At 36.2% G+C, this 288,358-nt stretch overlaps 4 protein-coding genes across 11 annotated transcripts; 3 read left to right on the top strand and 1 right to left on the bottom strand.

Moving 5' to 3' along the window:
• The first annotated feature begins 16,979 nt into the window (after window positions 1-16,979).
• Window positions 16,980-25,466, top strand: CCDC179 (coiled-coil domain containing 179). Its single transcript, XM_068556699.1, has 4 exons — window positions 16,980-17,057; window positions 17,618-17,662; window positions 19,185-19,289; window positions 25,272-25,466. Exons 1-4 carry the CDS (start codon window positions 17,013-17,015, stop codon window positions 25,278-25,280), a joined length of 204 nt encoding a protein of 67 aa, XP_068412800.1. The 5' UTR covers window positions 16,980-17,012; the 3' UTR covers window positions 25,281-25,466.
• Window positions 25,467-28,857: 3,391 nt separating this feature from the next.
• Window positions 28,858-36,532, top strand: SVIP (small VCP interacting protein). The gene is made up of 4 exons (XM_068555607.1): window positions 28,858-28,981; window positions 31,463-31,513; window positions 32,055-32,168; window positions 35,234-36,532. Exons 1-4 carry the CDS (start codon window positions 28,928-28,930, stop codon window positions 35,246-35,248), a joined length of 234 nt encoding a protein of 77 aa, XP_068411708.1. The 5' UTR covers window positions 28,858-28,927; the 3' UTR covers window positions 35,249-36,532.
• Window positions 36,533-46,559: 10,027 nt separating this feature from the next.
• Window positions 46,560-206,347, bottom strand: GAS2 (growth arrest specific 2). Of its 8 annotated transcripts, none has more exons than XM_068555978.1 (11): window positions 206,313-206,347; window positions 190,060-190,103; window positions 166,980-168,056; window positions 158,554-158,718; window positions 148,600-148,721; window positions 123,828-123,969; window positions 112,847-112,910; window positions 104,818-104,959; window positions 98,272-98,379; window positions 84,153-84,206; window positions 46,560-47,731 (listed from the first exon to the last, which is right to left on the bottom strand). In XM_068555978.1, exons 4-11 carry the CDS (start codon window positions 158,696-158,698, stop codon window positions 47,513-47,515), a joined length of 996 nt encoding a protein of 331 aa, XP_068412079.1. In that variant the 5' UTR covers window positions 158,699-158,718; window positions 166,980-168,056; window positions 190,060-190,103; window positions 206,313-206,347; the 3' UTR covers window positions 46,560-47,512. The 8 variants fall into 8 exon arrangements, 7 of the variants coding, with proteins under 7 accessions (XP_068412079.1, XP_068412081.1, XP_068412082.1 ...); XM_068555980.1 differs by lacking the exon at window positions 206,313-206,347 and adding an exon at window positions 174,481-174,751; XM_068555981.1 differs by lacking the exon at window positions 206,313-206,347 and adding an exon at window positions 172,391-172,466.
• A 91-nt stretch (window positions 206,348-206,438) lies between these two features.
• Window positions 206,439-208,155, top strand: FANCF (FA complementation group F). Its single transcript, XM_068555067.1, has one exon. It carries the CDS (start codon window positions 206,477-206,479, stop codon window positions 207,554-207,556), a length of 1,080 nt encoding a protein of 359 aa, XP_068411168.1. The 5' UTR covers window positions 206,439-206,476; the 3' UTR covers window positions 207,557-208,155.
• Window positions 208,156-288,358: the final 80,203 nt, after the last annotated feature.

Genomic DNA, 288,358 nt, shown 5'->3' with positions numbered 1-288,358 from the left:
AAACTTGCCTACATCTCCAACTCCCAGACCAATAAATATCATGTGGCTGGGCATCTCATCACCCAAACCCGTTTGGAATCTTGTTAGCAAGAAAGGAAGAGATGTGTTTAGATGTGCAACCAAAAATGTCTGCCAGCCTTGCCTTGAGCAGGAGTAGAGAAAGGCATGGCAGTGCGGGTGCTATCCTTGTTCTTTGTACCTTTTTCTCAAAAAATAACCAGAAAAGAATCAGAAGTTTGGAAACAGAACTTGAGTTTTATTCAAAGAGAGCTATTCAGTATTAGTACCTGTGTACATTGTAGTATGCAGTCCAAAATTGGAATCTCCTGTTTGTAAGAGCATCCCTTTGGTTAAAGTCCCACGAGAAATCATCTTTAGCTACTAAGACCAACACCTCTGCTCTTGTTTCCTTTCACCATATTTGTGCCACAGTATAAGGCAGGAGTGACGGCAGCCTCAGCAGAGCTGAAGCGTCCACATGAAGGAGATGAATCACACCAGTGCTTTTTTCTGCAGGACCCTGGAGCATAGCACATGATGGGGTGAGCACTGCATGTGGAGAGGAATGAGACACAAGCAGATGGAAACCTTGTTTCATATGAGTTATGCAGCCCCCAGGAGCCGTGGTGATAAATGTTAAAAAAGCAAGGGATTCAGCTGAAAACTGTTCTGACTGCACCACAGAAAACACTGTTGACTTGCTGGGATATTTGCTAAAATAGAAAGCTTTAGGATAGACATCTAAAGCAGAATTTATCACAGCACACAAAACCTTCAGTCAATACCCGTGGCTGTATAACATACTTTGCAATTGCCTGTGTGAATGGACTGGGTTGGGCTGAAAAAATCCTCACATCAGAGAAACTTCTTTGTGAAGTTTTACTTTCTTGGTATCATCTGCTCAAGAAAATAGTCTTGAACCTGAGTCATCAGCCTTATTTCATCTCAAATAAGTTCATTTTATAAATCTTGATGTTAAAAAAGAGCACAGCGCTGTTAGTAGTGATTGCTTTTTTAAATAGATAAGGATGGCAATTGTAATAATGTAAAAATGTACAGGAAACACTTTCATTAATGTTTTATTCATCAGACTGCATAAAATAGATAATAATAATGTTGATCATTTCTTTCTTGAACATTAGCCTCTTGTGTGCTAAACACCTTGCTTTTATGCTTTATCTCTAATGGTTATAAAAATCTTATCTTAGAAATAACTTATCTGAGGCTCCAAGTGATTTTCCCAGGACTGTGCAACTGATAAGAGATAGAGCTAGTCTTGAAATCCAAGTTTGTCTGACTCTAAAGCCCTTATATTTGATACTTCCTAATACACTGCTTCATATGTCCTAGTCTTTCCCATAAAACCAGTTATACTTCAGCCCATCTAAAAATGCCAAGCGTGAGGAATAAGGATAGAGGGAAGAACCACAAAGAAGATGAGTTTCATCTTGTCTCATGAAAGGCACAGAAAGGGATGGGGCAAAAGACTGATGAAAAGTTGTCTCCATAATATGAGGATTAACCATTGAGAAATGCTGCTCCAAATAGTGGGAAAAAGTAAATCAAGGGAATTAAAACAGCATCTAATAATTTTGTTGCTGAACCTTAACATTGGCAACATTCATAACATGATTCATAGCATTGCATTGAATTTCTAACTTTTCCTCAATCCAATTAACTAGTAGAAATATCTTAAAAATACTTCTGGACGTGTCTGTAAGGGTGTTTTCAGATGAGATTAACGTTTGAATCCATGGACCCAGTAAAGTAGATTGGCCTCCCAATGCAGATGGGTATCACCCAATCTGTTGAGGGCTGAATACAACAGAAGTAGAGGAGGTTGGAATTCACCCTTTCTTGCTTCCTGCCTGTTTGTTTTACTTACAGCATCTCACCACATCTCATTTGGCCCTTGGGCTGGGATTTAAACCATCACTCCCCTGGTTCTTAGGCCTTCAGACTTAGACTGATTTATACCACTGACTTTCCTGGGTTTACGGCTGTAGACTACAGATCGTGGAACTTCTCAGCTTCCTTCGTCATGTGAGCCAATTCTTCAGAATAAACATTTCTCTTTCTCTCTCTCTCTGTGTCTCAGTCCATGTTGATCAAGGAAAATCAAAGGTTATAAAGTATTACCCAGTCTACAATCCAGATACCACTGATAAAAACTGAAGTCAAAAATGATGAGGAAAAAAAAGTGAACTTTTTGTTCATATAACCTATAAGTGGCACTTTGGGATATTAGGGTTGAAGGGGATAAAGTTTGTTAGCCCAGGCGACATGGATATGGGTTGAGATAGAGCTTCCTTAAAGGAAAACAAATACTGTTTTTACTTGAAGAAGGGTATAAAGGTCTGCTGAACAAGCTAGAAAAATAATAACTATTTCCAATTGAGTAAATGAGATGTAGATAGATGAGATAGATAGATAGATAGATAGATAGATAGATAGATAGATAGATAGGCAGGCTAACACATGGAAAGAAAATAGTTGTGTGACAGAATGTTAATAGCACTTTATCTGGATGGCCATATTATTAATAGTTGTTTTTCCTGCTTGGAACTTCCCTATATGTGGTGGATATTTTGATTCTCAACCTCAAGTCTTCACTTTGGAGGGTTTAGAAAGTTATCACCTAAATCCCCCCAAACACTCATGCAGCTAGCATTCTGGATGCAAATTACATACTGCCAGTACTTAGGAGAGATTTGGAAGGCAGAATGAAGAAACAGCCATTTCCCCACCACCTTTGGCTCTTGCTGCAGACAATTTAGAAATGTGAGACTTTCACACAGCTGCGCTCCAGTCCTCGTGTTCAAGTTTGGTGGAACGCACAGAGTGTTATGAAAACGCTGAGTGACTTCCTAGTCTGGATTTCTGATAGCCGTGTCACAGCTTCAGCTTGCTCGTCCTCCGGAGTGAGAGGAAGTTGTCACAGCAAGGGGCAGCGGCTGCCTCTGAGATGGTAGCTCCCCTTGTGGTTCAGCTCTGCGTTATTCTGGGAACCCATTCAGAATGTCTAGCCCAGAACCTGTTTTTTTCAGTCCTTCCAGCAATTGTGTAAGCACCTAATATCTTGTATTAAATTCTTTTCTGCTGAAAATACTTAGAGTAATTTCTGTTTTCTGCACTCAGCCTTACTGATTCACCTATATTTTATTATATTGTGACTGTAAATCTCATATCTTGTGTAACAAAAATACTCCTTTTAAATCTCATGCCATTTCTCACCAACACAAATTCTTTATTTAAATTAGCTGGTCTCTTTACAATTCCCAGAAATGCCCTTTGCTCACCATTATGTGTATGCTCCCTTCTGTCTACTCAAGCCTACTGAGAGAAACCATGGCATATCTGTAGTAGCTAAGAGATCTAACATTTCTGCCATATCCACTGTGCCCAGTAAAGCAACAGCAGTCCTGTGGGGGAAATGGTGGTGTCCAACATGGCAGGACAAAAATGTAGTGAGATGGCACTGTGAGAAATCCCCTGGGCCTAAAGAAAATTTGGGGTAGGAAGAGATTTTGCAGAAAGCTAGAGTTTCTCCTTGAGCTGGTAAGAGCAAGAGCAAGGATGATTCGGAAGTATATGTTTAGTTATTCTGATCCCTATGTCTGATTTCATTATTATTCTTCTCACAACAGAACTCTGAATTTTGACAGTGTACACTGGAAGTGAATATCATCTTAGTCTCTGGCTATGATTCATTTCTTCCTCTTTATTCTTACAGATGAAGGTGAACAATAGATTGTATTAGTTCGTGTCCTTCTGAGGTTTTCTTTTTAAAGACAAAGGCATGTGGGAAAAAATTTTACCCACAACAAAGTGTACCAAATGTGTAAAAAGGGAGATTCTAATTTTCATGTTTGCAGCCATTCCAATATGCAGTCCCAGTGGCCAGAGATAACCAGTGCTACCAGATTGGATAAAAACTTTCTGACATCTTTTGGATACATTTACACCATGTTTAAAAGTGGGAACACACTGTCCATCCTGTTTGCGAATTCATACTTTTTCTTGATAGTATATCATGGACATATTTCCATGTCAGTATTCATTACACGACTTCATTCTTTTAAAAGGCTGTATTGTGGCTTACTTTACATATGTAGTTTATTTAACCTTTATCCTATTAATCAACTTTGAGATTGCTTCCTCATTTTTGTTCATGAAAATGGTACAATGTATATCTCAGTGTACTTGGGATTAAATTGATATGAAGGTCTTCAAATGAAAGTTTTGTTTTCAGTCTACCAAAAACAAAGCACTACTTAGTTTATATAGTATCTTGAGCCTGAGGGTAAATGAATATTTTTGTTTGTACTTTAATATAAAATCTGGGTTGAGGCATAAAAGTTAGGAGCTTGTATATTAAGTGTAAAGATCTTGACCCTTTTTCCTGCAGTAGTCTGAAACTAGGTTCACAGAACAAAGAACTCATTAACGATTTATGTTTATGGATGGAATTGAGATGTGTGAAATGCAGAATTTAGAATACCCTCAAAAAACAAATTAAACAAATTTTATTGTTCCCAAAACCAAATGTATTCTCAAAAGTTTATCAGTAAATGTTATCAGTGATGCAGTAAAAGTTAAATAAAAAAATGTAATTTCAGTTATCAGAGAAAATAATATATCTGAAGCAAGTTCTAGTTACATTTTGTTTCAGGTGTATCCCAAGAAGAGGTTGACAATGTAAATCTAAGCTGAAATTAGTGGTACAGATCATGTTAGGAAATCACATGTTCTTTCAAGTCCTAAACACAGTGAAACTTATTCTCCAAAACTCTAAGAAAGAACCCATACTCCATTCAGCATTGGTCTCAGAATGCAATCAGCATGGCAAAGACAGAGATAATCTTTTTTAACAAATCATACCTCCATAGAATCTCAAAGCTCACAGGGACTTCAAAGGCCACTTAATTGCCCTGCTGGTCCTTGAATTCCCCTTTCTGCCCTTCACCAGATGCACTACTAGCTTACGTTCAAATATCTCTAAGTTATAGGCATTTCTCCACCGAATGCAGAAATTTGTCCTGTTTTCAGATACTCAGATTTTTTAAATCTTGGATTTCTTTCTTTCTGTAAGCGTTCGGTATTAGATCAACCCTCTGGAGCCACAAAGAATAAGCTTCACCCTTCTGTCTCATGACAGCCTTGTAGATATCTGAAGACAGCTCTCATCTGCATCCTGAGGTTTCTCTTAAGGGTAAACATCTTGCCAGTGGAAGATATTCTGAACCCATAAGATCAATTACACTTTCCAGAGACTTCTGATTTTTTTTTTTTTGATCATTCATTCCATCAGTCGACTAATATTTATTGAGAGTTTTCCACATGTCAAGTATGGCACTTTCAAACTCACTGGTAAGAAAAGTGAACACCCCTCTGTCCTCAGGAAGCTTATGGTAGAGTTAGGGCAAAAAAGACATTGATCAATTTACCTCCCATAAACCATGTCAATTACAGAGGGGAGTGCCACAGAGGAGAGTTAGCCAGTCCTGTGGGAGCAAGTAATAGAAAGCTCTGATACCCTGAGTGATAGGGTATGCTTTCCTGAGAAAGTGATGATTTGAGTTGTGATCCAAAGAATGCATATGAGACATCTAGATGGAGACATAGGAGAAAAGATTTGCTAACTGAAAGAAGACAAGACCTGTAGGAGGAGGGAGCATTGTCTGAGAAAGGTCGTGTAGCAAAGGCATAGAAAATGATTGGGAAGAATGGTATGAGATTGACCTGGAGAAGTGAATTTTGGGCATGTTTCAGGTTTGGTTGTTTACAAAGCTTATTGAAGAGTTTTAAGAACAAGAGTGAAATGATCAAATTTGCATTTACAATATGTTGCTTTGATCTCATGAGAGAAAACAGGTTGGAGGGTGGGCAGGAGGAAATGTAAGTCAATTGCTAAGAGGCTATGGGAATGGTCCAGTAGCTGAGGCTAGAGGATGAAGGAGATGGGGTGACTGGTGAGAAATGGGTGCATTTAAGAGATGTTTAATAGGCAAGTGTTGAGAATTCCAAATGAACCAGCACAAATTTTTAGAATACAGTTTTTGTTTATATGAAAGTTTAAAGCAAACTTTGAAAGCAGTTTAATTTTTTATTTTCTATTATTTTAAAGTGATTAAAGACTTGAACATTAACAACAGAATACACAAAGATGTTAAACAGTATTTTAGAAAAGTCCACAGAGTATATACAGAAGAAATGTTTCAAAACTTTTTTTTCTGATTTGGACATGTCAGAAAGCATATCTGCAGGTTCTAGATCTTCCAATTCAGCGTTTCATCTTCCTAAGAGAATATTAGTGGAAGAATAGAAGGAGAAGAATAAGGAATTTGGAGGTGGACAATAAGTCCTCGTATTTTTTTAAAAAGTATAATCTTGAACATATGAAACTAGAGAAACAGTAAAATAAAAAATTTTAAATATAGTCTTTTCTCTTTGCAACCACTGTGAGTTATAAAAGTAGAGTAGAAAAGTATTTCTTGCTTTCTTGAGCTGGTCAGGGATCTTTTATTGCATAAATAATAAATTTGAAGTTTAAAATTGAAGAATTTCAAACAATGGTGTCAACAGCATCCTGATTATAAATCCTGGAATTCACTAAAATTGAAGTTTCCTATTTCAAACGCAGACGTTGGTTTTTAAAGATTGGTCACCTAGCACCATCTTCTGGCTACATAATAATTTTTGGTTTTCTCCCTCATTACAAAATTGTTACTGTGTAAATATTATGATTGTGGTGCCACCTGCTGGATATTTTTCTAAAAATGAACACATTCTGAAGAGTTGTGCTGGGAAATCAGTTGCTTACACCTCATGGGTATGACTTCTAACCACTCTAGAAAAAAAATAATAATACTTGCAAAGTAGCTAGACCTCCTGATTCTAAGAATTATTCTAAGTTATTCAACATAATATTTTAATGTTATAAAGAATTATTATGCATTCTATTGATTCTTACGGAGAAAGAGGCTATATGTCCCTTTGGTAACTCATTCCCTAGTTCCTCTTTTGCTGTCCCTGTGCAAACTTTAGCCACATGAGAAATTATCCCCAAATAGTTTTAAAGAAGAGTAAAATAATACTTGAGCATGTTTTACAGTATTTATTAAATCTTACAACTCTAAGAAATAGAATAGCTCTGTCTTACTGACTGGAAAACAGAGATGTGGTTTGGCTGCACCTAAGGTAGCTTATACCAAAACACAGCAAAGAAAATTTGAACCAAGATATTTTTTACAGTGAAGCCTCTACTTTTTCTACCCTGCCTGTTTTCATTGCTACTTAATGGGGTTTGAGTAAATGTGGATTGTATATACATCTGATTTTTAAAGCCTAATAAAAACATTTTCTAATCTCCACTAACACGTTTCCTTCTCAGAACTTTACAGTTCTTAGCCGAGTTCACTTTATTTCCTTTATTAGTTTTCCACAGGCTGAATGACACACTTTCTGTTTGTCATCCTGGGCTTCTTTCTGCGTGGGTATCTCTAAAACCAACCATGACATTCAAATTTCACTCATTTATATTTGGACAGAAAAGTCCAAAGAAAGGAATAATAATTTGTCACTGTTCTAAAGTGTTGATTAGATTCACCCTAAAAATAAGAATGCTGAAACTTCTGAGTTAAAGAAAAGATGCTGTGATTTAACCCGAGCTGTTTAATGGTGTATTTTAAAAGTTCTCTTAACCGGTCCTATATACTCATTAGATTCCTCCCCAAAAGCTAGTAGTGAGGACTCTCTATTAGATAGTGGGTCAAATTGCAGCAGGATGAGGGTAGAAGAGGTCCCTTTTATCTGCAGAAAAATCTGTCCACAGCAAGACAAAGTAAGGCCAACCTATAGAGGGAAACAAATTATTTGACTGAACCAGATTTCCTCCTGTATTTCCCAGTCAGGTAAACCAAAATAATAAAATCTTTCAGTTTGTTACTTTCATAAGTGTTTCTCTTCTTGCAACTAAAGGAATACTAACTAATACAGTTTTCAAAAAATACATATTGACTTAATAAATGCTAAATGAAATCACTTTGGTTAGTTCTCCTAAGTTCTCTGAGCTTCACCTGTTTTTAAAATTCAATTTTAAAATAAAGGGAAGTATTTGCACTTTACTTTCCTCCCAAGGTTTATGGAGTTCAAATGAAATGAACACCGTATGAAATGAATGATTTATAAATGAAAGATTTAGGAACTTATGTAAAAGTGCTATATAAATGTCAAAATCATGGTATCCAAACCTGCCATATTGTTGGGCAAATCAATCCATGTGACCAGCATAGTGATCCTTAAAAATGGCATCGGTTCAATAAAGTTTCATCTGTTTCATTGTGTCAGTTCTACATAAAGTTAGGAAAGAGGAACTTTCCAAGGGTTTTATTATTTAATCAACACTGTAACTTAATGTTATGACAGTCAGTTAAGTATCAATATAAGGATCCACTGACATTTATATTTGTCATATAATGTATGCTTGAAAGACAATACTTTATAAGAAACAACATTGCTTTTAATTTTTTTGTCTTTTGTAAAGAAGTGAAGTCATCATATCTGTAAAGTGAGATATTTCCCACACTGATTTTTCAGTTCCTGGTATCTGGAAAATGTCTTCTGTGAAATACTGATCCAACTCTTAATGTTCCTATGATTGTATAAAGAATCAGAAGAGGGACTTCCCTGGTGGCGCAGTGGTTAGGAATCCACCTGCCAATGCAGGGGACACAGGTTCGAGCCCTGGTCCAGGAAGATACCACATGCCACGGAGCAACAAAGCCCATGCGCCACAACTACTGAGCCCACGTGCCACAACTACTGAAGCCTGCGTGCCTAGAGCCCGTGCTCAGCAACAAGAGAAGCCACCGCAATGAGAAGCCCACGCACCACAAGGAAGAGCAGCCCCTGCTCACCGCAACCAGAGAAAGCCCGCGCGCAGCAACGAAGACCCAATGCAGCCAAAAAAAAAAAAAAGAAAAAAAAGAATCAGAAGAACAATTCATATTTACTTCTGTGATGTTAAATACCCAATGCAGTTTTGGTAGACTAATTAAATAAAGATTTAAGATAAGATGGAATCAGATGTCTTAAAATAATTATGTCAATCCTTTTTCTTACTTAAATAGATCTCTCTGCTATTTGGATAAATTTTTAATCTCCACTTCTATACTATGTGTTTTTATTGTGTTCTCAAAATATCAATTTGTTGTAGAAAACTATATGATAGTCAAAACTAAAGAATACATGAAGGAAGAGATTTGTAATCCCCATGAATATGAATACAATTGTCTGCTCTTACGTGGGAGGACAGTTTTAGCATTTTCATCTTTCCCATCCCACCTTCCCCACAATTTGAGATTTTAAGACTTTTAAGTACTTAAGAGGCGCTCCCTCCATCTGTAAAACTTAACTGTTAATTAATTTTGTTCTAAAATTAAATTGCATTGTGCTTTTTTCCAATAAGTACGTCAATCGAAAGATAAGCACACAACATAAGGGCTGTGAGTTGAGTTTTATTCCGTATCTTACTGAGAGCTGTAGCCTGGGAGACAGCAACAGAAGTTTTTCTCTCAGTTTGTGAAGGTCACCCCTGATGGGGAGAGAATCATTTAAGTTTTGCTGTGAAAATTGATCACATCAGCATGACAAGTCTTTTTTGTGTTGTCGATGCTCTGAAGATCCAGAATACTCTTATGTGTGAAGATCTGCTTTTTAGGATGAAGCGAGAACAAAGGATCCTATAACCTAGACTTCCATAAATCAGAAAATAAATGCGAAACTGAGAGGAGCAGGTCCCTACATGTTTCTCTAGGCTGACTGTATGTAATGAAACGCAGAGACTTGAGAAAATGTTTTGCACTGTTAAATTAATCAAACAAGGAGGCCATTAGATGGATGGGGCTCTAACGCCACTGTAGTCTATGTAAGCATCCCAAAATCTAAGTCTGTAAATACCTCAAGGTTACGAAATCAAGAGGCTAATTACAAGCACTCTCAAACAGCCAATTAGGCTTTAAACTATAGACAAATAACCTTTCTTTGCTTCTGCCCTTTCTCTGTATAAGTCTAGCCCCTGGCTCCTGTCAGCCAGGGTTCCTAAACACTTCCGGTTTGGTGCTGCCCCATTAGAATCAATTCTTGCTTAAATAAATTCATAAAAATGTCAATATGCCTCAGTTTATCATTTAACAGCACCATCCTTCGAAGTGTGTGTGTGCGCGCGCGCGCGCGCACATGCTCGTCCGTCTAACGATTTAATAGTTATTAAGACTGGGTTCTTTCGGGTAAGGAATTGTGTTTGCAGTCCTTTCCAAACATTTTGAATTGTAATATACAATTGATTAAAAGTTAAAACATTCCAAACAAGATAGAAAGAGACCATTTAGGAGGGCAAATATCCCCAAGGTTTTTTGGTCAACTTGAGCCCTTAAACGTTTAGAGAGGTAACTGTAATAGTCAAATGTCTACTTGTATTACTTAACTTATTAATTTTCTTAAACATCCATGTTTAATACCACATTATACAAAAATATATTAGTTTAGAAATATTGCTTATTTCCATACCCGCGTTTCATTAAACAGTTTTATTCAACCTCTTCACATGCATTTTCAACATCACTGTCTTAATTGTCACAAGCGCCTTTTTTTGAGCAGTTTTCAACAACTTTCACTTTCACTTCCATCTCAGTGCCTCAAAATAACAGCACTTTTAAAATTTTAGTTTGATGCTATTACATGTTACTGGAAATTTATCCAAAGCCTAGGTACTCTTTCATATAACATTAGAACAGTTGTTTATTATTTCCATTTGTCCTTTATCTGTGTATTAGAAATCTCCAAAACATAGCCATTTATTTAGTCTGTTAGTTTTTAAAGTGAGTTCTTAAAAGCCTTGTTTATAAGACTTTCAGTACTTCCAAATATGAAGTTCTACTTCAAGAGATAACTACTAAATTTCTTTGTATTTTTACTGACTCATCTAGGTGACCTCAATAAGTACCCAAAGCTGGGATTCATTAAGGCCAATTTCCAACTAATGCATTTTCCTGAAAAACTTTGTTTTTCAAAATAAACTTGTTGAGAAAGAGCTCTGAAACAGAGACTTCATAGGCGTTCTGACATAAGGTAACTCATTTTTTCTGACCTTACACTGGGGCAGGCATGAGAGATGCAGAGAACCAGCAAAGGTAAAGAGGCTGAACTGCAGATCAAGTGCAAAACAACTTAGGAGAAAGTTTAACTGGGTGGAAGCAGGGTTCATGGCATATCAGCTCCCCAAAGCTCTGGAAGTTGGAGACCCCCACTGGTTTGGGGTCTTCCAGTTGATTTACTTCACCTTTTCTAGCCTCAATTCTCAATTCCATCTCTCTTCATTTAACCTCACCTTTTAAAATTGCCAGATTCCACCCATAGCTTTCTTATCACCCAGGCTAATGTGACGGTGACTCCTTATATGGTCCCTCCCTGCCTATAGAGCATGTCATGTGGATTCTGACTTCTCTCTTATCTCTCCTCTGTTCACTCATTACCTACCCATTAATACAAAGGTAAATTAGGAGAAGGTCTATGCCGGCCTCTGATTTCCCGTGCCTTGTGGAATTTCTCTAGTCCAAGCCCCGTATCTCCTCTCCTGTAAGTGCTTGTTCTGCCTTGTTTTTTTCTGGTAGCAGTCTCTGCCAGGCCCAAGATTCATTCGGCACCATCACCAGCTAGCAGCTCACTACCTCTGCCAGCTCATTCCTGTGCCCAGTCTCAATCAGAGACCGGACTTATCTGCTGGTCCAGAAGGAATTCAGAGACCAGAAACAGTGACTTATGATCTATGTCATACCAAAAGAGATATGTGATTAAAAGTGCCATAAAGAAATTGTCAAAAATAATTTCTCACAGTTAATAATGGCAAAAGATGTCACTTGTTACTTCCAGCATTCTAACTGCAGCAGCTGATTAACTGCTTTCCTTGCAATGGCCCAATCACCTAGAGACACGTTAGGTGTGGCCCTAGCTCTACAACACAGAGGTGAGGAGCTACAGCCCTAGGTGGTGGAAAGAACAAGCAGGTTCTCATGAGAAGCAGGTGAAACTAACCCCTACCCAGGGCCAGGTTAAGATATATAGTAGCCCTAAGGATGAAAATGTACAATGCCCTTCCTATATGTAATTCAAAATTAAAAGGCAAAATTATCTGTGGTAGGTTAATAACTGTTCTCAAAGATATGCCCATGTCCTAATCCTTGGAACCTAATGAATGATGCCTTATTTGGAAAAGAGGTCTTTGCAGATATGATTAAATTAAGGATTTTGAGATGAGATTATCCTGGGTTATCTAGGTGGGCCCTAAATACCATCACAAGTACCCTTATAAGAGGCAGAGAGGTTAGACATACATAGAAGAGAAAGATGTGTGAAGATGAAGACAAAGATTGGGATGATGTAGCTTCAAGTCGATGAATGCAGGCAGACACTGGAAGCTGGAAAAGCCAAGGAACAGATTCTACCTGAGAGCCCCTTGAGAGAGTCAAGCCCTGCTCATACCTTGATTTCAGACTTCTGGCCTCCAGGACTGTAAAAGAATAAACTTCTATTGTTCTAAGCCACCAAGTTTGTGGTAATTTGTTACAGCAGCCATAGAAAACTAATACATTAACCCACAAAATAAATATAAAACAGGCCAACAAAAATGCTGTTCTTTTTCCTCCCTAGTTTAACTCCTTTATTGATTTCTTTATGCAGTATTAACTCTAGAATTTTATCTAAGTCAATTTCTAAGTTAGGGAGAAGTTTACTGAACAAGCTTCAATGTGGACTAGTAGCATAAAGCACATCCAGACTCCAATAATATATTTGAAAAAGTATTTCATGATATTAATGTGGGCAAGATAGATGTAATCAGATCTAGCTGATATCAAAGTTGAGTGAATTTATAACTGAATAAACAATTCTACCAAAAGGTACTGGTAAATACTTATTGATGAAACTTCTGTGCAGCTTTCTGTGCTGAGACGCAGAGCGTTCTTCTCAGTCCTGTCCTGCGCAAGATTTTCATCACAAATTTGGATGATGGTAACAAGCTGATGTGGTCAGCAGATGACATGGAGGTGCTGTGCTATAGAGAACAAAAAGGGCTCTTGACAGGATGAAATGGTAGGTTGAATTTAAAAAGATGTAACTTAATATAGACAGATTAAAAGTCTCTAACCTAGATTTCACAATTTAACTGCATGGGTACAGAAAAGGAAAAATCTGCTATAAACTCCCTACATAAAATAATAATAAAAAATGGTACAAAATGCTACTGTGTCCCAGAGACATAATGATAGATATAGATAGATAGATGATAGATAGAACGAAGTTTCTCACAAACTTTGTCGGGTAGGATCAAGACAACCTACACAATTTGCAGGTCCTAGTGCCAAATGAAAATGCAGAGCCACTTGCTTAAAAATTAAGAATTTTAAGACAGCAAGAGCAGAGCATCAACCTTTCTAAGTGTGATTACACAGACTGTACACCCATGGAGTCAGCCCTACACTGGTATTATTTTACACAGTACCCATTCATATAGGAATCTGGCTTATTCAGTACTAAAACTCCAGCACAAGCCACAGAGACTGGAACAGAAGAGTCATTCAGTGGATATAGATATTTGTAGAATGAAAAACTGGCTAAAAAGAAAGAGTGATGGATCTGTCAACATCTTATTTACTAAGTAGACAAATAGCATTTTATCCTGGAAAGGGAACAGACGTTAATTGTAAGAAAAACATTCCAGTGTTTAGAGAATCTTAGGATCTAAAAATGTTTTACTCCCTCAAAGCTATTTTTAAAAATAAAGTCATAGGAAAATTCTAAATATATGAATTTGTCAAAATTCCCTTATGTACTGTGGAAAATAGTTTCAAATCGAAAAATAGTTATATAGAAGTCAAAGTAAATAAGTAAAGTTCCTTAATGCCCCAAAATAGATTCCATGGCCTGTTGGAAACCCAGAAAACAAACTAACAAAACAGAAAATCTGTGAATAATGGCACAAGACAGATCAATGTTGACATTCCATTTGTATTTCTGCATAAGTTGTTTCATTTATGTGGAAAAGCTTACAGGTTAATTTTTTAAGAACTTGCACTATATCTGTATAATCTTACAAAATAAAATCTAATTATGGAAATGTCAAACATGACAAGCTTTTTAAAAAATGTGAATGAAATATTTAAATGTTTCTATAAATTCAGTTGCTAAATAACCAAGTTTTGAAATACTAGGGATGATAGAAAAGAAAGCTGAAGAGACACAAACCTGAAATGATTTCATTTGCAAAAAATGAAAGAAAATACTTAATATTTAAACTAAGGAAAATTGTGTAGATATTCTATTTAATAAATCGTATCCTGTTTTACAAGATATACATATAGCATTTATTAGTGCAATGTTACTTCAACTGATTTCATCAGTATATATTTATCAAATACACAAAGATAATAAAAATACCAGCTGCAGTGCAGAAACACTCTAACAAGCTAATCTTACTTGCATTATGAAACGGCCACTTAAGATATAAAAAAAAGATCAGCAAATTTTGCTTAGACAGAAAATGAGACAAACAATTGCATGTAGGAAAAATCTGATTTAAATATTGATATTAAGAGTTATTGATGGGGCTTCCCTGGTGGCATAGTGGTTAAGAATCCGCCTGCCAACACAGGGGACACGGGTTCGAACCCTGGTCCGGGAAGATCCCACATGCCACGGAGCAACTAAGCCCGTGCGCCACAACTACTGAACCTGCGCCCTAGAGCCCGCGAGCCACAACTACTGAAGCCCGTGCTCCGCAACGAGAGAAGCCACTGCAATGAGAAGCCCACGCACCGTAACAAAGAGTAGCCCCCGCTCGCCGCAACTAGAGAAAGCCCGCGTGCAGCAACGAAGACCCAATGCAGCCAAAAATAAATAAATTAAATAAATAAATTTGTAAAAAAAAATTATTGATGTAATTTATGACATTGCAAGGTCATGCTTAAAGTAATATAAAATAATATTTAGTTATTCAGTAAAAGGATTCTGTCTTTAATCTAGACTCCTCCACGTGTAAATGAGATTACAGATGGGACACTGAAAAAGGGTCCCACAAGCAACAAATTAGACAAACGTATAACATATACCCTTTTGGAAATTCATAATCACTTTAGCATATTAATAGGGTTTGAGTAGTCCTCCAGTAAAGATACTTATTTAACTTTGTTTAACCCATAATGTCCAAAACTTATTTGAACTCAGTACCCATTTTTAGGTAGGAGGGAAGTGTGGCTTGTTTACTTGTTTTGTTTTTTCATGTAAAGTTTCATGTAAAACATTTTGGGATGGTGGTATTTTCTGGGGTTTACTTTGAGAATTGCAGCTCTATACCAATCAAACATGAATAAGTAGGAATATTGATTCTGCTTACATTTAGTATTTAGGAGTTTCCATAATTTATTTTACAGTTAAATTGCATTTTTTTTTGCAAAGGCAATTTTTATGCAAATATACTGTCCAGAATCAGAAAGTTAATACTCTTGCCCCTTACTCTTGGTCATATCACATTTTGAGATTTGTGTCTGGTGTAGGACATTGGCTAACTGTAGTGTGATACAGGTTATCAATATGGGTAGTGGGGAGGTTTGAAACCATTCTCAAAGATGTACAGTTGAAGGACTGCAAAGGGATTTAGGGCACGATGGTTTCTGTGCCACTTATTGACCTGTTGTCTTTCAGCTCTAAACTCACTCTTCCATATTCTACTGAAGCCAGGGCTGGGACTCTGCATATTTTATTTCTCTTTACAAATAAAAGAGCTGGAAATTTAGCCAGCTGGAGTCCTTGCAGATTTAGCCAATAGTGGGTGCTGAAGGAAGATTGGAAGGCAGGTGGAGGGGAGAAGGACTGGACTCAGACCTGTTCTCTTGCTCTCAGTGTCACTCTAGCCATGACACTTCACCTGGCAGTAGCAATGGACCCCAGCAGCAGTTCTTCCCAGTTACTAAATTCTTTCTGCATGCCCAGAAGTGGTTTTATTGTGCAGTCTGGGCTTTTAAAAGCAGTTGGTGGCATAGCACAGTATTAAGAGCACAGTCTCTGGAGGCAGACTGTGGATTTAAATCCCAGCTCACTCCCCAGTTGTATAACCTTGGGTAAGTTATTTAACATACTAGTCCCTTGTTTCCCAGCCGGTAATCATCACACGTTTACCCTGTTGGGATGCTATAAGGAGTTAACGAGTTAATATGCTGAGCATAAACTCTATAGAAGTGTTAGCCATTATTAGTGTGTGAAGCAAGAACTGTCCTACTTCTGCTAAAAGTGACGAGGAGATGGTGGATTCAGATTTTAATAGAGGGAAGAAAGTTTGAAGGAAATGCTGAGTACTAAAAAGAAAGAGGTAGTGCAACATGAAAGTGGTAAGCAGCGATGAGGACCCAGTTTAAGTTGGAGGTCATGAATATGTATTGCAGCCATCTTCAAGATTTACCCCCCTTCTTCAAGATTTACCCCCCTTCAGCCCGGTTATGGACCTGAAGACAAGTAGTTGGATGGATCCAACTGGAAACTGTGACGGAAGAACAATGAGGTGTTGAAATTCAGAACCCTGAGGATAGGCTAAAGTGAGGGACCGTGGAATCTAAGCTAGATGTGTTAGAAGGGAAGAGAACTCCCTGGAGAGAGTGTAGAGAGATCCGGACTGGAAGATAGAAAATTGGTGTTATGTGGGTGTTTGAGCGACAGAGCCGGAAGGATAGGGGATTGTGGTGACCTGACATCCCCAGTTCCACAGATGCTCTTCCGAGGCTAGGAACTCCACCTTCCCGGCACTGGGATTGGAAGACGGCTAAGGGAAAGGGCGGGGCCCTTCCGGCCAGGATAAAGAGAATTGTGACGGGACCGGGCGGGGCTCGCGGGCCGTAGGTGGCGCACCCGCGAGGACTTGGCGGGGGTCCGGCAGTGGGCGCCGCGGCGCTGCGAGGCTCTGCAGCATGTGCCTGTGCTGTAGGGAGGACGACGCTGTCCAAGTCAACGCCGTGAGTCCCCCCGGGCCCTCAACGCCGCCTCTGCCGCCCTGGCGCCGGCCTCCCCCCTCGGAGGCCGCCTCGGCCCCTCGCGCTGCTGGCCTTTACGCGGGGGTTGGTGCTTTGGGGCTGGGAAATCCCGGGTGAAGGAGGCAGACTCGATTCTGGGCAGCAGGACCCACCGGGAGGAGGAAAAGCCCCACCTCGCACCTGCTGTGGGCCAGGCGCGTGCAGTCATCTGTTTGTTGAATGACTTATTGACCCAGCATGACAAAATTCAGTACCAACAGAAACATGAATTTTTGGATTTCTTGTACAGCCTTTCATTCCAGAATAGACCTCAGTAGTCCCGGTAATGTGGTTCATAGCAGGTTCTTTTTTCTCAAAATACTATCTCATCTTCCACCCCAATGTTGACTTTGATGCTCTTATTCTGATCCTGCCTCTTGCAGTTGAGATAATAGGCATCTATTACATAAATAGAAAACAGTAGCATAGGCTTCGGATTATAATAGCTGATTTTTCTGTTTGCTCATGACTTATTTTATTTTTTAATTTTGCATGTTATGTAGGAAGGCTCAAAATGGCATCATCCTTCAGACGTCACTGAAAGGCAGGTAATGTTTAAATAAATAATTGCGGTTAATTCAAAAGTGTGACTTTATCTTGTTCCTTTCTGTGTGATCGTCCCTAATATGACAGAAGTTCTATTAGCTAGACACTTCTGTGTTATCTTTCTTGAGACTCTGGGATCTTGTGACTACTATCAGAATGAGTCTTAACTAGGATGACCTAAATGGTTTAATATTCTCCTTTTTTTAATGTAACATGTGATACATACACAAGGATATATGTAGCATACATAATTTTAAAGCAGGGTAACAAAATATACCTCCAATTTAAGAAAACATGAGTATCCTTGAATTCATCTAGGGGCTGCTTCCCTACTCGACCTCCCTGTGTCTCTCCCAGAGGTAACCACTACCTTGAATTTTATTTTTATCAAGCTAATCTTTTTCTTTAATAGTTTATCACCTATGTGCTTCTAAAAGGATATTGTTTTTCTTGGTTTTGAACTTTATAAACATAAGATCACACAAAATTCATTGTATGATTTATTCTTCCTTCTTTTTTAAAAAAAATAAAATACATTTATTTATTTATTGTTAGCCGCGTCGGGTCTTCGTTGCTGTGTGTGGGCTTTCTCTAGTTGTGGCGAGCGGGGGCTACTCTTCGTTGCGGTGCGCGGGCTTCTCACGCGGCGGCTTCTCTTGTTGTGGAGCACGGGCTCTAGGCGTGTGGGCTTCAGTAGTTGTGGCACGTGGGCTCAGTGGCTGTGGCTCGCGAGCTCTAGAGCGCAGGCTCAGTAGTTGTGGCGCACTGGCTTAGTTGCTCCACGGCACGTGGGATCTTCCCGGACCAGGGCTCGAACCTGTGTCCCCTGCATTGGCAGGCAGATTCTCAGCCAATTCTCAACCAGGGAAGTCCTATTCTTCCTTCTTAACATTGTTTTCTATTGTCCATATTGTGCACTATTGTGCACAGTTAATGAAGTGGAAATAAAGAGTAAAAGTTTCATTTGAAAACTCTACTGAGGTGGGACTTCCCTGGTGGTCCAGTGGTAAAGAATCCGTTCTGCAATGCAGGGGATGCGGGTTCGATCCTTGGTTGGGGAACTAAGATCCCACATGCCGTAGGGCAACTAAGCCCGCGCATGCCACGACTACTGAGCCCGCGCATCTCAACTAGGGAGCCTGCATGCCGCAAACTACAGAGCCCACATGTCCTGGAGCCCGTGCGCCACAGCTAGAGAAGAGAAAACCCGCACACCACAACTTAGAGAAGAGATAAAACTCACGCACCACTACTAGAGAGAAGCCCGCACGCCGCAACGAAGATCCCGCGTGCCCCAACTAAGACTACAAAAAAAAAAAAAAAAAGAATACTGAGGCTCCAAAATGTTTTCTTCATCTATAAATCACACATTTGCAAAAAGTTTTTTTCCTACTTCTATGTAGCTATGTAAGCTGTGTGCACTGATCGTGTTTATCTTTTTTTATGGACACAAACCGAAAATGTTGTCAGCATGCTATGCTGTTAACATTGTAAATGTCTTCTTTCCTTCTAATTTTCCCAAAGTCCACAGATAAACGTATAGAGCGTATGCAAAACCTAAGGAAACAGAAGAGGAAATTTAGTAAACGGTTTTCAAGGCCTGCCCCTGTTCCAGAACCAGGACTCCTAGTAAGTGTAGAGACGCCACTGAAATTAACAGATCCTTAAATGCAAGAGGCATCCTCAATTTTTCATTTATGTAACACTCTAAATTTTGTTTCTTTCCTTTCCTTTGAGAAATCAGTAACTGCAGTCTGGGAAGATACCTTAAAACTCCTCTAATCAAATTCTCATCTGTTATTTAAATCTCTTTTGTAGTTGTCTCCTGGAGATGATGTGGTTTAATGGAAAGAGTGTGGTCTTTGAAACCTCAATGTTCTGGATTCCAGTTTTTCCTTTGTGTATATTATCTGACTGCCTAAAGTTATTCACTTAAATCTTCTGGATTGTATTATTTGGAGAATAAATCACAAAATCTCCTGCCAAATAGTTTTTCAGCCTAGGCTTGAACCCTTGGCAACATCAGAAAACTCTACCACAGCTTATATTCCATCTTTGCATACCTTTGGCAAGGATTTAAAAGTTCTTCCACATAACATGGTTATATTGCCTGCATGAGCCTTTTACATGTGGTACCAATTACACGTCTAATAGCCAGTCATAAATCCGATGGCCCTTCCACTGGAAAGTCCTTCAGATATTTGAATAAAACTGTTACCTCCCTTCATATGCAGACTTTTCTTCAGGGTGAAAATCCCCAAATTTCCTCATCCATTCCTCTTCCACCTTAGTAGTGAGTCCTGGCCTTATTCAGGCAATTTCCAGGATCAGGATTATATTTCATTATAGAAAGATTATAGAAAGATTTGGAAAAAGTTATATTTCTGATCATTAAGATTTTTTTTTCTGTTGGTTTTCTTTTTGAAAGAAAATATTTTATAAGCCCAACTAATGGATAGCATGTCAGTTAGGAATTTCTAACTTCATCTCCTTATAAGAGAAACTCAACTGCAATGGTTTAACCAAATAGGAGTATCTTTTCTTCCAAAGGAGAACTCCTGACCTAGGCAGTCTAGGGTTGATATGGTGGTTTCAAAAATCATCGAAGAAGTCTCAGGTTCCTTCTGTCTTTTTGATCCTTCACACTTTTCACATGACTTTTATTCTCATTGCCTCATAAAAGCTTCTACATAGGTAGAGATTGTGTCCACATTCCAAAAGAAAAAGATACAGGACAAAGGGCAAAAAGTATACACCTGCTGAATTGGTGCTTTTTGATCAGGAAAATAGCCTCTTTATATGTATGTATGTATTATCTTGTTTGTGGTGATGGTTTCATGGATGTACACGTGTCAAAACATTTAAAAATGTACACTTCAAATAAATATGTGCAGTTTATTGCATGTCAACTATACTTCAATAAAGATGATAGACACTCCCCTGCACATATATATATATATATATACATACACCTTTTATACACTATTACAATATTGTACAGGAGATTTTTTTACTGCCCTAAGTATCTCCTGTGCACTATACGTTCATCCCTTCCCTCTTCCCTCACCCCTCTCAAGCCCCCGGCAATCACTGATCTTTTTGCTATCTCTATAGTTTTGCTTTTCCCAGAACGTCATGTGGTTGGAATCATATAGTATGTAGTCTTTCAGACTGGCTTCTTTCACTTAGTAATATGCACTGAAGTTTCCTTCATATCTTTTCATGGCTTGATAACATTTTTTTTATCCATTGTATGGATTCATTCACCTATTGAAAAACATCTTGGTTGCTTGCAATTTTTGGCAATCATCAATTAAGCTGCTATAAACATTCATGGGCAGGTTTCTGTGTGAACATAAGCTTTCAACTCATTTGGGGAAGTACCTAGGAGCACAATTGCTGGGTCATATGGTAAAACTATGTTTAGCTTTGGAAAAACCTGGCAAAACTGTCTTCCAAAGTAGCAGTATCATTTTGCATTCCCACCAGCAATGAATGAGAGTTCTCTGTTGCTCCTCATCCTTGGCAACATTTGTTATCAGTGTTTGGGGATTGTAGCCATTTAGACAGTTGTGTAGTGATATCTCATTGTTTTAATTTGCAGTTCCCTGATGATATGTACTCGTGACAATCTTTTCATATGTTTATCTGAATCTGTATAACTTTTTTGGTAAGGTGTCTGTTCAGACCTTTTGCCCACTTTTTAATTCCTGTTTTTTTCATTGTTGAGTTTTGAGTCATTTGTATATTTTGGATACCAGTTCTTTATGTGTTTTGCAAATATTTTCTCCCAATCTGTGCTTTGTGTTCTCATTCTTCTAGCGGTGTCTTTCCCAGAGCAGAAGTTTTTAATTTTAATGAAGCTTAACTTATCAACTATTTCTTTCATGGATCATGCTTTTTGTGTATCTAAAAACTCATTGCCAACTCCACGGTCACATAGATTTTCTCCCGCGTTATCTTCTAGAAGTTTTACAGTTTTGCACTTTACATTTAGGTCTGTGATACATATGAGTTCATTTTAATGAAGAGTGTAAGCTAAGTGTCTAGACTTTGTTTTTGCATGTGGTTGTTGCTCCATTTGTCCCGGCGCCACTTGTTGATCAGACTACCCTTTCTATATGGTACTGCCTTTGCTCCTTTGTCAAATATCTGTTGACTATCTGTGTGGGTCTACTTCTGGGCTATCTATCCTGTTCCATTAAATAGAGTATTTATCTGTTCTTTTGCCAATACCACAGTTGATTACGGTAGCTTTATAGGAAATCCTGAAGTCAGATAGTGTCAGTCTCCTAACTTTGTTCTTCCCCCTCAATGTTGTGTCAGCAATCCTGGGTCTTTTTGTTTTCCCATATAAAATTTAGAATCAGTTTGTCAAAATCCACAAAGTAACTTTCTGGAATTTTGATTGTATTGTGCTAGAGCTATAGATCAATTTGAAAAGAACTGACATCTTAATAATGTTGAGTCTTTCTGTAAATGAACATTGTTTCTCATATTTATCTAGATCATCTTTGATTTTTTTTCATCAGAGTTCCTGATCTTAGCTGGAAAGCATCTAGTTACTCATCATTAAATAGTATGTTACGGACTTCCCTGGCGGTCCAGCGGTTAAGATTTCACCTTCCAAGGCAGGGGGTGCGGGTTCAATCCCTGGTTGGGGAGCTAAGATCCCACATGCCTTGTGACCAAAAAACCGAACATAAAATGGAAGCAAGATTGTAACAATTTCAATAAAGACTTTAAAAATGGTCCACATCAAAAAAAAAAAAAAATCTTAAAAAAAAATATGATGTTAGCTGTAGGTGTTTTGTAGATATTCTTTATCAAGTTGAGACAGTTCCTCTCTATTCCTACTTTGCAGAAAGTTTTTTTTTTTTACTCATAAATGGGTGTTGGAGTTTGTCAAATGCTTTTTGTACTTCTAGTGATATGATCATATGAGTGAAGATCAGAGAAAAATCTTTTTGCTTCCAGCAGTGGGAGGGGAAAAACTACCATTTTGAAATACTTAGAGCTCTCTGTTCTCCTAATAGGGCATGCCCTCAAGGGAAACTGTTTTATCAGTACCTAACTAATTCGGGTTTTATCAAACTCTAAATGACCTGGGGGAAGGGAAATGCCCAAATCCAGAGCTTTCTACATAAGGTATGGAAAATGTCCATCTAAAGTTCTTATCTTCACTCAAGGAAGTATGAAGACCTCCCTAAGAGGGCCTCCCTAAAACTCCCCACCAACCTGAGTTTTTAACTTTCAAGCTAATCCATACTGAGCCTCAGCAATTTGTCCATTAAAGTTTAAGTGTTCCTCCCAGTATTGGCTCTAGCAGCATTGTTTGTCTCTTCAGGTTTCAGCACAGCAATTTGCCCTGTGACCTCAGTTCTATGATGGATCTAAGAAAAGTTAATTTTCAGTTTGTTCAGCATTTTTCTGGTTGTGAGAATGGGAGTGATGATTTCCAAGCTCTTTACATGTCAGACTGGAAACCCCCACTTATTTTTCTTTGATTAAAACTGAGTCACTGCCCAACCCCTAGCTGCAAGTATGTTTAGAGTGGTAAAATATTGAAGTGGCTTCCTTGCTGCTCTAAAGAGTATTGAGGTTATATTAATGTGAAAGAAAGTATCTTCCTTTTCTTTTCAGGCTGTGATCATCCTCCTTGTGTAACTAACTCATCCTCCTCCCAGAGTTTCTGGAGTAAATGCATATTATGGATAAACGTTTAGTTTAGTTTCACTGTGTTTTTCGTATAATCAAGGGAGTTTATGTATTGCCACATAGAAACCCAGGATCTGCAGCTTTACAGTTACTGTACTGTCTTAAATATCTACATAACTCCTCCCGTGCTGATGCACCAATGTTTATAATTCCACCTCCATAATCATGGTCTCTCTGATATGTATTAAAATATGCCTGCACAACATATTTTACATCTGCACAGGTACGCCTTAGCAAAGATTAATAATGGGGGATGCAGGGGAGAAGGGATTCCTGAGACCACCTTTCTACAGGGTATGGCAATTGCCACCACCTCTGAACCCTTTAACTCTTGATTCATTTTCACACAATTAGTTTGGTTAATCTTTCTATCCCTTTTCCAGCGCTGATATCTTGTGCCATTGATCTCCTCCTTTTGTGCCTTGCCCTCAATACCAAACCACTTAGGGTGTTCCATTAAAAAGCTCCTTTTTCTTTCTTGAGCTACCAGATGTGTCTTATAGAAATATCTACAAAATGTTCTTTATCAATTATCCCACCAACTCACTTGAGCTTTCAGAGACAACTGAAATGTCTCACAAATAAATACAAATATAAAAAATAAAATGCATGATCCATGAAAAGCCTGAGCTCAATCTGGTATTTAGTATTCATTGTCGTTAATACAAAAATTCTGGAGTTATCTTCAGAACATCCAGATATTTTCTTTTGGCGGTACTAGGCAGTCATGAAAGTTCTGATATCCTGTAAAGGAAAAAATACACGCTTTTCCTGAAAAAAAGAACGTCAGGGGCTCAAAGGTCCAAAGTATACACTATCCTAGTGTTTCTTCTGTATATTGACCAAAATATATAGTACCTCCTATTTAAGCTCAGGCTCTCCCTGCTTCTCAGATGTGGGCTAAGATAAATTTTGTTTGGTTTAATTTCCAAACCATTGTGGACTGATCATTCTGTAACATGCAATCAAAATGTTATAGCAATATCAAATTATTATAAACGAACATAAATGTTTACTCTCAATTTCTCTACTAATCTTGTTGCAAAGTAGTAATGAATGTAAGATTAGCACCAAAACCAGACCACACAGAGTAACACTACTTTGTACATCTTAAATGGTTTGGGATGAAAATAAAGGTCTGAGTCCATCCGTATAAGTCCTTTATTAACATGGATTGTGCCCAGTAGAACAGAAGATGCAGGATGAGGCTAGAGCACTCAGTTGTGAAAAGTTTGAAAAAGTAGTTTTTGTTTTCATTTTGTCTGTTTAAAGTCTCTATAACAAAAGTTTTCTCCTAATTATATAATTATGATATTCATGCATATTAAAATTATCCTGAAATATTATTTTAAGGTTCAGTTCTTGCTGATACTGATAAACATAATCTTTCCATTTTCACTTATTTGTCCCTCTTGTTCACTTCATTTTGGGTCATTTCAAGACTTCAAACCCTCAATAGATGCATATAACATACCTTCTCAGTCAATCACATACCATAAGACTGGGGAAGAAAAATCCTTATGTTTAACATCTCTGTCATATCCATTATGTTCAGAAATGCCTTTACCCTTTCTCCAGATTGTTAGTTTTGGTTTCTGCAAATTCTTTTTACTTGTAGCATTTGTTGCTTGACTCATAGAAAAAAATGTTTATGTCATATTTATTCCCAGATATGATTTATTTGATAATAGTGCTTCTCATATCTGGCTTCTATCTGAATGTGACCTTGTTTTAATTTAGAATAGCATTTCTAGCTCTTTATACAATTCTTTTTGTATAAGAAAGGCTTCTCCCTCTGAGACCTTTCCCAGAGAACTTATAGTTTGTATAAACTTTTCCTTATGTATATGTTGATTGAATTTATTTTTCTTTGTGTATTTTAATCTCTTCTAGTGGACATAAAGCTGAAGTCTGTATGGAAGAAATCATGCCAGACCAAAATATGCAGATTTCTAACATCAAGTGGCATTTTGTGATTTGACTTCGTTTGAAAAATAAAGACAATGCTCTGCCATTTCAGCAAAATAAACAGTGCAACCATTTAACATCCAAGCTACAGGGTCTAGAATTTTATTAAATACCGTATCTTACCACCACTTTCTTTTCTGTGGTAATTTGAGATTTGCTTCTTTTCAACAAATAATAATATGCATAAGCCTTTGAAAACGATGTATTCATGTTTACATTTTTACAATTGGATTTACAACTTATTTAGAGATTTAGAATTATGCTTTAATAATAGGGGGAAATAAGTTTCCTCTGCTGTATATTTATAATGACTTGTGTTTAAACAAAATGTTTAAAATCTTTAAACAGTCCTAGGAAAGAGTTTTGTTTTGTTCTGTTTTGTTTTTTATTGAAGTATAGTTGATTAACAATATCAGTTTCAGGTGTGCAATGTAGCGATTCAATATTTTTAAAGATTATACTCCATTTAAAGTTACTATAACATATTGGCTATATTCTCTGTCCACATAGTGGAAACTATGTGTCTGTGTGTATATATTTATATATGTGTGTTGTAGAGGTGTGGTATTGCCAATATTAATTTGTAAAAGAACTCTATTTAGTTGGCTTAAAGGAAATTAAGTGCTTATATAAATACTCAGAAATATAAAAGAAAGTAACCCAAATGAATTTTAGGATCACATGATCTAGAATTAATAGATTAAATGAAATAGATTTAATTTAAATGAATGAAAACAAGTTTCAGTTTGTTGGTTTAATTAATACAGACATTTCTTTAGGGTCATCAGCATTAAGTATAATATTTTTATTGTACCTAGGTTTACTAGAAATCAAATAAGATCTTATCCCCATTACAAAATTTGTCAGCAAGAAAAATAACTTGATATGATGAAACTTTTAAGTAAATTAAATGTAAATAAGAGTTTTAAGCGAACTCTTTAGGAATAATTATGTTTTAAGTATATCTATCAAAAATAGGTCCTCCAGATTTTTTTTTTTTTGTAACTTGAAACTGCTAAATTAAGTTCAATGATGGCAATTCATTGAATATCCAGATCATTTCCAAATAAGATACTGAAATATTAATTACTGAACATAGGTTTCCTTTTACAGAGAAACTAAAGATATTTAGGACTATTAATAAATGTGTAATATCGTATACTAACGCATATATGTGGAACCTAGAAAAATGGTACAGATGAACCGGTTTGCAGGGCAGAAATAGAGACAGATGTAGAGAACAAATGTATGGACACCAAGGGGGGAAAGTGGCACGGGGGTGGTGGGGGTGGTGGTGGGATGAATTGGGAGATTGGGATTGACATGTATACACTGATGTGTATAAAATAGATAACTAATAAGAACCTGATGTATAAACAAATAAATAAAATAACATTCAAAATAAATAAATAAATATGTTCGGTGTCACACTGAGACATTTTCTTTAAGGAATCACCTGTTTTTAGAAACTACAAATAGTATTCACAAGTTTGCCTATTTACAAAATGCTAATGTACAAGTTCATAAATTGCTTACTCCTTAGTTTTCACTAGAAACTTAAGTTTTTTAAGGTTAAGAATTATAATAATGAAAATATGTAATTAAAACTAGTAAAAATTAATAAGGAAAACATCTTTGTATGCAAGGGAAAAGAAGGTATAAAGAATGGAAATGCGTTTTGTTAAGGGAAAAGAAAGTAATTTTGTCCTAAAGCTGGTTATTCCTAAATGGGAAAGAAAATAAGGGACAAATTAATGTGGATATAGAAAGTTGTAGAAGATTGTGAGGGACAAAAAAATGAATCTTTAGAGAGGCATTCTATGTGTGGTCAGGACTGATAAAGATTAGAATCAATTTAATTGAGTAAATTAATTTTATTATGAAAGGTAAAGTGGTACAAAACCTGAATTTGGCTTTCTCTCTATTAAGAAGACAAAGTTTTCTTAAAATATTGATTTGCTGTGGATAACTGACTGCAAAGTTTCTTTACCTTTAACCAGTAATCTGTTACAACTTTTGACATTTGCTTTTGAAATCTTTTATTGTCACTGGTTAAGTAATTAAGTATTGTTCCACTGTGACATATGATCCTATGTGACCAAGTATTTTGAAACCCTTTTGATATTTTTGAAAAACTTCCCAAATATCAAATTCTAATAGAAGTTATTTTGACTTCTAGCTAACTCTAGGATGCTTCAGAGAGGATACCTGAAGCATCTGAGAAAGAGGAATATTATACAAATTAGGCTTATTTGGTATGTTAAATTACATGGGAAGCATTATCAAATGAGTGCTGATAAACCTTATTTTATATTGTATGGGTAAATGTTATTAATATAGATATACTGGAAATTATATGGAGCTCCTAAAAATCTGGTTATGTCTTAGTAAAATGTTAACAGCCATAATGTTAGTAATTATCTTGAATTGTTGTATGTCACAGCAGTAACCAAGTTTCTTTGTCAATTGCACTGTAATCAGATCTTCAATCATGTCTTTTCAAGTCCTTTGTCATTTACAGATGGTCACTATTTCACTCTGATGCTCTTGCAAAAAATGCTTCATCTTCAAGAGGAGTCATAGAAAGGATTTTTTTGACAGGTGCAGGCTTCTGATAATTTTTAGACCATAGCACTGAACTGGGTAAGAAATTAAAGAATTCTAAAGGAAAACTTCATAAAACTGTTAACAGAAGATTAAGATCAAGAACCCTGTATGCTTGCATCAATTTTCCAATGATACATCCATTTGGCTGTGAAATTTGTTAACTCATATGTTAATTCATTTAAGTAGATGCCCAGGTGATTCTTACGCCTATTAAAATTTGAGAAGCATTCAATTTAAATATTTCTGAATATATCAAACATTATTATTACTCTTGGATGGATAAATGAATCCAAAGCACCAGAAACTAATAGGAAACTCAACTAAAGGTGCATTCATGAGGCTCAATTCTAAAACACAGTGATGGATTTCACGTTCTGCCCTCTTAACTGAAGTAGTACTGAGTGGCACTTACAAAAAAGGGGGCTGACATCAACTTGAAATCTTGGCTTTAATTTCTTGGAGGTCAGAGTCCCTTCTCACAAAAGGGGTAGCATAAACTATCCAGAGTCTTGTCACTCATTTATACAGGGTTAGCCAACTGGGCTAGCTTGGAGGCCATAGCCAAGCTTTTCCACCCCTCCTCTGCATGTCTCCCTCAGCAGGTGTTTCCTGGGATCAAGGACCTGTCCTAGCAGAGCCTCTGGAAGTGTGGGTGGGCAGTTGCCTCAGTGGGGCGGAGGCTAGCTTCAGGGGTGGGGTCCAGGCGCGACCAGGGTGGAGGCTGGCATCAGGGGGGCGGAGCCGAGCCCCGGAGGAATGGTGGGGCGGGGGTGGAGCCGCGGGCGGGGGTGGAGCCGCGGGCGGCGGTGGGGCGCTGCGGCAGAGGGGCGGGGCGGAGCCGAGCCGCCCAGTCACCAAGCCGCCCGCTGAGGGCGGGGCGAGCACCGCATAACTGGGACCCGGGTCTGATCGCGCAGTTCGCACGGCCTGGTCTGGGGCGGACCCAGGAGGGGAATCCCCCAGCCGCGATCCCCATGGGGCTGTGTTTTCCCTGTCCCACGGAGGCCGCGCCTCCTTCGCCGGACCTGGTAAGTAAGGCCGCCTCCCAGCGTCCCCGCGTCCGCCCGCCCGCGCCGCGCGCACCTGTTCCCGGAGGGGCGCGCCGGAGGCCCTGAGCTGCGGCTCCCGGACGGGCCGTTGGAAGCGGCGGCACGGGCCGTGGAGCTCGTCGACGGGGACCTTGGTGGCGGAGACGGTGGCTGTGCTCCGAGGGACCTTGAGGTCCTGCCTGCCGGACCTGGGCTGCTGCCTCCGCGTCGGTGTCTTTCTAAAGGCGGCTCCAGCGTCTCTTTACCTTCAGCCGGGTGGCAGAATTGGCAGTTCGTAGGACGCAGGCGCACGTGGACGGTGCGGTGTGGCGGCCATTCCTGGCGATGCGGTAGATGGAGTTAGGGTGCGAAAAGAAATCCTTCTTTCTCCGGGAACTGAAGTGTTTAATCTTGTAGATGTGCCTCTTCCTGTGTTTGTACCAGCTGTTTAAAGAAGGTGATCAATAAAGTCTCGTATATTTCTGCGCTTTATTGGATATTGTATTAATGATTTACCTTTAGTCTTTATCACTTTTAAGGTTTTTTTAAAAAAGTATTTTATGTGGTACCGAGTGTACAGTTTGTAAAGTTGCCACGTTTAGCAAATAAAAATATAGGGCGCTCAGTTAAATTTGAAGTTTCAGATAAACAAGAAATACATTGAAAAGATACGTAGATTTGTTCCATGCAATATTTGGGACATACTTGTACTAGAAAGTATTCGTTATTTATCTGGATAATTTCAGACTTAACTAGGTGGTTTGTGGTATAATACATTTATACTTTTTTGTAGCTTTCTAATTTTTAACAGCATTTTTACCTTAATAATCCTTACAGGAAGTTGATAACAGAAAACCTAAATTCCTCTCTTGTATGTGGCTAAAAATTCGTTGAAGGAAATGAGTTGTTTAGGGAAGTACATTAACTCTTCAGCTATTTGATCATAAATACTAAAAATGACCTGGAAGTTGATATGAGAAAGTTCACCTTGTCTTTCTTGCTACTGTTGCTTTTAAATGTTCTTAATTTTGTTTATCTGGCTATTGATAAAATACCAATCTGCCAGCATTTGTTAAGCCCTTCCTCCCCTCCCCCGCCCCAGATAACCACATTGCTCACTGCTTGAATGTCACTTTATCTTTGAGGCTTTTCTTCACCACCCAATATAAAGTAGATTCTCCAGTCTACCATCCACCCATCCTGCCATTTCTTATTGACCATACTCTTCTTTATATTTCCCTAAAGCACTTACTTCAATCTGACAGATGTATGTTTATTTGATTATATGTGACTGTCCTCATTGGAATGTAAATTCCATGTGGGTGGCAACATTTATCTGTATTATTTCACTGCTGTATCTTCAGCACCTAGAAAAGTTCCTGAGGCATGATAGTTGCTCAATAAGTATTTATCCAATGGATGAAATGAATGAATGAATGTATTGTGCTATGGAAAATGGAGGAATTATTAACACAGCTCCCAAGAGAGTGCTACTTACTGTCATATATTTACATAATTTATAACTTATTGTTATGAATAATATATAGAAAAATAGTATTCACGGTTTCCCAACATGGGACAGTACATCTCATAAATTTCCTCTAGTCCTTCCTGCCTTATCAATGAGATTCACTCGCTTCATTCATGAACTTCTTCCGAAAATACCAGCCTGCTTCAAACTCCTTTTTAATTGGCAGTACCAAACCATGTATTTCCTTGCTTGTATTATTAAATGTCATTTGTTTTATTATTGCCCTGACTAGCTTGTAAGCTCTTTTCTTTTGAAAAAGCAAATAGATTATTTTATAGGCCACTCTGTGTGTGTATGTGTATGTGTGTATGAGATATATAATGTATATATATGATATAGATGTAGGTGTATGTCTCATCATGTGCTTATTTGAAGGGTTTTTAAATTTTTTAAAATTTTTATAAATTTATTTATTTTATTTATTTATTTTTGGCTGTGTTGGGTCTTCGTTGCTGTGCGCGGGCTTTCTCTAGTTGCGGCGAGCAGGGGCTACTCTTCGTTGAGGTGTGCGGGCTTCTCATTGCGGTGGCTTCTCGTTGCAGAGCACCAGCTCTAGGCACGCGGGCTTCAGTAGTTGTGTCACGTAGGCTCAGTAGTTGTGGCACGCGGGCTCTAGAGCGCAGGCTCAGTAGTTGTGGCGCACGGGCTTTGTTGCTCCGCTGTGTGTGGGATCTTCCTGGACCAGGGCTTGAACCCATGTCCCCTGCATTGGCAGGCGGATTCTTAACCATGCGCCACCAGGGAAGTCCTTGAAGGTTTATTGATTGGGAGAATGAAATTCAGAAAGTTGAGTATTTTATAAGTGTTATAAATAATGGCGTTCTTAGTAGGACATTTGGGGCCAGTACTATTTTTGTAAACTATTATATTACCTATAAGATAAAAGTATAAAATATCAAGGATAATGTTTGGTTTTGTTTTAAACCATATTTCTTACACATTTTTCCTAGGAAGAAAAAAGAGCAAAGCTTGCAGAGGCTGCAGAAAGAAGACAGAAGGAGGTGACAGTAAAAATAAAATTCTACCTTAGATAATTAAATTTGCGTTTTGTTCTCTATAGATGTCTATTACTAGTAGTAGTCTCTAATAAAATGGTATCTGATATCTTAGAAATTTAAATTAAAGGAAAACATTTTCAAAATGATTTCTGTTTCTATAAATTGGTTTAATGCACTTATGTCATTTAATGTATGAAAATTTCTATACACGTCTTCTGTTACGGGAGATGCCAAGGAAGAATCTTTAATAACATTCTTCCTTGAGATGAAATGACTGTGCCTTATAAAACACTGACAGATGTGAAGTAACTTTAGGGGGGGAATGTGTATGGTTGCAAAATACCCAATGAAGAAATCATATGTTTTACGTAAAGCTGTTGTAGAAATAGTCTAATTCTTTGTTACCAAAAATAGACCAACCCCTTTCACTACCCCCCACCTCCAAAGAAAAACCTAAAAGGCAAAAAACAAACAAAAAACACCTTTTGGTAACAGGAAATAAATTTTTGTTCTTTTTCTACACTCCTTAATAATTTTCCTGAAGGCTGCATCTCGGGGCATTCTGAATGTTCAGTCTGTGGAAGAAAAGAGAAAGAAAAAGGAAAAAATAGAAAAAGAAATGGCTACATCTGGGCCCCCACCAGAAGGTGGCCTTAGGGTAAGTATTAAAATTTACTTAAGGTTTGATTTACCTGGAATTTTTCAAAACTTCAGTAGCAATCTGTTCAATAATTTCCTCGGGGAATGGATTGTCAGAAAATTGTGAATTAATTTAAAAGCATAAACAATATAGATTGGAAGAAGTGTCAATTTATTTGGACATTCCAACATTCATTGGAATAGATTTGCTTTCTTTTTCCCAAAATGAAAATAGACTTTTCCTGATTATCTCAACCCTCTATCTTAATACTGCATACTTACATGATTAATGGCAATCTTAAATGTGTAGAAAACTTAAGCAAAATGGAAGGACACAAAGAAGAAAGTAAAAATCACCCAAATTCAGTGTCATTTTGACAGACATCATTTCTAATCTCATTTTATACGTCAGTCTTAGATATTGGATTATACTGTAAACTACTTCAAACTCTTTGAGTTTTTTTCACTAAATGATTTGAGATTTTTGAGCTTCCCATTGTCACTCATTATCATAGTTACGTTAATGTTAATTTGGACAATAGGGTGTACAGGGGTGAGTCTGACACATGCCCATCCCAGTAGTAGCAGTTGTAGCTCTTGACACTAGAAATATAATGATGGACAAGTTAAACAACGTCCCTGAACTTGGGGATCTTTACAGTCTAGCAGGATTATAAAGGTTTTCTTTTACATGTTAAAGCTCAGGAGACGAATGGTCCAGATATTAAGATTTTCTTCTTTGTCCCATTTTTAAAGGAAATACATTTCTCAAGGGTATTTGTGAAAAGGACAATGTCCTGAGTTTCATTTATATTTAATTTGTCAGTGATTTATGAGCACTTGTTTAGCTGGTTCTCTGTCTTCTCCATTTGGTTTGGTTTTTGCTCTCAAAACTATCTATATAAATACATATATGTACGTACAACCCCAAGTTGTGGGGCAGGCAGTTCAGGAGCATCCTGAGCAGACATGATTCTGACTCAGGAATATCACATAGCAATAAGATTTATCTGTGTGCATTTTATCATTATATGTTACTTCATCTAATCTCATTTAATAAATGAAATTAAAAGAAAATAATTTTTTATAGTTAACTTTTAACAATATATAAAATAATTGGTTTTGATATTAAGGTAAATAACTGTGACCATTGTGTTTGTTTATTTATTTATTTATTTTTTAATATACCCCCATAATAGAATAGAATAAATGTAAAGTAAAACAGTTGGAAGATACAAGGTCAGATATTTATCAGAAGTATAGATGCTTACTTTCAATATTCTGTTGAGATAAAGATCTATGTCACCAGGTTTACTTCATATAGAGTTCTCAAAGACAAAGCACTTGTGAAAATTAAATTATGGAACTGAAAATGATGCTGAGATCAACTATTTCATAGTAGAAGAAATAGAAGTTCTGAATGACTTGAAGTCACATATAATGTTACAAAAGGGATACTTTATGTATAGTCAGAAGGTACTTATTTTACATGTTCTAACCTAACAAATTTAACATCAGCTTTAGAACTCTTAAGGGAGAAAGGGGCTTTCTTAATTAAACCCAAAGCTTCTGTGCCCTGAAGCCTATAGATTAAAAATAAATTAGGACCTATATTTCTTCTGGTCCCTTCAGAAGTGCTCAAAATGAAAAACATCTCAGTGTTAAATTTAGTACCTTTTTTCTTTGACCACCTGCATTGCTTATTGAGAGCATACAGTGAAGTTCAAAATAAATTTTTGGAGGCTCAGGGATAACAGAACGGAAAATACAAGATAAAGAGTAACTTTAATGCTCAAACCCTTTGGCCTAGGCTCTTTTAGGGGCTGCTGTCAGGCCTGTTCTACAGGCTGGCCTTGAGTGTTCTGTGGTATAGCTAGATTCTTCCTAACCCGACTTCATAGTATGAGGAAAACATGTCCTTTCCTGTCTTCATGCCCTCCACATATTCATCTCCTGACTAGCTGCCTCTTCCTGGGACACTTGCCATTGGCCATGCTCACTGTGTTCTGGAAAGGCAGAACTTATTTTACCAAGTCAGTGTGATGATAGCATCAGGACACAAACTAGCATCAGTTCAGGATATACTAGTAGAGGAGTGGTGGCAGATGTCTAGAGCAGTGGCTCATGAGGAGCTTTCAGAAAAGACTGAACCTTGGGTCTGACCTTATACCAATCAGAATCTCTGAGAGTGGGACTTAGCCATCAGGATTTCTAAGCTGCCCAAGGAGTCTGATGTCAAACCAGGTTGAGAATCACTGCTCTAGTGTTTGTAACACTAGTCCTAAGAGATATTTTGTGGAAAATAGAATCCCATGGTAAAAATGTTTAAAAATCCTGAATATTGTGTTATACATTGAATTCCTTTCTTAGAGATTAAAAAAGGCACAGTATTTAAGTCTGTAAGTAGTTCTAAAATAAAGAAAAGCAAGTTTACTTGGATTAATCCTTAACTTTCAAACTTTAAATAAAGATTTTTAAAAAATATGTTAAAAAAAAATTCCTTGAATGTACTTGGAAAACACTACTTTAGAGACTGGTAACTATCTCTGTACTATCCCAATGGCTTTTTCAGAACTTACTATTGCAGATTTAATAAACTTGATTAAACAGAACACCAAATGGAATAGTTTCTCAAGTTAAGCAAGGAAAAAACTTTGCCAGACCATTATTTAATAATTTCTACTGTTTCTTTGCTCCCCTGCCTCAAACAAAAATTTCTTTATTCTTTTTTTTATTTATTTTTTTTATTAAAAAAAATTTTTTTTTTCTTTATTCTTATTTTGTATTTTCATTGTTGTTCTTGTTTTGTGATGTTTTGTTTTTCTTTTACTGATTATCAGGTATTTGGGAATCTAGCTACCACTCATTAATCTGCCCAGATATTTTGTTTTATTTCTTTGTATTTTTACACCATCATGTGTCTTATTTCAGACTATAATGTAAAATTTTACTAATCACTGCTACTGACAAAGATCATTTTACATTGGTATAGCCCATATTTCTCTCTTATCTGTTTGTTCACTAGAATATAGTAACATAACTTTAAACAAAATTTACTTTTCTCTATATTTTTCTCTTTTCTAGTGGACAGTTTCATAAAGCATAACATGAGTGAAAGAGTCTACTGCCAATAACTAATATCTGCAATCAAGCGGACATCCTCAATTTAATTTCTTCTCTTTGAATAAATGAAGATTCAGACGTCGTAATTTTAGTGCTCTTAAATGCAGTGCTTTTTCAAAATTGAATATTGAAAATGCTTTTGATTGTTAGACTTAGGAAATGGCCAGACCTTTCATTACATACTTATTTTCCCTACATTTGCTCTTCTGCAGACAGTGGGTGATTTGCCGTTTTTTAGTAGTTAAAACATGGGCCTAAATAGTGAATATATATTTATATATTGCATGGAAAAACTCTGCATACATCTCAGATATTAAAGTTTGCACTTGTATTTTCCCTCCTTTATAAAATGACCTAGCTATTTATAGTTTGCCGATTAACCTTTTATCTCTTTATTTCATTATATGTGAAGACTTTTGCTTAAACTTATGGACTTAGTGCCTTTAAACTGGTCATCAGGGAAAATCTTGAAAAATCATTTGAAGGGCTTATATGAAGGAACACTGTAAATTTTTATAACTTACTAAGAAATTAATATTTGTAGAAAACATTGAATTTCCCCTAATTTATTTCCTACTTCCGTAGCTTATAAAATTAACATACTGTGTTTTACATTATAATCCTTTTTTTTTTTTTGCTTGCTGAGTTTAAAATTATATATTAGTGGTGCCATCAGAGGGCAGTGATGTACTATTATACAGTATCAGATTCAGCTCTATAAAGATCTTTGCAGTAATTGAATGAGTTAAATAAGAATCTGGATGGGTTAAATATAACAAAGTATAGTGGTAATGTGTTTGTCCAAATTTCATAGGTGTTTTTATTCTTTTATATTTATTAAAGAATGATCATAAGATTTATATAGATGTCAGATTGCTAAGGCAAGTATGAATATATGAAAGAGAAATATGTAAGTACTGTATTTAAAAAGGTCTACTTTAAACATAAAAATATTGTGAGGTAATTCTATATGATACATTGCCATAAACTTTGTAGATTTTTGTTCATTTGTAACATGTATTATAGCATATTTGGTTTTTTGAGTGTTTTAATATATAATAAGCTAAAATAGAAGAATTGCTGTGTCTTTTAATTTGGTTGCTCTTTTGGATGACAAGGCCACAGTCTGAGCCCTAAATTAGAATTTTCAGATATTAAGTACAATAGGGACTGTAAAATTAAATAGACCAGCTCATTTGATTTACAAAAAGGAAACTGAACCACTATCTCGCTCATCCTTCCCACAAATCTTGTGTTATGTTGCAGTATGTTATATATGTTAATTTTAAAGAGTTTGAACTATAATATAGATCTCTTGACTCCTCTTTGGAAAAATCACTTCCTTCTATTACAGAATGAAATATCTGTGACTATCCAGGCAAGATATGTAGTTATAGATTCAATTTTCAGTTTTAGAGAATTAGTGGTATGTTTGTTCATAAAGGATAGTGAAGTCATTGAACTATATTTTAGAAATATAATTTTTGACTTTTTTGGACATGATTAAATTTTCCAAGGCAGAAAGGAAAAAGGAACATTAATAGACGAATGGATATAGGACCAGAGCATACTATCCTAGAACTGTGCACGTCCTTGCTTCTGTTTTATTATGGAAAGAACAATTTTATCTGTATTACAGCTTAGAGAATTACAGCTTGGATTGGTGTAAACAAAAGGTTTACATCTAGGGGACAATGCTCTATTTCTAATAGCAGTTTATATCCAAATACCATGCTTATTTACTGTTGAACCAAGAATGCTGTGCTGATGAATTGCTTTCTAGGAACAGTGGGATATGCCATTCCCACCAACCATGGCCTGCCTCCATGGGTGTGATCGTGTTTCCTCAAAACCACATGGGTTGCATGGGCTAAGGGGTGATACTCAATGTTAGGAATAGTGTTAGGAAGGGGAAGGAAAAAGGGGAGACTGGATGCATGATAGGAAACCCATGTGACTACTTAAAAAAAAAAACGTATACACACATACACATATTCCGGGAATCTTCCTCAAAGGTATGAATCAGTTCCTGATGAAACCTTAGCCTAGAGCCAGTTTCCCATAATTCATAATTTAAATAGGAAAGCATTATAATGATTGATATGTCACCCAAACTCCCCAAATTACTAAAATAAAACCAAACAGTAAAATGCTTATATGTAACTATCATGTTGAGATATAAAATGCTTAAATCACTACTTCTTCATTCTAATCATTAAACTATTACTATGGTAACAAAAAGTTGTATATTACCACACAGCCCCTTTGCTAACATGCTGCATGTTTTTTAAAACATCTGTATGTGATACTTTTGTTCCACTGATTGTATTTGGAATGTAATTAATAGTTTTGTTATAAATGCTGTACTGCCTTACAAGGTACAAATATACATTTTCCTATATAAGAAATTGGCTTTGGCCATCTGTTTAACACAATTTTATCTTTACTACATCTTAAATAATTTATAGGTAAGCATGTTTCTTTTCCTATAAAGAAATGCTATTATTAGTCTCCTGGATTTTTCTTAGAGAAATACTATAGTAAAGGTTCTAACTATCATCCTTGGTACCTCAGAAGAATTGGCATAAGCTATGAATTTTCTTTTTCTGCTCCAACATTTCAACTTGTTTATTTTCACTGATAAGAATTATGCTCTGCCCTTAGAAGAAAAGGTAACCGTTGTCAGTTTTAGATTTGAATAATATCTGCATAAACAGATCAGTAAGAGGTAGGTAGATATGTATACCTATCTGGGTTGATATTTAAGGTATTTAAGGTATTCCTTTAACATCTCCAAGCAAGCATCTCAAATGCCCATGATTACTGTATGTTCTTTAAGTTGATTGAGATGTGGTAGTTTTCTCTTTCTCAAAAGCCACTGAAACCATCCATTTGCATATATAGCAGACTTTGAAACTAAGGTGTTGAGCAAGGTTGCAGAATACGAAATCATTATATGGAAAAAGTCATTTCTGTCTTTATATGCAAGTAATGAACAATCTGAAAATTAAAACAATGTCAATCATACAGTATCATCACATAGGATAAAATACTTAGGAAAAAAGAAAAAGAGGTAAAATATCTGAAGTAAAAACCACAAAACTGCTGAGAAAAATTGTTTTTAAATATATGAATGGTGAGACATTCATGTTCATGGATTGGAGGACACAGTGTTGTCAAGATGGCATTCTCAAATTGATCAATAAATGAAACATCCTAGCAAACTCTTGCAGAGAAATTGACAAAACAATCTAAAATTTATATGGGAAATGCAAGATTTATGATAGCCAAAACAATTTTGAAAAAAGAACCTAGTGATTTTCACTAAGTCAATGAGTAAGAGCCATCTACACTTAGTCCTTTCCTTCTGAATATAGTCTCACTTTTCCATATTCTTTTTCAGTGCCATTCAGCTAGCAGCTAGACCCCAATGTCAATTGTGACCATGTTCTTGGCTCCACTTAAAAAGACCATCATAGGGCTTCCTTGGTGGCGCAGTGGTTAAGAATCCACCTGCCAATGCAGGGGACACGGGTTCGAGCCCTGGTCCAGGAAGATCCCACATGCCGCGGAGCAACTAGGCCCGTGCGCCACAACTACTGAGCCTGTGCTCTAGAGCCTGTGAGCCACGGCTGCTGAGCCCACACGCCACAACTAATGAAGCCCACGCACCTACAGCCCGTGCTCCACAACGGGAGAGGCCACCACAGTGAGAAGCCCGTGCACCACAATGGGGAGTGGCCCCTGCTTGCTGCAACTGGAGAAAGCCCATGCGCAGCAATGAAGACCCAATACAGCCAAAGATAATAAAAAATAAATTAATTTAAAAAAGAAGACCATCATAAGATGTGTAGGCAGAAGGAATAACGCCACCCTCCCCAAAAGGTGGTCCCATCCTAATCCCTGGAATCTGGGGATATGTTATATAACACAGCAAAAGGTATTTTGCAAATGTGATTCAGTTAATGACATTAAAATGGGGAGATTATATTGGATTATCCAGGTGGACCCAATCTAACCATATGGATCTTTAAAAGCAGAGAACCTTTCCAACCTGTGGTCAAAGAAATGTAAACAAAGAAGCAGCATCACTGCAGTACTCTATTGCTGGCTTTGAAGATAGAGGAAGGGAGAACATGTACCAAGGAGATCAGACAGCCTCTAGAAGATGGAAAAGGCAAAGGAACGGATTCTCTCCTAGACTCCTCAAAAGGGAACATAGCCCTGCTGACATATTGATTTTACCCCATTGAGATCATCTCAAACTTCTGACCTACAAAACTATAACATAATAAATTTGTGTTGTTTAAGCTACTAAGTTTCTGGTAATTTGTTACATCAGGAATAGAAAACTAAAATAGTAACTAAATGATACTAACTTTAATTATTAAAGACGTAAATGTTTAGGAGAAAAATTTAGCACAGTAAAAGTTTTGATGGAAATACTGCTGATTACTATAGAGAGAAATTCAGTGTTAATGTTAGTTGAGGAACATAAAAGTCAAATCATTTGGGACTTCCCTGGGGGTCCAGTGGTAAAGAATCCACACTGCAATGCAGGGGACGGGGTTCAATCCCTGGTCAGGGAACTAAGATCCCACATGCCTCAGGGCAACTGCGTGCCACAACTACTAAGCTCATGTGCCTCAACTACAGAGCCCACGCACCCTGGAGCCTTTGCACCACAACTAGAGGAAACCCACAGGCCACCACTAGAGACAAGCCGGCGCACCACAATGAAGATCCCACATGCCTCAAAAAAGATCCCATGAGCCACAACTCAGACCCAAAGCAGCCAAAAATAAATAAATAAATCTTAAAAAAAATCAAATCACTCATTGTATTTTAAAAGATATAACAATAATCACTATTAGAAGATGATTTTATTCTCTACAAAACTTTAATTTTTTTTCATAATGATTATCACGACTTCCAGCACCACCAAATTATACCAGGCCTGTTGTTTTTCAAAGGTTATGGCTGAGATTGGTTCAAGATTGTGGAGTAGAAGGACATGCACTCACTCCCTTGTGAGAGCACCGGAATCATAACTAACTGCTGAGCAATCATTGACAGGAAGACACTGGAACTCACCAAAAAAGATATCCCACATCCAAAGACAAAGGAGAAGCCGAAATGAGATGGTAGGAGGGGCGCAATCACAATAAAATCAAATCTCATAAATGCTGGGTGGGTGACTCACAAACTGGAGAACAATTATACCACAGAAGTCCACCCACTGGAGTGAAGGTTCTGAGCCCCACGTCAGGCTTCCCAACCTGGGGGTCTGGCAATGGTAGGAGGAATTCCCATAGAATCAGACTTTGAAGGCTAGCGGGATTTGATGGCAGGATTTTGGCAGGACTGGGGGAAACAGAGACTCCACTCTTGGAGGGCACACACAAAGTAGTGTGTGCATCAGGACCTGAGGAAAGGAGCAGTGACCCCATAGGAGACTGAACCAGACCTACCTGCTAGTGTTGGAGGGTCTCCTGCACAGGCGGGGGCAGTTGTGGCTCACTGTGGGGACAAGGACACTGGCAGCAGAAGTTCTGGGAAGTACTCCTTGGCTTGAGCCCTCCCAGAATCTGCCATTAGCCCCACCAAAGAGCCTGTAGCCTCCAGTGCTGGGTTGCCTCAGGCCAAACAACCAACAGAGAGGGAACTCAGTCCCACCCATCAGGAGACAAGCAGATTAAAGTTTTACTGAGCTCTGCCCACCAGAGCAATACCCAGCTCTACCCACCACCAGTCCCTCCCATCAGGAAACTTGCTCGAGCCTCTTAGATAGCCTTATCCACCAGAGGGCAGACAGCAGAAGCAAGAAGAACTACAATCCTGCAGCCTGTGGAACAAAAAACACATTCACAGAAAGATAGACAAAATGAAAAGGCAGAGGACTATGTACCAGATGAAGGAACAAGATAAAACCCCAGAAAAACAACTACATGAAGTGGAGATAGGAAACCTTCCAGAAAAAGAATTCAGAATAATGACAGTGAATATGATCCAAGACCTCGTAAAATGAATGGAGGCAAAGATGGAGAAGATGCAAGAAATGTTTAACAAAGACCTAGAAGAATTAAAGAATAAACACCTAGAAGAATTAAAGAACAAACAGAGATAAATAATACAATAACTGAAATGAAAAATACACAAGAAAGAATCAATAGCAGAATAACTGAGGCAGAAGAACGGATAAGTGACCAGGAAGACAGAAGGGTGGAATTCACTGCCACAGAACAGAATAAAGAAAAAAGAATGAAAAGAAATGAAGACAGCCTAAGAGACCTCTGGGACAACATTAAAAGCACTAACATTCGCATTATAGGGGTCCCAGAAGGAGAAGAGAGGGGGAGAAAGGACATGAGAAAATGTTTGAAGGAATAATAGTCAAAAAGTTCCCTAACATGGGAAAGGAAATAGCCACCCAAGTCCAGGAAGTGCAGAGAGTCCCATACAGGATAAACCCAAGGAGAAATATGCCGAGACACATAGTAATCAAATTGGCAAAAATTAAAGACAAAGAAAAATTATTAAAAGCAACAAGAGAAAAATAACAAATAACATACAAGGGAACTCCCATAAAGTTAACAGCTGATTTCTCAGCAGAAACTCTACAAGCCAGAAGCACAGTATATTTAAAGTGATGAAAGGGCAGAACCTACAACAAAGATTACTCTACCCAGCAAGGATCTCATTCAAATTTGATGGAGAAATCAAAAGCTTTACAGACAAACAAAAGCTAAGAGAATTCAGCACCACCAAACCAGCTCTACAACAAATGCTAAAGGAACTTCTCTAAGTGGGAAAAACAAGAGAGGAAAATGACCTACAAAAACAAACCCAAAACAATTAAGAAAATGGTAATAGGAACATACATATCGATAATTACCTTAAATGTGAATGGATTAAATGCTCCAACCAAAAGACACAGGCTTGCTGAATGGATACAAAAACAAAACCCATATATATGTTGTCTACAAGAGACCCACTTCAGACCTAGGGACACATACAGACGGAAAGTGAGGGGATGGAAAAAGATATTCCATGCAAATGGAAATCAAAAGAAAGCTGGAGTAGCAATACTCATGGCAGATAAACTAGACTTTAAAATAAAGAATGTTACAAGAGACAAGGAAGGACACTATATAATGATCAAGGGATCAATCCAAGAAGAAGATAGAACAATTATAAATATATATGCACCCAACATAGGAGCACCACAATACATAAGGCAAATGCTAACAGCTGTAAAAGAGGAAATCGACAGTAACACAATAATAGTGGGGGACTTTAATACCTCACTTACACCAAAGGACAGATCATCCAAACAGAAAATTAATAAGGAAACACAAGGTTTAAATGACACAATAGACCAGATAGATATAATTGATATTTACAGGACATTCCAACTGAAAACAGCAGATTACACTTTCTTCTCAAGTGCACATGGAACATTCTCCAGGATAGATCACATCTTGGGTCACAAATCAAGCCTCGGTAAATTTAAGAAAATTGAAATCATATCAAGCATCTTTTCTGACCAGAATGCTATGAGATTAGAAATAAACTACAGGGGAAAAAAACGTAAAAAACAGACACATGGAGGCTAAACAATACATTAGTAAATAACCAAGATATCACTGAAGAAATCAAAGAGGAAATAAAAAAATACCTAGAGACAAATGACAATGAAAACACAATGATCCAAAACCTATGGGATGCAGCAAAAGCAGTTCTAAGAGGGAAGTTTATAGCAATACAATCCTACCTCAAGAAACAAGAAAAATCTCAAAAAAACAATCTAACCTTACACCTAAAGGAACTAGAGAAAGAAGAACAAACAAAACCCAAAGTTAGTCGAAGGAAAGAAATCATAAAGATCAGAGCACAAATAAATGAAATAGAAACAAAGAACACAATAGCAAAGATCAATAAAACTAAAAGCTGGCTCTTTGGGAAGATATACAAAATTGATAAACCTTTAACCAGACTCATCAAGAAAAATAGGGAGAGGACTCAAATCAATAAAATTAGAAATGAAAAGGGAGAAGTTACAACAGACATCGCAGAAATACAAAGCATCCTAAGAGACTACTACAAGCAACTCTATGCCAATAAAATGGACAACCTGGAAGAAATGGACCAATTTTTAGAAAGGTATAACCTTCCAAGACTGAACCAGGAAGAAACAGAAAATATGAACTGACCAATTGCAAGTAATGGAACTGAAACTGTGATTAAAAATCTTCCAACAAACAAAGTCCAGGACCAGATGGCTTCACAGGTGAATTCTATCAAACATTTAGAGAAGAGCTAACACCCATCCTTCTCAAATGCTTCTAAAAAATTGCAGAGGAAAGAACACTCCCATACCATTCTATGAGGCCACCATCACCCTGATACCAAAACCAGACAAAGATACTACAAAAAAAAGAGAAAATTACAGACCAATATCACTGATGAACATAGATGTGAAAATCCTCAACAAAATACCAGCAAACAGAATCTAACAACACATTAAAAGGATCATACACCACGATCAAGTGGGATTTATTCCAGGGATGCAAGGATTCTTCAATATATGCAAATCAATCAATGTGATACACCATATTAACAAACTGAAGAATAAAAACCGTATGATCATCTCGATAGATGCAGAAAATGCTTTTGACAAAACTCAACACCCATTTATGATAAAAACTCTCCAGAAAGTGAGCATAGAGGGGAACTACCTCAACATAATAAAGGCCATATATGACAAACCCACAGCAAACATCATTCTCAATGGTGAAAAACTGAAAGCATTTCCTCTAAGATCAGGAACAACACAGGATGTCCACTCTTGCCACTATTTTTCAACATAGTTTTGGAAGTCCTAGTCATGGCAATCAGAGAAGAAAAAGAAATAAAAGGAATACAAATTGGAAAAGAAGAAGTAAAACTGTCACTGTTTGCAGGTGACATGATACTATACATGGAGGATCCTAAAGATGACACCAGGAAACTACTAGAGCTAATCAGTGAATTTGGTAAAGTAGCAGGATACAAAATTAATGCACAGAAATTTCTTGCATTCCTATACACTAACATCAAACAATCAGAAAGAGAAATTAAGGAAACAATCCCGTTCACCATGGCAACAAAAAGAATAAAATACCTAGGAATAAACCTACCTAAGGAGGTAAAAGACCTGTACTCAGAAAACTATAAGATATTGATGAAAGAAGTCAAAGATGATACAAATAGATGTAGAGATATACCATGTTCTTGGATTGGAAGAATCAATATTGTGAAAATGACTATACTACCCAAAGCAATCTACAGATTCATTGCAATCCCTATCAAACTACCAATGGCATTTTTCACAGAACTAGAACAAAAAATCTTAAAATTTCTATGGAGACACAAAAGACTCTGAATAGCCAAGGCAACCTTGAGGGTAAAAAACAGAGCTGGAAGAATCAGACTCCCTGACTTCAGACTATACTACAAAGCTAAGTCATCAAGACAATATGGTACTGGCATAAAAACAGAAATATAGATCAATGGAACAGGATAGAAAGCCCAGAGATAAACCTACACACCTATGGCCAACTAATCTATGACAAAGGAGGCAAGGACATACAATGGAGGAAAGACAGTCTCTTCAATAAGTGGTGCTGGAAAACTGGACAGCTACATGTAAAAGAATGAAATTAGAACACTCCCTAACACCATACACAAAAATAAACTCAAAATGGATTAAACACCTAAATGTAAGACTGGATATTATTAAACTCTTAGAGGAAAACATAGGAAGAACACTCCTTGACATAAATCACAGCAAGATCTTTTTTGACCCACCTCCTAGAGTAATGGAAATAAAACCAAAAATAAACAAATGGGACCCAGTGAAACTTAAAAGCTTTTGCACAGCAAAGGAAACTATAAACAAGACGAAAAGACAACCAACAGAATGGGAGAAATTATTTGCAAACAAATCAACAGACAAAGGATTAATCTCCTAAATATATAAACAGCTGATGCAGCTCAATATTAAAAAAACAAACAACCTAATCAAAAAATGGGCAGAAGACCTAAACAGACATTTCTCCAAAGAAGACATACAGATGACCAAGAGGCACATGAAAATCAGCTCAACATCACTACTTATTAGAGAAATGCAAATCAAAACTGCAATGAGGTATCACCTGACACCAGTTAGAATGGGCATCATCAGAAAATCTACAAACAACAAATGCTGGAGAGGGTGTGGAGAAAAGGGATCCCTCTTGCACTGTTGGTGGGAATGTAAATTGATAGAGCCACTATGGAGAACAGTATGGAGGTTCCTTAAAAAACTAAAAATAGAATTACCATATGATCCAGCGATCCCACTACTGGGCATATACCCAGAGAAAACCATAATTCAGAAAGACACATGCACCCCAACGTTCATTGCAGGGCTGTTTACAATAGCCAGGTCATGGAAGCAACCTAAGTGCCCATCGACAGAGGAGTGGATAAAGAAGATGTGGTACATATATACAATGGAATATTACTGAGCCATAAAAAGGAAAGAAATTGGGTCATTTGTAGAGACGTGGATGGACCTAGAGACTGTCATACAGAGTGCAGTAGGTCAGAAAAACAAATATTGTATATTAACTCATATATGTGGTACCCAGAAAAATGGTACCAGATGAACCAGATGAACCGGTTTGCAGGGCAGAAACTGAGACACAGAGGTAGAGAACAAATGTATGGACACCAAGGGGGGAAAGTGTGTGCGGGCTGGGGGTGGTGGTGTGATGAATTGGGAGATTGGGATTGACATGTATACACTGATGTGTATAAAATTGATGACTAATAAGAACCGGCTGTATAAAAAAAATAAATAAAATTCAATAAATACCAAAAGCAAAAAAAAAAAAAAAAAAAAAGAAAGGTCGTGTCTGCTTTGATTAAATCATTCATGTGACAAACTGAGATACTTCCTCCCTGCCTTTCCGGAGCAAGAAAGGTGGATATTGTGTTTGTTGAAAAATGAGGAAATGACAAATTAACTTCGCCTATACTTTTTATATTCAGGGCAGCACTTAAAGGACTGTTTATGATAAAACCTAGACTCTCTGCTAAGGAGAACAAACACCAGCACCACTCAGCTACCCAAAGTGAAGAAGTGCTAGGTAACCATAATTTGACTCTTCCTGTAACTCCCAGGGGATGTTGCCATTTGAATATGATCTTTATTTCAGAATGAAGCATTGATATAGAGACAGGTAAAATTTTTTAACATCTTTTTAATTCTTCAATCAGTGAGGACAATATTTTGCTGTTTATGAGTACAAAACAGCCCTGTCCTAGGTATACAAGGGTATACATAAGTCTGTAACATTATTAGCTACAGTGAAATTACTTTACTAGACAGCACAGCAAAGTTGGGTTAACTAAAGATATAATAAGAAAATGCTTTGAAATAACATGAAGTCAATGGACATTTGACTGTACAATTTACTCTTTCAAAATATAAACGTATGTCAGCCTATGTGTGTGAATTACACTCAGTCTCAACACAGCCACGTGTCTAGGAATGTGTAAACAACTCATAAGCCATTCTCTAAGTGGTGTAGTGAAAACTTCCAAAAGTGCCCCAGGTGTTTGTTCAGAGATAAGGGATAAACTTTAAGGCATTCTTCCAAGTGAATGTAAACTTTTCTGAAGTGGCCTTTCCAGTAACGTTATTACTGTCGTGGATACACTGTACTTTAATTTACAGTGCTGTTGGATATTTTTAGTAGCACATCATCACACTAATTGTCACTTTTTAAAAATCAGCTTAAAAATCCTGTAATTATAAAAAATATCTGGGGTGCTGTTATTCTGTACACATTAGGCAGGCACTTTCTGTTGACTTAACTGTAAATCCTATTTTCTTCTAATAATTTTTGTCTTTAGCTAGAATTGTATTGCTAATATTGTGTTCTAAATACCATGTTCACATATTGAGAAACAATGATTTGCCTACAGTTTGTCTAATTTAAATCTGAGTTGAGAATTTCTTTTAATAGGTCATTTTCTACAGAAGCATTCAAAATAAATAGTGCTACTCTTTGAGCATGTTTCAACATGATGACATCTTTCTGTCTGTTATGTCTTTTTCCAAAGTAATTTTCAGAGCATGTGAACTAAACTGACTACTGGAGATGTGGATACAGGCCATTATGAGAGTCCCCTTGTAGTGACCAACTAGTTTCATTTAATTTCCTTCTTTCCCTTATAATTGGCAGAGACCACCAGGTAATTATCTGGATTCATGTCCTTAAGGGTTGGAGATTTGCTCTGGATGGGGGATGTCTTGCCATCCACACGGGAGATCTGCAGCATCCGGCAGGGGTCGTGTTTCAACAAATACCCTGCAAAAGTTTCCCAACCTCCTCCCACACGGACCATGACATGCTTGTTGTGCAGCATCTGGAATGAAAAGAGAGCGAAAGAGTTAAATCCTGAGAATTCTTGCAGTATCTCAAATCAGCTTCCAGCTCTAGCGTTGTTATTGTTTTCTGTTTTGTTTTTCAAGCCCCCATTGTCCTTCCACTTCTTGCACAGTGTCTGAGTTAGCATACAGTTTATGAGAGAAGCTTTGTTTCTCCCATGCAAGTGGATCATGCGTGGTACATATCCCCAGGATCCAGCTTTGCCCTGCTGTGGGAATCAGGGTGTAGGTACAACCCCTTGCTTGCTTCAGCGAGTCTAGAGGCTCCTTGCTGACGCTGACACCTGATGTTGCATCACAGCCTCATCATTGCCCAATTTCCTGCTTGCTGCCTCAGATCAGAGCTCTGTTCTCCCCACTGGGTTATTCCCCTCTGAACCAGGACTTAAAAGACCATGGAAATGCCTGCTAGGGAATATAGTTTTTTTTTTCATTGGAGTATAGTTGATTTACAATATTGTTAGTTTCAGGTGTACAGCAAAGTGATTCATTTATACATATATATGTATATATATTGTTTTCTTTTCAATTCTATCCCATTATAGTTTATTACAAGATATTGAGTGTAGTCCCTGTGCTATACAGTAAATCCTTGTTGTTTATCTATTTTTGGAATATAAAGTTAATAATCACACAAATACTCAATGCAAAATAGAATTGAAAATGCACTCAGAAAAACTGAAATCTTCCCTAGTCACTGTCTGAGGCTTTCAAGGAAAGATATTATGGAATGGCCAAACATTTATGTTGTCTTTACTCTCATTCTTCTTAATTACAACAGAATACTTTTTTAGAGACAAAACAAAAACAAAAAGAACAAAACCCTTACCTTCAGGGCCATGAACCATCTAGAGCTCCAGGGTTAACAAGGCTACAGATTGAAAAGGTAAAGAATATGTGGTTCTTTCTACCTAGTAAAAACATGTCCGAGTTGTGGAGGATTGGCACAGGGAGCCAAAGATCTGATCTTGGCTTCTTTCAAATATCACAAAATGTAAGAATAAGGGGGAATGTTGCACCTTCACCAAAGACCTCTCCCCTGCCCGAAATATGATGAACACACAATGGCAATGTAATCTTGGGAAGGGGATATAGGTTTGGGAGGGGTTTGGTAAGTACTTTTCATGGTAGAGCCTATGAAATTTCTCCGAATTTCTCTCACTCTGTGTTACCTTCAGATCTGGATTTTTTGACTCCTATCCAGTGGGGGAAGACTTTGCTCTTAGCTGTTGAGATTCTGATGAGAGTTTTGGATTCTCTTTCTGTATGCCTGTACCCACAAAATATTGCATATATATTTAGGGCTTTCACAGACTCCCAAAAATCCATCCATAGGCTCAAGGTAAGAAATCCTGAAACATGGGGTTGACATAAGGCAGTTTTCAAAATCAAATATCGTGGAAAGTAATAAAAATGTGCTGAATAACAATAATTAAAACTACTAGACTCATGAGAATTAAGTGTAACTATACTGGTTATTCTCACTTAGAATATTAGAATTTTAGAATAGAAAGGATCTGGGGAAACATTTTCTGACAAGAAGGCTTCAAACTTATTTTAGCACCAGCATCTACTCATTAAATAAAATCTCAGTGGGAATCCATAAAATATAAAGCAGATAAGAGGAGTCAGGATTTAGCTAATAACCATTCTGCCTCCCCAGGTCCGCCAGTGGTACCATGTTCCTGTTGTTTAGGATGAAGATACTGAGGCCCAGATCTTTAATGTGATTTCCTGACTCCCAGTCTAGTACTCTTCCCACAACGTCCTCCTTATAAAATCCATCAAGGCTTTTGTAATTTTACGGGCCTATTTTCATTCCCACAAGTTCCTGGGTGTGCCTCTACTTCCTGTTTTCAAAACTTGGGAGTTACTGGGACAAAAACTGCAAAGGCCAGGGTCAAAATAGCACTTTGACCCTTTCTCCCATTGTTCCAAGAGCACTGCTTTTGCCTATTGTTGAAGTTCTGGTACCTCCTAGCCCTGTAAATTACATTTAAGAATGGCCTCTAAACGTCCTTGATATGAATGTCCCTGGCAGAATGCCCAAGTTCACTTGACTGTGAGCAGGCTGTTTCAACCAGAAAGAACCGCCAGCCAGAAGAGTTTTTAAACAATTAGTGAACTCTGGGAAACAGTGACAGAAATGTTTTTTCAGCCTGGAGTATATGATCATGAAGGTAAAAAAACTCTGCTTGCAGATTCTTTAATGAATCCATAGGACAATGCAAAGTGGATTCAACATGAGACAGAGTCATTCTGAATGTGAGTTACACAGGAATTAAATTTCTGCCCATCTTGTCTTCCAGAATCTTCCTATAGCTAATCAGCCACCTATAATTTCCCAAAGAAAGCCAATGGTCAAACTGGACAAGTTTCAAGCATGGGATTAAGATATCAGAGCTACAGGTGTTCCTATAGCCTGATTGTAGAGATTTAAGTTCCATGCCTTTTCTTAGAACATGCTCAGTCTCAAGAAAAAAGAAGGAAGAAACGAATGCCAACCTCATGTCCATAAACAAAATCCCTATTGTTTAACCTAAAAGCAAATCAACCTGCTATAAACTAAATTGCTCTCAACCCTTCCTTCCCTTCACAGCATTTACCGTGCCAAACCCCAACCTTGGATTAAGTGTATAATCTTCTTCCTAAATCAGGGCTGAGCTGCTGAGCTCTGCGGGAAGAACTCCTTCCACCTCAGATATTAGTGACATTAGACCAAGTGCAATTAATTGAGCCTTTTATTTTTTGTTTTGGTCAATCCCATGTCTTATTCCTCTCTATTATTCTCAAGTACACTACCCATTTCATCCTCATCAGTCTACCATGACTTCATCTTTTTCAGGCATGGCTTCCTCTCTCTTGGTACCTCCACTGACTAATTCACTCCAACCTACCTTTATCCTTTACCCTGCCTTTCTTGTCACAGAAATAAGTCCTTCTGTTCAAGGTCAAGTCCTACCCCCTGTCCTAATCCCCATTTCCACTCATGAAGAACCCAGCTACATCAAACATCTCATCCTTCTCCTCTCTCTGTCCAATTTAGTGTATAATGGCCCTTACCCTTTAGGAAATAAATGTATCCAAGCCCCTCCCACTCTTGTGCAAAGAAAACTCTTCTTTCATCCCAGTCTACTTTGCTCTCATACCTTCTCCTTACACCTGAGCTTCTTGACAGTTAAGTTTACACTCAACGTTTTCACTTCTAATTTCCTATTTACTGTCCAACCAACAGTAGGCATTGCTTCTGCTTAACTGACTGCATGAGAAAGAAAACCAGATGACTTCTAGAATTATCAAATCCAGTGGACTGTCCTTAATCCTTGTCTTCTTTGATCATTCAAATAAGGTATCTGATAGTATTGACACTCCTTCCTTGAAACTCCTTACTCTTTCACTCTCCATGACAAGACTCTCTTACTTGGATCTCCTGATACCTACCTGAGGGTTCTCTCTCTGCCTCCTTCACAAGTTGTATTTCTTCTACCTATTTTTAAGTTTTGCTTTTCCAGGGGATTCTGAAATTATCTGTCCTTTCTCTACTGCTTTTCTCAGTCTAACCACTCTCTATTTGCAACCTCATGGTTTTCACTGCCATATCTACTTTTGTGTCCCCAAACTATAACTCTAGCCCTTGTTTCTTCCTGGAGCTTCCAAATGCAAAGGCAACCTGCCCTCTTCCTTCCCCTAGGGCCCCACAGGTCTTTCGTCATAGGGTTGGTGACATGAGCAACCTCTGTACCTAGTCAGATACCAAAAACATTCATTTCCCACTAAATGTTTCTCAGGATCTTTGCTACCATTGCCACTACTTAGTTCAGGGACTCATCTTTCCCTGGTCTATTGTAGAGGGCTCGCTGCCTCCAGGCTTGCTGTGTCCAATCCATTTAGTAAACTGCCACCAAAGGGAATTCCATAAATGCAAGTGTGATCGTGTCCTGCCTAAATACTTTCACTACCTCCCTCTCTCCCGTAGGGTGAGTCACTTTATTTGCATATGTTACTCTCCGTGACTACTCCTGCCAGCCTCATCCCTTCCCTGAGCGCTGGGACCCATGAATACTTGTAGTTCTATATTCCCAGATAACATACTCTTTCTTTCATGCTTTTGCACATTTGCCCCTAAGTGTGGAACGTCCTTTCTGTTCTTCCCTCCCTGCTCGCCAGGACCACAAACATTTCCCCAATTCAAACATCACCTCCACCTGAAAAAATCTTCCAGGGTCATACCCCTCATTGATAAGGGAATCCTTCCTTGACACGTGCTGTTTAGTTTACACATGATTTCACTGTTTTGCTCATTCTACCGAATTGTAACTATTAATTTACCTGTATGCCCCTTCTAATAATATGGAGCTCTCTGAAAAGAGTGATGACGTATCTCTCATGTTTGGACTCTCACATATGTGATCTCAGAACAGTGTCAATAGTGTAACCATATAGTACTCCTTTTCATGTATCTTTCCATACTACTTACTTTGCCTAATGTAAGATACCAGTATCAGTATTACTCCCATTTTATAGATAGTAAAACTGATGCTCTTAGAAGAACTGATGATCTTAAACAACTTGTGCAAGATCACACAACAAATCAGTGGCAGAACTGGGACAAGAATCCTTTTTTTTTTTTGTCTATTATACCATATCCACTTATTCTGTAAAGCTCCTAGATTTGGATTTTCATACCTGCTTAGTTACTTACAAGTGATAATTTAGCACACGCAAGGAAATATCAATGTCAGAAATAGTTATAAGTTGCTTAAGCAGATTAAATGCTCACATAAAATGATTTATAGTTTTATGTCCTAATAAACTTTAAATAAATATTGCATTTAATTTAAGAAGGTTATCCTCTAAGTGGCCCTAATTATTTCAGAAATAATTATGTGTCAAGTACAGGTAATACAATAAAATATATTTATAGGTCTCTTGGCATAAGGAGAACTGGGCTTTGATTCTCTGTTCAGTGTGCATTTTACGGCTCCTTTATTTTTAATGCTTCACAATGTTGAACAATTTTGTGTTCTCCATTCCAAAAGATAACTCGTTTTGGCTAATAGGGCTAATATATATGTGAATTGAGTATTCAGTGTAGTTTTCTATGTTGTTTGTTGCATTCCTCTCTTTTTAAAATATCTTTATTGGAGTATAATTGCTTAACAATGTTGTGTTAGTTTCTGCTGTACAACAAAGTGAATCAGCTATGTGTATACGTATATCCCCATCTCCCCTCTGCCTTGAGCCTCCCTCCCACCCTCCCTATCCCACCCATCTAGGTCGTCACAAAGCATCAAGCTGATCTCCCTGTGCTAGTTGCACTTCTCTTGAGTAAAGAAAAATAAGTTAGAGGTGCTATAAATATTCCCCAACACTGCACATTGCAAAGCAGTAGTTTTTGCATATTAGGCCTATTCTAAGGTTGCTGTTTTCTACAATTGACCTCATTCCTCACCATGCCCCTGATTCTAACAAAGCGAAGAAGGTTCTTTACCAATTTAGCAACATTAGCAATTTAGCAACATTTCTCAATGCTGAAGGGGAAAAGAACAAACAACAAATATCTTGTCTCAACATTTCTCCCAAAGGCCTTAATGAAGTTTCATAAGCAGATCTGGGTTATTGTAAACATTTTCTTTTTTGATGTCTATGAGTGACATACATACCTTGCCCAGGGAAAAGAATCAGTAGGTCTCAAAGTTATGTTTTTGTTTTTTAATAATTTCTTCTAGTAATGGGAGAAAGAACTCCCATTCTTACCAAGGGCATTTTGATTTCTGCCTTTGTCCTATTATGATATTTAACTATGTGTTGTTTTCTTAGTAGGCCTCTTCTCATGTGTCAGCAAAAGGGAAACGTTTTTCTTAGTTGACACAGAGTCATAATATTAGAGCACCTACTATGTGCCAGATAATCTACAAATATGCCTTCTTGAATTAAGGAGAGTAAAAAAATTGAGGTCATTGGCAATGCTGTCATTTCACAGATATACAAACTGGCAGACAGAGGGTCACACAGGGGGTTCCCAGAGCCAGGCTAGAAATCACACCTCCTTTACTCCCAATCTAGTACATGGCCTTACAATTGAACAGCTATACTCTTCCAAAAATTATTATTCTAAAAATGAATCCAATCTTGAAAGGTGGATGAATCACTTAATATATTGACCCAGCAGTGGTTTATAACATGTCAGATAAGTCTTTTGATTTACTGGATTCAATGCACATCTTGTTAGGCTACACTATGTTTACCTGAAGCCCACTTTCTAGTACCACCTTTCAATCTTATTTTCCTAACACAGTAAGGTAACAAACTATCCCATAAACAACAAATTCTGTAACTCATCCAGATACTTAATTTAAAGAAAAAAAATGGGTTGAAAGGAAATAAGTTAATTCTCTTATATCAACTTACAACATAATGGAAAATCCAAAAAGTTGTAGAAGTGATTAATCAATAGCTTCCTACAAATTTTGAGATCACTGCGGTATCAGGGGGTCTAGTGGTCTGGCTCTTATGATATGTGATAACAGGACTTCAGGAAGAAGATTTTTTTTCCTTTCTAATTTTTGGAGAGACAGACTGCAATCACATTATGCGCAGTTGTTAAGAACTTAAAGCAAGAAAAAGTATGCATTTTTCTTCTTCTCGGGCACATTAATCAGAATTACGTCGACTCACTTTTTGTTGACAAGGCAGAGCTGATATTTATGTATGGATCACAGAAAATCATATGTTTTACTAAAGGAAAAAAATGGTCACATAAGAGAGCCAGGAAATATTATGGATTTATTGGTAACGTATTTGGCTTTTAAGGTGACCAGGTTGTATAAGTTTATATTATACAAACAAAAAACAAGCAAAATACCACCAACAAAAATAAATAACAGGAAAGGTCTTTTAGGTATGCAGAATTTAAAGTTAAATGCTTTAGGTCTATATCTGATAGCTTTATTTTATGAATTCCCCAGCATAGATCTGCTTGCATGTTCACGTCTGTCCTAAATCATAATTCCTATGAAATGCTTCAGGTGTCGCCACCTTCTCAGCAAAACACTGACACATCTCTTTCATTCTGATTTGAGTCTTTTGCCCGTGAACTTGAAAATGCAGGGAAGCAGGAGCGTCTCTCAAGCGCTCTGAATACAAATGTCATTAGACCCGGAGGATGTGAAAGCTTTCCAGCAGGATGCCCTCATCATCTCTCACACTTCACTAATCCACCCTCCACTCCAGTGCCCGAGTGATCTCTGAAAAAGAGAAATCTGATCAGGCTACTGCCTTGCAATGGACCTGTGAGGGGTTCTCCATTGTCTGCAGTGTTTCTCAGCCATTTTTAGCTCCAGTCCATCTGAGGACTATGACTCTTTCTCATCAGAACAAAAGCCCGTGGCAAAGATTCTGGGAAAGCAAGGGTGTGAGCGTGCGAGCATGCATGGCCATGTGTGCTTGTGCGTGTAGGGATGAGGCAGGATCTGCACCTCTAGGGTGGGCAGAAGAACACATAATTTGAGGAAGCAATTTGCCAGTGTTTCTGATATCCCCTCCCCTACCTCTGTCCCTCTCCTGCCCCCATGAGAACAACCACCCTGAGACACCACGCACTTCACAGTCCAGTTCCTTTCCCACCTTCTTTCTCATTATGCCTTAATGATCACATACTGTTGTGCAGGTTGCACACTGCACAACTATGCGCTATACTGTGGCCCTACCTTTCTGTACCCATGACCACCTTCGAAATTATTTACCCAACAAATATTCTGAACTCCTTAGAATCCCCTGAAAGTTTCATCCCTTTCTATATGCAGAGAATTGTTCCATTCACCAGGTGAATTAAAGTGAGTCTCTTCCATTGGCCATTCAACAAATACTTGTTGAGTGCCAGACAAAGTTATTCCTTGCTAAGTTTTATGCCCTGAGGGCCTAGGGCAGTGAAAAGTACATAACAGGCACACAATAAATGCTCGTTAAATGGATGAATGAACAATGTTAACACCTACTAATGCTCCACCCAGGTATCACTGCCTTTAGGGAATATTTTTGCACTCTCTGACATTTAGATTACCTTCTTTGGACCTTGAGATTTTCCTGCACAGACCTCAAGCAAAGCACCTACAATACTTTGTTGCCTTATTTCTTGTCCATCTTTCTGACCTCTCTAAAGGGTCACATCCTATTCAGCTTTGTATACCTGGCAACTATTACCATATGTGCTATGTAAAACATCACATATGGAAAGATAAGAAAAAAAAAATGATGAAATGCTTTGTCTTTAGAAGGAAGAGTCTAAAAAAAAAACAAAAACAAACCAGGATGTGAATGATAATCCACATCAAACATTGTTTAAAGAATTCCTTTGAGAGAGAGAGATTTTGGGTCAGAGAAGGAAGCTTTAACAGGGATCATATTTAAAAAGGGGAGATTGTATTGAGAGTCAATAGAGCAATGGACAGAAGAGAGAGAAAGGAGAAGGAGAAAGAAGGAGAGAAGAAGAAAGCGTCCTGAATGAATCCAAAAGTAAGTATATTATTCTCTTCGTTATCTCCCTTCACAAATTCTCATAACACCAGGAATGCATATTTTTAAAAAATATTGTTCACTATAGTAACAAATCACTTGATAAAATTTTCACCCCCTCCTCTTTCTCTTTCAATGCTTAAGTGTTTGGGGTCACTCTCATTAAGCCCTTCCCCACTTAACTGACCACAGTGGCTCATATTTCTGCCCAATCTGTGAACTGCTCTCCACCTGAGCCATCCTTCTAAGAGGCAACCATCTCTGACACGGACTGAGGAGAGGAGACAACCCACCTAAATTTAGATCAGTTTGGCTTCCTGGGACATCATATGTTTCCTAACATGTCCTTATCAACCCTGCTCTCGGTATGCTTTTACAAGCCCTCATAGCTTGAGGGAAAATATTGTTTTTAGAATGCAGTCATCCAGAGAAAGAGTGTTAAATTAATTTATAGGACAACAGACTCTGTCATCATGTAATATTATACTGAAATGGCATACGCTGAAAATTGGGCGACTGGGAATTCAGCTCTCTGCCTAAGGTACCCTGACACCTGGAGGAGTAAGGTGGCAGGTGTTCAATCCCTAGTGGAAAGGCTGAAACCTGCATTTTCAAGATACGTGATGAGGTCGCCTGTGAATAGGGCAGCGGAGGCTCTGTTAACCACAGGTGACATATGAAGGCTCCTTTTTGTCAAAGGTTGGGGATTCATCTCAACATCTCTAGCTACTTGAAATTATAAACGGTTAAATACTACCCAAATAAACAAGCTTCTGGAATTATTGTTTTATTGTTTACAAAGAATTTTTCATATTTATTGTCTCATTTTTATCTACCTAACCATCCTTTTGTTTATTACGCCCTTTTCCTAAATAACGCTTCAGAGATTTGAACTACAGTCACCAGAGCAGAAGCTACCATCTGTTTTGTCTTTACCAGACTGCCTAGGTATGGTTACCACTAACTAGCTGTACAACCCTAAGACATTTATTGACTCTCTCTGTGCTTCAGTTTCTCATCTGTAAAATGATTATAGAGTTTTTTTGGATAAAGATATTAATACGTGCAAGCATTTAGCCACGTTGCCTGGGGCATGATACTCAATAGCAACCTGCCATTATTATAATTATTATTAAAAGAACAATACTGTTGTTGTGATGATGATGATGAGCTCCTTATGGATTTTATTTCAGTTACTTCTTGCAGCAACTCTAAGTGGCTTGCATTGTTATCGACATTTACAGATGACAAAATGATAGCTCAGAAAGGTGAAGTAAATTGCCCAAAGTCACTTAGCTAGGAAGTGACAAAGTTTAGATTTGAACTTGAGTTTCTCTGACCTCGAAGGCAATACTCAGTACCTCTTAACTATACATTCTAAAGGGGCTTCACCAGGAGTCACGGTTGTCTGAGTTCTTACCTAGACTCTTCCCATGGACAAACCTCTTTTCTTTAGGAATAGGTGTTGTCATTTTATGATGTCTCCATTTATGATCATATCGCCCCGCTCTCAATGTACCCAGACCCAGAACATAAAAAGGAACTTAATACATGCTTGGAAGAATTTGTTTAAATTTGAACCTGATTGTTTAACCCATACAAAAATACTGAAAATTAGGTACACCCAGAGTGCTTTGCCCTGGGCCCCATACTCTGAAAGGAAACTGTAGGGCAGAAATCTCTGACAGCCTGCAAAATACTTTCTTAAATCATTTCATTTTGTTATCACACCTGCCCAGTGGTTTGGCAGGTGAATATTTGTTCCCATTGCACAAATGGGGAAAAAGAGGTTAGGTGGGTAGCTCATGGACACACAGCAAGAACACAGACCTAGTCTCCTGATTCCCAGGTTTGTGATTTGTTGCCTTCAGTAATAAATTATACAGCAGGGGGAGTATAATCCTCAAACCCTCATTTGAAGGGTGACCTGTTGCAGTGTCCTAATGATGAGAGCCCATCCTCCAGCATGAACAGGGCCTTGAATCAGAAACCTTCTGGCTATTGAGGCTGGTCAGAAAAATATTCCTGGCCTGCTTTTGTTGTTTCCCTCTGGAGGGGTAAAAAGTTTAATTCCCAGGCTCAATGTAGACAAATGACTCTCAGTAGCTTCTTTCTGGAAGCAAACATGAGAAGAGCAGCTAGCAGATGAATGTAACCATTGACTGGTAAAAAGTTCCCTTTGCATCTGCCTTGAAATATGTTCAGGAGCCCTTACTGCCAACCGTCTGTCAGTTCTCGTCTCCTCGTTATGTCAGGTCTCCATTTCCCCAGTTCTGCACCAAAGGAAATTAAAAAGCCTTAGCCGCAATCTAATTACCAGTTCATGGCACCATTTCAGACAGGGAAGGCAAAGTTATGATAAATATTTAATAGAACACTCAGCATAGTGAAAGCAACGAGCTGGAAAATGATGGTGCCGGAAAGGGAACAGTTGTCTAGGGGAAGGATTTGTAACTGGTATATACCCAACTGAAACTAGAATTCATCTACCCCAAAGATGCAACATCTATTCAAGAAGGGGAGCTGAGCTCCAAGAGGCAATGAAAGCCCAACCCTTCCACTCATCAAACAGGGCCATGTTTGTCTGACTCAATCTGAACTCCATTCTCTTCTACGTACTGATAACAAAACCCAACAGAGTGGGAGAGCCAAAGGTTAACATTGCCAAAGGTGGCAATTCAGGTCCTGAAAAGTAACAACAGTGTCTGGAATCCAGACACTGGAAAAATTACTGCTTTGCCCCTGTTTTTTTTTTTTTTTGCCCCTGTTTTTAATGTATCTTTAGTATATTGGTAGACCCATTAAAGTGGAAAACCAAGTATTACTAAATATATTCAGAACTTTTATATTGACAAAATATTTGAAAACCTGAGTCTCCTTTCTCTCAAAGCCCCAGTCAAATGAAAGGCAAGGAATAAAGATGTTATAAAGCTACCAGGGCAAAGAGAAATTAAAAGGATATAACAGTAGACAAAAAAGGTCACAGACATTTTTAGAAGATGGAAAAAAGATAAATGAGTCACAACTGACTAAAGGTGGAGCGAGCTGAAACTAAAAACTTGAAATGACAGCTGACAAAGCGAAGCAAGTCAGATCAGGCCTTGAAACCATAGGAAACTCAGGTTTGAAAATCGTCAGTTACTTCCATCAGGTAAGGAGAGAAATATAGCTGAAAAAAGGAGAAATGGCTGAAAATCAGTATAAGGATCAGTTAGCCCCCAGATTTTTACTGCACCCCACTCCAGAGTTGCTATGCCTGTGACTATCTCCATGGTACCAATGACCACATCATCACAGCAGGAGACTGAAGGTTTCTCTTTGTAGAAATTGAATCAGAGATGCTCCAGACTAGGGCTCAGGAACAGGATGGAAAGATGGACAGATACATGATAAAGCAAGTCCAGCAAAGTGTTCGTTGTAGAACCACATGGTAGTTCTATGGGTATTGACTTCTCTGTGTTTGAAAAATTTTCACAATAAAATGTTAGAGGAAAAATTCATCCCAAATCCGAATCCAATCTGTTCTCACCATCTCCACTGCTATCTCCCTCATCCCAGGGTTCCTTCATCTCACCTGGATTACCACAGTAACCTCCCAAATGCTTTTCCTGCTCCTGTGCTGCCCCTCGGTACATTCTCAACAGAGAAACTAGAGGGATCTTGTTCAAACAGAAGTTACCTTGGGTCACAACTCCACTCAAAACACTGCCTGGCTCCCCATTTCACCGGGAACACACTACAGAGTCCTTCCAACAGCCTCCAAGTTCCTACGTGACCTGAACTCCTGTTACTTCTCTGACTTTATGCGCTACCACGGGGCCCTTCGTATGCTCTGATGCAGCCATGTTGGCCTCCTTGCTATTTCTCAGACTCTCCAGGGCTACTCCAGGCACACTCTTGACTTGGTGCTCCTTCTGTCTAGAAAACATTTCCCCTAGACAACTGGAGAGCTAATTCTGTACCTCTTTCATGCCCTTGCTAATCTCTCATCTCCTCAGTAAGCTGACCCTAACGACTCTTAAAACTGCAGTCTCTGCTCCCGGCACTCCCAGCCTGCCTTACCCTGCTCTACTTTTCCTTTCCCACTCCAACAGGACACTTATCACTTCTAGCAAGCTCTATAATTTACATATTTATTATATGTATTGCTTAGACAGTAGAATCCGTCCCAACTAGGGTTGCCAGATTTATCATATAAAAATACAGGGCACCCAGTTCAGTCTGAATTTCAAATAAGCAACAAACACTCTCTCAGTATAAGTATGTCCCCTGCAATATTTAGAACAAACTCATACTAAAAGGTACCTGTTGTTTATCTGAAATTCAACTGTAATTGAGCATCCTGTATTTAATCTCATGACCTTACACACACACGCACACTCACAGGAATATAAGGTCCTCAAGGGGGCCAGGGATCATCTGTTTTGTTCTCTGATATATCCTCAACTCCCAGAACACGGCATGTTTCATAGTATATGTTGAATAAATATATGTTGGGTGAATGAATGATTACATTTTCTCAGGTGCGCTCTAAGAAAACAGGGGAGTAATCCCCAGAAGACACGCGATCCAGGAAATAGGGAATCCACCATCAAAGCAAGTTTAAAAAACATCAAAGCAAGTTAAAAAAAAAAAGTCTCAGATGACACTGTGAGGCCAATCTGGGGGAGGAGGACACATGTGGAGGGGCCAGAAATGAAACCAACAGATGAACTGGTGCTTCTGCCTGTGACACTATCATTGTGATGGGCTTCACAGTTCTTTCAGGGGATCTGATAGGGGTTCTTAGTCATACTTAGGACCAAGAATACATTATTGACTTCAAGGAAAATAAAAATGGTTACAAAAAATAAAAGTAATCATGGCACACTACAATATTTACGTGACCGTTAAAAAGTAAATACTGACTACGGTACTGATTTGACCAACATTGTGGTACCACCAATGATGCTCGGCAAATAGGAGGAAGGAAAGTGTATATGTGTTGGGGGGTTAGGCGGAAGCCTAAGATTGCTAAATTGTCATCTTCCTGCTCTTGCTACCTTGGGTTTATAAGCAGACCATAGAAAACGTCTAAAATTTAGAAACTAAGGAAGAACAGCATAATTACATAACTTAGAAATTTGGAGACAAATGAAAGAAGAAACAGCTTCCAGAGGTGAAACTAGCTGCCTCTAGGGAGAATTCGGGAGAAAAAGAATGGAAAAGGGTAGAAAGGCATGGGGCAGGTTTGCTGTTTTTGAACATAAATCTTACAGCACCACTTTATTAACTATATATATGTATATATTTACAAAAATTAAAATTTAATTTAAAACCCTCAGTTCTGCTACTTAAGGAAACAAAACTGAAAGGGGAAAAATAGAATTTCTAAAACATCAACATAGAAAACATATTTTATTATCCACAAAATTATTTTATTGCTATGAAAACTTTATTCTTCTTGTGCAAACTCGCTGGCAGGCTCTCATATACTTCACTATATAAGGATGCAATTTTACCTGAAGTCACTACAAATTTAATGATGAATCTTTTTTCCCCTTTGACATACTTCAGGAGTAGTAGATAATGGAAGAGTATTCAGACCTGAGTTCCAACCTGGCTACCTAATCTCAAATGTTTACTAACATTTTACTAGGACTTTTTGGTTTACAAAATCCTTTATACCACCATTTCGTTTGATCCTCTAACGTTACTTTAAAAGTTATTTTCATATTATACATATTTGGATTTCTCCCAGCATTAAACAAAAACATCACAATATCCTCAGATAAGATGGCTACATGAACTTAGGAGGGCAAAGCTTTGCTACTTGCATTGTTGCCTTATAGTTTGTTTTACCCTCCCCTGTTCTTTCTGACTCTTGAACAATTATAGGTCTACAATTAAAGCCTTAGCATTTCTTTTCCAGAAACTCTCCTTCCAATATCACGCTTCCTGGTTCTTCCTATTTCTCCCTCCACGCTAATTAAATGCCAGTCACTGCTTTCCTTGTAAACCTCATTGTCTCCAAAAACCTTCTCTGAGGCAGAAAAGTATTGCTTTTCCTTTCAGTTTTTCATGCTATTAAAACAGTTCAAGAGCATAGAAGAAAAATATACACCAATCTCACTTACCAATATATACGTAAAAATATTACTTTTGCATACAGCTTTAAAAAAAATCTTTATCTTTATCTTCCACAGAGTTACACTCTTTGCTACATCTTTTAAATAGATTGTGCTATTCTGAACTCAAAAATCTCTCTTTATTGAATACCCTATTTCCAGCCTTCATTTTCCAATATGAGGGGGTGAAGTTTGGAGCTCACTTTCAAATTATTCAGTCTTCCTAAAGACCAAGTGCAGAACAATTAAACAATTCATCACTGGCTGTGTCTACCCACCCTTGCTTCAGGGACTGGTCATATGTTCACTTATAAATAAGCCTACTGTCCCATGGGGCCACCCAGAGGTTCCCATAGGGAAGATGACACACACTCTCTTGATAAAAGCCACACCTAACTAATACCCTAGGCAACGATCACCTGAAACTGCTCAAATTCACCATTTTCAGACAAGAACTTCCAAAGCTTGCATATTGATTTTTTTTGCTCTTAAATTCACTTTTGCCTCCAAGAATTCAGGTATCTCTTTGTCTGTCAAGGTTTCCATGAAAGTTTTCACCAGTCTATCCTTTCTTTTTATGTTTCCATAATTTTATATTTCTATTCTCTCATTTCTGTAATTTTACTCATGATTTTTTAAAGTCTTTCATGCATGCATGCATGTGTGTGTGTGAGAGGTGTGTGTACAGGTATGTTATAGCAATAAAAATTAGAGCAATAATTTTTATAAATTTATCTCAGCTGATATAAATATATATACATCCATCCCCATTACCATGTCTTTTCTTCCTTCAACTATTGTTAGAGGGATGTTGTTTGTCTAACTAGGGCCTGGCTGGAGCAATGGAAGACTTTCCTTCTGGTTTAGTCCATCTCTCTTAAATAATGTGAATTTTCTCATCACAAAATCCACAGAACCATTCCTCAGTCATGTGGGTTCCACTTCATTTTCTCTCCTCAACAACCCACTGCACATGATGACATGTTTCTGTTTATACAAGTGTCCTCACATATTTCAGGAACCTACCTGCACAGCTATACCTCTTCATGTCAATGAGAAATCGTGGTTTTTCTGATAAACACTTTCCTGTGTCCTTTTATTCCAAGTCAAATTATGATGTTGAAGGAGAAGCAATACCCACTCCTCAGTGACAAATCTAGTCTGTACTTCCTAGTGCTTTGTTTCAAATTCAGCTAAGTCTCTGGTAATGTGTGTGTTAATATGAGGGCCTCAGATACAGACTCTGTCCCTAGCTTGCTAATAAAATGTCACCACTGTAGACAGCTTGAGGCCATCCCCTTATCTGCAGTGTAGGTCTAAGAGAGGGAAAGCCACCAATGATGTAAGTCGCTCTGATTCTGCTCTTTCCTTCTTCAGTCTTAAATGTCCTCTTTTGTTTGTTCTAATAACTTTTAAGGCCACTCAAAGCTCTTTTCTGTCACTTTGTGATTCATGCCCCCAGCATCTAACCAGCTTATGTAGCAAGCTCAACCAAAAATTTTGTAATTAATGTTAAAGTCACATCAGTGGCCTTCAGAAATGGATACTCCATATTTTGCCCATTAAGTAGTTATTAAAAGCATGACTGTCTGAGATCTTGAAGACTTCAGCACTGAGGCCTACAAGCTGAGATGTACTTTCCATCTACATCAGCCTGGCAGTGGTCTTTGAAGTGTGACATCTTCACCTAATGCCCTCCTCTCTGCGCTTTGCCTAATTTTCCATTTAGAGAGCTCTCCCTGCCCTCTATACCTTTACAAGCTCTTCGTGCAATTTCATAAAACTCCGTTAACCAGTCTCAGCACTTTCACCATCTATTCATTCTTAACTCTCAAGTCTACCACCCTTTCTTCTCTGTCTCTCCCATATCCTAAGAGGTCTTCAGGACAGTATTTAATCTTGCCTGACTTATCTTTTTTTTCTTTTCATTTTGAGCCTATTTGATCCTTTTATTCTAACATAATTTAAATTATCTCCCACATAGCTTTGTCAAGCTTATTCTGATAAAGGTTTGCAAAGGATGTTATGAAAGAATATTAGAGATACCTTCAGCTTAGTCTTGAGGGGCAAGAGTTCTTGAGAATATTTCTTGGAGGAAATGATATGAGTCTCAACGAGAAGTAGGATTTCACTGGATAAAGAAGGGCTAGAAGGGCATCCCAGGCTGGGGGAAAAGCACATGCAGAGGGACAGAAATGTAAAGCAGCACAATCTGAACATAACACTGAGTAGTTCACTGTTACCACGGCTAAAATGTGAGAGGGATGAGGAGAGACTGTTAGGAGATGCAGCTAGTGAGGTAAAGAGTGATCAAGAATAAGATGACCCTCATGGAAGCAACCTAAATGCCCATCGGCAGATGAATGGATAAAGAAGATGTGGTACATATATACAATGGAATATTACTCAGCCATAAAAAGGAACGAAATTGGGTCATTTGTAGAGACGTGGATGGACCTAGAGAATGTCATACAGAGTGAAGTAAGTCAGAAAGAGAAAAACAAATATCGTATATTAATGCATATATGTGGAACCTAGAAAAATGGTACAGATGAACTGGTTTGCTGGGCAGAAATAGAGACACAGATGTAGAGAACAAACGTATGGACACCAAGGGGGGACAGTGGCGGGAGGGGGATGGTGGTGGGATGAATTGGGAGATTGGGATTGACATGTATACACTAATATGTATAAAATAGATAACTAATAAGAACCTGTTGTATAATAAATTAATAAAATTAAATTAGAAAAAAAAAAGAATAAAATGACCTTGAAATCTGTACACATGGGACAGGGAGGGCCACTCATGGGTTTAAAGCAAGGGATTGGCATTACAAGATTTCTATTACTCAAAGATCTCCAGCAGATCCATAGAAAAGTCAAAGTTTGAAGCAGGAGAGATTGGATAAGAGGTTTTTACAGTATTTAGGAAGGATGTGAAATGACTGAGACTTGGATCGAGGTAAAGAGAAAGGGACAACATGACTGATCTTTCTGGTGCCTTCTCACCTTCGAGTAACTTCATAAGTTATCTCTTCCATCCTTGGACCTTTATTTTGATTTATAAGAGACAACATAAAATTATGAGCATTATGTTTCAACTCCTAATCTTGAAATCTCTTCTAGCCTGGGGTTAGGACACCAGGAGGTCATGGGATTTCAGGATTTGAAAGGGTTTATTCTTGGGAATGAGCTAGAAGAAACCTCAGTGAGGAGTAAAGGAAGCTTTGGGGAATGTCTCAGAGAACATGGCTTTGGACAGGGGACAAGCAATACAGACTCAAAACAGAACAGATAGCTGATAAGCCAGCCCACACTAAGAAGTTAAGACGTTGCCAAGCTCAATAGGCTTTAATTTCTGATATCTCTCAAATCAGTTCCATACTTTCTTACTCCCATCAACCATTATCAGATTTTTGTTCTGTTTCTTGAACAAACAATAATTGCTTTCAGTTTCTCTGCCCTTCTTCTCAGGGCCACCATACACACTGCTATGGGACTGAACTTACTGTGTACTGAGAAATCTTTGATACGTATATTCCAGGTTCTTAAAATATGACCTGAACTCAACTCTTCAGTTTTCTTCCCCATATATACCTACCTTACGTAGACATTAGCCAAACTATATCACTCACTGTTTCCTGAATACTGTCATTTTCTTTGAATAGGATACGTTCTCCCTGATGACATACAGAAAGTCATCCCAAATCCACTTCTTATCTGGGTGCTTTCATGGCTTTCATACTTTCCTATCTCCAAATCAGATACCATTTGTCCCTCCTTTGAATTGCCCTCTTGACATTTTTTTTTTAAATTATAATGACTTGTTTATTTGCCTTATCTCTTGTAAAATGCTTACTGTGAGCACCGAGTCTCACTCAACATTTTATCTTCCACATTGCCAACTAGGTCCTTGGCACTCTTTATTCTTTCTTTCAAAAGATATTTATTAAGCAACTACTAGGTGGCAGATAATATATTAACCACTACAGAAAGCATATAGAATAAATCCAATACATCCTTGCCTTCATGAAGCTTAGAGTCTATTGAGGAAACCGACATTGAACCAATAAACGTAAATATGAGTGCCATCAAGGATCATTCCAGGGGACTAAGGGATCGAAAATCATGTTTTGAAAGTCAATTTAGGTTAACGGACTCAGCAGCCATTCTCAATCTCCTTCTTTCTTTTTGCTTCTTTGCTAGAGACTGAGAAATCAAAACACCCACTTTCTCAGCTTTCCTTGCAGTGGGGGTGACTATATAACTCTACTGGCCAACAAGTGATGAGAAGATCTCCAGAAGGAAGCCATTACCAGTACCACTTCTTCCACCTTACTCCTGTATTAAACTCAGACCCAGTGTCCCCAGCCATCTTACAACCACAGGGAAGAAACATGAACATGGAAGCCAGTACACTAAGGGCAGCAGAGCAGAAGATGAAAAAAGCCCACGTCCTTAGTGGGATACCGTGTTGGTGAAGAAGCAGCAGCGGTAATCTCTGAACTTCACTGTCTATGAAGTTTAAGGCACCATCAACGCATTTCTTTTGTTACATGTAATCAAGTGCAATCCAGATACATCCAAAGGAAAATTAACAGTGTTGGGAAGTCTAAGAAGGCTGCCTGGAAGTTGAACCTTTTGTGCTGAACCGTGAAAAATGTGTATGTGTTAATCTGTCAAAGGAAGTTGGGGGCAGTCAAAGGAAGTTGGGGGCAGTAGTAGACAGAGAACATTCCAGACATAGGAATCAAGTTGGTCCCCGATGTGGGGCACTCAACTCACTGAAGATGCTACAGAGTGTATGTGGCAATGATTTTTCAGAAAACAAAGGGGATAGTGTCATCATACCAGCCTGAAGAACCAGGGAGGAGCCCTGTAGAGCCATTTAAGGCTTCTGGTCTCCAACTTCAGCGAAAAGCCTTTTACAGACTCTGAGGGGGGAAATAATGTGCTTGCATTTTTACGAGCACTCTCTAGCTGCACTGTGATGGCTACATAGAAAGGAGGACGGAGTAGATGTAGTAGGCCAGCTTGGAAGCTGTTGCAGCAGTCTGGGCTAAAGATGGTGGCCTGGGCCAGCGGGCTGTGCCTGATAGAATATTTTTCATAGTGTCCCAATTACCTCATTCCCCCACCCCCCAGGATTGATGTTAACTTCTTCCCAGAATGTACCCTGGATTCCCAGGTGGGACATGATGTAAGGTAGACGAAATGGGGAGGGTATACATTCCCTATTTGACAGCAAAGAAAAGTTAGACACAGAAGGTAAACTGCCTTGCCAAACATTTCATCCCTTTAGAGCAACTTCCAGGACAGGTTCTGAGGTCCATGCTTGTATATCATGCCAAGTTAGAAGAACACTTTATTGTGTTATAATAAACCTTCACTCTGAACTCTTACTTCATAACTCAGCATAAAACTGAGTTATAAACATAGGTAAAACATATTTCAGAGGTAAAACATATGTCTTTTCTGCTAATTAATTTCAGAGTGTATAAGGTGGTATAGGGTTTTTAGTCTAGGGGCCATGATACGGCTCCAGGAAGTAGGATTTTTCTGTACTTCAGCTGATTGATTATTGACTAGCAGTTGATTCTCTAAAAGCATCTCTGTCATGTTAGTATCGTTCCCAGTAAAATGACACCTAATAGGGCCATGTTCTTCTCCTTCATCTATCACAATAGCAATCAAAATAATTATGTAAATCTTTATTTAATTTCTTTCTCCACCACAACGTTAATCTATTTTGGAAAAATAGATTAACCAGCATTATCTCTCTAGTGACTGGCATCATCCCCGGCACAGAGAATTTACTAAAAATATATGTGAAACAATAACCAACAATTATTGAGCAATTACTAATTAGTAGATACTGTGTTAAGGACTTTAAAGGCAACATCTCATTTATTTTCACACTAATCTTATGAAGTAGATATAACTACTCTTTCCAGTTTAGAGTTGAAGAAAATTGAACCTAGAGATGTCAAGTTGTTTAATCACAAAATTTAGTAAGTGGCAGAGCTGGATTCAAACTCAGACCACTTATTAATATATGATACTGCCTTTCTTGAATATATGAGTGAGTGAGTGAATAAATCAAAGAACAGATTGACTGAATTTTCTGACAATGCACCAGGCATCATACAATCTGTTTCCAACTAGTGCAAACCCTAGACTTACTAAAAAGTATAAAAATCACCTGTTCATGTGTAATTACCATAACATGCTGTCACATTCGTGTTTCTCAACCCAGTAGACATTTGGCAATTTCTGGAGATGTATTTGGTTTTCACAACTAGGAGGGGGAGTTGCCCTGGCATCTAGTGGGCAGAGGTCACAGATGCTTCCAAACCTCCTACAATGCACAGGACAGCCCCCCACGACAAAAAACTGTCTGGGGGCTTCTCTGGTGGCGCAGTGGTTAAGAATCCATCTGTCAGGGCAGGGGACACGGTTTCGAGCCCTGGTCCGGGAAGATCCCACACGCCGTGGAGCAACTAAGCCCGTGTGCCACAACTACTGAGCCTGCACTCTAGAGCCCGCGAGCCACAACTACTGAGCCCGCGAGCCACAACTACTGAAGCCCACACACCTAGAGCCCGTGCTCCGCAACAAGAGAAGCCACCGCAATGAGAAGCCCGTGCACTGCAACAAGGAGTAGCTCCTGCTCACCACAACTAGAGAAAGCCCGTGCGCAGCAACGAAGACCCAATGCAACCAAAAATAAAAATAAATAAATAAAATCAATCAGAATATGTCACTATAAAAAAAAAGGAACTGTCTGGTTCACTATGTCAATTGTGCCAAATTTGAGAAACCTTGTTCTATTATCATATGACTGTTCATATGAAGTTAGATTAAAATCATATTGAAACCACTCCTGTAAAAAAAAAAAAAATTCTCATCAGATTAAATAACATGCAAGACTCACAAAATAACACTTTCCTATAGGAATAATAAGAGTGATAATAGAGGAAAAGTGGTGGGGACATTCCTTTTTCTTGTAGGTCAGCAGTGCCTTGCTAAAATGCAGAGCTGAGGAGGAAATGTACACCATTTCACTTTGTAGATACACCTTGACACCTTAAAGGCAGACAAGCCACATGACAAGCAAGGAGCCAGTAACCCATTCTGCTTGGGCCTGAAGCTATCAACTATTACATACTTGAAAAGGGAAGGGGAACAAATAAATTCCCACAGACACATCTCAACGTTATTTAACATCTGTTTCAAAATAATTAACAAGGTACCAAGCTGTTTTCCAACCCTGAAAAACCTGTCAACGAAAGGAACGCGTAGCAAAATTGCAGTTGTTGAATCTAGGCACTAGGGGGCAGCAGCACATAAGTGCGTGGGTTCATCCCTGCAGAAAAATTTAGTGCTGCATTGTTTAAATTCTCCTGGAACAAAAGAAGTAAACATGCTTTTCCCCAACATTTCTCACCATTGCCTTGTATTTCTTTTATTGGACTTAAAATTATTAAGCTGCTTTTGTTTTCTGAATAAATCTTTTATTCTCGAATATTTGTTTCTCTGTGTAACAAATATGTAGCATATATGTGGGTATGTAGACGTACAATTATGCATATTATATGAACATAAATTGCATATATTGTATGTAATTATATAAATTATACATATGCCATTTATAATAATAATGCTGGTGAACAGAATCCAATAATATCTGTCACTCTCTGTTGAGCATTTTATCTCACTTAATACTTTTAACAATCTTACAGGGAAAGTATTACCTTTTTCCTTTTGTAGTTTAATTTCCAAGGATCAGAGGGATCAAACAACTTGGCCAGGGTAACACAGCATAATGAACTACAGAAGTGGGATTCATGTTATACATTTCAGAGAGCCCAAAGTCTGCGAGCATTTTGAGATCAGGGATCTTGTCTTAATTTCCATTCTTCCTCACCAAACTTAAGCGCTACAAATGTATCAGTTGTAATAACACCTTGTGCCCATTTCATGGCATTAAGGAAAAATAATTCATATGGGGAAATGAAGGAAATTACTAGGATGCATGTTAAAATGCAGATGACCAGGCTCACCCTGGACTAATTAAATCAGAATTTCGCATGAAGGGTATTTTTCTTAAAGGTCTCCAGGTGATTCTAATACACAGCAATTACTGAGAATCCATAGGGTAGTGACTATGAGAGTCAAATTTTGAGTAGTTTGAGAAGCCTTTTCTCACTTTTTGGTAAGTCCTCAAAGACAGAACTGAAAATGACAAATAGCTGTGGAGAAGGTTATGAAGGTGATGTTTGCCACTGAAGGAGACACAAGTTTGCAGCCCACCAACACCGCTAATGTCCCACTCAATTGTGTTCTATTCCATTTGTGGTCAATTTTGTGACTTCAGTGACAGAGGCAGGAACCTATTCTTGTCTATTTCCATAAACAGCATTTCCATGCAAGGCCAACAACATTCATAGAAGTTCGTGGTAGATACAGTTAGAATCATTTCTGTCCTACATCACTGATTATCTTCTAGGACTTCAGCAAAATGTCCAAGATACATCTCGAGATGTGATTTATCATTAATACTAACTCTAAATTACTATTATTGAACACAGATCCTTGCACATAATGAACAAGTGACAACCTTTTGCTGTGTGGGTAAGTGGATAAACGGACTGACAGTGACTTATTAAGTGATGAGATCCCTTGCTGGTCTTATTAGTTAATCTTCAAAACCCCACCACAAGGCTACTTAGTTATCTCTACCAGTACTTCTATCTACGCAATTGCTTAAAAAATACAAGTCGATGTTGACAGCTCAGATAAAGTTCTCCTTTTCCTATTTTTTTAAACTCAACTGATGTAAACGCAGATCTGAATTTAGAAATGAAGGAAGGTCTGAAAAGCTTGTGATTGTTTTAACATAACTATGAGATATAATTAGGAACATTTTAAACTATTCTGAGGTGGCACAAGAAAAGTGGCTTGCCTTTGGGAAGATGAGAGGGTGGGGCTTTTTTTGCTGTTGTTTTGGTTTTCCTCGGGTTTTAACCAAACCTCCCCATGAAAAAACTAAGTCATTCTACAGGACTTTTTCAAGAAGTCTGACTCCTATGTGTTGTACTCATTGTATTCAGAATCCATTCAAATCACTACATATAACTCATAGTCAATATCAGCATGAAAGCAATTCCTGGATGTGCTAACATGTTGATATCTTCCAGAATTATCATGCCAATTCCCACATAAAAGTAAAACCATCTATGTCAATTGTTTGTCTGTTGCTTTGTTTTGTCATTTATATTCCAATAGGCACATCATTCTGAAGAGTGGTACTCAGGAAGCTAACAACCCTTCCAATGAAGGTGGCATAATATCCAGTACTTTGAACGGCAGAGAGCTCAGAGCAAAAACTCCAAGTGTTGCAATGTAGTAACAAAAGTAAAGGTGGAGACACACTTAGCAGAGTTCCCAAAGAACCTTGTAATCCATACAAAGTGTCAAGGCACAGCTGTGGAGGTGACTGGGGCATTCCCTGATTCCCAAGACATCAGCAAAGTTATTTAATCAGCACAAATACTGTTCTGTTCTGTATGTAATATTGTTCTTAAATATTAAGCAGCTGCCATCTGGCAGCTCTGATACAGTAGGAACGTGTCAGGAGCAAGGAAGAACAGTTTCCAATGAGAATACTATATCAGAGTGAATCAGAGAGACTAAGTGAGTGTGTGAGAGAGGACACACTACCCGCCCACCCAGGATTAATAGAAAAAGAGGGGGTGGGAGGGCACTAGATGCTTTATGCCCCTGACCTTCTTTGTCCACCCAGCCTGCAGGGATGTACTTTCTGAGTGTGTGGGTTGTTTGGCTTTTTTTTTTTCCATCAGCAAGGATGTTGTTCAGTGTGAGTCTGTGATACACAGAGTAGGTTGGGTTTAGATGATAAAACAGCCACGACTCTCGCAGGCCAAACAAGCTGTCTTTGTCATTCAGAATTCTGAAGATGAAGCATTTAGAGTGTGACAGAAGAACTTTAGAGTTCTATCCCCCCTGCCCTTTTTGTTCTCCAAGAGGAAGGATGTCCTTGCAATTTAACCACAGGCTTTTGCCTGTCTCAGGTTTACTGGAGCCTTCTGTGGCCCGGCCAGAAGATGAAATATGGTCTGCAAATGACTCTAATCCATGATCTCAGACCTCACAGTTAGAGGCAACAACCAGTTGAGAAAGAGTGTCAAGAGAGATGTCTCAGAAGTGAAGGTTAAATGCCCTTACAGGAGAGTGGAAATCGAAGGTAGGCAGAGGACCTAGACCCCTTCTGAGAACTTGTGTGCAGGACGGGGTCTGATTCCCAGGCATAGTGGGGGAAGGATAGAGCCCGCTTCAAGCGCGCCCAGAGAGGACGGCCAGGAAGGTGAAGAGCCTAGGAAACCTCGGTTGTGAGAAGGGCTGAGTGGACCCTTTAGGGTGATCAGCCGCCACTTACAGTTCAAGCAATTTCTACTATATGCCAGGCTCTTAATATGCAACAGATCCAGAAGGCACATATTTCTATATCCATTTTGTAGATCAGGAGACTTAGGCTCACTGAAGACTTGCAAGAAATCACTGTCCTCGTAAGGCAGCGCTGGGGAGGGGAAATCTTGGTTGGGTGGTGAGGAGTATAAACTATCTAAGCTACAAAGTACCTTACAGATCAGCATCCAATACTTTCCTTTTCACAGATGGTGACCAGGAGCCCTTTAACAACACCATGACTTGCTCAAGCTGGCTTTGCCCACATCAGCTGAGTCTTATCTTTGTTGGGTCTTCAAACCGTGCTACCCAATAGGTTCTCAACTAAGGAAGTGATTTACTTTATTTTTCTTTGAAACCCCCATGTTTTGATGGAATGAGATAACTTTGAGGATGATGATGGTGGTGATGATAAGCATCCTTTAATTAAGCGACTACTATGTGCCCGTTGCTGGGCTAGCTTTCCTCTCTAGCTCCCACAATGAATCTGCCATAGATATCACTAATCCCCTTTGTATAGTTGAGAAAATTCATTCTCACAGTAGTTGCATGACTCGCTCAAAGTGACCAAACAGTATCAGGTCTCCATCTTATATTTTATTCTAAAATCTGCATTCTTTTTACATATCATGCTGAGAGAATCTGTCTGAAAAAATTATTCATTAAGAAGTAACTTAGTCCCCATTTTAACTAATCAAAAACAAACAAAAATGCTACATAGAACATCCATTGATTAGTATAAAGAAATGATTATTATACTGATTTGACCTAAAGCCTAATGTTTTGGTGAGCTCATGCACCCTTGCCTTTGGTGAAGGTACAAGTTCCATTTTGCTTTTTGAGATACTAAAATTAGCCTATGAACCCCCATTTCTGTAAGTACAAGACACAGGGAATCTAGATATCTCAAGTTGAGAACTACTTTGTTACAAAATATTAAAAATAATTCCTGCTGATTTTACACTTTTGGACTTTGTATTACACTGAATTAAATTATAAACCTCAAGGAGTTTACTCACACATTTTTGGCTAAAAGCACAGACCAGCAATTGTGATTTGATTTCCATTAAGGTTACCAATGAAAATCTATGAGTTGCTAAAGGGTTACAAATCTCTTCCTGTAGCAACAAAAGCACTATAAATCCGCAAGAGCTTTTCCCTCTGAGGGAGAAAAATTACAAAAGAGAAATGATAGATGGGGCTTGCTAGAAATTTTAATTAAAGGTGTGAGTGAAAAATTCTGAATCAGGCCAGTGGCAGCTGCACTCAGACATGACCTGCTACAACAGCAGAGGTAGGAACACGTGTCGGGAAATAGATATCCTGTGAGAACAGCCATAATACCCTTGAATTTCATTTCATATGGCTCTCCATAAAGTCTAGCTCTGAAAGGCCTTGTGCGAGACCTCCCTAGCTCAGAGAATAAGTCAGAATACAAAGAAATCAGCTCTTGGTTGCTTAGTGAAACCAGAGTGTAGACCACAGCATGTCTTTAGTGTGTGTGTGTGTGCTGTCCCTTGTTTGTCAAAGGACAGTATGCCCTGCCACCGTGCACTGCTTGCTGCAGTAATTAAGTAATTAAAAGCCCTGGCCATGGAAGATTCCATATGAAACTTCTTTAAGAACTAGGATTAAAGAATATCGGCTACCCATATAAATATTGTAATGTTCTCCTCTTCTATTGCAGGCTTTAGCAACAAGGCATTTAGGAGATGCATCTTTCCTTATCCATACTTCCACATGTTCACTCACCAGGTTTTGACATGCTTTGGGGGACAGGAAGAAGAAATTGAACTTAATATCACATGAACATGGTTCCATCTCGACTCCATCACTTATAAATTGTCCCACTCTGGTCTGTTAATTTCTCAGGTTCTCATCTATAAATCTCACTAGCCTTGGAGGCTGTTTGTTATAAGGTCAAATGCCCTTAATTCAAAGTGCTTGGTAAATAGTCAAGCATTAAATAAATATAAGATGCTGTGACTATTTTTTCCTTTTGTGATTTCTAAATCACACTTACTCTCCTTTACCATACTTATTGAAAGTTAAAGACTTCTAAGGCTGACTGAATTTAATTTTGACTTTAAGTTAGAATCAGACTGCTTACAAGTCAATACATTTCATGAGAAAAGCACGCTATTCCTTATTACAACCATCCTCATCGTTAGTCTCCTGTATGGATTCCCCCAAAATAACAAAGCAAAAACAAAAACCACTACTCGAAAGAACAGATCATTTTAGTATCAGTAATAAGTAACTCTTATGCCTTTAATTTTTGTTACAAATTGTAGAATCAAAGCCTTAAATCCAAGGGCTCAGGATGATCTGCTAAGTGGTCATTCAGATATGCCTGATCTCTGTGATGTGTACCCTGACCTCCTCGGAAAGACATGGTGGATCCCTAGACCCTCGTATTTTCCTCCAGAGCAGTAGAAATCTTAGTTGGGCACACAGCTGACTAGAATAAAGGCTACTTTCCTAGTCTTCCATGCAGGTAGATATGGCCACATATCTAAGTTATAGCCAATGAGATGTAAGCAGAACAATCAAGTGAATCAGGAACTTTCCTTAAGTGTCCCTTCTTCACCCTTCCCTCCATGTTTCTGCCTGGGACACAGAGCCACCCTGGACCATGTGTCTGAGACCCACCACTAGCGATGGCAGAGTGTTGAGCTGGAGCAACTGAGTCTCTGAGAACTTTGAGGAGCAGAGTCATCAAACCAGCGCTGGACTTTCATGATGGAGAAATAAACATCTATATTCTTTAAGTCACTGATGTTTTGCTTGTTTCTGTCACTCACAGCCAACTTATGATGTTACTTTTCCACAGCTTTGTTTCCAGAGTCCCTCAACTTTCAAAAATCCTGTGTTATGCCTTAATATTTGTTTATTTTAGTGCCATACATTTGACAAATATTTATTAGGCAACTTTCATATGCAAGACCAAGTACTGGAGAGTATGTGTACTGAGAGAATCAGTGAGCAACCCCAACACAAGTCACACCCCTAAGATCCTTAATAGTGAAAGAAGAAGAAGTTATAGGGCGCTTAGGATCAGTACCTCTTAACAGAGAAACCTAATCTATCAGGGGTCCAATGTGAGGAAGGAAGGTTTGTTGGAGGATGAAACATTAGGAGTGACAACTAAAAAATGAGATGTTAGGCAATGGGCAGTGAGTGGAGGTGCATTCCAGGAAAAGGAACAGTATTTCCAGAGGCCTTTGAGCAGGAAACAACATAGTGTGTTGAAAGAGGAGAAGTCAATATAGTTAGAGCAGAACAAGGGAGACACCAGATTAAGTGTAGAGGGAGTCAAGATCTAAAACTTCTCACTCTATTCCTTTTTGTCTCTCCGTCACCTTCTAAACTATGAGAATGGACTGAACAACGAAAAAAAAATGACTACAGTTCATAAAGAACAAAATTCTAGGGCCTGTTTTTCAGAATTTTCTTGTGGGTGAGGAGATGATAGAATTTAAACCCACACCAATCAAAGTATTTCCTGATTCGAGTGTTTGATTTTTTTCCCCAAAAGGAAAAACACTGAAGTAAGCAAAGATAACACTTAATGGGATCATTGTTTTGCCCTAGTTTATATAAGAATGAACAGACCAAACTAAAATATGCAAGTCATCCCTCTCAACAGAACACTGTTTGTTTCCCTGTTTCCAGTCCCTCTCATTTGCAAAAATAAATAAATAAATGGAACTCTCTTCTTTGACAGAAGCTGGCTTCTCAGAATTTTTTGTTTCCTACGTAAGAAAATATTAATGCATTTCACTGAACCAATGTGCGCATACATCCTTTTCTCCATGGTACTGAGAAGAGTTGGGGAAAGCCTATTAAAAGGATTAAAATGATCCATGGAGCACACCAGAGGGCAGGTATCCCTTTTAAATCTGCTGTAATGTCCACCCACAGACTAACAGCCAACCACTACCATTGTAGATAGCGCTCCTAGAGTGGCCCCATTTTCCCAGAATTGTTCAAATATGAGGTAAAAAATTTGCTACCCTGCTTCTCAACTAAGCCAAGCTTTGCTCTTGTTCCTCCTGTCACCTCTAAACTGTTTTCCCTGAATTTCTCAAGCCTGGCTCCTTCTCAACATCTAAGTCTCACTTCCGATATCACCTCCTAGGAGAGGCCATCCCTTAGAGCTTTTCCTAAAATAACCCCTCCTGCTTTATGTTACATCACATGTTTCCTTCTAACATTTACCAAACCCCAAATTGCCTTGTTATATGTGCTTACTTAAAATGTATCTGTCTCTTCTAGAAAGTATACTCCTTAAAGGCAGTGACCTTGCCTTACTCACTACTCTATTTTCAGGAGCTAGAAAAGAATTTGTAGAGTATCTGGTGAATGAGTGAAACAATGGTCAGTCCTTTAAAATGAATATTATCATAATTCTCATTACAGATAACTCACAAAGATTTTAAATAGCTTGATCAAGGTTATACAGCAAGTTGATGGCAGAATCACTTGACCTCAGGGACTCTTTTAAGCTATCAATGTTTCTTCTCTTAAATTTTTTGGTAAAAAATAATGTATCTTAAGAAAATCTTCATTTTCAAAATTCTAGTCTCTTCTTTGCCTTTTCCCTCTATTCTATTAATATCCAATCAAATCTACTTTCAAACTACTATTTACATTGTCCATCCTTTTTCTTTCTACTCTCTCTGCCACCATTTTAATTAATAGTCACATCCTATGAACAATTGGAATAGCCTCCTAATTAGTTGCATTGCCTTTAGTTTCTTCCTGCTCCAGTCTATAATTCTATATATGACTCTCCCAGATTAATTGCCTTAAACTTCAATTTTATCATGCTATTGATCAGCATCTCCAGTTGTTGTCTGTTGCCATCAGGTTAAAATGTAAATTTTTTGGCTTACATTCAAGGCCCTTCACAGCTGCCCCCAACCTACCTTTCTCACATTATCCCCTCCTTAAACTCTCTACATGATCTCCAGCTAAACTGGCCCACTCACTATTCAAACATCTCTTGAGTTCTTCCTATTCTTCAACCACACTTACCCTATTATTCTCCAAAAAATGCCTTGCCACATTCAAATTACATTTATTTCTCAAGACACTGGAGAATTTCCACCTTCTCTTGGAAAGTTTTCCAGATAACTCCAATGTACATGGATCCACCTGTCTCTAAATTCATCAGTACCTAGAACAGTGCCCAGCTCATTGTAGGTATGCAGCAAATTTTTGTCCAGTGAATTACTGAATCTGTGGTTGAAATCATGCTCTGTCTTATGGCAGCTTTCATTTTGTCTTCTTTTATTTTATCTGTATGATTAAACCTCGGGTCCCTTTCCAACTGGGTCTTTGAGATATGAGGCCATGATTCCTATTCATCTTCTTACACACAAGAAGTAATGCCTCTTGTCTAACAGATTACTCCACCTGCTTTAACCAAGTGAGCCAAATGTCACATTGTGTTACCGATAAATGTACACTCTCTGATTTGTTTTATGGCTCAGGATTTAACAGCTACTACACATAAAACAACTGACCCTACAGATCTTATCAGAGAGACGCTTGAGATTCAAAGTATACCTCTCCTTTTTCTTCAGTGAGTATTTTACCATCTTTGATACATTATGAAAGCAAATTGTCAATCTGAGCCATTTCTTGTTGGAATTCTAGCTGCATTCTTTTTTTAACTTTTCTGATCCTTATGAAATGATAACCCACAGTTACGGTGTGCCAACAATGTAAGGACACCAAAATAGGTACCCAGGATAGAAACTAGTATAAAACAGGGTCCATACACGTCTGGGCAGCACACACAAAAGGCAGCATATACAAAAGACATACTGACCAATATCACTTCTTCTCAATACTATGTGAGTATCGTCAGTTAATAAATGTCATGGAAATTCAAAGGAAGTATGAATTAATGAAGGCTGAGGCATTACAGGAAGATACCTGAAACTCTCTTCAACAACAGTGCAATTATTTTTGAGTCCACGTACATGTCAGCCTGCTCTATATGGTCTCTACCTCCTATAAATATGTAATCTGCAATTTAACTTTAATACCTTCATGTATGTTTTTAAGAGAAAGAAGAGTAGATGATATTGACAACTTGCTCTTTAATCACTTGGACATTGATTTAACGCAATCACAAAGAAGTCTTCCATCCACTGTAGCCAAAGCAGCTACACCCAATATCTCTCTTCCACATTATCCTATTCTGTTCCATTTCTTACTAGTACATGAGAACAGCTAATTTATTTATTGACCTATGTCAGGGGTCACCAAAATATAGCCCATAAAACAAATATGACCCTCATTCTACTTTTATAAATAAAACTTTATTGGAACATAGTCATGCTTACTCATTACATATTGCCTAAGGCTGCACTTGTGCTAACACAACAGGGTTGAGTAGTTGTGACAGAAACCATATGGCCCACAAAGCCTAAAATATTTATATCTGGCTTTTTTCTATCTTACCCTTGGCCTATGAATTTCTTGTCTGTCTCCTCATTCTCAGAACTTGAAAAGAGTCTTTTTTGTCTACTGCTTTGACCATGACATTTGTACCTGGGACATAATAGATGCTTCATTCCTGTTGCTGACCACTCTTGGGGACTTAACAGGAGGAGTGTAACTTGTGTTAACATGGACCCAAAGCTCTGAACTCAGCTGCACATCTGGAATCACTGCTTTCTGGGTATGTATGTAATGAACTCATGGAAAGAAATTTGTAACTGGCCAAAGAATACTCTGGGGAGGATTCTTGGCCCAAGAAACAGTTTTATAGAAAATGTCTTGGCCTCACTGCTGGGCTTACTGGGAGCAGAGCACTGTATTTTTTATAGCCCTGCTATGCTAAACAAAACATGTGCTAAATCACCAGGCAGGCCTGGAGCTGAGAATCTGGGTAACATTTGGAGAATAAGAGTTTAGGGTAACACATTTCTAAAAACTTGTTGATAGGAGCACCAGCCTGTGCCTTTTAATTAACTTATTTGACTCTTGTCAATTGATATCACCCAGAGGTTTTAAGAAACACACACACACACACACAAACAGTTGTAAAATATAAAAACACCACTTCCCATCATTCTCTTCTAGTTTCTAGGAGTAACTTACAATTTTATTCTACGTAACATTCTCACCAAAGAAACTCCTTATTAACAAGTGGAAACTCTGACCTATTGAAACCCAGCCAATTCCTCTATGCCAGGCAGATGTGTCAGAACAAGCCAACACCAACATGTCGATTTTTCGATATTCTGTTTAAGGGACAAAGATGAACGTAACAGTGTCTCAACGTTAAATAACCTATACACCAAGATAGAGAGCCTTGCCCAGTAGATCATAATATGTATTATATCTGGAAGTTTTATCAGATAGGTCTCCAGGTTGAACTGCCCCTGTCATGACCCATACACTCTTCAAGGCAATATGGGTGGATGGTATTCTTCCAATTTTACATCATTTCAATCCATTCTCCACACTATAGCCTTAGCAATTTAAAATGTAGTCTACTCACATCTCTCCCCTTCAAAAAATTCTTATCTCCACACTGCCTTCAGGAGCTAAAGCTCTCATAATACAGGTGGTTCACGAGTTGGCTCTGCGTCTGCCTGCCTTTCTCCCCTTTGCTACAAGCCTCTCTTCACCCCCTCCCTCCCTCGCCCTCTGCTCTGAAGGCTGCACTTCTAAGAGTTTTGATAATGTCTCATTCTATCTCTGGCTCCCATTCCTCCCTTTCTATCTTTTTCCCTATCCTTTTTTCTCTGGCGCTTCTGAGCCTTTGTGCATGCTGTTTCCTTTCTGATTCTGATTGAAACACTCTCTTTTCTACTCTTTTTCGGCTAACCTAGACTATTATTTGAGTCTCATTTCAGACTGTTCTTTCTCCTGATAGCTCTTTCTGATTCCTGAAGTCCACATTAATAGAAAAACCCTATGATAGGTAACACTTTATTTGGAATTCCACCGCCAAATCTAACCCCCAAAAATGTTTTACCTGAAAGATTAATGAAAGGTAGAGCTCTAACTTAACTGTGATGTCTCCCCCAACATGATCTAAATTCTTCAAATCAATGTACTAAGTACAGCTTTAAGTACTCTCCCAGCTCTCCCAAGCAATTTAACTACGCATTTCTTGGATAAATCTTTAAATGCTTTGCTATTAAAAAAAAAAACAAAACCACAGGAATTATTCTATTAAAATATGGAAAAAGTGCTCTGTTTAAAATGACACACTAAATGTATTCTAATCAAGGACATAAGACTTGTTTTGAAAGCCCTTCACTTTAAGGAAATCAAAGACAGAACATGGATGAAGGCAAGCCACTTGTAATAAAAAGTTCCAATGCCTAGTAATATGAGAAAACACCTGTTATTCTGGAGACAAACATGTAACAGAGTAAATAGGCTTGCAGATAACAATAGGAAGTTGCATGTAAAATAAAAATGGAGTGTTGATGTTTTTAACTGGACATGTCTGGGCAGCAAACACCGGGTGGAGGCATTTTAAGTACATCAACAGCTCCCGCACTAGCCTCTGGTTATGTGGACATTGCTGTAATCTAAGTGGTTAAAATGATGCTTGCCACCTTTTTTATAACCTGCTGTGGGTAGAGGGTGAAAAAGCAGTATCTTGGGAGTGAAGGAAATTGATCTCAGAAGTGCCAACAACAGTAGGCAGAAGAGGTAATCTTGCTTCAGAGAGAACCAAACAAGTCCCAAAGCAGGCACCCAACTCTAGGCCTATACAGACCTGGCCAGATCCGAAGCTGGTGTAGATTTCAGAAACGAAGGTTGAGGTGTGGCATGGGGTATAAGGAGCAAAGATGACGAGAGCATAAGTCCCACCTGTGGAAAGGGGTTTGAATGAGGCAGGGAGAACTGAAAACTGGGAACAGAACTGGGTGATGAGACTCAGGAATGAAGATAGTTTGGCAAGCCTCCCTGGCAAAAGTTGGAGGGGCCACAGGGCTGAGATCCCTGTAGGGAATAGTGTGAGAGCAAAGTGGAACAGCAAGCAGCAGACTGCAGCCCCAGGAGGAGGAAGGACTAGGGGCTTGGCCTCAGCTGGCCTCTAGCTATTTCAGCCTGCAGGTCCAACGTACAGCAAAGCTTTCTAAACTGTGCTCGTCACAGCCTAGGAAGCTCTTACTGTTCTTCCAGAACCTCCTGCATTCACGGGTGAAAGGAGAGGTAACTCCCAAGAGGGGCTGTACCCACCCAATGATAAAGCTCAGCTCCAAACTCTTGCTTTGGGCATTATAGGGTCTCTGAGAAATGCCTCCAGGAAGCAAGTCTTGAGCTTGATTTTAGTGCATTTCACTTCAATTAAGACAATGTCCCTGTTGTCATTCTATGTCTGTATTTGAAAGAAAAACAAGAGACCAGAATGGGGATCCCACCCCCAAAACTTAGCAAAGTATGCTCTCTTCCTCTACTCATCTTCTTAGGGGAAAGAGGGAAGGTAAAGAAAAGGAGAGAAGAGAATTCTGCACTGTTTTTAGCCTTCCCAAAGGGACGTTAACTGCCCGCCAAAGAACTAGCCTGCCAGCTCCATTGCAAACCTCCCCTATAAAATCCACGACGCCTACTGAAATCATACCAACTTCAAATATGTTCTATAGAGATTCACCCTAAAATGTGAAGCACTGTGATGAGGGTTATCAGATAACTACATTCCTGACTTTCTAGTTCAATACTCATGCCCTTTACTCATGCCATTTACGAAAAATTCTTTAAAAAAGAGAAAAGCAAAGAGAGGTGTGGCAATTTTAAGTCGTGAAAAGAACACAGACATTCATGTTCTTTGAACAAAGAAAACCTGTCAGGCAACATCTTCCTCTTTAACCAAGTGACATCTGAAAAGTCAAAAGGGAAACTTCACACCCAGCTAGGAAGAGTGGTTCAGTCAATTTTGGTGATAGATGGGGGTCAAGGCTGTCGTAGTCAGATCAGAGCAACGGATTTAGGTTTCACATTCATTTAGCAGTAAGTTGCTTCACAAGTCATTATGCAACGACTTTCAACAGGTCCAAGGAAAGTTCTGTGTGGTGTTTTTCTGCCACCCGACACAGTCATGTGCTCTGATGTTCTATAACATTTTCAGGTTCATTGAGGAGATTTTAGAAGTGGTTCTAAGGGAACTCATCTCCTTCTCCTGCTTGTCAATTATTAATGTGGATAACCGGTTAAGTTATACTTCATTGTCAGAATTATCAGTAGTGTGTGACCAATTATTTATATAATTAAGCATGATCTTTATAAAGAAACACAGCTTACAGAGGGACTATATCCTTGAGATTTCTAAAAGTTTTTTGCACATGTCTCATGCTCGTGCAGTTGGTGAATGAGTGCAGAAATAAATTACGGATAAGTAGATGCATTCAACAACACTTTTTCTGAAATCTAAACTAGTTATCATAAAGTAGTTTCAAGATATATTCATCCTGTTTAAAGAAGAATTGACAAAATGGATCTTTTCTAACAGTTATTTGTTTATGTGAAATAGACAAGACTTACTCAAGTAAGCTATTCTTTCTAGATCATAATTATTATTACTTAAAAACTAAAAATGAGCTAATATTTCTGTCTACACTGGAAACCTCAGGGCCTCAAAGTCGAGTCCTATCCCATTCCTATCCCCTGTAACTTTTCTTATACTAAAGTAATAAATCACACGTGTTACTTAAAGCACTACTGATATATCTGGAGGTTAGATATGGTGTCAGGAGCAGAAATTTGGCAAAGGTCCATGGGGTTCCATGTGTTAAACCGCACAGGGCAATTTGTGCTATGGGAGTAGAATGAAATTATAATTTCAGCATTAAATATTCTGAAATTATATGGTATTTCATTTTTATTCCACAAGTGTATTATTTTAAATATTTTAAAGCAAAGGCTAAAATGACATTGCATACAGAAGCTAAACCCAGGTTTATACTTTCAAATAATAAGGAACAATGAAGGAATACACTGGAGTATGGGAATTACACTAAGAAAAGACAAAAATTACTAGGTTACCTCCTGCCACCTATCCACAATAAGCTCCAGATTGCCATTTTTACAAACTGCTACGGGAACACCAAAGGAGAAGCAGCATTTTAATACCTCACCAAAAAAAAAAAAAAAAAAAAAGGAATAAAAAACTGGTAAAAGATTCACTTTTGGATGCCCAACTTCCCTCATTTGATGGGAGGCCAAGGCTCCACAGTGAAAGCAAAGTGGAGAGGTTTTCCCCTCAGTTTTTAAATTACTAAATCATTACTTAAATTATCTAAGTAATTACCTTAAACGTCTGCTTTGCTTTGGCTGTGGAGATATAGTCACAACCATGAAGACCCTACTGAAACAAGAAGATATGAAGTTCATAAAATGTTCTCCATCTCCACTGCAGAAAGGAACACGAACGTTACCTGAAAATGCAAACTGTGATCTTTTGTGATGAGATTAAAGAAAACCTTTACTTTCAAGTTATAATGACTATTCCTATATTTCTTCATATCCTATAGTCAAGGGAAATTTTATTGGCTAATTATCTACATTAAGTGATAACTAAAGCATACGTAGTCTGAGAATTGTAGACTGTGTTAGTCATTCACATTTTAAAACACAAATGTTTAGAACTATCCATTTTCTGGGGTCCTTTGGTCTCTTGTTCCTTTCTGAGTTCTTACTATAACAATAAGAGATCCATGTAAGGAAATAATTTTTCCCCAAAAATAGACATCAAGTCTGTGTCTCGATTCCACAAGTGAAATATACCAGGCTCTAGAGAATGTTTCATGAAACTGTAGAGAAAATTGTTAAGTAAATGAAGTGTTTATTTTCTGTATGAAACTTCCTGTTTTAGGGGAATATCCTGCCATCTTGATCTTACTTCCCCACTTACTTGGCCTATTGCTTTTATTCAAGACCTTACCATTGTATTTCCACTCAGAAAATTGTGACACGTGGGTACACTACCACTTCCTTCTGTTGTAATTAAAAAGGTATTTATGCAGTGTTCTAATCTCACGATGGTCACATACTCACAGCGAGATGCCTTGTTTATCTGAAAGGTCATTGGTTGAAAGTCCTTCAGTCAGGATTGAGGGACATGTCCCAGATTCTCAGCTTAAGCGTCAGGGTTCCAAAGTAAAGTTATCCTTGGGAAACATTCATTTCCCTTCCCATGATTAGATAGTATTATGGCTGTAACTTATTATTCAAGGCTATCTTCCATTTTATCCTTAGAATATTTCATCTTTACCTTTCCTCTAGCTGATATATATAATTGTGTTATCCACCAGATCTATGGACGCTGTACGTGAAGAAAGACCTTACTCAATCCTTGGTGCCAAGATGTCAGTTTAAAAACCCAGGCTTCTTTGGAATTCTTTCAGTGCTCATTGGAGGATTTCTTTTTGTTATAAGATGTTGAGTAAATACAGGAGATAGATGAGCTATCCAAGGTCAGATATGAGATACACTCCTCTCTTGGCTTCTGAGAACATTTTGGCTCCTCGTCACGTTGGTTGTAGATTGTTAGGGAACTTCGAAGAAGGTAGAAAGACATTTTGTAAACATCACCATGGGAGAGGGATTTTTTGACATATACATTTTGGTCCAAAGTGCCTCTCTGTGCAAGGCTGAAGCCTACCTTAGCCTTAGGTAGACAGGCTCATAAAACTCCTAAGGTTCTGTGTGCCATAGGACTTTCCATAATTTTTCTATTAGCCCAGGACTTCAAAAGACCATGATTATCTACAGAAGAGTCCTAGACCGGGTCACATTATCATGGCTAACACACTGGTGGATGATGACAAATTAATGTGTGACTATTTGTCTGGGTGCTGCAGTTTGGGAATGGGATCCTTGGAGACGTTATGCCTAATGTCAAGGTTAGAAGAGAATTTGAAATCCCAGGTCTGCCCTTTACCTGCCTTCAACTAAAGGCCCCAGAGAGACTATCCAAGCATCTCTGCCCCACATGTTCTATGAGGCTGGATTTCAAGAAAAATATGACAAGTGACCATGTTTAGAGTAAAAATTAAAGACTGTTAACTAAGGTGTCAGTTTCTGTGAAAATGAACCAAAAAAATTATAGAGTTAGTTTAAAAAAAAAGAGAGAATGAGAAAGCCCTTTACATGGTGATAGCTCAAATAATTATAATTTTTCCATGGAGTTTATAGTGCCCTAAAATGTAGCTGTATTACAAGCTAGGTTATAAAACCTCTGGACTAGAGAGAAGGCATTTCTCCATAATAGCCAAGAGCTTTGGAAGAACAAGTTGTGAGTACAGTGCAGGAGAATTAGAAGTTGGCAAGAGAAGCTAGTATGTAAAAAGAAATGAATATAAGAGAAAGCTACAGCTAGGAGAAGAGTCATATAATATAGTGATTTCTTGCTGATGTTCTTTTTAGAGAAACAGGGCAAATATCTCTAAATAACTCACTGTGATTTAAAATTTTTTTGGTAACATCAGGATTTTCATTATAGTAAAGCAAATTGAGTATGTATCCTATTGAGTACATATCCTAAGGCCAATATTAAACCCAAATTCTTATACCTTGTTCCTCCCAAAATCTACACAAAGATTTCCTCAAGATCTTAGTATGCTTCTAACAAGATGGCAGGAAATGGCAGAATATATCCTAAACAACATACAACCAAGTTTCAAATGAAAATGTTAATACTAATAAAAGCGGAACACACCATTCCAGTGAATGAAAAGTTGACGTGAATCAGTAAGATTCCTGAAATAAAAGTCTTGGCAGTTAGGTGATGAAGGCACCTGCTGGGTCCAGAACCAAGATTCCATGTTTTTACTGAGGAACTGAAATTCAAAATGTCAAGTATTAGAAGAGAAAGAGAAGGCAAGGTCTAACATGACCAAGTCTGCAGAAATTTAACTCATTGATTTTATGAAAAAGATACCACTAAATAAATGAGCTCTAATTTATTATAGTCAATGTTGTAATGACAAAATTGCTACCATGCTTGACTACATTCGGTGCAAACTCAAGATGGCCACAGTTGCAAAGTATGTTTCTTAATGAATCTGGCTGCATCTTGTTTATGCAACTTGAGCCCTTGGAAGGATTACATACAATTTATAATGCCAGACATTTCACAGGTTTGTTCTCTGCCTGCTAGAAGACTCATCAATAATTCAAGAACACAACACCCTTTGTGTATAATTGTTCCATTTCTTTCCCTTTTGCAAAAAATCATTAAAAAATCATTCACATTTATACCAGCATAGAACATGTAAACCAAGAAATGTTCTTGTTGGGAAGACTACAAAAGGAAGAAATAAAAATCTTATAAACTTTACAATTTCATATTATTATGTAACACAAGGCAAATGATTCTTAAATCAAAACCATAAGGAACAACAAAGGGTTTTCATTTATGCTAAAATTAAAAAAAAATTAAAACTTTAAAGGGAAATTTTATTGTGTGACATTTTAAATATATGGAATTTAGTATATAAAAATTATAATATGATTTAATCCTGGATCAACCACTTACTAGCTGGATTACCTTGGGAAAGTTGCTAAATCTCTATTATCTGCAGTTTCCTCACCAATAAGATATGTAGATTAACAATCACACTGATTTTTTCAAAGAGTAGTGATAAAAAAAATGACATAATGTATAAGTAGGTGTACTTTACAAACCATATAAAAGTAAGAAATACTCTAGCCTCCATCAAGTAACATGATAAGGAAAAAATGTTATTTAAAAATTACTCAAAACTTATTTTTAGGGAACTTGCTTCAAAAGCATTAACTGCCATGCCAAAAATTTTCAGTTCATACTTTGTCATAAGTCTAATTTAGACCCTTTAATAAAAATATTAAAAGGTACAAAAGGCAATTTCACCTCCCTACTCCACCATAGTATGTTCAGAAAATCCTTTCATATATAATCAAATTAAGGGGATTTAATCTTAATAACATAAAAGCAAACTGGAAATGGAAATATATAATTGCAGTAAATTGAGAATATTCCTTAGTTTGTTCATTCATCAAATAAATTGTTGCTTTGGGAAGACTTCTCAAGTATGGTCAATATATGAAAAAAAAATCAATAACTATGTTGAACAATGTGAAAGCCATCCTGGTTTTTCTGAATTGTTTGGGGGGGGGGTTTGTTATTGTTTTATAAGACTGTTTCCATGGTACTCTCTTCTGTCTCTCTAACAGGGACTGGCTATTAAATTCTATGTTTTACCAAACCACACCAGCAAAGGAATAAGCAAATTAGGAGCTGCACATTAAGTACAGGTCAATCATTAGTGGATGTTGAAACGTTGAACAGCAATACTCACAACACCACATGCCAAATGACTAGATAGTCTGAAATAGAATGAATAGCATATAGTTAAAATCATGGGCTCTGAAATCAGATATATTGAACTCAAAGAAAGGTTTTGACTCCTACAGCTGCGTGACGTTTGGCAAGTAATTAACTTCCTAACACTGGTTTCCTTATTGTTAAAATGGAGATAATAATTGCACCTATCTCAAAGAGTTGTGAGGGCTAAATAAAAGAATCCAAGGAAAGTACTTAGAAAAGCACCTGACACACAGAAAACAATCCATGAGTGTTAAATCGTATATGTAAAGAAATGTAGACAAAATAAAAGATTAATTTTTCTCACAAACTTCTTGATAAGGAATTCAAATCTCTGGCACAGAAAAATCAACTTGAGATCTCTTTTAAAATAAAAAATGCCAAATCATTGGACTTATCCAACTCTCTAAACTGTGCTTTTTCACTACACACACGCGCATGTGTACATACACACACATACATGCATATGCCACTACATAAGATGTATATATATGCAACAAATTTATCTTAGTGTCAGGAAGGGTATAGCAATGCAGAAATTGGGAATGCAGATCATAGGACCTGTGCACTTCCTCAATGAAGCCATTTAATTTTTCAATGCTTCTGTAAGTTTAAGTAATTTTGATGTGTGGCTAGTGAAAAAAAATTGTCCATTTATTCCAGATGAAGTGGACTGGCAAAAGAAAATGATTCAAGGTGGAATAGAGTCACACATGTATTGTACAACTTAAAGGCATGCTAAAGCTTGCTAATTCAGTTGCAGATGAATAAGAATGCTTATCAGTTCAGGTAAAAGGAAGACACAAAATTTAAAAAATCTACTCATTGCTAAGTAGCTAATAATGGTAAGTTCTCAGGGAAAAAGGATTTTTGGCTTTGAGCTCTCATTTATTTATTGTTCTTCACACTTGATGTACTTCCTAACAATTCAATGGAAAGAGAATAAGTGAATTCCCTAACTTAAATAGGAATATGGAAAATGGCCCAGATACATTACTCTTTCCATTCTTGTAAGAGATATCAAATTGCATTTTTTCTTGCTTTCAAATTTGGTGTCAAATGTAGTGTTGGGTGTAATCTTGGACAAAGTCTAGTATAAATTTTTCTATGTTTAAAGGTTTTCATTCTCAAGGAATAAATGTCAGAAAGGCAACATCCCATCGCTGATTTTTTTTTACAGCGGTGGTTAATCACTTTGTTTATTTTGCATTCATCCAAGATATATGTCTTTCTCTGAAAGAAGAGGTTAAGAAGACATTAACATTTGCAAAGTCCTTTGAGAGATGTGTTACCAAAGTGTAAATTATATCCTATTAGATCAGCCTTATTGAACATGAATAAATTACAAAGAAATGAGTGTCTTGAATAGAGCAAAGATATTATTAAAAAGAAATCTGAATTTAAAGAGTTTGAATATATTTAAATTTTTGAATATGCTTGCTTTTCCTGAATTAGTGTTTAGTTTTGAGGCAGTTGGGCAAAGAAAGGTACTCAGTCTGGAAATATTCATGTGCTAGTAACAGCCGTGTTTCTCTCATCATGGATTAGAACACTATAAATGTTCTGAGATTTTACATATATCAGAGGCAAACATATCCATATTTTTTCCTAGAAATGAATATAAGCCATTAGGTGGTTTTGAAATCATAATCACTGCTCCCATAAATTGTTAAATTAGATGAAATATTTATATCCTTGTTATTCAAAACAAATGAATTTTCAACATTCAACTGCTGAGTAATGGCTGTTTGTGCAATGTTTCCACTAAGATAAATGAAAGTTTTACTCCTTGCTACTCATTTAAAACTCCTTTGCATTTTTACACAAGAGCCCATTTTTCATTACCAGGAAAGGTATGCAATTTGAACCATGCTACTTTTTATTCACAGTAAATCAATATGTGTCATAAGAGCAGAAAAGAAAGTAATATTACTCACTATCATTGGACCTTCCCTTAGAGCAAGTCCTATAAGACATTGCCAGGTTGGGTTGCTATAGCAACAGAGCTCTGGTACCTCTCTTGCTTGGCTTGTTATAGTGAGTTGATTTCTACCACACAGATATAACCCTGAAGAATTTTTATGTTAAAGAAGAAATTACAAAGAATCAACAGCAATGTGTGTGACTTTTCCATTGATCTGCGATGATTTAATTCAGAACTAGTATAATGACTCTATAACATTTCAAAGCCCTTTGCTGACTTCCAATTAAATTATTCATTGCCTTTTCTTTAGGCTTCTTAAGTAGTCAGATTTCTTAAAATGTGAAGGAAAAAAAAATACCCAGACCCTTTAGAGTGTTAGCATGAAACCTGATATGGTTTTACCCAACTATGAAAATCTGCTATTAAAATGTCTTGAAATAATATTAATCCACTTAAAAATATCAACAATTAGTAAGAAGACTCAAGAAGACTATACTGGCAATATAAAAAATTATCTTTTGACTTCTAAAAAGATATCAAGACAGAAGATAATGTATCTTATTTTCTTATACAGGCCATATAAGCCATTTTGAAGAGTATCTGACATACAAGTAAACACCTAATAAATATTGTTATAATTTTATTACTATCACAATACAGTCAAGCAAACAAATTATATTCTTTTCCTTACATTACATAGCACTATTGATTATGCAATTGTAATGCCCTTTGTATTCTGAATATATGTAAAGTAAAAATGATATAAGGAATACACTACTATACAGCTGAGCCTTAAACATATTGTAAAAAGTTGCAAGTCCTTTTTAGAGGACTAACTAACCTTGTGAATAAAAACCTGCATCTAATGGACATGCCATAGGGAAGCTGCTTGGAATGGAGTGTGTTATGGGTTTGGGAGTCAGGACCTAGATTTTGTGTATCATACTATTTACTTGAGACCTTAACCTAAGTCTTTTTCTTTTTACCTGTAACAAAAGGATAAAAACATTTTCCCAGCTGAGTGGTAGAGGATTCAGTGAGACAATGTATATAAAGCACCTGTTACAATGCCTGGCACAAATGATACTTTTAAAATTTTAGCTGCCTTTCCTTTAAAGTTTTCCAGTCATTTCCTTGAATCATAATTTCCAAAAGGAACTTACAGGTAAAACTGAGTATAAATTCAGTACTTCTTAGAAGAACTTTGATATACATGGATTTTAATTCTGGAAAATGTAGAAAACTTTCATTTCCATATAATTCTATGTTACAAATTATTTTTAAATTGATTTGATTGATAATGTCTTTCCCAAAGTATGTTTTCATGACCCCCTAGCCCAGGATAATGCTCTGGCGAAAAAAAAAAAAGGTGGCAGAGGGACCATTTCTACAGTCAGATACATTTGGAAAATGCTACATAATACATCTCATTCTAGTGATTAATAGATCACATTAGTATATTCAACCCTCCAAGAAATCCCAGATAATCCCAGATAAATAAATCAGTATTGCTTAGTGGTAAATAACGTAAATTCAGGAGTTAGGCTTTTGAACCTCACTTTCATCACTTATTCCCTTATAACCTGGGAAGTTACTCAACCTCTATGTTTCTCAGCTGTAAAATGGGAATGGCAACAGTGCTTCCCACACTGCAATGAGAGGTTAAAGTGAGATATATCACGCCTGCTCAGACAGAGGCTGAGTCAATTATCAATAATAAGAGTTATTAAGGAAGCCTGTTTAAACCCATTACTATGACCCTTCTTCTTTATGAATAATATTTTTGAACATCTTCCAGAACTATAATTCCTTGGAACACGCTTTGAACAATGCTAAAATTAGGTTAGTGGTAAATTGTAATTAAGTAAAAAATTATTCATATTAGTGCCCAAAGCAATTAGCACCAAAAAAGTCAGCTACTTCACAACATGTGACCCCACTGGCTTGCTCTCATGCTTCTACTATCAGAACACTAGAGCAACTGTGTTAAGTGTAAAGATCTTACCCCCATGGATGTTCTATTCATTAGAGCCATTTACACCCATTTCATGCATTATCACAGATCAATTTATTGTATAATATTAGATTATTTGCATGTCACTAAAAATTGAACCTTAAAGGAAAGAGATATCAAATGATTAAAGGCTTAATGACCAGGAGAGAGAAAACTAAGCATATGGCTTATTCATGGGGTCTGCAAAGAGAAGGGACGTTGTTAAGATGTTTACACATTTCCTAGTGCTAACGGAAAACAACTTGAGTGAGTTTTCAAAATGGAGAAATAAAATAGTAAAGAACAACAAGGAAAGGTGAGAGGTTCATCCCAGGAAAAATATGGTACAAGTTCATAACAAAATGCAAAGCCCTCCCTGGTCTAGACAACACCATGGCTCCAATGAACTTCCTTACCCTTGTCCAGAAGATCGGAAGCTTAGGCAAAGGACCAGAAAAATGAGCAGTCAGCTAATTAATCTGACACCTTTTAGAAATCCTTTTATTTATTCTCACATTTGCAACTGTATCAGGTTGCTGACTTCTCTTCTTTTAAAGAGTTCTTATTTTTCATCATCAGAAATAAATGCAAAACAGAAAAAAATAATTCACTCATAATTTAATGACCTCTGAAAATTAAAAACCATTTTCAATTATTCCTGTTCACTTCAAGTCTTAATCATAATTATATATCATTTCTACACGGGCATTTTTATATGTAAACACAATTTCAAAGTCTGGGTTTTTTTCCACTTAACAATATATCTTCAGTTTTTTTCTCACAACGATACAGAGAAGTCTTCAAAACGATCATTCCTAGTACCTGAATATTTATATTCTTCCATGATCAAACATGCAAGTGATTTCCAATTGTGCTGTTATATTGATACAACAAATCTCTTCCTTCATATAGTTAGTTCTTTCTTTTAGATTAGTGGTTTCAAACTTTAGTATGCATCAGAATCACCTAGAAGGCTTGTTAAAGCACAGGTGTCTGGACCCTACCCTCAGAGCTTCTGATTCAATAGGTCTGGGGTGAGGCCCAGGAATTTGCATTTCTAACAAGTTCCCAGGTTTTGCTGGGAACCACTTTTAAAAATTACTGTTAGATTATTTACATGGAATATTATCATTGTTGCATTGGGGTTGACAAATCAAATAGTATAGACATTTTCATGGCATCTAACACATATCTCTGAAAACCTTCCTACAAGCTTATTCAGCTTTATATTGTCAGGTGACTTCTCAATACTTGAAGCCCGGGTAGATACCAACTAACTGAATGAACAAAAGAACAAAGGAAAATTCTTACTTCTCTCCTCCTCAAAATCATAACATTAGGCTGAGATTCATCTATTTACATTTCAAAGATACACAGCATGGCTAAATAGTAATATCTAAATCTCTGTTACTACAGACATCAGCAAGGAGGTTTTATCATCACTCAAAAGTCAGTGAAAAATAGCTGTTATATTTAAACCTTGGAGGAGAGTAAATCTGTATCTGTACCACACAGTTAGAAATTAGCTGCATTTAGCTTTGTCCACCAGATAGTTCAAAAGCAGTGTTGTTCATTGGAAGGTACAGGGCAAAAATCTGGCTGTGAGAAATTGTGTTTGATAAACTAGAAACAAGAGAATTCCCACTTTAGCAGGGGATTATTAGCATATTTGCCTAAAAGCCACTGTCAGAAATCTTGGAGGTTTCCCCTTGTACTAACGGATCCTTTATATTGGGTAGAGATTACTCCTTCACCTTTAAATGGAGACCTGTGCATATAAACAAACATGTCTACATGAGAATATAGATGCATCTACATAAGTAACATTAGATAGCCATGTATGCAAGGTATCTATTCATACATTGGTTTCTAGAAACCCACAGATAAAACATATGCTTAGCAAAGATATCATCTGCAGAAATGTCTTCTGGACTCTTTCTCTGTAATCTGCACACATTCTTAATTTTTTCATTCTTTTATGTTGTTATGGTGTTGATTTGAATGCATAATGAGAAAATGTGTTCATATACATGATAACCATAAAACCATACATAAGTCAAGTCATTGGGTGTTGCCAACAAACTTTGGAATTTGGTTAGACATATAATTGTTAACTCTGGCTCACGTTAAGAAGAGTAAATCAGGAGTAATTGTGTTAGAGACTTATTAATAGAATCATGTATTTATGACTTTCTAAGGGATAGTGTTTTCTATGTCAGTGTTTTTTGGTGATTGTGCTCTCTTTATTTTATTTTTTTTTAAACAGTAAGCAATTTATTATAATGTTAAAAATAAACCTGCCATACAAATCAGGCTTTGCATTCCTAGGTATTTACCCAACAGAAATTAAAGCATATGTCCATACAAAGATTTATACATAAATGTTCATAGCACCTCTATTTGTAATAATCTCTAACTGGAAACAACCCGAATGTCTTATTGATATAAGTGAATGAATGGACAAATTTTAGTGTATCCATATAATGGAATGCTACTTAGCAATAACAATAAATTATTAACACAGGCAACAACATTGATGAATCTTAAAATAATCATGCTGAGTGAAAAAAACCAGAAAATAGAGTGTATACTGTAGAATCCCATTTATATATATATATAAACCTTGATAAAATGCAAATTAGTGTGCTCTCTTTAACTAAAAGTAAGTCAACATTCTTAATAGCTTGAAAGGACCCTAAATTGTTTTTTTGCATGGATAGGTTCATTATGACCACAGGAAGACATGGCTGCTCTCAGGACGGACAGAAAACTAGGAGACAGATGCTAAGATACCATATGTATTTCATTTTATGAAATAATATGCATAAATGTATCCACTTACTATGTACTATGTCGTAAATATGACTATATTTGGAAGTCTTAGCAAAGAGGACAAAGTTTAAAATATGCCAATGTTAAAAATGCAAACTTAAGAAACCCAGAACAGCAACACAGATACCATGAGGCAATCATTCCTCTAGCGTGTCTGAGAATTTGACCAAAGGCACTCTCTACTTAATTCGGGTGTTCAAAGAAACTTAAAGTTAAGATTTTAGCAGCAACAACCATCTACCTATCATTTGAAAATCAATACCTCTTAGTTTTTTTGACTAATAACTGCCAGTTCCTTATAATGTGTTAGTGCAGAATGACAATCAATTAAATATAGCCCCTGCCACAAATCCAAAAGTACTAGCCAAAGTATGCACACATCAATGAGACATTTCTAGTTCATCCACTCAGTGCAGAGAAAAAAATAGGGAAAAATGTGTGTTGAAAGGTGCATATGGCCTGCCTGTGAAATTTCAATTCCTGAACTCCAGGGAATGAAAGGTAAAAAGTCTCTAGGGATAACCAGATACAAGAAAAGTTTTGGTAGAATCCCTTTACTCCATCAGGGTAGAAATGGACCCCTGACAAGCCAAAAGATAAGAACTGAAATGAAAATATATTAATGGATATTTTCCTTTTTTGACAAATAGTTTCTATTGCAATTTAGGCAGTAATAGATACTTCTAAAAAAATTAAGATTTAAAAAAATGGGTCAATTTTAAAGTGAAATCTACTGTAAAAAATAGTACTAATTAAAAAAAAAATTTTTTTATTGTGGTAAAGGTCACATAATATAAAACATACTAGTTTAACCATATGTAACTGTACAGTTCAGTGGTACTAAGTACATAAAAAAATAAAATAAATAAAATAAAATAAAATAAAAAAGAAAAGCTGATGGGGCCTGAACTAAGGCTGTGGCTTTGGAGAAGAGGTAATTAGAATGGTTGCTTCCCTCGAAACTGATGAGATTACAAGAAGGTAGGAGGGTTTAAAAAAAGAACCAAAGGAGAACAATAAAAGAATGTGTTGTTATTCCACAGGCAAGGTCATGCTCCTCTGACATCTTTAGCCCTTTGTTGGGGGAAATGACTGAATGGGCCCTTTGGTTACATAAATGTAAAATAAAGGTATGGTCTCTCCACCAAATGGGGAAGTTTCCACCAAAAAAAAAAAAAAAAAAAAAAAAGTACAAATTATATGTGGGTGGAGCAAAATGAGAAAAAGTGAAAGACTAAAATTCACTAAAACACTATTTTAAAACATCTATCACAGCAACATGATGCTATAACTTGCTGGGCCAATCAGTGAATAACCACATTACAGTCAGTTCTCTTACTTCAGGCTGGCCTGGAACTATAGAAGCATGAAACTGCACATTATGTTCTACTGTGGTAACTGATATTAAATTCAAATGCTATCACTAAGGAATTTGATGTAATTTTCTTCAGTAAAGTGAGTCTCAATTCCTTTATAAACAATACATGCATAGATTTCACCAAAAGGAAACTATTTACTGAAAAGAAAAATGGAACATCAAAAAATATTTTAAATGTTAAATATGATACATTTATGTTATTCACAAATATAGGCATCAAATTCTTTGACAGTTGACTAAATATGGAAGACCAGATACAAATAAATGTATGTAATATATATTTTTGCCTAAAGATATTAAGTTACATTAGAGGGAAAAACATCTAATTTATTAATCATGTGTTTTGTCAACACTTCCATTATAAAAAAGAATAATTGTTTAAATAAATAAAAAAACCCTATGTTTTGATTCTAAGCTCCAGGGCTTAATAGTCTCAAGAAGCCTGAGCTTCAGTTGAGAAAGGCCAACTTAGTAAAATTTAAACACATCTGTGGAGGTACTACTAAATCACCATTTATTAATGTGTTAAAGCAAAAGCAGGCTGGTTGGCTAAAATAAACATGTATGTTATCCTTGTAACAAAGAACAATAAGTGACGACTGGGCCAATTGTCTACTCTAGGGAGGCCATTCTCCTAAACTGGTTCTCAAGCCCCTAATAATAACATATCATTATATCCCTTTCATTGCCTTTCCAAAGCAAAATAGCAATTATTACCTGAACATTTTTTTTAGTTCAATAAACACTGACCTAATGTTTGATTAAAATACAAAATGATTGACATTATTTTTGAAGCCTAATTATAATTAAACTTTTCTTTAAATTACATCTTGTAGAGCCTTAAAAAATTGTCGTACAAATAACTTTCAGTCAGAAGTGGTCATTAAAAAGAAAACTTTACACTGGAAAAAATTTCTACTGGGTCATCACTGATTTGAGTATGTTAAGAATGTTCTCTGATTGTATTAGATGTACACATTCAAATTATTCAGCTCTACAAAATAAAATAAAAAGGAAAATACTTTAACTTATTCAAATGACAAGACAATACAGCTTCTCAGAATCATAACCTCTATTCTTTAGGAAATGACTAAAAATAAGATAGAAGGACTCATTAATTGCAGATTTCTAGGAGTATATCAGTGCTTTATTTTTCACTTTCTTATTTTTGAAAAGAAGAATTCTTGGTCTCAGGAAAAGCAACAAATGTATTTTGAGAGGTTAAATTCTCTTGATTATTAACAAAACAGATCACAGCCTGAAATGTTACTTTATTGAGCCAATAATTACAGTCAAGAATTGTTCATGACATCTAGTCAGATTTTTAAGTAGGATGATTGTAAAATGGATAGAGGCCACCAAATCATTCATTGGCACAGGCCCACGTTTCTTTATTCTAACCCAGAAAACCAGTAAAAAAAAATGGCAGTCATCATTTAACCATGCCGTTGTAATGAGTTTTGACTCTCCTCAATCTGGTTTACAACCCAAACTTTTTGAAAAGTCATGTTCAAATAATTTGAAAGTTATCAGGACTTATAGGTTAATCATTTCCCAAACTTGACATATGGAAAACCAGGGCAGAATACTGTTTTTATTACCCATTGAGGTGGATTTTCTTCCTTTGAAACTAAATGCATAAACAAAAAAGGAATTTGTTTTCTCTTCTTTTCCTCATTCTATTTGATTTCTATGATCTGTTTGGGATATACGTTTGTGTATACATAAAAAAAGATAAAGTTCTATTTATTTAGCCCTCAGTGATAATTATGTATGATAATAAAAAATTGTCATACCTCATGTCTTCAAATCCAATTGTAAGCACCATAAGGGAAGTTCCTGCTGAGTTACTCGTCATATTTTCCCTGTAACCTGCAATTTAAGTCCTGTATATGCTCTGAAAGGTCAAGCTGTCAAGTGAAAAGTAAAACTTTACCCTAATGAAGAGGATCTTTTCTCCCACTCGGTATCTTCCTTGCGAGAGCCTCTCCACACAGAACTTGCTCGGGCATTTGCAAGGAGGATCTTCAGAAATCCGTTTCACCTGAAATAGAAGAGCAGGCAAGTTCATTCTCCTTAATCAGGTTGCCTTTAGATTAATTTGTTCCACGGGTTCAAAGGCCCCTGAACCATGAATGCTTTTAAATTTGTTCTATATCAGACTATGGACATGATGTGAGCATAGACATATCACATTGTCTTAACTATGTAAAGGTCAGGCCCTGAAGGCACTTTGTGAAGGCCAGTAGCTGCACTAAGGCATAAGCTGGATGATGACAATGATAATGATGCTGGAGGATAATCACAAGCAAACCAGCCGGCAGCGTAGGGATGATGAGCTGGGTTCTCATGTTTAGAGGATTAAAAAGATCACGTACATTGGATTGTCAAGATAAATATATTGAGAACTCGAATACAAGGCACGTTAACATAGTCTATTATGATGAGGAAACATATAGACATAGTCTATATGTTTCCTCATCATAACTTTAATATTAATTTTACCCATTTTCAAAATAAATGAGAATGTTAAAATTATTATTATTTAAAAATGAGACTATTTAACCTTATTTTGAACCCTGAGACTTTCTTTAAGGAGTCATCTCTAATTCATCCAGACTAATCCAGCAATTCACTCCTCAGTAATTCCCACCTGCCAAAACCTATTTCTGTAGCAGTATCTTACAATTTGTATGTATTTTATAGAATCCATGTCTGAATATCAGATTTTCCCTATTTTATCTATCTCTGCACTCTTTACAAAACACATACACTAAATGATAAGTGCATAATGCTTATAAATAGTTGTGACTATTAAAGACAATGTTTAGTCCATGATTTTAGGAATAAGGTTTATTTATTTATGTTTTCCTTGGTTGGGAACCTGCCATGCTGTGTCTCATAACTGTCCTCTCTTCAACTAACCAACCAACCAAACAATCCAAAAGAATAATATGTTGTGTTTCAAGTCAAAGTTTCCATAGAAGACAGATCTAAATAATGTACAGCCTACATTTGAGAAGCTAGACAGAACAAATTTATATTCTGAAGGGATTGGCTTGGACACCCCTTACCCAAATTCTTGCTTACACAAAGATATGATTCCTAGAGTTTTGTCATCAAAGCAATTCAATCATTTCATCAAATAATTCAATGTCTGACTTCAATCAGTCTTCCACTAAGAAAAAACTGTGGGAAGAGTCACGCAGGAACTCACTTGCCTGTTGGAGTAAAGGACTTAAGCATCTTGGTTTCCCTAGAATAAGCAAGGTTCCAGAAAGTATGGAAGCATAAGACACTAGAGGGGAAAGCTAGAAAGAGTGGGGGAATCCTGAAGCAAAACTTATATTAAGATAAGTTTGGATAAATAAATAAATAATAAATGGATAAATAAGCACAGGGACCTACAAAGGACACAGGAGGGAATTAGTGTGACAGATTAAGACTGGATTCAAAGAATTTTAGAGATGGCTTTCATTGAAAAAGTGAGGGGACTGTCTAACATCGTTATGTAAGTGATTAGGCCCATGTCTTTGAGTTCTGAATTTTCCATACCATATGATACTTGGGCCATAGATATATCCACCCACTCCCCCAGTATTAATAGAATCCTATCCCTAGGGATTCCCTTCTATAATGCAGACCCACATTCTGGGGTGGGGGTGAGGTCACAGGACCAATGAATGTGTGCTGTCTTAAGTGTTGTAAGTGTTCCTCTATGTGTATCTCCTTCAATATGTATTTATAGACATGTTTTTAAAATATAAATGTGAGGAGATATGGGGATACATGTATATGTATAGCTGATTCACTTTGTTATACAGCAGAAACCAGCATACCATTGTAAAGCAATTATACTCCAATAAAGATGTTAAAAAATAAATAAATGCTAAAAAAATATAAATGTGTGTGTGTATATATATATAAAAATATATATATATATATAAATATATATATATATATATATATATATATATATATATATATATATATATAAATTGTGTTTATTGCATACCATTGCTAGAAGCAGTACAGTTTTCCTTAGCACCACAATAATTCCATGAGAAAAGAAGGAAAGGAGGGAGGGAGGGAGGGAGAAGGACTTTGGCCACCCTCAAAAAAAATCCTACAGTCAGCATCACAAAAGCACATGGCCCAGACTTTAGGAGAGTCATGCCTGGCACAGCTTTACCACGATGTAGTAACTGAGCAGACAGTAAATTGGTGTTCAAGTGGTTCCTCTGCTAAGAAATGACAATCACAAGTATGGATGGAAAGTATTTCCATCTTGAAGTGTTTTTAGACAAAATACAGAAACTATTGGTACCAAATGAAATAAAATACAAGAAACACTTTCTCAAGTGGCCTGTCCTTCTCTAATGCCTTCCTAAGCTTTGAAAATATACTTGCTTTTTAAGATCAAGGGCTTTTGTGTGGCTGTGTGAGAGCTGGAAGCAGAAATGGAAGAGACAAGGCCAGGCTGTGGGGAGTTAAGTAAACAGTGACTCATGACATCTTGCTTCTTACATTACCTTGGGGTAAGTCAGTCTGGCAGGTGTTCTGATTTTGGCCAGGAACCCAGCCAGCTTTCTGTTGAAATGGGATTTCAAGAGGAGCCTGATTACTCAGAATTATACTATCTCTCATCCCCAGACTGAGGAAGTTGATGGAGAAGAGGAAGAAAGTAAGAATGGCTTCTTAGAACTGTATTCAACTCATTGTGTGGGAACAGGCTGAACACGAGGGCACTAACCCTGACCCCATCATTTTATCATAGCTGAATCACTCTATCAGGACATCAGGGGAATAAATTAATCCGAATGGACTCCACTGTGCTTCTCTTACGATGTCTGGCTTGATTAAAGAAGGTGGGATGTATTATCCACATAAAAGGTCACCTATTTTGTTTTTCAATTTTCCACAATTCTCCTAAGTAGCAAACAAAGAAATGTGAGGACACATTGAAAGTTTCAAAACTGGCAGTTATTGTTGAAACTGTTCACTGGAATATGACATCTTAGCACGGGAATGCGTCTCTTTCTTTTTCTTTTTCCTTTACTCTTTTCTCCATTTTTTTCTTTTTTTTACTCCCCTTCTTTACTCTCCTTCTTTTTTTTTCTCTTTTTTTTTTTTGATGTAAATAATAACTTTGCCAGAGTAGAAATAGCCAATAGTATTGACTAAACACAGGAACTTTGCAAGCAATATTTTATATCCCTATTCTAAAGAACATGTTGGAGTATATGAATTTCAACTCCCCAATGGCTATATATGCCTCATATGCAGTGAAGCAGTTGCCATAGGAACTATTTCCTTTTTATATCTGACATATGAAGCTCTGATTTAAGCCATTAGTGAGGTTCATATGTTTTTTCTCTCTGTTCCACTGTCCCTGAAATAAAACACTCAGTGAAAAACTATCACTTAAACAGAATGCAAATATTTCAGTGCAATTTCCCCAATGTAGAATGAAGAAGACTGTAAGAGGCTTCTGTGGCCAAATAAGCATGGAAAACTCCAGGTTAAACAAGATCTTATTATGGAACTCACTAGTGCCTTTGATATGCCAGAATGCATTGCCAAACTCTAGGTAGGGACTATAGTAAGCTGTATTTCTCAAACTAACCTAACCATGGAATTCTTTTTCCACGGGTCATCTGGTGGTGTGAGTGTTTGATTAAACATTCAAACTAGCATGAGAAATGCTAGTTTGAAGGCTGTGAACATAGTATTCTAGCTGGCAACAGTATAGAAATATCTGCTTAGAACATTTCCTACATTCAATGAAAACCCCTTCACTATACAGATGGTTATGTTCCCAAATCCTGACAAACTTTAAAGCTTCTCTGAAACCCCCTTCATTGTCTCCAGCTAAGAGAACAGAACTTGGAGTAGGGAAGAACAACCACAGAGTGACAGTCTTGCCATTTTGAAGAGAGTCCCTATCCCATCTACCTCTTCTGAACTGGAGAATAGGCAAAACTTTTCCAAAATCCCTTTCATCGTTGTTTCACCACCTTCTCCCTCCTGTCCTTCTTCTCCCCTTCTCAAGGATGAGGGATGGCCACATGTGAGACAAGCTGGTGAAGAAGGGGAACCATTCTAACTACTTTTCTCAGGCTCATGGAAATGGTTTCAAGGGGCAACATCTCCTCGCTCTGCAAAGCTACAGCAGAGCTGAGAAGTGCACATATTTCCAGAGCACATGGCCATGCCAGATAGATAGAAAAAGGGAGAGTCTTTTTTAAACTTTGATTACCCACATTAATAATTTATCCAATAAGCATGGTACTAGATATAGCTGAATAAAATATGGTCCTTGTCTTTGAGAACAAGGACCATACCTAGAGAAGAATAGGTATGTATGCCCAATAAGGTAAACACTTCATTAAATATATAAAAGTACTTGAGGTACCAAGGACAAATTTGTCAATTTTACCTGGGATGAGAGATGCCAAGAAAAGCTTTCTATGGAAGGCCACACAACCTGAATTTTAGAAGATGAAAAGGTGTCTAAAAGTAGATTTCAAAGATGAGCAGTGTGAGGAGGCCAAGTGAGGAAAAACACAGGGTATAAAAAATCCTTGGGAGTCTGGGATTAGAGTATAGGTTTACAATAGATACATCAGAATGCAAGAATGAATCCATAGGGCAAAAAGTCTGGGAAAGACAAAATGGGCCACAACATGGAGGGCTTATGTGACACATACCTGAGTCTGGGCTTTACCCTGGATATTATAGAGCCCCTGTACAATTTTAATCAATTCTGAGTTGCGTTTAGGTTGATCATTCTTATAGCAATAAAGTTCATGGAGAAGAATTTCAAGAACAGAGTGGTCAACAGTGTCAAACACCAGAAAGTGGTCTCATAATTTGAGGACTAAAAAATTCATTTGATTCAGTAATTCATTCATTAGGAGGTTAAGGGTCAGACCTCTGACTCTAATGCATTAAAGGAAGAGAATGGAGGTAACAGCTGAGAGGAAAAGGACTAAGATCAAGCATAGTAACCCCAGAAAAACACTTTTATGAGAGAAAGACTAAAAGGAAGATCTTACTCTAAAGTAAGTCTAATCAAAAAAGTATAATTGAGAGAGAAGAAAAAATTGTTCTCATCAACATATAAATAATGTGCCATCATCTACTATTAGTACAATGTTATTCAATTACCTTACAAAATAAAAATGAAACAGCAGGATTCAAGACATGTGACTGATCCTTAAAAACATTCCTGTGATTTTAAAATCCTTTTAGGTGTATTATATTAAAATGCCCTGCCTATCCTTTCATTTCTGAGTGGATTGAACAAAGGAAAACTAAATTAAACTGGTATTGGATAAGATACCTTGATGGGCTAAGTTTATGTGTGCTACCCTTAGCAGAAATGCGAATTCTCGATCGGTCAGACAAATTGTTATATTTCTGCTCATTTAAATCTGCAATATAGGTTATAGTGTCACATGGAAGAAAGAAAAGATGGGGGAATCTTTCTTTCTGCATCCTACAGCACCAGTCAGCAACTTCCCCTGCTCTTTTCAGCTCAGACCCTTGGGCAGGAAACTCTCAGCTACAGGCTAGCTGTCCTTTTCAATCCTGCCTATTCCTTATAACTGGCATTATGGTTGGTGCTAGTTTCTAAGAACTCTCCTTGTGTATGTGAGACATACTTCAGTCTGACATCCCCGCGGTTTCCATTTTTTATAAAACCCATAGGTTTTTGACATTTACACTCAAGACATATGTGCTGGGAAGTAAATGCACACACATGACACACTACTTAAGAGACAACAGAAGTAGCCAGAGAATTTTATTTCATCCTGTTTACTGTTACACCCAGAATCTGTTTTCTGTAATTATGAGGGTAAAATGAAAATATTTCCTAATCTGCCAAAGACGGTGACTCAAGCACTCTGAGGGATGGTGACCTCAGAGAGTTAGACAAAATTAGGTTGGAATCTAAGCCCCTCTCTTCCTCTCAGCAGGTAATTCAACTTCAAGTCTCAGGTTCCTCAATAAGAAACCTGCCCTAAAGATAACAAGAGCACTTGAAGAATACTGGCAGAACCCGGCCCATAGCAGGCAGTCAGTAAAGGGCAGTTATCTTCTCCATGGTATTTTGCTTTTCCTTCTTTAAAAATCCTCAAGTCCCATGCCTCAGGCTTCTTATCAGTGAATAAGGAAACAGGAACCAATAGTATCAAGGCTTAAGTGTTTTCAAAGACAATTTTCAGGAGGTTGACTTATTATCCTAAAATTTTAGATACTACTCAGCAGAATTAAGTGACGCTTTATTTTAAATAAGTGGCTCAGTTTTGAATCTCAAAATAAATTGCAGGACTATAAACTTCCTCATAGGATTTTAAAATAAATTTCAATAACATTGGAATAGGTAAAGGTTAGACTGATAGAAAATTGTACAGAATGAGTTTTGAAGTTCAAAAAAGACCAAGTGTTGATAAGAAACTTGACCAATTTCACTTACTGCATCATCCAGTAAGTTTCCCGTACTCTTTTTTCCAGAAGACTTTGATGAAGGAGAAGGTGAAGGAGAAGGGGCAGAGAGTGTTTCTTCTTGTTCAATTTCTTTTTCCAATTTTATCAAACCAGGAGGCTCCACACCATACCTTTTTAAAAGACACCAGATCAATACACATGCATAAGTTGTAATAATGATACACTGGCCATATGTTGCATTCAATTATACCATAGGACCAAATTGCTGACTTTTCAAAACAACATTAACTTTTCTCTGGCATTGAAATAGTATGTTCTTAAATTGGCACCCTTTTAAGCAGGGAAAAACACACACACCCCCATACATACATACATATATATTTATAGTTACATATACATACGCATATATGTTTACATCTATATATGAACATATAAATGAATAGATGCATAACATACTAAAAATAAATTAAAATACTCCATATAATATATTGATGAGTCAATAACATGAATTACCATATTAATTTAGTCTTCAGCTTTCAGATTTACTAGCTTTAATGATATTAGTGCTATAATTGAACTCCTATTTTGAATATAAGCTTGTTAAAAACGGAAATAAAATCAGAGAGTCAGAGTCAAGTTGAAAACAGCAATTGCCCCAAATAAATGTCCTTAAATGAATTAACAGAGAAGAAATTCACTCTTACTTGTATATCTTTATGGACCCAGAACAAGGTAGAATGGGTAATACAGTACATTGGTTATGCTTTTAAGAACAACATAATGAAAGCATGTACAGTATTACTGAGAAAGAAAATGAATAAAGAAACAAAAATAATTTAGAATAACAATATGTTAAAAATTATGTGTTGTAAATTATAAATGCCACAGCAGTTCAAAGACAGAGATGTAGTTGTTAACAGCATTCTAGTCTCCCATATTTTTCTTAGGCTAAGTTTAAATTTGGTTTGGTTTCCTAGATGCATATCAATTGTACCTAGGTGAAGGAGGCCAAAGATAATTCCAGAATTTGAGAATTGGGAAGGATCTTTGGGTTCATGTAGTTATACCCTTTCATTTGTACAGAATAAATAAAACAGATCCAGAGGAAATATAGAACGAGCTAGGAACAGAATAAAGATGCAAATCTAGGTTTTCTTACTTCAGCTTTTCTCTGACATTTTAATCAGGTGATCACATGTTAGAAAGAAGAGGAAAAAGTCACTTGGAAATTTTTAAAAAATAGGCTGTGGATTACCTACAAAGTAAATAACCTATATAGAGAGAATAAATATGTTGGCAATATGTCGAATACCTTAGAGTGAGTGAATAGTATATTAAAACATCATTAAATGTAAAAGCTTAGGTTATCGTCTTCCTGTTCTAATGGCTTGTTATTTTAACTGACATCATCACACACGTCAGGTGGCCTTTGAGAGCTGGAAAACTTATATCAGAATTCAGTACGAAACAGTTTAAGCTGGCACAACTCAATGATTGCTGTTTTGCTAACTGCCTCTAGTGAACAGAGTAATTTTTAGTTACATAAATCAGTAGCTAAAAGACTTTAGGCACTATTTATCACATTTCAAACCTTTTATACAGATTAGCCAGTTAACAGGACATTTGTAGAAACATGCAATAGACCTCAGATTCTATAACAGTAGAGACTGTCTGATTCACAGCATTCCTAGCAGCCAGTGTAGATCCTGGCACACAATAGATACTTAATAGCTACTTTTTTTGAATGCAAAAAATTTCCATATTCTCATATAACAATGAGTTCAGGCTCCAAAGCTGAATTAGATTTCATTGTTTTGGATCTTTAAATGCATATCACTTTAATAAAACATATCGACATTAAATGTAAATAAGTGTTTTACCCCCAAAAAATGTTCTTCTAGAAAACTTTAAACCCTATTCAAAACTAAAATACATTTTTAACTTTCTAGTACTCATCAATTACACTTAACTCAACCCAGCATCTCATTACTGTTGACAAGTACCAGTAATATTCACTTGAAGATTTGGGTATCATTCTTCCCTGAGGCAGACTTGAGCTAACTATGCCATTAACCTACTCTTTAAATTTAGCAAATCACTTAACCTCTAAGAGTCTGTTTTCTCTCAGGAAAACACAGATGAAAGTGGCCTGTCCTAGAGGTCTGATGTAGCAGGAGAGAGAGAGAGAGAGAGAGAGAGAGAGAGGGAGGGAGGGGAGGAGGGAGGAAGAAGAAAGTTAAAAGAGCAACTGTTACTGAATTCCATGTGTCTGGAACTTTTGGGCATCTTGACATACATTATTTCTGAGCCTCAGTTTTATTTCACTGTAAAATGGAAATTCTAATTCCTGTGTTTTAATACAGTTAGAAGGAATTAAAACAGTATCCATTACACTCCCAGTACAGTGTCTGACACACGGCACCACCTCCGAGACGGCTGTTGATAACTGATGTATCAAAGCTTGCACAACCAGGAAACTGCAGCATTGAGGTCCTTTTGCCAAAGTTTTAACTTTTTAAAATATACCACCCAATGAAATTACGTAACAGCCTCAAAATTAAGATGTAGTGTTATTACTATTGTTATATTATTACTATTGTTGGTATCCTTTACAAAAAAACTCACCATAGGCTTTCTTTAAATTAATTTCCCTAGAATTGTAGGATGGCAGGAATATCTCAGTGCTGGAGCATAGCAGAACAAGTTATAAATTCATTTTTGCTGCTAACTCGCTGGATGAACTTCAACAGGCAACCCTTTTTAATCCCTCTAGACTTATGTGAATTCTTAGTTCCATCAAGGTATAACATTTTGCTACATTTAATGTTCTCAAGGTAATAACATAAACTGGGCAGTGAAGCTAGAGGAATTTAACATGCTAGAATTCACAGCCAATTAAAAGTCAATCATAAATGAAAACATCATATTTGAAAGTATAAATTGGGTCAATTGGAAAATATGATTTCATTTGTAATTGTAGGTGGATTTATACCACCTTTCAGGAGCAGGCTGTTTGGGTTGCATAATTTTTTCTTTTTCTTTTTCTTTTTTTAACAAAGTGAAATAATAAGAAATATGTTATTAAAAAGTAACAACAAGCTCCACTCCATGTTGCATACAAAACAAAATTTGAATGAAGTTGGTAACAAAGTCATACATGGAAAACTTTGCCCTGGAGATTTTTCTTTATCTGGGAATGCTGAAAATTAGCTATGCCACTGAACACAGAAAATCAACACTAAGCCCCAAATTTCTGCTTATATTGGCTTTTGAATACTTCACGCTGCCTAAGGTACAGTCAGCCAATCCTGAAATACACACTTAAATGTGATTCATTGGCTTCCTGTCTGTCTGGAGGTGTCAACAGTCTGTAAATCATGAAATTCCCCTTGGGTTGGGGGCCTGCACCTGAAGCCAGCTTAGTTACTAGTAGGTCTTTTTTCTGCTCTCCAAAAGGCTGCTTCATTCTGGTTTCCATGATTAACTCTATACCACTCTACATTTTGATTTTGTTTATAAGGTTTTCAAAAATTTATAGTGTTTTCTATTCTTGTCCAACTACAAGATTTCAAAGCTTTGCGGGAGAAGTGGCAACTGTTGCTTTCAAACTGAATAAGGGTCAACTAAAGATAGCAAGAAGGTTGAATCCACTAAAACCAAATCTTTGCATCTGTATACCCCAGTGATGTGAAAGTAGGGGGAATACTGAAAGGGCAATATCATATTATCATTTTTTGGTCTCATTTCAAAAATGCAAAGTGCTAGGGAAATGGTCTTATGGTTAATAACTTTATGATGAGATCTTAGAAATGGACTTTTCATTTTTCTGGCACAGGATATAGTTTTTGAGATTGGTCTAGATGAAATAGTTGAGCCCCCAAACTAAGCCCTGAAGTAGAAAATTTACTCAAACTATTTACTAGACTATAATTTTCAAAGAAAAGACATCTGGAGCCTATTTTACTAGAGTTGGAGGGATAAAGTTTAGAAACTCCCCCTTCTTAAGGCATACAACAGATAGTTTATAGATTCTTGCAAGATGGTTTTTGCCCCATTTTTTATTCTGTTTTAAAGTTATTTAAAGATAGATTTAAATTTGGATGGAAATTTCAGTCATATGAAAACAAATTTTATTCTTAGCAGTCAGAGTCAAGCTCTTTAAATAGGATGAGTTAATTAATAAGCCTTGTATAAGAATATTTTCTTTTAAGTAACATTTCATTAAGGCATGGATTAAAATAGGAGACTAACAAAAATATTCACAAAGTATATTTCTTTTGAATGGTCATAAATTTTGTTGACAATGAAGAAAACACTCAAAAATAAAAATATAAAAAGCTTCCCTCTGATGTTGACTATTCATCATAGCCCCAAACCAAAATATCAAGTCTTTTTTTTAGTTTTATCATAAAGTTAGTCTTAATTCTGCAGTCTTAAAAAAGGTTGAATTCATAGTAACTTTTTTTAAACAATGAATATCAAAGCACCCTCATTAAAAAGATCTTTGAGGTTTTATTGACCTGTTTTTGTTGAGTGTTTTATTTTGCAGAAGGCAAACATGCATATTTTACACACAGAAACTGACATGGTTTCTGAAATATTAACAGAGGGATTTCACCCTCCAGTGATGACAGCTCTGTTTAGTTGAAAATAAAAGGAAGTTTCACCCATGAGAACAAAAATAAGTGGTCTCCTTCACCCACCCCACAGCTCTCAAAGGAGCTTCACGGAGTGTTCCCAGGCAAGAGAATACAGCAGGGAATTAGAAGTATTTAGTGAATCATTTCTAAAGTGATGTTGATGCTTTTAAGATGACATCTATGTAATTTGAGAAATAAATGTTTAGAATCAAGTGTAAAGAAACATCATCTATCAGTGGAAAAAACACAGAACTCGCAAGGTTGTATGGGGATTTTGTTATGGCCAAACCTCATGTGTTGTGTGTACAAATTAATGTTGTGATTCTTGAGAGCTCTCCGAATACCACTTCTGGTTTTGTCTAATGCTGTCTTAATTCAATAATTCAATAACTCTGTCTTAATTCAACTCCATAGAGGAGTACAGGGAGGAGGAAGCACACATACAATGATCTAGATAAAGGTTTAATACATCTAAAGAAAAAATTAGGAGTAAAATAAGATGGGAATGATGAATTTCCCTTTTTTCCTTCAACGACTATGATTCAACACAGGGCTAAGGTAGTGATGTTTGGGTTTATTGGGTTACTGTTTTTAAAGCACAATTGAACTTCCATTAAAATTTTGATAAAATCTTCAAATGTGTACAGAGAGAAACTTAAATAGACATGTATACTTAAATGTTCAGTCTATCCATTTGGCATTCAGCTGTTTAACCTTATGTTGCACACAAAGGTGATGCCCTGAATAATCTGTTAGCATATTTTTTTCTTTTTCATGGGAAGTGTGCAATACTTCACATCACTTAAGTAGGTGAAGAAGATAAAAGGCAAAATTTACAAATTGAATATTGTAATGTATTGTCTTAATCCTTAGATCACTGCTTTGTGAAATTAGTAATTTTCTTTTGTAATGTGAATAATCTCTGCTTTTATCAGTACACATGGTCATAAAGTGAGGTCAGAAATGTAGCCACCCATTCTTATTAATAATAATAATAATGATGATGATGGTAATAATAATAAAGAAGGCAGAGAAAACATTTGGAGGTGAGAGATATATTTATGGCATAGATTGTGGTGATGGTTTCATAAATGTATGCTTATATCCAAACTCATCAAGTGGTTTGCATTAAATATGTACAGCTTTTTGTATGTCAACCATATCTCAACAAAGTGGCTTAAAAAAAAAAAAGAAATGGAGCAACGCAGAATCTCAATTTTAAAATATTTGGGGAAAAACACACACAAAGCACTTCATATAATGCTTCACCTTCAAATTGACCAGGCCATTATGATTCCCTTTCATTAACCAAGATATTAATTTGTTTTATATACTATGGCAAGGGGCAATTCATGACAGACTCAGAGCTGGAGGAAAGGTGATTCCTAAGGGAATTTTGTCATTGGATAGCATGCCTTCTTCTTTGATGACTCGGTCATAGTTAAAATGTTTAGTTCAGCAGGATTCCTAACAGTGTTCATATAATAAAGAGTATAATTACAAAAAATAAAATAAATCCAGAAAATAGGTAAATAATGTACACTAAACAAGAGGAAAATGACAACTCCCAGCTAATTCTGTAGATAGCGCCACTCCTTTTTACCTCTATCACAACTTTCAGAATAATGATGCCTGTTTGATCCACATATTTAGGTTATCAAAGCACCAAAATAGAATCTGGCACTTCAGAATATTCTAATGATATAATTAAAATAAACAAGTAAACAAAAAGTTTTCTGCCTAATCTCCTATTACCCAGGAACTCTAGACAATCTTTCTTTTACTCTAGCATTTCAGGGGCAGCAGCTCATTTACTGAGATTTTACTTTGTGTGTATTCCTCCTTCCTGTATTTTTAATATCACCTTTCTTAGGGGATATCTGCTGAGCCCAAGGACTCAAGGCTGAGTCCTTTGACTCATAGCTGTTTGTCCTGCAGGCCAGAAGGCTTAAGCATGGTAGAGGAGTGGCTTAGCTGAGTCCTAAAAGCAACAGGTACCTTTGTCTTGCTCCCTCTCAGAACCCAAGAAAGTGACAGCATTGAAGGGGAGTGGGGTTCTAAGAAACAGTCAGATACTATGAACTATGCCTGAGTAGTAGAGACCTGAGTGGTCAGAAGACAAGGGGACCCTCTCCAGAGGCTGTCGCACAATATAGCTGGGAGAGGTGTGGGAGAAAGTAGGGACATCCCTAAATTGATTTTTTTCACTCCTTATTGAGTGGAGCCTCATTACTATTTAATTCAAAATTTTAAAAATTAAAACAATCTCTCTCATCCAATTATTATGATAAAGTAAAATCCATACCTGATGAACAGTTTGTTAAGATTATGTTGACTATGATGTTTTAAAGAACTTGGGGTTACTTCTTCTGATTACAGTGAATTTTCCACTGGATCAAAAAAAGGGCTATTCATTGGCAGCAAGTTTTCTACCCATTGCTGTAATATGCTGATGTGCTCACCTTGTATTTTCTTTTCTTTGATTTTCTTTATAGCTCTCCCTTTGAGAATTAACACCCAGAGCACACTCTTACTTTGTCTTACTGGTTCATCTGATCTCAATGCTAGAAGTATAATCAGATCTGGATGAGAAAACATCTTCTAATTAATTCTGAAGTTTTATTTTGCATCAAGATCTATTCAAACACTTATATCTTCATTTATAATTCTTTGGGCTTTATAAAACTGTCAGAAGCCTTGTTTGAGGATTTGCAATGTAATAAGGAGAAGACATGAAACCAAATCAAGTCAGCTGAGCTAATAAAGTCCTTTCCCCTACTTATTTAGCTACAGGTATGATTTCTACAATGACTTCTTGTTTTTCTTTTCTAGAAGAAAAAGATTCCAAAGATATCTCTACATATGAAGGATAATATTCTATCTTTTCCCAATCAAATTATGGAGAATAATTTAAAAACTATCAATCCACTCAGGAGTAGAAACCAAAAGAGCTGAGGGATGAGATGTTAAATGGGGAAAATGAGGAAAAAGGAACAAAAGAAGAGGCTGAAAATTATTCAAGAGTAAACAGGAAGAGAGGGATGAGGGAGCTGAGAAAGAGAGAGAATAATGGGAATAGACTTTCCACTAAGGAAAGCATAATTGTCACATACAATTTCATGTACAAGATCCTTCCCAGCCTCCCAAGAAAGAGTTGCAAGGAAAATGTCTTCAATTAAAGGATATTTAGAAAATGTTTAAACATAGTGACTTTGACAATAAGGCCACGATGTTAAGAATATTGGTGGTCCACTTTTAGTTTGAACAATTGCTCTCGAGATGTTCATACTGATCATATTTGAAGGAGGTGCTTCTCAACACCTAGGTTAAACATCAGCGATGAAAAGGCAGCAAGCTTCTCAGCTGCTTGGATGCTGAGATGGTCAAGTCTTAAGTAGCGGCAGCAGTATGACCTACCTGGCTGCAATCCGGCCAAGCTCTAGCAAACAGAGACACACTTCTCTGGGTTGCTTGTGGAGGACTGAAAGACAAGACAAAGGTGGACACCTTTACAATAGAAAGGACAGTAAAGCAGCTCAGTGGGGAGCAGGATCGACTCCCTCATCACTCATGGTCCCAGTAAATGAGCTAGTCTTCATTCTGACATTCATAGAAACCATCCTATTCCACAGTACAGTTAGCTTTACTAAAGTCCTAAAGCAGTTTTCAAAACTCTTTGCCCAACTTCCTCCCCAAAAGCCATGAGTCTCAGGAATCCCACCCTGAAAATATTTTCTTCAATTAGTTAATATTTGTAAGTCAATATTGGAAACACATGTAGCTATAATTATGATATAAATAGTTGATGGATACTTAAAAACAGACAGCAAACATAAGACTATGAAGCAAAGTCTGGTCTTTTAAAAATCCTAACTCTATATTCACCAGGGATTTTAGCAGAAATAATGCAATGAATAAGGATTAAAAATTACACATCATGGTCCTTTGTTATCCTCCAAACAACAATGTCAAGTGAGCCCTCTGAAACTTGATGTCTTCTCCTAACGAAATTTGACTAAATGATACTTTAGAAAGAAACACTTTCAACTGACTGAATTTTGTAAATATGTACAAATACATACCATCAGCCAGTTTTGCCCATAAAAGGAGCAAATTAGAAGATGGTTCTCTGCATTGATACTTCTTTTCTAATATAATATGATTACTTAATAAAGCTGCTTTATCAATTGCTCTGGACACATTCAGTAATGTTGACAAATCATACTTGCATTTGTTGAGCCTACCAGAGGAGTATATACTGATTATACTTTTTTCTTTTTAAACTAAGATTAGAGAATTTTTAAAATGTTATTATATACAGCACCTAATAAAGACAACAGATATTGGGGGGAAAAGATAGAATTGAGAATGGTCTTTACACAGACACAATATCCTGATAAAAAAAAATACTAGCTTATTGATAAACATTAAGAAAAATAGCAATATTGCTTCAATTCTTAAACATAGAATTTTATAGTAATTTAATTTCCCAGCTTTGTTCTATTCCCCCACTTAAATATCTAATTCCTTCTCTCCACAGGTTTAGGCAATGGCAGTATTTGCCACTGACACCAGAATGGAATTTGTTGGGAGTGTGTGGTGAATAGAAAAATACATTTACTTAGATTATAAAAGTATATGATTTCACTTGGCTTTAAACAAACAAAAATTTATTATCTTGCTATAAAATGTCATCTTTAAAGCTTTTAAAATAAGTTCTAATATCATCAGCAATGTGTATTAAAATAGAATTGATTATGGGAAATCTGAATTACAGAATCTTTCCATTCTTGGTAATATAAATTCGAGTTTCAGCTAACGCTTAGTGAATTGTCATAAAACCCAGGTTGGGGAAGTCTAAAATTACTTTTAACTAAAGGGGCTTAAAGCAAAGATATTTACTACCTCCAATTTCAAGTGCACCATTAGCTGACTCTGGCTGAATGATACAACTTTTGATACATTAAATCGACTTCAGTGCAATGAAATGTACAGACTGTAATATGACATAGGCATCAATTTCAAACAGAGAACAATAACAAACATCACAAAACAAAAGCAAACAAATGAAAATCAATCTTCTTGTCTAGATAATCAGTTTCTTCTGATTTGGACTTTTTTAATCCTGTCCATGGTACAAAATAACAAACAGGAAAAAGGAATACATGAAAGCTGAGGAGAAGAAGATGTTTAAGGCCCTGCTATTACCCTCATCTTCAGTGAGAGCTGTGTGAAGGAAGCAGCTAAAGCTCAAGGAGACTTGGATACAATCTTATGCATTTTGTGATGGAAACAGTGTTAAAATATGAAAATTATTAGTGAACTGACCAAACTGTGCCAATATGCAGTCAACACCAACTCTAAAAAGCAACACCTGACTCAACTATCATGATTCTTTAATCAACGTATTGTACTTATTTTGAGAGTATGTAAGAATTGGAAGTAAATACCAATAGATACATTCAATGGAAAATAAAATTCATTCTGAAGAAAAACAGTAATGTGGGTAATATAAGAAAGACAATGTGATATGTAGGATGCATTGCTATTGTGTATTCAGCTATCAATTTAAAACAGCCTTTGCCTGCCAACACTCAAATATCGAATCTACCATGGACTCATTAGAAAATCAATTTGGCAAACTGAAAAGTAACTGCATGATTCTCCTTTTTATATCCTTAACAGAACCAGCTTATAAAATTTAAGACAAATAAACGTCTCACTCAGCATCATTCCTTAGGAAAATGATAATAGAAAGATGATGTTTTACTTCCTAGTTTTCTTGGAAGTGTTATCTTTAATAAAGCAATTGCTTTATTGCTTCAAAACACACCTATAATATTGTCTCACTTGTTAATGGCATTTTGAATATTGGGCATATCATGCCTGATCCATAATGGCCCAAAATATCATGTTTGATGACTTGTAAGCAATGAATGAGTTAAATCTGCAGAGAGGCATAACAGCACAATGACAAGAACAGAACAGAGTAATTACTCAGTAAACACTATGTCTCAAATTATCAAGGATGATGACAATTATGTCGTGATGATAATGGTTGTGACAATAAACAAACTGAATAAAGGCTAAAATCTTACCTAGCATATTTAGAAAAGGCAAGAATTTAAATTATGTCAAAGTTTATTTAATTGTAAAAGCAAACACTCTTACCTTATTCTATAAAATTAAATTCAAGAGTCTTTGAGTAGTATCTACATTATACCCGAGAGGTGACTGTGTTTGGTTTTTGCACTCAAGCAAGTTCTAAACTAAAGTTAACAGATGGAAAGAGAATAGTGACCATGGGATTCGAGCCACAAAGATCTGGGTCTGAATGTGAGCTCTAAAATTTACTAGTTTGTTATTTTGGGAGATTATAAAATCTCAGTTTTCTGAGGGAAAATAATGGTGTGTATCTTGCAATATTTTTGTGCGGATTTAACACAATATTATTCGTGTTATTCTTAGCCAATGCTTGGCACATAGAAAAGACTTTCCAAGGTTAGTTTTCTTTCTTTATTTTTGTTGTAAATTATTTGCTTAAAGATTATCTTCATTTGGCTTAGTTAATATTAATACACTCATTTTTTTTCCTATAAGTAATTTTTTGTCTGTGCACCTGTCATGTGTAAGCCACCATACTAAACAGTGGAAGAAACCTCAGAATTAAAAAAACTACTATGGATAGATGTGTATAATTTAAAGCAGTTATTATAATGAGTGTATTTTGAATATTTTGTCATTTATATTATATCAGAAATAGTTAATTCTAAATTTAATCAAATTGAAGGTTAAGTAGGCCAATTTGGCCAGCATATATAGACAGATATAAAGGAGACAGGCTATCATTATGCGTTTGTGCTACTAAGTATAAAACTTAAGTAACAATTACATTAGAACATGTCATTTTATGAAACACTAAACATCTTAATGTCAATTTTTCTGCATCTCTGGGAATAAAATAATTTAGATGAACCCATTTTCAATAAGTTACCTAAGTTGATTATATATTGTATATATGAATGCATGTTTTTGTCAGGATGATTAGAAAGACAACTTTTAGTGTATTGCATTTGAACTAAAGCCTTTATGTTGAGTTGTATGTACTACTCATTTTAAAGACATTTTACTGATTTGTCTTTTCAAAAATATAAGGAAATTTATACTTATATTGAGGTTTATGGTAGGAAACATTTTTTTCACTCTATCATTACAATATTAATATGGTCTTTTGCTTTGAGTTGTGGTTAGAAGAGGGGATCAGTATGGCTTTCTTTCCTCTGAACAAATTCTCTTTAAAACAAAAAGCTGTCTAGTCACTGGTGATTATTATGCAAAAGGTCTTATCATTGGAGGCTTCTTTTTAAATAATCAAAACTGTTTCGAAGAAATGTATAAGGCAGAACACCTCTGGGAAAAGCAACACAGATCCCTGTTCAAAATATGTGGCAATCTTATAACCTAGATTCTGTTAAAATCTCATGGGCATCAAATGTCAAATGGAATGCTGCTAGCTCCAGGAATAGAAAATGAGACCTTCTGCTAAGGCAAGGGGTAGAGTTTTAATGTCACAGAATCTGCAAGGATAAAATGCATTAGACCATGAATGTATAGTTTACCTATATATATTAAGTTTCAACAGATGGACAAAAAATGAAAATATGAAAATTTCATTATCTATTTGGTTTATATACATTAGAGGCAATAATATTCATGTTGGTTTTAAAGGAAACTATATTTTAGATTTATATTTAAGAAGAAATTTGCAAAACTTTTATTTTTGACTGAATATTAAATTGTGAAAATATCATAAATTTAATAGCTTCCCACCTCCCCAGAGCAGAGAACAGATTCTCATACTCAGAAAGAGTGACATAGTAGAAGATACAGTAAACTAGATGTCAGAAAACTGGCTTCTAGTCCAGACTACATAATTTTCTCATCTCTAAAACGTGCCTTCTACTTGCTCTTTCTTATGAGGTAATTTTATGGTTAAGGGCATTTGGTATATGGTAAACACTCAACAAATTTTACTCCTTTGCTACTTAAGTGATGGTCCACAGACCAGTAGCATTGGTATCAGCTGGGAGCTTGATAAAAATGCAAATTATTGGGTCCCACCCCAGATGTATTGAGCAAAATTTACATTTAAGCAAGGTTTCCAGGTGATGAATATGTACATTAAAGTTTGAGAATCATTATATTAATCAATGTTATGATTATTACAATAAACGTCAATTATAATTCTATATCTATTTTGGTTGAAATATTCAAATGTGATTTGATATATGGAACATGCTCTAGAAATGTTTAAGATAATAGTGATGATGATGATGATGATTATGATGATGAATGGAAGAAAAAATAATTTAGGAATTGGATTAGCCCTTAATGGGTATTATGGGCATTTATCACCTACCAGGATCTATAAGATACAAAAGATGCCTCCCAAGAAAGTAAAGGGATGGCTGTCTACATCATGTCACTCCCAGAAAGTCACACGCAGAAATCCTTGAGTTTAAAGGTAGGGAGCAATTAGGAATAGCAAAGAAATTTGGGTGCCTTTAAACTGATCTGAGGGAGGCTAAAGAGAAGAAAAGGCAAACAAGAATAAATCTCACAAACTCATGAATGCTGAGTGTGTGTGTATCCAAATTTCTCAGAATCACTGTTCGCATTTAAAACAGGATACAGCAGCCGTATAATTCACATAAACAAAGAGAATTCATTCATAATCTCATTAGTGATGGAAGATGTATAGAATAAAATGTAGTTAATTGCCTTTGCCACTAAGTCAAAAAATGTCCCAGAGCAAGGAGTGCCCTTTCTGTCTCTAGCACCCAGACATTATGTGAAATTAATGGATTAAGTCACTATCACTCAGAGCAGCAATAGGAAGGAGTCAAGAGTCTTTTCTAATTTGGTTTTTATTTATATTTTACTTTTCCTTTTACTTGAAATCATCATATGAACTTCTAAAATTAACTCATACAAAGCATAACTTTCTGTAACACAGGGACATGATCTTTGAAGGTTAATGAAGCTGAATTCAAATCCTAGCTGGGTCACTGAGAAGCTGTTAATATTGGGCAAGTTATTTAATTCTCTTGGTCCTAACCTAGCATTTTCATTATAAAATGATGGTTGTTGGGAGAGTAGATATGATAGCACATGTGCACTGCTAGGCTACCCTTACTGAGCATATAACTATTGTTATTTAATATTGTACAGTGAAAATTTGATTCTAGAAAAGCTAGAAGGCTGTCCCCTTTCCTAATTCAACCCTGACTCCATCAAATCCTTGATACTGGGAGACATTTAGTTCTCTCAATCAGATTCCATACTGTACTGTCCTCATTTACATTTTTTTCTGACATATGGGCAAATCGCTACATTTGGAAAGAGTTTCTGAGCTCAAACTCAGAATTAAGATGCTAGTAAAGTACTTTATAAGAACAGGTGTCAAAAAATCCAAAGTCTAAAATAAATTGTTCCTGGGGAAGAAATAATGTGAATATAAATAACCCAGAGCTAATTTGGTATCCTGAAGTTGTTATTCTACATTAATATTAATAAAATTAATATAACTTTTTTTCTACAGAAATACTCTTATAGTCCTCAATACAGACAACAACAACCACAAGGGATGATTTATCAAACACTGGAAGGCAGGCATAGATTCTTTTTCTGATGCAATATGTATAAGACAGAAAATGTTAATGTTTAAAAATCCACACACAATCCTTTTCACTTTAGTGCAACATCAGACCAATACTGTAGGTAGGTCAGTGCTTGACCAGTGTTCAATAGAACAAAGAATTGTATAAAACTACTCTTCAGAGTCATGCATCAAAAGAAGACAGTGCCACACAGCAAACACAAATACAGAAAATAAAAATAAAAAACAAATCACACACATTTGCATGCTAGCACAGCAGATAGCAAACCCTTTTCTTGATGAGTAGATTCTTTCTCAGAGAAATAGATGAAGAATAGTCACTGGCCTCCAAATCCTATAATCATCCAATAATACGATAATATTGACACAATTACAGCAAGGAAAAAAATGTGCGTTTTTCAAATATTCCCTCCCCCATCCTTTTATCTTTTTCCAACTTCCAGTTCACCGGAATGTACATAAGTAAAGCAAAATAAACAAAGCTCTGAGGAAAAAATTAAGCTAACTTAACAATTTCTAAATCAGTGGGCTAAAGTAAATCACAAATAATAAATCCTCCATGCGAGAGTATCACTAATTTAAGGAAATAGTTTCTACTTAAAATATCTTAGAAAAAAATCATATAGGAGCATCAATTTTAGGGCTCATAACTTAAAATTTTTTAAAATTGAGAATAAGTCATAGATTTTTGGTCCTAATGTATAACAGCCCTTATAATACATTGATGTATAAAATACACTGATGTATAATATACTGATGTCGATAAATCTCTATGCAACTTAGTTCAAATTATCTTAATATAAATAAAATTGTTCATGTTTCAGATTACATGCCATACCTGTTTATGGTCTAAAGTGTGTTAATAGAGAATTGAAGAAGAAAATGATATTACTTACAACCCAATTACTATTTATCTTACTTTCAGATTCTGAATGTAGTATTTTATTGTTATTTACCAGCTGTAAATGCTGAGACCTCATGTTCATATTATATCATAATTTTCTCATATTCTTAAATAGTCTCAAAAATATTATGAATATTATTTTTGCTTGGTATCTATGAATGACTACAGTTTGTTTAAGCTGCCACCAAATAGATTCAGTTCATCCCCTTTTTTACTATTATAAAAAATGTTTCAATGGACATTCTATTGCTTATCTCTACTTACTTCCTTCAAATAAACTTTTAGAAGTAGAACAACTTGATAAAAAGATATGAGCACTTCTTAGATCTTACATAATGTCAAATTGCCCTCCAAAGAAGGCATGCCAATGTCCAATTTTTTTTCAGCAATGCATAGAAGATCCCACTTTCCTCTATACTCAGCACTAAATATACAATTGTTAATCCTCGCTAATTTTTCATAGTTTTTATTTGCATTTGCCTTATTACTAAGGTGTCAAACATTTTTATCTCTGTTTTTATAAGTCTTTTATGAATAAGCTGTTCATGATATTTATCCATTTTTCTATTGTCTCACTTCTGAAACACTGTTCTGAGATATTAGTAAACTTATAATCCAAGAACTGACATTTGACAGAGGAAAAATTCTCTCTCAAGAATGTCTTAGAAGATAAATGGAAGGTTACACTCTGTATGTGATCGCGTCATGTGGCATAGAAAGTTATCTGCCAAGAATCAAAACGACAAGCACGAGAGAAGCATATGGAATAAGATGCTGTCTATACTCCCTAGTTCATCCCTGGCATCCCTTCCCCACCCACTGAGATTTCTTGTCATTAGCTGTTGTGGAAAGGGAACAGATAGAGTGAGTCGTGAATTAAGATCCTCCCGCAAATAATCGTACAAAAAGAGCACTGCAACAGAGGGTAACGTATCAGTTGCCACAAAGATAAGAATGCTTTATGCAGGCGAAGACCTTTGAAGAGCTAAAGACAGAAGCCTCTTGATACACATTCAGTACAATGATCTACTTTATCATTCATTCAAACAGATTTTTCCCCTTCATCAGGGCATCTTGTCCTTTTATTTGCTGTTCAAAACACTAGGACACAAAGGATGCTCTTCATCTTGTGTGCTACTGAAATGAAATCTTGAGGTAGGGAAAAAAGAAAAAACCCTTGCCCTAAATTCTCTTTCAAAAGTGAAGTGTGAAAAGACATCAAGCAGAGTACACAGTATTATTGTTGCAAGAAAGTCAATTCTGCAAGTGCAGCGGCTCAATCACTTCCTCACCCACAAGTGAATAATAAGAAAAATCCAAGGAGAATGGGTTCCACTTGGGGAAATGGAATTTCTCATTGGCCTTCCTCCTGATTATCATTAACATCTATGGGCACAGCTGTTTCCTTTCTCTGAATAATCCTGAAGTCAATGCTATAGTGTTGGCTCCCTTTTTCCATCTCCACAGGGCCTACTGTACATCACCTCATGCCCTATTCTGAGCAGCAGAAATTTCAAATTTATCTTTTCACTGAGTAGCAAACTAGAAAGCCTAACTATTTGATTTAGTTTGGTACTGAGAGGATTCAAAATTATTTTTAAAATTTATAGCCTTGAAAATGTGGTCTTATTAAACCTTCTTGGCTATATAAATACATTTTAATTGCAAGGTATAAGTGAAGTTATACTGTAGAAGATAACCAGAATCAAAGATATTTTAACAAAATACTCAACAGTTATGACATATAAATTATCATGTATTTAATTTTTATATAAAAATTTCTTGTTTATTAAGTCAGCTTTTTTCAAACAGGGTGAAGAACTCGACCATCTAAAAATTCTTCATGACATAATTTTATATGCTACAGAGTATGTATTTATATACCAGGACCATTGTTACATAAGCTGCTTTATGCTTTATTGTTTCAAAATAAAATGTATTATTTATTACCTGAATGGGGTTTTAAAAAGCCATCCAAGCTTCTTGGAGTCCAACTGAAAGTTTTGTTAGTTCAATTAACAAAAGAACTTATGAATAGTAAGAAAATTGAGACAAGACCATATTTACATTCAGAGCTCCTAGTAATCCACTTGGCCTACAGTAGTCACTGAAAAAATGCTTTTTTTAAAATGCAAACCTGTGCAGTAAACAAATTAACAAAAAATAAAGCAGTTTCCCCATGTGGCAGTTCTTCAGCAATGCAGGGGCACTCCAGAATTTTAAATCATGATGTTATTTGTCCACACATAAAGAGTGTGCTTCTTGTGACTAAGATTTGATTTTTAAAAATTTATATATATATAAGAGTGTGTGTGTGTGTGTGTGTGTGTGTGTAGACACACACACAGACATTTACTAGATCTTTCAAGGGTTTTTTTCGCAACTCTTCCACGTGCATAAACCTATAAATGTGAAAGTTAAAATCTATTTGTAAAATTACCACTGCACTGAAAAAGAATTATATCCATACATATCTTCCACCAACTTTTTTTTTACTTTGACGTGAGGAAATGGTAAGAACACTCAAAGCTCACATATACAATGAGCATTCATAGAGCACACTGCTGTATATAGTATGCTTCTGTGCAATTTTTCTGGTTAAATTTTTCTTTCAGGTATAAAGTGTTCTCCTAGTCTAAGTTCATGTTATTCTCTTCTCTGCTGGGAGACTTCTCAGAAATTTGATGACAGTATTTCCATATCACATCAACTCCTCTTAGTACAAATACAAGTTTCCTTAAGCACATAAAATGAGTAAGACTTTAGCTGCTATACCGTCAATTTCCTAGGTTCAGTAGGGGAACGCTGTTTTGTGAGGTCTCAGGGCAAAGTGTATTCTCATTGTTCAGAAGGCAGTTTGTATACTTGTTCTCACTGAAGGATGCTCAGCTTACCGTGATGTTAATATTTGTATTACGTTATTTTGTGAATTGATTTTTTAAAGCCTCAGGTAAAAGAACCAAAGCATTTTTCCCCCATAAATACCTCCTTTCTTCACTTAGTTCCACTTTACTAGAATTGGACTTTAATTCCAATATTTTCCATAGTAGAGTTCTACTGGGGTAGATCTTATGTCGAAGGTTTGAACATTTAAGGGTATCAAGTAATGTCAAAACACTGAATGGTCCAATGTATGTTTTCTCCCAAGGAAATACAAAACTATGGTATGGAAGTGGATCTGCCAAAATTCAATCTTAAAACAAAACAAAAACCCCACAATTATCTGGGTAGGCCTAGGCACTAACATCTGTCTCTTATTCCATTGTCTTCAGTTATCCTAATCTCTTGCTTGTTTACCTAATTTTTAACTAGCTAAAAAATAAGTTTCATTAACTAAAAATAAGCTTAACTAATGAAAAAAAATCAGTTTCAAGAAAGATAGAGCTTATGAGAGATGGTGTTTTCATACTTTTGTAGAGGTGAAAAGACAAAAATGTTCTTGATGGAGGGCTGGAACATATATAGCTACCCTTCTAGCCCAGGTAAGAGCCTGGTGGTAAAACTTAACCCTACATTTTCCAAATATCCCACAATTTTGCACTGTATGTACTTATTTTTAACCAGGAAAGGATTCTGCTACTTAACGTTCCTGTTATTTTACGCACAAGGTGACCAAGATTAAAAGGGTGAATTTTTCTACCTTCAAAGACTCAAGTTTACAAAAAAACTGCAAGTTTACAACAAACTACAATTTTTTTTTAAAGTTAACAAAGTGTGAAATGACATCACACAAAAAAAGTTAGGCTTGAGAGTTATACAGACAAACAATACTTTTAATATTATATCAGCTAAAATTCTGAAGGAAATGTACATACCCAAACCTTCCGATTCAAACAGACATGTTTCATCTACCCCTAAATCTCGGCACCAGGATAAGAAGTTTGCTGTATTGTCTCTGGCAAAAAAGGATCCTGAGGGTGCACTGGCCTTGCATGGAATCTTCTTTAAGGGCAGTTTCTGAAAAACAAAGAAATCTCACTCTGGTGGAATATCTGGCAGTCATCACAGTGACACATTAAGTGTACATTTATGTTTTCAACAAAACGCTTTGGTACAATCTTATGTCAATAAATAGGTTTGTAAAGAACTATAGGAAAGGACATGAAACTCAAATGAAACTTAGTTCTTAATTAAGAGACTAGGAAAATCTGTGCCTGTAAACATATACTTGCCTTTTTAGTATCTAGAAGTAAACATACATAAATCCCTTCCCTGGCTCAGATTGCCTCTTTTCTTTCTCTTCTACTACTTTTTTGGCCTTCTCTTTCATCTAAATATTCTGTCAGTATTTCTCATAAAGTATGTATAAATGAATTTCTCACTTGTGAAAGAAGAGTGAAACACAAATACAGTATATGAATATAGATAAAATGTAACACACACACCTGCATTTTTATGTGTATACATACACACACACAATAAAAATTACAATAGAATTATAAAGTCAAAAGAAAGCAGCAGAATTGTCTAACATCCATAATTCTCTATCACCAATACTAAGAAAAGGAAATATTAAAAATTTTTATCTTTTAACAATAACATTTTACCATCATTCTTCTAGACTATTTCCTTTTAAACCATAGATTATTGCTCTCTTATGTAATATAAAAATAATTCTGGTTGGATTTCTGCTATCTGACCTTGAAACATGTTTACATTCTGCATCATTTCTCTTCCAGGATAAGAAAATGCTTAAGAAAAGGGAGTGTGTGAACCTGGATAGACTTTTCTATTATCAGCCTCATAAAATTTTAGCCCTGGAAATCTCCCTTACCATACCAAATGTTATAAAGAGTCATGTGAGGTTTTTTCCTTTAATAGAATATAACCAGTTTTCACGGCATTCCATGAAGTCACAGAATGTGACTCTATGTGATATGAAAAACTGAGCCAAGTATTTGGATGATCTGGGCTAAATAGAGCTTTGCCTCTGAGAGCAAAAAGATCAAGGGAGAAGCATTTTGTGATTTCAATTCACAGATAGGGTTATTTCCTCTATTCTCTGTGAACAAGAAAATATAAACAAAATGTTGTTGATTGTTGAGGTCATTTACAAAGATGTTTATAAAAAAATGAAATAGTGGTCTTGGTGTACTGGTGAAGCCTACTATCATCAATCTATTACTAGGGCTTTTCCTGTCCAGGGATTTTATGGCTACATAACTAAAATATTCAGTTACTACATCACTCAAAGACTGTGTCTGTCCAATAGCAAAGATCCATCTCTTTGATGCTGACTGAATTTGTTTTAGGCTTAGACATAAAAAAATGTTTGCATGAATACACATATATTCATATATACATATAACAATACCTCTTAACCAATTTGGTTAAGTAGTGGTTTTCAAAGAAATGCTTTCCTCTATGAATTGTAAAAAACAATAAGAAATAGCACTGTTTAATATCTCCTTTATAAAATATTCATGAACATCAGTCAATATTTACTAAAATTAAAATTCATATATCCCTAAATCTAGCAATTTACTCCTAAAAATATATCTTGCAAATATAATAGTATTATTACTTTAAAATATATGGACAGGTATATTTGTTGCAACACTGATTGAATAGGAAAAAAACAGACATAGAATGTGTCAAGAAAGGGCTGCTTGAATAATATATAGTATACAAATACAATGGAACTCTGTGCAATAATTTAAAAAGAATAAGATAAATATATATGTGTTGGACCATAAAAATGTGCAGGATATACTCTTAAGCAGAAACCAATAATTTGCAAACACATATGTACACTACAATTTCATTTTATGATGTGTGTGTGTGCACATATGTACTGGTGCATGTATATGTACATACACACACAATATAGATGGTCATATATAAAGTTAAGTTGCATATAAATATGTTGTATTATAAATATGAATATTGTATTTATTTATATAACATTAATTTAGGAAGAATTCAAGGAGGACATCCATCAGATGGATAGTAATTACCTTTGAGGAAGGTGATTGATGCATAGAGAATCATTTATATCTTATTTTACATAATTCCAAAATACGTAGTAGGATTCTGAGTGACTTTTACATTTTATCAATATTTTCCAATTAAATAATCAAATAAGGTAAATCATGTCAGCCAAAACAGAACAAAAAGATCTGCTGAAAAAAAGTCTTCAGGAGGTGACTGTAAAGCTTCTTTATGATGCAAATAGAAAAGAACATAAACAGAGTCAAACACTAAGCCATTTTAAAATCTACCACCTCTATCCCTGGGTGGGGAAAAAAAAACCTTGTGAAACCACTTCAAGCTGATGAATGAGTTTGCACACAGGAACAATAACCTAGGAACTATAAAATACTTGACATGTATAAGGGCATGCCAAAGGACATGAGGTGCATGGTTTTCATGGCAAAAAGGAATACAATATCCAGATTGCACCAGAGAAGCTAGATTGATTTGACACTTAATCCATCAAGGGACATAGCTCATAGCTTGTAGAATCCAATATTCTTCCTGGCTGCATACCAACCAAAAATCGAAGGGTCAACAGTCTTCCCAAGGTTGCTGTGCCATTTATACATAAGAGTCTTAGAGCAGATGTCATATTTCACTTGAATTAAAGAACAAATGATTCGATAATATCAGTACTCAATACCTTTGGAACTTATAAATATTTTTTGACATATTTTACACAAAAATATTCATAAAGTTCCAAAAACCTTAGCAATTACTGTATATCTCTCCAAGTTCTGTTATTTTTAAAAAATTATTAATTTCTCTAGGTTCTCATGAAAATCCTAGGAAGAATGACAGCTCTGAATCTCTTCTTTAATATCACTAAATAAAATAAAAGCAAATTGATGTATTGAATAAAATCAGCTTTCACCTTGCCACAAAAATCTTGAAGAAGAGGTTTAGAATAGAGAGCTGTCTTGAGTAATTATGAGAGTGTCTACTTGAATAGCTAAAAAATTGACCACAGATAAGGAGAGGAATACTTCAGATGTAAAGAACTAGGGATTCAAAAGAGAACCTCCACATATAGCTCATCTTCCATATTAGTTTTCCCTTTACTGCTTAACTATCCAAAGAACTCCTATGGCATTTAAATTATATACCATCTCTAATGATTTACTCAGATGAGTTTTTCCAGACAATGCTGCTATATATTATATCCTCAGAACCTGATTGATGAATACATGAATGAATGGTTAGATTTGACCCCTCACACTAGATCATAATCAACGTGAGGGCAGCAGCAAATACTCTGCCTTAGAGATTTTACATCCCCAAGGGACATGTTTCCAGGGCCTTCAAAATTCACTAAATTTATAGCACACATAAAATGCTTCCCATAAATTAAGAAAAGTATAACTGAAAAATATAAGTAAAACCTTTGAACATTTTTTGAAAGTTACTGAATATGGAATGAGTTGAGAATAGTTGCCAAGCTGAGCTGAGACTGGGTAGAAATTTAGGCTCGCTTACTCACTAGCAAAAGTCATGCTACTGTCCTCCAGCCTCCATGGTATAGGTTTCAATATTTTGTGTCAGCAAAAGGAGAAATGACTACCAATAAAACATTAGAATCATGTACAAGTAGGATACATGTTAATTTTTCTTTCTTTTTTTAAAATTGAAATGTAGTTGATTTACAATATTGTTAGTTTCAAGTGATTCAGTTATCACACACACACACACACACACACACACACACACACACATATATTCTTTTTCAGATTCTTTTCCCTTATAGGTTATTGCAAAATGCTGAGTATATCTCCCTATGCTATCCAGCAGGTTGGCTATCTACTCTATGTATAGCAGTGTGTATTTGCTAATCGCAAATTCCCAATTCATCCCTCCCCCCTCTTCCCCCCTGGTAATCACAGGTTTGTTTTCTATGTCTGTGGGTCTATTTCTGCCTTGCAAACAAGTTCATTTGTATTATTTCTTTTTAGATTTCATGTTAATTTTTCTAATATTGATAGTCTAATGTTTATCCTTTTATCTCTCAGTGGGATTAACCTAAGTTATATATTCTCAGCCTCTATATTAATACTTATGAATTGAATGATGAACATACAAGAGAATGGATGGTTTGAAATCTGAAAGTGTCCTCCCCATTCCCTCAAAGCAACAACCAAATTATGTTGAAATAAAAGGAAGGATTTTAAATTTACTTCTAAAATCTTTTAATTCAATCCATTACCTCTTAGGTTAATCACCTGCTAGGGTTTGGAATTCAATTACCTGAGTTCAAACTCACCTGTGTCACCTTCTTGCTATGGTACTTTGGACAAATTACTTGATGTTTCTGTGCCTCACTCTCATCTTCTATTCAACGCACATAGAAAAAAAAATGCATCTCATCGACTATGTGAGTGCAAATTAAATAATATAATTCAGGTGTAGAAGTAAGTGTTCAATAAAGTTATTATCACTGCCATCAATGCAAGTAAAAATATATTGAATTGCCTATGATTTCCTTCTCTCATATTTTCTTGAAAACATTTCATTTTTTTTTCTGTTACAGGTACAAGAATTCAGAAAAAGATTGGCAAACAATTTATTTCTATCTTTGCCCTAAACTTGAACGTCACTTTTAAAATAGCTTCCCAATAGAACTTTCTGTGATAATAGAAATGTTCCATATCTGTGCTACCCATTATAGTAACCACTAGTGGCATGTGGCTATTGAGCATTTGAACTGTGGTGAGTGTGACTGGAGACTAATTTTTAAACTTTATTTCTTTTTAATCAGTTTGCACTTAAATAGCCACATGTGGCTTGTGGCTATCATATTAGACAGGGCATTCATAACAGGGAAAGTAAAGCCACTATTTGGGGGTTTAGAGAGTCCAATACTTGACCCCTTGACTACTTTGTCTCTAACTAATAGTGTCCCCATGTCTTTCAAGTCACCTCAAATCCAATAGTTCCCCTGGATATAGTTACTGAGATGCATAACTATGTTGGTCATTTAGAAAGAGTTTACTTATGTGCTGCAGAGTACAGCATGTGTATGTCCTAGTTATGGTGTTGTGGGTGTTACAGCTTCAGAAGGGCAGTAGTGACTAACTCTATTTATATTACTTAAAATAATCTACACCTAGAGAACCAGGATATTATTTATCATTATACTGCCACAGTGTCAAATACAGTGCTTCACACATAAGCAGTCCTGACTTCTTGTTTTCTGAATCTTATGGTAGATGGGGAAGGAATGAATTAACATTGTGAGTGCTTACCGTGCTCTAGGCACACAAAACATATACTTTCAGATAGATTATCCTCTTTAATTCTCAAAAAATAATGCCATGAATTAGGTACATAATAGTATCTCCATTTTCCAAGATGAAAAAACTGAGCTCACACATAGTTGAAATCAAATCATTCAGTCTCTTATACCCATACACTTCTAACTGCTCCATGAAAGCTCACCATTGCCTGGAATTTAATATATTTCAGCATTTGATTTATTTCCCAAGGTTTTAGCCAGGTAACATTACAATAAAGAAATACGTATTATCTTTCACCTATTAAACCTAGAAAAAATGGAGAGAATGGCATCTTTAGTTCTCCATAGGCAGTGAACTGAAAATTTAATACTAGTAGTTTATTTTTTGTACTTTACTAGTAGTTTAAATAATCCATTCTTCACAAAAGTTTGAGATAAAATACTCCCCTTGATTACATCAAGTAGACATTTCAGCTATAAAACAGAAGAGATATATAAAAGAAGAAATGGAAATTGCCAGGAACTAATATCTTTCCTTTTCCAAAGGGTATATAGAATATACTTTCAAATATGCAGGCAATAAAGGCACTCTTTCCATGATGGAATCAATGTTTCCACTGTATCCTCTTGCTCCTTTCAGTTTTTCTATATATTTTATTGAAAAAAAAATCTCCCAATAAAATTATTTCATTGAACATTCACAGTACTAAGGTATCTGAAGAAAACCACCAAGTGGCTTTAGAAAGGATGAATATATATTCTTCAAGATCAAAATTACTGAAATTAAAAACAGGGGAAAAATTATTTCTGGTATCATCAACATCAACCTCTTCTGGGGACTCTGCAATAGACCTCATGCCTCAGATAGAGTGAGCTATAATTTAGTACAGTAGTAACTGAACTCACTGACATTGAATTCAAAGTCAACCTTTCCTATCTTTTCCTTCTCCAAGATACATTCCACTCTACAGAGAATTGGTCTTACAGCAAAATTTGGTAGAATCTTCATGCTGTAATAGCATAAGAATATTTACATAAATAAAAAAACCATTATTAAAATAAGGTTTCTCACAGTAGAATTCTGGTACACCCTGTAAAATCATAAAGAAATTATTTAAATAATAAAGCTAGAAAATATGTTAAGTATTTTGAATTATCTGAAATTATTTCTGGCATAATATAAAATAATGTTGGAAATGAAGGTCTAGTATTAAACTTCAGGCTTAAAAGGTGAGATGGACAATAAAACATTAAGATGTAAATGAGTTGAAAACGTATGTCCAAACAATAACCTGCACACAGATAATTACAGCAGCTTTATTCATAATTGCCAAAACTTGGAAGCAACCAAGATGTCCTTCAGTAGGTGAATGGATAAATAAACTGCTATATATCCAGAAAATGGAATATTTTTCAGCACTGAAAAGAAATGAGTTATCAAGCCATGAAAAGACATAGTGGAATCTTAAATGTACATTACCGAGTGAAAGAAGCTAATTCTGGAAAAGATAAAACTATAGAGACAGTAAAATAATTAGGGATTTAGGAGGAGGGAGGTAGGAACAGGTGATTCATCATAAGATTCAGCACATAGGGTTTTTAGGGCAGTGAAACTATTCTGAATAATACTATAATGGCAGATATTTGTCATTATACATTTGTCAAACCCCATAAAATGTACAATACCAAGAGTGAACCCTAATGTAACTATGGACTTCGGGTGATAATGACATGTCAATGTAGTTTCATTGATTATAACAAATGTACCATTCTTCTGTACTCTCTGATCAATTTTGCTATGAACCTAAAACTATTCTAAAAATGAAATTCCATGAAAAAGTTATTATGTCATTGATAGTTATTTAAGAAGCACCAAATGCTTTACAAAGGAGAAAATATAGGAAGTTCAACAACAAATGCATTCTTTCATTTGTTTATATGAAACATATAAACATTTTTATATGCATTGTGCCTAATTTTACATATACATCCACATGGGAATCATTATCTAAATGCTGTGCTAGTATAAAAAGCTTCTGTTCTCCCAAGTAATGGTTTACATATGACTAGATAGAGATTAGCTTCAAAATTCCTAAAGTCTAGTCATACACTTGAAAATTCAGTTAATTTGGTGAGGCTCTCTAAAAAAAATTTTTTTTTTTAAACAAGTGTTCTCTCTCTGTTTTTTAAAAAAAATATTTGTTTATTTGGTTGCACCAGGTCTTAGTTGTGACAGGCGGGGCTCCTTAGTTACGGCATGTGAACTCTTAGTTGCGGCATGTAAGTGGGATCTTAGTTCCCCGACCAGGGATCAAACCCACGTCCCCTGCACTGGGAGCGCAGAGTCTTAACCACTGCACAACCGGCGAAGTCCCTCTATACAAATTTTAAATAGAAATTTAATCTGATTCAATTTAACCAATTAAGTCACAACTCTACCCCAGTTCTAACAGTAGGTACTGGAGACAGACAAGGCCAAGGTTCATTTCTGGAGACCCTCAGTGTCTTTGAGAACAGACTTAAAAATCATGCTATTGTATGGTAAGAATTACAATAGAAGTTTAAGTATTTAAACAAAGTTTAAATTTAGTTATTTGGAAAATTTAAGGGTGTGCCTTTAACTTTAGGGAGGGGCTGATTGAGGATCTTTATAAAAAAGCCTCACAAAGGAGCAACACTCCGCAAAGCTGAAGGATCTTAAGTGCTCACCAAGCATAAAAAATGAAGAGCAGTGCATTCCAGAAGATGAAACATCTGACAGAGGCATGGGTGTTATGGATGAGTACAGAATGCATGTGGAGGAGAAAAAGAGGTCAGAAAAGTCAATTAGGCCAGGATCACAAAGGTTATTTCATGCCTAACAAGAATTACTAATATTGTAATGTAAACCAGGAGTCACAAACTCAAAGGCCCAGAAGAAGTCAGGCAGATTAATTAACAGAATGAAGTGGCTAGCACTAGAAGACTATAAGAAATGGTGGCAATTGTGGAAAACTAAAGAGCTCATGCTGTGTCCAGGAGGGGCAGCCATATTTATTTAGTTCTAACTCAATGTTTCCATAAAGAAGTGCAGTTCCAGTGTTGTTGGATCTTCCAGTTTCTCAGAAGAATTTGGAAATCTGGATATTTTAATGTGAAAGTCCCCTGAGTTTGAACAATTGGATCTATAGGCAGCTCTATGTGGTTGTCAGTTTACAATCTCAGTGTTCATATGGGGAATAATAAAAAAAAATAACATTTTAAACTAAGAAGTAGTTTAAATTACATGCACACTTTGGAAAAATAACTAGGTCATTTGTTGTAGAAGGTGTGAAGGAATAAAAATTTTTTAGATAATTCTACAGAAGTAAAAGCCAGTGACTTCTTTTTCTTCTGTCACTTCTTTTTTAATTTATTTTTTAATTGGAACACCTCTAAATCACAGCTATAGTAGTCAGACTTGAAAGAGTGAGGTTTGAATGGAAGGAAGAGAAACATTCTGTGAATATGAAAGATTTCTTAGAGAAAGCAAGTGTAGGATACCAGGTGTGACAGTCCCTCAGAGTCTCAACAAAATTAATGGTAATTGTTAATTAGTAATTAATTATAGGAACTCAAACAAATGATGATAATTTAAAAAAATGTTTTTGAGAATGTATGTCAGTTTTCTGTGACCTTTCTACAAATCAAGAAATTACCTTAAGGAAATAGTCAGGAAAATTCTTTTAAAATGTATCTTGAATTTTTCCTTTCCAACAACATTTTATACATTCTCAGGTATAATAACTTATGATTACTGGCAGCAAATTTTGAGTTCACAGGGTCACTGATTCTAATATTTTAGTTAAAACTACTTTTTGGTACCCATCTGTATCATATCCAATAAAGAAAAGCATTTTCCAAGGTCCAAAGATTGCCTTATGGATGGATTCCAGGAAACTCAATTTATTTTAGTGGCTAACTGATTTCTAAACACTTTTTGAGCAGAATTTTTTTTTTGTTAACTCCATGGGACTACAGATTTGAGGCACCTTGTAAATGCCCATCAATTGACTAATGATAGCTCCATAGATGCTCAGTAGTTTGAAACACAGGGATGTTAAACTTTTAGTAATTCAGAGAAAAGGCTTAAGCCTTGAAACTGCAAATCACTAGTAGTAAGGCGGTGACCAAGACTGGCTATTTAATCTATTTAACCTTTTGGAACCTCAGGTCCATCATTTGTAACTTGTTATGAGAATTAAATGTTTGGGAAGGTGCCTAATACCAATCCTAGACCATAGTTTATCTCCAATTAATGTTACTTTTTTTTCAAATACATGTCTACTTTCAGTCTATTTTCAAGAAATACCCTGATGAGAGTTGAAAAATAGTTACATCATCACATCTGTAATTACTATAATAAGCTCACAAATACATAGGAAAAAATAAAAGAGGTGCTTTATATTTATATGGTGATTTAATTCCAATTTGTTTTTATCCAGCCTCTAATTTTGTTCATCATGCTGTGCATTCATCTTCGTTCTCCATACTCTAATCACAGTGGACTTTTCGAAAGGCAAATTTAGCTTCCCAGTGTTTTTTTTTTTAATTGTAGGTGAATATTTAATTTTATTTATTTATTTATTTTTGGCTGAGCTGGGTCTTCGTTTCTGTGCGAGGGCTTTCTCCAGTTGTGGCAAGCGGGGGCCATTCGTCATGGCGGTGCGCGGGCCTCTCACTATCGCGGCCTCTCCTGTTGCGGAGCACAGGCTCCAGACGCGCAGGCTCAGTAATTGTGGCTCACGGGCCCAGTTGCTCCGCGGCATGTGGGATCCTCCCAAACCAGGGCTTGAACCCGTGTCTCCTGCACCGGCAGGCAGACTCCCAACCACTGCGCCACCAGGGAAGCCCCCTTCCCAGTGTTTTTCGGATAAAGACAAAGCTCCTTATAATATGGCTTCCACAGGTTGTATTAGCCTGGTTCCTACCTACCGACCTAGCACCATGGTCCTTCACTGTCTTCTGTAGTCACACGAGCTTGTGTTCCCACTCCTGCATTCTCCCCATGCTCCCTCCCACCACACAGCCCTTACAGAGAACTGTCCTTTCTGCCCTTCCCATACCTCTTTGCCCAAATACCTCCCAATCCAGATGACAGATCACTTACCCCAAAACACCACCCCTCAACACTTCTTTATAATTGCTTAAAATCCACAGTGTTCAAGGGCTCCTGCTGCCATGTTCCTGTGTGAGATTAACTGATTAGCAACTATCTCCCTCAGGACGGGTTAGTTCCATGAGGAATGGAACAGTGTCTGGTTTTGTTCACCATTTTATCCCCAGCACCTACTGAACAGTATTTACGGAAAATTTGTTGGATAAATACAAGTCTGAGTGTAGCTAAGGCATATATTATGTCCAGCGAGGAGCAGCGGAATGGAGTGGTTACAAGCACAAACTTTGGAGCTAGACTGCCTGTGTTTGAATCCTGGATCTTGATTTACTAGTTATGTGACTTCAGGCACGTATATCAACTTCACCTGTGAAATAATAATAGTGTCTACATCATAGGGTTGCTGTGAGGGACGTATGAGTTTATATGAAAAGTTCCTGAAATAATGCCTGACATGTAGTAAGGTTTTCTGTTTTGTTTTGTTTTGTTTTCTCACAAAATCAACTGTTTATTGATTTTTTTCTAAAATACTATACATTTAAAGAAACTCCTAAACTGAAAAGACTTGACAATTTTTGGTACATCTGTAGCAAAGGAATAAGGATTTCTGCTGGTAAGTTTTCATGACAAACAGACACACATCCATTTTCCAAGCAAGACATGAAGCTCACTGGAAACATTGAATAAAATGCATAGCTTGTGATGGCGGCAGCCATTTCTCCAATGTCTGAGTTACACAAAATAAAGGCTTTCCCTCCCTCCCCTGCCCCGTGATTACAGTGTAGCTTCCTGCCCCAGCACGTCTGCTCCCTGATGACTAAGGATGTTCAGAAGAGACCCTTGTGCTACAGGGTGAGACCCAGCTTTTGTTTGCTCATGAGGAATAAATATATGTTTGTTAGAAAACTGAAACAAAGTTTTAAAAAAATGATATAAAATTCAGCCTGCAGCTTCAATGACCTGTTGGGGATTTTAATGATCACTGAAACACATTGGCAGTCTCAAAAATATTCCTCATTTCCATTTTCATACCTTGCCATCTGGGATAACTATCAAGTTATTATATTTCTCCCCCAAACAGAACTTCCTTCTTTTAGTTCTGTCCCCTCATAATTGTAGTTTTTCAAACTTCAAAAAGCATAGTATAGCTCTTATTCTTTCCTCACCTCTTCCTACTGTGGCCAATAAGTCACCAAACCAGCTCACTGTTATTTTCTAATAAATATGTATTGAAATGTCCTGCCCCTTTCAATGTAGTATTGACACTCTTACTTTAAATTCTTTAATATCTCATGTATGAACAAATGCAGAAACTTCACAAAATATTCTTCCTATCTTTAACCTCAGATCTTTCTAACACAATCTGCACATCATCATCATATTAATCTTTCTAAATTTAATGGTTTCAGTCTCCAGCTCACTGCCTACGAAACAAGGATTCAAATGCTTAAGCCTTGCAGCTATCAACTTAATCTGTCCATCTACAAAAAGTTCTCCCCATATACTCTTCACATCAATCAAGTTGGTCTATTCACCATCCCTAGAATATCCTTACATGTTTCCAACTTCAATATTTGGTTCATTAACCACAAATTTACATTGTATTTGCTTTTTCTCTGTGTCCATCTATTTGCAACAGGTCTGGGCAATTCAAATTCTACTGCTTCCATGGAAACTTCTCTAAGCACTCCGACAAACTGACTTGTTTTCTGAGCCCCTATAGAATCTACTGTCTATATCAGTAGATGTCCATGTACAATGATGTGTTTCGATTGCTTAAGAGTTAAGTCTCCAGATGTTTGTGATTTAAAAAAACAACAAAAAACTACTGATCTAACAGTTTAAAACTGAAAACCTTTTAAGGACTATGGCAATTAAGGCAGTCCCCCCGGGCCCTTACTCATTTGCTTATATTATTTTTTCTCGAGCAGAAATGAAAGGATTGGGGTGACAGGGAGCCCACAGCACCCATAACCCTTGGGCACCCATGGGCGTATATTGCACAGTATGTAGGAACCCATGATCTTTCCTCAGTCTGACTCTTCCCCTGCCTTTTCAGCTGTAAAATAAAGCACGATCATCTAGCCATTTCTTCATGTACAAAATCCTGGACCAATCTCCCTAACCATTCTATCTAATTCGTCACCAAATCCTGCCAAGCCTGCCAAGTGTACATCTCAAAACCATCTACTTGTTTCTAGTACTACTGCTACCATCCTAGGCTAACTTGTCATAATTTCTCACCTGACCTGGCCAATAGCTTCCTAAGTGGGTCCTCATTTCCATTTTCACCTTTCCTAATCCATTCTCTACACTGCTAATGTTATCTTTTCAAAAGATTTGATCTTGTTCCTGTTCAATGGTATAATATTGTTCTTAAAATAGATGACAACATCCAACAAAACTTAGCTCTGGTCTCACCTCTTGATGCTCTAGTATTACATTCTAGTATCCAGACACTCATTTTCCTTTAGTTCCTCAAAGTCATCCTGCACCTCCACATTTGAGGGCTTTCATGCGTGCTATTTTCTGTATTCAAAACACTCAGTGTTCCCTCTCTACCTGGCTAATGCCCATTCCTACCTCAGAATTATAGAAAAGTCTTTTGACAAGACTAAGTTAGGTCTTCCTCTTACTTACTCATGTACTTGGACTTTCCCATACTTAGTCATAACACAGCTGTAATTCACTGTTGACTTCATTATTAGCTTAAAGTTATTCTCCCTTCCCTGCTACTCCACAAATTACCTTGTCCTGCATATTTTAGGTGTCCAATAAATATTTATTGAATAATTGATAAAATGTCATCAATGTACTATATGTTATGGTGATACGAAGTTTGAGAACCATTGGTATATATCATTTATTGAGCACTTACCATTGATATCTGCCTTTTCATATGTTCATATTTTATTTTCTTAACTAGACTGTAAGCCCTTTGAGAGGTGACAGTAATGCTTTACTCTTCTTTTTAGTTATCAGCATCTTGAACACAGTTATCACTCAATAAATATCTATTTGTTGAAAAATCTAGAACAGCATCTTTAAATGATACTTTATATAGGGTGGTTAGGAATGGCCTCAGCCAAGAGATGACATTTGAACGGAGATGTGAAGGGAGTGAGGAACAAGTCATTCATACATGTGAGGAAGGACTACCCTAAGAAGCTAGAAAAGCAAGTGCAAAGGTCCTGTGGTGGGTGGAACCTGCTTGTTGGGTTCAAAGAACAGCAAAGAAGCTAGTATGGCTGCAGCAAAGTGGGGTGAGGGGAAAGTCATAGGAAATTATACCAGATAGATAGCTGGGGAACAGAGCACACAGTGCTTATAGACTGTTAGAAAGATTTCGGGCTTTTACTGCAAGTGAGTCAAGGTGCCACTGGAGAATTTTGAGCTAGGAGTTGACATGATATGACTTAAGTTTTAAATTATCTGATGATTTAATCCACGTAAAAAGCTTACTTACTGACCTAGAGTAAGTACTTAGTAAATGTTCGCTTTATTATCATATCACATGGTATTCACTTAGTCTGAGAAAAAAGATCAGACATTTACGTTTCAATCTTTAAACAATGCTTAAATATAGCAAATATGACAAATAGAATAAAATGTGGTGCTGTTGCTCTTATTAAATTATTAACACAATAAATAAATTAATATAATTATATTATACCAATATAAATTATAATAATTTATAATATAATTTATACATGTATATTTATACATATGTAAATGTACACATGGATTGCTACATTATTTCTTATATGGAGCAGTGATGCTAGCAAGGTATTCATTAGACAAGCAGCCTATACTGGTGTGAAATTAGACATGACTAGCCAAGTAGTATAAACATCAAATACATACTAGACAGCTTCATGAATGATATGTAATGCATTTTCAAACTGCTAAGTGAAACAATAGAAGGTATTCATGTAGTCAGCCCCTAAAAGCTTAAGATACAGTTGAAAAGCTCTATATACTGTAAACTCAATTACCTCATCTAAAAAACATTATGCCATTAGCCTGTAATATACCAGTACCACATACCTTGGACCACACACACATCAATATGGTGAGCACTTATATTTTAAATCACCAAGCAATCCCTAGACATGTTTAAATTAAAAAGAAACTCTTTTCCCCTGATTTTCAGTCCCTTAAAAAAGGCTCTTGTTATAAAATCTGTGAATGTTCTTCATTAAGAAATGGCATGCATAATCATCATTGATTTGTTTAAATGACCAGACTTTCTCCAAAGCATTTAGTAACAGCTCATTTTAAAATGATTAATTTTCTATTTTCCATGTGGTGAGAGTGACTTTCCTTGACATAATATTCTATATCCACAGAGCTTTGAAACAGCAGTGACCACAATTAGTGCTATCAAATATCATGAAAACACTTCCGCAGTTATACTGCTTTTACAATCTCGTCTTGCGCATGTGCCTGCATGCAGTTAAATGCAGTATGTAAGCGTGTAAGGGGAAGAGATGATGTCATCACGGAAAAATTTGATCAGGTTTACTTTTATGCTCAGGGGGCAGTGTTCTGCTGGTGCTATGAAATCATGTAGATGAAAAATGTGTGTGTGTGTATTTGCGTGTGTGTGTGTGTGAGCTTCCTTCTTCTAATCCAGAATTTGTTTTAATTTTTTTCACGTTTTCTGGAATTTCAATTCAACATGTTTTATTTTTAGTCTTATGTTTCATATGTCTTTAATGCAGCCAACGTTTACACTACTAAACAATAGCGTACACTTTGAACTTTTGCAACAGTTTTCAAAAACACTTTTGAAGGCGAGTCCTTTATCAGCAGATCCACATAAACTTGTAGGCTCTGAAACTTGGCAAATTTCTAGATTAAATGCTGCCACCTGGCCTTTCTCCTTCTCCCCCTCACTCTGGATTTTGGGGATTCTCAGCAGAGCATTAGAATAGGGCTAGAAATACCCTCTCTCACATCTCTTAGCACAAAGAGCTCATCAGAAACAAACTCCAATGTGAAAAGAACATTAGAACTTGGGGAAAAAAATGACTTGCTTTTGCTCATGTAGAAAGGTCAGCAGCTACGGGTCTACAACAAGTAAGAAAGAAGGTAAACATAATAATAATAAAATTTATTTTACTCTCTTGCAATTTGAGGGAAATTCTGAAATAATTCTGATTCTTGTCATTTGCTTCTTTTATGTAAAAAGCTGACTCAAACATGAGTGCTTGTCACAAAGGTTAATTCTATGCTTTGCACATGGTTATTTTCCATTTGGCTATACAAGGATCTATACACTTGTCCAAATAATTATAAGTATGTGAAGCCAAAATGTAGTTGAACTTCTAATTCCATCTACAGATAATTGAACAAACTTTATCCTGTTTTTAGTAATTTTCCCAAAGAACCCCAGCCTGCCTTTCTAGACACTGGCTTTCTTCACCACCCACCAAAAGAATTATACAATAAGAGGAAGACTGGCAATTCTTCTATGATTCATTGAGAACAATCAAATGAGAATAATTTAGATTCTGACTTTGTAGTAATAAAAAGTAAGATTAAACAACGTAATAATGTATGGGTACTAGACATGGTCAAATGAATGTACTGAAATCCACTTAAAAACCATTGCAATAGGCCCATATAAGTGCACACTGGGCATTCCAGTGTGTGTACAGCCATTATTTTACAAAGCAGGTATTATTATTTTTAATTTGTATACCTTTTGATCTAGGAATTAGATGAGACATACTCAAAATAATGTTTTAAAAACTCTGTGTATGAAAACTTTTCAGTATATTTTACTATATGTTTTAAGTTCTATTCTAAATTTAGCCACATAATAAAATATTGCCTTTCTCTTTTTTAATCTGTGACTGCTTAAAATTCCTTTCTTCCAAATCATTTTGTATGCTTGATCTGAACATCTATGTACTACCACATACATATATTCTCCCTGATAGAGAGTAAATTCCTTGAGTAGACTGTGTCTTTGTCATACCTTTTCTCACCACCAACAGGTATGCACATAAATATACAGAGTAAATAACATCATCTCCTGTTCCTAGCATATACTCATCAATCATCTATCAAATTTCAAAATGACATGTATAAGTAGGACTCAATTATCATGAAATATTTGTAGTTCATAATATTCTATATTATTAAAGATTGATAAAATGATGAACTTGTTACCCTTTATGACTTTTTAAATTTTCTTTTTGAGCTGTCCACTGGTGAATAAAATAACACGTTTTTTGGAAAGCTAATAGCAGTATTTATTGCTCATGTTCCTAAACACTGGAATTCTCTGATTCCCTCCTGCAGTTTTACAGAAACTGTACTTTTACCTTGGTTGTTACATAGTGTTTTGGTAGATGACTAATTAGGGGCTGAGAAGAAACAATAGTTCTTATATTCCCATTTCACTCACCAACTATTTTACTGGGCAAAAGAGGCAGTTACTGGGAAAAAGATGTAAAAAAAGAAAGGAAAGAAACATGGTGATTCCATCTTTACGGCTCCTTCAGTAATTGAAAAACACAACCCTTAATTGCTGTAACAATACCTCATTTCAGGTCAAAACTATCTCTTGAGAACCTATTCCATGAAAGGCCTACAATTATTCTTCTTCCTAATTCTCAATGGTGAGCAAATTCATAAAACTACTGGTTATCACTCGTCTCATCCTTATTTTACAGGAACTATGGCAAACATTACAAACAGGCCTTGAAAAGTAGTCCCCAAACTAAATAAAACATTTGGATATTAATATGATTATTTCTATCATCATTTTTTTACCTTTAGATAATGCTCTGAACTCAAATAATAAATGTATCATGTGACTATCTAATAACATCTACAATTACCTAAATGACCGACCTCCTCCAGCATTCATTTACTAACTAGTTTAGACCTCCACGGTCTATTGCTTCAGCCAGTCTCTTGTCAGTACTTTTAATGTCCTCAGATCCTTGTTCTTCCCCTGCACCACCCTAAAATTCTAATCTGTTTTCTCCATTACTTAAAAAGTCAACTTTGTTCCATATGATTTTGCACATCAAAGACTTCTGAGCTAAGCAAAACCAGCAGAGGGAGGAATTTCCAACTCGATAAGAATAAAAGTCTTCAGGATTAAAAATCGTTTCATAACAACATCTGGATCTACAAGTAAATGTCTGCATTGGTCCATTTACTCACTCATTCATTTATTTATTCATCCAAAACATGTCAACTGAGCACTTATATGCCAGCTATTATGATGGACCTATATGTGAATAAAACACAAGCCATGTCCTCAAGGATCTTACAGTCTAGTAAAGGAGTAAAGAAAGAACAAGACAAGAAAACAACTAAATATGACAATAGGGTACAGGTGCTCTGACAGCTGAGAGACAATTTGTAGACCCTGAGCCCAGTGAATGAAATGAGTGCTGATCTCAAGTCTTTACTGTAAAGCTTCCTTCTTATAAAAGAGACCTCAACTGTTTACTATGCATTAGGGAAAGGGAAATGCCTTGTGGGGATCAGGTGATAGATGGATATATGACCTAAGTCCGCATTACACTATGACTATTGTGCCTTCCTGAATGTGTATTTGGCATGGATATTCTCAGCAACTGTCAGAATTTTTATTACCTGATACAGGGACTAAATTCATATTTGACAGAAGGACCAAATAAAATATCACAATTTTGAAAAAATCAGAGATTCACACTACTATCAATGACTGGAACATTGCAAAGAAAGTAATTTCCATCATACCTCCATTCCATTTAAGGCCATATATAAGACAGATGGGACGCAAAGAACAGTGGGGAAATTATAATGAAGTAACAGTTTCAATCATAGTTGTTCCAGATGTGGTCTTTTCATTGAAGTATATGAACAAATATCCTGGTACTTGGCATGCATCTACTGATATGGAAGATGCAATTTTCTTAATCCTAATAAATAGAAAACTCCAGAAGCAGTTTACATTTACTTGACAAAAATAACAGAACACTTACTATCCTGCATATCAGCTCCAGCTCTGTGACATAACCTACAGGGACTATGGGGATTTCAACATCCCACAAAATACCAAACTCTTCTACTATATCATGATATTTTGCTGATTTGATATTGAAGAGCAGGAATAGTAGGCAAACTAGATTACTTCATAAAATACATGCATTCTAGTGGGTGTAAGATAAATCCTATGAGAATCCAGGAAGGGGGCTTTGCCAACTAAGTAAAGTTTCTGGGGCCAGTAGTGGAGGCCATGTAGGAACATTGCCTTTTTTGTAAAGGATATCATGTAAGTGTTCCTAGCTTGCTATGGTTGTTTGATGGAGGTTGATTCCCTGTCTCGGGATACTAATGACCATGAAACTTGAACAGTTTATAATGAACTTAGCTCCAGATAATTAACTTGACCATATTTTTAGTTGTGCCCAGCAACACTCTATCATGGAGTAGAAGTGTAACCTATGGAATTAGTTCAATCAGTCCTGACGATCCAGGTAAATTCCACAAGCACATCATTCACTCCCTATCCTGCTCACTTTTCACACTCCTTTTTTTTCTCAGCCCGCACATAGAGTCCATATCAAGTCCCCTATGACTAGCTGACAAAGGGTGAAAAAAAAGTCAAGAAACTTTTTATATCATTCTACATTATACACTAACATTTACTGCTATAGCGTTTAAGCCCCATTTAGGTATATCCCTGTAATACGGTATAGAACAGAAAAAACTGCCAATGATAAAAAACATTAACCAAGACATTTCATTGTCTCTGAGCTAGAGAAGTCGGGACAAGAGAATTTAATTTTATAATGGGGAATAATTTATTTTAATATATTTAAAACTTGAAGATATTTATTTCTTTTAATTCCTAGGAATTGGACTTTATCACTAACTTTCCAATTTTTTTCATCTCTCCTCAATCCCAGGCAGAGAAATAACCCATCAAAAAAATCATTTATTTCCATATCATTCCACCTATATTCCCTCCCTCTTATCATGATTCACTCTGTTGGTTTAATCTTGGCAATACATTTGCACTTCAAAATCATGGATTTCTTAAGGAATATACTATTATTTTAGCTGTATAGGTAGATACAAATGCCCGTAGATTAATCACAGCTGAGATTTTCTTTTCAAGAAAAACCTTTTACCACTTCTACCATACTTTCTTGTTCTGTCAGAGACACCAGCAGTACACACAAACTTCTGGATTTCTCTGAATTTAATCTTGGTAAGATGTTCTCTCAAAAAAAATTTTGAGGGGAAAAACTCTGATCTTTATGTCTTATTTAATTCCTGGATGGCACAACATCCTGAGGTATTGCTATCTCACAGCTCAGAGAACTAGGTTTTCTTGATGGGCAAACATACTATGGGCCTTCTATCTGACTAGGATGTTCTTTCCCACAAACAAGGGCTGGATTCTACATTTAGACGGTGAATGTTCAGTTCCTTCCTTAGAGCATAATGTAGCATTCTACTAAGTAACAGAACTTCTTTTTTTTTTCTTTTCTCTTCATGTACTTCAAACCTGATCTAACCACCCAGAGCTCTTTGAAGTCAAAGGAAACTCTGAACCCAGGGAAACTCTGATGTCTGGGGTAGAGACTCTTAAGATAAATGAGACAAACAGATAGGAATGTTAGGAGAAAAAGAGAGGTTGAATCCTTTGAGTATTTTGCACCATGTTGATGCCCCAGTGGTTCAGAAAATCGTGTATACAAATCAGCAAGTCATGATTGGGAAAAAGAACAGAGTAATTATACAATAGCAAGTGAACTCTCTAGACCAGGATATGAAAGTTCATACAACAATGTAACAATTATTTTGATTGGAGACGCCAAGTAACTAAGGGTCAAAAGGCATAAAACCTAAGCTTGAACTTATCACTTGTTTTGGTTTTCTCATCCCAATAGGATATTGGAAAGATTAATAGTTTAGATTTTTGCCTTTAAAGTTCCTCAGCTCTGGGAATATTAACATTTATATTTGTAATAAATTGATCGTATTATGGTACATATAAAGTAATCAAAATCAAACTACACATTAAATTGCTGCAATCTGGTCTCAAGTACTTGTAACCCAACTATGGCCTAACTCTGTGAAATCTCTGCATTGCTTCCATGCAAAATGAGAAAATGCACAGGCTAAGATTAACTACTTAAAGCTAAAAACATAGAGAGGCTATTTTTTAAATTGATCCATTGATGCTTGGAAAGAAAGAATCATAGGATACAATTTATTTTCATTCAGGGTATTTTATCAAGTCAGAACAGGCTATGAGTCATGCATTTATAACTAAAATATTAAGTATGTAAACTATCTAACATATTTATTAAATTTACTTGCAAATATTCATAGTGTTTAAATCACTCTTAACACAGACATACTTCACACATACCAGACATAACTTACTCGCTCTAAAGTATTTACACAGCTGTAAAATCCCCAAATTAACTATCAATCAGGAAAAGTAAAAATATTGCTATGAGAACAAGAATATGAGATTTAAACAGCTGGAAAAGAATTACAAAGGACTTCCTGTAATGTGACTTTAGATGAGATCAAGTTTGCTGCTGATTTTTTTTTTTAAGTAATTTTGTTTTAACATCTTTCTAAACATAACAGTTTCACTAATTCAGCAAAGTAATTGGCCAACTCATCTATCTTCACCACTACTGTCCCTAAATTTCAAAATGTCCAGGTGGAAAATAATTACTTACATACACACGTAAGCAAACAATATTGTGATCTTAATATTGTAACCTCCAATTTGAAAGTCTCCTTTTTTCCTAAAGGAAATAGTCAATGTAAACCCAACTATGTGGGTCTTAGAAAATCTATTCTGGTTTAAATTTAGATTTAATAATAACAAAATATTGTAGAATATCATATAACATCTATTTCTGTTTATAGACAAAGAGGGACAGAAGACCATGACTCTTGAGAAAATTATATTTATGAACAATAATAGCCATGAAGATATTAGCCATTTGGCTTTTCATCTTTTGAAAAATTTCTCATAAAATGCAAAAAAGAAAAACTAGCTGTCTTTGCATTTTTCATAAAGTTAAGCACATGCTATTTTGATTTAAGCTGCACTGGAAGTAAGTTGTGAAATATATGAATTTTACCAAGGACACAGAAGGCAATTTAGTCAAGAGTAATTGTGTCAACTTCTAACTCAGAGTAAATTTGATTTTTTGAGCATTGAAAGTTAGGTCATAGTGGGTTTTTTTAAACCTACACTTGTTTAATAATGATGGTTGAATTTATATACTAAAACATTTATCATAATCAAAATATTACTTGAGTTTTTAATTCAATTAAACAAATGGCTTAGGGTCAAGAAATTACTTCAAGTTTAATAAAACCTTGCTGTAGTTTTACTCACTTTGAAAGGAAAATTTCCTTTGTTTCTTTTTATGTTTTACAGTTTTATTATAAAACTAATATAATTTGAAATAAATGTGTCAAAGGAAACAGCAAGCAAACTCCTGATTCATACCTATCCTCAATATTACATATTACTATGGAGATTTGGGGCAAATGTATCAATACATATATTTGCATATAGTAGCTATCACATTAACTATGAACTTTTACAAGGTACTTATTTTTTTCTTCTAGTTTCCTCTAGTTAATCTAAAATTCTCATCAGGATCTCTTAACTCAAATACATAAGAGAGGTAATATTTACCAATAGTCTTTTTTGTGTAATGCTCTTTGGCAGGCATAGATGCATAATTATTAATCTTATTTTAAAGATAAGAAAACTAAGGCTCAGACACATCCACTCAATAAATAATAAAACTAGAACCCAAGCAAAATGTGTTCAACATCAAAGCCTTTATGCAATAGACTAGTGCTTTGTGGGCTGTCTTACACTTGACAGTCTTATAATTCTATTCAGGGATCTTAACTTCTGTTTTAAAAAGCAAAAGTTGACAAAATCAGAAAACTGTGCCTTAGTAGAGTTGTTTATTCTTTGTTACTAGGAAGGATTCAAGATCTTAATATGGAGGCAATGAGCTCTCTTTCCTCAACAATAAATAATACAAATAGAGGTTGCAGGACCTATACAATATTAAGATAATGCTTTCAAAAATCTGGTCACAACCCTTTTTTTTCCCTCTGTTAATTATTTCAGAGTGAATTTTCTATGCAAATTGTCCTCCTACTATGCATTATGTTTTCTCACTAGTGAACTGAAGTAAAAGCCAGTTACAGTACAATGGAAGACACAGCAGAAGAAAAATCAGTTTCCTAACAGTCCTAACATTGTCTACATTTTCATAAGCGATCTCTTCGTGTCTAAGCTACGCATAGTGAACCAAAGTGAGAGAGCATTAGACTTGGAAAGAGGACGTCTACGTCAAGTTCTTGCTCTGTCACTTACTAGCTGCGTGATCGTTCATAAATCATTTAGTCTGCATCTAAATGCAGGAAAAAAAATGAGCTCAGTGGTTCCCAAACTTTGCTGCACATCAGATTCACCTGCAGAGCTTTTTAGACATCCCAATCCCCAGGTCCTTCTCCATAGGGATTAAGCCAGAATGTTCAGGTAAAGGAGCCAGGCCCCATAGTTTTTAAAGATCTTCAGGTGATTCCTCTGCACAGCAAGGTTTGGGAGCCACTGAGTTAATTAACATTTTCACAGAGCTGCTTGTATTTTTTAAATTTTTTAAATTTTAAATTTTTAAAAAACATCTCTATTGGAGTATAATTGCTTTACAATGGTGTGTTAGTTTCTGCTTTATAACAAAGTGAATCAGCTATACATGTACATATATCCCCATATCTCCTCCCTATCCCACCCCTGAAGGTGGTCACAAAGCACCGAGCTGATCTCCCTGTGCTATGCGGCTGCTTCCCACTAGCTAGCTATTTTACATTTGGTAGTATATATTAGTCCATGCCACTCTCTCACTTCGTCCCAGTTTACCCTTCCCCCTCCCCATGTCCTCAAGTCCATTCTCTATGTCTGCGTCATTATTCCTGTCCTGCTTTTAAGACGGAGAAAAAAAAAATGAAGAGGCTTTGTATGTTATGTAATACTTTACAGAGTGATATAAAATATTATCCCCAAACTAACTACGGCGCTATAAAAAGAAACCCATTGTTTCAGGGAGATTTATCTTTTGTTTAGATTTTAGTTCGATAATCATAAAGAAATTTGACATAAATAATCAGTTTTACTTTTTTTTTGCCGGAGTTGCAGAAACTTTAACAGCTTTTCCTTTTTCTTTTAAGCTGTCTTCAACAATATTTTAACCTCATTTTTTCTTACCTCTTTTTCTTCTCTGTCTAAAATGAAGAAAAGTAAAAAAAAAAAAAAAATTAAGAAAAGTGTCATCTACCTTGTTCCTTTCAAAAAAATATCAAACACCACACTTTTATTATGTGTTTATAATAACCAGGAAAAATATTAGAACAATGTGCAGAAAGGAAATATGAGCAGTCAGAAAGAAAATAATTTGTTCAAAGTTACTTAGTTCAATATACTACTTACTTAAAAGGAGCAAAATATTACACACTCCAGATATTTTGTTCCAGTGTTCAGCCATAATAATCTATCTGGAAACAAAGACCTATTCAGTAAATCCTTCTTGGCCAGATTTTGTTCGTTGCCTGATGACGTAAGTTATTTCTCTGTTAAAATTTTAATCAATAGGGGGCTTCCCTGGTGGCGCAGTGGTTAGGAATCCGCCTGCCAATGCAGGGGACATGGGTTAGTGCCCCGGTCCGGGAAGATCCCACATGCCGCGGAGTGGCTGGGCCCGTGTGCCACAACTACTGAGCCTGCGCGTCTGGAGCCTGTGCTCCGCAACGGAAGAGGCCACGATAGTGAGAGGCCCGCGCACCGCGATGAAGAGTGGCCCCCGCTCGCCGCAACTAGAGAAAGCCCTCGCACAGAAACGAAGACCCAACACAGCCAAAAATAAATTAAAAAAAAAAAAAAATTTTTAATCAATATATCAGATTCAACCAGTTTATATACAGCATTTGTTTTGTATTAATATCATCAACTTCCATAACCTTCATTTAATTAGACTTATTGAAAGGATTATGTAATGTATGTAATTAGAGTGCAAATAACACGTTACCTAATTAAAAAGCACCCTCTGTGTTTCATTGTTAATAGAGGACTTAATGCACCCATTCACAACAAAATCCTCAAACTCAATTCATAAGCTACTACAAATGTAATCCACCACCTGCCAGCGACTGATTTTGCCTTGGGATCTTTTACCTTGGCGGGCTTGTTAACATCCATGCTCTCTTTGAATTTCTCCTGCACAGTTTCTGCAAGTCGACAGAGCAAGGCACCATTATCCAATTTCTCCATAAAAGTTTCTGCAGTAATCTCCTTCCCTGCAATAACAAAAAGGAGCATTATAAAAACACAATCATTCCCCAACCCAAATGTGACATTCATGCCAACATATGCAGTTTTTATCACCAAAATTCCAATTCTAGCTGAGTTACGTATCTGAGATAGGAAATCACTGCAAAGAATGGTTTCTTTGGAATTTTATGTGTTTCAGTTACTTTGGCCTGTAAGGCAAGAGCATAAAGCAAAACCGGTATTTTGTGTTGTGTATACGTCTTTCATCACAAGAACTCCATAGCTCCCCTTTAATATAAAATAGAGCCATAGTATATCAAAAATCAACCACCATTGGCAATTTTAAGAGTGTGGCCAATGCATAAAACCACATCTCTAAATTCCATTGAGTTTGTTTTCCTGATGATGATAATACAGGTAAAATTAATGCAAGTAAGAAACTCTCTATAAGAAAACACTACCCCTCTAACCACTCTTCCCCTTCCTGATGCAGTGCTTGAACTGTGGAATTATTAGGTTCAGATCTCTCTGCTTTTTTTTGGTCTTCTCACAACCACTCACAGCTTCAATTACTGCTCTTATGAACATGATTCACAGTTGTCCGTCCTTGACATTTTATTGGTTAAAAGTTATTTTTCTTCTTTCTTATATGCTCCCAAAGTATATTTTCTTTCTTCTTTTACTTTGTAACAGCTTTATTGGGATATAATTCACATCCCTTACAATTCACCTCTTTCAAGTGTATAATTCAATGACTTTTAGTATATACACAGAGTTGTGCAATTACCACCACAGTCAATGTTAGTACATTTTTATCACTCCCCAAAGAAACTGTACCCTTTAACTATCACTCCCAATGGCTCCATTCCCCACCTCCCAGGCTCTATAAAATCATTAATTTCTGTTTTGTATGTTCCTCAAAACTCCTTTCCCTAAGCTCTCTCCTTTTCCTGGTGTTGTAATTCTCTAAGTTTCAGAATATTTTATTTCCCTGTCTTAATTTCCTATAACTTATTAGTCATAAGTCCTGTAGATTCATGCTTCCTTCTGTTTCTAGAACTATAATCTTAATTTAAAAATTTAATGATCTGATACCTCTGATACCTAAACTCTAGCAGCAAGAACAATGGCTAGTCCTCGTATCCTCAACGTCTGCCTCCAGAACATACCATAATCACTGCTAAAATTAATATTGCTAAACACCACCCTCACTGAGCCAAACTTCACCTTTATTGCATAGTCCCTAATCTTCTCCTCTACGTAAAAGATGAAACAAACCCACTTTAACCCAATATCCAAAGTCCTCTCATATGCCGCTAATCCACCTTTCTAAGCTAACTTGCTTACACCCTGCTCCTTGGTCTGCACCCTGCCTTCCCAGTTCCAGAGCGGATCTTCCCGTTTCCACTCCCATGCCTTGGCCCAGGCATGGCCCCTTCCTGTAACAGCCCCCTATCTTCTATCTGCCTGGCCACTTTCTACTTTCCCTTTAAACAGAAATCCAGAAAGAGATTCTCCCAGTGTACATCAATCTCCTTCCTATATGGTCATACTCAGGAGTATCACTCACTCTGGCACTCATCAAACTTCTTCTATGGCTAATAACATGCTTTGTACAAAGTTCCTGTCGTCACCAGTACATTAGAAACCTCTTGAGGTATATTGTTTTTTGTGTGTGTTACTACAGAGGTAAGCATAATGTTACTTACATAGAAGGCACCTAGTAAACATGTTCAGTGAGCACATGAATTGACAAATGAAGAAACAAACTCTTGCAAAACTTTGAGAAAATGTTGGGTATTATTTCTGTGAAAAGTAGTTGTTAAAGCAAAAAGAAAAAGAGGAGGTATTTTAAAGTTTAATACTGAGAGTCATAGGATTACCTTTTATCTTAAGAAAAATGCATGCAGCTCAATTCCATGAACACTTAAGATAAATGTAAACCAACTGGAACAACAGATATACTACTGGCTTAAAGTTAAACTCACAATATCTGATATATTTGGTTTTTAAGAAACATCTGTTTGAAATGATTTTTTTACAGTTTGGGGGGAAGGGCAGGTGAAGGAGGAAAAAGAATTACTTTTTTTATGTTCTTTTTTCCCTACTGGATAGTTCACATTTTAGCCCTCAGTTAGGATAATGACTTCTGCAGGTGGCAAAACATCAGTAGCTCTAAGTACTCACCACAGAGGTAGCCTATACAGAGCTATTATTATTTCAAAATTGTATGCAGCTCAACTCAATTAAGGAATGAAAGTAATAGTCTCAAGATACAAAAAAGCCAGCACAACACAATTTGAATTATGCATTCACCATATTGGCTTGCATTTTCTAATGATAATAAGAAAGTTATTTACAAACAAGCATAAAAATAAATATTAGAAATATTTTTTAAATTATCAGTTACATTTCAAGGTAAAGAAGGTAAACTTTACCTAAACTGTTGAATGATTCCTTTATAAATTACTTATAAGATTTTCTACATTTGGAAGAGGTCTTTAGGTATTATTTCATTAAGCTATTTGAAAATTTAAAGATTCTTTTCATAATGTCAAGTGAGGAGATGATTACAATAAATTTAAAAGAACTCGTAAATTATAAAAAGAAAAATGGCTTTCATTAAAAAGTCATTAGCAATTTACCAAAAGGAATGATTTTTACTTTTTCTGCTTTATACCTGAACAATTTTTTGTTATCCTGCTTTTCATGAATACTTGAGGAATTTAACATTGAACATCTGTACCTAATGAAAAATATATTAGGTCTCAGCTTTCAATTCTGTATATTTTATAGCTCCAAAAGGTGGGATTTTTTTTTTTTTTTGGCTAAAGCAGACACTATTACATACTTTATGGTTGAAATGTACTGACTCAAATGAAGGAAAAATGCAAGACAGAGAATTTTTTTAAAACCTTCATATGTAACATTTTCCATCCAATGATTAAGAATCATAAAATATACATTTTAAGTGTACTGTATAATTTTAAGAAATCAGTTATCATCCTTATATGGGATGATACATTATCATACTCTTTATTCTATTAATATTACCAAAAGTATATAAAAAACTGAATATAAAGTTGGCTGAATTTAATCATGATGAATCCATCAGAATAGGCTATGAATTACTAATTACAATTTCTCAAGTAAAAGCTATACACAGTTCAATCTCTGTCAGACAGAACCAGATCTTCTTTAATATAAATTGTGTAGCTGGGTTGAGACATTAGACTATAAATGCTAGAAACAGTAGGATTCTAGTATCATAGAATCATTTCTTCCCCAGTCCCATCTTTCCACGTTTTTGGTATATTTAGTGAAAGAACGGGCAATGAACAGACATAATTAAATCACCTTGGAGTGCCGACCCATACTGGGTTGTCTTTATTATTGACTTGAAGGTCAACCCAAAATAGCCAGGTCTAGAAAGAATATCTTTACTTCCTGGGTTCATAATTGTGAACTTAGATCTTCATATCATCAATTCAGTCATGATTGACAGCTTGCCAGTAGACAGAGATCAGGTGGTTTGGTTAAATATTGTGATAAGTCATTTCCTCTTAAAATATGAGGACACAATGATATGAAATAATCATGTACCTGAAATATTTTGTCAGGTAACTAAAATCAACACACATACTTGTACATACAAGTGTATTCCTCCCAGAAATGTAGGCTTGCCATAATTTCCATAAAGATTATCCCTTTTATCTTCTATTTTGCTAGGAAAGATTGTTTTCCTCCTAGTAAGTTAGCAGTACTACACTCAGTTTCCTAAAGATATGGCAACATCTAATAATGATATTTAACATTTGAGTTCTTACTATATGCCAAGCACTTTACATGTATTCATGTTTTTAATCTTTTTACAAAACTGCGAAGTGAGTGCTTCTATTATATCCATTTTACAGATGATGAAATCGATGTATTTAGGTTAAATGACTTGCTTAAGCTCACACAGTGAATCTGGCTCTTTAACCCAAGAAGTCTGGCTTTAGAGTCTATGTTTTTAGCCACCACTCTTGGTTAGTTAGATCAATATTTGCTGGATACACAAATGACTATTTTCTATAACAATGCATTCTCTCTAATGCAGTTGTCTTTTTCTTTGTAGAAAATCTACAGATTTTTTTCTCTCTAGAAACTCCTTCAGAAAAAAACAAAACAGTGTAGGGCTGAAGTCAGTGGTGCTGAGAAATGAATAGCAAGCCACCTTGCTGATGATTGGAGAATGAACGAGAATAGCATTCAGGCATGCTCTGTTATGTAGCCTGATTCACTGCATAAGAAAACTAGTATATTTTATCTATAAGGGTGATCTAGATATGATCAAACTCTACTCCAATCTCCACTGTACCTCTCAATCACAGTCTATTTCTCCAATTAGAGAACTCGAAGCAACTCATCTGCTATCTTAACTCAAATTAGTCAGTGTTTTAAGACTGAAATATAAAGGTTGTGAGATAGGAAATGATTGATTATATCCAGAAACCCTAGATCAGCACCTGCTCCACACTGATTCAGAGTCTACCCTGCATTTGTATCAAGAAAAGACAAAGTTGGTTCTGTTGGAAAAGTTGGGTAAAAAACATTAGGGTGTAACTGCTCTGAAAGGTGTCAATTTGTGAACATAGACTTGATTCTTTAAACTTTTGAACTAGCATAAGACACCACCTTTCCTAAGAAATTTTTATTGACTACATCAAGAATATGAGAAGTCTGCAGGACAAGTATCCAGTAAAAGGACTTTAAGAAAAAAGAAAAGAGAGCTGTTCCAAACTCATTACACAGCAGCAACTCCAGTAAATAGGTGCTTAACTTTCTAATGCTAAAAATAGGTTTTTTTAGAAATAACTGAAATAAGGAAAACATTACATATTGATCATATTACACATGTAACAACTGAATTTTCCTTTATGTGCATGTAGGAAAGTCAGAGAAAGGGACAATCACCATAACATCAACTGTCATAATGCATTTCTAAATATTAGTAAAATCAATTTAGCTTAACTTGATTTGTAATACATTTTTTGATTTATTCAAATTCCCTGCATATATCCAAACACATATGCCTACCTCTTAACGATCTAAAATCCTTAAGACCAATATCAATTTCTGTGATGCTTAACAACTACAATCTTTTCTCAAAATTATACTCCCATGTGATTCATGTAGTGTTATTAAACAAATACTAACTGAAGATAAAGGTCATTTTCAAATGATTAAAGAAACACAAAATAAATAAACAATCTGAGAACATCTATGTTAGTATATTCATTTCAAAATTAAACCAACAACAGTCTTCAATAGTCCTCCAACAATCATGAAATGTGTAGAATGTGCCTCATCTATATGAATGATGGGTAGTTGCTATAATCTGGGACTGTTAATTTAATTACATGCTGTTTATTCAAAGTAACAAGTTTTTCTCCAAGACTTATTTGTATAATAATTTGATGTTCAAATATGTCCTAAGGACATAGTTAATTAACAAATGGGCAATAGCTAGTTCATGAACAAAAATAACAAAACAGAAAGCCTAAAATAAAAATTAAATGTGTACATTTAATGTATAGCAGGGGACAATGGCCAGAGAAATGTTTAAGAGGCAAGATTCTCTTGATTCAGGTTTCTTTTGCTGTCTTTTCTGAATGTTGGTCATAAAACTCCATAGTGTCAACTATTATCAATAGAAAACATGCTTGGACTACAAAGATATGTAAGTAGTCAGTAAATATCACAGGATGATTTTCTCATGACTGGTATGCTACCGCATAAACAAATCCCAACCATCATGACAATTTATTTAACTCAACTAGTTAACTTATAAGATAGTTTTTATATTCTAATATATAAATTTTAGTTAGTCTAAAAATTTGCTATTGCAAATTTGCTATTGCTGCTTTAATTTTATGCTGAGGAATCTAAAGCCCTATTATTGTTACTGATTAAGTAAGTATATAGTACTTGAAAATTACAGTATTATGCCTTCATATTTGGCATGAATGTGAATATTGGTCTATGAACCAATGAAATAATTTTCTTCTCTATCAAATAATTTTTATCCACCAAAAAATCTGAATACAAAGTGAGCGTTCTTTAAAAAATTCCACCTTTCAATTGACATTTTACATGTAGGACCAGAAATACCTGAATTTAGAATATCATTACTACTTTTTTTGAAAGGCAAAAAAGGAAAAAAAGTTACATTTTAGTCAAGTATTGCTAGAAAGAAATAGGAAATCTTTCCACAAGTAAGGTCCACACTACAATGGCAAAGTCTAGTTAAAAGCTTTAAATTAGTATGTGAATTTCCACCTCACCAAAAAATTCAGATACTTTATCTAGAGACCAGATCAACTTTGAAACTACCTTCAAGATATCTCTAACCTTCAAGTAGATAAAAATGGAGAATTGAAATAGAGCTGTATAATAAAAATTTGCAAATATTTCTGAGGCAACAAAATGACCAGTAAGAGTTTTAAAATTTACTTTAACGACTCCATTTCTAAAATATGTGAATACTAAGTGTATCTGTTATGTGTAGTAAAAATATCTTGTCACACAGCCATACAGTTTTTTCTCTCTTGCTTATTATCACCATTCTAGTACATAACATATTTTCTTACCCCTGAATGTTTTACCACTTTAAATAACCTCAAGCGATTGGTCTACTTTCCAAGTTACCATGAGGATATTTACTTGAAATCTATCATCTACCTACTTTTATGAATTCAAGTTAACAGAAAGTGGCACTTTACTATATTTTGACATTCTTTTAAGATTTCTTTTCTGAGAAAATTTCACAAGCCATCAGTTGCTTCTGTGTTACCAATAACTGGCATTAAGAACATTAGCCTTTTTATTCTTTAAAAGAAAGATTATTCATTTACGTAAACTGTTTTCTCCTTGTTTATACATATTGATGATTTCAAACTGGGTCTCAAGAGATGGATTTCTTGGAAACTTAGACTTTTGGAACTGGAATGGACATTAGAGATCATCTACTCCAACCCCTTCATTTTATGGTTGAGGACACTGAGCCCAGAAAAGATAGCTGAGTGACTTTGGGCAAGTTTACCAAGTGAGAGAGCCAGAATCAGAAGCCAGGTCTCCTGACACCAGTCAGGAGCCAGGTCTCCTGACTTTTAGTCCAAGGATATTTCCATTACACATACACTGACTCTCTATTCTTTGAGGCTGTCTTGGGCTGCTCACACTGCTTAAGCTACTTTGTAAATGATCACATTCACCAAATAAAATGCTTCTGATGACAAGTCATGGGACCTTGGAACACACCTGTGTAATCAGGCTATACTCATAATCATGATTTCCCCCTGCCTGGAACATCTCAGGGACTCCTCGTTGAGCATGCAATAAATTATAGGCTCCTTAACATGGTCTTCAAAGCAGTATACGCTCTAGTCCCAACAAATCTCATGAAAGTCTCCCCCTCTTGATCTACACTGTTGACACTAGCCTTTGTTCAGTTCTTCTGAGGCGCCAAACTCCTTCCTATCCCATACATGCCATTCTTTCCACACAGGCTTTTTTCCCACACTTTGTCTGGCTAGCTATTAATTATTCTTCAGATCTCAGTTTTAAATATAAGAGCCCTTAAAAAGGATTTCCCCAAGCCCTCTGATCATTTGCCCCATTCCCACCTCCTTGTTTTTACATCCTTATTGCAACCTATATCTTTTAGTGTTTATACCAAGTCCAATTAATGAATTATTTATTCAGTCACTTATTTATATTAATTTCTTGTTCAATCTACTCCAAGCTCTATAAGAACAGGCACTCTGTCTATTCTTAGTCACCACTCTACCCTCTAGCACTTAGCAGACTGTGCTGAAACACAATAAACACAATGGCTAGTATATTTACTATAGCTAGTTGATTACTATGTGCCAGACCTTGTTCTAAAGCTGACAATCTTACTTGATTCTCCAACAATCCCATGAGGTTGGTACTAGTATTATATGTATTTCACAGATGACGAAACCCAGGCACAGTGCATTCAGGTACTTGCCCAGTATCACAGAGCTAGTAAGTGATGGAACTGAGATTTGAGTTCAAGCATTCTGATTCCAGAGTCCATTTTATTCAAATAATTATTATGCTGATGTACACCCAAATATTTGTTGAATAAATGAATGAACTTACCCACCAAATCAAGTTAATCATATCACTGAACTATATAAATGGAATAACACCACCACATATAGAGTTTATGATATGTCAGGCACTAAGTAGTATACATATTTTAATTATTTAATCTCACAGCAACCCTACTGTCATTACCACTTCACAGATGAGGAAACTAAAGAACAGAGAGATTAAATAACTTGCCCAAGATCATATTGCTAGTTAAGTGGCACATCTGGGGTTCAAACACAGGCAGTTTATTCCAAGTCTGTGCCTTAACTTCTATACTGCCATGCTGTGACAGCCCACATCTGAAAACAGCTCAAAGTTAATAAAATATTAATATAACAATAATTAGTGAACACACAAAAGAGGGAGGAAACCCATCTGTTTAGGCTAAATTGACATCCTCTATATAATGGAGATAAATAAAAATGCTCTTCCCTTGTATAAATGAAAGGTAGCCCTTCCTTCTGGTGGATATCACTCCATAGCACAGTGAAGGGTCTTCCTGGGGAGTGATGGATGTGAAGGATGCCTTCTGCATTTCTTCTCTTACCCTTTAACTGGGCTCCCTTGCAAAGGGCACCACCTGCATTTCCATATTCGGTAGCCCTGGTTAGACTACATAGAATTGTCAAAAGCATGTGCACACAGTAGGGAAAAAGGAAAGATCTAACTCTAGGATAAAGGCTTAAAAAATGCAAAAGCAATGTAAAAATCCAGAGCCATGGTGAGCAAAAAGAAAAATCTTCCTAAAATGTGCTAAACCCTTGTCAAACCTTGCTAGAATTACAGATGCACTATGCTCTGCACTAAACTCTTCAGTTTCAGCAGCTAGAAAGTGACGATAACAACACTTACCTTGAAGGAATCCTTTTAATAATAAATAATGTTGGTGAAATCCTTTCTGTAAATGATAAAGCACCATGCAAATTCTATGTTTACTCAATATTCAAATCTAATAAACTCTATAAGGATCCTTTTTTCAGGTCTTAAAACAATTTTGTTCTCTGTGAAAAATTACTAGTGAAAAAGCATTGCTTTATATGATGATCCTTTGAATGTATGATTCCACTTTGCACATGGTTGAAATTGTATACTCTGAATATGCCAGCACAACAGAAACAAAAAAGGCAGCCTTAGCATGAGGTAACATTTTTCTCTAAGACCGTCCTTTTGGAAGAATACTTAAAAACAAAAGTGTAATGAAAAGAAAAATTTTAGTTCAAGGTTGGATGACTCCAGTCAGCTCATTTGGACAAAGGATAGATGTTATTGTTCCAGAGTCTGGGTATTCATCAGTTTTAGAAGGTGTGTTATAAAAGTAGGGCAAAGAAATCTAGCTTTAGAAGCCAGATTTCACAGACTGTGGCCCGTGTGCAGTGTCAAAAGAATAGGCCCAACTGGTCAGCTGCATGAAAGAAAAGTAAAAATAAATCAGATCAGCAAGGGTGTAGATGAAATGAGCAATTTGACCACACAGTTACAATGCATGATATGGGAATTACTAAGCACAGTTAATGTGAGAGACATTGGGAAATTCATTTAAATTCTCTATATGCTTCAGGTCTCCCAGATGCAAAATGCAAATAATGAAAGTTTTTCTTTCTAAAGTGGTGTCATATGCTTAGGAGAAAAACACTACATGAGCAGGGAGAATAAACCTGTTATCTTTGCTGACAAAATGAGATCTTATAACCTTACCTAACAGATTGGTTAACCACAAGGCCAGATCTTCTTTCATCGGTAGCAAATTAGCTTCATGTCTGCTGGCCAGCCACTGGCTGTACTGATGCATATCAGAGAGGCCAGGTCCACTGCGTACCTTTGGGCTCAGAGCAGTGCACATTATTTATCCACTTGTAATACCTGTTTTGGAAACAAAAGAGCAATTGCTTTTTATACAGACTTCTCTTGTTAAAATCTCACTGCCAATGACACAGTAAGGAACAGGATCTGTGGACCTTTGGATGACAAGTCAGGTTATTAATTATTAAACCCCCATGAAACACTGTTTGCTTTACCTGTACTGGCCCTGTCACTTTTGACCAACTACTTGGTAGGAAGCAGCAGCTGTCAAAGGTCAAATAGAAAAATCAAACAGTAAGCTCTCTGCTTGTGTAAAACATCATATTTGGAAAAACGACAGTTTCTAAGGAAAGAAATTCTACTTATTCAAAAACAATAAAAAGTGGTTGATTGAAATTTTGGTATCCAAATTGTAAACTCCCATTGTTTGGGTTAATTTTTGAAGCCATCGATTTCCACAGAATTTTAGGACTGAATACTAGCAATGACAGTATTAGCAAAATTTCTTATAAACATATGATCACTACTCTTAAAACTATTACCTATGAGATTAAGCACAGCCCTTGGTTCTTTGCAGATGGCCAAGTAATCATGTACTTATACTTTAGAGAATTGGGTGGGACATGGAGGAGTGTGTCCTTTTAAAGAGTCCCTACTACACTTCTCTTATTTTACAGTTAATGAAAACAAAACCAAAGAGGAAGGGTGACTCAACCAAGATCATATAGCTAGATCATGGCAGAGTCAGGCTTGAACTTGGCTCTTTACTCTAAGACCATTACTGTTTTCAGAATGACACATTTTACAAAATAGTGTCATCAGGAACCCACGTTATAACCCAGGAATTACACCGTAATTCTAATAAATATCGTCACAGGTTTTCTTTTGTCATACTTTGTACCTTCCCACTTCGTATGTTTTGCATACTAGGGTTTGTTTGTATTCATGTTTAGCAAAGAAGTAATTACATTACATATCTTATATCTACACAATAAGGGATGATTTCACTAACCTATGAGTAACACAGTCTTCTATGTGGGTTGCAGAAAAGATGTATGAATATATACTTGGCCTTAAATGTAGTACTATTGTATGCATTATTTATAGGACCTAAGACTACAGATGTAATATTGGATCAGGAAGGTAATAAACTCATAAGTTTATGTGTAGAACTCCATTCTGTATGCAAATAGTGACTATAAAATAACCAAATGCATTATGACTGAATGAAATGAAAATGTTTGCAAATGACAAAATGTAAGATTTATATGATATAATGGGGTTTTCATCTATATTTATTACTAATGGTATTTTAAGTTTACCAATATAAGTTGTATATACCCTTGTCAGTTTTATCATTTGAAACGTTACATAGCATTCTTTTCCAATTAATCTCAAACTCTAATTCTCTTAGCCTAGGTTAATTTTTGTCTTTTAAAGACAGCTTTTAAACAAAATAAGACATTGGTGTTCAGAAAACTGTAAAATGTGACAGTCTCACAAACATTTTGCTGTAGCATTAGAAAAGACTGCTGGGAGCATGGTTAAACACCTAAAAAGTGTCATAAATATATAATTTAAAAGCACAGACAATTTAATTTCCAGAGACATTATGCTTTGAAGTAATTTTTGCAGAAAAAAATTACTGTAAGTTTTCTTTGAAAACACCTTCTATAAATCTCTGTATATCTAGTCATCTAAAGTAATAACTAGTGAAAATGTGAAATATTTTAATATACCTTGTCATATGCTACTAACTTGTCATTACAGGGACCAGAAGATCACAATTGTCTATTTTCTTTTGTAGTTAATCATGACATTATTCATATAAAGTCCGAAAGATTCTCCAAACCCTGTGACTAAACCAGAAGGCTAAAACATTTTTTTGCCCCAGTTCTTTAAAAAATAGGTCCAACCCCAGGAAAACAAAACATTTCCCAGTAGTTGGTTTGGATTCCTACAGGCTAGCTAGCCTCAGAAACAAACATTTAAGTAATAATACATTTAAGCACATGATTCATACATTTAAATAACTAATTGAAATCTTAAAAGGGTTACCTCTAAAATGCCTTTCTTCTCAAGACACAATATCTCCCACTACTTTCCTGAAAGTGAGATGTGGTAGTTCAGTAACTTTACCTACATCCTATTATGTTCTCTGCAACTTCCATTTAAGCATCAGAGTCCTATTTTGCTTTGTAAAAGCAAGAAGACACCTCACATTTGTAAGCTCATTGTCCAGCAAAGAATTCATCAAGGGATAGTTTACAGTAAGCCTAATGGCATGTCACAGTTTCAGTGAGCCAGAGGGACACAATCTGTCCCCTCAATGCTTCTAAACAGTGAAGTTTTTATTTTCCTTGACAGTGGCACATTTACTTCTCATGCAGTCTGCCCTGTATTTTGCCAGAAATGTAATTTAAACTATCTTCTAATATTTACAGATGATCATTAAGTTAAAACAATAAGAATAACTAAGCAATGTTTGTTATGCTGCTTTGTATATAATCAAAATTATATGTAAAGTTGAAAAAAAAGAAAGAACAGAGTTATATTTTCCCAGGAGGCAAAGGTAGGAGAAAGAAGGCTTAGTGGGTAATTAGCATCTGATAGAAGTTAAACAATGAAACATATGCCAAATATGTAGACACCTAAAGTCACTGTCATAGATAGGGACTCTTCTGTTTAAGTCCCTTTTGAAAAAAATTAGGATTTTGATCCAAATGCTTCTGATCCTTTTTTCACATTTTAAATCACCATCAAACTTGGCATGACTCTGTGGTTTAGCTGAAAGTCATTACATGGTGGTCTTGGATTTAAATATAGCTGAGATATGAATAGAAAAGATGAAAATGGACCCAGCTAGCAGGATCAAAATTTGGAGTGTGAATTACCCTATGTTGAAGCAGTTTCCAAATGAAATGATTAAATTGCGGTGAACAAAGGTCAAATAAATTTATATTACCCAGATAAAAAGATCACTACAGGATTATAAACATTTTATAATTTTCAACAAATGTTTAATCCATCTGAATGAGTTGAATTACATCACAAAGAACAAATTGCAAGAAAAAGGTCATTTCTGATCTTTTGAATTCATTCAAACGTTTTCGAAAACCACCAGAGATACCAAGGGGTAGCTTTTTTTTAAGGGGTAGCTTTTAAGACAGGAAATGATATGATACACTGACTTGAAGAAAAAAAATAGGTTTTGGAGAAAGAAAAACTTCTTTTTTTGTATAACATATCTAAATACTGAAAGATGTTACTATTAAAATTCATATAACCTAAATATTTAAAAAGCTTGATAAGTAACTTCAGTAATTACTAAGCAAAGCCAATCGCTTTGAAAAAAGGAGTAAGGATTCAAATGCTTCTATGCCTTATTCAGACTATGGCTTCTCCAAGCTTTATGGGTCTATCTAAAAATGGATAACTCAACCCTCAGGATTTGGAATTCAGAAAAAATAAAACTTAAAGGGAAAAACATGCAGAAACTTAATACAGAATTCTTCAAAGAATGTGTGTGTGTGTATTTTTTTCTTTCTTTCCATAGAAGTGATTCTGGAATAACCATTATGAATATGATGAGCCTTGAACCAGCCCAGGGGAAGAAGAAAAAATTAATGACTCCATAAGTAAAATATCACATGTTTAAAGATTCTGTTTAGTCTGTTGTTCCAGAATCCCAGTTGAAGACATAGTTTTGACTCTGAGGAAAAAGTATTCTTTTTCACCACCTAGAGGTGTGCTTCGATTATGACCAAGATGGTTTCTGGTTTATCTCTAGTCTTTGTTGCCATATTATAAGAAAACACAATACACACACAATATTGTATCACAATATTGCAATATCACAATATTGCATGGAAAATAAATTGGAAAGACAGAAAAATAAGAACAAAATGATAAACATTATATCACTACTGTCTGATATGAAATTCTGCTGAGAAGCGTGATTAATAGAATATTAGAGCTGGAATCAGAAGTCCTGGGGTCAAATACTGGCTCTACTACCTGGCCATTTAGTAGTTGTTCTATCCTAGTTATATGACTTTTTCTCTTTGTACTTGAGTTCTCCAGTATGTATAATGGAGGTTAACACCTCGCATATATGTGTGAAGATGAAATATTTGTGTCAGTATTTGGCATATATTTTATATTCAACAAACACTAGCTAAATTGAAATCATCACCATAGGAACTATGCACAAATAAAGCTTCCACTGACTTATTTTAAAAAGAAAAGAAATTCTGTAACAAAAATAGGAATATTTTGTAGAACTCTAGATAACTAAGAAAAGACAAAGGGCAGGGGGAGAAATGAAAACAGATAAAGAATTGATGAACTAAAACCATAAATAATGGAAAATCCCAAGTTTTCTTCATATTGAGAGGGATGAAACTCCCAGGATGATGAGTGAAATACTGAACTCCAAGATGGGTAGTTTACATGTTTTCAAAAACAAATTTTGGTAACATATTATACTTCATTTTGGCATCAAAGACTCATAAGCTATTAAGAAAGGGGAATGCCATGCCTCTCAAAATAAATGTGAAAGGATGTCACCACACCCTTCACCCCCACAAAGACACCTAACTGTGGCCATTTAAAACAGAGTGCTAATGAACCCACAGTCAAGGGTCCCTTCACTAAAGGCCACCTTTGTTCTGATTTAGAGCATCGACCTCCCCTCTGTCTAGTCAGTTTTGTGTGCTATGGGTGTGAAACAACTAAGAAAACAAAGTTTATAGGCCAATAACACTGTCTTTTACAATTAAAAAAAATCAAAACACCTTAAGCCAAACACCCTTCCATAATCTGGAAGGAGAAAATGCTATCTTTCAAGCTAGACTCAAAGAATTAACAACCAAGAATAGCTCTAGATGGCTCTTTCACCATTCTGAGTTCATTACGCCTATGTGATTCACTTTGGCTGGCCAATAATATATCTACAAAGCTATATATTCTCAACCAGTGTCATGAATGTAAACTCTTAACCTAAGAATCTGAACAGAAAATAAAAGTCCAAAATGTAATCAGAAAGGTAATTCTAGATCTTGTAAATGGACCTTCGCTTCTGGCTCAGGGGAGCAACTTGTCCGAAATTAAAAAGCGCCAAGTGTAAAGGCAAGATGACACTCATTACTAGTTTTTCTAATTATATAATAAAATCTTTAAACTCAAATGAACCTTAGAAGATTTACCAGCCAAATTCCTGGTTATTAATAAGAGACTGGAAGCCTAAGACGTTTTGGCCAAAGTAACAAGTCTAGTTAGTCAGTCATTAAAAGTACCCTACTCAGCCCTCATGGTGCCCAAACTCAAGGAATGCTAACTCTCTTCCAGGAATCTCTGTCTTATCTTGCAGCCCCATGATGATTTGTCTTGAACCAAATGATGGTATACCTACAATAATAATTCCTTCTCAAATCATGACCAAAAAATTAAGACTGAGTGGGAACTAATTTCTTATATTTTCTTGGCATTAGAGATTTTTAATTTTTTTTTTTAAATTATACTAAATTATTCTTCCAAACAATTTAGCTCAGGTTTCTGGACCCCTACCAGATTAATTTCAAACTTAATTTGAATAGAAAATCATCTGAAAGTCATTAATTGATTAGGATATTTGAGGACTTACATCAAAATTTAATCTAAGTTGATTAAGGAAATCTTAATTCATAAGAAGACGTTGCTGTGTGTGTGTCCACGTGTGTGTTGTTTGCAATAAAAAGATTTCTGTTTTACGTAACTATAGTGTAGTTGAGAGCTAGCAGAGTTCTACATTCTGTTGAATATATATGTACTCTCATGTAAGGGGAGAGCATTAGCAAAAACTCAGTTGATTTGACTCTGAAAACATTTAGGACAGAAAAATTACACAAGCATCTTACTCTTTTTGCCAAGAGATATTTTCTACCTTTACTCCAATTCTTTTCTCTAGTCAGAAAACACTGAGTGGAAAATCTTGACAGTCATCCAGGAGAAATTAAAAGAAACAGCGGGATCTCTATGCCACCATGTCAAAACCACAAAGATACCAAAATTACCTTAACATCAGCTCCAGTTTTAACAACTGCCTCTGCAAACAAATTGTTAGAGCCTCATTATTTGGTTTCAACCAAGGAAACTTTGGCCTTCCAAAGGCTCCCAAAGTCTATAAATATAAAGCAGGCTTGCAGGCTTGAAGCAAAATTCTAAAATTATGCATAACATACTTAGGATTAATATAAGACCTGACATTCTTCCATACCTGCAAGTTTAACTAAAATTTCTTACCAAGATACTAGGACACTCAGTGGCAATCACAGGACCTTTTGCACCAGATGAAATAAATTTTGCCTTGTGAATTTATTTCCCAGCAAAGCGCAGTCCACATCGCAAAAGTATGGTGTTTTAACACTAAAATGAAGAACTAAGCCCCAAGCTCAGTAGCACACAGGCTGAAATGCAAGCCACCTTTCCCTTTCAGAGCCCACTCAGGGAGCCGTGTACTAAAGCTGCAAGGTGCATTGCAAAGGCTGCCTGTCCCATGCCTCAGATATCTGTCCCTTACCTTGTCTTAGGCACTGAGAACCAGGATGCCCATGTTGGAGAGGACCACCACAGTCACCACCTCCTCCTCCACAGTTAGGGGGGAGCATTCCTCGAGAAGGAGCTCATTGATCAATTTCAAAGACAGGCTGGGCAAACCAGATTCCAGCTGGAGTTAATCACTGTCCACACTGCTAAGATGCTGGGGAAGAAAACCAGTGAGCACGAGGTCTCCTTCTCAGCCTTGTCTCTGTGAATCTCAGGGGATAGATGAGGAGAAAAGGTGGACTTCCTCTGCCTGGCTGGCAACTCCGACCTGTCTGAGCCTTTATTTAACAGTAGGAGGCCTAATGGGTGTTCCTGTGCACATGCAGATCTTATTTCCTGGGCATAAGCTCTCCCATAGCTGATCTAGCTTTGTAGGAGAGGGTGCTTGGGGAGAGGGAGGAGTTTACAAGAGAGACGGTAAAGTTTTGCAAACTCTTGACTGTAAGTGACAGGATGAAGATGAAGAAGGTGGGAGAGAGGAAAGGTTTTGATTTCCAAAAAGGTTAACTGGAGGAAAGTGGACAATCCCCCCGCCCCCCCCCCCCACACACACCCCAATTGCACTGAAAGGTAGAAAGCAGAATCTGTTAACCCCTGCTTTTGCTTCCCCTCTATTCAAGAGAAACTTCGGATGTCTGGACTAGGTAACGGCAATTTATTAGGCTGATAGAATTTAATCTTGCCAGAATAGTTAATGCCTCCAAAGCCAAGTTGGCTCCTCTGCTCCTCAAATAATTTCAGATTCCAAAACCTTGCTCTTTGGACGAGAAGAACAATACCATGCAAAAAAAAAAAAAAAAAAAAAAAAAAAATCTCCCCAAAGGGGGTTGATTCATAGGCTAGCCTGGCATTTGTTTATTCACGTAGCAAAAGCTCGCCTCTGTCAAACTCATCAGTGGAACACAGCATCACCCCAAATCACGCGTGTCGCCCTCTTTCCCCCCTTCCCGGCCTCCTTGACTCAAGTAAAGCACTAAGGATCAATCCATTACGACCATCCCCCCTCCGCTTTCCTCTCCTCAATAAGGGATAACGCTGAGCCTGCAGACAGAGACCCTTCTGCACGAATGCATATGTGTGTCTTTACAATCGTTGTGCTAACGAGAAATCCTCACTCCTGTCCCCGGTTGGCTGAGCGGCCCCAGTGGGTTTCTTCCTTGCGGCGGTCATTTGGACTGTTCCACAATAGGGATGAGGAACGCATGGTCGCTTCCAGGGAGTCAGAGAGTCACCCACTGCAGTGACCACACACCGAGCGCCAGAGCCCGTCCGGCTGTCCGAGGCTCTCCACCCTTCCCAGCCGCGTGCCCGACGTTACTGGCAACGACGGCCCCCCTCCCCTGCCGCCAGCCGTGCAGCAGAGGCCGGGGCTCCGCAAGCCGGGCTGCAGAGCGCTCACGCCGCGGCGACGGCGGCGGAGAGCGAGGCCCGCCCGCCTGCTCACCCCCGCGTCCGGAGCTGGGCTGCTGGCGGCTCTCAGGGGCACCGGGGCTCCCGGCTCGGCTCCTGCAGCGTCTCGGGTCCGGCCCCCTCCCGGCGCGGGTCCTGCGGCAGCCGCTCTCCGCACCCCACCAGCCCGGCGGCAGCGGCAGCAGCTCCAGCCGCGCTGCCCCTCTTCATACTTCTCTGATGGCTCCTCTCGGTGCTGTTTGGGAAAACGATTTTTTCCCCCTGCCAGAAACAGATTTCCTACATTTCATCAGTCCACATAGACCGAGCGGAAGTAAAATGCTTACTTTTTCTGGTGGACAGCAAAAGCAATTGACACTGATTTACCCTTCAAACGGGGAGAGATTGTATTACAAGCCCTTGGCAGCAATTCCGAGGTTGGGGCCAAGCTCCGGCCCCCTCCTGGTCCCCCAAACACTAACCTAAAGGGCGGGGGAGAGGGGTGGGGAGGGGATCATATTTAACTCGGAGGTTTTAACAGAGTCAGTGGCTTTAGCACAATATTAAAATTGGGTGTTGGGAAAGTTTTGCTTTCCTGGCCAGTGATTTTGCAGACTCGGAGGCATGAGCTTGCCAGTAACTTCGGCCACTCTTCGTTCAAATTGAACAATTTGATTTCTTACAACTCCCTTTAAATATCAGACTTTAGAAGAGGCTGTATTCACGGCTGTTTTCGCTTTACAAAAGGAAATACAGTTCCACCCTTCCTTCTCTCAGCCTCAGCTCAGTATTATGTTGAATGTCATAGACAATTTTCTCCAACTGTTGTTTATTAGGGTATGTATTCTGAGACGAAAAGTCTCCCCAGGAAGCAGACAGATGTTCAAGTGTCTGCTTCGCCTCTAATAGACACGTGACCTCTTGTTGAGTAATTCCGAATCGCCTCAGGTTACTGCTTTCCGTGGAGTGTAGGTGAAAATGATCACACTTTTTTGTTGTTGTCGTTTCCATGTTCATCAGTTTCACAAGCATTTCCATCCAATGATCGTGTGGCACAGGTATTCTAGTCCTCTCTTGGATATCATGTTTAAGATGGTGAGCAATGTACCAACACACCCAGCCCAGCCTCCCCCCAACCCCTCCAAAAAATAGAAACTACCTGTGGATGGATAATAGCAAAGTGATGTGGGTAATTTTAGATATAATTGAAAAAATGCATTTTGTACTTATTATTGCTTTCATCTGGAAATGGTTATTTGCTCTAAAACATCTAGAAACTGCGTCAGTTCTTTGGTTGTAGTAGCGGTGCAAATAATGAAGAAGGGAAGAAAACAGATGGAAAAGTTTGGTGGCGTTGAACTCCAAGCTTTTTATTTTAGTTCAGTTGGGTACTGCAGTTGGCTCCATATTCCTCCTTGGGCTTCCTGGAAGACAGGGAAAAGAGCCATTCCTCATTTTAAGGAGAAACAGCATTATAAAAAGGCCTATCTTACTGCTTAGATATACATCAACGAGAACAACAAAACATACAGAACAGGTTACTGATGAATCTGAGCAATCATTCTGATAATAAAAAATTTCAAAATTTAACCAGATAGATCTGAGTGTTACTACAGGCCCAACAAAGAACTCTTAGTTTCTGAACCTATAAAATTTAAGTAAAATCAAACATCCTTGATAATTTTTCATGATCAAAATATCATCAGCCAATAAATGTTAATTTAAGTATCTTCAGGGTATATATGAAGAGTTCAAAAAGTTTAACACCTAGATTTTCAAAAGCTCATAGTCTCCTCTTCTTTCTATATAAATATTCTTGTCACATTATTCAATATTGACATTATAAAAAGCAAAGTGTAAAGACAATATTTTTGTTGATTAAGGGACAATGTTAAACCCAGTTTGGGAAAATAAGGAGGCTTCCAGAAGCTTTGGGAGAGCATAATCATTCATATTACTCCCTTTCATGCCCCTTTCTTCCAGGTATTTTTACTTTTAAATTCTGCCTTATATCAGATCCTCTGTCCTTTTTAGCAAAAGCCAAAAGGAAAATACTAGGAGAAATATGTATTTTCTCCCTTAGCATCTATGAGTTGTGCTGAGTATTCTTTTGGTGACAAAAGAGAAGTAATACAAAAGATTTCTGAAGAGGCAGCAAAGTAGTGTTTTCATTTAAATTTTTTTCAGCATTCGTAAAAATTTCCATTTGATCTTTTATTTTGTGTTTTTGGAAATCAAATTTATACTTATGTATTCCAATCAGTCACATAAAAATTTGTCAGAAAATCTTTTCATCCAAGAATTTTCTTGCCTTGGTCTCAACCTAAACATATTTGTCTTAGGAAACCATAGTGCAACTGACTCAATGAAAACCTCCCTGATGTGAAGGTGAAGGAAGCAAATGCCTCACCTAACGGGGTGAAAAATGTCTAAATACATTCTTGAAACATAATGGCATAAAAAGGAAAAGTCAAGCCAAATTTAAAGAAAACATAGTATTGTTTTCCTTTTTAAGTTATCACAGTTTTGAAGACTTTATATTAGGAATTCCTGGGTTACTATGTTTTTCAGTGTTCTAAACCTTCAACATTGTCTTCCATATGAACTGTGCCTTTTTCTAAATGTAAATATATATATATGTGTGTATATATATATGAATATATACATATATGTTTAAAATGAGCAATAAAATTATTTTTTTCCTCATCTATAGGTTAGCCTCTCCTCACCCCTCACCCCCCACTCATGGAAATAATATAAACGCACTTATTCTGAAAAGTGGGACAAACCTTCAATAGATGATGGAGATTACCGGGAATTTTGAAATAAATAATGTGGGAAGAGACATTAGATTAAAGTAAAATAAATTTCCAAGGGTGACCAAGACATTCTTATATCCCTAAATAGCTTCGAAAGGGCACTTAAAGATGGCAAGTGATAGCTTTAGAAGCAAGTGAGAAAAATGGTACAGAAAGCAGCATGAAGACATGTAATGGTGCTGAAGAAATGTATAAAGCAATGTAATAAGTGAAAACATTTATTTACGTTTTATTGAAATTATTTATCAGTGATGTAAAATATGTTTATATTTCCCTACCTAGCTAGCATCTTGGCCCATGATACAGGCCTTCAGTTGATTTACATTGAAATAAATTTTTTTAAATCTCATAAGGCAAACAAAATGGATTTTATAAGTCCTAGTATGGAAATTACAAATACTGTTAGGGATAAAAAGTCAATGCTATTACTTTTTATCAGTATTCATGTATAAAACTACAAAGAATGAATTAAATGGGAGAAATTTTACGGGAAAAGTTCAAGATATACTCTCAGTTCGATATGCAACTTAAAAAAAATCTATTGCTTTACTCTCAGTGGAGAACTTTAAACTTTATAAGTACAACACAACAGTAGCACAGATATCCGTTCCCTACTGGGAAGATGCATATTTTTGCAAACTGTGTTATATATGAGCATATGTCTTCTAATTTTTACACAGGGGATAGATTGAAATCATCTTATGAAATATGCCATCTATCTTGCCTAGTTTTAAAATATCCTATGCAATATATACTGTTATGTGATTTTTCTTGTGTAGGTTGGAGTCGTGTTTTTTATTTTTGCAAATATTTGTGTGGTTTGTTTCAAAATCTTTTATTAAAATATCATGTCATCCTAATTGCAAGAAGCTTGAATTTAATATAAAATATTTTTACTTTTATAACCTTCTCTTTCTTTTACACGACTGTCATCTCCAGTATCTAAAATACCATTGAGCGTAGAGTAGGCACTCAATAAATAATTGTTGAATGAATAAATGACCATTATAGAAGAAGCCAATCTCTTAGGAAGTTTACTGCTAATTGGTTAGATTTTTATATATTGTCTTTAATTTAGTAGTTTGGAACTTGGAATAGAAAAATAATGTTAAAATAACATTATAAATGATGGTTTCATCCCCAAGTTAGTTAGAATAATTTCATCTGGTTAAATGCAACTAGAGTTCAGTAAAACAGATGCTTGACTGTGTGCCAGGCTTATAAATGAGGTCAGTCTGTGTCACTTGTCGCTTCATTAAAAATCAAGGTTGATTTGGACTCAAGGTTTAATTATAACCAATACTACGAGTGCAATGAAAAGTAATAGAAAATATTACTACTTCAGTGGCTTTCAAACTTTTTTTATTGTGACCCGCAGTAAGAAATACATTATGGAACAGACACATAAAAACACACTCAGACACACAACCAAAACATGTTTCACAAAACAGTACTTACCTTTCTCAGTTAATGCACTCTGTTATTTTTCTGTTTGGCTTTATTCTAGTCTTTTCTATGCCATTCAGTTGAAAAGAAATGTTGTTGGGGAATTGCTAAATTTATTTCACAACCCACAATTTGAAAAAAAAATCTGACTTAGAAACTAAGCTGAGGAGAAGATCCATCAAAATTGAGGTAGGGCATCAATGAACACATGGTTTCATTATAAAGAACAAAACAGATGCGCATATATATTCTCAGCGGTAGATGACGTGATGTCCGTCACAATATCCCAAACATTGTACACCTCACACCTCCATGTCTTTGCTCATGCTGACTTGAATGATCTTTACCTTTAACTTTCTCCCTTTGAAGAAATCAGATTCATTCTCCCAGGACCAGCTTAATCATCATCCTCTTTGTGGTTCTCTTGATCTCCCTGACAGAATATTGCTGTGCCTCTGGGTCCAGTGCTCTGGGAATTTTTCCATTTCTTTTATATCTCATTTAGGATGCAGTATCACAATTATTTTCTTATGCATATATCTTCTCTACTAAACTGTGAGTCCCTGGAAAGCAGGAACTAGTTACCTATCAAGTCCTCAGCACAGCACCAAACCCAAGGGTGTTGAATGATTGAATGAGTGAATAAATGAACCATAAAACCACTGAATATCTGAAAGGGAAAAATCGGGTGTCACTGGGTGATGGGACAGATAAAGGAAGGAAGGACTATGCCCATCAAAAGGGAACTAAATGGAAATCCCTCTGTAAAGATGGCACCAGCTATTAATTTTGCATCATTGTGGACAGAAAAATTTACATTATAGGTGAAATTTTACTGTCACATTTCTTGGGACTCTATTGCAGGTAGACCATGGTCCAGTTATCCATTTATTTATTTATTTTTTTAAAAAAAATTATTTATTTTATTTATTTATTTTTGGCTGCGTTGGGTCTTCATTTCTGTGCAAGGGCCTTCTCTAGTTGCGGCGAGCGGGGGCCACTCTTCATCGCGGTGCGCGGGCCTCTCACTGTCACGGCCTCTCTTGTTGCGGAGCACAAGCTCCAGACGCGCAGGCTCAGTAGTTGTGGCCCACGGGCCCAGTTGCTCCGCGGCATGTGGTATCTTCCCAGACCAGGGCTCGAACCCGTGTCTCCTGCATTGGCAGGCAGATTCTCAACCACTGCGCCACCAGGGAAGCCCTATCCATTTATTTTTAACCCTGATAATGATAAATTTAGGATTACAGATCTTCCTCCGCTTATGGTGGGGTTACATCCTGATAAACACATAAATACATGTAATATACCTAACCTACATTAAACATGCTCAGAACACTTACATTAGCCTACAGTTGGACAAAATCATCTAACACAAAGCCTATTTTATAATAAAGTATTTAATATCTCATGAAATTTATTGAATACTGTGCTGAAAGTGAAAAACAGAATGGTTGTATGGGTAAAGAATGGTTGTGAAAGTATTGGTTGCTTACACTAGTGATCACATGGCTGTCTGGGAGCTGTGGCTGCCCGGCATCGTGAGAGAGTAACGTACTGCATATCACTAGCCTGGGAAAAGATAAAAATTCAAAATTTGAAGTCTGGTTTCTAATGAATGTATTTCACTTTGGCACCATCTTAAAGTCGAAAAATCATAATTTGAACCATCATAAGCTGAGGATCATCTGTATTTTGTTGAAGGATGAGAAAGCTTGCTGAAATTTCCATTACTGAAACTATAACTTAGTTCACAAACATGGAATCTTTGCCACTGCTGATTTATACGAAGCATTTAGAGAAATGGCTCTTAAACTTATCTCATCAAAGGGCTTTTCTAGTATCAAATAGTAGACCAGGCAATATGCCAAGAAAGGTAGCACATCTAACTCAAAGTGAGAGAACTGTACAGGAAGGGGTCAGGGTCGGTGGGGCTTCTCTTGGCAGAAGGAAGTGTTGCCATCCTGCTGCTGTCGCCAAAGCCATTTGGACTCTAGAGCCATTTGCAAAGAGAATTCACCAGCCATTATTCCCACCAAAGCTGCCAAGGAATAGACATATTAAATTGTACTAATAATAGTTACCACAGTTGAAATAATAACTAAGAGTCCAGATTTGGAGACAGACAAAACCAGGGTCAAGTTCTAGCTTCTTCACTTACTTGCTGAAAATTATAGGCAAATTACTTAACCTTTCTAACTATAAGTTTCCACATCTGTGAAGTGGAGTTAACAAATAGCCCCTCTCATAGGCATGTCTGGAGCATTATATAAAATAATACATGTAAAATATTTAGTTTACTGTCTGACATACAAGTGCGAAATTAAGGTTAGGTATTTTATTATTAATTGATGGCCTAAATCATCTTATTTACTCATTATAATAATCCCCTGGGATAAGGAAATTCTCATCATTAAAAATACAGAAGATCAGAGAATTTTATGTGTCCTTTCTCTGAATCTTTCTCTCCTCCCCACTTTATGACATTCCATTTTATACCCTTTTAGATATCCATGTTTTTTTCATTCGTTATTAAATCATTCATTCTCCACTTCCTCTGTGTAATTATTTTTTGATTTGTTACTCCTTTTATTTAAGAGGCAATTTCAAATTATGAATGGGCAATTAATTACAAAATACTACTGATTATTTACAAAGACATATTGGTTATTGCCTAATACTTTGTCCTTATCTTTATAGAGATTGGTTTTTTAAAATACATATTCTGATCCTATGAAAAGCATTTCAAATACCATGTATTTCTATGTAAGTCATCCTATTTAAATGTTAATAAAATCTGTTTGCATGTAGATTAAAAAAATCAAAACATGAAAATATCAAAATGCCAAGTTATAATACAGTGTTACAAGTGGATTAAAGTATAAAATGAAGTCATAATACCAAGGCTTTTTTCCTAGTTTATGAAATCTTCAGTTTAGTGAAGCTTAAATCAAGACCTAAAAATATCTGGAATTGTAACTAAGTTACAAATAAATGGTCTACTCCCAGAGGTCAGGAGTCTAATTGGAATTATTGACTCTCCATGGAGAGTCATTCTGAACCTCTGTGTAATTTTTATATAAAGATGAAGTTGCAGGACCAGATCATAGGTTAATAGGCAAAATGAACTATTAAACTGCACAGGTTAAGAGTCAGATTCATGTCTGAGTTTGACTGATTTGAAAGTCTGTGTTCATTTCCCTCCTTCCGCTCTTCCTTTTTTCCTTTCTTCATTCCTTCTTTCCTTCCTTCCTTCCATCCTTGCTTTCTATTTTCCTTCTTTTAAGGAGGGGGAAGAGTCTACACATTAAATAAATGTATGTTAAAATGTTTAAATGTAATAATAAAATACTCTGACAAAAAAGTTGAATCATTTCTGAAAAGAGAAGACTGTTTCTGTCAGGTACCCTAACTCAACTGGATGAGCTGCCCCTGGTGCTGAGGGTTCCACATCACATAGAATTACGTCAAATCCCTTACAGCAGTGGGAAAAAGAACTCACACTAAGAACACAGCAGAAGACACTGAGAAAAAGCTTGTGAGCAGGAAAAGTCAAGAGAAGGTTTCAAACTCTACATGAAATTACCTCTTTTCTTTTGGCTTTAGCTGCAGGAGAGGACAGACGAGAGTCAAGGAAGGCATCTTCCTAACTGGATCCTGCAGCCTGAGCAGACTGAATAGCCCAGAGACTGATAGATATTTATTTTACAGAATTGGCTCATGTGATTATGGATGCCGACAAGTCCCAAGATCTGCAGGGTGAGCTGTCAACCTGGAGTCCCAGATCTGATGATGTAGTTCCACTCTGGATGCCAGCAGGTTCAAGAACCAGGAAGAGCCAAGGTTTCAGTTTGAATCTGAAGGCAGGAAAAGGGTAATGTTCCAGTTCAAAGTCAGTCAGGTAGGAGGAATTCTCTCTTACTCTGGGGAGATTCAGCCTTTTTATTCTAGTAAAGTCTTCAACTGATTGGATGAGGCCCACTCACATTAGGGAGGTCAATCTGCTTTACTCAGTCTACCAATTTAAATGTTAATCTCATCCAAAAACATTCTCACAGAGACACACAGAATAATGTTTTACCAAATATCTAGGAACCCTGTGGCCCGGTCAGAATGACACATAAAATTAACCAACACAGGAGAAATAGGTGAAAAGAAGCATTGGTGCTGATTTAAACACTCCATAATCCTTAAGACTCTCAGCAACACGGTGGAGAGGAGGCACCAAGATGGCAGAGTAGAAGGACGTGCTCTCACTCCCTCTTGCGAGAACACCAGAATCACAACTAGCTGCTGGACAATCATCGACAGGAAGACACTGGAACTCACCAAAAAAGATACCCCACATCCAAAGACAAAGGAAAAGCCACAATGAGATGGTAGGAGGGGCGCAATCACAGTAAAATCAAATCCCATAACTGGTGGGTGGGTGACTCACAGACTGGTGAACACTTATACCACAGAAGTCCACCCACTGGAGTGAAGGTTCTGAGCCCCACGTAAGGCTTCCTAACCTGGGGGTCTGGCAACGGGAGGAGGAATTCCTAGAGAATCAGACTTTGAAGCCTAGTGGGAATTGATTGCAGGACTTTGATAGGACTGGGGGAAACAGAGACCCCACTCTTGGAGGGCATACAAAAAGTAGTGTGTGCATTGGGACCCAGGGGAAGGAGCAGTGACCCTGGGGGAGACTGAACCAGACCTACCTGCTAGTGTTGGAAGGTCTCCTGCAGAGGCGGTGGGGGGGGCTCTGTTTCACCATGGGGACAAGGACACTGGCAGCAGAAGTTCTGGGAAGTACTCCTTGGCAAAAGCCCTTCCAGAGTCCGCCATTAGCCCCACCAAAGAGCCCAGGTAGGCTCAAGTATTGGGTTGCCTCAGGCCAAACAACCAACAGGGAGGGAACCCAGCCCCACCCATCAACAGTCAAGTGGATTAAAGTTTTACTGAGCTCTGCCCACCAGAGCAACAGTCAGCTCTACCCACCACCAGTCCCTCCCATCAAGCCTCTTAGATAGCCTCATCCACCAGAGGGCAGACAGCAGAAGCAAGAAGAACTACAATCCTACAGCCTGTGGAACAAAAACCACATTCACAGAAAGATAGACAACGTGAAAAGGCAGAGGGCTACATACTAGATGAAGGAAAAAGATAAAACCCCAGAAAAACAACTAAATGAAGTGGAGATAGGCAACCTTCCAGAAAAAGAATTCAGAATAATAATAGTGAAGATGATCCAGGACCTCAGAAAAAGAATGGAGGCAAAGATCGAGAAGATGCAAGAAATGTTTAACAAAGACCTAGAAGAATTAAACAACAAACAAACAGATATGAACAATACAATAACTGAAATGAAAACTACACTAGAAGGAATCAATAGCAGAATAACTGAGGCAGAAGAACGGATAAGTGACCTGGAAGACAGAATGGTGGAATTCACTGCTGCGGAACAGACTAAAGAAAAAAGAATGAAAAGAAATGAAGACAGCCTAAGAGACCTCTGGGACAATATTAAATGCAACAGCATTCGCATTATAGGGGTTCCAGAAGGAGAAGAGAGAGAGAAAGGACCACAGAAAATATTTGAAGAGATTATAGTTGAAAACTTTCCTCACATGGGAAAGGAAATAGCCACCCAAGTCCAGGAAGCACAGAGAGTCCCATACAGGATAAACCCAAGGAGAAACACTCCGAGACACATAGTAATCAAATTGGCAAAAATTAAAGACAAAGAAAAATTATTGAAAGCAGCAAGGGAAAAACGACAAATAAAATACAAGGGAACTCCCATGAGGTTAACAGCTGATTTCTCAGCAGAAACTCTACAAGCCAGAAAGGAGTGGCATGATATACTTAAAATGATGAAAGGGAAGAACCTACAACCAAGATTACTCTACCCGGCAAGGATCTCATTCAGATTCGATGGAGAAATCAAAAGCTTTACAGACAAGCAAAAACCAAAAGCTAAGAGAATTCAGTACCACCAAACCAGCTCTACAACAAATGCTAAAGGAACTTCTCTAAGTGGGAAACACAAGAGAAGAAAAGGACCTACAAAAACAAACCCAAAACAATTAAGAAAATGGTCATAGGAACATACATATCGATAATTACCTTAAACATGAATGGATTAAATGCTCCAACCAAAAGACACAGGCTTGCTGAATGGATACAAAAACAAGACCCATATATATGCTGTCTACAACAGACCCACTTCAGACCTAGGGACACATACAGACTGAAAGTGAGGGGATGGAAAAAGATATTCCATGCAAATGGAAATCAAAAGAAAGCTGGAGTAGTAATACTCATGTCAGATAAAATAGACTTTAAAATAAAGAATGTTACAAGAGACAAGGAAGGACACTACATAATGATCAAGGGATCAATCCAAGAAGAAGATATAACAATTATAAATATATATGCACCCAACATAGGAGCACCTCAATACATAAGGCAACTGCTAACAGCTATAAAAGAGGACATCGACAGTGACACAATAATAGTGGGGGACTTTAACACCTCACTTACATAAATGGACAGATCATCCAAAATGAAAAAAAATAAGGAAACAGAAGCTTTAAATGACACAATAGACCAGATAGATTTAATTGATATTTGTAGGACATTCCATCCAAAAACAGCAGATTACACTTTCTTCTCAAGTGCACAGGGAACATTCTCCAGGATAGATCACATCTTGGGTCACAAATCAGGCCTCAGTAAATTTAAGAAAATTGAAAGCATATCAAGCATCTTTTCTGACCACAACACTATGAGATTAGAAATCAATTACAGGGAAAAAAATGTAAAAAACACAAACACATGGAGGCTAAACAATATGTTACTAAATAACGAAGAGATCACTAAAGAAATCAGAGGAAATCAAAAAATACCTAGAGACAAATGACAATGAAAACACAATGATCCAAAACCTATGGGATGCAGCAAAAGAAGTTCTAAGAGGGAAGTTTATAGCAATACAATCTTACCTCAAGAAACAAGAAAAATCTCAATAAAACAATCTAACCTTACACCTAAAGGAACTAGAGAAAGAAGAACAAACAAAACCCAAAGTTAGCAGAAGGAAAGAAATCATAAAGATCAGAGCACAAATAAATGAAATAGTAACAAAGAAAACAATAGCAAAGATCAATAAAACTAAAAGCTGGTTCTTTGAGAAGATAAACAAAATTGATAAGCCATTAGCCAGACTCATCAAGAAAAAGAGGAAGAGGACTCAAATCAATAAAATTAGAAATGAAAAAGGAGAAGTTACAACAGACACCGCAGAAATACAAAGCATCCTAAGAGACTACTACAAGCAACTCTATGTCAATAAAATGGACAACCTGGAAGAAATGGACAAATTCTTAGAAAGGTATAACCTTCCAAGACTGAACCAGGAAGAAATAGAAAATATGAACAGACCAATCACAAGGAATGAAATTGAAACTGTGATTAAAAATCTTCCAACAAACAAAAGTCCAGGACCAGATGGCTTCACAGGTGAATTCTATCAAACATTTAGAGAAGAGCTAACATGCATCCTTCTCAAACTCTTCCAAAAAATTGCAGAGGAAGGAACACTCCCAAACTCATTCTGTGAGGCCACCATCACCCTGATACCAAAACCAGACAAAGATACTACAAAAAAAGAAAATTACAGACCAATATCACTGATGAATATAGATGCAAAAATCCTCAACAAAATACTAGCAAACAGAATCCAACAACACATTAAAAGGTCATAAACCACGACCAAGTGGGATTTATCCCAGGGATGCAAGGATTCTTCAATATATGCAAATCAATCAATGTGATACACCATATTAACACACTGAAGAATAAAAACCATATGATCGTCTCAATAGATGCAGAAAAAGCTTTTGACAAAATTCAACACCCATTTATGATAAAAACTCTCCAGAAAGTGGGCATAGAGGGAACCTACCTCAACATAATAAAGGCCATATACGACAAACCCACAGCAAACATCATTCTCAATGGTGAAAAACTGAAAGCATTTCCTCTAAGGTCAGGAACAAGACAAGGATGTCCACTCTCACCACTATTATTCAACATAATTTTGGAAGTCCTAGCCACAGCAATCAGAGAAGAAAAAGAAATAAAAGGAATACAAATTGGAAAAGAAGATGTGAAACTGTCACTGTTTGCAGATGACATGACACTATACATAGAGAATCCTAAAAATGCCACCAGAATACTACTAGAGCTAATCAATGAATTTGGTAAAGTTGCAGGATAGAAAATTAATGCACAGAAATCTCTTGCATTCCTATACACTAATGATGAAAAATCTGAAAGAAAAATTATGGAAACACTCCCATTTACCACTGCAACAAAAAGAATAAAATACCTAGGAATAAACCTACCAAGGGAGACAAAAGACCTGTATGCAGAAAACTATAAGACACTGGTGAAAGAAATTAAAGATGATACCAACAGATGGAGAGATATACCATGTTCTTGGATTGGAAGAATCAATATTGTGAAAATGACTATACTACCCAAAGCAATCTACAGAGTCAATGCAATCCCTATCAAATTACCAATGGCATTTTTTACAGAACTAGAACAAAAAATCTTAAAATTTGTATGGAGACACAAAAGACCCCGAATAGCCAAAGCAGTCTTGAGGGAAAAAAACGGAGCTGGAGGAACCAGACTCCCTGACTTCAGACTATACTACAAAGCTACGGTAATCAAGACAGTATGGTACTGGCACAAAAACAGAAACATAGATCAATGGAACAAGATAGAAAGCCCAGAGATAAACCCACGCACCTATGGTTAACTAATCTATGACAAAGGAGGCAAAGATATACAATGGAGAAAAGACAGTCTCTTCAATAAGTGGTGCTGGGAAAACTGGACAGCTATATGTAGAAGAATGAAATTAGAACACTCCTTAACACCATACACAAAAATAAATTCAAAATGGATTAAGGATCTAAATGTAAGGCCAAACACTATCAAACTCTTAGAGGAAAACATAGGCAGAACACTCTATGACATAAATCACACTAAGATCCTTTTTGACCCACCTCCTAGAGAAATGGAAATAAAAACAAAAATAAACAAATGGGACCTAATAAAACTTCAAAGCTTTTGCACAGCAAAGGAAACCATAAATAAGACGAAATTACAACCCTCAGAATGGGAGAAAATATTTGCAAACAAAGCAACTGACAAAGGATTAATCTCCAAAATATACAAGCAGCTCATGCAGCTCAATATCAAAAAAACAAACAACCCAATCCAAAAATGGGCAGAAGACCTAAATAGACATTTCTCCAAAGAAGACATACAGATGGCCAAGAAGCACATGAAAAGCTGCTCAACATCACTAATTATTAGAGAAATACAAATCAAAACTACAATGAGGTATCACCTCACACCAGTTAGAATGGGCATCATCAGAAAATCTACAAACAACAAATGCTGGAGAGGGTGTGGAGAAAAGGGAACCCTCTTGCACTGTTGGTGGGAATATAAATTGATAGAGCCACTATGGAGAACAGTATGGAGGTTCCTTAAAAAACTAAAAATAGAACTACCATATGACCCAGCAATCCCACTACTGGGCATATACCCAGAGAAAACCATAATTCAAAAAGACACATGCACCCCAATGTTCATTGAAGCACTATTTACAATACCCAGGTCATGGAAGCAATCTAAATGCCCATCGACAGAGGAATGGATAAAGAAGAAGTGGTACATATATACAATGGAATATTACTCAGCCATAAAAAGGAACGAAATTGAGTCATTTGTTAAGACATGGATGGATCTAGAGACTGTCATACAGAGTGGAGTCAGAAAGAGAAAAACAAATATCGTATATTAACGCATATATGTGGATCCTAGAAAAATGGTACAGATGAGCCGGTTTGCAGGGCAGAGGTTGAGACACAGATGTAGAGAACAGACATATGGACACCAAGGGGGGAAAACCGCGGTGGCGTGGGGATGGTGGTGTGCTGAATTGGGCGATTGGGATTGACATGTATACACTGATGTGTATAAAATTGATGACTGATAAGAACCTGCAGTACAAAAAAACAAACAAAGAAAAAAACCAACTAACACTAAACTTTCTTTGGGTTATTTGCATGGAAATATGTTAATATAAATGTTTCAGACATTACCTGAAATTTCTAAAAATCTTATATGTTCTGGTATAATGTCATAAGTCATAATTGTAGTTATTACTTTAAAATGTATATCTCAGGAATAACTAAATTTTCTTGTCAATTGCATTATTATGAACTTCCATCAAATCTTTAACCATGGTCATTTTTAAGTCTTTTGTCATTTACAGACAGTTCTGGGTGTACTCTGATGCTTTTGCAAAAATGTTCCTATAAAAGGGTTTCATCTTCAAGGAATCCATGGAAAAGACTCTGACAAGTACAGGTTTCTGGTAACTGACTATACTGCTGAACTGAATGAATAAGCATTTTCAGAACTCTAATGGAAAACTGATGAACTCATAAAAGTGCTAACAAAAGATCAAGATGAAAAAAAAAATTAATTACATGGGACTGAGTGAACTGATGAGGATGATTATAATTTTTGTGACTTTCTGTTTGAATAAAAAAAAAAAATCCCACAAGGACTCAGAGGCAAAAAATATACAAATCAATTTTCACTGCAAAGTAAAGGAGCTGTTACAGTGGAGGATTACTGGACTGAATGTCAATATTATGAGATAGTATGAGTGTGTTTCGTGTTTGGTAATTGCAATCATTGTTGCTTTTGTTGTGGTCATCCATTTACAATGCTTGGTGTCAGTTTATTTATCTCTTGTAAAAAATAAAATACAGTGTGTGTGTGTCAAAAAAAAAAAAAGACTCTCAGCAAATCTAAGTTTCATCATGTTCCATGCAAATTAAGATGCTAGGATGAAAATAAACATGTATTAGCTTGAAAATAAAAAGAAAAAATGAAAGTAGGAAGGGTTTGCACTGTATTCCAGTTGAAATAAAGTATAATGACTGAGATTCTGACATGCTCTTTTAGTAGCAGAATAACATTTATGCATCAAAATCTGCTTATGAATGCACAATAAATGTACTAATCTTGTATAACAAATGTAGCCACTAACTGTTCTTTTACATATATTGAATAGGATCTTTATCTCTTTACATATATTGAATAGAAAATCAAAAGAATCTTTTTTCTAGAAACATCTTTCCCTTTAAAGTACAATTTATTCTGCTAGCAATAAATTAATAAAATGAGGCATGCCTTGTTCTTTCCAAGTCAAAGTCCCTAACTTCATGGAACTTATATTTCACCAAAGTGAGACAGAAATTAAACAAATAATCCAATGAAATTAATCCACAATATATCAAGTGATAATAAATGGGCTCTGCAGAAAAATAAAATAAGGGTAAACGTGATAGAAAGTGCTGAGAGATGGCAGATGTTATAGGTGGTCATGGAAGGCCTTGCCAGTAAAGTGACAACTGAGCAGAAACCCAAAGGAAGTAAGTGCACTATGCAGAATCCCTAAGGACCATTGCAGACAGGGCAACAACTAGTGCAAAGTCACTGAGGCAGGGGAATGCCACAAATCAGATGTTCCAGAAAATCAAAAAGGCTCCTATGGCAGAGATGAGTAAAGGGGGAGTAGGAGATAAAGTCAGAGCGACTGGGGGGGGAGGGGGGAGTTCAGATCCCATAGGGCCTTGTAAGCCTTTGTAACTTGCTTTTCTCTCAAGTTTGAGCAGAGGGGTGACGTGATCAGATTTAGAGTTTAAAGCTGTCACTCTGATTCCTGGGTAGACACTAGACTGCGGGAGGACATTGATTTCGTACAGGGAAACCAGTTCAACGGTTATTGTGATAATCCAGATGAGAGGTGAGAGTGACTTGGATGAGAGGGTTAGCAATGGAATTAGAGAAAGGAATTGGATTCTGGATATCTTTTGAATGGTTATCCTCTTCTCTTTGATTCACACTCTTTTCCCCCAGTTTATTCATTTTGTAATAAGGCAGATGACTTAAGTGAGCATCAAATCTAGTCTACAATATAACATCATCCATGACATATTTCACTATGATTTTTATTTTAAATTATGATTTAAATTTTATCACTGATGGCTGGGTAGGCAGTGTGAGAAACAGACAAGGAGGAGCCTAAGATTTTTTGTGTAAGAAATGCTGCAGTTTACTGAAATGGAAAAGACTTTGGGAAGAAGTTGTCTTGTTTTGTTTTGCCTTATCTTGTTTTGTGTGGGGTGGAAATTAGGTTTCCAGTTTTGCATAAGTTAAGTTTGATATGACTATTTGGTATCCAAGGGAAGCTCTCGTGTGGTCAGTGGAGCCCAGTAAAGGGTGAATCAAAAATACGGTGAGTCTACGGTGCTTTGTGCCCACCTAGAGGGGTGGGATAGGGAGGGCGGGAGAGAGGTGCAAGAGGGAGGAGATATGGGGATATATGTATATGTATAGCTGATTCACTTTGTTATACAGCAGAAACTAACACACCATTGTAAAGCAATTATACTCCAATAAAGATGTTAAAAATTTTTTTCTTAAATAAAAGAAAATGGAAAAAAAAAAAAAAATGGAGCTCTGCACAGACGTGACCCTCAGGGCAAAGAGCCCTGGCATCAACAGTAACAAACACCCTCAAAGCTTCTTATGCACGTTAAAATTTGAAAATCTTTGCCAGAGATTAAAAATAATAATAATAACTGAGTCTTTTAAAAGAAAATCTTATGTGTACACACAAGTATTCAGTTGTCTCCATTCCTCTTCCTCACAAACACATTGGATTACTTAAAGTTTCTCACCTTAAATACTGGGGAATTGCTGAATAAAAGTAGAAATATTAATTGTCATTTCTAATTGTTTAGCTACCGGTTGTTACAGAACTCTGGGGGAGACCCAGCTCATTACTAAATTGTTAATTTAAATCCTAATAAAATGTATTAGGAGTAATGGATGATTATGGGCCAAGATATGACGTTCACAAAATTGAGCCGCCCCGTTTGACAACCAGCGCCCGGGGTCGAAAGAGTGTAAGGAAACAGTTGTCACGACCCTGAAGGTTAAGAAAGAAAATAAGCTCATAACGAATCTCTGGTTCATGAGATAACCTACTGTTTTTTCCTTCCCTGCTAGTAATATTTTCTCTGTTCTTCTTTGCCTTCTTTATATTTAGAGTTCAATTCACTCTCTTTGTGTGTTTGTGTGTGTATACACACACACACACACACACACACACACATATATATATTTCCCTTTCTGGTCCAGGTAAGTGTAATACAGTGGCGTTTAATTGTTTTTATGCTGTCTTGACCCGGTTTCCAGGTCCTGGGTAGAGTCTGGTCAGCCCCCCTTCTGAAGCAACCAATTAAGTCTGCATCCTGACCACTTCCCTGACTGGGCTTTCATACTCTGAACCACAGCGCACTTACCCTAATCTTCATGGGGCCAGGAATCAGAACGAGGGAGAACCTTCCACCCCGTAATGCCCTGGGGGTCCACAGAAGATTTCAAATTAGCCAGTTCACAGGGACTCAAAACTAAACCCAGAAGTTCGCCATACAGAGGCTGCTCCCTACAGCTCCAGCTTGCTGTTACCCTGTCCCAGGGTAAAAGTGCTTATGCGGCTCTGCCTGACAGCCTTCTTTCATTTGGAGCTGTAAGAAAGAGTTCTGACTTTCATCTATCCAACTGTCAGTGTATTTTGACGTGTCCTGCCCTGAAAAGAAACCTTACGTTTTATAAAAACAGGAAGGAAGGAAGGGATGGAGAACTCTGTTTTTATACTGACTACTTCCCTTTCTTCATCTCATTCACACTCCTAGAATTCTCTCCTCTTGTATGATTTCTAGATTCTTTCTGCTTCCTTGTCCTTCTCTCTTAAAATGTTCCTTCCTTCTCACTATCTCCTCTCTATAGAAATACAATGATCATAATTCCCTGTGCTCATGAATTTCTGTAAGTTATCTCAAAAGACTTTATAAAAGTTAAAACTAAAAAAAAAATGAGTAAAAACTATTAAAACTTTAATAGAGTAAAAGTGAAAATGTCAGGCATAGAGTGTAAAAGCTTGGAAGTGCTATAACACACACACACAAAATAATAACAGACACCATTAGTGGGAGAGTAATAAGCAATACCTTTGCATGATATCCATTTTAACTTGAACTACCTTTGACTATTTCCACCATCAGCAATTTTCTCTAGCTCATACATCTTATGGCTTATGAATAAAGTGTGGAGGTGGTTTTCATTTGTTAATCTGCTTTACCACTTGCTTGTAGATTTGTCAAAGCATAAAGTTTACTTCTCGATACTTTTTATTTAAGTTTTCTTAAATTCCAGTAACTCTTTATAGTTTACCTGGATTATACATTGTTCTTTTTTCCTCCAATATGTGAACACTCTTTTTACATTAAATTTCTCCTTTACACAATTCTTTTTTTTTTCACATCAATCCTCTTTGCGTCATCAGATATTATTTTCAATGTTCTATGCCTTAGGCAGATCTTCCTAATTGCTGCTGGTGTCTGTCATATGCCGAATTAAGAATAATAGCAAGGGAGGTTACCCAACTCTCTTCATTAATGACACGTGTTGCTGCAACTCATAAGGAGATGATGCAAAGCTTCAAGTTTCAGAAAATACAGCCAAGTTTAAGACCCAAAAAATCTAAGCCAAGAATCAGAAGAGACAACAGCAACTAGTATATGCTATGGTTTTACAGTTTGTGGAAATTATAGGTGTGATGAAATAAAAAAGTTCCAATTTGTTTTGGAACATTTTTAGCTCCTTGTTCATGAATAACTTTAATCTGCAGTTTATTCAGATAATATGATAGTACATAAAGATATTTTTACTTTTTAGTAAATAAGAATATTTTTATGAAACAACAAGAAGAAAGTATGATCCAAGAAGCACAGGAAAGATATGCAACAGACATAATGTTTATTTAATATTTTTCCTCAGAATTTAAAAATAATTTATAACATCTCATATACTCAGTCTTAAATATTGCACTAATTTTGCTAATTAAATTTTAACATTTAGTCTTAAATATGTAAGCTAGAGACATAGAAGGTAAAGAAATAAGGCTAGGCTCTGTACCAAGAAAGTATATGATTTATATCTTATGGTTTGGTTTAATTTCTTTGCTGAGCCAGCAGAGGAGACATTTATGAGGGCTGCCAGAACGTACATTAATTTTTTTCATTGAGGCAGAGTTTACAAGTGGAACCAAATTATGTATGGGAATTACACAGAAGTTCTCACAAATAGAGACACTAATGTTCTCCAAAACAAATTGGTGATTTTCACCATCTGGGGAGTTTATGATTTCAACAAAGTACAGTAATTTTTGGTTTTGTTCTTGTTTTTCAATTTTGGAATTAAAGAATGGATGGGGACTCTGATAATGTTTTTGGAATGCTTCTTGCTGTATCACAAACTTCTCTCAGAGAGTTTCCTATATATATATATTTTGTAACTATTAGGAAATCTTTATTAAGTACCTAAGCTGGGGACCATGGGAATACAAAGATGAATTAGAACGACTATTTCTTTTGAAGAATTTTCCATTGGTGAAGGAAAGAGACAAATGCAGAATTAGCTTAATGCAGAGTAAGTGTTAACTATAGATATTAACAATGTAGAGAAGAGCAAACAGAAGCAAGGTCAGCCTGTCTCTGGAATCAGGGTAGGTGAGGTTGTGGGGTGAGCCCACCCACTTGGGTGACCCCAGTATAAGGTAAGGGAGTTGAGCCCAGGCATGGAGGTGTGAAAGTGTACAGTCTTCAGGGAATGAGAGGCAGTCTGGAGAGGCTGGGGATTCAGGTGACAGAGGACAGTAGTGGGGATGAGGCTCTGATCAGAGTTTAGATGGTCTTGAATACCATATTAAGAAGTTTAGACTCTGAATAGCATAACTCGTTTCAATTCAATTAATTTTCTAACAGATTTGGTTATTAATTCAGGGGTACACATCACACAACTACACTTCTTCCTCTGGTGAAAATTTTCATTTTCTAACCACTAGAAATAGTTATATAGCTCTACGTTAACCATAACTCTTTATGGTCTATATTTTAGTTTCATAATAAAGATTCAGGGATGTACTTCACATTGGGAAGGAATCTCCTTTATCAGAAAAAAATAGGTAAATTTTCTATTATTTATTAATTATTTCTCATCACTTGGACCTACAAGTTCTTACAGGTTATTTTACACTTATTTAGAAAGAAAACTATTTAAATAATTTCAACTAGAGGGGTTTAAAATATTATTAAGTGATAATGACCATTATCACTTAATAATTAAGTGATAATGACCTCATAGTATTTGGCCAGGTTTTGAATTAAGCACCTTCACCCAGGTATCACCTAATGCTCCAGTTACTATTGCTGTGTAACAAACCACTCCAGATCTAGTGATGTAAAACGACCACCATGTAATTTTGCTAATGAACTTTATGGAAAATAGCAGACAGAGCACTGCAGGGATGGCTCATCTCTGTCCCACAATGTCTGAGGATTCAGGTAGGAAAACTCAAACAGTTAAGGACTGGAATAATCTGTATGCTTTGTCAGTCTCATATCTGGGCTTGGATGAGTAGCTTCTCCTTGTGAACTGGCCTTCTCAAAGCATGATGACCAGATTCCTAAAGGGAGTGTTGTTAGGGCAATGTCCTGAGAGCAAGCAGTCGAAGAGAACCAGGTGGAAGATGCATGGCCTTTGAGGATCTAGCCGCAGGATTCACACAGCATCCCTTCTGTCATGCATTATTAGTCAAATCGGCCACAAGTCCATCCTTTCAATAGGAGGACTGTCAAATATTTCTGGGCCGTGTTTAAAACTGCCATACCTAGTATCTTAATCCTAACTCAGACTATTGGCTATTTGAAGATTTCTTCTCTCTTAGACTGGGTCTTGCTGATGCACATTCCATTTTATTCATTATTTTATCCCTAGGACATAATATGGCACATAGTATGGGTTCAAAAAGTATTAGTTGGAAAAACAAACTATTTCCCAAATGCATCTTGCTTGCCTCATTTGTTTTTGTCTTGCCAATCCTGATAGGTAGAATATCCCTTTCATTCCTCTATGAATTCATATATATATATATATATACACACACACATATATATGTGTGTATATATATACACATATATTATTTGAATGAGAAAGAAGAACTCTCTAATATCAATTGTATATAGTAGCGGTTCTAGGTGCCTTGCAAACATGATTTTATTGAGTCCTCATAACAACTTTATGGCAAATATTATTATCTCCTGTTTATGAATGAAGGAATAGACTCATAAGTTTAAGTAACTTGCCTGAGGTAAACTTAAAAGCAACAGACGTATTAAGCCCAGGTGTGTTTGATTCCAAAATTTTGCTGAGCTTAACAAACACTTACTAAACACCAACCATGTATTCGTGGTTATGTTAGGAACCAAAGGTATAAAAACTTAGCCCCTCCTTTTTAGCAGCTCAGAGTCTAATGAAAAGAAGTCTCACCATCAAAGAAAGTACATAATTTTTTCCACTCCATCACCTTGCATTCCTCTATCCTGTAAGGTACTGTAGAAAGTACTGTGTACATTAAAAATACCATTAAGAGGCAGTCATCCCAACTTCGTTCCTTTTTATGGCTGAGTATTATTCCATTGTATATATGTACCATGTCTTCTTTATCCATTCATCTGTCGATGGACATTTAGGTTGCTTCCATGTCTTGGATATTGTAAATAGTGCTGCAATGAACATTGTTCTGAATTATGGTTTTCTCAGGGTATATGCCTAGTAGTGGGATTGTTGGGTCATATGGTAGTTGTCTGTCATACAGAGTGAAGTAACTCAGAAAGAGAAAAACAAATATCATATATTAACGCATATATGTGGAATCTAGAAAAATGGTACAGATGAACCTATTTGCAGGGCAGTAGTAGAGACGCAGACGTAGAGAATGGACATGTGGATGCGGTGGGGGGGGCAAAGGGGGATGGGATGAATTGGGAGATTGGGATTGACATATATACACTACCATGTGTAAAACTGATAGCTAGTGGGAACCTGCTGTATAGCGCAGGGAGCTCAACTCGGTGCTCTATGGTGACCTAGATGGGTGGGATGTGGGGGGAGGGAGGTCCAAGAGTGAGGGGATACATGTATACATACAGCTGAACCTTCATTGTACAGCAGAAACTAATACAACATTGTAAAGCAGCTATACCCCAATAAAACAAACAAACAAAATCCAAACCAACAAACAAAAAACAGACAGTCATCTCATTCAAAAAGGTTAAGCTGGAGCTAAGATGCACAAATCCACTTGAAATGTAATTGGCCTGCGTATTCTTGCCCTTTTTGTGGAGGAGGGACCCTGCACAATGAACCCAGACTACTGAATTCAATCCTTGCAGTAGCAATATGCCCAGCTTGGGGATGGATCCAGTTGGTCCATGTCATTTAAACATTTGCATCATAAAAGGAACCTAACTTCTACTGAAATGCAGTAAATAGTAAATGACAAATTAACAATCCAACCACAAGTGTTAAAAGAATCTAGAAGTGAAACAGATTACTTTCAGCTGGAATTATCAGGAAAGGCTCATAAAAGAGGTAGAATTTGACCTGCGTTTTGTAGCATAGAAGGGAGTGTTTCATGTGAAGCAGAAGGGAAGACAATGATTCCAGGTACAAGAAACATTAGGCACAGCAGTTGAGAAAGGAAAGAACAAGACTGTTCTGGGCTAGAAATAAGACTAGTTTAGTAAAATTAGAGGTAAGGTGCATTTTTAAAGGAAACATCATAAAATAAAGCCTGCATATATTTGTGACTGTTTTTGAGCTCCTATACTACACAAAATAATATTAGCTCCCTTTCACTGAGTGCTTTGTATTATGCAAAGCTGGTGAGTCTTATTCTGACCATATATAGAAACAAATGAGTGAGCAGAAATGAAAAAAAAAAGAAAAAAGGAAGGAAGATAGACAAAAGGAAGGAAGGAAGGAATGAAGGAAGGAAGGGAGGGGGAAGGGAGGGGGGAGGGAGAGAGGGAGGGAGGGGGGAAGGGAAATTTTAGAATTAGAAAGCAAACTTGGCAGTGTGCAAATACTACTTAACTAAGCCACTTACCATGGGTAGTGCATAAAGTAGGTTTTTGATTTCTGGATTACTGCCTAAAAGAGATGCCATACAAAAACAATTTAGCATAGTTAGTCAAATGTCTTATGACCCGTTTCCAAATACCCCACCTTTCACAAAATAGAATTTTCTTTTGGCAGTTACGATTGCCTATGTCTTTTAATGCTGTGCTGGCAGTCTTTCCGATGTTCTGTCATCTGGGTATCAGATTAGTGTTCATACTTTATGTTCCTCAACCATCTACCTAATGAGATTACAAAATTCAAGAACACATAGATTTAAAGTTGCAAATACTTGGACTACTAGAAGTTGAGTGCTAGATTTAGTGTCCTTTAGGCTATAAAAAGTAGAGAAAAATAGGGGAAATCTGGCAGCTAGTACAGGCAATAAAATGTCAATTGATCTTAAAGCACACTGTAGAGGTATTCAGTCATCCTGTTAAAATTAAATTAAGCTCCCCCCCTTTTAATTAAAATCTGTAAATAAACTAAGTAAAATCATCACATCAGAGAGCTAGAGAAGAACATGATGTCCACTTTAATCACTTCTCATTTTGCAGATTTGCAGATATTAACTGATATTCTGGTTGGGCAGAGGATAAAACACCAAACTTTTTTCTCACTAATGAATACAATAGAATGAATACTGTTTTTAACAACCCAAAACACTAGGAACAGAAAACTTTATTTGAACTAGAAAAAGTTAAGAATGTTACCCTTTAAAAATTATAATTTTACTAACAAAATTTTTTACTATAAAGTTTGGCATTCTTGATTTGCTTAAATTATATTGTTGATTGCCAGCCCTAACTTTATAATATTTCAATAACATTATTATTTAGGAAAATATTTATCTGAAAATTTTCTCAATACTTCCCATTACACAGTCAAATTTAATCTGCTACATATATATACATGTGTATATATATATATATATATATATATATATATATGTTTTTTTAAAATCTTGCCTTTAATATTATCGTTACCTTCCTCTTTCTACCCTACAATCCTCTCTGTAATTTTGTCTTGTTCTGCACTCTTGGCATTTAGCATTTTCTAACATGCTGAACTGGCCATGGGATACTGAAATGTCTTCAAATGGATCCAGGTTCTACCAATATCCTGACAACAGAGATGTTGCTCGGTTGTATACAGTCCCTCCTCTATGTCCAGCATCAATAAAACAGATGAACACAAAAATTATACAAACTAGGGGAAAGGTGAAGATACACCATATTCTAAGATAACCAGAAATAGGGGTTTTTACCCACTGGATCTGCTTAAGTAGAGATATGCAAACTGTTAGAAAATTACAACATTCATTAATCCACTCAAAAGAAAAAAGGGAAAAGAAATATTAACTACAGCACTTTTGCTTTAAACACCCCTCTTGCCCCTTAAGTGGACTATTTCACTCAAACCTGATGGAATATTCCCTTTAAAGCTTTCCTTTATGCTTAAAATTTGGTAACTAACTGATAAAAGCATTACCAAAAGAATTTTTACATACCCATACAATGTCCTGTGATATTGCCAATTTTGTTTTAATCACTTATTTGGCTTATTTCAGCCAGTTTATTTTGAAATGTTAGGAATCTTTGGGGAAAATACTTGACATTAATGGTATTAACAGACTAGCCCAATCTAAGAACTTAGATTAGGTCTGGAAGTTATTAAAAACAAAAAAGTTTCTTGATAATTTTTCCACTATATTTGTTACTCAGAGAATATTAATTAGGAAAATCAACTCATCTGTTACTTTTTTAAGGAACGTTTAAAATGAGTTTACATGTGCATATGCATGTATTATACATGCCTATTTTTCTTTGCTTTCCATTTCCTTAGCTTTACTTTTTTATATATTAATTCTCTTAGGACATTTCTGGTTATATGTCTGGAAACTTCAGCCATCTAGAAAAAAAGAAGGTTGGGAAATAATGAAAAAAATGTGGTGAAAGAATTCACATAAAAGTTTTGGAGACTTGAAAATGGGAACAACAGACACAAAAAATTACTGAACTAGAAAAAAACAGGCCTTCCTGGCAGGTACTTATATAGCAATATACTGATAACTGTGGGATAAAAATAAAGGCACCCAGACATTACTACAGAGTTCTCCTCCAAGGAATCAAACTTCTAATTCAAAGGTAAAGAAAGACTGTGATTCATATTTTTTCTTTCTGCTTTAGACATTAGAAAAAAATTACCAGTTGTAAAAGAAAAATGAAATCTTAAAAATAAATTTAGTTCAATTATTTACTTCAAGTATCTTCTTAGGAATTTCATCCTATTTACTTTTATGCAAATACACACATATACACAGAGGAGGATGTATAATCTGTGTATTGATAAATAATGTCAAAACTATATATTATATATTCAATTTATGTCAATATGAATCTCATCATTGTCCCTTATATATAGATTTTTTTTCAATAGGTGTCCAAGCAGTGGAAAAAATATAAAAATGACAAGTCAGAGGAGTTTCTTCCAGTGGGATTAATTCCAGTATTTAAGTAGTTTCTGAATATTAGCAATCCAAGAGGTATTAAGTTAAATGTTAAGATTCTGGGAATTGAATTAGAGATTATTTAAGGAAGGGGAGAAATTCTTGTTTAAGTTCTTCCCTTTGAATAATTCAATCCATGTTTTTAATAATTCTCATGCAACCAAGATGTCTTCTGGAGTTACCATAGTATTCACTAATTACTAATAAAATATTCTATTACCTAATTTGCTAATCCAGGGGATCCTGAAGAGTGTGAAGAAAGACAGTTAATTTGGGATTAAAAAACAAATGCATAAGAGTTTCCACTGAGCCGTGATTTGCTCTGAGATTTTTTTCCCTCTTTTCCAATTACAGGCATTAGCTAAAATCAATACCAATCCACGTTCCATTCCAAAGGTCAAGAGACTTCACTCAATCACTTCAATGAGAATATGCACAGTAATTTTGACTCTTTTCTCCATTAAGATCTAATGATTCTTCTTCAGAAGGAATTTTCAAGTCTGAGCACCACTCACTCCCCACCACTTCTTAATGTTTCCTCTGCTACTTCCTTAGTGAAACTGTCATTTTGTGCACCTGGACTATTGCAATATTTCTCTAGGGGACCTCCATCTCTAGCCATTTGTCTCAGCTGGCTACAACCAATTCTCCACATTGCTTTATAACATATATGATCATGTCATTCTTGTGCTCCAAAACTGTCAATAGTATCCGAAAGCCAACTGAACACAGACCTTATTCCTTACTAAAGTATTCCAAGGTCTTCACAAGCTGGGTCTACCTACAAACACTCCTACCATTTTCCACACATGAGACGGGAGATTTTCAGAATTATAGATCTCACAGATTTATAATCTATCTTTTATCTAGCTATAGATATATGCACATATCTATATATGTGTACCCATAAACACAGTTTCTAAAATAGGTGTCTAAGATAATTGCAAACTTAAAAATTTTTCCAAATTAAGAAAACACAAAATTGCCATTTAACATCACCTTTACTTTACAAAAAAAAAAAAAAAATACTTTTTCCCTTCACTTAAATTAACTGTTTATGAAAACACTTCACATTGTTATGTCATTTATTTTTCATATATCACTGTAATAATGATGACTTTGTCATATATTGGCAGGAGTGTCTGGCAATGACAGGTATTTGGGAATCACTGCACTAGACTAGTCATCATTCCCTAAAAACATACTGATTGGTAATATTATGACTCATAGACTTACATTAATTATGAGAATGGTTGAAAACTCAGACGACTGTGTCAGTTAAGGTCTTGGCAGGAAACCAGCACAGTCAGCAGGGATTTTGAAATAACAGGGATATTTGCAGAAGCAAGGCCAGGGTTAAGGAAATCAACAAGGTATGTTAGGGCATCCAGGGATTAGCAACAGCAGGAAGGGCTGCAGAGAATAATAGGTGGTATCAGAGGCTCAGGGAGGCCTCATGGCATTTTTAAATGAAAGAACCAGAATCCTGATGCCTTAGCAGAGAGCAGAGGAAGAAAACCCTACATCCCTCTCCTCTTTCTGATTGCTAATGCCTCTCACTGGTCGATTCAGTGGCAAGTCAGAGGGCAAGGGAATAAGGCTGACAGAGTCAATAAGGATCAAGCCAGTCCTCTGCACAGAATAGGGAAAGAAAGGAGAAAATGGATGGGGTGACATGGGAAGGACAAATGGAGAATAACTAGCCAACTAATTTTCTTCCTGTCCTATTTGTAGAAATTTAAGGCAAGCTTAATTTGAATTGCAGTGCCCTTTATTTTGCCATTTTTCCTTAGCTAATTGTGTTAGAATGCCTATGTTAGAGCAGTGCTTTCCAATCTTTTTTTACGTTATGGCACATGTCAGTCAATCAGAGGATTTGGGATGCATACAAACAATCCCGAATTTACAATGGTTCTACTTATGATTTTTTGACTTTACAATGGTGCAAAAGTGATATGTATTCAGTAGATTCATACTTTGAATTTTGAATTTTGATCTTTTCATGGGCTAGAGATATGTGGTCTGATACTCTCTTATGACGCTGGGCAGCAGCAGCGAGCGACACCTCCCGGTCAGCCATGCAATCACGAGGGTCAACCACCAATACACTGAACCCATACAACCACTCTGGGTTTTTTTTAGTATAGTACAGTGTTCAATAAATGTCATGAGATAGTCAATGCTTTATTATAAAATAGGCTTTGTGTTATATGATTTGCTCAACTGGAGGCTAATGTAAGTGTTCTGAGCACATTTAAGGTAGGTGAGGCTAAGCCATAATGTTTGGCAGGTTAGGAGTATTAAATTCATTTTTGATGAACTTAAGATATTTTTAGCTTATGATGGGTTTAATGGGACAACTCCATCGTAAGTTGAGGAAGATCTATAGGTAAAAGTCTTGGTGAAAAAAATATTTTTTTGCACTCTCTTTGTACTATGAATAGACATGATTCTACATATTAAATTTATATGAAACTTCCCAACAACAATTAAAACTGAATTTTTTAAATAGGAAAATTAAGCTTGCTTTCGTTATTTTTTTTAGTATTGCTTTTTATGCTTGAAATGGTCAGTCACAATTCCTGATCAAGACCTTAACAAAGTTCTCTTCATATTCTTGAGTCACCATTGACTAGAAATGTTGTTGGTAAAATAAGTAAAACCATTTTTATAGCCTTTTAAAATTTATAAGAATGAGATTATATTTAAAGAAAAGCTCTTTTTTCTTTTCTTATGAAGGCAATATGTTAAACGTATACTGTGATGATGAAAATGAATTTCAAGTCCAAAAAACAATTCAAATCAGGTGTTCTGAAGTTTTAATGAAGTTCTAATTTTCAGAGTACACATGCATTGTCAGGGCAGTCCTTCTGCTGCTAGCTTTGAGGCCACTTAAAGTCACATCCACTGCAAATGGAAAGGAGTGCCTCAAATTTGTGAAAACAGAGATTTGGAGCCATCATCCAGATCTGTGCCCACAAGGAGATCTCATCCTCTAACCCTTCCTCCAACACCTTCCTCTGAACTCACTAGGGTTTGCCCTGTCCTTGTGGACATCTAGAACTCCTCCATTAACTTCTTGATGGGCTGCACCGTGCACTCACTCTAGACACTGAGTAGATGCCCAGGTGGCAGAGCATGTCCAAAGAAGGACTGAAGAATGGTTATCAGATCTCTCATTATCTCAGTAATGACTCCAGCCTCCCAGACTTCATTCATATGCCCCAAGGCCAAAGGAGGTTAATATTTCAGACATACGATTGTAACCTTTACTACTGTACACTGATTGGGAAGCTTGAGACCCAGAAAAAACATTTGCTTAGTTATAGTCAGTTACCTTTATGAAAACAATTCCAAAGGGTAAAAAGATCAACACTGTTGGGTTTTTTTTTCTTATCAGGTATACAAATTTAATATTTTTGAGATTTGGTATGAGGTTCTACAATCTGATCAGGGACTAGTTATAATAACATAGGATGTAGGACAAGGCCATTTGTTCCTGGAAAGTTAATTATCAGATTACCCTATACCTGTCTAACATCCTCTGTCCATTATAATTCATTTGATGATTTACCCCCTTCGTAAGGGAAACAAGTAACACAAAGAAATTTTGATTTTGTAGAAGCAACTCCCACTAAGATCTATAGTCACCTCTAAGAAATATAGTTTGCATTGTCACAAAAAAATGGCAAATATGTTTGCAAAGTTCCTATAAGAAATCTCTCTTCAAAAGTTGTGCCAGCTTGCTATTTATTGTTGCTACTAAAGAACATAGAGAGACCTACTCTTACTCCAGTCTTGAATGAAGTAACAGAGTTAGGATCAGGTGTAATCATTGCCCATAGTATTTGCCCTCAGAGTGATTGTAAAAAAGTCAAAGCACTTTCCTTCCATGAAGCAGATTCTGGAATGAGACAAAAACCCTTCAGGTCTACCCTGCCTGAAGATGTAGAGTCCAGGTCTGCTTGTTCGTATAGAAAAATATTATTTCAACAAGCAGAGGGCTGAAATAAGTGTGTCAATATAAAGTTGAAATAAGTGTGTCAATATAATATGGTTCAAAGTAAAATAAAGGGACATCAGAATACTTTGTTTTCATTGGTCTCCCAGTTCCATAGTGTCCTATAATTTCTGACTTAATCCATATCTTAAAATAACTAAAAAATTAGACCTAACCTAGAGCATGGAATGAACTCGATTTTTCAAGTCTTAATAGTCCATTGGAAAAGACTGTAATCAAAACGTCTCAGGACCAACAGTGAATATTGCAGCATCAAGCTGTATGTTTCTTTGCTAAAATTTTCTCTACCTCTGGCCATAGGGTGTTGGTGGTGGCTCTTTTATACTAGGGAGGAGTAGAATTTGGAGAAGACATGGGAAGATGTACACTTCGGAGGCTTATATAACATTAACAACAATAGCCAATGTTTACTGAGTGTTTATATGCACCACACACCACACAATGTTCTGAAGGACTGGTATTAGTTGGGTGCATTTAGTTGAAAGCAATAGAAAATAAAACTGGCAAGAAAAAAAATTGGGAATATATAGGGTTATAATCTTAAACAGGGTTAGTTTGAGAGTTGTCTTAATCCAATGTATTCCTTGTGATTATGAGATTCTATTGGCTCAAGGAAGAAGAGGGCTCTGGTAGCTTTGGGCCTAATACAAATATACAACATGAAGAGGAATAAACAATCTCTTAAGCATGTTTGATACCCAGCTTATATACACCTACATTGTCTAATATGACTATCTCTTCATATTGATGAATGTGCATGATCTACCAACTCTGAGAAGAAAAGTAATCACCTAGGCCTAACTGATTGGAATTGATTCATCTGGCCATTTCTGAACAAATTTGTCATTAGAAAATGCTGAAGATTGGTTCAAGATGGCGGAGTAGAAGGACGTGCTCTCACTCCCTCTTGCGAGAGCACTGGAATCACAACTAACTGCTGAACAATCATTGAAAGGAAGACACTGGAACTCACCAAAAAAGATACCCAACATCCAAAGACAAAGGAGAAGTCACAGTGAGATGGTAGGAGGGGCGCAATCACAATAAAATCAAACCCCATAATTATTGGGTGGGTGACTCACAAACTGGAGAACACTTATACCACAGAAGTCCACCCACTAGAGTGAAGGTTCTGAGTCCCACGTCAGGCTTCCCAACCTGGTTCTGAGCCCCACATCAGGCTTCCCAACGGGAGAAGGAATTCCTAGAGAATCAGACTTTGAAGGCTAGGGGGATTTGACTACAGGACTTTGACAGGACAGGGGGAAACAGACACTCCACTCTTGGAGGGCACACACAAAGTAGTGTGCGCATCGGGACCCAGGAGAAGGAGCAGTGACCCCCACAGGAGATTGAACCAGACCTACCTACTAGTGTTGGAAGGTCTCCTGCAGAGGCAGGGGGTGGATGTGTCTCACCGTGAGGACAAGGACACTGGCAGCAGAAATTCTGGGAAGTACTCCTTGGCATGAGCCCTCTCAGAATCCGCCATTAGCCCCACCAAAGAGCCCAGGTAGTCTCCAGTGTTGGGTCGCCTCAGGCCAAATAACCAACAGGGAGGGAACCTAGCCCCACCCATCAGCAGACAAGTGGATTAAAGTTTTACTGAGTTCTGCCCACCAGAGAAACAGCCAGCTCTACCCACCACCAACCCTCCCATCAGGAAACTTGCACAAGCCTCTTAGATAGCCTCATCCATCAGAAGGCAGACAGAAGAAGCAAGAAGGACAATCCTGCAGCCTGTGGAGCAAAAACCACATTCACAGAAAGAGACACAGGATGAAAAAGCAGTGGGCTATGTACCAGATGAAGGAACAGATAACACCCCAGAAAAACAACTAAATGAAGTGGAGATAGGCAACCTTCCAGAAAAAGAATTCAGAATAATAACAGTGAAGATGATCCAGGACCTCGCAAAAAGAACGGAGGCAAAGATTGAGAAGATGCAAGAAATGGTTAACAAAGACCTAGAAGAATTAAAGAACAAACAAACAGAGATGAACAATACAATAACTGAAATGAAAAATACACTAGAAGGAATCAATAGCAGAATAATTGAGGCAGAAGAACGGATAAGTGACCTCGAAGACAGAATGGTGGAATGCACTGCTGTGGAACAGACTAAAGAAAAAAGAATGAAAAGAAATGAAGACAGCCTAAGAGACCTCTGGGACAACATTAAACGCAACAACATTCGCATTATAGGGGTTCCAGAAGGAGAAGAGAGAGAGAAAGGACCACAGAAAATATTTGAAGAGATTATAGTTGAAAACTTTCCTCACATGGGAAAGGAAATAGCCACCCAAGTCCAGGAAGCACAGAGAGTCCCATACAGGATAAACCCAAGGAGAAACACACCGAGACACATAGTAATCAAATTGGAAAAAATTAAAGACAAAGAAAAATTATTGAAAGCAGCAAGGGAAAAACAACAAATAACATACAAGGGAACTCCCATAAGGTTAACAGCTGATTTCTCAGCAGAAACTCTACAAGCCAGAAGGGAGTGGCATGACATATTTAAAGTGATGATAGCGAAAAACCTACAACCAAGATTACTCTACCCAGCAAGGATCTCATTCAGATTTGATGGAGAAATCAAAAGCTTTACAGACAAGCAAAAGCTAAGAGAATTCAGAACCACCAAACCAGCTCTACAACAAATGCTAAAGGAACTTCTCTAAGTGGCAAACACAAGAGAAGAAAAGGACCTACAAAAACAAACCCAAAACAATTAAGAAAATGGTCATAGGAACATACATATCAATAATTACCTTAAACATGAATGGATTAAATGCTCCAACCAAAAGACACAGGCTTGCTGAATGGATACAAAAACAAGACCCATATATATGCTGTCTACAACAGACCCACTTCAGACCTAGGGACACATACAGACTGAAAGTGAGGGGATGGAAAAAGATATTCCATGCAAATGGAAATCAAATGAAAGCTGGAGTAGCAATACTCATATCAGATAAAATCGACTTTAAAATAAAGAATGTTACAAGAGACAAGGAAGGACACTACATAATGATCAAGGGGTCAATCCAAGAAGAAGATATAACAATTATAAATATATATGCACCCAACATAGGAGCACCTCAATACATAAGGCAACTGCTAACAGCTATAAAAGAGGAAATCGACTGTGACACAATAATAGTGGGGGACTTTAACACCTCACTTACACCAATGGACAGACCATCCAAACATAAAATTAATAAGGAAAAACAAGCTTTAAATGACACAATAGACCAGATAGATATAATTGATATTTATAGGACATTCCATCCAAAAACAGCAGATTACACGTTCTTCTCAAGTGTGCACGGAACATTCTCCAGGATAGATCACATCTTGGGCCACAAATCAAGCCTCAGTAAATTTAAGAAAATTGAAATCATATCAAGCATCTTTTCTGACCACAACACTATGAGATTAGAAATCAATTACGGGGAAAAAAATGTAAAAAACACGAACACATGGAGTCTAAACAATACGTTACTAAATAACCAAGAGATCACTGAAGAAATCAAAAAGGAAATCAAAAAATACCTAGAAACAAATGACAATGAAAACACGACAATCCAAAACATACGGATGAAGCAAAAGCAGTTCTAAGAGGGAAGTTTATAGAAATACATGCCTACCTCAAGAAACAAGAAAAATCACAAATAAACAATCTAAACTTTCACCTAAAGGAACTAGAGAAAGAAGAACAAACAAAACCCAAAGTTAGCAGAAGGAAAGAAATCATAAAGATCAGAGCAGTAATAAATGAAATAGAAACAAAGAAAACAATAGCAAAGATCAATAAAACTAAAGGCTGTTTCTTTGAGAAGATAAACAAAATTGATAAACCATTAGCCAAACTCATCAAGAAAAAGAGGGAGAGGACCCAAATCAATAAAATGAGAAATGAAAAAGTAGAAGTGACAACAGACACCGCAGAAATAAAAAGCATCCTAAGAGACTAACTACTACAAGCAACGCTATGCCAAAGAAATGGACAAATTCTTAGAAAGGTATAACCTTCCAAGACTGAACCAGGAAGAAACAGAAAATATGAACACACCAATCACAAGTAATGAAATTGAAACTGTGATTAAAAATCTTCCAACAAACAAAAAGTCTAGGACCAGATGGCTTCACAGGTGAATTCTATCAAACATTTAGAGAAGAGCTAACACCGATGCTTCTCAAACTCTTCCAAAAAACTGCAGAGGAAGGAACATTCCCAAACTCATTCTATGAGGCCACCATCACCCTGATACCAAAACCAGACAAAGATACTATAGAAAAAGAAAATTACGGACCTATTTCACTGAAGAACATACATGCAAAAATCCTCAACAAAATACTAGCAAACAGAATCCAACAACACATTAAAAGGATCATACACCATGATCAAATGGGATTTATCCCAGGGATGCAAGGATTCTTCAATATACGCAAATCAATCAATGTGAATCACCATATTAACAAACTGAAGAATAAAAACCATATGATCGTCTCAATAGATGCAGATAAAGCTTCTGACAAAATTCAACACCCATTTATGTTAAAAACTCTCCATAAGGTGGGCAGAGAGGGAACCTACTTCAACATAATAAAGGCCACATATGACAAACCCACAGCAAACATCATTCTCAATGGTGAAAAACTGAAAGCATTTCCTCTAAGATCAGGAACAAGACAAGGATGTCCACTCTCACCACTGTTATTCAACATAATTTTGGAAGTCCTAGCCACAGCAGAGAAGAAAAAGAAATAAAAGGAATACAAATTGGAAAAGAAGATGTGAAACTGTCACTGTCTGCAGATGACATGATACTATACATAGAGAATCCTAAAGATGCCACCAGAAAACTACTAGAGCTAATCAATGAATTTGGTAATGTTGCAGGATACAAAATTAATGCACAGAAATCTCTTGCATTCCTATACACTAATGATGAAAAATCTGAAAGAGAAATTAAGGAAACACTCCCATTTACCATTGCAACAAAAAGAATAAAATACCTAGGAATAAACCTACCTAGGGAGACAAAAGACCTGTATGCAGAAAACTATAAGACACTGATGAAAGAAATTAAAGATGACACCAACAGATGGAGAGATACACCATGTTCTTGGATTGGAAGAATCAATATTGTGAAAATGACTATACTACCCAAAGCAATCTACAGATTCAATGCAATCCCTACCAAATTACCAATGGCAATTTTTACAGAACTAGAACAAAAAAATCTTAAAATTTGAATGGAGACACAAAAGACCCCGAATAGCCAAAGCAGTCTTGAGGGAAAAAAACGGAGCTGGAGGAACCAGACTCCCTGACTTCAGACTATACTACAAAGCTACAGTAATCAAGACAATATGGTACTGCCACAAAAAAAGAAATATAGATTAGTGGAAAAGGATAGAAAGCCCAGAGATAAACCCACGCACCTATGGTCAACTAATCTATGACAAAGGAGGCAGGGATATACAACGGAGAAAAGACAGTCTCTTCAGTAAGTGGTGCTGGGAAAACTGGACACCTGCATGTAAAAGAATGAAATTAGAACACTCCCTAACACCATACACAAAAATAAATTCAAAATGGATTAGAGACTCCCTAACACCATACACAAAAATAAATTCAAAATGGATTAGAGACCTAAATGTAAGACTAGACACTATAAAACTCTTAGAGGAAGACATAGGAAGAATACTCTTTGACATAAATCACAGCAAGATATTTTTTGATCCACCTCCTAGAGGAATGGAAATAAAAACAAAAATAAACAAATGGGACCTAATGAAACTTCAAAGCTTTTGCAAAGCAAAGGAAACTACAAACAAGACAAAAAGACAACTGTCAGAATGGGAGAAAATATTTGCAAATCAATCAACGGACAAAGGATTAATCTCCAAAATATATAAACAGCTCATGCAGCTCAATATTAAAAAAACAAATAACCCAATCCAAAAATGGGCAGAAGACCTAAATAGACATTTCTCCAAAGAAGACATACAGATGGCCAAGAAGCACATGAAAAGCTGCTCAACATCACTAATTATTAGAGAAATGCAAATCAAAACTACAATGAGGTGTCACCTCACACCAGTTAGAATGGGCATCATCAGAAAATCTACAAATAACAAATGCTGGAGAGGGTGTGGAGAAAAGGGAACACTCTTGCACTGTTGGTGGGAATGTAAATTGATAGAGCCACTATGGAGAACAGTATGGAGGTTCCTTAAAAAACTAAAAATAGAACTACCATATGACCCAGTAGTCCCATTACTGGCCATATACCCAGAGAAAACCATAATTCAAAAAGACACATGCCCCCCAATGTTCATTGCAGCACTATTTACAACAGCCAGGTCATGGAAGCAACCTAAATGCCCATCAACAGACAAATGGATAAAGCAGATGTGGTACATATATACAATGGAATATTACTCAGCCATAAAAAGGAATGAAATTGAGTCATTTGTAGAGACGTGGATGGATCTAGAGACTGTCATACAGAGTGAAGTAAGTCAGAAAGAGAAAAACAAATATCATATATTAACGCATGTATGTGGAACCTAGAAAAACGGTACAGATGAACCGGTTTGCACAGCAGAAATTGAGACACAAATGTAGAGAAAAAACGTATGGACACCAAGGGGGGAAAGCGGCGGCGGGGGTGGGGGGGGGGTTGGTGGGATGAATTGGGAGATTGGGATTGACATATATACACTAATATGTATAAAAGGGATAACTAATAAGAACCTGGTGTATAAAAAAATAAAATAAAATTCAAAAATTCAAAAAAATAATTAAAAAAATAAAAGACCAAAAAAATAAAATAAAATAAATAAGCAACAAGGATATATTGTATAGCACAGGGAATTTTAGTCATTATCTTGTAATAATTTTTAATGAAGTATAAACTATAATAATACTGAATCACTATGCTGAAACTAATATAATATTGTAAATCAAGTATAGTTTAATAAAAACAAAAACATTATTGAGACAACTAGATAACTTTGCACAGGGTCTGATGATTAAATGATAATAATACATTGATGTTAATTTCCTATCATTGATGGTTATATTAAGCTATGTAGGAAAAATTTCATATTTATAATAAACACGGTATTCAGGGTGATGTTTTATTATGTCACTGGCAACTACTTCTCGATGTTTCAGAAAAATAAAAGTTCTATATTGTCTCTGAAAAAAAAAAAAAGAAAATGCTATACATCGATAGGCTTAAGACTGGGTTCCTAAATTAATTACTGAATTAAGAGAGGGGTGGATTAACATGATTGGCTCAAACTGGCCTACCCCTTGAGCTGAGCTGGAGTCAGTACTCCAAATTGCATCTTTATTATGCAAAGAGGGTGGGGGTAATAACAGAATGAATATTAAAAGACAGCTAAAATACCAAGGATGGCATTTCACATTTATTATTTCATTTAATCCTCAGCAGAACCCTATGAGGTAAACTTTATGTGAATGTCTCTTTTTCTGATGCTTAGTTGTTTATGATGCTTAACTCTCATGGTTTGATTGATATCATATTTTAATGAAATCTCCCGAAATGTGGCCTTCCAGTCTCTGTCCTAATTTACTGTATCCCAGAAATTTAGGAATCATAATGAAGATATGGGAGATTTGTACTAGTATTTGTAGCACACACTGTACAGGTTAACATCCTTATATGTTTTACCTTATGTTATTTTTCTCACTTGCATTTTCCTGTATTTCTTGATAGTTTAAGGCCTACACGAAGTATCAGTCCTTTGTAAAGCCTTCCTTGAACTCTCCTGTCAATTTATATCTGGTCTCTCATCGCATCATTCTTACAATTTTTTAAACACATAAAATCTGAATTGCATTATAGTTCAGTGTTTTTGTGCCCCTTCCACCCCTGCCTCAAGAAGGTAGGTTTCTTGAAGCGAAGGACCTTGTCATAATCATTTTTTCAATCCCTAATACTTTACATGTAGTAGAAGCTTTATAAATGATCATTGAATTTTGTTGATTAAATGGAACATTGAGGAGACGCTCCAAACCCTAGGCTTTTCTTTCTTCTAAAGGGGAAAATTTCACAGACATTGTGTTCATTTAATGAAAATAAGCGAATGTGAAATATGCAAAAATTTACATATTATAATACCCAAGCAGGGATTTTAGATAAGATTTTAAATAAGTGGAAAGATCTGAAGCTAATCTGCACAATTCCTGCCATAAGGTCTCACTCCCATCCCGAACTGAAGGCAGTTTTTTTGGACTTTTTTCACCTCCTTGAATGGACTGGACTCTCTCAACTCAGGTACCTGTAAATTAACTGTTCCCTAGACCTTGAAAACTTTTTTCAACACTCATCTTTGGGCTATCAGGAGAAAGTCAGTTTCTTACAGAGGGAGGCCTTCTCCATCACCTAAGTCTTGGAGATCCACCTTCATTATAGCCTCCTATCACATTTGAGGTTATCTGTTTAATTTTGCTCTTAAATGCTAGGAAATGAACTCCACCAGGACAAGGACAACATCTATTTATTTACAAATAAATCCCTAGTATCTTACACTATGTGACATAATAAGTGCTCAATTTAAGAATAAATTGGTGAAGCCTGTGCATTTGCTAAAAGTAGACTGCACATTTGGCTCAAAGTTTCTAGTATCCAAGACAAAGATAAAATCAAGTAACCGCTACAGACCAACTGAGAGTTTAGGCTAAGTGATAAATATCAGATCCTAAAACTGAATTAACAGCATGAACACCACTGCTTTATTCATTTTTTTAAAAAAGTTAATAAATGAAAAATGACTCTTCCTCTGTTAAATTTGTTTCTCTTCTCCTTTTTGTTAAAGCAAAACAAAACAAAACACCATTTCCGACTACTTATTAGAATACTTTTGCTTGGTTGTCTTTACTGGAAACAAACTCAGCTCAAATGAGTTATTGTGTCATCAACTTCAGTAGATTAGAAATTGTTGTAGGTTTCTGAACGAAACCCCTACAGGTTGGCAGATAAACATTTGTAGAACACATAAATGAGTGAATAATCCAGATGACATTCCAGAAGTGGTTTCTTCTTCCCCCTCCCCCTCCCCACAATCTTTAGACAAGCATTTGTTTTTGTTATATGCCGTTAAATGCCACTTAGTTCAATTAGTTGTTTGTGTGAAATAAGAGTCAATTAAGTTATTCTGCCTTGAGAATTACAAAAACAAAACAAAAAATAGTGAAACTTTGAAATAAAATTTAAGTTCCTTTACTATTTTAATAAAGTATTAATCTTTAAGTTTCACTTAAAGGATTCAAGTTCTAATAATGAAAGGACAAGGTCAAGGCCCAGACTTTAGCATAGTGTCTGGTATTACTTAATTGGAAGTCAGTACCTTTCTACTAAACTGAATTGAACCAAAATTTTTATTTAATTACATTTTCTTATATGTAACAGCCCGTGTCTGGCTTTCCCCAATTACGATAAACCTTAACACAGATTCACTCACGCAAAACTCAGGAAACTTCTACTAGAGATGTTTATAAAGCGAAAGGAAGCACGAAGACCTCCGTAACTAACAGCGTCTCCCACGTGGCTCCAGGAATTCTCTAATCCTAGCCCCCCTTTATTCTCCGCCCCCCCCCTCCCCGTATGAGCCTCCTCAATATCTACACCAAAATTAAAACCAAGAGCACTTTCCCGGGGCTTACGTTTCTCGGAGCGCAGGTTCCCGGATTAAAGCCGCTGTCAGATTGACAGGGATCTTACCCAATAGCATTGCAGAGAGGCGTATCGTTTCACCAACACGCCAATCAAGCACGCAGAGAGCACCCGGCTCCAAGGTGAAGGCGGAAGTAAGGCCCTAGCGCGCTCCATGGAACCGCTCTTGCAGCACCTGGAGCGCTTCTCTGAGGTTCTGGCTGTGTCCCGCACGACCCACGTCAGCACCTGGGACCCCGCGACCGTGCGCAGGGCCCTACAGTGGGCTCGCTACCTGCGCCACATCCACAAGCGCTTTGGCCGCCATGCCCGCATTAGCAAGGCTCTGGAGCGGCGACTGCAAAACCAGTGGAAGCAGCCCGGCGACTCTGGGCCTGCTCCAGCCCCGGGGTTGGCGAACTTCCAGGCCTTGGGGCACTGCGACCAGCTGCTGTCCCTGCGACTGCTGGCGAACCCGGCCCTCGGGGATGCCTCCTTTCACTACCTGCTGCAGCAGCTCTTTCCCGGCCCTGGCGTCCCGGACGCCGAGGAGGAGACGCTCCAAGGCAGCCTGGCCCGCCTCGCCCGCCGCCGGGCCGCTATTCACATGCTGCGCTTCAACGCCTATGGAGAGAACCCGGTCCTTCAGGAGGACTCACTGATGAAGACCCAGGCGGAGCTGCTGCTGAGGCGTCTGCAGGAGGTGGGGGAGGCCGAGGCAGGGGGCCCTGGTAGGCTTCTCAGCAGCCTGTGGGAGCGCTCGCCCCAGAACAACTTCCTGAAGGTGGTAGCGGCCGCGCTGTTGCTGCCGCCGTCGTCTCCCCGGCCCCAAGAAGAGGAATTGGAACTAGGCAGCCCCAGAACTCCGGGAGAGGAGGGTCAAGAGCTGCTTCGCTGGCTTCTGGGGAAATCGGATGTCATGGTTGCTTTTTGCCGCAGCCTCCCAGCCGGGCTTTTAACTTCGGTGGCGGGGCGCCATGCAGAGCTCTCCCGGGTCTATCTGGGCCTGCTAACAGACTGGGGTCGACAGCTGCGCTACAGCCTTCAGAAAGGCCTTTGGATTGGAACTGAGTCCCAGGATGTGCCCTGGGAGGAGTTGTTGAGCAGGTTTCAAAGCCTCTGTCAGGCCCCTCCACCTCTGAAAGATGAAGTTTTTACTGCCCTGAAGTCCTGTAAGGCTCAAGATGGAGATTTCGAAGTCCCTGGTCTTAGCATCTGGACAGACCTGTTGCTGTCTCTTGGGAGTAGTACGTGATATTGCATTTGGGCAGAGACAAGTTCTCAGCCCAGGCCCCAGTTCTCTATGGGCAACGTTCTGTAACTGAGCACTCGAATATACAGTTTACAAAATTAAAATCCCAGTGTTCTCACCAAATGTCCTGTACTTTCATGTGTCCAAAATATTATTGTAGGTCCTAATATATAATAGGTGTAATTGTAACTTAATTACAAATATGTAAAGTAACCGGCTTGTAGTGCCATGGATTTTCTGGATAGAGGAGGTAACATTGGAAGTATCCTGCCTAAAGCCATGGAGTTAACAATAGTTTGCATTCTAGAAGGCGCATTTCTAATAATGTTGAAAAGATATGTGCTTGTCAAAGAAAATGCAGCTTTAAAGTGACAAACAAGACACCTTTTTTATATTATTAATGCCTTACTTTTGCAGGTTTTTCTTGGGTTTTTTTAAATCCCCAGAAGTGATTTCTTTAACCAACAACATGTGCTGTCAGAAATGGTTTGGAAAGCCAACTGGCCTAGTTGGACTTGAAACCCTGGACTTTGGCCTTGTTAACCTAACGTTCTAACCAATTAACCAGTGTCAACATGTATTAAAATTGTGTTATTCCGAAATTTTGTTTCTCATTTCTGCACATTGAAAGATCATACAGTAATTTAAAGCATTGACTTAAGAAAAAAATTTTACAGCATGGTAAATACAAATATATGCCTTTGGATATTAATTTAGCATTTGATGGTAAAAGAAAAACTTCTGAATTAGTGCTGCTTCTGCCATTGACTAGGTTAATAAATCACAACCTTGGTGTTACAGTTGCCTCATGTTGAATGAAGTGTTGAGACTAAAATAGTTAAATTCTCCCACTTTGTCCTTGTTAGCTGCCCTATGGGGACAGTTTAGAATATTTGTTTAGTGTGTGTAGGAACCTAATTTTGTGAGTTTACCCAGATGCTCCACTACCAGCAGAGTGATTGCCAATCACCAAACTTAAGAATGATTTATTCATTTTTATTAGGGGGAATATAACTTTCTGTTCATCAAGATTTTTTTTCCATAACAAAATTAGTTGGTTGCAAGATTCTTCTAATTCCAAAAATGGAATTAGAGCAAAAGGAGTTGTATAATCTTGTAGAATTTTTTATTCTATAGTGAAACCTGGAGTAAACTACTGTTCCGCTATCAAGTACACTTTTCCAGATGATCCTGGGTTAACACAAGCAAGTTTGTATTTCCTGTGGTTTGATTCCTTTTTCTAGCTCTAATCCATATAGACCATCTTTTAGATTTAATTTGCCATTAATGCAGGAAGAAAGGCGATTCCTTCTGTTAGTTACCTAAAAGTCTTTTTTCAAGAAGCATAACCCAATGAAGAGTTCTACCCACACAAGTCATAATATTGACCCATAAACCTAAGTCCCATAACCCTAAGCTTTAGTTTTAAAGAATGACCGTTTGTAAACTTATTTCCCTATTTCTGCTGCAACATTGCACACTCTTATTTAAGATAAAATGATAAAAATTGTTATAGACTTCAGTAAAAAATTTTTTTTAATCTATTTTTATACTTACCATATCTTATTTTAGGCTCCATGCTATGTTCATTGCATAGATAACCATATTTAATCTTTACATCAAGACTGTATTGTTATAAATCAAGATACAAGCTAAAGAAGATTAACTACAATGCTCAACTGCACACAGAAAATAAGGAACATGAGAGCAGAAGCCAATCTGTTATTTTTTTCCCCCAGAGCCGAGCACAGTGCCTGGCATGTGGTAGGTACTCCAAATGTTTGAATAAATGAAGCCAGGATTAGAACCTTAATCTGTATTCTTAACAACAGTAAATTTTTTTTTTTCTTTGACCATGCCAAGTGGCTTACAGGATCTTAATTCCCAGAGGAGGGATCGAACGTGCGCCCAGCAGTGAAAGTCCCGAGGCCTAACCTCTGGACCAGCAGGGAATTCCTCTTAATCTGTATTCTTTATCTTGTTTTAAACAAAGTTAAAGACTTGAAAAAGTGTTACTGAATATAGAAATCTTACTATCACTCTGAATCTATAGGAAGAGAGAAAAAATGAGAGGAAGAAATGGGAAATTGAATAAATAAATTCAAGATTCTTATGAGCCAGCAGCTAAAATGACTGCATGTGTCTGTTGTTTTTTGCTAGTATTAGTTGAGGACAAATATCTCAATGCTTTCTGAAAACTTCCCTTGGGCTGATTGTATATTTATTGAGTATATTAGAATGTTTTAAATCTAAATGCTGTTGTCCATGTGCTGGCTGCTTATTAAGGTTCTGATTCTAATGGAAAATGTGTAAGATCTGGCTTTGAGTACATAAATAAGGCTATGCATTTGTATGGTGTCATACAGTATACAAAGTTCTGCAATTAAATCACCTTAGCAGAACCTCTTAATATAACTGTAAGACAGGATAATATGCTGTGAACTTCAAGTTTTATTAAGGAGTTGTGACTACAGGTAGTGATCTGTGCAGTATTTATATGACTCTTGAGTGGTAAGGTCACCAAGGATATGGATCTTTTCTAACTTACATTCACTCCACAAATCTTTTCTAGGGAGGTAGATTGCTGATTTGAAAACCAATACTGTATTAAAAAATTTAAAATGTCTGTATCATCAATGTATACTCTAACAGGGACTGGCACATGGGAGAAATTATATTTATGAAATATGGTTTAAATTTGGGTTATTATCTACTACTATAACTTTTACCTAGTTATTTCACTGTAGGAATCAGCGTTCATTTATCTATAAAACAGAAAAATTCCACCCATTTGAACTGCTTAGCATAATTAAAAGATAAAATGATAATGCATATGAAAATGATGTCAGAAATTATAAACAGGCCAATTCATCTGTTTTCTCTTCTTTAAATTGATAAACATATAAATAAATGTAAAATATGATTCACACAATGAATTAGTATTTATGAAAAGCAACCATACCTGAAGGTGTAATAAGAACTGAGACTCATCATTAAGACTTGACCATTAAAATAAATTTAAAATAAAATGAGGAGTTTAATATTTTAATACACTTTTATTGGATAAATAATATGGTAACAATATTAAAGGAATACCTTTCGCATTGGCACTATTTTCGTTTTTGTGTGTTCCTATCCATATTTTGGTCACGTGTCTACTATTTCCATAGCTGTAATTAATGTATATAACATCTCTAGATTTTATCAAGTTATCAAATATTTTTATGTTTAGTCTTTAAAAATAAAGGAAAATATGTAGTTATTAAAAAGTAAGTCCTCAATAAATGCTAGTTAAATGCTTTTCCTATGTTTAATGAGATGAAAATGTTGAGGTCTTTTTTCTTTTCTTTTGATTTTTATTTTTTTTGCCCACACACGTGGCTTGCAAGATCTTAGTTCCCTGACCAGGGATAGAATCCAGGCCCGTGGTAGTGAAAACGCCAAGTCCTAACCACTGGACACCCAGGGAATTCCCTCTTTTTCTTTTATTATGTTAACTTTTCTAATGATAATTTGTTGTTGTGTTTCAGAGATGCTCAGTCAAATGTATTAACTTTTTAATATTCTGTTCAATTCAGCTTATATTTTATTTAGATTTTTGATTCTGAGTTCATGAGTGAGATTGACCTGTAACTTTTTATTCTTATATACTTTTGTTTGAATTCAGTATTTTACTGGCCATATAGAATGAATTAGGGACTACTCTTTTTCTTATTGTCTGTGAGAGTTTTATAAAATTGGAATGAACAATTCCTTGGGAGTCTTATACAATTATTCTGTAATACAATCGGAGCCTGATTTTTTTTTAATTGAATGACTTAACTACAATTTCAATTTCTTCATGGCTATTGGAACAAAGTTGTTTCTTACCTTTTTTATCACTAGTGTTTTCCTACCTTTTTATCACTAAGACACCTACAATTCTGTTTCATTTTTATTCCTTTTTTTCCTTTGTCTTAGCTTTTCTTGATTTGTCTTCCCAAGTGTTATCTATTACATAATTTTTCCCAGTGAATTAAGTTTATTATATCACTTTTTCTATTTCAAAAATTTATGTTCTTATTTTATCTATTTTCTTCTTTGCTTTTATTCTGATGTTCCTTCCTCAGTTCTTTTTTTTTTAAAATAAATTTATTTATTTATTTATTTTTGGCTGCGTTGGGTCTTCGTTGCTGCGCGCGGGCATCCTCTAGTTGCGGCGGGTGGGGGCTACTCTTCGTTGTGGTGCACGGGCTTCTCATTGCTGTGGCTTCTCCTGTTGCAGAGCACGGGCTCTAGGCACGCAGGCTTCAGTAGTTGTGTCTGGCTCGCGGGCTCTAGAGCGCAGGCTCAGTAGTTGTGGTGCACGGGCTTAGTTGCTCCGCGGCGTGTGGGATCTTCCCAGCCCAGGGCTCGAACCCGTGTCCCCTGTGTTGGCAGGCGGATTCTTAACCACTGCGCCACCAGGGAAGTCCCTCCTTCCTCAGTTCTTAAGCAAAGTCATTTAGCTCATTTGTAACGTTTTTTATTATATAAGTATTTAAATTGCCCTTTAAATTTTGCTTTCACTGCAAGTCTCTTGTTTTGATATTTAACATTTTCATTATCATTCAGTTCTAAGTATTTATAGCTTAGTTTCCACAATGATTTCTTCCGTAATCTATGGATTACTTAATATTGTTTTTTAAATTCCTCAATGAATAAATCTTCTTAAAATTATCTTTTTGTTCTTCTTTTCCAAATTAATTTATTTTTGTCAGAAAATGTAGTTTATATGACACTGAATCTTTGATACTTATTGATACTTGGTTTATTGTCCAAATAAGTGGTCAGTTTTTATAAATGTGCTGCATGTACTTGAAAAGAATGTGTTTTCTCTAATTTGGGAACACACAGTTCTACATATATATTTTAATTAACTTTGTAAATTAAAAAAAAAATTATTCTGCATATTTACTACTCTTTTTTCTGTTTGTCCTATCAAATAAGTGAGGGAGCAGTGCTGAAATTCCCCGCTATGTTGGGAAAGTTGGACAGCTGCATGTAAATCAATGAAAGTAGAACACACCTTCACACCATACACAAAAATAAACTCAAAGTGACTTAAAGACTTACATATAAGACATGACACCATAAAACTCCTAGAAGAGAACATAGGCAAGACATTCTCTGACAAATTATACCAGTGTTTTCTTAGGTCAGTCTCCCAAGGCAATAGAAACAAAAGCAAAAATTAGCAAATGAGACCTAATCAACCTTAAAAGCTTTTGCACATCGAAGGAAATCATAAACAAAATGAAAAGACAACCTACGGACTGGGAGAAAATATTTGCAAACTATGTGACTGACAAGGGCTTAATTTCCAAATTATACAAATAGCTCATAAAACTCAATAACAAAAAACCAAATCAAAAAATGGGCAGAAGACCTAAATAGACATTTCTCCAAAGAAGACATACAGATGGCCAATAGATACATGAAAAGATACTCAACATTATTAAAGAAATGCAAATCAAAACTACAGTGAGGTCCCACTTCACACTGGTCAGAATGGCCAACATTAAAAAGGCTACAAATAACAAATGCTGGGGATGGTGTGGAGAAAAGGGAACCCTCCTACACTGCTGGTGGGAATGTAAACTGGTGCAGCCACTGTGGATAACACTATGAAGGTTCCTCAAAAAACTAAAAACAGAGTTGCCATATGATCCAGCAATCCCAGTCCTGGACATATATCCAGACAAAACTATAATTTGAAAAGATGTATGCACCCCTATGTTCATAGCAGCACTATTTACAATAGCCAAGACATGGAAACAACCTAAATGTTCATCAACAGATGAATGAATAAAGAAGATGAGATGGAATATTACTCAGCTATAAAAAAAAAAAGAAAGAATGCCATTTGCAACTACATGGGTGGACCTAGAGATTATCATACTAAGTGAAGTAAGTTAGAAAGAGAAAGACAAATACCATTTGATAGCATTTATATGTGGAATCTAAAATACAACATGAATATATCTACGAAACAGAAGCAGACTCATAGACATAGAGAAGAGACTTGTGGTTGTGGGGTGGGGGAGGGTTGGATTGATATGTTTGAGACTAGAATGTATAAACAACAAGGTCCCCTGTCATATAACACAGGGAACTATATTGCATATCCTGTAATAAACCATAATGGAAAAGAATATGAAAAAGAATATGTATATGTATAACTGAATCACTTTGCTGAACACCAGAAACTAATACATTGTGAATCAACTATACTTCAATTTAAAAAAATTCCCCACTATGATTTTGGTTCAAGAAACTTTATCAGTTATCGTTTTATATATTTTGAGTGATTTCATGATATTCAGGCAAATTCAGAATTGTTATATCATCTTAATGAATTGAACTTTTTATTTTGTAATGACACATTCTGCTTTAAAATCTTTTTTTCTGTTACTATTATCATTATTAATATGACTGGACTTTTTTCTGCTACCCTACTTTGTGCTTTCTATTGATATTTGTCTTGACTTTTCTGCTTCATTTTCTTTCTCAGCTCTTTTTAATTTCATGGATTTTTTTTTTTGTCTTCCTATTCCATTTCTCCCTCTGCTAATTGAGATGCTATATTCTATACCTAAGCTTTTACTCTTGAAACTTTTACCGCATTTAACTTAAAAATATCTAAAATTAGTTCGAAATCTTTGTCTCCCTTCCTAACAATACAGTGGGCCTTAGAAACCTTTAACCCTGATCTCATCTCCCAACTCACAAGTTATTAATTTATTCATTTGTAGTTTTGTTCTTTACAAGAAAATTTCCAACAAATTAGAACACTTTAATTAATATTTTATACAGACAAGTGTGTTTTGATTTACCTACATGTTTAAAATTTTTGTTTCCCATTGCTCCTCAGACATTTCCCCTGGGATCAGTTTATTATTTTTTTTAGAAGTTCCCCTGAAGAAGGTCTCTAAATGGTCTCTTAGTTTTTATCTAAAAATATTTTTATTTTGTCAGTGTTCTTAGAAGATAATTTTGCTGTGTACAGGATTCTAGGTTAACATGTTAAAGATAGTAATTCACTCTTTTCTGTTTTCCATTGTTGATATTCAGAAAGCTGTTGTCAGTCTTCTCATGGTTTTTTCTAAGTGATCTCTTTCTGGTTTCTTCTGAGATAGTCCTTGCTTCAGTATCTGCAGTCACCATAACATATCTAATTGTGAATTTCTCTTTTTTTCTTGCTTGTTATGTGTTGTATTTCATTTATCTGTGGATTTGTGTTTTTCTCTGTCCAGTTTTTTTCTAATGTTTCCTTTCCTCCACTTTTTCTAATTTCTCCTGTGACTCTGATCAGGCCTATATTAGATCCTCTCATACTACCCTTATATCCTACAACCTCTCTTTCATAGTTTTTATCTCCTTACCACTCTATGCTGGTGTGGAAACTGCTGTTACCTCCTAGGATATATTTCCCTATCTTCATTTTAGTAATAATATCTCAGCCCCAAATTTCAGCTAGAAGTGGCCACCCAGCTACAGAGTAAATTTCCCTGTCTCTCTTGCAGTTATTTACATGTGGCCATAACACTAGATTTTGACCATTTGTGAATAAGCAGAATTGATATGCACAACTGAGGGTTCACACTCCTGACATATGAAATCATTTTTCCTTAATGCTCTGTTTGTCACTTGAAATTGGCTGGAAAGTCATTGTGGTGCTGAAGAGCTACCTTGAATCACACCGCTGAGAATGATTGGAACAACTGCTGCAGACACAAAGATGTGGCCACATGTTCAGGATGGCAGAACAGAGCCCACTTGCCTCATTTGTCTTATTATATGGGATAGAAATACATTTCTCTCTACCCTACTCTCTTATGCAAATCACTGTTTTGAGGTGTAGTTGTCACATCAACTTTGCCTATATCCTTAGTAAATGTATTGGTATATTCTTGTTAATTCACTCTTATCTATCTGATGTTTAAGCAATCCATTAGGTTTTTAATTTCAACAATATATTTTTCCTAAAAGTTTTATTTGTTTTTTTTCCCCGTCAAGTCTGCCTGATCATTTTTTATAATCTCATATTATATGTTTATTTTTTTTGATTCCATTTTTTTACACTGTTATTTTATATTCTGTAGTAATAACTTCAAAACCTGAAGTCCCTGGGGATTTAAAACTGTTTACTGTTTCTGTGATTCTCACTCATGGTGATTTGTTTCTTTACATACTTCTGTACATATATTGTGAGTTCACATTTATTTGATTTAATGTATGGAAACTTAGATATCTAAATAGGGTATTCTTTCCCCATGACGGCATTTTCAATAGTTCCTGTCAGAAATAGTGAACACTTGTAACCTAGGCCACTTTGGCAAGGTTCCTGGCTTAATGCAAGAGTTTTGGCTTCAATTTCCTTACCTTGTGGCTTGCTCAAATCATAGTTTCCAAATCTGATTTGCATACTACTCACACCTCTTTGTTTTTGGAGAGATATATGTTTGGTGGTGAAAGATAGCCTGGAAATTTCCTTTATTTCCTAAAATTTCAACAAAGCATTAGAAACATATATTATTGAGAATCTAAATGTTTATAGCAGTTGGGTCCTACTGAACATACAGTCACAGCTTTGCCAAAAGTGGAAGTCCTCATTTTCCCTTTAACCCAGACAGACCTAACTTTTGCCCTCAATACTCCTCTGAAAGAAGTCTTGTCAAGGTCACAAATCATCCCTATGATCCCATATTCGAAGGACACCTTTCTGATCTCAAGTTACTTGACCTCTCAGTAACATTAGACATTTTGACCACTTTCTTCTTTTTGAAACTAGGCTTGAACTTCGATTCTCAGAACTTGTGTGACACTGCTCTATCCTGGTTTCCTCTTACATTTCTAGCTATTTTTTCTCAGTCTGATTTTCTGGCTCCTCCTCCCCTAATCAATCTTTCCCAGGATTTCTCAGAGTTTAATAGTCTGCCTTCTCTTTCGTGTGTGATCTCATCCCAGGTGATCTCATCCCTTTTCCACAGGTTTAAATACTACCTGTATGCTTTCAACCCCCCAATTTACATCTGCAACCCAGAGCTCTCATCAGAGCTTCAGGATGAATATCCTCACTTAAATGTTTCACAAGCCTCTCAAACCAAATATATGCAAAACAGAATTCTTCATATCCCCCAAAAACCTGCTTATCCCCCTATATTTCTCCGTAAATAGCCAGAAGCCTGGGAGTTATTCTTGAATGCTTTCTCTCTCCTAACCCTCATATCCAATTTACCAATACATTTCCCCTTATCTAAATTTGTACTCATTACCCTAGTATAGGATAGGGTGACCATAGATTCTTTTTTTCCAGGACAGATTTGGGTTATGCCTGTTGTCCTGGCATAATTAATACAAGCACAGTATCCTTTTTCATTCTCTAAAGTGCCCTGGTTTGGCTGATAATTCGTATGTTCACCCATCTATCACATCTCTGCCATTAGCTGGTTTCTCTGCTTGTTTTTTGCATCTCTTACAATCCATACTCCACCTAACAGCTCAAGTAGTCAACTCTCAGTCATGTCCTCGGAGAAATTTAAAGTCAATGGCAGAGAACTTACACAGACTTTTACTACTACATCTACCTATACTAGCATCTATACCCACATATTTCACGTTCTGTTTGTTTTCAGTGATAAGCTCTTCTATATTAAGCCAATTTCTATACACTCCAGCAGTACAAGAATTCTTTCAGTTCTTCGAGTAGATAGGCTGATCTTTTTCCTGTCTTAGAAACTTTGCTTACATTATTCCTTCAGACAAGAATGTTCTCACCCAGTCCTTCATTTCTCAGCTTAATTTCATTCTCTCACCATAATGTCTCTATCTAGATATGTTTCACTCTGTTATTTTCCTTCAGACCACCCATTTTCCTATTAAATATAGTTGTGTTGTTCATGTGTGTTTGTCTTTTCTACTAGAGTATAAGTTCAGTAAGGACAAAGCTGTTTTGCTTGAACGTCCAAGGCCCTCACAGTATACTGGCATATATTATGTAGTTGGTACCTATTTATGAATGCATAGGACTGGAGCAAACATTTGATTAGAGCATCACCCTTTGGGTCATATCTTTAAGAAGCATAAATCATTTTAGTAGTGGCTACATGAAGTACAATATAAATCCAAACAATGAGAGTGGGTTCCCCAATATATGGTAACATTTCCAAACTACGATCAATCAAACTGAAAAATCTTCCAAAACCTCTTTGCTACATTTGAGTTGGATCAACATTCATTAATGTCAAGATTTAGTTGCTGTGGTTAAGTTACCCAGTTATAGCTCTTTTATGCATTTTTTTTTTGAGCTCTGAAATAGTATACTGAAGCTCTAAAGTAGTAACCAGTTTATAAATAGAATGGCCCATCTTCCCTAGCAAATTGTGAATATAACGTATTCATATTAACATAAATTAGTTAATGCAAATGCTCTAGAGAGAAACCATTGATTTCTCTCAGAGATTAATTGGAAATGATCAATCTCTACATTAGAAGTGTGGCAGTAGCACATTTATCAGATGCTAATTGTCATAGTGGACCAAAAATACACTTTTGGCTTAGAAATATGGTAGCCCTAAGGGAAAGTAGCTTGAATAATTACAATAATTAATGTGTATACAACTGTCTCTTGAAGCTTCATTACTCTTAATATTGGGGTAAAGGTTTGAGTTCAAAAGAGCTTGCAGTGTTTTAAAGTCTTATTGTGGTTTTATCCTTTTATATCATGAATGACCAGGACTTAAATCTTAGGAACTTTTTAGATGCAGTAATTCAGAAGTATAAGCATAGGGGTATAAAATGTGAATAATCAGTTTATATTTTATATTTATACATATAATACAAATAGCATTATCACATTCTGAATGAAGTCTATAATAATCTCAATGTCAGGCATATATTTGATATTTGGGTTTTACACATCAATATTTAAAATAAATTTATTTTAGAGACAAATTTATCACTACAAAAATGTTCCTCACTTTTTATATATATCCTTTCAGTTTGATATTTGTGTTGCAAAATTTTACTCATTTATTTATTCAGTAAGCTACTAATATGTCAGACTATGATTTAATGCACTAAAATGATACAAACCAATTTATTTAACGTATATATTTTTATGTTATGAACCAAATTTAATATTTCTTAAAAAATACATCTGGAAAGCAATATGTGAGGTATAGAGATATATGTGTAGATCGATATTGGATATTTTATCCTCCTTAATTGTTCAAAGCTCTGTGGGATAGCTGTTGAAATAATCATTATTATACCAAGCATCTGACATATTATCAATACTTATTTGGTAAGATATTCTGCTTGAGGCTATGCATGTATTTATGAGCATTGACGATGTGCCAAAATGGAATAAGAATATAGCATACTGTTAGCTTTCACTGAATAGAGAAGCACCATGGACAAGAATGGATAAATGTTCTTTGCTAATCTCAAACACTTTAGGTACCTTTAAAAATGTTAACTGAAAAACAAAACAAAACAAAACAAAACAAAACAAATGTTAACTGAATTTGAATCCACAATGAATGTTAAGATCAGATTTCAAATAATCTATCACTAATAAATTGACTACTAAAATGCAGATAGGAAAAAAATGCAGATTATAAATTATAGTTTTTTCTAGAGATAAAGAGACCTCAAAATTTTGTAATAAATATTCTTGACAGAAAGAGAGTATGTTTTCTTATCTTGTATTTAAAAAAAAATCATGTTGACAATCTTTGATGAGCTTCAAAAATATTCAGTAAGCTATGTAAACATTAATAACCAAGAGTGGGATGAGGTTGGAGGTACACATTCTCTGGTTTGTTTTTCCAATAATTGCAAAAACATGTGTTCCTGACACTGCTGGTTGGAAATTGCTGTTGGAAGCATAAAATAAATTACAAGTGACTAACAAGAGCAATTTACAGAAGATACACGATCTAGTTCACTAGTCAGCAGGCATATGGAATTACTATAGTAACCAAAACTAATGGAGAGCAGGCACCATTTTCTAATTATAGCTAGAAGCACTGGACCTTGTGCACTGTACCAGTAAATTGGTCCCAGTAGATTCAAAATGATTTCACTGTTTGTCATTATAGATGCTAGCAAAGGCAGGATATTTGAAGAATATGGTTTCTGCAATTTGTTAAAGGTATTCTACCCATTTTATAGTCTAGTTCTGTGAATGGACTATTACTTACTATTACAATATTACAATTAAAAGGCATTTATAATTCCATTTAACAGTTAAAGAAATTTAAAAAACAATGATTTTTTTTATCATGGGGGAATTAAAGTATAAATGAGGAGACAAAGGTGGGAAATAAATAAAAAACCTTGTTAAATGGCTTTCTTTTATGATTAATTTTTATAATACAACACTATCTCTGGACAACCTTGAATAAATTCTTTCATAGCTCTAAGCTTTCATGTTCTTATTTGCAGAATTTGGATGAGAATAATAACTATATCTTTCTTTAGTAAAACAATTAAGACCATGAATATTCAAGAACTTTTAGTAATTCTTTTAGAATAGGTTTACTGGTGTCACATTCTCCTAATTTTCCTTCATCTGAGAATGTCTTGATTTCATTCCTGAAGGATAATTTAGCCAAATATAGCATTTGGGCTGACATATCTTTTCTTTCTGCATTTGAGAATGTGCCATTTCCCTCTGGCATTCATGGTTTATGATGACAAATCTGTCATTTGAATGTTTTTTTCCCCTATAGGCAAAATGTCATTTCTCTCTTTCTGGTTTAAGATTTTTTCTCTGTCTATAGTTTCCAGAAGTTTAATTATGATGTATCTTGGTGTAGATTTCTTTGGGTTTATCCCTCTTGGGAACTGATCAGCTTCTTGAATCTATAGACTTACGTCTTCTGCCAAATTTGGAGAATTTTCAGCCATTACTTCTTAGAATATTTTTCAGCCCTCTCTCCTTCTCCTCTGTTTCTTAGAGTCCCATGACATGTTAAATATTTTGTTTTAGTCCAACAAGTCACTGAGTTTCTGTCATACTTTTTCCCCAGTCTATTTTCTCTCTTTTGTTCATGTTGGGTAATTTCTACTGTCCTATCTTTGAGTTCATTGATTTTTGCCTCTGTCCTCTCCATTCTATTGTTGTGTCTTTCCACTGAATTTTCATTTCCGTTATTATATTTTTCAATTATAAAATTTTCACTTCGTTTTTCTTTATGTCTTTTATTTCTTTACTGAAACTTTGTATTTCTTTTTTCATTTGTTTCAAGTGTATAATTGCTCATTAAATCATTTATATGACAGTTGCTTTAAAATCCTTGTCAGATAATTCCAACATCTGTGTCATTTCTGTGTTAGCGTCTGTTGATTGTCTTTTCTCATTCTCCAAGAAAAATTTTTGATGGGATGATTTTATTTTATTTTTTATCAAAAATGAGAAGAAAAACCTAGCTTCTTGAAGATTTAGTGCCATAGTAGAAAGTAGTATTTCCAAGGTTAAGACCAAGGGCTTTCAGCATAGGGTCCACCAAACTTTAGAGGCTCAAAGAATGGCCCTGAGTTATCTTTGAGATCCTGAAATTATATGCCAAATTTGGTGTCCACATGTTCACTTTTATGGAGAATATCATCAGATTCTCAGATGGGTAAATGATACCAAAAGTTTTTAAATTCATGCTGCCCTAGGCAGTACCAGGATGTATAAAACAAATTTCTGTATCAAAATCAACTTAATCCTGGACATAATCAGTAATTATAATAAAATAGCTAATACTCTTTAATTATTCCTTTTGCATATACTAATGCATTCAATCTTCATAACAACTCTCTGAGGTGGGATACTATTATTTTCCTACTTTTGAAATAAGCGTTTCTATGGAAATTATGAAGCTTTTTTTTTCTTGAGTAAATGCCCTGGTAGTGTAGCCTTTAAAATTTCACATTACACCATAATATATTTAGAATTATAGTTTTAGTTTCCCACTGAACTTAGCTTTCAAATCCTAGTTTCTGCTGATGTCAGAAATTTTGATTTTGCCAGTTTAAGATAATAAAATTTTGTGTGATTTAAACCTCAGTCGTCTTTGGATAAATATTTCCCCTTCTGTCCCTGTATTCTGTAGGTGATCTCAGCTCAGGAGGGCCTTTTATGTCATTCTGGCATCCTTCAGAGAAGAGCTTCTGACCTGTGAGCACTCCTCTACTGATGTAGCTTTTCTGTTCTTTCCACATGGGTAGTGGTTAGATAACTTCATGGTCACTATTTGATGACTACGTCCACACCTCAGCTGCCTCTGGAAGTACTTATGTCATGAAAAATAGTCATATCTTCCATCCAGACTGCAGTTTGGGCTTTCCATTTCCCAGCTGATACTAGTGGTCCCTCATGAACCTGCCACCTCATTAGGTTTACGTACAGGCTTTCAATTCTCAGGCATGCAAATAATTTTCACACCTGGTCAATGTCCTGTGGAAGCTAAGTGAAACTCAAGGGGGAGAGAGATGAACAACCTGAAGTCCTTATTCTTTTGGGACCTGCCATACATATATGATCGCATGGGTGCACTCTGCATGACTGTCTCAACTCTGTCTCCAGAGTTCAAGATGGGAGGTGCTGCAAAAGTTCACAAGTTCCTTCAGCTTTTGTTTAGCCAAATCTATTGAGAGCTTCCCATGATTTTTCTACTGTTTTGACTGCTTGGGGGTGTGGAGGGGGAGGTAAAGTTGGGAGCAAATTTCCACACTCTTCCACACTCACATCTAAATTCCCTTACTCTGTCTTCCAAATCCTCTCCAAATTCCTATGCCTATCCCAGAAAATAATTTTAATCTCTTTTCTATGGAAAGACTTGTCTACGTTCATTCCATAACCTTCCTTCATTATGTAGCTCATTGCATAATCCTATGGTCTGAGTCCTCCAGACATGCACTCTTAATATGCAGGTTATCAGAATTCAAAAACAGACAAAAACCCACAATAATAGTTTTGAAAAATATGTTTTGGATCCTACTTGATATCATTGTTCGAAGTTGTATCCTCCCTTTCCCCAAGGAAACAGGCATTTCTTGCTCACTGGTGGATAATGTAAATGAGGTCACAAGGAGTATTGGCTATCAAAATATTATAGTGTCATAGTAGGATAGAGTTAGGTTAAAAATAAATAAATAAAGAGGTTTTAGAGTGTATCTTTTAAGAACAAAAAAAACCCATATAGTTTTACCTTTATTTTTGACGGCAAGGGGAAGAGAAGGGAAAGAAAGTATAGTTATTCTTGGAATTGATATTAAAAATGAACATTCTTCATAACTTCTTGTGTCTCATACATTCACCAAATACTTCTTTCTTAAAAGAGTGACAATACTTCTATGGAAATAGCAGTTTCTAGTTAAATGAACAAAGCATTTAGTAATGAGTAGGGAGTTCTGGGACCCGCAGGGAGAGAGATTTACTCTCACATTTACTGAGCTTCTATTCTTTGCCAGATACTTTGTTAGGCTTTTTACTTACATTATTTTATTTAATCACCACCATAACCCTGCAAAATAAATAGCATTGTTATTTGTTAATTTTATAAATAAGGAAATGGAAGTTCAAGTAGGTTAAATCAATTTTCCAAGTTCATTAAATTAGTAAGTGAGAGAGTATTATAACTCCATTCTTTCCAAATTTAGTTTTTTTCTCTGCTACACTGATTTACAACACTTGGACCAATTATCCAGAGTTCATAGAAGAACATTTATAGAGTCTTTGAATTTATATGTACTTATATATATTCCTAATTAATGGATTCTAATAATAAGACTCCTTAATGAACGCAAGCAGAAAGTCTAGACCAAGATGCCTGTATTAAGCAGGAATAAGATGAAAAGAAGTGGTTTGGACAATATACAAAGACACAACAACAAAAAGAAAAAAGAAGAAAAAAAGAGAGAGAAACAAAGAAAGGGGGAAGATAGAAAGGAAGAAAGAAAGAAAAAGAAAGAAAAAGAAGGAAAAAAGAAGGAAGGAAAAGAGAAAGGCATGTAATAAACAAGGGCAGAATTATTCTTGAAGAAAACTCAAGGAAAAAGGGAAATCTTCCAGTGATTCTTCATGCTACTGAAAAACATAATGAGCTGATGAATTCTAAGAAAACAGAGCTCAAAGACAAAAGATGGAAATGAAGAGAGATGCAAAACTAAAGAAATAATTTGTGAGCCAAATAAATCTACTATTATAGATGTAACAGTAGATTACTATTAATAAGAAAATTCTAATAAAGAAAATTTTAATTTACTGACATAGAGAAATGTTTGAGATGTGAGATAAAAATATTACTGAAATAAGAGAGAAGATAAATGTGGAGGATAAGGATGGTTTAATAGAAGGGTATTTGATGTCCTTGGACTATCAAATTATTTTGGGATCTCCCCAAAATAAAACAAATAAAAATATGTCAATGTCACCACCATCCAATTGATTTGGTAACCACTGTCAAGGTGACTAGACACATTAATTTTTATACTCATCAGCAGTGATTTGATTAATTTAAAATGTGGATCTGTAGACCCTATGGAACTGATTTATGCCTACTTTGAGAGCAATTGCACAGCAATCAGAGACATTTTCTCCCTGGACTATTAATATGTATTATAACAGCAGAAGGCACAAAGATGAGAAAAGCCAAAAAGAAAAAAGAAAAAAAAAGACAACTGGATGAATGATAAAAACAAAATCTACATATGCTGTTATTAACAATTACATATATTATATATAATTGACAACTAAACTTTCTTTTATATATATACACACACACATACACATCTATTTATTTATTTATTTTGCTAGAAGTTGTTTTTCTTTTTAAAAGTTTAGAAGGAATGACATACTTTTTAATAATTAGATCTATAATTGAAAATGATTTGTCTGTGACTTTGAGATGGCGGTACCAAACCAAGTTCCTTTCAAACATTCTTCTGAGTCAGGAAAGACTGATAGAAAGTAGAAATGACTGTGGCCTTTCTGCAACTGGAAGTTGTAGACTATAGGCTTGTCTTTGAAGATTACATATTGGTTAACATTGTCTATTAGTCATCAAATAAATCTCTACATTTCTTGGTGTCCAAATTATGGTTAAATACATAAAAATACACAGTGTTAAGATTAGAAGAAATAAAAGTATAACAATTACTGAAATGTCTTGTTTTGCATTAAATTAAATACATAGAAATCTGTTTGTTATACTTAAATATTATATTTAGAAACTCTGATGTGAACAAAACTATCTGATTTACAATAGCTTCTTGGAGATATAATTATACATAGTGAATAATTTAAACAATAACAGTTGCAGAATAACTTTCAAGAAATGGTCACTCATAACACTTTGAAGATAGGATATTATTTGAGTGTTTGTCCCCATAACCATTTCTTCAGGTTGTTCCAAAGGAGATATACAGCTAAGCTTTAACTGAGTCCAGAAATTGCTAAGGGGGAATTTGTTTTAAAAAATCTTTGGCAATACTGCCATTCATGCAATTCATAGCCAGTCATCATCCTTTTTGGGTTTCTTTGTTTCTAATTTTTTATTTGGCTGCACCTCACGGCTTTTGGGGTCTTAGTTCCCCGATCAGGGATCAAACCCATACCCCCCTAACAACTGGACCACCTGGGAATTCCCTTGTTTTTAATTTTGATCCCATACCATGTCAGAGAGAAACTAACAGCTAAAATGGGTGACTTCAAGTTGACCAAGACTCTCCCTTCGACTAAACTTTAGTTAAGTTACTTTGAACCCTCTTGTCAACCAACCCTCAATCTTGGCCCCTGTCCAGTCCTGTCTTTGGCCTGCTCATCCCAGTCTTAGCAAATAATCCTGCTAAGTCATCTCCCCACCCTTGCTATTTGATCACCCTTGATATCTGATCAAGTTCTTCATCCCCCACTTTTGATGTCTAAGTCCTTGGCTTGCCTATAGCAAGAATATTGTAAGGCCAGTTTAGCAAGAATCCCCTTGTCTTTGATGGCTCCTCTTTGTAATTATCCATTCACTGCCGCCTCACTCTTCTAACTGGCTATGAATCCCCAGCTGTCTTTGCTGTATTCAAAGTTGAATCTGCTCTCTCTCCCCAATGCAATATCCCTATTGTGATAGCCTTGAATAAAGTGTTCCTTAAAACTTTAACAAATATCAGAATAAGTTTTTCTTTGAGTCATAACAGCAAGATAAAACTTAAAGAAGTAACTTTCCAGGGTGTTCTATATAATCTGAGCACAGGTAGAAGAATACAGAAAACAAGTATTATGCTATCTACTTTAAATTCCACAACCAGTCACTGAACAAATGATTTGGTGAGCACTTGCAAAAGGACAAAGTAACCAGTGGCAGCCAACAAAGATTCACTAAGAACAAGTCATGAAAAAAAGATTATCTCATTTATGTGAGGTTTACTAGGCTAATATTCTTGGCAATGCCATTGACAAAACTTATGATCTGGGCAAGATACTTGACAAAATATTTCATAGTATTTTTGTGTGTCAGATGGAGGAATATGAGCATGGTGATTGTTGGTTCGGCTGCTGATTGTATGAAGTAGACCTCCCTCCACGACCTACCCTCTGCACACTAGATTAACTCTGCTATATGTCTGTTTTACTTTAATAATAGCACTTATCAGCCCACCAGAGCAACAGTCAGCTCTACCCACCACCAGTCCCTCCCATCAAGCCTCTTAGATAGCCTCATCCACCAGAGGGCAGACAGCAGAAGCAAGAAGAACTACAATCCTGCAGCCTGTGGAACAAAAACCACATTCACAGAAAGACAGACAAGATGAAAAGGCAGAGGGCTATGTACCAGATGAAGGAACAAGATAAAACCCCAGAAAAACAACTAAATGAAGTGGAGATAGGCAACCTTCCAGAAAAAGAATTCAGAATAATAATAGTGAAGATGATCCAGAACCTCGGAAAAAGAATGGAGACAAAGATCGAGAAGATGCAGGAAATGTTTAACAAAGACCTAGAAGAATTAAAGAACAAACAAACAGAGATGAACAATACAATAACTGAAATGAAAACTACACTAGAAGGAATCAATAGCAGAATAACTGAGGCAGAAGAACGGATAAGTGACCTCGAAGACAGAATGGTGGAATGCACTGCTGTGGAACAGACTAAAGAAAAAAAGAATGAAAAGAAATGAAGACAGCCTAAGAGAACTCTGGGACAACATTAAACACAACAACATTCACATTATAGTGGTCCCAGAAGGAGAAGAGAAAGAGAAAGGACCAGAGAAAATATTTGAAGAGATTAGAGTCAAAAACTTCCCTAACATGGCAAAGGAAATAGCCACCCAAGTCCAGGAAGCGCAGAGTCCCATACAGGGTAAACCCAAGGAGAAACACGTCGAGACACATAGTATTCAAATTGGAAAAAATTAAAGATAAAGAAAAATTATTGAAAGCAGCAAAGGAAAAACAATAAATAACATACAAGGGAACTCCCATAAAGTTAACAGCTGATTTCTCAGCAGAAACTGTACAAGCCAGAAGGGAGTGGCATGATATACTTAAAGTGATGAAAGGGAAGAACCTACAACCAAGATTACTCTACCTGGCAAGGATCTCATTCAGATTCGATGGAGAAATCAAAAGCTTTACAGACAAGCAAAAGCTAAGAGAATTCAGCACCATCAAACCAGCTCTACAACAAATGCTAAAGGAACTTCTCTAAGTGGGAAACACAAGAGAAGAAAAGGACCTACAAAAACAAATCCAAATCAGTTAAGAAAATGGTCATAGGAACATACATATCGATAATTACCTTAAACGTGAATGGATTAAATGCTCCAACCAAAAGACACAGGCTTGCTGAATGGATACAAAAACAAGACCCATATATATGCTGTCTACAACAGACCCACTTCAGACCTAGGGACACATACAGACTGAAAGTGAGGGGACGGAAAAAGATATTCCATGTAAATGGAAATCAAAAGAAAGCTGGAGTAGCAATACTCATATCAGATAAAATCGACTTTAAAATAAAGAATGTTAGAAGAGACAAGGAAGGACACTACATAATAATGAAACAATAGACCAGATAGATTTAATTGATATTTATAGGACATTCCATCCAAAAACAGCAGATTACACTTTCTTCTCAAGTGCGCACGGAACATTCTCCAGGATAGATTACATCTTGGGTCACAAATCAAGCCTCAGTAAATTTAAGAAAATTGAAAGCATATCAAGCATCTGTTCTAACCACAACGCTAGGAGATTAGAAATCAATTACAGCGGAAAAAATGTAAAAAACACAAACACATGGAAGCTAAACGATACATTACTAAATAACCAAGAGATCACTGAAGAAATCAAAGAGGAAATCAAAAAATACCTAGAGACAAATGACAATGAAAACACGACAATCCAAAATCTATGGGATGCAGCAAAAGCAGTTCTAAGAGGGAAGTTTATAGCAATACAATCCTAGCTCAAGAAACAAGAAAAATCTCAATAAAACAATTTAACCTTACACCTAAAGGAACTAGAGAAAGAAGAACAAACAAAACCCAAAGTTAGCAGAAGGAAAGAAATCATAAAGATCAGAGCGGAAATAAATGAAATAGAAACAAAGAAAACAATAGCAAAGATCAATAAAACTAAAAGCTGGTTCTTTGAGATGAAAAACAAAATTGATAAACCATTAGCCAGAATCATCAAGAAAAAGAGGGAGAGGACTCAAATCAATAAAATTAGAAATGAAAAAGGAGAAGTTACAACAGACACCGCAGAAATACAAAGCATCCTAAGAGACTACTACAAGCAACTCTATGCCAATAAAATGGACAACCTGGAAGAAATGGACAAATTCTTAGAAAGGTATAACCTTCCAAGACTGAACCAGGAAGAAACAGAAAATATGAACAGACCAATCACAAGGAAAGAAATTGAAACTGTGATTAAAAATCTTCCAACAAACAAAAGTCCAGGACCAGATGGCTTCACAGGTTAATTCTATCAAACATTTAGAGAAGAGCTAACACCCATCCTTCTCAAACTCTTCTAAAAACCTGAAGAGAAAGGAACACTCCCAAACTCATTCTATGAGGCCACCATCACCCTGATACCAAAACCAGACAAAGACACTACAAAAAAAGAATATTACAGACCAATATCACTGATGAATATAGATGCAAAAATCCTCAAGAAAATACCAGCAAACAGAATCCAACAACACATTAAAAGGATCATACACCATGATCAAGTGGGATTTATCCCGGGGATGCAAGGATTCTTCAATACACGAAAATCAATCAATGTGATACAGCATATTAACAAATTGAAGAATAAAAGCCATATGATCAGCTCAATAGATGCAGAAAAAGCTTTTGACAAAATTCAACACCCTTTTATGATAAAAACTCTCCAGAAAGTGGGCATAGAGGGAACCTGCCTCAACATAATAGAGGCCATATACGACAAACCCACAGCAAACATCATTCTCAATGGTGAAAAACTGAAAGCATTTCCTCTAAGGTCAGGAACAAGACAAGGATGTCCACTCTCACCACTATTATTCAACATAGTTTTGGAAGTCCTAGCCATGGCAATCAGAGAAGAAAAAGAAATAAAAGGAACACAAATTGGAAAAGAAGAAGTAAAACTGTCACTGTTTGCAGATGACATGATACTATACATAGAGAGTCCTAAAAATGCCACCAGAAAACTACTAGAGCTAATCAATGAATTTGGTAATATTGCAGGATACAAAATTAATTCACAGAAATCTCTTGCATTCCTATACACTAATGATGAAAAATCTGAAAGAGAGATTAAGGAAACACTCCCATTTACCACTGCAACAAAAAGAATAAAATACCTAGAAATAAACCTACCTAGGGAGACAAAAGACCTGTATGCAGAAAACTATAAGACACTGATGAAAGAAATTAAAGATGATACCAACAGATGGAGAGATATACCATGTTCTTGGATTGGAAGAATCAATATTGTGAAAATGACTATACTACCCAAAGCAATCTACAGATTCAATGCAATCCCTATCAAATTACCAATGGCATTTTTTATGGAACTAGAACAAAAAATCTTAAAATTTGTATGGAGACACAAAAGACCCTGAATAGCCAAAGCAGTCTTGAGGGAAAAAAACGGAGCTGGAGGAACCAGACTCCCTGACTTCAGACTATACTACAAAGCAACGGTAATCAAGACAATATGGTACTGTCACAAAAACAGAAACATAGATCAATGGAACAAGATAGAAAGCCCAGAGATAAACCCACGCACCTATGGTCAGCTAATCTATGAGAAAGGAGGCAAAGATATACAATGGAGAAAAGACAGTCTCTTCAATATGTGGTGCTGGGAAAACTGGACAGCTACATGTAAAAGAATGAAATTAGAACACTCCCTAACACCATAAACAAAAATAAACTCAAAATGGATTTGAGACCTAAATGTAAGACCGGACACTATAGAACTCTTAGAGGAAAACATAGGAAGAACACTCTGTGACATAAATCACAGCAAGATCTTTTTTGATCCACTTCCTAGAGTAATGGAATTAAAAACAAAAATAAACAAATGAGACCTAATGAAACTTCAAAGCTTTTGCACAGCAAAGGAGACCATAAACAAGACGAAAAGACAACCCTCAGAATGGGAGAACATATTTACAAACGAATCAACGGAAAAAGGATTAATCTCCAAAATATATAAACAGCTCATTCAGCTCAATATTAAAGAAACAAACAACCAAATCCAAAAATGGGCAGAAGACCTAAAAAGACACTTCTCCAAAGAAGACATACAGATGGCCAAGAAGCACATGAAAAGCTGCTCAACATCACTAATTATTAGAGAAATGCAAATCAAAACTACAGTGAGGTATCACCTGACACCAGTTAGAATGGGCATCATCAGAAAATCTACAAACAACAAATGCTGGAGAGGGTGTGGAGAAAAGGCAACCTTCTTGCACTGTTGGTGGGAATGTAAAATGATACAACCTCTATGGAGAACAGTATAGAGGTTCCTTAAAAAACTAAAAACAGAATTACCCTATGACCCAGCAATCCCACTACTGAGTGTATACCCAGAGAAAACCATAATTCAAAAAGACACCTGCACCCCAATGTTCATTGCAGCACTATTTACAATAGCCAGGTCATGGAAACAACCTAAATGCCCATCGACAGAGGAATGGATAAAGAAGATGTGGTACATATATACAATGGAATATTACTCAGACATAAAAACGAACGAAGTTGAGTCATTTGTAGACACGTGGATGGATCTAGAGACTGTCATACAGAGTGAAGTAAGTCAGAAAGAGAAAAACAAATATCATATATTAACGCATGTATGTGGAACCTAGAAAAATGGTACAGATGAACCAGTTTGCAGGGCAGAAGTTGAGTAGAGGACAAATGTATGGACACCAAGGGGGGAAAGCGGCGGTGGGGTGGGGATGGTGGTGTGCTGAATTGGGCGATTGGGATTGACATGTATACACTGATGTGTATAAAATTGATGACTAATAAGAACCTGCAGTATAAAAAAACAAACAAACAAACAAAATAACTAATACTAAACTTTCTTTGGGTTTTTTGTATGGAAATATGTTAATACAAGTGTTTCAGACATTACACGAAATTTCTAAAAATCTTTAAAAAAAATAGCACTTATCACTATTTGAGATTACTTATTCATTTATTTGATTATCCACTTTTTATTTTTTCACAACACTACATAAAATAGGTTCCATTATCCTCCTCATTTTATGGATAAAAAAGTGAGGACTAGAAGGTTAAATAACTTAGTCAAAGTTATACATCTATGGTTGCTGCATGGTACCACCTTCCTTACCAGGGATTAAAGATGATGAGTTTTTATGGGCATATAGGTGGATGTTCATGACTCAAAAAGCCATACTAGATACTGGTCTTATGACTGTTAAATTGTCTTCTAAGCTCCACTCAATGGTAAGGATTTGCTGGATGAGCAAGCTGAGCCAAGTATACTGTTTAGACATATTCAGTCCTGGAGATCAGAGTGACGGGGTAAAATCTAGGACTAATGTTAATTAAACAATCATCTTTCCATTATTTAAAAGGCAATTTCAATGATCTAGGTAAAATTCATGAAATAATTTAAATAGTTGACATGATTTAGTAGCCTAATGATACTAATAAAGAAATAGATATGTTCCAAAAGGCAGTCAACTAAGATATATTTTATCTATAAGTTTGTGAGGTTAATGTTCTACAGACAGCTGAAAATATGAAATTAGAATTTAAAGAGCTAGAAATAGATATATAGAATTTGACATAATTAGCACTGAGAAATGATGGGTATAAGACTGGATTAGCTCTCTAAGAAAGTTGGCATAAAAGTTCTGTCCTTGGCCATGGGCTTTTGGTCTTCAGCACTTATATCTCATATGCTGAGAAAGTCTGTTAAGCGTTATGATACAAAAGAAAGAAGAAAGATCTTAGGAGTTGACGTATAGGAAGATGAGAGGACAAAAAGGGCATGATGTCATGAAAACTGGAAAGAGTATTTTAAGAAGAGGATGATCTACGGTGTCATCTGGAAACAGAAGGCTGAAAGGAATGGAAACTGCCTTGGATATGACTAAAAGAAGGTTTTTGATAAACTGAGAATCAGTAGTTTCTCAGGGATTGAGAGGAACATAAGACAGTTTTTTAGAAGACTAAAGAGAAGGTGTCAATGAAACAAAAAGGTAGGAAACAGACCACAGATCACTGACTGACTTATTAAAAACAGAAATATTACAGATTATTTGCTAAGAACCCAGTATTTGGAATCAGGCAGGTGTAGATTGGAACAGATTGGAACCCTAGTGGAACAGACTTCATTTCTTCATCTGAAAAAAATAAGGATTATAATAGTACCTACCAACAGAATCTTGTAAGGATAAATAGTATAGTGTATGTAAAATATTTAGAATAGTGTTTACATATGATAAATGCTCAATGAATGATATATATTATCATGGAACCAAAGTTGTAGGAGGCAAGCGTTAGTATTTTAGCATGTGTATTTGTGTATGTGTACATTTAAAATGGTTTTGTGCACATTTGAATGGGGAGAGTAATGGAGATTTTTAGTTTATGCCTTCTAGAATGCAGAATCTCTTCCAGTAATAGCACCCTGTTTTTGCTTTAGGAAAATTACACGTTCCCTTTGTACAAAATCCAGTGGTGCTCTGGTTAAGGTACTCTGCTCTCCTCTAGGCCAAAATATGAAAAAAATGGTTGGAGTCAATTCACCTTAATCATAGTGTCCTGACAGACTTGAGCTCATCGTCTGGATCTTTAGAGCTTCCCTGGTTTTTGGCCCTTTCTTGTTTTTTTCCAACTATTTCTGTAAGTCTGTGAGAAATTCATATGCTTCCAATAAGTTTTCTTTTTCATAGGCTGACCAGGGACAATCTCTGTTGTTTGTGAGCATATAATCCTATCTGATATGAAGAGGAACCAGGAAAGAGTTAGAGATTTAAGATGTTAGGGAAAGAATAAGAGTGGAGAGAATTCAAGGCAGTGGATGGAAGTTATTTTGGAGAAGAAGATAAGCTCTCTTTCATCTAAAATTACCACATCAGGGAGGGGAGAGCACAGAGACAAGAATGACAGAAGACAAGAAGAGAGAACAGAAGACAAGAACGTGTTGAAGCAAAAGGTATTAGAGAACTTATATGTGAAAGCACAGGTAGATGACTTTGATCCCTGTAAACTTTACACAGTCATCCGCTCTAAGTGAGGATGGTGGGAAAGAAGTGGGACCTTAAGAAGAAAAAAGGAATGAAATAACTATAATGAGGGGTCATCTGCAAAGAGAAATCATAAAACCAGGATTTTTCAGACCTTGGCAAGACAACTTCATATTAAATTATAGGGGAAAGAGCACTGAGTATGCAAATACATATATTTTTTCTCATGATAAAACCATCCAATATCAGTAAGTCTTATCTAATGCAGGTTTCTTGTTCTTTGGCAGCAAGTAATGATGAAATGTAATTACTTCACATCAAACAAGTTGAAAAATTAGGTTTTCAGTTACAGTGAAATGCTTGTGTCTAAAAGAGTGATGGGATCTTGGGAATTAGCGGCATAGTCCCACAGTGAACTCACGGCATGTTGTGCCCTAAAGAAACAGAAAGATAATCACATCCATGTCACATCTGTCAAAAAGGTGCTGGAAACATTATTTATTATCTAATGGCTGTCTCTGTCATTGAAATATCAAGGAGATTGAAAAGAAAAACTTGAATTATTTATATGCAACACTGTGACTTCAGGAAAAATAGCTTTTGGTTCTTATACCTGATTTTATCTCAACTCTCTAGTCCAGAACTGAGCAATAGAACTTTTGTGATGATGAAATGTTCTATAGTGACAAAGATAATTATAACCCAAATAATCTGTGCTATCCAATATGGTAGCCACATGTGCCAAGTGAGTACCTGAAATATACTAGTGTACCTGAGGAACTGAATTTTTAATTGTGTTAAAGTCAATTATAATTCAGTTAAATTTAAATAGTCACATGTGACCAAGTGGCTACTGTATTGAACAGCACAGCTCTAAACCATATATATCTTATTCATCTACTGATATTCTAAAATCATATATGCAATATTCAAGAATAATCCAAATGGATGGTAGAGGTAATAACCAAGAACAGCTAAAATAGCTAGGATTTGATTATAGTTTCAATTGTTTGCAAAAGGAGTACTAATTTTTGTCACATATACTAATGCTATCATATATTTCCAGTTTAAGCTGAAAAGAAAATAAATCTCTAAATTCTAAATTAAAGAAGTTAACTATTATCAAAAGCATTATAATCACAAAAGATAAATTTAACACAAATATAATATTTTTTGAAAATTGTACAGTATATATCAATGTTTAAGGAATAGTTCCAGTATAAAATATCAGGGATCTGAGGACATTATTCAGATATTTCTATCCTATTTCATATACCTAGCAATGCAACTACAGCCTTTGAGATTGATTTCTCTGCTTTCAGAAATACACAAATGTGGGAGATAGTATAAGTAATTCTAAGGCAGAGTAGTAAAGGATATACATGAAAGTATAAAGGAAGAGAGATTAAATCAATCTGGGGTACCCTAATAGAATTTTAAGTGGTGGACAGAAAGATCTGTTCCTGACCACATAGGTATTACATGAGTTATTATGCTAGAATTATAAAATATGGGAAATAAGAATTCATATCTTCTGAGATTCCTATGCACAAGGACTATTTAAGTAGTCCATTAACTTCCAATTTCTTAGAGTTACACTAAAAGATAAAAATCAAAGATGTAATTTCTTACGAGAGCCTTCACAATGCATAAATAAGTAGATTATCAACATGCAAAATACATATTTTCCGCATCTATAATACTTTTCATGCAAGTGGAAACTTTTTAAAGTTACAAGAGAATATTTTAAAATTGAGTTTTACTTAATTTACACATTGATTTTGGGGGGAAATGATTGACTCATCTTTGGAAGATTTACTGATTTGACTGACATATCCACTGAATATATTTTGATGAAATGTTGAAATTATATTTTGCTTTATCACTAAGAATTTTACTCCTAGAGTTTATGCTTTAAGGAGCACAAATACATATTTTTATTACTATTGGCAGTTTAGGCTATAACAATAACAGAAAAATATATAAAAGGTACATGCAGGTGTAGAAAACTAGAAGGCAAAATATTATATATATTATACACATTATATAATATATATATAAATTATATAATATATATAAATTATATATATATAATTTATTTGGAATGGCTTTAACTCAAAGTCTAGAAGATTAAGCCTGTGACTGAATCTACGTAAAAACAAGTTGTCAAGTGAAAAGTGTAACTTTCTTCAAAAATATGGATGTGTTAACTTTATAAAAGAAAGTTATCATCATACCTATTTATCAGTTATATAGATGCTACTAATATCATAGGAGAGCATAGTACTTAATGTGGCTCATGTAGAATTTAGATATACCTTAGGTTAACATATATATGAGAAAAATATGTAAGTAAAGAATAGTACTAAGGCAGTATTTTACTCATTTATAAGTAGCAATACGTGTATGGGATTCAAATAACTAAAAACTAAGCTAAATCCTCCAATGTTATAACCATATTCAGCAAAGCTTACTTAATGCCTACATAGATTACAAAATGAGTTCTGCCCTAAAAATATATTTGATTTGGATATCTATCCTCACAGCCATGTTTTTCTACTTGTACCTTTATATTTCATATTGACTACATTAGTTGCCAGAGTTGGAAAGCTGCAATTAGTTTAGCATTTCAATTCCTCAAAATGAATTCCACTAATACCAATTTCGAAGGAGGTCAACAACTTACAAAATATAAAAATTTAAAAATTAAATAGTTTTCTATATGAAGAACTAGTTAGAACTATTAATATGCTAACACACATAATTGATTTCCAACTGAAAAACATTTTAATTCAATTAAAATTTAAGAAAAAGGTGTTGCTGAGGGCTTACTCTTTGTTATGTTATAGAAAAAATTATTCATGGCATTTGCTAAAGACAGTCAGCAGACTTTATTCAGCACCGTCATGATAGGTATAGGGACCACTGCAATGGACTTTTTGTAGTAGGAGAGACAGATTGGACTCAGCTCTGAATACAACAAGGAAAAGGGAGGATTTTATAGTCAATAAGCAGGTTGGGGGGTTGGTAGATGACAAATCACTAAGAGTAAACATCAGGGGTAAGGTGGTTTCTGGCTAACCAAGAAGTAGGCTTCTGAATGCGTGATCATACATCACGTGAGCAATGGTAGGAAGATGAGGAACCATACCAGATATTGTGGGTGATTAGATATCAAGACTGGGGTATTCTGGTTAGACTGACTTAACAGGATCTTTGCTAAAATTGAACTATGCAGAAACAAACAAGAAGACCTAAAAGTCAGGGCCAAGTTGAGAAGAGAGTTCAGAGGAGCCTGATTAAATTTGGGCAAGGAGAGAATATTTATCAGTTTGGCTGAATATAATAAGCATGAACGCCATCATCATGAAATTTATAGACTAATGGAGAAGACAGATATGAAATGAACACACAAGCACACATATGTAGGCAAACATATATAGAAGCAAAAGATACACAAAAAGAAAATGTGGTATTTTCCCCAAATAAGACTACACGACCATTTTTTGCTTAGAGCATTTCACAGCGCTAGTATTATTAGGGACACAAGGGTAGATTTTGATAACAAATTTCCTAATCTGATCGTTTTTTCTTTACATGATATAACACATTTGCCTTTTGTAACTGATAAGTAACATCTTCTTAAATATAATTCCATTTTTAATTGGGCAATGATTTCTGTGTTCTGATTGCTCTGATATTTTTGTGGTCACATGAAACAATTGTGGTAAAGAACTTGAGAACTTTGAGATATAAGGTTTTTTGCTTTTTGGTTTCTAGTTGTGATAAAGTAGCATTTTACTGAAGTCATGAGTAAATTCCAACAATAAAAATAATGCAATATTCTGTGTAGTTTTGTTAGAATGTATTAATATGTATTATAGATTTTATTATGCAGACTGTATATAATATAATAAATATATGAATTCAATAATAATTGAATCAAATCACAGTTCTCTAGGCCATTTTCAAGAGAAGTAATGACAGATTCTCCAGTCCTTTAGTGAATATATAAGTTTATTAATTAACATTTTTTTTTGTCTTAATATGATAAATATCCTAGATTACATCTGAAGCACATATTTGTAGCTTGATATATTATCTTTTAAACTTTACCTTTGATAACACTTTTACTTAAATTAATGGCAGTGAATTTCCACAGCGTTGGTTTAATTGTGCTCCTAATGTACCTATCAGTCTGGAAAAGCTCACCAAGCCATTTAGCAATGCAAATAACATTTAAAATGAAACCTGAGTGCATATTAAAATATACTCAACATAATAGATTATTTGGACTCTATGTTCTAATTTTTAAAGATATAATTAACAAAACTTGTTTTTCTATTCTACACATATTTTGCTTTTGAGTCTTTATTCTGGTCAATACATCTATTTTTCTAGGGAAGAACAATGATTATGTGAGAGATGACATATTTCTACTGAGTACACATGAGTAATACAGAGTGTAGAATTTAAGAAAACTTTCTGGTCCCAAATTTCCAGTGTTGTATGCCACTTGTCAAATCTCTTCATATTTTAACTGTTGAAACAGCTTTTGGGTGAAGCCATGCAGACCATTCATCACTATCATTCAATGTTGAGTGTGAATGTTGTTTACATGTAATTCTGGCTACATCTTCATGTTTCTAGAATAAAGAGGTGGCTAGAGAAGAGTTTGTGAGGACTGTTTAAGTTAGAGGCAGGTTCTACAACTACTCTATTTCCTGAACTACACGAAGCCAGTTATTGAAAAGTTTACCACCCCATTAAACATGGCGAACATGTGACTTTAAATCAAGGAAATACAGTTAGCACTTCCTGGAATACATTTATAATTAACTTTATTATAGTATATATTTCACTAGTAAAATGGTTAAGAGTTTCTAAAATGTTGAGTATCTGTGTGGTAACACAGAATGAAAACAGAGTATGAGTCCATTATAAATAAGCCCAACAAGTACCCACAATGTAGTTTATAAATCAGTGCATAATATGCTACAATTAATCTTCCTTTAAATAACTACATCAATACATAACATCTATTTGTCAAAAGAACGCAGTTTTCCTTATTCATTTTTTCATTCATGCATTTAGTTCTTCATTTGGTCAGTCAATACCTTACCAAAACTCTTACTGTGTATGGCTCTGAACATAACAAGAAATTAGCAAATGCATAAGATAAACACTTTCATTGTATAGTTTAAGACATTTACTTATAAAAACTATGTTAACACTTAAATTACATTAAATTCCAACAATGGAATACAAAATTATAAAATTTAGAATTTCTTGTTACGGAAAGTTATAAAAAGCAATTTCATCCATTCGTAACTATGAGGCTTTAAAACTAAGCAGGTTAACAGAAATTAATAAATAATTTGTTTTGACAGTGGAAATTTAACCAGGACCCTAAGCTATATATTTGCTAAGTGTTTGTTTTATGTCAAGTAAGCTTTTACTTACTTGATTTATTTCTTTTCTTAAAATTCTATTTATTAATATATTTGTAATTGATAAATAATAAATAGAATGCATGGAAATATTAATCAAGTTATTTTTTCCTATCTGTAAGTACTGAAAATAAAAGAAAAGCAAACCAAAAAAGAATAAAAAAGAACTTAAAAGCTGGCTCTGAAATGATAAAAGCCAGAAGAGGATGAAACCTCGTGTTAAACTTTTCCTTTTGTACTGAAGTATTTGCGAATCATGTTTCCCTGTCAAGAGCCTTGGAAAGAAGATGATCTTATATGGTAAGTATTTACTAATGACTAGTTTCAATATAGTGAGAAAAAGACTGATCTTTCTGGCTTTGAAAGTATAAATCAAAAAAATTTTTTAATTAACTTAAAATTAAGATAAATGTTTTTTAACATAGAATACTAAAAAAATACTGGGTGAACTGTTAGGTTCTTTACATTCCATTTAACTCATAGTATGTAAGTACAAGAACAAAAAATCATGTGAGGATTGCAATGAAAGTATTTCTCTATTGAATGTGATTCTCTCATTACCCTCATAAACTATCGAAAGTAACAAAACTATTAAACTCTCAAAATCAACAACAGAACCAAATATCTTGATCTACAGGAAGTATTGTAATGGAAAAATTGAAATAGAAAACTGAATTTTTTGACTTTCACCTGGATTGCTGATAATTCTCGTTGATTGATAATAACTGCTGCCTGCAGGGCTGAGTTGAGGATTTTGAGACTACCTCGGGGCTCCATATTTGCTGATTAACTACTCCACTGGGATGACGGAGTAGGAGCATGTACACAGGTGTTTAACACGGGCTGCATCTAAATTTTCAATAATATTTCTGTGATGATCAAATCAGTGACAGAAAGTCCCAGTCCTTAGCTTTGGTCCACTGATTCACATCATAAGTAAAGATCACTCTATGTCATTACATAAAATGGATGGTATGGCTGGGCTAGAGTTCTGTGACTGAGCGGGGACAATGATTCAGAAACAACATTGGTGGGTGTGATTATTTTACTTTTTACCTGGCATATGGTTCTTTTATTGAGGGAAAGAAATCCCTCCTGCTGATTTAGTTATTTTTCACATTTATAAGGTGTAAGTATAGGCTCATATGGTAGATCCATAAAAGCAGTCAATTGCAAAAAACTTATAAAACATGATTTATTTATATTAGTTCCACATTTTCCTTTTTATATAAAATGCATTTTATATATTTTGCCAAAGTTATCACATTTTATCATTTAAAAATTCAAAGACTGTGGCTATGCTATCTTTGTTTTTTAGTTTAATATGAGATTTATTACTTTTAGCTGAAAAGGCACTTTCGCAATGGGGATACCATATGTCCCACCGAAGGCAGGCTGTATTCCTGCTCGGCTGGCCTTGGCTGTCATTCCTGTTGACACACCTTTTCATCCACTGCACTAGGCAGTCTCCACCTTAGGGTCTCAGAGTGTGGCCATGCATAGGATTTCAGAGGCTGACCTTTTCTAGAGAGTTCACCTAGGTCCCTGCCTCTCACATCTCAGATGGTGTTCTTAATATTTTTATTTTTTAATTTCAAAAATAATTTAAATCCATACAAACAGCAAAAATAATAAAATTTCCCTTCACATTGCTCCATCACCTGTACCCAGTCTCTCTTCATTTTTCAGGGATAGCCCCTTTTAACAATTTAGTGTGTACCCTTTTGTACAGAAAAGATGTCTTTTTTTAAAACATAAATCATGTGATACATATTGTCCAGTCACTTGCTTTATTCACTTAAATATATATATCTTGGACATATTTCCATCTTTGTTTATATGGACCTGATTCATTCCTTCTAATCACTGCATGGTATTCTGTAATGTGAATATATCATTATATTATATATATTTTATAAATATATAAAATCATTCCCATAGTAAGGACATTTAGATTTTCAGTTTATTGCTATCAAAATACTGCAATATGCATTCTTTTGCAGACATTATTTTGTAATATTAAAAGTACTTCTGCAGGATAGCATCTGGGTCCCAAAGCATAACAATTTTAAATTTTAAAGCTATCTCCAAAATTCTTCCTCAAAAGGTTATACCCGTTTACAAATGTACAGATATCATTTGATCCAACAATTCTACTCCTAGGAATTTATGCTACAGATATAGTCACATCTATGTGATACAACTTATGTATAGTATTTTTTATTGTACCATTATAATCAACCTATATATCCATCAGTTACATCACATCTATACAATGGAATACTATAAAGTCATAAAAAAGAATGAGAAAGCTCTCTGTGTGTTTGTGTGAAAATTAAAGTGCCGAGCATTATGTATTTGCTTGTAAATGCATAAAATAGTCTTGTAAAAATTCATAGAAGATTCATCAAATTAATTGCCTGTAAAAGGTAAACTGTTGGCAGGGAACTGGGTGGGAAGTTTTATTATATAGTATTTTGACCCATGTGAATATATTACTTATTCAAAAGTTAAATAAAAATACAAAAATTGACTTATCAAATTTTATATGAATGTATTCATATCTTACATGCTAACTACTCACTTTAAAATGTATTTCCCTGATTATCAGTGACATTGAGCACCTCTTATATGGTAATTACCCATAGGTATTTCTTCTTTAGTGAAATAGCTTATCCTCTACCCTATTTTTATCTTACAGATTTTTAGCCTCCTTCTTTATTTGAGATGTTAGTATTTTATGTGTTAAAAATGTTCCAAATACTTTCTCTCCAAACTGACTCATATTTTAACTGTTTTTATAGCATCTTTAATCGTAATGATGTTTTAAGTATTTAAAAGCCAGTTCTGCTTTTTCTTTACAGTCTCTGATTGCTTACTTATGGAAACTTCCCCTACCTTATCAAAGCTATCTTTCTTTATTTTCAAAATTTTATAGTTTTTGGTTTTTATGTTTCTTATGTATATTTTTGTTTATATTTAACCTAAAGTTGATCTTTATTCTATCTGTAAGTTATTTTTCACTTTAGTGTGTACAAATGTAGCTCTCATTATCCAACCACTACTCAACAAGTAGTGTATATTTTCCCCATGGATTTGCAATGCTAATTTTTTTATATACTAAAATTCTCATGCACATGCTCCTAGACTCTCTATTCTGCTTGACTGATCTATTTTTTTTACTAAAATTACTCTGTTTTAATTTTTATATCTTTATAATGTGAGTTGGTATCTGGTAAGATGTTTCCTTGCATTATTTTTATCAAGAATTTCTTAGCTATTCTGTTACATTTTCTAATTCTTTTATTTGAAAAATATGATTTATATATATGTATATACACCAAATATATACATTATACATATGTACATACACACGTAGACACACATACTTATGTTTGTTGGTTTCTTAAAAGCTTCAGCTGTTTGAGGGTTAATCTAAAGCTTGCCTTACCTAACTGAAGTATCAATATTTCAGGGGAAAATATTCTATATTTCTTGTCCTTGGGAAAAGGCAACTTCTCCTTTTCTTCCTATTTCAGTATTTTGGTAACAAGTACAAAAACCATATTCAAGTATTTCTAGTTTTTCACTTCAGATTCAGTTTGTGTGCGATGTGAAATATGGGGCTAAAGCTGAGTGCTTGAATTAACAGAACATTTCAGTTTATTTTTACCCTAAGACAGTTCTTTCTACCCTCAGCCTCTAAGTTTCTGCCAGTCAAGTTATGAAATTTAAATTTGCATAGCTATTTAAATTCATTCATTAGATCACTAATTCAGCTGTATGTTTTCCATGATAGTTCATTCATTTCAAAAAGTGGGAATGCAAACAAAGGAGGGAAACAATTTTTAAAGTCATATAGACTAACCATATTTTTGATATAATACTTTGTTTCATTACAGCATGTCATTTTGGACATTCTCCATTCTGGTCTAAAATACTAGGTTTTAAGCAACTTGGCTATTGCTACTGTTCACCCCCATTTCTATATGTGAGTGCTACTGACATGTCTCTCATCTTGTTTACTTTCACTGCTCCTCTGGTAAAGAATGATTTTAAAAAATGAAACAAAAGTAAAACAACATAAAAACTCATGCTGAAAAATAATCCCGACTTTCAGGAACCATTGGCATTTCTGTTTAATGTCTCACAGTAAGAAGCCGAAAGCACTGGAAGAGTCACAGAGATGGATACTTTCATTGTTAGCAGTTGTCCTAGGAAGGTATAAACAATAAAGTTCCCCTTGTAATTTAATATCTCAGAGTCTGGCATCTATCATCTATCTATCTATCTTTTTGTGTCCCCTCCCTTCCTTCTGTATGGTTTGGCTTTAAGCCTCTCAGACCTGTGGCTCTTTATTGGAAGATTGCTTTCAGGCACTGGGGCCTGCTTTGCCAGCACCAGTGGAGAATTAGAAGTGTGTGAGGATTTAAATTTATGTCTCTCCCACTTCTCTGGGGTAGCCTGAAACCAATGAATAAAACTCCAGCTCTCTCTCCTCAAATCAGGACAAACTTTGAGGCAAATTTACACTCTGGGAATTCCCTGATGTTTCCTTTGGTGAGACTGCCTGAGAGCCAGCCCACTTTTGTTTGGCTTTCTCCCTTTCCCCAGTCAGCTCCCACCCTCTTATGTGTCTTCCTGAGAACACCTCCTTACTAAGCCACTTACCGAGAATCCTTGACTCATGATCTTTCTTGTGGGCAACCTGACTTAAGACATGACAAACAGAAGCATTTTTTAAAAATTTTAATTTAATTAATTTATTTTTTATACAGCAGGTTCTTATTAGTTATATATTTTATACATATTAGTGTATATATGTCAACAGAAGCATTTTGAATTCAGTTTTTAAATTTTGTGCTCATTTTCCCCATTCAACAGATTGGCTCTCTATATGTTCTTCTTTAGCCTTTTTCCTTCTTGTTCACAGTAAAACTGCTTTTTTTCAGTAATTACCCCTACATTTCTATCTGGTATCTTTAAGTCTTTGTTTCTTGCCTTTTCGCTCAGACCTACCTCACAACTCTGGGTTTCCTGCATTTGCTAGCAGTTTCTGCAGGGGGGTGGAGGGAAGCAAATTTGGCAAGATTAGGCTTGAGGTTTAACTTCACTCAGCCTACAAAGAGTTTTCTGAACGTATAATCTTAGGCAGAGGGGGGGAAAAAATAAAGAGAATGCATAGTTACCAATTACTGAGTGCTTGCCATATGTCAGGTACTCTGCTAAATACTTTCATATGTAATTTTATTTAAAGACGATACCCATATAAAATCTTGATACTGTTATCAAATTTTTGTGTATAAATTATGGCACTGAGAGATTAATAATTTTCCTGTATTTACTCCATTAGTAATTACAGGAGAAGAATTTGAGCTCGTGTCTCCCTGACTCCAATTCATTGTTTTAATCACTATGCAGCATTGTCTCACATAAATAAACCCCTTAGGAGTGAGTTAGACCCTTGATTCTGAAAGTATAGTCCAAGGAACAGCAACATCTAAATCACTTGGGAGCTTATTAGAATTGCAGAATCTTGCGCCCCACCTAGATCTCCTCAATCAGAATCTGAATTTTAACAAAATCCTCAGGTAATTATATTCACGTTTGTTTGAGAAGCACTTGGCTAGAGCTCTTGATGTCATCAACCTAGATGGAAATCAAACTGACAGCTAGTTCATTCATTCCACAAACTCTCCTTGAAATTTGACTATGACCAAGTACTTGGGAGAAGTGCTAAAATTGATCCCTGCCTTTAAGGTGTTTAGAGCTGAGTTGGGATTCATATGAGTCAACCAATGAGAATTTTCAAGATTCTCAGCCATACTGTCACTGTGTAAACCACTGTAAACCATAGAGTCAGTCACACAAGAAGTAGAGAAATCTACCATTTAGAAAAGTTTAGACCTGATTTTCATTAATCTCAGTTTCTTACTCAGATCTACCTCACATCCTGGATCTCTTGCATTTGCTATCATTCACTGCAAGAGGTAGGAAGAATCTAACTGGGCAACATGAGTCTTGGGCTTTAGCCTCACTTAGCCTCTATCTATCTATCTATCTATCTATCTATCTATCTATCTATCTATCTATCTATCTACGTACCTATCTACCTATCTATCTATGTATCTATCTAACTACTTATCATCTATCTATCTCTCTATAAAATATTGTAAAGCAGACAATGAATGGTATATCTGACCTTGGATCTCAGACCAAAATTACTCATGTTTTAAAGGACACTAGCATTTTAACATTTGTTTACAGTTGATAAAAGGTACTTGGCTGATCAGGTATGTGCCACAGTTAAACAGTAGGAGGTCTTGTTTTTACCTTGATGTACCTGCTCGAAATGGAAACTTGATATCTATTTTAAAGGGAGAATAGCATTAAAAATAATGAGAACTCGATTATTTCAAGAAGTAATGGAGTCCTAGTCATTTCTGTACTTGCTTTTACTAAACTCCCTTGTGGTTTAAGCACAATACCTGACAGCTCTAAAACTATCTTTACACAAGTAGGTCAAGGATTCATGCAAATATTATCTTGCTAAGTGTGAATATTTATCTTGGACGCAGCTAGACTATTTCTTTCCATTTTATAGTTTTAAGGCTTGGGTTGTCAGATGTCCATAAAACTACTGGATTACCAAAAGAGTAATGAAAAGAACTCTAGTCCCCACTCCTCAGTCTAGAACTCAAGGTGAAGTTTTTGATAATATGGTTACTGAGAACTCAAGAATAACTGACTATTTCCTTGTCCATGACCCAAGAAGTCCCCCAGGAAGCTCCACATTCAAACAATAGCAGAATAGGCATTGCTTTTTTATTACATGTGAAATGCCTGACATTACTTAAGGTAGCATTCTGATAAAACTCAGTTGGAAAATCAGCTTAGATTTGTGATCTAAATAGTCTTCATCTTTTGTCTTAGCCCAATTGAAAACTTACCTCTAGCTGGTCTCTGAGTCAGAAGAAATGAGTACTGTAGCATACAGAGAAGAAATGGGGAGCGAAGAGTGAGATGAATCTGCTTGGAAGAAATAAGACTTAGTTTACCTATCCAGCAGCATAGCATGCACATGGGTGCAATTAACTCTGTCAGTAGCCAGTAAGCCAATAAGGCCCAATCAGTATCTGTAATCCAGACATTCTAATATATATATTTTTTTCTCCTTTGGGAAGAGCAGGAGTTTTTCTTGGCATGGGAGGACAACTGAGAGCTCCCTCCCAGGATTATGAGAGCCTTTTTCAAGTAGAATTTTTGATATCTCAGTCTGAAGTACTTTCATTTGATTAACTCCACCAAAATCAGGGGCTGAATGGAAGATACTGAGTAGGAACTTAACCATGAAATTTATAAAGTGATCCCTCTTAAAATTAAAAAAAAATAAAAAATAATTGAGTAAAAAGAAAAATTTCTCTTTCTATCTTTAAAGTCATAAACGTTTACCAGTTTAGAATTTAATCTCTGCTTTTATTCTTTAAAAGTTCAGAAAAAGTGAGTTTAATTTAAGCTAACAGACTTAAATAGAGCCTTCATCTCTTATCTCAGCCCAAATTGAAAACTTACCCTTATTTGGTCGCTGAGCAGAAAGAGATTTAAAACAGCATATTAGGTGCTTAGAGAATCACTAGGAGGGCTAGAGGAACAAGCTCTAGCCTTGGTTTCCTAGGAAAGACTCCCAGAATAAACTGCAAGTATTGCTTACTATGGGAACTACTATCTCTTCCACAATAAGGAAGCTGGGGAATCAGGAAATCGTTATACCAACTACTGGATCTGGTACCATATTACCTCATCTACAATCCAATCAGGAAGCTGTTACTTCTAATACGTCATTGCCTCCAGAAAATCATTGCTTAGCAGTGATATGTAGGTCAGGAGGAAACTACAGGAAAGGTTGGCTTTAGATCCATGTTTTACCTGCAGATCTGCACCTGTAAAATGAAAGTCTGAGATCTTGATTGTCTCCTTAAGAATCAAGAATCTCCTCGATACTCTTCTCTTCCAGACCAATATCATGTCTGGAACTCTAGCTTCAAATGCGTCTGGGAAATTCCATTTTCACCTTTCCAGACTCTGTGTACAGAAATGCACTATAATAGGAAGACTGGAAAAGATGTTGAGCAAGTCAATCAAGAGAGTAGGATATGGCCCACTCTAGTCTTAGAGAACCTTGATACAAAACCAAGAATGTTTTAATAATTAAGAAATGACATTTATACAACTATTGTTTTCTTATTTCATTTTCTATAAAGGAAATTAAAATGTTAAATTCTTAAGTTAGAGTTCAGATACCTGGCAAAAATAAATAACTTGGGAAGTTTAAGTACCAAAATGAAAACTACAGAAAAGGTCAGTGACAAAATTATAGAAACCAGGAATAGGAAATATGTTTCAATTTCTAAGTATACTACTTCCTTAATCATTATAGAAAAGTGTATGAATGATTAATGAAAATATCTTCTATTCATTATATGTTCCATGATGAGTTCTGGGCATTTGGGAACATCTTTTAATTTTTCATGGTTTAATGATTTATCTAATAACTATTTGAGCAGGAATTTCAACTATGTTAATGACTGGCAATGCTGGATAAACCAGTGTAATATTTTAAGATGCAAATCTGAGTCATGAATCTGTTTTCTCACATAAGACACAATATTAGACTGTTTGGCTAACACCCCTACTCCACAATTTTGAAATATATAGGAGAGCTGTGAATATCTCAGCTGAATTAATTAATAAAATTATTCATGCCCTCATTTTTTCCCATTAGTCTTTGATTTTGCCTTTGATTAAGAATTCTTTGCACCATATACAGACTATTTAAGGAAGTAAACCAATGGATTTACAATCCCCTTGGGTAAAATGGCATCAATATTCCACTATTTGAAAAATTGGAGTGCTCTTCTGATCATACAAGTTAATCTGTCACTCCTCAACCTTTTAGAGAAACTGCACAATATTTTCTACAACTTTATATTCACTATAAGCTTAGTATCATACTAAGGCAAAAATATCATATTCCCAAAAGGATATAATTAAAACCTTATCAACCCACACAATCAGGTAGTCACACTCTAAGACGTGTACTGCCTGGAAGATTCTAGGAGACCTTGATTCTTTGAGGTGGCTTGTTAGATATGGAGCTTTGCTATAGGGATGCATCTAACTATTAAGAAGGAGAATTAGAAAGGATGACCAGATCCATGCATTGTGAAGTTTTAAGATTCAGACCTAGATAGTCATACAAGATCACTTGAAAAAAATTGTTAAAAGGCCAACACAAAACCAGAGGTGGATCAAAAGGAAGTAAGCACGATGTATGCATCAGGCATATCTGGCTCTTTTTTTTTTTTTTAATTGGGATATTGTTGTTTTACAATATTGTGTTAGTTTCTACTGTACAGTGAAATGGAGTTCCCTATGCTATACAGAAGGGTCTCATTAGTTATTTATTTTATACATATTAGTGTATATATGTCAATCCCAATCTCCCAATTCATCCCAGTTCCTTTTTCCCCCCTTGGTGTCCATTTGTTTGTTCTCTACATCTGTGTCTCTTTTTTGACAGTTAGATCTCAACACAGCCTTCACTGCAATTGGCTCTTCCAGAAATAAGCTACCTATAGGTTGAGACCAGGTTACTTCTTATTGCATCATTCTGTTTTATTTTTTCATACATCTTCCTACTGTCAGAATTATCTTATTCATTTATTGTTTAATTGTATATTGCCTTCCAGTAGAATATTATCTCTACAAGCACAGATGTCTTGTCTCTCTTGTTCCTCGTTTGTCTCTCTGGGCCTTAGAACAAGGTCTGGTATACAGTAGTCACTCAATAAATATTCCCTGAAAGAATTAATAAATGGATTCTTAACCAGGTGCTCTCACTTTCTCTGTGGAAGTTTTATACATACACCCTTATACACATGAATTATAATATGCAGTTTCCGGTATTATCTTCAGTTGAGTTTCAATTGAAAATTCCATAAGGTTGTTCCAATACCACCTTATATCCCTTGGCTATACTGAGTCTACTAAAACCAGTCTATAAATTTCAAAACTAATAACTTGACAATTCTGGTGAGAGCCAATGTTACAAGCAAAATTTGCCTCATGATTAGATGCTCTGAGAGGGTTTGTGTCACAGCTGTTATTTATTGGATATTGCTAATGAATCAGGTCTTTGCATTAAGTCACCCTCGATCTATTTTCAGAACATATATTTATATAGAAAATAATAGTAACATTATAGGCCTTGGCTTAAGCCCTTGGAAAATTCTCTCTCAGGGATTTGCTTTTCCCATAACAGTAATTATTTTTCCTGCACAATGTTTCTGGCCCAAAAAATGAACATTCCATCTTACCAAGCATTGATTCTCCATTGTTGAGCTTGGGTGTACATAGCTTTCTCTGACTATCCATTTCCAGATTTCGTCCTTATTATTACTCATCCTTTTATTAAATTTCTAGTAGAATAGTTATGCTTTTCAAATTAACAGATGTTTTCAATAGGTGGATTTTATTTTTGATGGAGGGTTACTTTAGCAAGAGTGGGAGTATCACTGAATATTTGATGGTAGTAATTTTATAGTTCTGAAAGTCATCAATCTGAACATTGACTCCCATTTAAAGCAACTTAGATGCAGAAGAAAATGATTTGTAGACTTCCATGAAAGGAATTTTTAAATTCATACCTCAGAAAAAGGGTAAATGACAGATGGAATAGTTAATTTCTTAGAAAAATAGAGAGTAGGAGAAAAATCTGATTAATTAAAATATGGTCACTTTGTAATCTAAAGTATTGATTTTTTTATAAAACTAAATTATTTTAAAGATCTGTAGTAAATTTTGGAGAAAAAAATTATTCTTAACATTTATTCAGAGACATTCACATTATTAAAACATTTTAAATAATTCATAGACATCTTTAAAATTCATTTATAAAACAGACTATTATTCCCCTCATATTGTGGGACGTATGAGAATCAGAAGTGTTCATCTGAGTACTCTATCTAAAAACTATATATTGCCTGTGCAGGCTCACAGTAGGAAAGTGAGAGAGGTGTCTATTATGTTTTGAGAGCTCAGAGCTTATAGAAATTTTTTAAGAGCTTAGTTTTGTAGCTGGATTAACCTGGCTTCAAATCCCGGTCCTGATATTCAGATTTTGGGCAAGTTGTTTAACTCTGAGTTTCCTCATTTGTAAAATAAGAAAAAACTATAATATCTACTTCATAAGGTGCTGTTAGGATTGAATGAGAAACTACTAGCACAGTAACTGAAACAGAATGAACTATCTCATATTAACTATTATGACTGTTGGTTTTATCATTCCTTGCACCCAGAAAAAGTTGCTCCTAAACTACTCTCCCTTGTAAAAATCAATAATCAAAATCATTATGATGCGTTATAAGATCTTTGGATGAGGGACTAAATATATGAACCTTGAGCTAACCTTAGCAGTTTAAGATTTATTGATTGGTACGAACTAGTGACCTATCAACTACCTCTTCCTATGAATTGTTTTGTTTATCTTATACCTGTCCTCAGTCACTCACTTGTATTACCTACCAGCATTCTATAAGCATTTGAGTTTTGACTCTGGGTGTATAAAGTAAAGTACATGCACTTAAGAGCATAATATATGCTCTTAGAATATATATACACACACACACACACACACACATATACATATATGTAGGAGTGTACATATGTATATATATACATATATGTATATATATATACTCTAAGAAACTCTAAGCCATGTGCATGTATTATTTTTATTTTTAAAAATGTGAACATAAGTTATGTGGGCTTGGTAGGTAGTGGGATTATGTTTTTTTGTTTGTTTTTATTTTTCTGAGACAACAAAATTTTACAGGGAGTTCCCTGGCGGTCCAGTGGTTAGGACTCTGTGTTTTCACTGCCGATGGCCCAGGTTCAATCCCTGGTCGGGGAGCTAAAATCCCACAAGCCACTTGGCGCGGCCATAAAAGAAAAAAAGAAAACGTTTACAAACAGAAACACTTAAGAGACTTATTAAAGTGGTGTCTCTTTTCCTATCTCTTCCTATTTCATTCTCCTGGTCTCAAGTGCATGGTCTAGTCATAAATTATGGGATGAAAAGTATGAAAACATTTGTCTCCTATTATCTCAATTCCTTCATTGGTTTAACAAAATTCTGCTTATGAAATTGGAGATAAACAATGCTAATTGTACAACCATGTGTTCATTCATGAAAGCCATAGCCAACTGTTAATTGCCATGGGTTTGCAGATACTAGTTTAGTTACAGTTTTGCACAGGAGAGGGTTTGTGAATGTTATAAACCGCATTCCACACGGGATGCATAACTCGCCCTTGGAAGCTTTGTGTGCACAGATTGAGGGTGCTAGGGTTTCTCTGGTGGAATCTGGCTCAGTGATGGTGGCTGAGGCAAGAAAACACCCAGAAACTTGACCCAGTTCTCACTCATTTAACACAGAAACTATGGATGGAAATGCTTTGAAATATGTCTGCTAATCTATAAATTGTAACAAATCAACTTCAGAGGCCATCTGGAACGAACTTCCAGAGCACAATATCATCAAAGGTGAAGACATATATCATTTTAAGACATTTGACAAGAACAGATTTTCAACAGGGAAGAAACTTGAACTATATCTAATTAACTATCTAGTTTTAGCTTCTTTCAAAAGAATAGTATGATGGAGTGATAGACGTTTCTTTGGTTTAAGGTACACTTCAATATGGGTTATAAATGAACTCAATATGGTTTCCTAAATTGCACCATAAAACATTTAGGTACCCTATGCTGTATGGGGATCTATTGGAAAGGTATTCATCTAATGAGAAAGGTAAAAGGATAACAGGCTTTTTTTACTTGTGAAAAAGTGAGCCAGGTAAATTGTTAAGCTGACATAAGAGCTCGTTGCTCTCACAGCATTAAATCTCTTGGGACTTCAATGGTTAAGACTTGTTGAGTTTTGTTTTGTGCCAGGAAATGTGCTGAGTAATTAACATGTATCGTCATATTTACTCCCCTTAAAAACCTGTGAAGAAGGTACTATTACTATCTTCATTTCAAACACACACACACACACACACAAACACACACTTGAGTTTCAGAAAAGTAAAGCAACTTATCATGAAGTAAGTGGCCAAGCTGGGATTTGAAGCTAGGAAGTCAAACTCTGTAACATATGCCCTTAACCAGAAAGCTATTCTGATTTTAACAAATGTAGAGCATTTAGCTGAAGGGCACATAGTTTTATGGACTCTTTGAGGAGTCCGTTAACGTGTAAGTAACCTTCTTAATGGATTTATACAGACCTCAGATTAGGACCACCTCAGGTGGTTTACCTGGGATTCCCAACTGTTTAACTGAAACAATCACCTTATTTTCTAAAAAGACTTTGATCATTCTAAAATGAATAAAAGGTAAAATCTTTGCATGTGGAGGGGCAATTAAGGAGAAATGTACACTGCTTTGAGTCATGGTAGGAGTCCTTTTAATAATTGCTGCCATTCATTTGTGGAGTATCCTAGACTAACTTTAAGTCTTGTCATCATTACAAACCTACAATGGTAAGCATTGTTTTCCTGATGAGAAATTAAAGCTGAGAGAGGTTAATCAACTTGCACAGAGTCACACAGGACTCTAATAATTTGTCTCCTGTGGTTTTTCTCTGTACCATACTGACTACTTATGATCAATCAGGTAAAATTTAGTGATTAAAGAACTCTTAGGGCATCTTAGTTGGTCTTTCCAGGAACTTTCAGCCTTTGAACATCTTAACCATGCAAGGAGTATGTGGAACATTGATGTATGATCCATTCTAAGAGGATTATTGGTATGATCTAAAACTAATAAATGAGAAATAATTGAGACCAATAAATAAGCACAGAGTTCTGTCTGACCCATGCTGGAGAATCTCATGACCTTAAGGGATGGAAAAAGAATCACAAATCAAATATGCAAAAGCCCTGGCGTAATATATCCCCCTCCTTCATCTACTTTAATGTGCTCATAAAAGACACTCTGATTAAAATGATGGCTGGTGAGATATATGTTTCATGCAAATATGGCTCAAGAAAGGCTGGGTAGTGAAAAGGATATTCATAGAATATGATGCTGAAAATTTAATCCACCTAATCAGTATAAAAAGAAAGAAGAACAGAGCTAAGAATCAAAGTGACTTAGAAGTATTAGCAGCAAGATCCAGCAGAAACCTGGTGAACATATTGTATTGATTGGAAATATTCTAAGATACTTAAGTATCGTTGACTAAGCGGTCAAAGATCTTTCAAGAAATGGAGGTTCTTCTGGAAGAAAGTATTAAGGAGCACAAAGACTGAGGTAAGAGACTATGGCTGAGATCAATTCCCCTCTTCTGTATTGGTTATCAATAATATGTCACGTCACTAAGTACCTTAAAGCAATGATAATCATTTATTATCTTGAAGTTTCTGTAGGTGGTATATTCAGGAGCACCTCAGTAAGTTCTGGCTAAGGGTCTGTTATGAGATTATAGTCAGATGTCAGCTGGGGCTATAGAATTTGATGGTTTAATAGTTGGAAGATTCACTTAAGGTGAATTATTTCAAGGTGGATTTATTGCCTGGCAAGTCAGTGCTGGCTGTTGTCAGGAAGCCTCAGTTTCTATCCTTGCAGGCATCTCCACAGGACTGCTCGAGTGCCCTCATTGCATGGCAGCAGAGCGAGAATTCCAAGAGACCAAGGCAGAAGCTGTCCTTTTTATGACTTAGCCTTGCAAGTCACTCACCACGACAACTACTGTATTCTACTGACCACACATACAAGCCTTGATTCTTTATGAAAGAGAAATACATAAGGACGTGAATATGAGGAAGTGAGGATTATTGGAGGCTGTAGGAGGCTAGCTACCCTATTTTCCAACCTCCTCCCCACATCCTTGAAAAATGGCTTGTGAAATATTGTTGACTACCAATGTGAGAAAAGTTTGTGGATCTAAGCCAAGTTCAGAGTTACAAAAACGTAGTGTAAGAGATCTATAATTAGTTGCATATGTCTGATTTAAATATTCAGCAAATCTTGTCATTATTTTATCCACATTGTATGTTATTTTTATTTAATACTTTTTATTATTAAGAAAGTTATCCTGTTATTTCATTAAAAATATCTGAATAATATTTACCAGGAGTACCATTTATTAAGTTCTTAGCTATGTACCAGTCCTATGCCAAAGCCGTAGAAGTATTACCTAATTTAAGTCTCACAGTAACAGTATTATCTTCATTTTGCAGGTAAAGAGGCTGAAGCAAGAGAATTTAAGGAAGGTATGCATGGCACTGGAGCTGAGATTTGAACTTATATTGATCTGAATCCAAAAATTGTTCCTATTAACCACTGTGCTATTCTTCTGATATCCTATAGCACTCTGATCACCAAACTTTGTGTCCTAACATTAGTAGCAGGAAAGGGGTAACAAAGTTAACATCAAAAGAGGGAGAGTTACAAGTTATAAGCAATAAAAAGAGAGACCAAAGTATACTGGGGCATTGGAAAAAATGTAATGAAGCTAGAGAGAGTACAGCAAGGGTGGAGGATATCAAGAAGGAAAATATGCTGTAGAGGAAAGCATGGTAAGTATGATGATCAGATCCACAGCCCCTTGAAACATCCAGACAGCAAAAAAGAGAATATCTAGGAATATCTGGGCTGTATTAAGTGCTAAGGAGATAGTGAGGGTAAAGTGTGTAATAGGAAAGGTAGGCATGTACTTGGTATTCAGGCTGACCAAGGTTCAGATCTTGGCTGCACTACTACTAGCTTCTTGGTGATCTTAAACCAGTCACTTGAATTCTTTGAGCCTTAGTGTTCTAATCATTAAAATGGGAATGATAATGATAATATCCACCTAATTGGGTAGTTGTAAGAAAGAAAATACCATTATTAATGCACCAAGGAGAAGGCTTGGCACATAAACATCCAATAAGATCAACATTTACTCTATCCCAGGAACTATGCTAAGTACTTTATACACATTATTTTATTTAATCATTAATACAAGTTTGTATTCTCCACTTTATAACATAAGATCTTGAGGGACATAATGGGAGGTGCCTATAATGTCAGAACAATTTAAAGTTGAGCTTAGTTAACCTAAATGGTAACAGCAGATAGCCATTCTCCATAAGAACTCTTTCATTAGAAATGAATATAAATATTCTTTTTTTTTAAATTAAAGACTCAAATTTTCTCCTTTAGCATTCTGTAATTCCAAAATTATAACATTTTATTTGCTCTTTTATGAATACTTGTTAATTAACCCACATTCCCTCTGTTTGCCCCACTGAGTCATAAACTCTGTGAGGGCAGACACTTCTCTCCCTGATTCATTCTGGAATCCTCAGTACTTGATACAGTGCAGAGTGAGGCCTCAAATGTTTATTTAATCAAATAAAAAGAGTTTAAAGGCTTATGCTGAAGAATAGACATAAATTAGTTTTGTTATTATAAAACAACACACATACATGAGGTTTTATTACAATGAATTTTTTACATTATTTTATTCAGGTATCACTTCAACTTTAATCCAAGCTTATAAAATGGATTTGGGCTGTTCTCCAGAGGAACATCAGGCAAAAGTCAGAAGATAAATACTATCTTTCATAAATAAAATCAAGTTTTTTTCTTTTTAAAACTGGTATTCTTTTATTTAAAAACATTTTTCCAGCTTTACTGAGGTGCACTTGACAAATAAAATTGGAGGATATTTAAAGTGTACATTGTGATGATTTGATATATGTATACAAGCCAATTGTGTTTTACCAGTCATAACAATGTGTTACATTCAGTGCAGAAATGGTGAGTACGAAAAATTGATCTGTAAGCCTGATATATTTAAGCAGACACTAGAGAAGACTGCTGTACATATTCTAGTCCTTGAATGCCTCCATAGACTAGACAAAAAAACAGATTATGGTTCTTGTTTCACTCTCAATAAACCCACCATGTTAGGCACTGTGACGGGGCACTGTGCTAAACCAAGGGATACAAAGATGAATACATAGGCCTTGCCTGCTCTCGGGGAACTTAAATCTAGTGGGAGAGAAAGCATTACTGTAATTCAGGTTAGACCATGATAAACAATATATTCAAATACTATGAGGCCTGTTAGGGGGCGCATATTTTGAAATAAAGGATTGAAAGTAGCCTAGAGGAAAACTAGGATTTTGAACATCAGAAAAGGGACAAGGAAAAAGCATATATTTTTATGTTTATTGATTGTTATCTTATGTTACATAAAGTAATCCTTACTCAGTGCTGAGCAATTGACACAGAAAGTTGACTTGGAGACTACCCTCCAGGCTTTCAGCATTGAGAGGCCATGCATGTCTCCAAACCCTCAAAATAGGATGTGTCATTGTATCTTACCAGAAGAGCATGTTTTAAGTTAATGTTGCAATATTTACTTTTAGTTACAGAAAAATAAGCCTGGTATATTAGCCTGTATTACAGTTTGGTTTTCAACAATCGCTTTCTCAAGATTCACAGTGTAAATGGTATTTTAAAAAAAAATACCATTTGTATTTCTGACTACAAAAGCAGTACATGCATTCGCTCATTACTCATTTTCTGAAGATTGACTATGTGGCTTCTACCAGAAGCAGCAAAGTAAACAAAACTACCAGAAGTGCTTACAGCAGAAAAGAGTGATAGCAGAATAAGTATCTGGTTCATCAGTAAGAAGAGAGGGCATTCATGAGGTGGGGTATCAAGATAACCATGGACGTCCTAGGTTATGCAGTGGGACAGACACCCTAGACATCATCTGAAAAGGAAGAATGGGAGGAAAGAAGGCAAAGGCCAGGGCTTCAGAAAATTTTACTGATAAGAAAATGAGCTTAAATATTTTTTCTTTCCATCATTGGGACCCACATTTTTTAACTGAAAACTTATGCTGGTATGGCCAGGATAAAGTGTTTTCCATATTGCTTTAGTTGTTTCACTGTGCTTATATAGTACTACCCAACTTTTGCTGACAATTATGTATTACATATTCAACAAATACTCATAGAACACCTACAATACGTGAGTGCCATGGAAACACAGTGGTAATCAAGAAAAAGTGCCTCTTTCATGGAATTTACAGTGTTATTAAATTTACAAAGAGCGATATATTTCAAGTTTGAAATAATGCTTTTGACATGAGAGATTTCAAAGGAAAAATATGTTCAGTTATGTTGGGTCTTTCTAGAGATAGCAATGAGTGTAACTTTTATTTAAGTTTAATTCCATTAATCTGTAGAACTACTATGTAGAATTACTATGTAGAATTCTATGTACTATTCTACTATATAGAATTCTACTATGTAGAATTACTATGACTATTTTTACTAAGGTTATTTTTTATTTCCTTTGTAGACCTTGTAAATTAGTGTTGAACAACAACCAGCATCAAGGCTGCAGAGAACAAAAAGCTCTATTTGGGGTCTTAGCAACTGCAGTACAGGAGACACAGATTCAGGTAATACCAAAAGAGTATTCTGGGGAAGAGAAAGAATCAGGGACTTATAAAGGCAAAAGCCATGAGGCTGTACTCTGACACAAGAAAGGAAATATTTGTCTTTAAGGGATGGCTGTCATGAATTTTTCTAAATAAGGGTCTGATATGTATCTTGAGATTCTGGAACATTTGGAAAATATTTTGGAGCCCATGTTAAGACAAGGAGTGGTTGAAGTTCACATTCCCTCCAGGCTGAGATGTGCATAAGTCATACTTCCTCAATGGCCTCGCAGCTCCTTTCCAGAGAGCTCTCCTAGAAATATCGACTCCATTTTTATTTTCCTTTCACATTAGTTTTCACCTAATATAGTTAAGTAATGGCAAAATGATATTTTTAAAATTATTTTTTTCTATCAGCCTCCTTCCTCCTGACAAACATGTATTTAAGGTGGGATTTAAATGTAAACCTTAAACCCACTACTCGGCATGGAGGTATCCCTGATGTGCTTGCATTCATATAAAGCTATAGGAAAGTAAGGCATGGAGAGTTATTGTAATAAAATTATTTGGTGATGAGAAGAAAGTGAAACAGCTGGGGCAAGATGAAACCATGGACTCCAGGGAAAATCAAATTCATGTCCACACTAATGCTCTTACTAGCTGACTCAGAAAACAAATACAATTTATTAGATAAATTTGCTGCAGTGAATGTGTTTTTTTTTTTTTTGAAGAATCACTGGTGTACCACTACTCACTATTATAACAATAAACAGAATAAAGATTTTTAATCATGTTGATTACTGATTTTTTTCATTGACTTCAAAAGCTGTTAAAAAAGAAGTGATTACCAACTGTTTCATTCATATTGATGAAAAAGTGAAACCCAATATCTAAAAAAATCATGAGTTTCTTTTCTTTCTTTTTTTGGCGCAGGCTTTCAGCACATAATAATTTATAATGCATTTCCTTCTAATTAAACGTAACTAAAATTTCAGCTAAAGTAGGCAAGGGTGCTCTATTGTTTTATTTAAATAATGACTGGACAGAAACCCAACTTTTCATTCAATGCAGAATGGAAAGCAGGTCTAGAAGGTTGCCATTGAGAGGAGCAATGACCTTTTTTTATTTAAATGGAAAATTCTAATTTGGTGACCTTGCTGTATGATGTGATTTTTTTTTTTTAATGTGTGCATGAGATTTTTATTCTTTCACAGGGAGGTGAGACCGTGTGCTGTGGGGTTTTCTCGGGAGGCCTATTCTCCTGGCTGGATGTGTATGACAGGTTTAGACATTAAATGGCTTTAAGCTTGTCAAAGAAAGGTTATTAAAAATGTCCCTGGCTTTCAGGCTTCGTGCTCAGTAGGAGCCCAAATGCAATCCTATGGGGCTGACTTTCTATTTAGTCATGTCATTTGGCTCTTTGCCTATAGCAAAAAATGAGACACCATCTGTTATTTCTCACTAATGGCTGTCAGTTCTGAGCTTGCCTGGCTCACTAGGCTTTTTCTTTTCTCACCGGTGGCTGGACACAGCTTCGCTAACATGGCTCTATTGAGAAGTGTGCTTTCTCATCAAATGGGCTTAGAGATGTGGAAGCACTCACACACACTAAAACACTATTCCAGTCTAAGGTGTTGTCATTATTTTATTACCACTGTGAAATCTATGTAATTTTTTGTGTTAGGGTGATCCAGATTATATGCGGAAACCTCCTTTTTGTTAACAGCAATAGCTCATATTAATTGAAGGCTTACACGAGTTATCCCTTTAATTTTCCCAAAACCCTAGAGCTAGACATTATTCCCTCCATTTTATAGGTTAGAAAGTAAGACAAGTTTATGAAACTTGCTCAGTTCCACAGCAATAAAGAGCAGAATTAGAATTCAACTGGTTCAAGCCTTCCTCCAGAGCTGTACCTCTCAACCACTGTACTCTTGCTTCTCCAGGTAGCATGCTGGGCTCTTTGGAGTTATCGATGGAAAATTGAACCTTAAAACCACTACAAATTGGAAACAAATTGTTTTCCCTTGGGTCTTTTTCTGCGTTTGCATTTATTTATGAGAGAAGAAACACCTTCTGTTTAGCTTCAGGAACTATTGTGGATTTTCAGCTTTGCAGTTGGCTTCACTAAAAATTCTCCTCAGTTTACAGAGGGGGATTCAGAACCCAGAGAACACCTACGAGTCAGCCTGTTGTCGGGCTCTCATAAGCAGCACTCACTTGAAAAACATTGGCTGAAACACTACTTGTCATCAGGGCCGTGATGTTTTTTCCATTCCAAAGCCTCAATGAGAGGCAGTGCTCTGGGGACTAACATTTGCTATATAGCAACAGATAACTATTGTATCAGACTAAAAGCTGGGTAAATTTTTCAGCTAGATACATTTTGCCCTCCAAGGTACAAAGATTTTTGGCATGGTTTTAAAAACTTTATTGTGTATTGGTTTCAACAGAGGGAACTGCAAATATTGAAATATCTTAAAAGAATAAACACCAATTTGATTCTTTTTGTAAATCCAAATCAAGATTGATTCCTGAAGACTTGACTATGATTAATGTGAAGCTAAAAAAAAATGGTTAACTACCTCGTTGCAATGTCATTTCCGGCAATTTTTTAATGGACATTTAGTGTTGAATTAGGCCAACTGTAAATTATTACAAAGTGTTCATTGTTACCCAGAATGCTAGATTTGTAGTATGTTAATAGAGATTGAGCAAAAGAAAGGTTCCATTATCAAATATGTTTGGGAAAATTATCTTGCAAATATATGAGTCTCTTCACTGGAAAAAAACAATAAAAGAACTTTGATCTTTAATATATTGATGTGCATTGTCATCTCCAACAGTATAAGATTCACAGTATTGTCTAAACCGGTATATCCATGGAAACTTACTTTTTGAAGTTTTCACATGAGTAGTTTCCCATTGAACATGCATTGGAAAATGCATATCAGACATCTCAACTCATATTGATGCTTTATCCTCTCCCCAGTTACAGCCTCTTCTAGCTCTCACTTCCCCAGTTACAGCCTCTTCTAGCTCTCACTTCCCCAGTTACAGCCTCTTCTAGCTCTCACTTCCCCAGTTGTCGAAAGCTCCTAAGCGTCATTCATGTCTTATTTTCTCTCATTTCCCAAATCAATTCATTTCCAATTCCTATACATTTTATCTCCTAACAAACCCTTGGAAATTATCTCTCTTTCCATTTCCACCGTTCCTGCCTCTCTGCTCATGTCACTGTTGTGTCTTGTCTCCATACGCATGTAATAGCTTCCCAACCGATTGCTCTGCTTTCCATCTCCACGTTATGGCCAGAAAAATCTTCCTAAAATATAAATTGGGTTTTGTAGATCAGTCAGTTTTTCCATGGCTTCGCACATTCTCCACAGTGAATGATAAAAGTCAACCTCCTCAGTATGGCTCTTAAAGTCTTCCGTGATCTGACACAGACTTACATTTCTCACTCTTCATAGGCTTTAGCCCCTTTGGGCCTCTTGTGGTTTTGCAAATACAAGGTGACTTCTTTTCATGTGTGTGTGCTTTTCCTGTTTTATCTGCCTGGAGTGTCTGCTTGCCTGTCTACCCTACTCACCGATGAAATTATCACTCTTTCTGCAAGGATGTGATTAAACTTATCTCTTTTGTTAAAACTCTCTGGCTTCCTCAGGCACAGTTATGTATTTGGCCTTTAATTGGTACAGGGTTTCTTAGACTTGGGTCTATGGTGCATTTCTCTGGGAAGAGGTCCATGGAGAATGTAGTAGTCAACTCTAAAGATGGCACCCAAAGACCCCTGCCTCCTGGTGTTCATGCTCTTGTGTAGTCTTCTTCTACCATTTATCAAGGTTGATCTGTGTGACCAACAGAATACTGCATAAGTAATCGTGTGTCACTTCTGGTGCTAGGTCATAAGCAACATCAAGACTTTCTCCTCTGTCTTTTCCAAGGATCAATTGTTCTGAAGACAGCCAACTGCCTTGTTGTGATGAGTCCTACAAAGAGGCTCATGAGGCTGGGAACTGAGTGTTTCTGCCACAGCTTATAGAGAACTCCCTGAGGCCTCCTTCCAGTAGCCACACAGTGTGAGCTACGTTGGAAACATATCCTCTAGCCCCAGTCAAGCTTTCAGCTGACAGCAGCCCCCAACAGATAGCTTGACTGCAACCTCATCAGAGACCCTAATCTAGAACCATCCAACTAAGCCTCTTTCAGATTCTTGACCTTTAGTAATTGTGTGAGATAATAAATGTTTGCTGTTTTAAGCTGCTAAGCATTCAGGCAAATATTTGTTCATAACAACAATACAAACCACCATGTTCTCAAAAGAGTCCATGGCCCAAAAAGGATTAAGAAACTCTGACATGCACATTGTTCTAGCTACTATTAGCATTTGTCATTAGGTATCATTTAATTTTTGTGTGCTTACCAGGTTCTTCTTACTGTAAGCTACCTGAAAACAACAAAATTGCATTTATCATTGTATCTTCAGTACCTACCTCATAGCTGGAAATATAATAGACAGTTTTTAAATAGATTTGCTTAATTAAATGAAAGTTTGCCTTTCGTGTGGAGCTTAAAGCAAATGCTGACTTTTAGGAAAGATTCAAGTCACTGGAAGCCCATCTTAAGGGCTTTTGATGCTATGGCATGTTTGCTAGGAAGGGCTAGAGAATTCCAAGGTATCTGAGACCTTTAAAGGAGTTCTCTCAGTAAAAGAGATGAAAAAAAAGTGTATATGTAAATTAAAAACGTTGGCATGGAAAAGGACTACAACACTTTTCCTTGTCTCTAAACAGAATTTGAACCTTTGTCTTCTATGATGTTAGAGTCAGGGGAAAATAAATCTCCCAGTCATTTTGAGGTGATTAGGTCAACAATGAATAAGGACATTATAAACCAGGTATGTCCTCAGGCTAGTCCGTTTGTGTGTGTGTATGTGTATTTGTATACTTCAGATATGTGTGGCTAGGAGGCAATTAGAAAGTGTTACGTTTCTATAAAACCCGATATCTCACTTGAAGGAATTTTTCTGGGATTCTATAAAAGGCACACAGGGCTCTTGTATGGGATTAACTAAAGCACATATGCACAAAAAGAGAAGATACTTCATAATTCTCAATAACCACTGATTAAGATATTTCATATCAACTTTAGTTTATAATTATAAAAAAACCCACTCTTGTTTCCTATAATAAAGAAAATCACTTCTTTGTATTCCTTGTGGTTTTTGCAAGAGAAAGAACTCTTTTACACACTTGAGTATAATGGTTGAGTTATAATAATGGCTGAGTAAACAGTCTAGCAAGAGTAGCTATGCCCTATACTATGCACAAAGAAAATTCTAGAAATTCCAGATAATTGAAAAATATAAAATCAAAAGGAATTAGGAGAAAAGAACGGACTTATCCAAACAGAGCTGCCTTACAAACACTTTATGTCCATCTATATTTTTTATTCAACAGTTGAATCAAAGTTTACAATTTTATAGGGAAAAATTGATGCTGCCTGATTGTTCTCTTGTTTTCTTATCACATTTCAGCTGCAAGCAGGTTACTGGCACTAGTCTCATACAACCACCAAGAGTGAGTCAGTGTTTTCCACATTTTTATATCCTTTGGGGAGGAAACAAGCAAAGAAGAAAACAACTTTCCTAAAATGTAAATGCTGCATTCCCAGGACTGTACAACTCTAGCCAGAACTGAGATTTCTGAAAGTCTTTCAATTGCCTGATCAGAAAGGAATCTCTAAGACTTCACTTTGTCCTTAGGGAATTTTTAATGGCATCTTTTCACCAGACGTTTGCCCCAGTGGACTAGCTTGCTTTTTGTTGCTATTGTTTGTTTATCTTTAATGGAAAGAAAGTGATTCACAAAGTCTTATTGAGATGGACTTAAATATTCAACAGGCCCGACGCCCTTTTATCATCTCTAAGAAGTTCTAACCAAGTTGTGATCTAGCTTACACTTAAACATGTTGGGAGACAGAAGCTCACTGCTTTTGCAGTATTGACTCAAGAAGTTCTTTCTTATTTTAAATTAAAATATTTTCCTACAGCCTTCATCTGGTGGAGCTGTAACAGGCTAGTCCCCCTTCCATAGGACAGGTTATCTGGAAAACTCTCACCCTGCCCAACTCCACCCCATTCTCTTCTCACCACTGTAATCTGCTCCGTTAGACTAAATATGCAACTTTCTTGGCTCAGCTTTTCTTTCAGTTCCTTAATGAGCTCCTCTTTCATGTTTCAAGAGCTTAGTGCACACACTTTGCCAAGCCTGGAAGGTTTCCCCTTCCTTCACCCAGTTAACTGTTAACTCACCCTTTAGAGCTCAGCCCAACTGTCACTTCCTTGGAGAAGCAGTCTGGTGCACTGCCCATAGAGCCCCAGTCATACTCTACTAAAAGCACACTGTACATGTCCTTCATTGCTCTCATATGGCCAGTAATTTTATATCTGTCTAACTACAAGATAAATGTCTTTGTCCCCTAGCAGACTCTATGTTCTACAGGGCAGAAGATTCTGGATCCTCAATACTGGCACATCTCCTTCAATAAAAGTTTGCTGAATGGGTGAAAGAATTCCTCAGATGTCTTGGGGTTGATCATTTGAACAACCAAAGAGCTTTTCTTTTTAAAGGAAGAGAGTTTCCCAGGATTGTTTTGGCCAGCAGAGCATAGCATGGGTTTGTCACCTCCCTTAGACATCAGGATGATTTTAATGTAACCCATGATCTCATTAGTATCGTGATAGCCACAATACCCTGCATCATCCTGGTGACACATGGGGAATCGGTTTCCTCCAGTGGTGCTATTATATCTTCACCTTTACTCCTCTCCCCATTTTCTAAATCCAAGCATAGGAACCAACTAAGTCAGGTTGCAACCAAAATCAGCAACAGTCTTGTCTTGTGCATATGAGCAATGTTCTCCAAATTGTTCAAGAGCAAGAGGAAGTTCATTTTAGCCACCCCACCCCCACAGGGTTTGGTCAGGATCTTAATTTGGACTACTAGATTTCTAACTACTTAAAGGCAGGTCCCTAGTTCTATAGAACGTTTGAATACTAGGCAGGCTAACTCTCAGAAGCTATGGAGAGACAACCTAGTTAAAACTCAGTTCTAAAAATTGGCCCAATCCAGGACTAAGAAAAAACACAATGTAATGTCCACAGGGGCATCTAAGTCCTACGTAATTTTTGTACTAAATTTCCTGCCTGGGTGGAAGCACCTAAAATTCTAAGTGGTAGGTAAATAAAAGGTACAAGGGCACAAGAACCCAACAGAATTGCTGGGGCCACAGAATTCCAGTTCAAACAAGGATGATGATTATTGTGACCATATAAGTAAATTTGAGAACAAAGTGTGTGTGGGGGATTATTTAGATTAATGTCAAGACAATAATATAGCCTAGGTAAACTAGGATGTATGATCGTTCTAGTGATGGCTTAATTCTCAGTCCAATTACTTCTGACACTGTCTGTTTCCTGCTTAATTTTTCTCATCTGTGAAAAGAGAGCTAATAATATTTTCCTTATGAACAATGCCTAACACACTACTTGACACAGTGTGGATGCTCAGTTGTAATCATTGTTAGTCATTCTCCCCACTTTCCTCTGAATCTCCTCAGTACTGACTCAGAAATTGAGAGATTGCTCCTGAAAATGGGGTAGAGAAGGCACCAGCAGACACTGCAGAGTGTCAGTAGAGAGGGAGAGAGAAAACTAGGTCTTCCAGGTCAAAGAGAATTTTTTTAGCCTGGGTGTGTGTGGGCTGGGGTGTTGGCTTTCCAATTTCCATCCTATTGTACAACACAAGAAATTGTCATTCACCTACTCAGAATGCCCAGGACTAATCAGAGAGGCTTCAAGTGTTGCAGTAATCCTTGGGGGGAGGTATTTTTAACAACTAACACTAGAGGTCTAAAATAACTATTGTTGCAGCTGTTTGATTTATAAGCCAAGTATTCAGGGAAAACTGCATAGGAAAAGGAGAAAAGAAGAAGGAATGATTGGTCCATTGATTTAGAAGCCCAGGCGCCATCCCAGTGGAATGCTCCCAGGCCATAACACTCAATTCTCCCCAAATCACACTTCATTTTCTTGGTTTACGTATTCAGAATTTTCATTGTTCTTTATTCTCTCTGAATACTTTTTCCAAGCATTAGAGTTTTGAAGGCAGGTTTCCAGGGAAGGGAAAGAAAACACAGAATGGACAGAGGCTGATTCTTTTTATTTTTTTCTTTGAAAGTTTTCAGATAGATTGCCAACTTAAAAAAACAGTGACTTGCACAGGATGCAGAAATCAGATGATTATATGAGTCAGCCGGCAACAAAAAGTAGCTGTGAGAAATGGGATTGTTAGCATCTTCCCAGGGGAAGTCAGAGAATAAGGGAAGTTTTCAGGACTTGCTTCCAACTCTTCCTCACTCATTATTCATAAGATAAAGCTGATACTAAGGCCCTGTGAGGGTGGTGAGTGTCGGTGATCAAGGCAACTGAATTCACAGGTTCACTGTTCCTCTAGAGGAAAGTGGACGGATTTCTACCTGAGCTCTGGGGAATTGGGAGAGGAGAGAAAACAGTGGAAAACTGCCTGTCTGCTCTCCTCTGTCCCTTGTGGTGAGAAGTGGAATAACATGATGATTAAGACAACTTGAGCTAAGCTGCTGGGTTCCAATCTCTGCTCTTCCCCTAATTAGCTGTGTGACGTTAAGCATATTATTTCACCTCTTCACACCTCACTTTTCTTATATGTAAAGTGGGAGTAATTCAACCTCAGAGGATTTTTCTGAGGATTAAATGACTTAATACATGTGAAATTCTTAGGACAGGTCTGGCTCAAAGTAAGTACTCTATGAATATGATCTGTTAGTATTATTATTTTTGTTATTATTTATCTTTCTCCTTATCCTCACTTCAGATGCATCAAGAGTCCATACCCTTTCTCATTGGGTCTAACGTGTCCTACCATTGATTAACCCATCCCACAGGCAAACACATGTCTTATTACCTCTATGTGCCCACTGTTTAGCACAGTGTCTGAGATATAACACTTTATAAATGTTCATTGAACAGAACAATTGTACATCCGTGTGTACAATGTAGAAAAAATACACCACTTGGGATCCCAGTTTGGCAGGATCTTAGGTTTACTTAAGATATATAAATGAAAAAAAAAAATTTCAATACAGTGTTTAACTCTGACAACATGAGATACACTGTGATGTTTTTATTTTACCCTATTTATTTCTCTTATGTCCTGTTCTAGTTTAGTGGGGTTGATTTTATAACTACAATAGGCAGTTTTTAAGCACGCTCCCCCATCCCTGGCATCTTGATTTGCCTGTATTGAGTTTCATGGTTCTCATTTTTGGAAATGCAAAGCTTAATCTATGTTCAAATGCTTATATGTGGAATCTAAAAAAATGGTACAAATAAACTTACCTACAAAACAGAAACAGAGTCACAGATGTAGAAAACAAACTTACAGTTACCAGGGGAAAAATGGGGGGGAGAGATAAACTGGGAGATTGGGATTGACATATACACAGTACTATATATAAAATAGATAACTAATAAGGACCTACTGTATAGCACAGGGAACTCTACTCAATACTCTGAAATGGCTTATATGGGAAAAGAATCTAAAAAAGAGTGGATATATATATATGTATAACTGATTCACTTTGCTGTACACCTGAAACTAACATAACATTGTAAATGAACTAAACTCTAATAAAAATTGTTTAAAAAATCTTTTGGTTCAGAAAGATATTAACTTTTCTGGTGAGCTGAAGTGCAAGGAGTTCAATAGAAGTCAGGTTACAAGGGAGATGTAGAGCCCCCCCGCCCAGAACAGTCTAGCATGGTGGAAGCATTCTGGCTTAATGGGCTGTTACTTGAACTCTGCCTCCCAAAAAAGAGGTTAAAACCCATTGAGATTAATGGAAGAACCTCAATGACTTCCACTTAAAAATTCTCAATCTCTGGGAGGCGGTATTAAAATTATCTTGGGGGTTGAAGTCATTACATTTCTGAAATCATGAATTTGAGTGTTAGTACAAGTTTATATTAAAGTTCTATATAGGTAGATCTCTTACTGCCTTCTCCCTTCCAACCGAAGATTTTATCCATAAATCTGGTAAATGGGGTATCTGGAGCCCTGCACGATGATGTCATTGTACCAGAGCCTTTCCTCAGGTTAGGCTTGGAGGTTGGGTTTTGAGGGATATGTAGATAAAGGGGTAGGTGATCAAATGCAGCAAAAGAGGATTTTGAGTTGGGTGATCTAGTCTGGATTATATGAAGAAGTAGAAATTCATTAATAGGTAGAGCTCATCAGAATGAACCATTCATCCATAAAATCCAAACATATGCTAAGAGCTTGCCTTTCCATCTGTACCTCATGGATTTGGTTTTAATATGGTGTTCCATTCTAAAGGATTTGCTCAAATCAGCAGTTCAAAAATGATTCACAAAGGAAAAGCTTGCATGAAGAGCTCTTGTTTATGTTTTATTAATAGCATTTGCCAACACTCCCATCAAAATGAAAAAAGCCCCCTTTCAACAAAACAATCTCTTGTTGCTCAGATTGCTTTTGTGATTGTTGTTGTGGTTTTTATTTTAGGTGCTTGAGATTTTTTAAAATTTGAACACAGTTTTAATAGAATTCATCATTTTTGTCTGCTGACTAAACCCTACCAGGTGGCATCATCTGGCAATTGTCCCCTGTGCCTCTCTAATTGCTTAATTAACATTCAAATCCAAGGTTTAAGGAAAGGGTTGGTATTATTATAAGTTATGAGGTAGTCAGTTGCTGCCATGACACCTTTGAAGCTGTCATATAGTATCTATAAAGAGATTCATGGGAGATGGGCCTAGCTTGAGGTAAAATGAAAAATCACAAGTTTTTTCTAAACTTTGCAAATAATAACTTATAGAATAGTATTCCTCTTCTAGAAAAACTATATCCAACCATGAAATGTATAATTTGGTACTCTTTATTCAATCCAAAAAATGAATAGTTCTTTAAAAATATCCATAGAGTTTTAAATTATTTTATTTTGTTTTAGGCGATATTTACACAAAATGGTTAGGTGCCAGTGTATTTAATTTTATTTATGAATTTAAGAGAATTTAATAAACAAGGCAACTTGAAAAAATATGGTACAAGAGGATTTAGTGATGCGTATTTAGGGTATATGCCCTATAAACGAGTACAACTTTTTTGATCTAGTAAAATATTTTGTCAGAAAAATATTATCTCCTAAAAATAATTTCAGTTACTTCTATCTCCTGTAGAAATAATTTAATCTGTAATATAATCTTTTAAATTTTGCAACTGAAAAGCAGAGACAACAGCTTAAAGCATTGTTTACACAAACTCAAATCAGAAAAAAAAGTTTTATTGGAGAAATAGAAATCAGTAAAGATCAAGATTACAACGGATAGATGGATAAAGAGCACAAATACATAATTCACAAAGGTGTAAATATTAAACAAGGCTGTGTACATAATCTTAAACAAATTTGTTTATTATATTTTATATTTTCATTGTAAAGAAATGAAAATTTAAAAACAGAGCAAAGTTCTTTACATCCATTAACTTAGCAATTAAAAGTAGAAATACTTAATGCTACAGAACTGTGGAAAAATTTGTACACTCATCATTGGTCACACAGTAAATTGATATAACACATTTAAAAAATAATTCATCGATATCTATCAAGACCATAAAGCATTTTGTATAATTTAGCTGACATCTTGTATTTGATCATTTTTCCAATGAAATTTTTCAAAGGCACTAAAATACTAGATGCACAAACATGTTTTTTTTGGTATTTTGGTATTATCCATTATTACAAAGAAATTAGAGACAATATTAACTCAGAAAATGGGGGAAAGTCACTCAGTGGTACCATTTGTCAGCCAAGAAATATAATAATTAATAACAGCTTTAATTAATAATATTAAAAAAATAATATTAGGTGAATAGTGAAAAATGAAATTACCTTTGTGCCAACTATAAGAAAAATCTGCATATGACAAAAGAGCACAGAGGTATAAAAATGGTTGCTGTGCTGGGCTAGTGGAATTAGAGGTGGTATTCAGGAGACAGCTTATTATACTATAAGAGAAGGAAACATCTAGCTTGGGCTAGTATTTGCAAAATGTACTTTTTTATAAAATTATATAGCTTCTCTGAATCTCAGTTTTCTCTTTTGCAAAATGAGGTTATACCTGCTTCATAAAGTTGTCAGTGTTCAGTGACATAAAGCATGTACAGTGTTTAATGGACTCTCCAAACCCAAAAACTGTTATCATGCTATTCATGGCAGTCCTGGTATCAAACAATATGTGAAAGAAGTTAAATAACAGCACTCATGAATCATTAAAGGAGCTTCTCCTTTACTTTAAATGCTGTGGTTGAACACTAGCATGAGTACAGTAAGAGTAAAAGCTCTGGAAGATGGAAACAGACACAAAATCAATCTTGTTTAACCCTGAGAGGTAGACGGTAGTTACTATTATATCCCTTTCTGTGCCAAACTAAGAGAGGCTAAGAAACTTACTGAAGTAACACAACTAGTAATAGTCATAAGAGTGAACATTACTGAAAGCTTATTATATGTAATGAACTGTCAAATCATTTTAGAGCTGTTTAGTCAAGTAATACTCAGAAAACCTCTGTGTTGTAAATACTGTTATTATTCTAACTTCTAAGAAGAGGAACTGAGACAAATAGGAAGTAAATACCTTAATGTAAGTAAGTAAGGTTTTACCACTAGTCAGTTAGCAGAAGCAGGATTTAAATCAAACCACTTATTCCAGACCATATACTTTAATCACAGAGAGCTGACATTCAGACAGGAGTCTGTCTGAATCATGGCACATTTCTTGATAGCTACAAAAATAATGATTTTCTTTGAATAAAAGGCAATTTTAAAAGTGGGTTGTTTATGAAGACCAAGAAAGATGTTTGTTTTGTAAGATTTCTTTCTGCTTGGGATGTGGAATGTGTAGAAAGATGCTTCATTACCTTGACAGAAGAAAGTTACAAGCATCTCCCAGGTAAAATGACTTCCACTGGGCTGCAGGTTTATCATAAAGATTATCCAATTTTGTAATGATTAATTATGGAATTGAATAACCAAAATTAAAAGTAAGAACAAACCAATTGGTATAATAACCTGTGATCCACCGGTCAGAATGGCCATCATCAAAAAATCTACAAACAATAAATGCTGGAGAGGGTGTGGAGAAAAGGGAACCCTCTTGCACTGTTGGTGGGAATGTAAATTGATAAAGCCACTATGGCGAACAGTATGGATGTTCCTTAAAAAACTAAAAATAGAACTACCATACGACCCAGCAATCCCACTACTGGGCATATACCCTGAGAAAATCATAATTCAAAAAGAGTCATGTACCACAATGTTCATTGCAGCTCTATTTACAATAGCCAGGACATGGAAGCAACCTAAGTGTCCATCAACAGATGAATGGATAAAGGAGATGTGGCAAATATATACAATGGAATATTACTCAGCCATAAAAAGATACGACATTGAGTTATTTATAGTGAGGTGAATGGACCTAGAGTCTGTCATACAGAGTGAAGTAAGTTAGAAAGAGAAAAACAAATACCGTATGCTAACACATATATATGGAATCTAAAAAAAAAAAAAAAATGGTCATGAAGAATGTAGGGTCAAGATGGGAATAAAGACGCAGACTTACTAGAGAATGGACTTGAGGACACGGGGAGGGGGAAGGGTAAGCTGGGACAAGGTGAGAGAGTGGCATGGACATATATACACTACCAAATATAAACTAGATAGCTAGTGGGAAGCAGCCGCATAGCACAGGGAGATCAGCTTGGTGCTTTGTGACCACCTGGAGGGGTGGGATAGGGAGGGTGGGAGGGAGGGATACGCAAGAGGGAAGAGATATGGGGATATATGTATATGTAAAACTGATTCACTTTGTTATAAAGCAGAAACTAACACACCATTGTAAAGCAATTATACTCCAATAAAGGTGTTAAAAAAATAATAATAACCTGTGATCATGGATCTCTCAGTCTGCAGGGAGACAGATGATAAACAAATAAACAATATGTGAGGAGGTGATAGTACTCTGACCAAAAACAAAACTCACTCACAGTGGTTCTTAACCTATTTTCGTTCACTGATGCTGTTAAAAATGTTTGAAAGCTATGGAATTTCTTGAAGAAAAATAAACATTTGTACCACGTTTACAATTTTGTATACAGTTGCAAAGGATTGACGGTCCCCTGTCCAGAACCCCTCTGAGGGGTCCCTATATCCCATGATAAGAACCACAGGCAGAGGGATGGCAAGTGCTGGGCAGTGACAAGTTAGATAAAGTGCCTATCACAAGGAAGGTCTCTGATGAAATAGTATTTTAGTGAAAACTGAAGGAGGTGAGAGAGGGAGCTGTATAGATATTGAGAGAAAAGTTTCCCAGGGAAAGGGAACAGCAAATGTAAATACCCTGGCATAGGAATTTGTATGGCTTTTGTTGACAATCCCATACATGATAATAATATCAATCATTATTTAATAATTGTTTGTCTAGCATCTCCTGAGTACTAGGAACTAGGTGTGCACAGATATAAAATAGTCCTCCCCCTTGATGGATTCAAAATGAAGAATTGAAAACATATAAATTTTAATTTATGTATTATAAACACCCCAAATCTCAGTGACTAAAAACCACAATTATTTACTATTATAGTTAATGGGTCAGTGGTTATGTTGGGAGTTGGATTAAGGTTGGCTGATCTTGACTGGCTTGCTCATGCTCTTGTTAGTTGGCTGGGGGCCCTACCTTAGACTGAGCTTGACTCGGGCACCTATAGTGGGGCAGCTCTGCTTCTCATATCTCTCATATTTCTTCTGGGACCAGTCAGTATGTTCTTTTCATTGTCTTGGAAGAAATTCAAGATGGAAGCCCAGTAGCTCTTTCAAGCCTCCAGGGCCTGAGACACACCCCTAAGAGTGAATACTGCCTTAAATTTTGCACCCTAGGTACTTCACTCAAACACCTTAATCCTGGCCTGTCATCCTTTACTTGTACATCCCATTAGCCAAAGCTAGCCATATGGCCAAGCCTGAGGGACTTACACTCTTTCCACACTGGGAGAACACTACGAAGGTGAGAAAGTAAAGGGTATGGATAGAGGGAGGGTGGAGAATTGGGACTATTTAAACAATCCATTAATTCACCACAATAAATACATAATCCAGTGGTTTTCAAAACATGATATACATTCCATCGGTGATATGAGAAATGATTTTTGATTGTGTTTGAAACAAAAACCATTGTTTTTATGTTAATAGTATATATTTATTTTTCATGTGCTGAATAAAACAATAAGCACCTCGGGCTTTTGATTTGATTTTACAAGTATTGAATAAGATGAAGTTAAATTAAGTAAAAGTAGTGAGTCAATATATGCAAATTATCTAGTTATAATGGCATAAGTGTATGGGTCTATAGGAAAAAAAACTCAAGAGAGAGGTAAGTGAATGAAGTTTGGAAAACATTGCTGGTTGGAATATGAACCAACCAAGTGCTTGGGAACGAGGAGTAGGGGAAAAAAGGAAGGTTCCATGGAGGGGGTAACATTAGAGTAGCACCTTGAACAAGGTGGAATTTATAAGGCAACAAAGGGATGGAAGCGTAGTCCAGATGGAGAAAGCAGTATATACAATGGTCCAAAGAGGTAAAGGTACATGATAAATAGTATAATAATGCATTCCATTCATTGGATATCCAATGGGCCAGGCCCAAAGCTAGATTCCTTTTGCACAGTATCTGTAATCCCCTGGATGATTAGAGAGCCTCAACTCTTTTCCTTATACCACAAACAGGGTCAGCACATAGTAGGCTCATAGCAAATAACTGTTGGCTAAGAGATTGACTAATTAAATCTTTCAGAAAATTTATATACTATTATAAATCCAAAACCCAAGGCTCTCAAAATCAAGTCTCATTTTCAATATTCTTACTTCTTGGAGGAGGAATTTTACCTTTTATAAGGCTGCCTCGATTTGTTTTTCAGGGTGAGCTCTCTGATTCCCAAATGGCTAACTTTACCCAGGGTTATGAGAGTTGAATATACACAGACAAAACAAGCCCAGATTCGCAATCTGAGAGAAATATTTATAAACTAAGATACTGGAAACTGTATTCAGAAAAAAATAAATGGAAACTCTTCCTTTAAAACCTGAGCCTGAAGAACAGCTACCATCTGCCTCTCTTGGCCCAGGAGCCTGTGTTTGAATCATGCTGCTGATTTCCCTCGTAAAAATCAGTCAAAACAAGGCTTTCAAGGCAACTGCTCTTTTAAGTACAGTTTTATTTAGTGCGACTGTGCTGTACGCTTCATGCATTATTTACAGTCCCCAAACTGCCCCCTTTCCAGCGTTCACCATAGAAGTAAATCATATCACCTGTTATCCAACAGCTCGGAACAAAAACCTTAGAATCACCCTTGACACTTCTTTCTTTCATGCTCCCCATCCAATCCATCAGGAAATACTGTAACTCAACCTAAAAATTTTATCCCAAATCCTATCCCTTCTATCTGTACTGTTGCACCTTTTTTCTCAAGGCACCATCACCTCTCACCCACATTAGAGTAAGAGCTATCTTACAGCTCCTTCTATACGTGGTCACCTTAAATAAAATTGCAGCCTCCATCATTCTCTATCCTGCTTTATTTTTCTTCACAACACTGAATTTATGTTCATACATTCCATATTATTAGTCTATTCATTGTTGCTCTCTCTCACTAAAATACAAGTTCCATGAAGGTAGATGTGTGTTTGCTTCGCTCATGGTTTTCTTTATTTTCTGTTTCTAGAAGAATGCCAGAGACATAATAGATGCTCAATAAAATATTTGTTAAGTAAGTAACTGGATAAATTCAAATATTTCTCCCAAAGCTGAATCATGATACTTTCAAAAGCCCGATGCTTTTAAATAAAACTAAAACCAAAAACAAACAAACAAACAAAAATCCTTCAGCCCTTAGAGCCTTGTTATCTCTGCCAAACACTTCCTGTCTGTTGTTTCATTTGAGTCTGTGTATGATGGCTCTATTTGATAAATAAGACACCTGGGACCTACAGATGATCCATTACTTGCTTCAGGCCATGTGGTAAGTTGGTTACAGAGCATCCATCTCAGTTCTCCAGATTCCTAAACCTGGCGTCTTTCCGCTGGACCACATATAGATGGGTTTTGCCTCCATTTCAGCTTTGATCACACACACACACTCACACACACTTTTAATGTAGTAAAGTGATATGGACACTGAGTTTTCTGAGTGAATTTTCCCTTCCCTCTTAGGGTATCCCAAGTGAGAATATCATGCTATTTCCTAGGAAGGAAGGAACTAAGTGTGAAATCAGCTCTTCTTGGCATGGCACCTGGTTTTCAAGGAGACAACAGCTCTGAAGAGGTCCAAACTCCCTCCTATCTAGCTTTTGGGACTGAGCCAGGGACTTCAGAGTGTGCAGACCTATGAATATTATCGATCATTATGATAAGTCTCTAAAACAGCAGATCAGAATGGTCATGAATTTGCTCACTCATCAGATATTTCCAAATGCCCATTATACCTAGGCACTGTGATGGGTGTTCTGGCAGTGGCAGGGATGATCAGGCACAGCTGAATCTTCCAGAAATTTACAATTGATGGAGATACAAATTATCAGAAAAGGATTAACAGTGGGAAGGGAATACAAGAGGCTCCCAAGGAAGCTTTTGAGAGCCCAGAAATGAATAATCAGAGACCTGAGAATCAGAACTTCTTACAGGGATTAAAAGCCAGAGGTATGATGAGAAGGTAGGACACAACTACAAAAACATCTAGAATGAACATTTATCAATGTATGTGCAAATACATAATTTATATTTATGTCCATTTTTGTTTTATTCACATGTACATACTCTTATCTCTGACAGCTTTAATTGAAAAATACTTTTTAAAAAAAAACACTTCTTATTGTACTATGAGAAGATAACAATGAACTCCACTCCTGTTAACAGTAAAATGATCATTGGGTTACATGTGTCTTTTTGCACTATGGTTTTCTCAGGGTAGATGCCCAGTAGTGGGATTGCTGGGTCATATGGTAGTTCTATTTTTAGTTTTTTAAGGAACCTCCATACTGTTCTCCATAGTGGCTGTATCAATTTACATTCCCACCAACAGTGCAAAAGGGTTCCCTTTTACACTCCAATAAAAAATAAAATAAAATAAAATAAAATGATCACAAACCTTCAGCAACACACATTATATTTCTATTTAAACTGAGGTGTTCTACTATTAGAGAAATGCAGTTATTTTCTTCCAGGTATTTTCTGGGTGGAGAGGGGCAAGGTTCTTACGTGAATTCCACCTTTTACATGAAACATTCCCTTAGTCATGTTTTGAAATCCATGATTGGTGGTACATTTTTAAAAATAACAATGACTACTGCTAATCCTAGTGCACCTCCAGATCTTCTAGCCTATCTCCTTCTACCACTAGAGTGCACCACAATATTTATTACCAGCATGGAGAGCCTAGGGACTGTGGTTCAACTATAGATTCTCATCTTTTCTTTCTATCTGACAATTCTATCACATAAACATTTACATGTCTCTGAGAGATCATGCAGTCTAGGACCACTGGCTGAAAGAAAAAAAATCCAGTTGTTTGAATCGGACAAGGATTATGACTTCATTCAGTGGCCAACAATTGTAAAGAATCGCTCTTTTTGGTGTGTGTATTTTGAATTATAAGTTTGTACTGAAAGTGGAAAAGGGAGTCTGTTTGGCAAATGTAATAGAACAGCTTGAAATACACACAATCGTGGTATGAGATTTGGCAAAAGATCTTTTTAACTTGTCAGGGAGCCAGTGGTGTTCAACGAATTCCTAGAACATTCTAGGGAATATACAATTTTAAAAATCCAAACTATTATCATTATATTTTGGTATTATTCCATCTACAAACATTATCTTAATACGTAGTACATACTGACACTGGATGGGATTTTAAGGTGGATCTCATATAGAAAATGGCAGAGGTTATTGATTTGGCATTCTGATTGAAGGCTACAAAATACTCTGCTTCCAAAAGTATATCTCCTGTAATAATTTTCCTGCTAATGTTTGTCTTCACCTTAAAATTCATTATTAGAGAGTCGTTGTCTTTGAGTAAAGTATTATTTTCATGATACTTTAATTAAGAAGGAAAATTTACCCCCAAAATTTAACCCATTGAGCTACTGATGATGATGATGATGATGACGACGATGATGGTGCTAGCAGCTAAGGTTTATTTAGGGTTAATATAAGTAGAAAATTTTCTAAATTCTTTACATGTATTAACTAATTTATATAAGGTAGTTGCTAGCATTGTTATCATAGCTTTATAGATGACAATTCTGAAATCAGATAGGTTAAATAACTTGCCCTAGGCTGCACAGCTAGGAAATTGAAAAGCCAGATGAACTCAGGCAGTCTGGATTCAAAACCATGTCTTTAACTGCTATTTTATGTGATAGCAATTACCAAATTTGTATCTCTAGTCCATATACATCCTCTAAGTTGCAGACATATGTATATATACCTAACTTGACATTTCCATTTGGATGTCTCAAAGACATCTCAATGATATTGTGTCTAAAATTGATCTCTTTATTTCCACAATCATTCCCCAGAAGTCACACATGGATACACCCCAAAACAAATATTCCATCTTCTTTACAACTCTGTAACTCTCTCAGTTCAGTTAAAGTTACCACTATGAGGCATGACCATTAGAAGCATGCCCAACTCTTTCTGGTATCTCACCCCCTATATCCAAAATACCTGCAGTTTCTACTAGTGTTACATCCAAAATGTATTCCAGATTTGTCCACTCTCCCCAACGTAATCCAAGTCACCAGCATCACTCACTGCAGTAGCATCCTATCTGGTGTCTGTGCTTCCTCACCCCATCTCTCCATCATTTCTACATGGAAATCATTATGAACTTTTATAAACCTAAGTTCAAAATGTTGTGCCCCTTTGTAAAAACTTTCAATGTTTTATCGTTGGATTTACATACATATTCTTTATTATGACAAAAATGTTCTGTTTTCTCTCTTTCTAGTATTCTCTTTGGACTCCCCAATCCCTTGCTCACAGTGTTCAAGTTAGAGTCTTGTTCTGCAGATCCTAGAGCACGCTAAGTTCATACTGACACAGGACGTCTGTGTGCACTTCCCACTCTGGTACGTTTGATTTCCTAGCTCCTTGCAGGATTGGCTCTTTCTTATTCTTCAGGTCTTAGCTTAAGCATTGCCTTCTTTTAGGTGTCTTCCTTACCCAAACTATCTAAAGTAGTCTGCATCCATTATCCTCTATCCTAGCACTCTGTTTCTGTACCTCATAGTACTGATCACAATCTATAACCATTTTGTTACTATTTGTGTACATATTTATTTTATTTCTCCCATGTCAATGTACATTTCATGAGGTCAGGGAACTTATACCTCTTACTCTCCATTGAATCACCAGTACCTAACCAATTAATAAATTACTGCTGAATATTCTATCTACAAGGAACACATCTAAAGATTAAGGACATGAAAAGGCTAAAATTCAAAGGTTAGTACAAGATATACTAAGCAAAGACAAAACGAAAGAGTTAAAGTAACTGTTAACAACAGAAAACACACACATACACAGACTTGATTTAAAGGATACGACCTGATTAAAGGATAAAACATGATCATACTTAATAAATGAAGGAAAAGCCTTTGATAAAAATTGAGTGCTCATTTATGATAAAGACTGCCCTAGCAAACTAGGAATATAAGGCAATTTCTTAATCTGACTAAAGGCATCTTCAATACATTTTCAGCAAACATTATTTTTAATAATAAAAGGTTAGAAGCTTTCTTTTCAAATTCACATACAAAACAAATTTGTCCACTATCACTGCTCTAGACGGTGTGGTTATAATTTTTTTAAAATAGAAATATTAAAATTTGGAAAGAAAAATCTTGTCAATAGTCACAAATAATATGAATGTTTACTTCATAAGTAAGTCAGAAGATCCTGCAATGAACAATTAATACTCATAAGAGTTTAGGAAGCTGTTTGTCTAAGATTAATATATCAAGTTCAATTGCATTTCTATACAAAGAATGTGGACAGTTCCTTAGAGCTTGTTTTAATGTGATTTGACCTATTAAAATGCCATCTTTTTCCCTTTTTACACAACTGACTGAAAACCAAAAGGCTATTTGAGTCCTCATGCTGTTCTCATCTAAGTCAAAGGAAAAGGTTTTGTATTATAGTCATTAATTTTTGTAAAGAAAAGAACTAATACGAAGGAGAATAATTATATTTCCTAAAGATGAATGTATTCTGCAGAAAGAAAATGAGAGCCTAATGCCATTATTTAATTTCCCTGCTTCTCCTTACTTTACAAATAACCAAGGTTTGAAATATTAATACTTTCCATGATTATAAAACTTGCATAAGAACTTATCAAGACAGGAAGACTAAGTGAAGGAAATGCACAGACTAAGTCTCTGAAATGCACAGGCAAAATTTTGTTTTGAAATTTCCCAACACAAATCTTTTTCTCAGCTTTTCAACCTGAAATTATTTTGGGGAACATTTTTAGATGACTTTGAAAATATAATCATTCATGCCTTTTTAGATACAACACCAAAGGCACAATCCAAGGAAGAAATAGTTGATAAGCTGGACTTCATTAAAATTAAAAACTTTTGCTCAATGAAAGACATCGTCAAGAGAATGAGAAGATGAGCTACAGACTAGGAGAAAATGCTAGCAAAAAACACATGTGATAAAAGATTGTTATCTCAAATGTACCAAGAACTCTTAAAATTCAACAATAAGAAAACAAACCACCTGCTTAAAAAATGGGCCAAAGACCTTAACAGACACTTTATGAAATATGGTATACAGATGACCAATAAATATGTGAAAAGATGTTTCACACCATACGTCATCAGAGAAATGCAAATTAAACAACAATGAGATACCACTACGTATCTATTAAAACGGCCAAAATCCAGAACACTAACCACATCAAATGCTTGTGAGGATTTGAAGCAACCGGAACACTCACTCATTGCCAGTGGGAATGCAAAATGGTACAGCCACTTTTTAAGATACTTTGGTGTTTTTTTTAAAAAAACTAAACATACTCTTACCATATGATCCATATGATCATATGATACTTACCATATGATACTCTTTGGTATTTACCCAAAGGAATTGAACAGTTATGTTCACAAAAATCTGCATAAATATATATATATTATATATATATTATATATATGTATATAATATATATATATATATACATAGAATAATGGGTAGCAGGGGTAAAAACGGGTAATAGCAAAAGATGAACATAGAAATGTAGGCAGAATAATGGTTTCAGAAGGTTTGCATGTCATGGTAATTCATCCAGAGAGTAAATTATTATGTAGATCCACTGAAAGATTTTAAGTTGGAGAAAGACAAAATGAGATGTTTATTTGGAAATTCAGGCAGAAAGTGGAAATTCAGGAAGAAGGTAGTAAAGCTGGTCTGGGGACACAGTTAAGTCAGTTCAGAAGATTTTGTGGGTTGAATTTTGTCCCCCAAAAAGGTATGTTGAAGTCCTAACCCCTGGTACTTGTGAATGTGACCTTATTTGGTAATAAGGTCTTTGCAGATAAAATCAAGATAGAATGAGGTCACACTGGATTAGTTTGAAAATCAAGATAGAATGAGGTCACACTGGATTAGTTTGCACTCTAATCCAGTGACTGGTGTCCTTATAAAATGAAGAAAATTTATACAAAGCCATGCACAGGAAAAACACCATGTGACTACATAGGCAGAGAGTGGAGTGATTGTTTACAAGTAAAGGAATGCCAAGATTGCTGGCAACCACCAGAAGTTAGGAAGAGGTAAGGAAAAGTCATCCCCTAGAGCTTTTAGAGACATCAAGGCCCAGCCAACACCTTGATTTCAGACTTCTAACTGTGAGCAAATAAATTTTCATTGCTTAAGCCATCCACTCTGTGGTATTTGTTATGGCCTCTTTAGCAAGCTGGTATACAAAGGGATAGAAATAATAAAAAGGAATGAAGCCTTGGAATAAAATTGTGGCTATGGAGATGGAGAAAAGTGCACAGGTTTGAGATTTAGTAACAAGATTGAACTGACAGAATGTGGTGAGTCATTCAGTGTGCTAAGAAGGAGAGTGAAGGAAAGGAATTATCCCTGATGAACCCACAGATTCTGATTTTGACCACTGGGTTGCTAGTGGTGTTTTTCCCTGAGAAAGGGAGGAGGAAAAGACATAAGGAGGAAAGAGGAAGATACAGACCTCACTGGTAAGCCTGCTGTGAGTCTGAGGTGCTCTGTCTGGATGGAGATGCAGGTCTGGAGGTGGAAAGAGAGATCAGGTCTAGAATTACAGCTGTTAAGGTCATTATTCTATAGAAAGTCCTTGGAATCATGGGAGATAACAGGATCACTTGGAGAGAAAGGAAAGGAGAATTAAGGATCTGAGGAACAATGACACCTATGGAACAGACTGAGGAAGAGGAAGCCCTGAAGGTGGTAGCAGAGTGATGGGAGAATTATGAGTGGGCCATGGAAAGAGAGAGAAACCATCAGATCTGGCAATCGAGAAACCTCTGGCAGAAGCCAGAACATTTTCATTTGAGTGATAGTGGCAAAAGTAGACTCCAAAGATAGGTTGTGGGGTACACGAGAGAAAAGGAGCGATACATGCAAGTGACTCAAGAAAGGAAACAGGATGAAGTTTTGGCATCTAAGAAATTTTTAGCATCAAGGCATGATTTTTTTTTTTAAGGTTGGAGACAGCTAAGTACATTTAAATGGTGTTTGAAAGCAGTCAGCAGAGAAGAAGAAGAGAAGGAAGATAACCAGTAGGGAAATATACTTGAAGAAGTGGGTAAGTTTCCAAACCAAGAACATGGTTGAAGAAATTCACCTTCCAGAAAAGCAGCAACAACTAGTCCATTGGCAGAGCAAAAATGGAAGTAAGAATGGGAGGTGGGGGAGTGTTGTCAGGGAAATATGAATAAATTGGTGGATGAGGTTGCAGGAAACTGAGAGTTTCTATTTTAGTTGTGAAATAACAGGGCATGCGATGTGTCATAGGTGATGTATAAAGTGAGGGGGAGGATAGAGAAGCAGGAAGTTTAAGGAGAGCTGAGAAGGTTTAAATAGCTACTGTGATGAAAGGGATGGAGTGCTGCCTAGGGGCAGATAGAAAGTGATCAGGGCTGTGTGAGGGATTGACTGTCTGCAGCTCCCAAACTCCTCCATGGTGTAAAACATTTTCTCTAGTAGTGCTCAGCGGTTTAGGGCTAGATGCTGAGAAGGCAGCCTGTCCTGGGAATTTAATCAATTTAAGTTAATACTTCAAGTATTTAATAAGTACCTAGTTAGTGCCAGGGAAAGAGATAGGGACTGCGGTACAAAGAACAATGAGGCATGGTCCCAACTCTAAGTACTTTCTGACCCTAAACTATTTAATATGTATCCAGAGGATTAAGTGAAGCACACATAAAACTTTAGAAAATACAAGGATGCCATAAAGGGACAGATGTACAACTATGAGGGTTCAAAGAATACTTCAAAGAAGAGGTATTGAGAGACAACTCTATGACAACCTCTCAGCCAGGAGTTTTGAATATGTAACATAATCCTTAGCACAAGTCTGTGTGTTTGGTATTAATATACCTTTTCTCTGATGAGGAAACATGCTCAGAGAGGAACATAATTTAGGGGGATAAGGAAATTCTTCATGGGCTAGTTGCTATTTAGAACAGTCTTTGGAAGCTGAGTGAGATTTTGCCAGATGAAGATGAGGGACTGGCAATTTCAATCCCTGGGTGTATTTGGGGAAAGGCAAATTACTCTTTTTGATTGAATTATAGGAATGAGCGATGAGACTATTTGGGTCTTGGGTACTAACCAAAGAGTTTGGTCTTTTATTTTGCAGGCACTGAGAAAGGATGGAAGCCTTTTGAACAGAGATTGACATCTTTAGCACTTCAGTGGCCTTAGGCAACACAGACTGAAAACAGGAGAGATCGGGCATGGCAGACCAGTTGAGAAGACAATACAGATCTTCCTCGACTTATGATGGCGTAATGTCCCCATAAACCCATTATAAGCTGAAAATATTTTTAAGTCAAAATGCATTTAATACACCTTACATACTGAACATCACAGCTTAGCCTAGCCTACCTTAAAAGTGCTCAGAACACTTACATTAGCCTGCAGTCAGGAAAAATCATCTAACACAAAACCTATCTTACAATAAAGTGTTGAATATCTCATGGAATTGATTAAATACTGTACTGAAAGTGAAAAACAGAATGGTTGAATGGGTACAGAATGGTGGTAAGTGTATCAGTTGTTTGCCCTGGTGACCCTGTGGCCGACCGGGAGCTGGGGCTCGCTGCCACTGCTCAGCATCACGAGAGTGTATTACTGCATATTGCTAGCCTGGGAAAAGATAAAATTCAAAATTCAAAGCATGGTTTCTATTGCATGCATTTCACTTTCGCATCATCACGGGAAAAATCATAAGTGGAACCATCAAGTCAGGGACTGTCTGTACAGATATCTGAGAGGGTGGCATGGAGAAATGAGACTAGGGTGCTCTTCCTTGCTCCCTGTCGGTCTAATTCTGTGCTTTGGAAATGCCACTTAGCCTCTTTTAGTCTCAATTTCTCATCATAAAATAGAAGAGATTGGAAAGAATAACCTCAAAGGATCCTTCTGAAGAATATAGTTTTATGATTCTGAGGTCCTAAGCAGGAATGGTGGCAGTGAGAAAGGGAAGTATGGGGTAGAGAGGAGAGAATTTACTTAGGGACTTTTGAAACTTCTAGCACAATATAAATATAAATAATTTTACACTTTACCTCCATATACAACCCGCATCTCAGTTCGGTATGTTGATTATCAGGTCTTCTCCTGCATCACAAACATGCACAGACACATATACACAGGCAGCCTCTCCTGCTCAGAAGATGAGATAAAACACTTACTGTTCATCCCTCCTCTGGTGTAGTTTCTACACATCCTTTCACACCCAGAGGCATCCTCTTTTTTTAGGAAGTATACTTGTACTCAAGATATTCGAAGATCAACTCATGATTTCAGTATCTTTGGCCCCTCATCAATAAATTGAGTTGTCTTCCAGTATTCCATCTTGGAACTGACTAACATCCACCCAGGTGCTCAAGTCATCATGACTGTCTTCCTCTCCCTCCTGCTTTCATAGCCAGTCAATGCTCAAGTCATCATGACTGTCTTCCTCTCCCTCCTGCTTTCATAGCCAATCAATGCTCAAGTCATCATGACTGTCTTCCTCTCCCTCCTGCTTTCATAGCCAATCAATGCTCAAGTCATCATGACTGTCTTCCTCTCCCTCCTGCTTTCATAGCCAATCACCGTCTCAGAGATTCTGTCTCTGCAAATATTTCCATTCAATCTTTCCCTCTTACTCCCCCTAGCGGAGGTTCTCCTCACTTTCCATTTGGATCATTCCAATTGCCGCCTAATTCATTTCTGGTTTTCCATTACAACTCATTCTCTTTGGGCTGAAAAACTTATTTCTGATCATTTTACTTTTATGCTTAAAGCAGTTCAAATATTTGAATTAGAAGTTCACTCACACTTCACAATATGTTATGTATATTTGCATGTATATCCACTCTCTTCTTCATTCTTTCCAAAAATTACTTTTAAATAGCCTTCATATAGATATATATATATATATATATGCATACAAACGTATGTATATATATATATATATATATATGTGTATACACACACATGCATATATATGTACACACACATGCTAAGAGATGGGTAGCAGTTACTTTGAGGTAATACTCTCTAGTAAGGGCCTGGAGTGCAGATAATCTAGGTTTCTGATTAAGAGCAATTTCATATATTTCTAGTCACCCTAGAACAGGGTAAAGTTTACCTATAAGGAGGAAACTTGAGGATCCTACCTAGCACATTTGGCTATTTTGCCAACATGCTTCTAAACAGAGGTTGCTCAAAAATGCCTAGGAGTGAGGTCCAAATTTTCCTTAGGAAACAGATTTGGCTCCACATAAATAAATGGGTAGCCAAGGCTTAATGTTCTACACTATTAAATATGACTGGAAATTTTTTGAAACAGGTGTTACTAATCACCATAGTGATTGCATTTCTTCCTGGCAATCTCTCTGAGGTAAATTAATTGTGAAATGTACTTTCTTGGTAGCTGAGAGATTTGAACTGGTGCATCAAATTGTTAAAGGTAAGCCAATTAAATATTGGGAGACTTCTGTCATAAAAAAATTTTAGTTTTAGAATCATGAATCTTTCTTTCTGAAAATAGAGTGTGTGACCCATTGCTTTGTAAGGTAACCCTTGGTATGAAGCTTCATGTTATTGTCATAGAGAAAAATAGTTATCTTTCTATTCTCAGTGGCAGAATGGTATGCATCTATTTAATCCAGAAATACCAAGCCCCTAATATACAAGTTCAAAAGGAGAATAGGGAAGAAAACACAACCCCGGTTTTTATATTGCTTACAATTTTCATCCAAGAACTTTGACTCTGTCATATTAGGGTACATCTGTAAATTAGGGTTAACAGTGAGTTTATACAACTAATTCCATGTACAAAGTCTCCATGGGCTTTTGTCTGTATTAATATGAACAGATAAAACAGTATAAAATACCTAATAAAAGCAACTATTTAAAAAAATTTTTTACTCAGGTATTTAGCATAAATATAGGTTGAGTGTAAATGCAGTGGTTGCTTTGATCATATCTTGAGAAATATACCAAATTAAACATTTATCTTGAGTGATGTGAATTCAGTTCAGTAACCCATATTTTCCAGGTTATCCAGGGTCAAAACTTTGCATAGTATTTAACTCTCTCACACCTTATTTACGTAGTTTCTACAAATTCTATTTATTCTTTTTCTTAAAATGCCTTTGTCTTGGGATGGCAAAGTATGCTTTCTGAAGGCATATGCTCTTAGCTTTAGATTTGGGTCTGCCAATTCCCTACTGTGGTCTTAGGCAAGTTACTTAAACTCACTAAATTTCACTTTCATATTTTGTAAAAATTAAAATAGCCACAATACCTATTTCATGAATTTATTAGGAGGATTCCATAAGATAATGCATGTCGAAAATTTAGTGCAGAGCCTGGCAGATAATAAGTGCTTGGTATATGTGAGCTGAATAAATGAGTAAATTAATGAGTGATTAAGAAAAGTCAAACAGATTCCATTTTCTTCTCTTTGACATCTGTGATCTGCACCAACCGTTATTAAAATAGCAAAAGAAAGGAAAAATCATAAAAGTTATAATGAATAATGTGTCCTATGCACTACTGTGGAAAGTCACTAAGGACAAATTATGCGTGAAGAATTCAATAGTTCTCTTTTCACTAAGTGACACATTTATTGAATAAGTGGTCATTTAATATCATTTTTGTGTTCTTCAAAAAGTGTTGGCTATAGTGCTTAATAATACTACTTTAAACAAGCTATAAAGACATGTTTAATAGTCCCCAAGTCAAAGCAAGGTCCACAAATGACAAAGACAAATTTTAAAAGCTTGGAACTTGGAACATTGATTTTACAAATTTAATGATTGTTTTCAAGTGGCAATGATGATAGAATTCATTCAATATTTACTGATTACCATTAATGATAAATGTTTTTCAATATCTTTTAAGTATCTTACATAATTTATTTCATTAAATCTTCATAATAGTCCTGCAAAATGGGCATTATAATCCTTTAACAGTTGGATAAATTATGACAGATACAGAGACCAGAACTTTCTTTTCCTTTTTTAAAACTGAAATATAATTGACTTACAACTATATTAGTTTCAGGTGTACAACATAGTGATTCAATATTTTTATACATTACAAAATAATCACCATGGTAAGTCTAGCTGTCAACTGCCACCACACAAAGTTATTACAGTATTATTGACTATATTCCCTATGGTGTACATTATATTCCTGTGACTTATTATTTTATAACTGGAAGTTTGTACCTCCTAATTCCTTTCCCCACATCCCCTTACCCTACTTCTCTCTGACTGAGTCTGCTTCAGTTTTGTTATGTTTGTTCATGTGTTTTTTTGTTTTTTTGGATTCCACATATAAGTGAAATCATACAGTATTTGTCGTTCTCTGCCTGACTTATTCCAGTTAGCATTATAACCTCTCAGGGACCAGAATTTTCTTGACTGCAATGTTATGATTATTCTTCTATACTTTAGTCTTTAGTGTATAATGTTCTTGTAGAACCTATTTTTTATTATTATACTGGATTAGACATTTGATTTTTTTTTTGAATTTTATTTTATTTATTTTTTTATACAGCAGGTTCTTATTAGTCATCCATTTTATACACATCAGTGTATACATGTCAATCCCAATCTCCTAATTCATCACACAACCATTCCCACCCCCCCACCGCTTTCCCCCCTTGGTGTCCATACGTTTGTTCTCTACATCTGTGTCTCAATTTCTGCCGTGAAAACCGGTTCATCTGTACCATTTTTCTAGGTTCCACATATATGCGTTAATATACGATATTTGTTTTTCTCTTTCTGACTTACTTCACTCTGTACGACAGTCTCTAGATCCATCCACGTCTCTACAAATGACCCAATTTCGTTCCTTTTTATGGCTGAGTAATATTCCATTGTATATATGTAGCACATCTTCTTTATCCATTCGGCTGTTGATGGGCATTTAGGTTGCTTCCATGACCTGGCTATTGTAAATAGTGCTGCAATGAACATTGGGGGGCATGTGTCTTTTTGAATTATGGTTTTCTCTGGGTATGTGCCCAGTAGTGGGATTGCTGGGTCATATGGTAATTCTATTTTTAGTTTTTAAGGAACCTCCATACTGTTCTCCATAGTGGCTCTATCAATTTATATTCCCACCAACAGTGCAAGAGGGTCCCCTTTTCTCCACACCCTCTCCAGCATTTGTTGTTGTTTGTTGTTTGTAGATTTTCTGTTCTGTAGATTTTCTGATGATGCCTATTCTATTTCTGATGATGCCCATTCTAACTGGTGTCAGGTGATACCTCATTGTAGTTTTGATTTGCATTTCTCTAATAATTCGTGATGTTGAGCAGCTTTTCATGTGCTTCTTGGCCATCTGTATGTTTTCTTCGGAGAAATGTCTATTTAGGTCTTCTGCCCATTTTTGGATTGGGTTGTTTGTTTCTTTAATATTGAGCTGCATGAGCTGTTTGTATATTTTGGAGATTTGTCTGTTGATTTGTTACGAATTTGTTACGAATATTTTCTCCCATTTTGAGGGTTGTCTTTTCGTCCTGTTTATGGTTTCCTTTGCTGTGCAAAAGCTTTGAAGTTTCATTAGGTCCCATTTGTTTATTTTTGTTTTTATTTCCATTACTCTAGGAGGTGGAGCTAAAAAGACCTTGCTGTGATTTATGTCAAAGAGTGTTCTTCCTATGTTTTCCTCTAAGAGTTTTATCGTGTCAGGTCTTACATTTAGGTTTCTAATCCACTTTGAGTTTGTTTTTGTGTATGGTGTTAGGGAGTGTTCTAATTTCATTCTTTTACATATAGCTGTCCAGTTTTCCTAGCACCACTATTGAAGAGACTGTCTTTTCTCCATGTATATCCTTGCCTCCTTTGTCATATTAGTTGACCATAGATGCGTGGGTTTATCTCTGGCCTTTCTATCTTGTTCCATTGATCTATGTTTCTGTCTTTGTGGCAGTACCATATTGTCTTGATTACTGTAGCTTTGTAGTATAGTCTGAAGTCAGGGAGTCTGATTCCTCCAGCTCCGTTTTTTTCCCTCAAGACTGCTTTGGCTATTCGGGGTCTTTTGTGTCTCCATACAAATTTTAAGATGATTTGTTCTAGTTCCGTAAAAAATGCCATTGGTAATTTGATAGGGATTGCATTGAATCTGTAGATTGCTTTGGGTAGTATAGTCA

This window comes from Eschrichtius robustus, chromosome 11, assembly GCF_028021215.1.
Source record: "Eschrichtius robustus isolate mEscRob2 chromosome 11, mEscRob2.pri, whole genome shotgun sequence".
Classification (NCBI taxonomy): Eukaryota; Metazoa; Chordata; class Mammalia; order Artiodactyla; family Eschrichtiidae; genus Eschrichtius; species Eschrichtius robustus.
Note: the sequence above shows the minus strand (reverse complement) of the source record. Positions and strands in the feature narration are given on the sequence as shown.

Bases quoted from the DNA above. Each gene is read 5' to 3' on its own strand.
- FANCF (XM_068555067.1), top strand. From the start codon at position 206,477: ATGGAACCGCTCTTGCAGCACCTGGAGCGCTTCTCTGAGGTTCTGGCT.
- SVIP (XM_068555607.1), top strand. From the start codon at position 28,928: ATGGGGCTGTGTTTTCCCTGTCCCACGGAGGCCGCGCCTCCTTCGCCG. The intron at 28,982-31,462 runs GTAAGTAAGGCC...CATTTTTCCTAG, and splicing joins CGCCTCCTTCGCCGGACCTG to GAAGAAAAAAGAGCAAAGCT. The intron at 31,514-32,054 runs GTGACAGTAAAA...ATTTTCCTGAAG, and splicing joins CAGAAAGAAGACAGAAGGAG to GCTGCATCTCGGGGCATTCT.
- CCDC179 (XM_068556699.1), top strand. From the start codon at position 17,013: ATGTGCCTGTGCTGTAGGGAGGACGACGCTGTCCAAGTCAACGCC. The intron at 17,058-17,617 runs GTGAGTCCCCCC...CATGTTATGTAG, and splicing joins ACGCTGTCCAAGTCAACGCC to GAAGGCTCAAAATGGCATCA. The intron at 17,663-19,184 runs GTAATGTTTAAA...ATTTTCCCAAAG, and splicing joins CAGACGTCACTGAAAGGCAG to TCCACAGATAAACGTATAGA.
- GAS2 (XM_068555978.1), bottom strand. From the start codon at position 158,698: ATGTGCACTGCTCTGAGCCCAAAGGTACGCAGTGGACCTGGCCTCTCT. The intron at 104,960-112,846 runs GTAGGTCATACT...TCTTTTAAAAAG, and splicing joins CTTGGCCGGATTGCAGCCAG to GTATGGTGTGGAGCCTCCTG. The intron at 84,207-98,271 runs GTAAAGTTTTAC...TTGTTTCAGTAG, and splicing joins AAAAGATCCTCTTCATTAGG to GGTCTTCATGGTTGTGACTA.